Source organism: Microtus pennsylvanicus, chromosome 12 (genome assembly GCF_037038515.1).
Source record: "Microtus pennsylvanicus isolate mMicPen1 chromosome 12, mMicPen1.hap1, whole genome shotgun sequence".
Classification (NCBI taxonomy): Eukaryota; Metazoa; Chordata; class Mammalia; order Rodentia; family Cricetidae; genus Microtus; species Microtus pennsylvanicus.
In genome coordinates, this window is record NC_134590.1 from 30,927,317 (window position 1) to 31,169,873 (window position 242,557).

Here is a 242,557-nt window from a genome sequence, read left to right on the forward strand (position 1 = left end):
ATGGATTCCACTATGGAGGTCTTATAGAAACATCTCCATTTGCTTGTCTTTTTTCTTCTTCTTCCTACTCCATAAAGTTCTTAATAGATTTTACAGATTCCTCATCCTGAATTTCCTCAAAAGTTTTGGCTGAATTGTCTAACTGTTCCTTCACTTTCCTATTGTTGCTGAGAAGAATGTCTTTGACTAAATGGCAAAGCAAAAGTATTTCCATAGGAAATTCTTCTGGCCCTTACTCTTTCAAAGCTTTTTGAAGGTTTAAGCAGCTTATACCTGGCCCCAATCAGAAATATTAAAACCCCCTGCCCATGAAAACAAAAGGAATAAATTCTAAAACTGTCTTAATAAACACTTGTGCTATCTCAGTTTTAATAGGGGTGCTCTGCTTCTCTAAAAAAAAACCCATCAATTGACTGGTCAATACCTGAACAGAATTACTGGCAACCATCTTCAATCCACCCTCACCATCAATATCTTTCTTGCTTGCTGTCCAGCTTTCTGAGGGAAATATCTCAGCATCTCCCCAGTTCCAGATCTCACTGGGGCCTCCACTTGTGGCACCTGCACTATGGGATGATATGCAAGCCAAGAAAAGGTCTGGAGATATAAAAACATACAGACATAGACATGGGGACATGGGCCATCATTGAAACAAGAATGCCAACTTTATTATGGTCCAGGGAGGCTTATGTAGGGATCCTTAACTGATAACCATGCCCCAGCTCTTGAGGTTTCCAGCTGTAAAACCCACCAGAATTCACTCTGCCATCAGGCACTCATGAGGTTCTCATGCTCAGAGCATCTGCAGGCACAGGAAAGCAAGTTGTTTCTCTCCAGAAGGCAAAGGGTGTGAGGCAGGCAAAGAAAGTCAAGGGGCCAGGGGTCTGCTGCCCCCAACAGTCTATGATTTCACTAGCCTTTAGTATTTCATTTGATTTCTAGAATCAGATATGATTTCCTGCATATTGTGTGGGTCTCAATTTTAGTCACACAGCTCTTGGTTACTGTCAAGAGATGAGTGACATTTTTAAAGGATACCTTGCCATTTTTGTCATTGTTAAAGTTCATTGGTATCACAACTGGACAGTTGCTTCTCCCCTTGTCAGTTTACATAGTACTTTCTGATACTTTGAAAGTTAGACTACAGAACAGGCTTTCAGGTTATATCCAGTTCAAAAATTTCCAATCCTGAATGTTAGTGTCTTTAACAATAGGGGATTTTTTTCTATCCATGAGGGGTAACCATGAACATCATAAAAAAAATCTTTATTGCTTTGGTAGTCACTTGAACTATCCTGACTAACCATTCAATGGAGATTTATCATGTCTGGGTACTGGAGTTTTGTTAAATAGCCCATGGTTCTTATCATTGTCACTTCAACTGGCCTAAGTTCACACACGTACATATGCACACAGACACGCACGCACACACACACACACACACACACGCACACGCACACAACACCCACACAGTATAAATTTTCAGGTAAATATAAACTTCTATGATTCCTTGAGTGCTTATCTAGCATCCCTGATATTATTTGTTCCTTTTTCCTCTCTCTCTGATATATTGACTTTTATACTCATTAGAGGCACTTCCCCATTTCTTATTTCACCTCTTTCGATATCCATTCCCTATTTTCTGCTATTCTCTTCTTTTTTCTAGATAGCTTAGGCCATGTCTATTAATTCTACTTTATTTATGCTCTGGATTCCTCCAAATGCCACTGGCTATTCTCTCTCTCTCTCTCTCTCTCTCTCTCTCTCTCTCTCTCTCTCTCCCTCCCCCCTCTCATATCTACAATAAAACATTCCCCTATAAACTTAATAATGCCATTCCCACTTTAGCCCCACTCCCAAGGTCCCTTTTTTTATTTTTATAGTGCCTGCAATTACTCCAATCAAATCAGAAGATGTGAAGTTAGGAACTGGGGATGATAAAAATGTGAGGTTTGTCTTTCTCTACATGGTGGATAAACTGTCAACCTGACTGTGTCATAGTCTGGGAACATTTTATTTTAGATATGAGAGAGAACTTTCAGAGGCATCTTGAGAAATCCAGAGCAGCTAGATAAAGTAGAGTGAATAGGGATGGCCAGTGCTCTCTGTGGGAGAGGAGAACAACAGAGAATAGAGAACAGAGGAAGCATAGTGAGACTAGTGTTAGCCAGAGCCCACTGAGACTAGCTGGGTTATGAGAAAGCTGAACAGATGAGGGGAGGGAAAGGCCAGGAGATTGGCTTTGAAATGTATAAAAAAATGCATGTGAGTAGGGACTGAGGGAGCCAGGAGGCTATCATGGACATTGATTAATGGAGATAAACACAACAGGTATATTTTAATTGGAGAGCGTGTTGCTGGAGGAAAGGGAAATGACTCCTTTTGGTGGGTGGGAAAAAGGGTTCACAAGTCCCTGAGGGATTCTGGCTTTTATCTAACTCTTAGAAATTCTCCTACAGTACAGCTGGAGCACATTTCTGAATATTTGGACTGTATTTTGGTGTTTGGGAAATTGGAATTTCCTTTGGACAGGTTGTCTGGGTTACCTCACTCAGTAAAATCTTTCCTAATTCTATCCATTTACCTACATTTTTTTCTTTTCTTTATAGCTAAATAATATTCTGATACTGAATACCATATTCTGATTAGTCATCTATCCACTGAAGGATAAAAATGCCAGAACATTACTAGTAAGTCACAGCCTCATTGCAATATGTAGATTAATAAAAAATTGGTTAATTTAAGGTGTAAGAATTAGCTAGGAATATGCCTGAGTCATTGGTCAAACAGTGTTGTAATTAATATAATTTCTGTTTCTAGATGACCAGGAAATGAAAGTGAATTCTCCATCTATAATAGGATGTTTAGTCTTTTGAGCATATGACAAAAAGTGATTCAACTGGGTCATATGTTACATTTATTTTTAGCCCTTTGGGGATTCTCCATGCTAATTTTCAGACAGACTACACAAGTTTGCATTCCCATAGTAAGTGATGCTTCCTTCTCCCTCAAATAATTTGTCTTCAGTTTTCTTTAATTTTAGTCATTCTGGCAGGTAGAGATGAAACATCAAAACTTGTTTTAATTTACATTTCCCTACTGGTTAACAACAATGAACTATTTCTGAGGTTTTTTGAAGCCATTTTTATTTCTTCTACTGAGAAGTCTGAGTTCAGATTCATAGCTCATTTTCTAATTATAAATTTGCTTTTTTGACTTCTTTTTTTGAGCTTTTTATATATTCTAGATATTAATTCTCTATCAGATGAATAGATGCCAAAACTCTCTCTTATTCTGTGATTTCTTCTTCATTGGGTTGATTGGATCTACAGTAGAAGGCTTCTTGTTTGTTCCTGGCTGCTCATCCCAAAACAATCGCACAGAAACTCTATTAACTACAACATTTCTTGGCCTATTAGCTATGCACATTTCTACTCACTCTTATCTTAAATTAACCCATCTCCATTAATCTGTGTATTCCTATGAGGCTGTATCTTATGAGGTAAAGTTCTGGTGTCTTTCTCTGGCAGGGCTACATGACTTTGCTTTAACTCCACCGTCTTTCTCCCAGCATTTAGCTTAGTTTTCTCCACCTACCTAAATTCTGCTTTGCACAAGCTTAAGAAAGTTTCTTTGTTAACCAATGGTATTCACAGCATTTAGAGGAGAATCCCACATCACCTCCCCTTTTCTGTAAATAAAAAGGAAGGTTTTAACTTTACCATAGTAAAATTACATAAAACAGTTATTGAGCAAGAATTACACTTACAATATTTATATCTACTCTGTCTTTTATTATAAGTAAGGAAATATATAACTATGTATTCTTCAACTCCATCAAAGACTCGAGAAGGATATAATATTACCTATGTAAACAGGAAGTGAATTGTAAGCAACTTCCATACTCTACAATTGAAAGAGACATCTCATGCAAAGTTCTTCTGTAGTAATAAGGGCGGCGGGGCTGCGTCCCCAGCACCCCGGCTGCCTAGCTAGCTTATGCCCGAAATAACAACACACAAACTGTATTCATTTAATCACTGCTTGGCCCATTTCTATCTAGCCTCCTCTAGGCTAATTCTCACATATTAATTTAGCCCATTTCTAATCATCTGTGTAGCACCCCTAGGTGTGCTTACCGGGAAGATTCTAGCCTATGTCCATCCTGGGTCGGAGCTTCATCGCGTGCGTCTGCCTGGGAACATGGCGTCTCCCTGAGGCGTCTGCTCCGGAGAGGAGAGCTGTGGAGTCTGAGCTCACTTCCTCTTCCTCCCAGCATTCTGTTCTGTTTACTCCTCCCACCTATCTTCTAACCAATGAGGGCCAAGCAGTTTCTTTTAATTTAACCAATGACCTTCCTCCATCATTTCCCCTTTTTTGGTTTAAACAACAACAAAAAAAGGCTTTAACTTTAACATAGCAAAATTACATATAACGAAACAGTTATCAAGTAAAAGTTACAATAATCTTTATCATAACTAAGGAAAACTATAACTATAACTAACTATTCTTAACTCCATCAAAGACTCCAGAAAGATACAATATTACCTAAGCAAACAAGAAAAAAGCAACTTTTAAAACTCTAGAAATGACAGAGACATCTCGCTGCCTGTACAGTCACCCAAAGTTCCTCTGTACCGTTGGGGCATCCATCTTCGGCCTATAGGCCCATAGTTTCCAGCAGACATTTCCACAAAGCAGGAAATTTCAAAGGTAGTCACTATCTGCTTGTCCTGAAGAATGTCTTGCAGACTCTTTCATGAATCAGGAACCCCGAAAGATCATCTCACCTTTAGGCAAGTTCAGTAGTCCTCTCTCTGTGGGTTCTCTGTGTCCAGTTTATGCAAATCTTTAGACCCAAATATTGAAGTCATAGATACCTTTAGACTATATATGCTCATTTAGCTTATTAGTCTGTACAATGAAATACCTCTCTGTACTTAACTTACACAGTCAAAAAATTCAAATAAAAATAATATACATAATCCAGACACTGTGTATTTTCCATCTTTACATGGATTATTTTTCTTATTCTATCACTTTTACTCCTTTAATCTATGACTGTCTGTATTCTTTATATTTCATTTACTGTCTTATCTCTCCAAAGCATTCACTCATTTTTTTAAAATACAGTGCCACTCATTTAGAGTTCTTTGATGTCTGAATTTGTCCTATTGTGTATCTGTAATTCTTTTTTTTTCCAGGAGATTTTTAAAATACTAAGTATTTCTAAGACTGCTTTGCCTTTTGGCTCTGCCCATTCCAACATGACAGAAGTCTGTTCACTGCCTCTGAGACTGCGGGGTAGGAGTTGTCCTCATCACTTCAACTCTGGTAACCAGTTGGCTCATGCTGCCACCAAGTAACTTTCAGATGCTGCCCACAAACCCCATTCAAGTGCTTGGCCCCTGAAAGAGCCAGAGCTTGTGCTAGCAGCAGGGCCCAGAAAGCCTCTGTTTCAAAACTGTGCGGATTTTTTTCTGGTACAGTTGAATCAGGAAAACCTGTCTTAGAGGAGCCATGGTGTTAAGCCATAGTTAACTGTTTTTTTCTCGTTTTTTGTTTTTATTTAATTTTGTTTTATTTTGGTTTTGCCTAGAATTCCTTCCCAAAGTCTCTCAGCTTTTAAGTGGGTTTTAATTGGCCATGTTGGCACCAATTTATAGGAGAAGGCTGCTTTTTTGTTCCAGGCCACTCATCCCCAAAATAATCACACAGAAACTCTATTAATTAAAACATTGCTTGGCCTATTAGCTTATGCATATCTCTAGCTCTCTCTTATCTTAAATTAACCCATCTCCATTAACCTGTGCAAAGCCAGAAGGCTGTGGCTTACCTAATAAAGTTCTAGCATCTGTCTCCAATGTGGTTATATGGCTTCTCTCTGACTCTGCCTTCTTTCTCCCAGAATTCAGTACAGTTTTCCCCACCTACCTAAGTTCTGCTTGCACAGGCTTAAGAAAGTTTCTTTATTAACCAATGGTATTCACAGCATACAGAGTGGAATCCCACATTATATTTCCTTTGCTGTACAGAAGCTTTTTGTTTAGTGAGTTTCCACTTGTCAACCATTGACTTTAATGACAGAAATTATGAGGTCTTATTCTGAAGGTTTCCTACATTAAAAAAAATCAATAAGGTAGTATTTGTGACATAAAGTATAACCTCAGTCAGTGTCTGTACTGAGTTTTGAGTTTATTACATGCTAGTTCTGTGCAACATGCTGTATTTGTTCTTTTTTCTTACCTCCAAAAATATTAATAGTAACATTAATTTTATCATAATGCAGTCACTTAGAGCAGTACCTGCCACTATAAAACCATAAAACTTCTATTACAAATTTATATATGTGGAACTTTGTTCATTTATAACTAATAATTTTGTCATAATTTATACTGCATGCATGAAATGGTATAAAATTATTTGGACAATTCAGACATCACAACTGGGATCTGAGATACAATGAAATAAAACATCAACTGCCCATTTCAATGCACTGGCTGAGAAATGGCCTACTCCTATAATTTGGTCAGATAGGTGGATGTATGTACCTATATAGTAATTTTCACCGAGGTTAAATGTTATTAATTCCCTCATTTATTCCACCAGAATTTGACATACCTTTAAGTCATATTTTATTAATTGAAACTTCAGTTAATCTGAATTCCCAAGATGATTGGAAACTGCCAAATTTGTTTTATTTTCCTTTGAGAACTACATTGTGCAGTAATATTCATAGCTACTCCCACTCTCCAGCAATTTTGAGTTGTGTAGAATGAGTCATACAGACATATGCATGTGTATTTTTATCTGGCTAGAAAATGTCATGCCCGTCGAATTCTCAGCCTTTCAAATACATGCATTTCTGGGCCTTAGTCGTCTTTCTTACATGCATGGAATGCAGGATAAGCAAGGCTGTTCTATAATGTATGTGCATTCGGTTTTAAATCATTTAAGAAAAATGATTTGACACATTAAAGGACATTTTAATGAACTATGCCAATGTGTTTATAATTTGTAAAAACCTAAAATGAATCAAATTGTGGTGTGCTGTTTAAAATACAAAATGTGACTCTGACTCTTAGTTGAGATAGTTTGTTATTTTCATTTGATTTCACAATCTGTATAAATAGAAACATAAATATGTGTGAAAATATATTCATTATATCTGGGATTTTCTAAGAAGGTAAGGTAAAGAAATGATAAACTCAAATAATATTACCTTTGCATAATAAGAAATAATTAAAATAAAATTCCCAGACTTCTTAACAAGATAACCAGTGTTATCATCTGAAATACTCCACTACTGTATTGAGTTGACTACTGCTTTATTTTTTCTTTTTCAATAATTAAATTTGATTATTTATGTGTAATGGTGCATGTGTAAACCATGTCTGAGAACAACTTGTATTCCCTGAGTCCGTTCTCTCAGTCCACCATGTGGCTGTTGAGGATTGGACTTAGGTTATAATGTTTATTGTCAAATGTTTTTGCGTACTTGGTCCTCTCACCAGCCTCTTTGCGGGAAAATTAGTCTTCCCCAGGAATGAACCCCCTAAAATGTTATCCAACACCCAGTGGTACAGCTTAGAATATGTACATGCAAGCAAGACTGGAGGGACCTAGTAGGCTGCATTTATATATTGATTCTTTTATAGGTATATGTAACCACATGATTAAAAAGAGAAGGCAGTGAATTTGGCAGGAGGGGACAATTGGACATGGGAGAGGTGGGAGGAAAGACAGGGAAGGGAGAAATGAGTAATTATATTCTAATTAAGTTTTGAAAAAGATTCTTTTGACATTTTCCTGCAACTTGGTATTCCTTATAATCTTGAGAAATCAAAGGTCTTAATACAAGCTGTCGCAAAATCTATATTAGCCATCTAAATCTTTGAAAGAAAAGGCCTGTTTTTTCTACAAGTTCTAATTTTGTTATTGTGACTGATGTAAAACTCAAAAAAAAACCTATCAAAAATAAAGCCAAAGATAGCTTTTTCTTTTTAGATAATGTCATTCATTAAACATTATCAGCATAAGAATCATTCTCCCACAAGCACACACTTCTCTTGGGAGTTCTTAATGTCTCCTCCAGTTCTCAGATGGAAATAAACCCTTAGTCTGAGACTCTGGCCCCTTTATTGTCCTGCCCCACCCTCTTTCCAGCCTCCCCTCGACTGCCCATTACTGACTCACACTTCTGCAAGCATTTGCCACTTTTCAGCTTTTGCACGTACATTAGGCTCTAAGGAAGAGCAAAATTGTTTCATTGGCTAGAGTATGAGACCCATGACTGGAAAGGGGTGGGGTTCTGCTACCAAGTGTAAAGCCAAACTGGTGGCATAAATCTTTATTTGTAAAATTTGACTTGTGTTCATTAATGAATTTGTTTTGTACCATAGAAATATTATTAAGGAAGGCATTTATGAGAAAGTTTGGAGGGGATAAAATTACCGATCTCTACTCACGAAACCTTTCATCTACAACCTACTGTGCCTGCAAGATGTGCTGGAGCAATGGTGCTTCTGAGATGTTGGGAGTGGCCAAACAATGAACAGTCTAACTTGAGGTCCAATCTACTAGATGGAGCCCATATCTTGGCACGACACTACTTGGATGGACGAGAACCGGAGACTGTGTGGCCCCATGATTCCTAATCATCATCAGACAGTCTTCATCCCAGTAGCTGTGCAGATGCAGAGACCCATGACCAAACATTAGGTGGAGTTCAAAGAACCCGAGGAAAAGAGTTAGAGGGTCAAGGACACCAGGAGAAGATGGTCCACAAAATAACTAAGCAGGGCTAATAAGGGCTCACAGAGACTGAAGTGGCAATCACCGAACATGAATTGGTCTTCGCTAGGTCCTCAGTCTATATGTTGTTATATGTTGTGACTGTTCAACATGCGTTCATGTTCAACGTGCGTGAGTGTATGTGTGTGTGTGTGTGTGTGTGCAACTCCTACCAGCAGAAGTAGGGGTGTATATGATTCTTTTTTTCTGCTTTTGAGACCCTTTCCCTCATACTGAGTTGCCCCATCCAGTCTTGATATGAGGGTTCATGTGCAGTCTTTTGAGTATTTTTATGCCCTGTTTGCATGATATCTCAGGGAGGCCTGATCTTTTCTGAAGGGAAATGGAGAAGCAATGAATCTGCAGGTGGGAGCAGGGGCAAGGGATGACTGGAAGGAGTGTAGGGAGGGGAGGCTGTGGTTGGGTTGTTTTCTGTGAGAGAAGAATAAATTTAAAAGGGGGGAGGGAGGAAAAGTACCAATCACAAACTGAACAATAATAGCTCTGGTGGCCCAAGTCTTTAATCCCAGCACTTGGGAGCAGAATTCAGGTGGAACTGAGTTCCCGGACCTCTGGGATACACAGAGAAACCCTGTCTCAAAAATTCAAAAACCAAACTAACTAACCAAACTGCCGCGCACAGCGCCCCCGTGTCTGCGCTCTGTGCACTGTTACCCAGTTACAGAGCTTCGGGCAAGGGGGCTGGAGGTTAAAATTCACAGACACACAGACAGAGAGACAGCAACACGGGTCATTTTTGAATTCCCAAGAATGCCCCTTTAATGTGTTCAGGGTAAGATTATATAGAGATAGCCACGTCCCAGCCAAACCCACCAGAAACTGCTCTCCCGCCATCAGGAACTCCTGAAGGTCTCCTGCTCAGAGCAGCTGTAGGCACTCAGATCAGGGGATTACAAGAAATTCAGGATCTGGAGTCTCACTGCTCCCAACACCAAACAACAACAAAAACATAATTAATAGAAGTTACTGGCATGCAAAGGAGGTGAGGGGCACAGCCTGGCAATCCCGTCATTAGGTCATACCCAGAACTTCAACGTTTCAGCTGCACAGATTTGGACATATAACTCAGTTCCTCGGAGGACTGTTTTCCTAATTTGGAAACAGAATAATTGGGATATTTATTTATAGATTTATTTAGGTATGAGAATCTTGACTACTTAAATACTTACAGGGCTGAAAAGATAGTTCAGTTTGTAAAAACTACAGATAGTTGCTGTCCAAGGATGCAGACCAGAATCTAATCTGTAGAACCCAGTTAGGAAGCCAAGCTAGGTGGTGTACACTTTAATCTTAGTGTGGATGGAGCCGAATGAGGTGATGTACACTTAGAATCTCAGTGTGGGCGGAGGCAGAGACAGGAGGGTTCTCTCTGTGCTCTCCGGCCAGCCAATCTAGTTTATGTGACAAGCTCCTGGCCAATAAGAATCCTTTTTCCAAACATACAATCAAACAAACAAACAAATCAAGAAAAAAAAATAAAACAACAAAGCAGATGTTGAATGAGGAAAGAAAGACACTGAAGACTCCTGGTAGCTCTATATACATATGTATATGCACACACAGACACAAACACACATACACACACACATGCATACATGCATCTACAACTGGATACTTGTGCTTACCCACACTGACAAGAACACATACACTTACAAGAAATATACAGGTTACTTCACATAAAACCTAGGACATTGTACTTATTCAAAGATTATTACCTTTGTGTGTGTGTGTGTGTGTGTGTGTGTGTGTGTGTATTTAATCCAAATTAGAGTTTTTGCTTGAATGTCTAGGATAAAACTGATATTCACAGAATTCAAGACTGCAGGAAGCCACATAGCTGAATTAGGACAGTAAGGTAGTGTTTGTTGTCTCTTTAATGGTGGGCTGTCTGAGTATGCCTTACTCCACAGTCATTAGAATGAGCCACCACTCTGCTGCTATATAGATAGACTAAGATAAGATTGGATCGTCTAACTGTGTTTATTTTGCTTTGTGTTTCTTTCTAGTTTTTAGCTTCCATTAAAGTGTTCATATGGCCATATGGGGATTTAAATATGCCTTTAACAAAGTCTAGTCAAAGAGAAAACTATTTCAAAACTGAAATTTGTGGCTTAATAAATACAGCTTGTGAATCATTTCCTAGATTTGTATAATCATATTGTATGTTTATTTGGAAGTGTAATGCAAACATAATTTTGTTCGTTTTCATCTACAGAAAATGTTTAATTACCTAGGAACACCAAGGATGACTCAGGGAATCTCCCTGTAATCAGCTTGGAATTTTCCTAATGTTGATGACTCCAGAAATTAACTAGACTGTTTAACTTTGGTCAGATTCACATTGAAAAAGAACATTATTCCCATCTTACGGATGTACCAGCACACTATCTGGAGCTATTATTCCGCAGTGTCTCTGTCTCCTCACTTCCCCTTTTCTCTTCTCTCACCTGTCCCTTTCAAATTATCATGTTTCCTCTTTTCTTATAAAAACTTAGTGGACTATATTAGTCTTGAACAGTTCCTGTATGCTGGCTGATGTGACTTCTGCCATTTCACCTTCTTTAAGATAGCTAACTGTGGGATTTTCTCGTCTACCTGAGTATGAAGCATTTTGCCATATTTAAAATTTTTGTCTTAAAATGGTGTTTCTGTGTAATGTACTAGAGAGAAAAGAAAAACATGTATGTTTTCCTCTTTCACAGTTCATTTCTCACTGAAGATATATTTCCTAACTCTGGAAACACTATGAATTATAAATTAATTCCCAAAATGTTTTATTATAAAAATGGAAATAGTGACTTTTAATAATGGATCATAACCTAATAAAATTCAATACACCAGAAAATACCATAACCTAGAAATATAACGATGTATAAAAAACATATAACTTATTTTAAAATGTGTCATACATTTTTGAATAAGCCAAGGTTATGGTAAACGGGGAACAAGGAATATGATTCATTTTTACAGAAAATTTGAGGGAGCCAGTAAACTTTTGAAAATATGTTTTAAGATACTTTCTATAGTCTTTCTATAGTTCAAAGTAAAGAAAAAAATAAGAGGTTAAAAAGCACTTGGAGAAAAACATCTTTATTTGGAGATCTTCACTGTTTGAGTTGGGAGGAGTCACATCAAAAGTAATGCCCAAAGTAACACTTGCTATTCTTACTTCTACCCAATGAGAGTTTATTTTAACCTCAGCTTCTAACCAGTCTTTTTCTCACCAGGCTGGGACATGATTAAACATGCCTTGTATCGACACTGTGTGATTAGATACAGAGGGTTCCTCCTGGAGAAGAAATACATTATATACAGGCTACATGGAATAGAAAATGGATAAGAGATGAGAAAGTAGTGAACCCTTGAGAGCTGGCAAAATGTGATGCTCAGTAAGACTTGATTTTCCACAGACAACTCTTAGAAGACATTTTCTCCACATAGGACTTTCCCACTCTGCTTATTAATTAGAACTCTTGGTTCATCTGCACAGAGTGATTTTCTACCATATTGCCTTGTTATTTTAGCAACTTTTGCATATTTTCCATGACCCAGAGTAATTATGGCAATGCTGAAGTAAGAATTATAACTGGTGTCATTACGAACAGGCATTGAGTAGTTTGTAGTCGTTTGTTAGACAGCAGTTACCAGATATGCACATTCACTGTTCAAGAAGCCTAAATGGAAGGACCATTATGTACAGTGAGGAAATGATACACATAAGGCTTGGTTAGTCAGCTTAATATCACAGAGGAGTTCAAAGATAGAAATATTATCTTTGCTGAGAATTACAATATAACTCCTCTTGCATGCTTCCAACATACCCTACATTGTTCTTATTTTAAATCTTATCATATAGTGAGATATAGTTGACTACTACATCAAATCAAAGAAAAAAGAGCATCTTCCTTTCTGATAGCTTTAGTTTCTCTACTAATGAATACCTAACACCTAGCATATAAGAAACACTTACTAAATGTGTTTGAATATCAGTATTCATGAGTGAGTGAATGTTTGGATAAATAAACGCACTTAATAACTGAAAATTATAAACAAGTATTGAATGAATGGAAGAAATATCATCTTTCCTTTCCAACTTGGCCAATCAGTAGTAATTCTACCATGTATATGACAACAAGCTTACATTCAGCTTGATTACCTGAGGCAGTGTAAAAAGCAAAAATCAGTCAAGATTTAAATGACTGAAGTATGAGTCATACAAGCAAATCATTTTTAAAAAGGTGAAAATTAATAATAATAATAGTAATAATAATATTGATTTGGCCTACATTTTTAAAATAAAACTATCTTTAGTAGTTTGAATATAATAGATCCCCATAATCTTTAAAGGAGTGGCAGTATTAGGAGGTGTGGCTTTACTGGAGTAGGTATGGCCCTGTTGGAGGAGGTGTGTCACTGTGGGGGTGGACTTTGAGGTGTCTTATGCTCAGAATATCACCCAGTGTTTCACTTGACTTCCTGTTGAATACAAGATGTAGGACTATCAGTTCCCTCTCCAATACCATGTTGGTCTGCATGTGGCCATGCTCCCCACAATGATGATAATGGACTGAGCCTCTGAAATTGTAATCAGTCCACTCCAAATAAATGTTTTCCTTCTAAGAGTTGCCATGGCCATGATGTCTCTTTACAGCAATAGAAATCCTAACTAAGACACTGTCCACTAACTCAGGCTACAGATTAAAAACTATGTGGAGCTACATTAAACTAAGAAAGCTTCTATACAGAATACAAAACAACAAAGTATAAAGGGCAGCTCATTGAATGAGAAAATAAATTTTAAGTCCAAATATTAGATGAACTCACACAACAGAAGAAAATTAAATAACCCAATTAAGAAAAAAAATATAAGCAGATGACTTGCATAAAATTTCTCCAAAGAAAATGTACAAATGGCCAACATTTATGGAATAGGTTCCTTATCCTCACTAATCCTGACATATTGCCTTATGCTCTCTCATGTTGACTACTATTGAAATGAGAAAGAAGCAGCAGTGATCATTTAGAGAACATGGGACTCTTGTACATTGTTGTTAAGAATGTGTATTGGTAAAATCACTATGCAAGCAAGTATAGATGGTCCAATGAAATTAACAATGGAGGTACCATAGAGATTCAGTAATCCCTTTGTATACATGGGGTTATCCCCTAATACAAAATCAAAATCATTGTGGGATTCATTCAGACCCATAACAAAATTTCTGGTTAATAACCCCTGCGTATGGAATATTAAAATGCTGGACACTCACAGAGAACAAGATGTTAGTTGCCAGGGGCAGAGTAAGGAGAAGTGGGAATGTAGAATCCAGGGGTCACCAATCATGGATAAACATAAGGAATAATATTAGAGTTAAAACATTCAAGATGAACTCTATAGTCAATAATACTGCAATGGACTTGGGAGTTTGGCTAAAAAGCAGATTTAGGTGTTCTTGGCATACACATGTAAGACAATGCATATGTAAGTATAATACAATGGAGGACAGGTTATCTTCTTTATAATAACTAGTTGACTATATGTACACGCCTCAAAATCACATGTTGTCTTCCTTGAATATGTACCACAAAATAAAACTTTAGTGAAAGAACTTATAGCTTTTACACACTTTTTTTGTGTTTGTACTAAACCAGAATTTCCTACCTTAAACAAGAAGCTCTATCACAATGATGGTAATTTCCCAAGGCAAAACTGATCAGCATCTTGTTTACAATGTACCAAACACCGAATTTTTTTTAAAAGAAACTTTCTACTCACTTAAGTCAACTTAGTTATACTTAACACAAATGAATATGCTACTTTGCCACCGAATCTTCCCTTATGCTCTTTCCCTATTCCATGCTCTCTGCACAGGACTTTCTCAATGCAACGTGACACCACATAGATTAAGACTTCATAATCAATAAGAAGTCTTTGTTCTTCCTTTCCAGCCCTCCTTACTCCAGTTGTCTCACAGACACGCTGGAAATACCATCATCTAATCTTACTAACTTGCAATGTATCCAACGTTGGGGTTCTTGAATGGAACCTGGCTCCTAAATCAAGTCAGTTTAGTTCTACTCAAAGCCTACCTGATTTAATGATGTTAATTGTGAGTATTTCTTGCTTCCTATGACAATAAATGTTCCTCCTTTAGAAGCTCACAGAGCTCACTTTTGATATTGTTTATAGGCATTCTGAGTTGTACTGTCTTTGACATTCTTTTGTGTCTCTTTTTGTTTTCATTTACTCATGATGCTTTTCTTAGTTTGATGGTCAGCACAGAGAACAGAGACTGGGTCTTAGCTGCCTGTTTTCTTTTATAAGGTCTCTCCTTTTAGCTATGTGGGTCTACTGTCTATAGACGGCACATGCTTCTGCTCCTGGGGTGAGCATTGATGAGAGGTACTCATAGAAACACATAATTCCAGGCAGGAAACTTGCCAGGCTGAGTCACTCAGCAGCTGCAGCCTGTTTGCAACATTTTTTCCCTATCTGGGTGTGAGAATTAGAAATAAAGGAATCTCAGCTTGATATGTAGTGAATAGAATCAGGGTCCCTATCTTTCACAATTTGATAATTCATACTTCTTCCTTTAGAATCTAAAGAAAATAGTAGCATAATGTTTTCTGTGTATAAAAGAAATAGTGTCTGTATTAAAAAAACAATTTTGTTAGGTAAAAGACAAAGGGGAAAGTTAAGAGATTCATAGTGATTTCAGACCTAGACAATTTTGCAAATTAGTGCAATGTTTGGAGCAAGACTTCTTCTATCTTTTTGTAAATCCCTAGGAGAAGTCTTTTATAAAATGTAGCTGATGGCTTCAAATCTAATCATTTGTTGAAGATGTCCATGTCTACTGGGAAAACAGAACACTCTCTTTTTAGATGACTCTTCTTAGTAGGGAAGACGCTGTCTCTAAAAGTCAGCAGGATTCTTATTTATTGTCTGATGAAGTGGGGTTACAGACTTACCCTTGTACAGGTAAGAGAGAGAGAGAGAGAGAGAGAGAGAGAGAGAGAGAGAGAGAGAGAGAGAGAGAAAGTGATGGGAGTTGGCTGAGAAAATACAATGATTTGATTGTGATTAACAATAATTGTGTATCCCCAAAGTTTGCTAATATGTAGATTTCAATTGTTTTATGCTTAGATACTAACCTTCAGAGTAAGAAAAGTGAACTATCTTGATTGTGGTGATTATTTTAAAATATAAGATTATATAACTTAAATATGAACACTCTTGATTATTAAACATACTCATATAAAACTATTAAAAATATAAAGTACTCATTGAGTGCATTTAAATTTGTTGAATTCAGTAAACAAAAGAATAGTGAAGTAAAAAAGAATTTAGAGGGAGGGTTGTATCCAAATACATTATACGCATGTATAATATTAAATAAATTATTCAATTAAATGTACAAGAAAACAATTTTAATAATTCACTCATTTGCTGTAGGAGAATAGTAATCAAAATAAAACAGAAATTTGGTAGGTAAGTAGAGTAGACTGTTGGAGAAGTTACTGTCCAGCAGGTACCATCTATTATTAGTGACCCTACAACTAAAGGTAGGACACACTCTCCTCCATTCTCTGTTTTCAAAGGATAGAAAAGCCCAAATAAGAAAAAAAAAAACCATTAGATTCTTTGATGTGTGGTGGTGTGATGTTCAGTTATCAGTGCTTGAAATCTTCTGCAAAGCATTTTAGTGGGACTGGGGAAATACCTCAATGGGTAAAGTTTTTGCCTTGAAAGAACATGGATATAAGTTGGATCCCCGGAACCCATAAAAAATGCCAGAGTGTGTTTCTGGTCATATGTAAATGTCAGAGTTGGGGAGATAGGAACTAGAAAATCCCTGGAACTCATGCCCAGCCTAGCCTACATAGTGAATTCAGGCCAGTAAGAAATCTTGTGTCAAAAACTTCATCGTGTGTGTGTGTGTGTGTGTGTGTGTGTGTGTGTGCACATGCGTGTGTGTTAAAATCCTGTTTATGACTAAGCATAAATGTTTCTATATGACAGTTTTTTGAAGTAGCATATTTGGATATCTAAATGCTTTCCTACACCAATATATAAAATAAGAGATTAATTTTCCCTCTTTCCTATTATGTTACTTTCCTTTTCCCAGAGACCCAGACCAAAATTGCTTTCAGAAGTCTTTCATTGTCAATCTGAAAGGGAATTTGTCTACATATATTTTAATATGTGTCTTAAAAATTAACTAGAGTGTGAGAGAAGCAGAGACCAGGATACAAGTGCTATGAACATCAAGATGGAAAAATTGAGAAGAATTTTGAATGGTGAGAGGAGAGAGGAGAGTAGCAGAGAGAAAGGAGTGATAAATAACATTAGAATGTTTTTAATGTTATACAGAAACATATTATTCATATGCTTACTTAAAAGTACATATATACATATGTTACATAGTTTACATTGTATACATATGTACACACAGTTTACATTGAGCTATTACACCAAACTGGGTGATATGGTTCCACTCAAGAGCCATAGAGTAAGTTACAAAATTCTCAATGCCTCTCATGGGAGGTTGGTGGAGGCAGTTCCAAAACAGCATAGGTTAAGTTGCTGCCCTTCCTGTCTTCCAGACCTTGAGGTAACACTATATTACTTTAGGTAAACCTTTATCATCACTACTTCAAACACAGGACTTGAGGAATTGAGGAATACTCCCTCCAAAAACACTCTTTCCTGTGACCTGGTATATTCATAGTATCAGAAGGAATATGCAAGATGCCGAGAGAGCAAGAAAAGTAACTAGTAGTCCTACACAGCTGCAAAGCCTACAAGTCACAATGACTGGTCCTGCAATAAAGCTTCATTGGTGTAAGCGTGAAAATTTTATCTGGTGGGTAACCAGCTGCGATCTAACAGGGCCTAAACTGCATCTAGGAAATAAGAATGAATTCATGTCTGGCACTGTAAACCTAGCCAGTTCCCCATGGCTGAAGGTGCTAGAGACTCTAGAGAAGCTATTGTTGCCATTTCCCTAAACCAATATGATCCAAACTGTATTTTAATACTTATCCTTACAGCCACAGATATTTTAGTTAGGATTACTAATACTGCCATGAAACACCATGACCAAAGCAACTTGGGGAAGAAAGGGTTTCTTTCAGCTTTCAATTTCTGATATTCCCTCATTGAGGGAATTCAGGATAGGAACTCAAACAGAGCAGGAACCTGGGGGCAAGAGAGGATATAGAGGCGATAGTGGAGTGCTACTGCTTCCTGAGTTGTTCATCATGGCTAGCTCCACCTGTGTTCTTAGAGAACCCAGGACTAGGAGTTCAGGGGTACCACCTACAGTGAACTCGCCAAGAAAATGCTCTACAGTTTGCCTACAGCCCTATCTAATGGAGTGTTTCCTTCATCGAGGTTCCCTCCTTTCAGATGACGTTTGCTTGTGTCAAGCTGACAAAAAACTACCCAGCAAAACAGATAAGTATAGCTTTCATCCCTCATCTAAGTAGTTTCTTTTCCTTCCTTCCTTTTTTTCTTCCTTCTCCCTTCCTTCTTTCCTTTCTTCTTTCTTTTCTTTCTTCTTCCTCTTTCTCCTCTCCCTCCTTGTTCTCCTCTCCTTTTCTTCTTCTTATCCATCCCCTTCTTCTTTTCTTCTTCTTCAACAGATGAAGACTATTACAGAGATCCAAAACTTGTCAAAATGCAGAGAATAAATGATCATGGGGTGTCCATCCCCAATTGATGCATCTACAATATATACCCTATACTTAAGGTTCAGGAGATGTAGTGAAAAGGGGTAGAAAAAATGTAATATCCAGAGGGACAGGAAATTTGCTGTGAGAAATTGTCTGCAGACATGCCCATGAAATCTCAACAATATTGTTGCCTAAAGAAGGCGTGTATAATGACAACACCCGTTGAAATGCCAGTGTGGACAAGAACTTTCCCAAAGTTTCAACTATAGAGGGAGAGTTTCAGGCTACTGAGAGAGGGAAAATTAATATTCTCAAGAAAGGACATTTCAGATAGTTTGTACAGTCCCACAGAGTCAGTCATGTTTAGGGTTGTTGTACATGTGAACAATGATAAATGAACTCAATAGACTTTGTGTGTGTATATGTACATCAATAATAAAACAAGAATAATAGTAATATGTTATGAATTTGAAAAGGGGTTGGAGAAGGCACTGGGGGAGTTGAAGGTGGAAGAAGGAAATGTTGAACTGATGTAAATGTATTTCTCAAGCATGAAATTCTCAAAAACATATTTAAATAAAAAACAAAATAAAACTAACCATAGAAAGGATACATTTGGTTCATGTTCCCAAATTTTGCATATTAACTATAACAGTCTATGTATTAGTTTGAGAGTCTCTGTTACCAGACTGTCATTCTATCCTCCCCTCTGCATCCTGCACCTGGTAATCTCTGTGGAACAAGTTCAGACAAGATACACAGAGCTGTACTGAATAAGAAAGAATATGTTACAGAGTAAAGTGGATCAATTTCAAGGGGTAAGAGTGGGAAATGACCAAAGGTATCTTTTCTTAATTTACATTTGCCATAAATATTTCATTGTTTCTTTTTTTTTTTTTTGTGGTTTTTCGAGACAGGGTTTCTCTGTGGTTTTTGGAGCCTGTCCTGGAACTAACTCTTGTAGACCAGGCTGGTCTCGAACTCACAGAGATCCGACTGCCTCTGCCTCCCGAGTGCTGGGATTAAAGGCGTGCGCCACCACCGCCCGGCAGATATTTCATTGTTTCTTTACTTTTATTTATTTATTTGATTATTTGAGAAAGGGCTTCTTTCTCAAGAAGTGTGTAGCTGTAGCTCTGGCTATCCTAGAAGTCACTCTGTAGATCAGGCTAGCCTTGAACTCACAGAGATCCATCTGCCTCTGCCTCTGCCTCTCTGAGTGCTAGGATTAAGCATATGTATCACCATCAACTGGCTTGTTTCTTAAGATCCCTAAAATAAACAGTTTTTCACAAGGGTCTTTCCTTGTCCAGATGACTGACAGACCCATATTTGTTGTTAGTAGAGGGGGCAATGGTATTTTGTTGTTCTTTACCAGGAAGTCTTAGAAACTTCCAAGAAATTTGGAAGGCCCCACCTCCCCTCAGAGCTCAAGTCACAGTTGAGTTTGCATATTTTCAAACTAGTAAGCAATCAGAATCTTGTAATTTCAGGTCCTGATTTTACAAGCCGATGATTGTTATGATGGAGACCATTCAAACCCAATGATCTTCAAGTTGATAATGTCTGACCAGTTAACTAACAATCCAAGATTTTTTTGGTATTACAAGATGATAAATGTAAGCGTGAAGCCATTAAAAATATTTCAATTAGGTATGTAGAGTACCACAGCTTCAAGCATGCAGTACTTTTGTTTTAACGTCCCGCACCACTAGAAATACAGGCATGCACCACCACACCTGACAAGGTGAATGTTGAATATTGCTATCTTTGCTACATTATATTTACAATCTAGTAATCAGCTTTTAGAAGTTTTGTATCACATGTATAGAACAAGAGCACATTAACTATTTCCTCCAGGCTTGACATGACCATCAACATCACAAAACACAGTGATTGCTATAACCTACAGGCAACTTTAGCCTGAAGTCATGGCAACAAAATAAGCATAATACAGATGATGGACAGCTCTGTGGTAATATTAACAAGGCTAGAACATCCTTCTTTCAAGGGGGGAGAAGAATCAAGACAGCCTCTTCTGAGATTCCTTCGCTACTTCCTCCTGATCATGCTGTATTTGATCTTGGGGATTCTAGACTATGTAGGAGATAGAGCATGTAGAGATGGAGAATCTTTAGTGGAACATTTGTTTGTGAGTAATTCATTATGATGTCGGGAGTGTCTGATGGTGCAAAAACCTGAGGGGTACCCACATTCCTGTCAACAAGCCTAAGAAGCATACCATCTCACCTATATAGCCTTGCATGGGGTCCTTTCTTTGGTTTGTTAGGGCCTTTCTATCTAGGAGGCAGGGAACCATATAGTGATTTATTTTCAGATCCTAAAGAAAATTCTACTAAGATCAAATCATGAAGGTGAGTACTAAGGGAAATATGCAACGGCCATGTACAGTAGTCACGTTTCTTGCTGCTTTGACCTACTACAAGGCAAGAAGTAACAAAGTATGGCAAATATATTTTGTCTCATGGCTTAGGAATAGATAAAGTGTGTCACTGCACTGCAGCCATCGTGTCTGCAATACGGAAGCAGAGGGGCATATGCGTGTTCTGCTCCCTTGGTTGGAGGGAGGAAAGGAAAGAGGGACATAATGCAATTATATTTTAATTAAGTGAAAAAAAATAAAAATTAATTTATGTGTATGTAAAAGGTAGGGTGTATGCGATGTGTTCGTGTGTATGTGGGTGGTAGTAGAAGCCAAAGAGGATATCGGGTGCCCTAGAGCTGGATAGGCAGGCAATGAAACAGAACTCCTGTTCTCTGGAAGAGCATCAAGTGCTTTTAAGCACTGAGTCACCATTTCCTTTTTTCTATTTAGTCTCTGAATTCCATTTCATGGCTTGGTCCTGCTCACATTCCAGGTCAGTCTTTTCTGTTCAGTAAACCTATCTGGAAACTGCCTAACGGATGCCCAGCCGATGTATCTCCAAAGTGATTGCAAACCCAGTTAAGTTGACAGTGAAGGCAAACCACCACTGTCTTAAGATACTTGGCAATCATTTTTCTCCTGATCAACTCCTTCTAAAATATGTTTTTCAAAGATTTCAGAAAATAGAATGTCATTAAAATATTTCCACTTTTCATTTGTTCTCTTAAAATCATTTTCAATATGAAACATCCACTTAATTGAGTTTTATGCTACAAATGCAACCACCAGTGTTACTGAAGTGTTCAGAATTGCTTAATGAGCTTGGTGTGAACAGTCTTAAAAGGTTAAACTTAGATGATGTCAGGTTTCTGACATGTATTCTATTTGACTAACCATATTATTCCTTCCTCTGTTTCTTTTGAATAGACCGATAAGATTATTTGTCTCTAATCTGTCAGGAAGAATAGCTAATTAGAATAAGACTTTTGAAAGAATAAATTAAGATTTCTATGAATAAATTATGATTTTTCATAACATCAAATTGTAAGAAATTAGAAGACATTTATTGCACACGGGTTTTGGCCCAAGGGCTAATTTGACATAATAATCCTCTGAGAAGCTTTCTACCAGTCTCCTCCTTCTAGCCCAGTGTGATTCCCATCCTAATTCTGGTCTCTGCAAAGTATTTATGAGGCTTACACTCCAATTATTTTACTTACCACAGTGCACCCCAGCTATTTGTGGATTCTCTTAAACTACAATCCTTTAGAACTCAGGGAGCACTTCTGAATAAAGTCTGTGTGTCTAATACTCATGCAAGTGCCAAGCTCACACTGGGTGTTCAATGCCTGTTGGAAATAGCTTGCTCAATTCTGGTGCCTTACTTTGAATTACTCGAGCTACTTCATAAGAATTGGAGCCATGCTGAACTGCCCATGAAAGGGGATAACTATAGGACATCATGACACCTTGTCCTCCTTCATTCCTTTCTCTTGGCTAGAGTATGTACTGACAGAGTGCTTTCACAGTGTGTACTTCCTTTTCTATGGGTTCAGACACTCAAACATATTGAATAGATATGTACTGCATGTTAGTAATACTTTTTCAATGTGAGATCCATTAATGAATAGAACAATAAATAAAAAAGCATCGTGTTCAGGCTGTTTACATTCCATTTGTTTGCAGAGAACACTGGAAATACATAAATAACTGAGTGGATTCATAATATAATGTCAGTTTGTGATGCCATGAAGAACAATAAAGTAAATAGAATTGAAAAATGCCAAATGATATGTTAGCTATTCGAGACAGTGGATATCTGGGATGGAGTTCTCTGAGCAGAAATCAGTAAAGGAAAGGGGCCAAAATGAAACATGTCCCATGTACCTGACACATGGTGAGGGTAAGAGGACTCTTGTTGCTAGAGCTGAGAGGAAACAGGAATTGTGATTTTTTAAAAAAGAGGCAGCTTGGATGCTGGTATTGTGGGCCCTCAGAAGGAGTGGCACTTTTAGTGAGTGAGGACCTGTTGTAGGAAGTATGTCACTATGGGAGCAGGCTTTGACGTCTCTTTTGCTCAACCTTCCCTCAGTCTACTTCCTGTCGTCTGCCTATTAAAATGTAGAAACTCTTACCTACAGCACCATGTCTGCCAGCATGCTGCCATGCTTCCCATTATGATGATACTAGACAGAACCTCTGAAACCATAGTGAGATACCCTAAATGAATATTCTCCTTGTAACAGTTGCCATGGTCATGGTGTCTCTTCATAGCAAACATAAATTAAGACAGGTATCTTGAAGATAATATACATTGTTAAATCATGGATGTTATGGTATATGTACAAACAAACTAATAAATGAATACATTTGGATAATATTTTAATAGAAATGGGGAAACAGTAGTGATTGTTGACAGAGAAGTGACTAGGGGAGAGTAGGCTGATGCCCAGCCATTGTCAACTAGCCAAGAACTCAATGGTAATAGTTTGGACTAGGTTATCAAAAGAAAAATACTTGAGACATGCTTAGTTTCTAGGTTTATTTTTTCATGAGCAGATTGAAAGCTAGATGGATTCTATGGGTATTCCAAAGGTGGATAATGTTCTGTGAGTTTTGTCATAAAATACTCAGAAAGATAGAAATTGTGAGTAAGATAGGAAATACTGAAGGGTGGGACTAAGAGAGCCAATGAAGTGCATCAGGAAATTATTTTGTATAGACTATGTAACTTACAAAGAATGTAACTTGCTTCCTACCACCCTGCTAGCTGCCAAGTACAAGGTCAAGGAACTAATAGCCATGAAGGACTTTCCTGCCCTACCCTCTGATCACAGAGGACTTAACACAGAGTAACACCTCCTTAATCAGGGCTTTGATCTCATTAGCAAGAGACAAGACATCATGGTCTGTTGTCCACCTTTTAAAATCCCCCCTTTTCTCTATCATATAGGCTACACACACATTTTGGAGGGGACATGTTCAGAAACTGGAAGGGCTCTAAGTTTATAATGCATACTAGAGTATAGGCTCAAATTTTGAATTTTATCAGAGACTTCACACAGTGAATGTAGTGAACACATCTAGATATTAACTACAGAAAATGAATGGAGGAAATGTCAGAGATCTGTGATGGGAGGTTCTCTATATGTGTGGCTTGAAACCATAGAGCCTGAGAGGAGGCAGCTACTGCAGTATAGGCAGAGGGAGTTGGTGCTGGGCTCTGTGTTGTGTAAGCCACAGGAAGTGATACTGAAATAGAGGCTGAACTAATATTGAAATTATTTGGCCTGAAATTGCTCCATTCACCCTGCCAAAGTGTAAAGTGCTGAGTCATCCACTGTGGGCCATGCTCTCTGGATCCTATCAGTCTGCCAGCTGTCTGGTCTTGCACTTGTAGGAGTTGTAGGGGGATGGTCCCAATGCTTGTACTGATTCCCTTAGATTCAAGAACAGGCTCAGAAAAGCCATTTATCCTCTAAAGGCCACTTATGTTAAAACTTACAAATGCTTTGTATTATGGTAAAGGTCCTCTATTGACCTATTGCTGAAAATGTGCCTCCCAACATCCCCTTCAGAGCACAGTCACATGACCCAACTTTTTCCCATTAGATCCTAGCTCCTAAAGGTTCCAATAATGCCAGAATTTTGGATAAGGCCTTCAAAAAATGAGATTGAGCTAGAGATGTAGCTCACTCTTAAAGTACCTACTTAGCATTCCTGAATCCTTGAGTTGATTCCCAGGGCTACAGAAGCCAGACATGGTAACATATGCCAATAATTCTAGTACTTTTGATATGGAGGCAGTAGGTTCAGATGTTTGAGGCCAGCCTGAGATACATGAAGCTATGTCTCATAAAAGAAACAGAAAAACAGGAGCTTTTATAGTAACAAGAGATTTAAATATCTTAACCAATGTCTGTTATTGAGCAGTCTAGGCTTTAGGCCAGGTCTTTGCTGCAGGAAGACTAGTCCCCTTTGAATGCTGCACACTGCTTTTTAGCCAGATACTCAGAGGTGAGCAGAGTACGTGGAAATGCTACTCTTTTCTTAAAGCTTGCATGTGAAGCTGGCTGACAATTCAACCCAAGCATTATGATTTGAATAATGATAATAACAGTGTGTTTCTGCCTTTTGATCTATTTTTAGTTGATGAAGTATTCTCTTTTTTTCTCATTCAATCCGTAAGTTTCTAAGCTTGGGATATAAAAATGTCCTATCTCTATGTTACAGGTGGTGAAACTTAATCCTCTTGTCCCAAATCACATTATCCAACTTAGAAGGGGAGAGTGAAGACTCCAGCAGAGGGATCAAAAGCCTAGAAAATGGCAAAAGAGAGACTGTCTCCAGAGAATTATTAACATCACGTTTGTTTGTAAAAAGCATTTGAAAATTAGCAAAAATAAGATAGACAATAATGAAAATTTTGGGGAAAAGGAAATGATTTAAATATTAGGAAACATATAAGGAAAAATGCTATCTGATTTCAAGTACAAAATGTTTAACAGATTATACTCATCTGGGTGCATTTATTTATTCAACACAATTTGAAGTAAAACTCACGACAGAGATAAATTGAGCTGATTTATAAGAGGTCCTCACATGAAATAGCAGGGACTGTGGGTAATATCAGAGTTTATCTAATCAGGTCATTATGTGTAATTTTTATTTTTTATTTTGTATATAGAGGAAATTTCTGAGGAAAACAGTTAGTGGGTTAAAACTATGTCTTTTCTCTAAGGTGGAAAAAATCTAATCTGAGATAGGTATTTTAATATGTTGAGTCACTAATGCTGTAAGGCCCCACCACCATGGAAGGTGCCTTGATATCTGCCATGCTTATGTTTTCCCCACCATGATGTACTACATCCAATTAAGAGTAACTCAAAATAAGCTTTTCCTTCCTTAAGTTGTTTTTGCCTGGTATTTTGTCATAGTGATAATAAAATAATTAATACACAAGTTCTAAAGTGTAGAAATGCAGATTTCTTTCATAGAGTTTTCTGTAGAACAAATCCCTTGATACCCTCTTCACTCAGGACTGTCTGCCTAAAAAATTGCTTTCTGAGATTTGTTCTTCGTTAAGGCATTCAAAGGCCAAATTACCTATGGTTCAAGTAGGTCCTTGTAGACCACTCTGTGAGTAGACTTCGTTGTCATCCACACAGTGATGGTTTTTCAAGCACGCTGTTTAAAAGAGGAACAGTGTCACAGCAACTTCCAGCTTTCTGGAGGATTTTAGATTCTTCCTGTGTCATGGAGGAAGTGTGCTGTGGAGGTGAGGGTCTATGTAAAGAGCCACCGGCAAAATGATGCTTGCAGATATGGAAGGGAATGTTGTATTAGGAGCTCTGGGCTACTTTCCTGGCACCCAGCTGCCCGCACAGCTAGCTTTACCAGAAATAATTACATGGAAACAGTATTCTTTTAAACAATACCTGGCCCATTAGTTCCAGCCTCTTATTGGCTAGCTCTTACCTATCGATCTAACCCATTTCTAATATCCCCGTAACACCATGAGGTGTCTTACCAGGGAAGATCTTAACTGCGTCTGTATCCGGTAGGAGAATCATGGCAACTCCTTGACTCAGCTTCTTTCTCCCAGCATTCTGTTCTGTTTACTCCGCCTACCTAATTTTATGTCCTACTAAAGGGCCAAGACAGTCTCTTTATTTAACCAATGAAATTAACACAGGCCAAAAGATTCTCCCCCATCAAGGGAAGGTGAGATTTTTATTGATTTTTATTGAGCTCTACATTTTTCTCTGTTTCCCTCCCTGCCTCTCCCTTTCAAGCCTCCCCCAAGGTCCCCATGCTCCCAATTTACTCAGGATATCTTGTCTTTTTCTTCTTCCCATGTAGATTAGATCTATGTATGTCTCTCTTAGGGTCCTCATCGTTGTCTAAAGTGAGACTTTAATTCTGTCCCAGAAAGATACAGATGCCAGCAACAAGCAACAGATGCCAAGGAAATGTTAAGGCAGCAAGCAAAAGTAGCATGTGAGAGCCTCCAAGGTCTTAGGATGATCTGCCCCACTGCAATATGTACGATATGATAGGCACAGAGTTTGAGGATTTAATGATTTACTTCCTAGACCGTGGTCTTGTATTTGGCTAATCACTCATTCTAGTCCTCAGTGTCTCTCATTTGGAATAAGGATATTGACACTTTGTCTGTCTTATGATTGTATTTTTGAAGCCTGTAGCTTCATTTAGTGTTTTATAGAGATTGAGAGCTAATATGGCCTTGAATCTTTGAGTCTACTCTGGAGGTAGACTTGGGAGCATTGCCAAAGCATACCTTTCTACTTTTCCTCAGACACTGTATCTTAGTGTTGTAAAGATCCTAAGGAAAGATAAAGTAGAAACAAAGAACAGTCACAGCTTATGTGAACCAGACAACTTAGCCTTCTCCAAAAATGAGCAAGTTCACATTATGATAAAAGAACACAAATGAGTACTAAAATGAAATATAATATACCCTTGAAGACTTCTCACGTAAAATATTATTTTCTACATTGTGTTCTATAAAGGTACCATTATCAGCTATATAATAAAGCTAGAAAATTATATAATTTATAAATATACCGTTATAGCATTTTTACGTATTCATTAACTTCTATTATTTTATAAAGAAGTGTGGAACAACTTGCTGTTTTTGGCTGCTTTTTCTGTAAATTTCTTTTTTTTTTTTAAAGTTAGATCTGATTTTAACTTATTCCTTTTGTAGCTTAAATATTCACCACTCAGCATTATGTAAATTACTTCATAGTATTTGTTCGCAATAACATCCTTGGCTCTTTCGCCAAGTAGCTGATATCCAGATGCTCGTAAGCACAATAATGTGTTGGCATAAACAAATTATCTGCCACGTGCAACTATTTATACGGTCTGACTACATTAGGAAGATATGAAAACGATTTACAATTTCCTTTAAATAGCCACATGCACCTGCAGGCGCTTCTGGCTCAATAACACAGAAATGAATGATAAAGATAGGTTAGGCATCCTTGTCCTTTATGGCTTTAACACTTTCAATGGCTATGAATAAAACACTTTCTCTCCCTTGCAGCACTGTGAATACTGTGGCAATTTCCTCTACATCTTCCCCAACTAGAACTAAAAACTTGGTATTCTGATTTTTATAAGTTTGTAGAATTTAAGTAGATTTGGCAGTTACACTAATATTCTGGTGGTAATTTTTGAGATGAAGAGAATTGTGAGGTTTGTAATCTGGTGGTGATGAAGATAAAGGGAATATATGGAAGGGCAAATATGATCAAGGTCCATTGGTTTGAGTGTGATTGTGTCTCCTCGGGATCAAATTACATTGTAATCACTGCACACACACACAATTGTATGTACAAATTTTTAGGTTCTCACAAAGACACTCATTTCTTTGGAAAGTAAAAGGGAATAAACAAATGTAATATAATGACGTTAATCCCTGTATTATGATTGACTTTCCATTTCTACATTTCTTTCTCATAAGTTAAGGGTTCTTTACAAAGGCAAAAGTTCTCAGACTTCTGAGTTTTCCCAACACCTTGAATGAGTCACTTGGAATAACAACCTGATTAGATCGCATCCTCCTAATCTTCAAAGCAGATGTAATCTAAGGATACTATTATAAGATATTCACAATATGCTGTAAAACCTTATACACAGTGAAACAGCTCAATAAATGAGTTGTTACTAATTTGGATCTATTACCAAAGCCAAAATAGTTCTTAAAACCAAGCACAAAAACTAAGACTCTTTTGTTGTTGTTGTTATATTTCTACCTTAGGAAATTACTCTGAAACTTTGGCAAGTTTATATAGCAATTATTTATTGTGAATATAATTGCTGCCTTTATAAAGTTATAAAGTTAACAGCTCAACCTTAGGCATAAAGCTAAAATGTACCAGTATCCTTGGTAGATGAAGAGCCAAATAGTACACTGATTGTTTTTGTTCCTTTATGTTTATTTGTATTTTGGTGTTTTATAAGTGAGTGGAAATATAACATTGTTTTCTTTTTGAGACTCTTTTATGGAAAAAATAAGTTGCAAATAAAAAAAAACCACACGTCAACATCATCCAGACACAGCTCAATAAACTTCTAACAGTTAATACAGTCATTTGGAATCGAAACTGTACAACTTCTCATTAGCTTTAGTATTTTATTTCACTATTGAATAATTTTTATGTGCTTATCTATCATGATAAATAAAATGCCCATTACATAGTTATAACTAGAAACATGACTGGCTTTATACCCTTTTTCTTAAATTTATTACCTAAAGTCAGGTAAAATTTTTCTTTAAAAATTTATTTATTAGCTGGGTGATGGTGGTGCATGTCTTTAATTCCAGCACTCTGGAGACAGAAGCAGGCAGATCTCTGTGAGTTCGAGGCCAACCTTTTCTACAAGAGCTAGTTCCAGGACAGGCTCCAAAGTTACAGAGAAACTCCGTCTTGAAAGACCAAAAGAAAAATTATTATTTTACATGTACAGGTGTTTTGTCTGTTTGTAGGTAAGGACACTATGTATATACAATGCCTGTGGAGGTCAGAAGAGGGTGTCAGGTCTCCTGGAGATGTAGTTATAGAAGATTGTGAGCTCTCATATGAATGCTAGGAATTGAACCTGGGTCCCCAAGCCGTCTCTCCACCTGAAATAATTTTTGGGAGATCAAAATAAGAAGTGTCTGTAGAAAATTGTTTTAATGTGAAAAGAGAATATAAAGATTTTGCCTCTACTATGAATTATAGAAAAGAAACTAACATCCTTATATATCCTCTTTGTTGTTACCTATTGGTGTAAGGCAAGATTTTAGCAAAAAAATAAATTATTAAGAATTTTAATGTTATCTATTGCTTTTATAAGAAAAGTGTATTTGAAGAAAGAGACAGACCTGAGCATTAATATCTGAAGTGCTTGATATAAAACGTCCATCTGTAATTGGGGCCAATACATATCTTCAAAAGGCTAGATGGTATAATTATTTGGTTCGTTTTCTATTATTAAAATGTGGTAGTGTACTTATTAGTTTATTAACTATGCTACACCATCCTGGTATAAGATGGAGCAGAACCTCATGATTCATTTGCCAACAACTTAGACTTGCTAACAAACCTTTCAGCCTTCAGACTTTATTCTTTCAGTTTCTTTTTCCAGTTCAAGGCTATAAATCTGTATTCTTTGTATTTTCATCTCATTCACGAGGGAGAGGTTACAGAAACATTCCTCAGCTTTGGCTTGGATAATCCAACAAAAATGTTCAACAGTTGCTTTCAAAAAACCTAAATTGTTCTAGAAATAAAGTTCCTTTTCTGGTCTACATTTATCTATTTGTAGTACAAACAGCATTCTTTCCCCAATATATTTGAAATGGGTAGATGTGTGTGAGGTGTGAGGCAGACTTTTGTTTCCATGCCAATTCCAGCCAACATGTACTGCTCACTAAAGGCACTTTCACCCTACAACAACCATGAAACCCTAGTATATGCTCTTAAATGTCAGTTTCTCCTCATTCTATCACTTTCAAATTTTATGGTTACTTCTAATACATTCAGAGCGCCAAGAGATGCTTAAACCAACTTGTTCCTTTACTAAATTCCAGGTAAACATCATTAACATTCCCTGGCTAGAGATGGCCCTTTTCTTCTACATCTCTGCCACATTAAAAGTAGCTGTTGACACAAAAGCAGCAAAGTAGAAGACGCTTAAAAAACATTTAACCATAACATTTTCTGGGCTTCAGAAAATTTCCTTCTTTTCTTGTAGGCCTTTGGACGGACCACCATCTTCCAGAAGGATTCATCCTAAACAGAATCTAAGAAGTTTGAAGGGTAGTATCTCTTGGCCTTGTCAACGAAGCCCGTTGAAAGATGTTTCCAAGCCAAATGCTTTTACTAAGCTCTTTTAGCTTTGTAAAGGATTTGGGCCATCTTAAACTTCTCTTAACATGGCTCAAATCACAATGTCATTGCTAAGGAAGCTACTTCACACATTTTTTTGGTGTTAAGTAGTTAACATAAAGAGTACGATTTATACTGAGCTTTTATTAGGTTAATTAAGATCCTTTAAGTTATTAGCTAAATTTAACTTATTAATTATACTAACACTAAGATTTTAAGGTTAACTATATGTAAAAAACATAAAAAGTATACTATCTTGTCAAGGGTGCAAGAGTTCTTTAGCAAATTCCTAATTTATGTGATAAAAATTATTGGTAGTTTGACACCACTATTCGTCTTCACAGGTCAGACACTAACTTGAGGACAAATGAATACACGGTAGGTTTAAATGGCACTTAAGGACCCTTGTACCATTCTAGTCTATGAAGTGCTAAAGTCAGCCTTTTGTAGACATCATGTGTTGTCAACTTGTTTGTCAGTTTAATGGACTATTCTCTATTATTTGATTGAAGAAATAGAAACATCATGAAAAGACAAAAGATTACAATAAACAAGGATGTGAAAAGAGGGATACAGGGACTCAGAATTCAAGACCATGATTTGCAGTCCCAAGAACGCAAAGAAAGTAGTTCTTAAAGGGAACAGTAAATAAGTAAGTGAACTTCAGCAAGAACTGAGTATGGAAAATAAAGTAGAGGTCCACTCAGCAAAACTCAGTATTGGTGATGAATATCAAGCAATACGTTCTGTTTCTATGTCGAAAAGGTCAGATCTTGGAGAAATGACAGTAAGGCTGACTTGAGGTTTGGCTATTATACTGTTTCCAGGGCACACTGCATTATTCTGCTCTAGTTATTTTAAGAGCCCAGGGTAGGATCCATTCTTGGATGCAAGTAAATGAATGACCTACAAGCGCTGGTTCCTATAATATGTCTAGATTGTTTTGCCACAAAGTCTTGCACTTATTGGCTAATGTTAAGGACAATCATCCCATTACCTATGCTGATACTGACATGCAAAATCTTGTTTCTAGTGTATGCCATGAGAAGATTCTCATTCTCTGCTCAATGACTGCATTTCCATGTCTGTCTCTCGGCTCTGCACAGGCACATTTGTGCTTCACTCAGATATACATTCCTTTCAGCAAAACAGTAGAAAAGTCCAAGACTGAGAACTCACATTCATCGTGGATCTTAGGTTAGACACACCAAAGTTTGTTTTTCTTGACAATTGGTAGGCAATGGTATATGAAACGATTCAATCTGCTCTTGATTAAATTTCACTTCATCTTATGAGTTTTAATGTACTTTTATAAGAATCAACTGATGCAAATTGTTGGTGTTCGGCATATTTTGTGAGGTAAGTGGCAGAACACTTTAGTATAATCCTGGAACAGTAATACAATAGTTGAAAGGACAGGAATGCTCTTCTGCTAATCATGAATGAACCGGGAACAAAAATGTGGTTTTCACATATATCTCTCTAACATAGACACTATTACCCCTAAAGGCCAATTTGTTTCAGGATCTTCTAACCAGGGCTGGATTAATCATGTGCAAGATCAATATTGATTTATCAGAGACAATGCTGCATAAATCTGTTTCCTGAAATATTTCTTGTTAAGAATCCATTACTGTACTACATAAAGGGAGACACAAGAATAAATGAGTAGCCATTCCTTTCTAGGAGTTCACAACCCATTGAGGAGAGGATGTCTATTATTTCAATACAGTGACAGTCCAGACAGAACACAGTACAAGGGAAGCACACCAACACACAGGGATGCACACAAGAGATTTTCCCTTAAATATTTTTGGTCTAGCTTTCATAATCACTCACTGAATAACTTCTTGAGGCGTGCTAACTCTAATTTATTCTATTTACAATCTAAAGTAAAGCCTAGCATATTGCTTGATATTTTACAAAGTGTACATAAAATACTCATTCCTTTTTTTTGAAAAAGATGATTTTTAATTTGCCAAGATATTTTTGATACTAATTGTATAGCAATTTTCTTAGTAGTCTTTTAATTAACTCTTTAAAAGGTATAAAACAACCACTCTTTATAGCATACTTTCCTAACCTATCATTCAGATTTTATGCATAGCTCTTAGTCTAGAGGGCATGGATTTTTCTTTCTTTTTTTTGACTCTGAGGGCAAACATGAAATACACACACACACACACACGACTAACATGGTATACCCTTTCTTATTGTTTACAAATACAGAGAAGCAGTGTTATGCTCTTCATCTCTTTGCAAGAATTCTTTAGCTCTGTGGCAACAATCACAATTTTGGGACTGATGATTTAAATATCAGTATAGGAGAGTGGCCTTGCGAGATTAACAACTGCAGTGGTTCTCATCCATTTTTCTGCTTTTTTCCAGCAATTATTTATTCAGTGGTTACTCTGAATCATTTGATATACACATTTAAGGAGATTCAATGTTATCAAAAATCAGCACAGAACCGGAAATTGTGGAACATACAGCAAAACTGGTGGGTAGATGGTAATCATATCACAAAACATATAGAAAGGAGTTATCAGAAAGAAAGCACACATCACAAAGGAAAACAACAGAGGTTGATCTGGGCTGTTAGGGAAGCGTTTTTGAGAAGTGCTTCCTATTCCCTTTTCAAGGAAGAATGAATGAGTAGATACAAGTGAGATGAGGCGGATGGTAGGAGCCTTCCAACACAGGCAAAGAGGGATACAACATCCTATGACAAGATGAGAAATAGCAGCCAGGAAGCTGGCACATTCTAAGAACCAAAAATAGGTAGGCTGGTATTGATGGAATGAGGGAACTGGTAGCCTAGGACCTTGCAGGAGCTAAATTAGACAAGATTTTGGCTATGATAAAGATTTGGATCTTAACCTGATAAGAAGTGGGAGTATATGAAAGGGTTTGAGGTCTACAGTGACATGACCAGACTGCTGTAGGAAGGTCAGACTGATAAGTGGAGGGTTCTCTAACAGATTGACATTCCTTTATTAATTCATTTATGTGTTTTATTCACTTGAGTATCTTTCATAAATTAACATCTATTGAGTGTCTTCCCCTTGAGGAGCAATGTAAGGCATAGAAAGAGATATAAATCAACATTGGCTCCCCAAAAAACTTATTAAATATAGGTACATTTTTATTTACATATGATATCCAGTGTATGATAGCTAAAAGCTCTGATCTTCATTGTCCACTTTTCGGCATCCACAGGCCAATAATTTAGGCCATCACTCTCCATGGACACCTAACAAGGAAGAAGGCAACTTGTGATATCTGATCCATATCAAGCCATATCCAGCTGTCATCTGGAAATAGTTCTTTTTTGCTTATATTTCTTTGTTAGAACCAGTTCTGTTGGCCTTCTAATTTCAAGGGAAGCAACCAAACTGGAAATTTCTTTGTCTCTCTGTAATGAGTCTTTTTCTGTCCTACCAGTCAGCTCTGAAATAATGACAAGGAGACTTGTTATTAATCACCAAAGTTCAGCCTATATCTTAGGTTTGTTCCAAACTAGCTCTTATAACTTAAATTAACCCATTTCTATTAATCTGTTTTATACCACATGGTGTTACCTTTCCTCCACCTTGCACCTCCTGTTTCCTCTCTCTGCTTTCTGCCATCCTGCGTACCCATATTCTTTTCCTCTCTTACTCTCTTTCAGGAAATCTTGCCTTACCTCCTGCCTCGCTATTGGCCATTCAGCTTATTATTATAACAACCACAGCAACACACCTTCACAGAGTGTGCAAATATCCCACAATATCTCTCTTCTAACTGTATATCAGAAAGTACATTGTTCCAGACATCTCAAGAAAAAAGAAGATGAATTTCTGGTCACATTCATTTGAGGATTTGACAAGGATGGGGTTGTTGGGTGCCCCCATGTTTCCAAGTGAGCTTGGCTCTTTGAATTCTATAGCAATGTGTCTCATTGTTTTTCAAATCCCAATTTCTAGCAATTTTATTATCTTAGGTAAATTAATTACCAATTCAAATGAGAATAATCACCTGAGTTTTCAAAATAAGACAGTATGTCAGTACAATACACTTGAGTGGACTTAATGTAGGGACATACAAAGAGAAATATAGGCAGGAATGCATGTGCACACGTATCAAACACTCCCATTCCTGTTTGCTTAGTCACCGTATCTGTATGCGTCATAAACACATGGTCTTTCCTATGCCAAAGAGAAGTACTTGCACAAGTGCGGGCTTATGCTATATATAAATACTAACGGGGAATGAGGAGGAAAAGGAATCACTACAGAACGAAAAGAGGATGGAAATGTAGGCTGCCTGGAAAAAAAGAGGCCATGATATTCCAAATGAGGACAGGAGCAGGAGAAGATGTAGAAAAAAATGAATGAGGAAAACACTGTACTTACAAGAAAGAAAAAATATGCGTGGATGTGTGTTGGGCTCTGATGGATTATTTTGTGAAAGCTGAAGCTTGACTCTTGGCAGGACAGAAAGGATGTGAACATACTCATGGGAAAAATAAGAATCAAAGGATTTGGTATAGTCAAGGGCTGTGAATAAAACTGAATTCCATCTTCTAATTGTAGAGACAGGGATCTAAATAGTTCTGTAGAAACAACAAGGACTGTGTAGTGTTGCCTCCTAGCCTGTTATTTTCTATGCACATATATTAGCCTACAGGATTCTCATGACAACCAAATGAAGTTGGATCTGTATTTGCTTTTATTCTTTGTGAATGAGAAATAAGACACCGAAACTAAAGAATTTGTCCCAGGCTGCATGGTTAATAAAGAGTGTCAACAAGATGTTCATCTAGGTGTTAGAAGGTTATGAAATCTTGGCACACCTGTTTACCCTCACTGTCCCTGAAAGAGGTTTAATGGCTTACATATATATGGAAGCACCAACATCCTTGTCCTTTCTCACCAATTTAGTAGATATGTTGTTCATTTTTTAATTGATTTATTTCATTTATTCCTCAAGAATTTCTTGGAGGACCACAGAGATATTTGGTTCTATCTGATCACCCGGAAGAAAGAAATGGCTAAGATAAGACTCCTACCATTAAAGATCTCTAATGACATCATCTTTAGTAAAAGATACAAGTAGAATGTTGGAGACACCATCCCATGGCCTGGGTCCTGGACTAAATACAATGGGAAAACAAGAAGACCAGCTCATTGCCACAAAGCACCTTTTAGGTTGTGAAGGTTTTTGTCTTACTCAAATTCACATACAGAATAGCAACCATCCAAAGTACTGCGTGTGAGGTCATTGGGAGTGGTGTTCAGATCATGGGCATGAATCTAGCCCTAATGAAGGAATTTAGGTTCATATAAAGAGGTCCCAGAAATGTATAGCTCATCCTGTTTTATCTTGTGAGGACAGGGTGAGAAATTACCTTTTTGTGAAAGTTACCTTTTGAAAGTAGTCTTTCAAAAGATACTGATTGTATTATTAGTGTTAGACTTGCTGAGCTCTAGAACCATGTGGAAATGATTTATGTAACTAAAAGCTTGCTGGTTTACGGCACTTTTTAAACAACACAAAATGAGATGGAAGAGTTAAGTTCAATTAAATAATTTTGGTCCCATGCTGATTGCCTGGCCTAACTTGTGTGGAATTATAAATACAAGTATAACTACTTTTACCTGGAACTTATAAATAATTTCTAGGGCTGAAACATGAAATGTTCATCAGATAGAGTGTGGAAGTGAGTTTACAATTGGTATAGCAGTGAGAACAAGAGGCATGAGGTTGTGGGGTGAGGAGTGGGAAAAGTGGGAGGTGAGGAGGGAGGTGGATCTGGATTGGTATGTAATAGATAAATAATAGATAAATAAATTAATTGAATTAAAATAAATAAATATAGTTATTAAGGCAAAAAGAAACAACTAGCAATTAAAAGAAGTGAATGAGGTTTGAGGACATCAAGCAGATAGGAAAGACAAGGTGCTTGAAGAAAGAATGATGACTTTGCGCATGTGTGAATCAGATGCAGGCACATGTATTCACATGTGTGACAGGTGATGGCCAATGTGATTGGATTGAATGCAGTCTAGGTTATTAGTGAGGTATTCACCTGGAAATCTCTATGAGGTCATTTATTTGCTTTTCTAGGGAGAATTAAATGAAGGGAAAAAAATACAGCCTTAATGTTGAAGGTCCAAAGGCAGGGTTCTGGGTTGAATAAAATAGGAAAAAGAGAAGAGCAGTTGAGTGGAGCATACTCTCTTTTCAGCTTCTTGGCCCCACCAATTATAAAGAGCTCTGATTACTGTAGCTGCCAAAACACTCCGGTTGCAACGCCTTCGCTGCTGCAATCAACTGGACCTTTCAAATATCTATCCACATACATTTTTCCTTTAAGTTTCTTCTCATGGTTTGAGTCACAATGGCAAAAATGTAAAGAATACATAAGACGAGTATAGAGAGGGCAGAATTGAAGCTAGAGTCAAATGTGATACGCAAAATAAGTTTTCTTGACTTGAACAGTTTCTAAGAAATTACTCTAGATAACTGAATGGCACTCTTATGGCTTTTAGGCCTTATGAAAGGAAATCGGAGAAAGCTGCGACAGAAAGAGAGAAATTAGGTGGTGGGTTACTGATTCTTGGCACTGAATGCTGCAAGACAGGAAACAGTGAAGGATGAGGAATTGATATTGAAGATAAGCTTCAACCGATAAGAAGAATCATCAATTTCTCCACAAGAGTCAATGTGTCTATGTGGTACAAATGCAGTACTGAGAAAGCAAGAGTCTCCTTTTTGTGAGGCAGATCTGGGAAGGTATAAGTTAGCCAACACCGGAAGTGGAACATTTTGAGAAAAGAACTTATGTCTAAGCGTTTGTGTCCAGTGACCTTTTGGAGTGGAATTTTGGGAGTTACTAGCATATATGACAATAGAGACCACCCAAGGTCAAGTCATCTTTATTTCTGCAATCAAGTCTTCCAAAGGATTTAAATCTACAAAGGTCAGCAATTACTTCAGAGCATCTGTGAGCAAACCACTCTGGCCAATACAATGAGACTCCAAGGACAATGGTTTATTAACTGTTATGGCATTATGACTTTTTTCTTAGAAATAATTGGTTTCTACTTTCTGTTTTATGTCTCCAGTTGACTAGGAAATACTTATAATCGGATTGTGTATTTTTTCTTTTTTCTTCTCAATATTTATGCCTGTCCTATAGTAGTTAAGAATGCAACCTCAACAATTTTTCATCAGTGAGATGGAAATGATAATAGCCTAACTCTTACTTTCAAAGGTCACGTATGTTAGTATATACAAGGTATTAATAAAATAAGTTGTTCTTCAAATGGAATTGCCATAAGTTCATTATTTTCGTTTGTATTTACAGGACATTCTCAGGCAAAGGCTGGTGGTGATAGTAGGTGACATAGTAGCATGCCACTGAACAAAATTCATAGTGCAATTTGCTAGGAGTACTTTGAGTTGAATTATTGAAGTTCTATTTATTCTTCAGAAACAGCTGAATAAACTGAAAAAAAATCCATTGATAATTTCACAGAAAGACAGCAATAAATTTCCTACAAACTACTCTGTATATGTGTAATTATATAAATAGTCAGCTTAAGAAATATCAGAAACCACCAGTGTACAGGGAATGCTTGATATATCCAATTTGTAAGCTGAATAAGAATTTCTAAAACTACTTTATAAATATTTACTGGCCCTCTTCGAAGCAAGTAAAATGTGTACTTAATCCAGCTACTATACTATGATACATTTAGCTCTAATGAAATGTGACCCAGTAACATTAGTGTAAGAGAGTAGCTTAAAGTTTATTTCTTTATGAGACCAGTTACTCCCACTTTACAGCTGTTTTTCCTTCTGAATCTGGGAGTCTAACCATCCATCTAAACACAGCTTTCAAGGAAAATAGAGTTTGATCAAGCTACAATTTTGACTTGAGAATTGCCAAATGGGTGTTTGCTCCAGTTTTCTTTTCATTTCTCTGTTTTTGTTTCTCTAACTTGGTGAATTTGAGAAAACAGGCTTACATTCAAAGCACATTTGGGAATTATTAAGGTATTCATGTTTTTAATTTTGTAAACAAGACTGCATGCTTTAGGTCCTGACTTGTATTCTTATTTGGTATTTTGTGGGTATTTATTATTTATTTTAAAGAAATATTTGCTTACTTATTTGAGGGAAAGGGGCATGTCATGATAGGCACATGGAGTCCATTTTCTCTTGTCTGTTCAATCCTGAAGAATCAGACATCAAGTCCTCAGGCTTACCAGCTGACTGCTGCCATTGTTGGATAGGCCATTTCACCAATCCATATATCTTCATTTGAATTAAAATTTATTTTGCACTAATGCACTAAACATTTTACCTACAGTGAGATGCTAGTCTTAATAAAGCAACTCTGGGTTATCATTTTAGAATATAAGAAATCAAATGGAAAACTACAGTCTGTAGAAATGTTATTAAGATGTTCTCATTCATTTATTTAGGAATCTTTTTACCTAAATATTACTTTTTACAAAATATTGTTTTAACATTTGTGTATTTTCTTTTGATAAATTTTGAAAAATTGTTTGAGAGGTTTATACATAGGCTTAAAACATTTTGATCAAATCCACTTCCCTTTCCCTACCCTCCAATTCCTCCACAATCTCTTCCATTAATTTCCCCTCCCAATTTCATATGCACTTTTACTTTTATAACTCACTGAATCCACCTAGTGCTGGTCTCTATGTGCTTGGGTGTAGGACCATCTTTTGGAGTATGGGTAGTCTTTTGGCCTCATTCCTGAAGAAAACTTACCCTCTCTCCCAGACAGCTGTCAATTGCCAGTGGTTTTTCAGCAAGGGCTGGGACTTCATAAACATTTGCTGGCATTTTGTCTGGTTTGCTCTTGTGCAGGTCCTTATACTTGCAGACACAGCTATTTTGAGTTCATGTGTTTAATGGCCTTGTCCTCTCCAGTGAGCTCTGCATTGCTGTAGACTTCCACTACCTCTGGCTCTTACTGTCTTCCCATTCTCTCTTCTGTGATGGTCCCTGAAACTTGAGAGGAGTGGTATGATGTCACTGGCCTATTTAGAGTTGTGCACAGCACAGCATCATGCTCTACAAGGTGTAGAGTTGTCTCTATACCTGATGCCCTATATTGTAAAAAGAAGCTCCTACAATTCATTCTTAATGTGTGTGTGTGTGTGTGTGTGTGTGTGTGTATATATATATATATATATATATATATATATATATATATACTCATAAGCATGTATCCTATTTGCTTTCTGTAAGAAAGTTTCAAGTGTTGTGATGACCTCTAGACATGTGGAGGTCTTGGATTAGCAGTGCCCATTTGGTCTGTAGAAAAGAAAGCAACAGTTTTTATACCAAATTTAAAAATTATACAGTATTGTGAGATATAAGGAAAAATGCAACAGAAATAAAAGGGTTCCAATTTTTTTTTTGCTTTCTTTTATTTTTGGACTTTTTGTGGCTTTGGATGCTGGAGATGTAATGTTCCTCTCTCTCAAATCCAATTTGGATGAGTAAATCAAATGGGTTCAACACAAGAGGTTCTGCACTGGCCAAGCACGGATGGGAATGGATTTACTGGCAACCAATTAGCTATTAGTTTTTCAGGGTCAGATTCTCCAGGACATGTTCTAAGGAAACTAGGTAGGAAAAGCTTAGTCACCAAACCCAGCCCAGGCTCTCCAAGTTCAGGCAGTTAACCCACACTCTACCATAGAGAGCTAAGAGGCAAACCAGACTGCATTCAGACCTTTGAAGAGATTAGGCAATCCCAGTACTGTAGCAAACATCTCTCTGGATGTGACTTTGAGGCAGATGACTGCTCTCAGCTGTCAGCTTTTCTGATTCCTAATTCCTTTAATGTTCTTTGAAGTTTAAATCATAGATATCCAACATCAATAGAAATCATAAAGCACTTTCTGGGGAGGGGTGAATGTAAAAAATCAGAATTTTATGATTTAAAAAAATCTGGCTTTACTCTAGGTTCAGTAAATGTGTATCTAACTCTTTGAACTGTTTCTACACTTTCAAAGAAACTAAGTGGTGAGGGAAAAATCATTCCAGACAGCTTGCTAGAACTTCATGAAGTTTCTCAAACGCAGATCATAAGTCATGTGAGATTACAAGTTTAACACACAAAGCTCATTCTTAAAGAAAAAAATCACTTCAATTCATAAAAGTTTTAAAATGGAAGCAAGCAATTAGAATCTGAATCTATTTTCTTCTGTATCAGAATCAAGAGAAAGAATAGTGATAAGAAAGCATCAGAATAGAATGTGAACATATTCACAGAGATTATGAGGTTCACGAAAGGGGGGTTTTGTAGAAGCAATGGCAAATATGGTTGCATTGGTCAAAATATAGACAGTTTAGTGGTGATTTACATGGCATAGTCAGAGGGTTCCTAACAGAAACCGACACAAGGGAGCAGAACAGGAAGATGCAATGTGAAGTAGAATGTTCTCATCAAGTAGAAGACTCTGGGTTCCCTGCTTGCAAGGTTTTAAATGGCATGCTTTTAATCTTTGTGAATTTCAATTAGGCTCTGCAATGGGCAAGTCAGGAAAGGAATATTAATGACGGAGGAGGAGGAGGCTGATTGGTGCTCCATTCTTCATAGAGCCAGCAAAATGAGAACAGATGTTTGTTTAGGTTATAACCTTAAGTGCTCATTGGCAGAGTGGTGGCTTATACATTAAAATGAACAGCCTGAAATATTTCCATTATAAAGGTTACCCCCTCTCCCCCATAATCTTCAAAGCTAAGCTAATGTTTCCTGTAGATTAGCACTGTCTGTTAAGAAAACTGAACCAACCACCTAGGGAAAAAAATAATCTGAATTTTTGGTGCTCAACTACTAAAAGTGAAGTATTTGGCTCATATTGACTCTGAATATAAAATAACAGACATACTAAATGCTCCCCTTTTTCTTTTCATAGTGTCTCACGTTTATAACAACTTTGAAAAAAAAATACCAGCTCTGATTTGCTTGAGTAGAATGTAGATAACATTCAATCTCGTGTGCGGTACAGAAAGAATAAAAACAAACAAACAAACAAAAAACAACAGCAACAAAAAAAAGCCACAACTAGCTCTCTCTCTCTTCCCGTTGTTTTCCTTTTCTTTTCTTTCTTTCTTTTTCTTTTTTTTTTTTGTTCAAGTTGTTCGGTTGGATTTAATCGCCCCAGATAAAACGGAAGAAAAAGCAGACAGATCAAATACAGAATGCTCAAAGTGTATGATAGGATTGGAATTACAAGTCTCTGCCAAGAAAAAGCCCTAAAGGGGGAAAGCCTCAAACTGCTTCATCTTGCTACCATCTGCAGAAGGCACTGGAAAGGCGGCCGCGGATCCCCTCTGCTCCAGGCTAATGTAAACTTTTTATAGCTTTTAGATTGAGTCTTGATCACCAGGTAAAGAAAATGCCTGGCAAAGAGATTAGGGAAAAGCCATTGCTGAGAGTAGGCAGGAGGTTTCCTGATGTGTAAGGTCGGTCCAGGGCCTTCACTGACCAGCTCCGGGCAAGTCTCCAGCCCTCCTAGCTTGAGGGGAAATTGGTTCTGATTGCCAGAGTGCGGAGGAATGAGAGGTACAACCAGAAAGCTAAGGAAATCAAAGAAACTTCCTGCTGTGTAATTCCACATAACGTGCGTTTAACTTGGTCCTGCGTGGATGCGCTGATGACTAAGTAAAGGCGTGATTAGCCCCTTCGCCCTCCAGTGGGAGCCATACATCGTTACCTCTTCCAGGCAACCACATCTCTCCACCAGAGATGATGTTGGGGGACGACGAGCGGCAGGGAATAGTCCGCGGGACCTAGGGCCTCATCGACACGCACCATTCAGAGTTTCTCACCCACACTCACCAGCAGCGCCCCCCTAACCCACCCACCAGGAAGCTCGCAGCCCCCGGAGAACAGCTCCGGGTGGGGCGTGGGCTGCCGGCAGCAGCGCTCTGGGGCTCACTGGGGTGCCCCACGCCTCCCCGGCTGCGTTGCCCCAGGTGCCCAGAGGGCGGCGGTCGCTTGAACAGAATTGGGGTGGGGGTGGGGGTCCCCTATTCCCAGGAACCTCATTAGCCCTCCTCCTCAGACTGGCTCCTCCTTCTCCTGGCGTGGGGCTCGTGCCCGCCGCTGCCTGCGCGCATCGTGCCTCCGCGCCCCCACCGCCGGCTCCTGCCATCTCTACTCCCTCCTCCTCTTCCTCCTCCTCCGCCCATCACCGCCACTACGGACGCCTTCGCCGCCTACTCCTCGCGCGGCCGCGGCTCCTCTCGCTCTGTTCCAGCTTCCACCAGCCCATCCCTTTGCTGCCTGCTCTTTAGGCTGCTGCAGTCAGTCTCTCTCTCTCTCTCTCTCTCTCTCTCTCTCTCTCTCTCTCTCTCTCTCTCTCTCTCTCTCTCTCTCCTCTCTTTCCTCTCTTCCTCAAGTTTTCTATCTCCTCAGAATCAGAGCCACTGGAGGAAAACATCTACTTCTGCTTGCTGTTCAGGTAGGGTCGCAGACGTTCGTGGCAGCGGGCGACCTTTGCTCATTTTCCTTTGCTTCGCCAGCATGCCTACCCCCCCCCCCCCAACCCACTCCACTCTTCTTGCTCCCTCGGAATAGAGCTCAGGTTCTCCTCTGCCCTCCAGCTTCCAAAATCTAATTCCAACGTCCCTCTCCAGAAGCGTGTTTGCAACTACAATAAAAATTCAAAAGCCAGTCCAGTTCGGTGGCAGCACGCTGGCCCGGCTCTTTTACAGTCTCCAACTTTGCACACAGTGGCTGCGCTGCTTTGCCTGCTTGGTGTTTGATCCTGAAGCTCTTTGGGTAGTCTGGGCTCTAGAGCAGCTGCTGTCAAACACGTAGTTCGCAGCACTTAATTCCCACCCTTCTGCCTCCTGAACGTGGACATGGGCAAATGTGGATGGGCAGGGAGAATGATTTGGTTTTGATTTTCTATTTTTTCTTTTTTTGCGTGGGGTGGTGGTTGTTGTTGGGGAAAGTGAACACGCGAGGACTGCAATTCACTGTAAGGAAAAGTAGGCTGCTTGCTGCTAGCTTTTCCTGCTGTGCTTGCGGAGGTGGTCTTCGCAGAGAGGGCGAGGCATGGAGTATCCAGCTCTCCACCTCGTTTCCACTCACTCCTCCAATCTATTCCTCCGTAAGCGCATGTGTCAGTTTAGAGTCCCGGGGTCTTGTCATTTTATGTGTGAATAGCGAAGTGTTTGCAGAGGACGGGGCTGGGGGAAGTTAAGAGGTGGTGGGGGGATGAACTAGCGTCATCTAGTCATTAAAAAAAAAATTCTCCTTCAGTCATCTAGTTCTACACCTTGTATACCTAGTACATGGGAGTAACAACCCCACTACCACAACTGAAATGGCATTCTTTGGGGATACTTGGTTGGTAGGACTCAGAACAATTTTAATTTTATCTTCTTTTTCTTCCGTAGCTTCAAGGAAGATGAAGACAAAACTGAACACCTGCAATGTACGGTCTCTGCTGCTTGTTTTCCTGGTGTGGGACCCAGCCAGGTGAGAAGCTGTGTTTGGTTTCTGCAGTTCAGGTATAGCGTAATTTTTTTAAATGCCGTTAAGTGTATCTGTGATCTCTTAGAGTCGAGGTGATTTGAAGAACTCCTTTTAATGGAAATGTATTGTATAGAAAATTAACCCGTTAAGTGTCTGAAACTCTAAAAAGTTTGCTGATCTTTTTTTTTTTCTTAAAACAAAAACAAACGAAAGGGAACGGACACATTTTCTATATGTAACACTTAACTGGAGAATACTCTATCAGGAATATATTAGTCCAAAGAATGCCTATTGCTAAGACACATGAAGAATCTGGTGAGGGAGCCAAATTCTCCGCGGGGAAGACAGAGAAGTGTCAGATAAATAATTTAAGTGGAAACTTAGGTTTTTCCTTTTCTTTCTGATTCTTCCTTTGCATTTTTGTTTTCAATCACTGGGGCTTCTAAAAACAACGCAGAGAACGCCAATGATATGAGAGTCTTAAGCCTCTAGGTGGAGGTAGTACACAACTCCACAATCTCAAACAAAAAAACAGAAGATCTATCAACCAACTTTTCATCTTATTAATTTGGAGATATCTTTCTTAGCAGATGGTTACTGATAAAAAGAGTCAGCTTGGATTTGTGATTTTTCTTTTGCCACTTATCAATACGGCAGTTAATTTGATTGTTTTAAGCAATTTCATCTTAATTGTAATCTGTTCTGATTTTTAAAAATTGGGCAGTGGGTATATTTAATTTAATGCATTTAGAAAATATTTTTAGACACTAGAAGAATTAAAACATAAATTCCATAAGAATTTTTTAATAGCCATTAATTTTTAATAAATATCATAGCATTTTATTATCCCCTTTAAGAATTTTGACCAAATAATCTTCAAAGTGTGAAAAAGATATTTTGGAAATGAAAAGAAATCTATTTGGAAATAATTATAATTGGGAAATACCCACTAATGGACTTTAGAAAGAGAAATATGAAATTTATGAAATATGACTGAAAAACACCTCTGAGAGAAAAATCGCAGACTCTTGTGGCTATCCTAGTGAGGGTTTTTTAAATTAGCTTATAGTAGGCAAGCAGAAACTTTTGAGGGTAGTGTAGGAACTGATTTACTTATATAATTTGAGGTTGTTCATCTTCCTGTTCACACTTTAATATTCACTCTGGTTTTCAAAATGTTCCCTTATTGTTCCTTGCCACTTTTGATGTTATTACGAGTATGGTTAGCTACTACTTCACGTTCATTTCAGTGTAAAGGGTCTCCATCAATGATGTTTTATATGATGCACATTGACTAGCATGTAAGTACACCTGAGCATTGACTTTAGAGACATAGGCAATCTATGATCAATTAATGCCCATTGAGAACCACCACCAATTCCTTAACTGAGTATCACTCTATTCATTTTCTGTTCTATATTTAACCAATAATGTTCATGGCAGTATTTTATTCTATTATATAAATGATTCTTTTTTGGGGACAGTAATTTAAATCTATGAATCATTCTGAGAAAAAACGGTAATGGAAAAAGGACACTCTGTTTTATACATCAGTTTCTTTGGTACCAAATTGCTTTTACAAAATCAGGTCTCTGGCTTTATGACGGAAAAATAATGGAGAAAATCACTGCTTCAAAAGCCTGGCTGGGGATATTTTAAGACCATCTCTTCCCACAAATTTTATCACCAAAAAAGGGTAACTGGACACATTTATCTTTATGTAGCCCCTAATATCTCTTCTGAGACTACTCCACAGACCTAGCCTTCCTAAGACTCTGTGAAACTGTGTGTAACTGCTGCCTTTAGAACCCACCTCCAGCTCCCGGCCACATTGAGCCTGGCAGCCTGCCAGTGGAGTTTCCCTGATGTCTATATTACACTTGGCCATTGGGTGGAGGTATACCCCAAGTCAGGAAATTATTTTTGTCTAAAAATGGGAAAGACATAGAAAAACAATGCTATCTATGAGAATGACAGAGAGATTTGTACCATCAAGATGACAGTTTATTTTCCAGTTAGTGTTCACAACACTGAAGAAACACTTTGGAAGTCTCTCTCATTACTACACTCCGTCTAACTACAAAGCAATCTCGCCAATAATGTAGCCACATGAGAATCTACAAAAATGATATGCTTTATGCAATAGGTTTTAAGATAAGCCATACAGAGGGCTAAGTGGCAGAAATCTCAAAAGTATTTTATTTACACTTCTGATATTCTGTTATTTGATGTCCATTTTTAAACATTATATTTGCTGTTCCCGTGAGTTGAGTGCTATTTATAAAATGAAAAAAGGAATGAAGTGTGTGTCACTAATGGCCAAAGAATCCTCAAATTTAGATCAAGTAAGAAGAACATTTTGGCACTTAGCCGAACACTGTGCATACATATATAAAACACATACCAATTTGTAAAATTATCTGTTTAGGTTGGTGCTGGCTAACATCCAAGAAGATGAGGCTAAAAATAACATTACCATCTTTACAAGAATACTAGACAGACTTCTGGACGGTTACGATAATCGGCTTAGACCAGGACTGGGAGGTAAAAATAATTCTCCTTTGTTTCCATAAACCGTCATAAAACAATGACTTTAGAAGTTAAAGGTAAAAGTCTCAACTTCATGCATGAAGACATAGTATCAGGCATTTGATGTCCTGGATAACAGAAAGTAAGATGCACAAAACGAACCTTATTGCTTTCTTTTTCACATGCCTAATATATTTCATTTATCTTGTGTGGAATGCCCACATTTATATGGAGACAAGGTATTTTTGTGTGTGTGTCAAGAATTTTCTAATTAATTTATTGAAAGAGACCTGTTTTTCAATCAGAGAATATGTCTAATTTTGCAATTATTTATCTGTTTTACCTGTGTAGTATCATGGGCTACTTAATTACCACTTCTTACAGATTCTTATTATCAGGTTAGTGTACATCCTCAATAATTTTATACAGAAGTGTCAAATATGGAGTGGCTATAATTCTACTCCAAGAAGTTGTCACACTGTTGAATTTTAAACTCCAACAACAATTTTCAAATGAAACTTTTTTTTTTTAATCCAGGAAAGTAAAGGAAATAAGGTTGGCTAGTGAGCTAGGTTTTAATTACCACTCAGCAATGCTAAGGGATGCTAGAGTTAGATGAAAGGAGCATAGATGCAGGATTGCTAAAACTATCCTTAAGCCAAAATGGCACTAATGAGTTTTAAGATTGCTAAATATTTATCGATTTGTACAGATATTGATATGTGACAAAAAGCTTTAGTTATGAAACCACATGTGATAAATATTTCCATGTACACATGCCTAGTGAAGTGGTTAGCTGATTCAATAAGAAAAATGAGCTGAATATTCTATGTCAGGTAATGATCAGCACAGTTATATGGTTATCCTAGCATTAATAACTTTGCAGTTCTGCTGACTTGGGTGTGTACTAAATTGGGCCTGATGGCATACATCTGTGATCTCTGCATTTGTGAAATTGAGGCAAGCAGATCAAGGGTTCAAGGTTTTGCTTAACTACACAGTGAGTTCCAGTCCAGCCTGAGCTACATGTGACTTTGTGGAAATCTGGTATTGACTTAATGTGTGAATTTTTAATTTAGTTCGTAATTAATTAGCTTGATAAAGATAGACGGTTGAGTGGTAAGAAAGCAGACAAGCAGACCCAACTTGTTGAACAGTATGACATTTAATTATTGGATATTTCTAGCATAAGGGCTTGTTACCAAAGTTAGAAAAACAGCAAGCAACTCTCACGTTGCTCCCACACCAGAGAAGCAAGTCTAGTGCACAGCTACCCAGTTCATAATGGTGGCCCAGGGTGTGCAATTGCACTATGGCAGCTATTTTATCGTAGACACAGCAATTTTTGTTTTTAAATAAATCCCCTGTTGCAAAATACATTGGGAAATATTGTAATTAGACCTTGAACTTCATTTTTTTTAATTTTAAAAAGTTTTGATTTAAGGTTGCATGGTGGGGTACGAAAGACCACCTGTTTTCGGCTTTGAATCTTACCATGGTCTCCAATTCTTTTTTTTTTTATAGTATCTCATATTAAAAATTCCTTTTCCTCACATTCATATATGAATGCCCATTGTCTTGTCATTTGGTTTAATGTAATATATTGTGCCCTTTCTTAGGCTGTTCTTTTTTTCCACAATTCCTCAGTAACGACCATCTACTAGTATCTGGTGATCTGATTACTCTGACATAGCTAATCTATGTGTGCCACCTCTCTTCTCTTGATCATATGCCTTGGATGGTTCCCAATCTGATGGATGGATGGTGTTGAGGGTACTGGAAGAGTATCGGCTAAATGTCAGGCTTTCTAGAGTAGTGCTCTACAGCATCCCTCTCCCACAACGCTGCCAGACAGAGAAGTCTTGTCTTCCTTTGCTTAAAAGTGGATGAACTGTGTCTACCTTTCTACTTTATGAGCTAATTAGAAATGTTGCATAACAACACAGAATACACAAATGTGTGCCCCATGCTAATAATAACTTGACTTCATTGAATCCACTTTCTTTCCTCCTGTCCGAGGATCCATGCTTCTCTGGGTTCATTTTCTATATTAGGTCAATTCCCATCTATCTTGCACTTCAAACTTTACTAGTTTCTTTTGGCAATCCCTTCCATCCGCTCCTTTGGCCTGTGGCTATATTATCTCCTGTTAGTAGAATGACCTCTCTTCCACTTTTCTGCTGATTGAAAACCTCACATTTCTATGGAAACCATCATGATACCAGTGGTCTTCAGTACAGACTTTCTTGACTGAGTTGAAATACCAAGATTTAAATCTCTGCCTGTTGAATTTCTTTAACAGTTGCTATTTTTGTATCTCACATAGAACTTACTGCATATTATCTTGTATTATTTATTTCATTTTAAGCTCCTCTTGTTACCTTAATAGTATTGTAGGGATGTTGCATCATAAATCCTCTGTGATTTCTGCAGCTGGATATTGATTTGCTTATTGTGGCCATAAAATAAATGTTGATTTTTTTTATTAACTTTCTGCCATCTGGAAAATGGGAATGCCTGTACCTGGCTGCCATCTGAGCTATGAATGCTGATGTAAGAAGTGTGACTCAAGGAGAGAGATGAGTCTTTTACTCAGAAGATTTAACACAACAGCTTTGGTCCTCAGCACTTGTTCAAACTTGAAATAGTCTGCCTCTGTAGATGCACACTGATTATTCCTGGAATACAGTTTATATTTCAATTCTTTTGATAAATATTGAATATGACGACATATGCAATGCATGTAGCAAAATTGTGTGCATGTAGACAATTAGAAAAAAATGATTGAAAATAAATGAAAGCTTGTGAAAAATTTCTAAATGAACTCTTAAAAATTTAAATCACTCTCATCATTCCTGCAATACAGCATTTCTTCCTTTTCTTTATGATTATGTCTAAGTCTCTCTGGGTGCATGTGCACATGAATGCAGGTGTCCTTGGAGGTCAAGGATGCCATATTATCCTGAAGTTGACATCACAGGAAGTTTTTGGAGTGCTAGTAAATAAACTCAGGTTTTCTTTGATAGCGGTGTGCACTCTTCACTTCTCTAAGAGTCTTCACCTGAATGCACACATGTCATTTGAAATAGAAAGTTCAGGTGAATACTCTGTCATATTCCAGAGGTTAATAAGGGAAATAATTAATATTCAATTTGATAAGAACATACAGGAATTAGCATCTTCATTGATGGTTAATTAGATAAATAGCCATAAGTGTTGTTTTAATTCATTTATAACTTAAATATACATAAATACTTAGGAAAGAGAAGTCAGACTTTAGACAATAAGTTAGAAAGGTTATTCACCTGACTTTGCTCCTTAGTCTTACCCAGAGAAGTTTTTCAGAGACTTTGAGATCTAATATTTTCTTTGGGAACGTGGGAATAATGAAAATAATGATATTTAATTCTGAGAGAAGGTTGGTGTATTGAGATTAAGGTACATGGCACAGGTTATGCAATATATTGGATTATTCATTTTTCAAAGATTTAATAATTTATGGTAGGACCTTTTTAAAATTTAAGTCAGATCATGCCATTTACCCTCTCCGAGCCCTGAAATCACACCCCGTTCATCCTGCATTGGACGTGTGTGCAGCCCTGAGTGATCTGCCTTCCAGACATTCTTTGACCTCACCTCACATAGCTCTCTGCCTGAACACACCTCTTCACCTGCACTGATCTCCTTCCTGTCCTGTAAACACACTAGGACACTTTGGCTATTCTCCCTTCACGTGGGATATTCGTTGATGTAATCCACCTTACCAACCAACCAAATATAACCTATGGCCTGATTGCTCTGTCAATCTTGATCCATCTTACCTACTTGCATTCTTTCCATAGACAGCTTTCTTTTAACATACAATTTAATTTATTTATTACTGTGTGGTTAATTGTTTATTTTGTCTCTTTAAATGACACTTGTATACTTGTTAAGTCTGTAACTTCTTGCAAATTTTATTTCTTGATATACTGATAGACCTATCCTAACATCCCAGAAAAAATGGCTCAGATAAGCAGTCGTGAATATCTTGAATGAAATATATTTCTACTAAATCAACTTCTGTTTTAGCATACTGCACAAAAATTTACCCATACACTTACTTTTTTCTTAAGACAAATGCAATAATTATGATCAGATTACAATATTGTCATTTTATTATCGACATCAAAATATTTCAAACTGACACTTGGGTGATTCAGAGCAGTTATGCTACCAAATTATTCAAAGTCTACCTTGTATTAGCTACCACTGTGCAGCAAGTTAGGATTTGAAGTGATGCTCTCATTCTATTTCTTGCTTAACTTTCAATCTGTGAAATGGGAGATTGAATTCTATTTATCCACCTTTTCTCTCACAGAGATTTTATGTTGCTCAACTAAACGTAGCTTCTTAAGAAAGCATAATGCGGCATACTGAGGAAAATAAGATAAATATTTGTACAAGTAGCACAGGCTGTCTCTTCATGGAGTCTATCTTTCACTCTGTGGATTCTCTCTCTCAAGAGGTGGTATTCTTTAAAAGCACATCAAGGAAACAATTATTGGTCTTATAAATTTGGCAGTCTTATTTATTCTGAGAGTGGAAAACCAAGGTAGATTGCCTCAAAATCTTGTCAATTAAGAACATATATTAAAATTAGGTAGCATTTACTTAATGGGGTTGCCCCTTTGCCTTTATGTTAGTCACTGCCGCTAGCAACTTAGGGAAACTGAAAGTTTTACTTTGCTGAGACTCTTTCAAATTGTTAACTTGCTGAAAGACCGACACTTGTTTTCAGACCAATTTTATGGGGTCACTGGCAGATTGAGTGTGTAGACAGGCCTCATATATTTATGACAGCTAACATTCACAGAGCTCAGCAGTGATAACTATTAGAAATGACAAGCCTGATATTTAAATTATGGACGCGGTCTGTGAAATCCAGATTGAGTACCATGCCTAACTACAGTTTTGAAAAGTTGTTTTGAAGAGTTCATCTAGAAAATATCTTCCTAGCGTTCTTTTATGATCCAAAATCATAAGAAGTTTAATGCCTACAGTTATAAAAGACATGAGTGAGGCCAGGCCATTGATCTGAGGTCTGCAGGACAGTTTCTAGGTTCTGTCCTATCCATAGATTGCAGAGAGACGCATGATAATAAAACATGGACTATTTACATATATATATTTACATATATATATGTATGTATATATATATGTATATATATATATATATACAGAAAATATATGCAATGCCTGTCTGAATGGTTATAATCATTAATGACTGAGATGGGCAATTTCTTTGGGTCTGGAATTCTGTTGCCATAGAATGCTAATTGAATATTTTTTGCTATGTTACTCAACCTTCCCAAAGACTTTTTTTTCCTATTTTTAAAATGGAGATAAAATAAATGGCATATTTGCCTGTTAGGGGTTTATTCTGTTAAGTACCCCTGAGTCTTTTGTACAGTGTTGAGGAAACAGAGGATGAACTCAATATTTGGAGATATCATAGTTCCTGGTTGGACTTTACATGCAGCATAGACAATATTCAGTATTACACCTGCTTCATAAGACTGTGACTTGTAAAACTTGTTAACTTTTGAGATAAATTTTTTTTTCTAATTTTGGTTTGCTTTGTTCTAGAAAGAGGGTCTTACTGTTCAGCCTTGTCTGTCCTAGAACTTGCTATGTAGGCAATCTGGGCTTGAATGTAGGTATCTAACTGGTTTCGTGTCCTGAGTACTAGTATTTAAGGGATGCACAAAAATGTTTAGACTAAAGATATTAAATAGTGTTAAGGAAAGTAAATAATTGTGCTTTTCTTGCTAATTATGTCTTATTTTGTCCACATTCTTTTGCATATGTAGAATCTCTGGAAAGAGAATCAACACAAATTTCCCTTTGAGTTGTGCTTTGTGATTCTCATGAAATGTAGCAATGTAGAATCATCAATTAATGAAAATAGCTTTGTTTATGAAACAAGGTTTTATTAACACAAAACAGACAATATAATGTTGGTAAAGATTGCCAAAGCCATCCTAAACTGAGTGGCGTCAAAAACTTGGATGAAAAAAAAATGTGTCTTACCACTGTGCTTAGTGGTGAGGATGATTTCAGATCTAACCATACTGAAGGGAAGAGTTAAAAGGAAGACTAGGGAGGGATAGGCTGTAGTGTGTGTTGAAAAGAGGAGACTGAGCTGGTCTGTTAAAAAGTTGTCATCTCAGATGCAAACAGTGTAAACCACAGATGTCAGAGGTCTCTGCTTCCCTTAAAAAGCTGTGAAGTCTGGTGTTAGCCTCCTGACCCATGCAGTTGAGGTTGAATCCTATGCTCGTGCAAAGGACTAGGCAGCTGAAACTCTTGGGGTCTCCTAGAGAACCTGCAATAGGACAGCCTGAAGTGTGATGTCCTTCTGTATGTGTTGCTTTCTTAGCCAATGAATAAAGCTGTTTCAGCCAGTCGTTTAGCAGAATAGAGCCAGGCAGGAAACCCGAACAGAGATATAGTGAGAGAGTAGGTGAAGTCAAGCAAATGTAAGCCAGCTGCCAAGGAAAGGAGACATGTAGAAAATGAAATAATGCCATGGCCACATGGCAATACATAGGCTAATAGAAATGGGGTGATTTAGGATGTAAGAGCAAGTTAAAAATATGATTAAGCCATCAGCCAAACAGTTTTATAATGAATATAGTTTTTGTATGATTATTTGGTTTGGGCAACCGGAAAATGTAAGTATAGTCTCTGCTTACAAATTCAGGAAGAGCCCGAGGAAGAAGGAAATTTCAGAGTCTATTCTGTGTTCAGTACCAAGTCTACCCATTTTAGTTGGCCTATAGGTGACATAAAACTCTGCCTTTGAAATTTCAAGAGTGAGAATAAATTGAGAAATTTCATAAGGTATGTAAGTAGGTTTCTATAAAAGTGTTTATGCTAGATATCAAATCATTTGTCTTTTCTTTTTTATTTAAAATATGTCTGTAGGAGGTGTTGTAAGCCTAAGCCTCCAGGTTTCTGAGATGTAGTACCAGTTATCTTTTTAGTTTTGTCCTGGACCCTCCTAGCCTCTCAGTCTGGCATGGGACTAGTCTATTGATGACTTCATCACAGTATCTGCTAAGTTAAAGGAAACATACGATGATGTTATAGGCATCATTCTATATTCTTTTCAGTAATTGGTTTTGTAACTAGAGAGCATCTTAGCATTTTCGAACATCCTCCCTAACACTGTGCGTTGTTTACTCTGTGCACAGAAGGTGCCAAGACAGGCTTCCTCAGAAATGGGTGGTGTGTGATAGTTCATCATAGTTTTCCATAATTATTTTCTTACAAGAAGTAAGGGCAGCTTGTGATTATTTTATAAGAAAGGCTTATTAAATGCACGATAGCAGGGGTGTGTGTTAGGTTAGATAGTATGGTGTTTTCTGAAGGTGACATCATTGAAATGCTAGACACATAAATACTAAATACTACCAATGCTTTATTTATTATCATTTTGCCCCTTGGAGGCACAAACACTCCTTACTTACTGGGTTTACTTATTTTGAGCACTTGTACTTAGTGCAGTTAAAGCCTGCCCCCACCCCTGCCTAATGGATTTAGTGAACACATGTATGATCCACCCTTTTAGTGTTACTTTTCATTACTCCACCTGAATCATATTATAGAAAACCTGAGTCATTAGTGGAGATAGCCACCTGAATAGTTTTAGCAGTTTGCAATTCATTACTGTTCAGTGGCAAATATCAAATGAAATTATGTTGCTATTTTATTACTTAATATGTGTTGAATATCTGTCACATGGAAGACAGTGCAGGATTCAATGATGGTGTTGGTCTCACAGATGAGCAGTTCTTTTGGCTGAGGGGCAGAATGACATGTGAGTAACCATTCTCCAAATGACGATAAACATCAGCAAGTTTTTCATGGAAAGGACAAGTTTCTGAGGTCCAGAAAAATCAATTACTTTTACTTGTAACATGTAACTGAGAAAACCTATAGTTACACATAAGCTTCCACTGTTCTTATTAATTATTGAGAATTTTCTGATATTAGTTTAAATGTTAGAAGCATCAATTCTTACTGATGCTGTGATGAGTACAATTCCATATGAAACTTCTGCATATGCCTCACTTACTTTAATGTGCCCTCTCTTATGTTAATGTGTTTTGATCTACAGGTACATGAGAAAAGAGCTAAGTATGAAATATAAAATGAAAACGAATACACAAGGAATAATATATTAAGAAATATGTTTATTTCTTTTGAATTTCTAATTTTTGATACAACATAGAACCCTGAAAACTTGTTTTTATACTGAAACACCCTCATTCTTCAAGGCACAGATCTTTTCACTTACAAAATAATCTCTGAGAATGAAGTAAATACTTATAAATATTTTATTCAGATATCATCAAATTTAGGTTACCCAAGACACTGTAAAATGTAGTTCTCAAAATTCTCATTTTATACTTCAATTAACTGTCATTTTATAGTGGCTTTGATATGCTTTTTACATTATTATGCCATTAATAAATTCTAAGCCTATTATAGGAAAACAGGATTTCATCTACGTCTTAATTTGAGTTTATTTTTTTTAAATCACCCATATGGATCTCATTGTTTTTTTAAAATCAGCGTTTAAAGCATTTTAAGAAAAACAAAATGATTTATTTAAAATTTCAAAAGTAGTCCTGTCTTAAGACAACTTTCTTTTTATTAACATGAAGGAGAAATAAATTTAATTAAACTCAGTATGCTATTACCTTTTTAGGGAGTAAGTACAAAGTGTCCCAGCATTACCTGCGGTGACACTGTCTGTAAAAAAAGCATCTCAGTCTTCTTAAGGATCTTGTTTGGTTAGAATATTACTGGATTGATTTGATATGCAGCTCAAGACAATTCTTCATCTTGTGTGGCTTAGAGAAGCAAAATGGGTGATCAGTTCTTATCTCAAACCTGATAAAATGGTAGTCTTCTCTTGCTGACAGTTTGCACGAATATCTATGAAACAGTACGATAACTAAGATAAGGCTGTTTTCAACAGCTTGTGAAGAAGTACAATGTCTAAATGTTCCTGTAAGTGCTTCAAGCATTTAGAATGATGCACAGTGCATGTGTATACTACCTGGATTAGAGGACTCAAGTTATGGTCCAGGTTAGAAGAGATTGAATTAGGGTCATGCTTCTGAGTGTCTCAACAAGAATCAATAATGTATCCTAATAGCATTCCCAAACTTTTGGCTTAGATTTGGTTTTATAGTGATATCTGAGTTTTCCCATACAGATGTGAATAAGCATGTGGGAATAAAAGGAAGCCAGGAGTGATATGGCACAGACCCGCAACTAGGGAGCTCAATTAGGAAGATCATGAGTTCAAGGTTAGTCTGGATAACAGAATGAATTCATGGTTAACCTGTGCAATGTAGCAAGACTATATATTAAAACTGAAAATAAAAACTACAGGACTGGAGATGAAGCTCAGTTATGTACAGGACCCTGAGTACAATCACTGGTAGTGAACAGAAAAAAAAAGTAGAAGGTTCATGTGATTTCAGATTGATGTATGATGTGTATTCAATGCTTTGTGGTACAGAAGAGGACTTCAGATGTGAACTGTTTGAGTGCTTTGGGAGGAAAAGACCTATTTTTTGGGAGACAAAAAGAGATCTGGGGTTTCTGATCTACTCTCAATTACATGTAAGAACACATTAGAAGTCAAATATGATGATAATCAGGTCCTTGGGCTAGATGTTTATACTACGTTTTTATTATATGAATTTCTAAGAAGTTGCTGCACCAGAATTAAGCAGCCCAAGCATAGAAAAATTGTGATGAATGGAGAAAATTCATTTTTGTTACCATAATTACATACAGAAACTCTTCAGACTCTAAAGAAATGAAATAGTGAACTAAAATACCCGACAGGTTTACAAGGAAGATTAAAATTTGCATACCCAGAAAGGAAGTCTTAATTAAAAGAAAATGGAATTTCAAGGCTGGTGTTTCAGTCAAGTCGAAGGGAATATGGGAGTCTAGATTTAATTAGTTATCTAGGGCATGTAAGGGTAACCATTGAAGCAAAACAATGTGAAATGGGGATTTTACTGGGGATAATATAAGAATAATAACGTGAATAAGAAAATGTTTGGAGTATTTGGAAACTACATGGGATGAGCTTAGTGGGGGAACAAGTGACGAGACAATGAGAATGAATGTTTTGTGGCTACTGTCAAGGGAGTAATAATGAAAATATTACTAAGAGAGCAATGTCTCCTGATAATTATACATTAAAATGAGACATTATGGTTACCAATGGCTCTTAACTTAGTAGAACTTACAGGATTATGGGATCAAAGATAATTAGGATAAAATCTACACAAAAGCCACATTATTAATAATGCTTATTGTAAGTGTGTATGTGTGCTCATGAGTGTAGAAGTCAAAGGGTAGCCTTAAGTGTCATTCCTTATTTGTTTTCAATATTTGTGTATGTGTGTATGTATGTATGAGAGAGAGAGAGAGAGAGAGAGAGAGAGAGAGAGAGAGAGAGAGAGAGAGAGAGAGAGAGAGAGAGAGAGAGATCTCATTAGCTTAATGCTCAGCATTTAAGCTAGACTGGTTGGCCAAAGATCCCTTAAAGATTCACTCATCTCTACATTCTCTGCTCTGGGATTTACAAGGTGCATCAACATGCTTGAGTTTTTATGTAGGTATTTAGGTTGAGCATAGATCTTTTTGCTTTCAAGAAAAACACTAACATTGACTGAACTACCTCCCTGGGAGCTAGGGTCTGAGAGCATGAGGCAGATGGATCAGTGAGCAGAATATTGCTCTAACGGAAGGTTCTTTTTAGCTTTCATTCCTTTCAGCATCCCACATCATCTGTAAGGTTGTTGGAGATATTTTGGCTGTCAACAAGCCGAAGGTTTGAGTCATAGCTTTCACTGGGAGGGTCGCTTCAGATTTACATTACTACGTGTGAAACACATGTTTGGTGACGTCTCATGGGACCTCGCTGTTGACTCAGGATAGAGACATTTCCATCTTGGGGCATGTTAAATTATAATATCACTAATCTGTCATGCTCCTGTTACTGCACCCCAATTGGGCTTTTGTCATTTTTGGGAACAGGTTCTAATAGAGGCATCTCTTTCCCAGACAGCCACCAGTTACAGGAGGCAGCTGCGATTTCAGCTTTTGTTGCCATTGTCTTGAAACAGCTGGCATGTTAAACAAAAATCTATCAGCAGATGAGGAAGTGGGCAGGTGTATGTTTAAGCGAGTAGATCTAAAAGTTAGTGGGGCAGAAAACAGATGGCTCTTCATCAAAACTTTTCTCCTCTGGGGAGCTGTTTTGTGGCCTGTCATCTCTATAATTTGCTCACTCACTTAGGGTGGTGTGACAGAAAGATGTGACTGTCTGGAGACATTAGAGGATATGATATTTCCGAGTAGCTTTTTATACTGCATGTTTAAAGCCAATTGCAAAGAGAGAAAAGAGCTCACAAGCACTAGAAATTAATAATCCAATACTGGCGAAAATGTCAGTTTCCTATAAACAAGAAACTTAGTAGTAGACGGTTGGCACCGACCTATCATTAAAAGGGACATAAAGAGCTCAGACTCAGGTAGGAGTGGTTGCACATTCTTATTATCCCAACTCGTAGGCTCTTCAGAGATGATAGCCTAGAATGCATACCAAATTCTAGGCCAGCTAAGACTAAGACTACAAGACATGATCTTATTTCTCAAAAAAAAAATCATCTTCTTTAGTGGTTAATGTTATCTTTATCTGTATTTCTTCTTGTTTTTCTTTACTTGTTCTTTATAAATCTATACATACATATAAATATACAAATGGTAACTCAGTAGGTCCATGAAGTCTTTCTGATATATAGTGTGCATATGTTATTAGGGTTGACCACTGTTATTGGATAACTAATTAGGGAGTTTATTTTTATTGTCTCTCTCTCAGTAATCATTAACTGCCTGGAGCTCTTCATAATAATAATGATAATAACATTATTATTATTACTATTATCATTAGTCCTTTGAGAATCTCATACAGTGAGTTTTGATCATGTTTATCTTCTCTCCTTCATCTCCTTTCAGATTCATTCCTTTTCCCTTCCAAAATAACTATGTGTCTCTTTTCCACCGTTAAGGGAAATCCATGCTGCTCAGCATTTCCAAGTGTATAGCCTTCTACTGGAGTATGGTCAACTTATAGATGTTATATTCTTAAAGAAAGCTGACCCTTTCCCAGTAGCTGTCAATTGCCAATAGCTCCTCTATTACGGGTAGAGCTTACTGTCCAGCACCCTTCTCTTTGCTGATCCCAGGATTTCCATAAAGACTCTAGCTATCCTAACCACCATAGTTGTCTAAACTGCAAAGAAATGGATGACTCAAGAACCCTGTGCCTGTTATCAAGAGAGAGTTCTCCCCTGCATCCAATTTCCACCTTTAAGTCCCAGTTTTATGAAGCAAAGAAGAAAGTGGGTGTCTGCCTTGGGTTTATAAAATCTTTGTTAGTAATTTTCTGCACTGTAAAATGGGAATGATTCACTCAGGTGGTTTGAATTGGAGTATATCTCCTATGTTCATCATCTGATTTTCCATGATTCCTATGCTGTCAGTCTTGGCCCACATTTGAAGAATGGGGAAGTGCCTCAAACTCCCTAGGGATGAAATTATACTTTATTTTACAATACCAGGAGGCATCCAGAAAGACTATGATGCAAATAGAGGTGCCTTAAGCCCTCCTTAAATATTATTATTTTTGCTTTCAATGTCTTTTCCCCTTGGCAGTTAGAAAGTCATAATTTTCGTTCTAAAAGGTGGTGCTATCATTCTTCATCTTCAGAATATAATCATAGATATATTTATTCCTTATGCTAATATTTTGTAATATGTTGGTAGCTCCTATGTTGATTATTAATATGGGTGAGTAATCTATATGATGTAAAATATACTTTGTTCAGGCATTAATACACCTTAGTTATATACTAAAATTGAAAATTGTTGAAAAAGTGAAATGAATATTACTGAGGGTGAAGATATGGCATGTTTGGCAATGTGCTTGCCTAGTGTGCACCAAATCTTGGGTTCATAGCTAGCACCTCATGAATAAGGTCATTTAGCACATGCTGATAGTCCTAGTTTTTGGAAGATAGAAGCAAATAAATCAGAAGCTCAAGGCCATTTTTTTAAAAATTATATAGTTAGTTTGAAACCAGCCTGGGCTACATGAAACCCTGTCTTAAATATAATAGCATGGTGGCAAGTCCTTTGAGAATTATACTCTAAGTATTGTAGTTAACTAGTTGGGGGTTGTCTTAGTTAGGTTTTTTATTGCTGTAAAGAGATACAATGACCATGCAACTCTTATAAAGGAAAACATTTAAATGTGGTGTCTGCCTGTAGTTCAGAGGTTTAGTCTATTATCATCATGGCAGAGAACAAGGCAGCATGCAGGCAGCAATTCTGGTGGAGAAGGAGCTGAGTTCTTACCTTTTGGCTCACAGGCAAGAGGAAGTGGTTACACTGGTATGCTAAGCCAAGTATGAGCAAAAGAGTTCTCAAAGCCCACCCCCACCATCACACATTTCCTCCAGTAATGCTCCACCTACTTCAACAAGGCCACACTTACTATTAGTGCCAATCTTCTTGGGGGTCATTATGTTTTCAAACCACCACAGGGCATATTAATTAAAATAATTAAAATTGTGAACTAAATTCATATAAATAATGAATTACAACTTAAATTCTAAAACATGAAGATACCAGGTAATTAGATAGGATTTGCATATGCTCCTTCCATCTAATATGCTTATCCTATTGTATAGATTGCTTCAGGAAAACAGAGTAGAAAATAAAGTTCTGGGAACAGAAATCTAAAAGCATTTTTTTTTTCTTGCAGAAATCTAAAATTCTAAAAGCATTTCACTGTGGAGAAATGAGACATAGAGTATGTGTCTCAATATTAGTGAGCAGAAAGACTGCTCTGCCTCCGAGTCTTTCCAGGTTGGAAGCACATGGACTGCTTTGGTCATTTGACTCTAAGAAATGAGGAGCTTGTACAAAACTACATAGTCCCACTGCATGATAATGCAGCCAAGAGTTCTTAGAGCTGCTTAAAATTTGAAGCAAAAGTGATTGCTAGAGTTTGTGATAAATGCATCAAATTGTGCTCACCACTGTGTATGTCTACCCCAGAGGAGTGTGATGTGAAGGGCAGCATCTTTCTCAAGCTCACCCTCTTTTACCTCCAGGCTATGTTGTACATCCTCCACATACTCTTCTTAAAATTGATTCTTCTTTCCCAGTTTTAGTCCTCCAGCTCACTCACTATTTTTGTTATTTGAATTTTTTTTCATTCTTTCATCTTAAGTGTGTCCCAAGATTCTGTACTTTCCAGAACAATTACATTGAAGCTCTTTCTCTAAACTATTAACCTATTAGAAGTTATGAATTTAATTTCCAGTTCATATGTCATTTTATAGTATGAATTTGCTCATGATTATATAAGTAAACTCTCATTTCTTACCCTCACTCCTTTAGGATCAAGAATAGAACATTTCAAGTGGACAGATGACTTCTGGCCCTCACTCTTATTTCTTCTATTCACAGCTATTCTGGATGAGTTAGTCTGGATGAGTGAACTCTGGGTGTTTTGTTTCTCTGCTTGTTTATTTTTTTAGTGTATTTTTTCATCAATTGACTTTTTGTAGAAGCTGTTGCTTCCACTTAAAGCATTTTCTGTCTTCATATTCTAGTTTAAATGTCACTGCTTTGGGAATCCTTACTGGATTACCCGCTACCCTCTCCACACAATTCTTTTATGAGTAAATCACGGGGGTTCTGCTCCTGGTAAAGCTTTGGTGTTTTGTATACTGAAAACATGTTTTCTAAATGCAGAGATTTCTGACTTCTCTGTTGTTCTGTCCTTAATATGCATTTTTCTATATAGACATTAATTATATTTGTATACTAGATGGATTCAAAGATGAGTTGCCTAGTTTCTCATGTAATATTTATTTATTTTTAGATAGTTTTCTGCTTACCATTTTGTCCATGGAAATTACTTTGCCTGCTATGGCTCTTCTGTGTTGTTAATGTTAGTATTAGTTGTCAAACTGTGACAATAAAGGAATTCTGACAATATGTTTTTACCAACTTATATTACTTTTATGAATCACTTGACTTGTGTTGCTAGAGTAGAGTTTAAGGCATCAAACAGTTTTATGGGTTTGTTTCACTTAAATAAATAATTAACTTAAATATTTGAAATCAGGATATTTCCAACAAATTGCAGATTTTTGCCTACTCTTTTAAAAATTCTAGTATACGATTAACTCTTTGTATGGCAGTAATTCACTGAAACTGGGCACAGTTTCTGCCATTACAGAAATGAGTATTTTGCTAGAGATTTTATTTAGTCTACATCACTCAGCTAAATGAACTGTTACTCATTGCATAGGATGCTGCCCCTAGAACCACTGAGGTGAAGACATTTACAGCTGTGCTTGCTTTCATGTTGACAGATTGGTTTCTTTTGATTGCATTAAATTAGGAAATGCTCACTTCAGCATTCCTCCTGGATTTGTTTCACCTGGGTATTATCCAGGGTATAATCTCCAGCCTGTGAAATACAGCAGCATTTAATAACAACAGGGAGGCGATGTTCACTTAATTACTATCCATGATCAGGGCAAAAATGGGCTGAGCTAGGAATTCTGGGAGAGGGAAGTAACTACAAAATTTGTTAACCAGTGTTAATGGGCTGAGTCTATCTGATCACAACTATATAATTGTTTAAAATAAGACTTTTCCAGACATTAAATTATTAGTCAAAAGTTGTTGAAAATCTTGAATTTATAGGAAATTTCTTAGTTTTTATGTCTCATTATTATTGTTACCAATATCATCATCGTGTGTGTGTGTGTGTGTGTGTGTGTGTGTGTGTGTGTGTGTGTGCGCGCCTGCCACAGTGGGCATTTGGAGATTAGAGAACAAATTGTAGAACCTGGAGTTCTTCCTCTTTCACAAGTCCTCAGGTTTGGTAGAAAGTGCCTTTATCTGAAGAGCAAGGTCCCTCACCTGAAGACTTAGTTTTCAAAGATCAGCAAATTCCAACTGAAATAAAAACAAATGAAGTCTGGTGTTTCTTTCCAAAATACACACCTGAAAAGCAGTTTGCAACTTTGGCCTGAAAGGAAGTTGTTTTTGTTTTGTTTGTTTGTTTTCCTTATTGTTGGTTTGTTTGCTTTTTATAAAGGATATGAAGCAATCAATTAGATAACTTGTTAAATAAATGTAAGTTTAACAAATACATTGTCATATGCTTTCAGGTCTGTATTTCACAATTTATCAGTGTTCTTGACTTTGATATGTACAGTCTGAATCCTGGATTTTACTATCTTTCCACAATCTTATGTGTTGAAATTAGATTTTCTTTTATCTTTTGCTCAAAGTATTTTAATCATTCTGTTAAGTAAGAAAGAAAAGTAACTGTGGATAGTGATATGATCTGTTATAGATAAAACATCTTTGAAACATGAACACTCCATCGTCAAGCTAGGCTTTAACTTTTAATTTTCTGACTTTGTCTTCAGTTTTGTATGAATCAGGACATAATTCTTTTAACTGGGCAAATGTGTCATAGGAAACTAGTTTTTGATGTAGTAACAACTTTCAGTTTTACTTTTCTCTCATATACCTTGTTTATAAGCTAGACTTGCCCACTGAGATGGGATGGATGATTACCGATGGACACACCCACACAATGTCATCATTGCAGTCTCTGAAAGATGGCGATTTGCAATGCTAAATACTGGTGACTGGAGCTATGGGTATGTAGCTAGGTGCAGCCAGGTGTCAGCTGTGACACAATCTCACTTCTCAAATGGAAGTCAGAAGTTATGCTTGAATTTGACAAAGGAAAGAAGGGAAAACCTGTAACTCAGGTTTTCCTTAGAAGTAGAAATGGGAATCTTTTGCAAGTAGATTCCTGACTGTCACCATTAGCAAGAAGGACCCATCGCTCTGGTAGCAACTAACCATTCACACTGCTTGTGACATAGGAGTGTTTCAACTTAGGATTTGTAATATCACAACCTCTATTGGTATACAAAATGCATAAAGAGTTTCTAGAATTGCATGTTTGAGGCAATCAATTGTTGAATATAACTTCAAAGTCATTTTTTTCTGAGTTCTAAGACTAAAAGATTTGCCACAATTCTAGGCATTTTAAGAGAAATAATCTACTTAAAAATTAGCCAAAATTTTCAAAACTGTGACAATAATTGCCAGGGAGAGTGGAATTAGAGGGGAGAGGAACAGGGACCATGCCTTGCCTATTTTAGTGCTATCCTCTCAGTGTGAAGATAGAGGTATCTAACATTTACTACTTACTTTCATGGCACATTTGCACTTGGAGTTCTTGGGTTACCAATATTTGGATGATTAATATTAATCTTATATCTAAATTTTGGTGGTTTAGATTTTGATGCTTATCACAATTCGTAATCCTCAGAAACAATGTTGCTTGCTAGATGACTTCAATCACTATGCTTATCTAATGTCTAATAGCATATAAGAAGTCATGAGCTAGACCTTGAATTTAATATAATCAGATGAGCTAATTCACTGCCTTCACTCTTACAGAATCTCAAACCACGTGCACAGACCCCATGCCTTTAGATATTTCTAGAACTTAGATATTCAGACTCCCACAGTATCTACATGTATATTTATCTAAAATTAAGCATTAAACATATGAGAACTTGAGAGTAATCAGTAAGTTCTGATCATAACCACATATGGTTTCTTCAAACTTTGGGTAAGCTAAATTTAAAAGTATTTATTAGGTGATTACAAATATTATTAAGGTATTATTCAATGGACAACTATGTTGGTTACTATCATAACTATTAAGATATGATATTATGAAGAATTCTATCCCTTTGGTTCTTGCTACATGTTTCACATGCCCTGTAGAATCTCCGGGACTTTGACTACCATTGCAATCCCATAGTCAGCTTTTACTATGTGATGTGAGATACCCTTCCATATGCTTTGAAAATGGCTTATTACCATTGATTAATATAGAAATGGATTTGACCAATAGCCAAGCAGATAGAGCCAGGTAGGAAATCCAAACAGAGAGACAGGGAGTAAAGAGGCAGAGAGACACAAACCATCTATGGAGAAACAAGATGTGAGGTAAAACCATGGCCAAGTGGCAATACTTAGATTAACAGAAATGGGTTAATTTAAGATGTAAAACCTAGTTAGTAATAAGCCTGAGCCATTGGCTGAATAGTTTGTAATTAATATTAAGCCTCAGAATAGATATTTGAAAACTGGTGAGTGTGAGAGAACCCTCCAGTTACAGCTATGGAACACAGTTCTCTCTAGAAAGGGGAGAATGTCCAATGTGGGTATGACCTCACCACATGAGACTTTTATGTGTTTATGTAGAGCTCAGAAAAAGAAAAGTCAGATATTTGAAACATAAGGGACAGTTTTCGTCCCTAAAGGCGACCATGTGATGATGAGTAATGATGACCTTTAAGAAATGAGGCCTGACATTCACCAAGGAAATGAGGATCCTAGGTCTGAGCCTATTTGCCAACAGCCACATGAGGCTTCAGAAACAGCACAATCAAGACAATATCTTGAGTTCAACCTTTTAAAATCCAGACCAGTATCTCTCCTACCAAACTATGCATGAATACTGATTTTTCCAGTAAGTTTGTACTCACTTTAACAGCTCTCTTTTAAAGTATGTTTTTGATACATTTAAAACATTCAATTTTATTTTTATTGTTTGTCCCTACATTTAATTAATGCTTCTTAAAGCCATTTTAAGATTGTTAATGTTCTTATGCCTTTATTAAATATGTCATTAAATATTCTTAGGATATTAACTTTATAGCTAAAGGGATGAACCACCACGCATTAGAAATTCTATGTAATAAAATCTAGTTTTACTTTAAGCATTTAATTGCAAAAATATTCTTTTAGCTTGTTACAGATCATTCTATATTCTTCAAAAGGCCAATAGCTTATCAAATTTTAGTTAGTATATTTCTGTCTCTGTGCTGTGACGATATTTTCCCCTCTTTCAATTTTGGTGGTCTCTCTTTCTCAAGAATTTAACTGCTTCCTGTACACATGAGTCATGAATCTTTTTCTGGCTCATGAATCTTCCATGAACTCAGTGAGAATAGACATCTCCTAGGTCCACCTGCTTCTGTCAACACAGCTCTCAACCTGCCACAGATCTCCTCTTTCCCCAACTAATCTTTCATTTCTTACGCTCTTTAGTCGCTGCCCACACCATGTGTTGTGTGTATGTGCATGTGAATATGAGTGTGTGTGTATATGTGTGTGCCTGTGCACATGCCTGTGTGTTTAGTGTCTAGTTTTTGTGGCCCTATCTGTCAATATACTCTGCCACTTGTGCTACACACGAAACCCTCATTATCTATGCTATTTGTAACTAATTAGTGATTTTTGTGAAACACAGACCTGGGAAATAATTTGTAAGTAGTAGAAATATAACTTAGTTTACTTAATAAATGAAAAGAGAGGAGCTAAAATAACCCTAAGATCTTGCTGTTTCGCCATGTTTCTTTTGTCTTCTTTTTTGTTCTTTTTAAAAATATATTTTTAATTAAGATAGAAATATATCTCTTTCCCCGTCCTTTTCCTACCTGTAGCCCCTTATAAGTATTCTCTCCAACTACTTTTTTGCCTTCTTTTCTCAAATATTATCAGTGATTATTATTGGCATGTATGTATGCATATGTGTGAATGTATGTATGTGCATATATATGTATGTGTGTATCCTTTCTTTATTGTTAAAAAATAACTGAGATACATACAGAAAAGAAGGCAGAAGGTTTATACTTGTTGCCGTTTTTGTGTGTGTCAGCCTAAGGATGAGGGACTTGGTACTTTGTTGTACTGACATTCTGTTTTGGCATACCATTCACTAAAGGAAGTCCATTCAATTTATGGCTGGGCAATTAATGGGAGGTGAATAAGTAAGTCATTCAACATCCACTCCAAGGACACTTCCCTGGACAGGAAGACCTCCAGGAGGCTCCACCTCTCAAAGGTTCCACCTCTTCTCTACAGTGCCAAGTTGGAGTCTAATGATTTAAGACTTGTGCCTTTGGAGGATATTCAGAATGACCTTCAGATCAAAAAGTGGAGTTTACCAAGGGAGAATACTGAATTTCATGCAAATTGGAAGTATCTATATTATAGTTATGATTTTGTCCATTTTAGCTTCTCTTAAAATATTTTTATTTAGTCTTTGAAAATTTTGTACATGTAAGCAATATAATTAAGATCATATTCACCTTCCACCATCCCCAATTCACCTCAGATCTCTCCAACACATCCTTTTTCTAATTTCACATCCTTAAATTTTTACTTAAAGTTCTACTTCATTCATTTAGTGCTGCCCGTATGTTCCCATACGTTCCTGGGTGTATAGCTGTCTACTGGAGCGTGGGCAACACATTTGTGGCCATGCTCCCAAAGAAAAATTACTCTCCACTCCCAAGCAGACATCAACAGCCAATAATTCTTTTCAACTGGAGTGTGGGACCTCCTGAGTCCCTCTACAATGCTTGCAGGAGGTAGCTTGATTCTGTGCCCGTCTTCTAGAGACAGCCACAACTACTGTGCCACTATGAGGGTAACAGCCACACATTTACTTTTTTAATAAATTGAGCATAAAAAGTTAGTATTCGTGAATATATTATTCCAGTGTCCTAGGGTTTCTATTATTGTGGCAAAACACCATGACCAAAAGCCATATGGAGAACAGGTTTCTTTTTTCTTATGGTTTATAGTCCGTCATCCAAGGAAGTCAAGGCAGTTACCTAAGGAAGGAGCCTAGAAGCAAGAAATGATGCAGAGGCTGTAGAGGAATGCTTTTTACTGGTTTGCCTATTGCTCATGTCTTGCTCAGTCTGCTTTCTTACAAACCCAGAACTACCTGCCCAGGTAGGGAGCCATTCACAATGGGCTAGAGCCAAGAACATCAATCACTGATTTTAAAAATATTACCCTGGAGGCTTGCTTACAGGCCACTCTTATGGATGAAGTTTCTCAGTCGAGGTTCTTCTTCCCAAATATGTTTAGGTTGTGTTAAGATGACAACCAACCAGCACAATTGACCCCTTGTCCATTTGGTAGTACTATTAAATCATAATATTTTCTTGCTTATATATCCATAAGATCTCATATTAATATCAATATCACAATATAAAATATATTTCAACCTTTAAACATTCCATATTCTTTAAAAATTCAAGCGCATTAAATATACTCTTTTTAAAACACCCCAAGTTTTTTTCAACAGTCAGCATCTCAATGACATTTAAAGATTCTATAAAATTCTACAATCTCTTAAATGTGGACTCCTGTTAAATAAAAACAAACAAACAAACAAAAACAAGCTACAAACCATGTTAGTCCAAGAGGGAAAATCAGTCACAATCAAATCAAATCCAAACCAAAGTCCAACAGTGTATAAAGCTAAGTATAGAAATCTGGAAGTCTCTTCTAATTTTTTGGGTTCCAGAGGGCTTGGCAAATCTGCTTCTCTGGCTCTGTCTTCCTTAGCTTGCTTTATAGACTCAGGCTGGCACTACTCCAGAGCCATTGTTATCTTTAGTGTTTGTCCCATGGTACTGGCATCTCCAAAATGCTGGAGTCTCTGCTGCAACTTGGCTGTTCCTTCAGCAATGTCCTCTTTTGTACTATCTTCAGGGACTCTGATTCTGCCAGGTGATGCCAAAGCCCAATTCCTTTCTATGACCCCTTCAGTCTTGCAGCTTCTACTGTACCTAAGCTTGCACGGTCACCAATTGCCTCTTCTGGTCTCTTACATTGCCAAGCTTCATACTCTCCCTAATCCCATCAGGCCTTCAAAATGAACACTACCTGAGAGACTCTAACACATCTTGAAGTTAAACTTCCAGCACTAAGTCTAGCTTTGCCCTTTCCTGGATCACAGCTTCTGTGTGCTGACTCTGAGGGAATACTTCCCAGAATATTTTGTCTCAATGTTGCTAGTCTCCTCTTAATCACTCTTAATTTCTCAGTTCTAGCTAGCAGCATTAACTGTCCCCACAAAACAAAGGTTTCCCTTTAGTGGTTCTGGTCTCCTTGTAATCACAATCTAGTCTTCAGCCCCAGCTTACCAGAACACAGATTCTCCATACAAATGTTGTATAACTGGTCCCCTGAAACTTCACAAGCCAGCTCTATATCATCTGCATTTCTAGCAATGCTCTTAACTTCCAGGCTCCCATAAAATACTTTCCTGAGCACTGAATACTCAGGAACATTTACAACCCAAAGTTCAAATGTTACTACGATCCTTTCAAAAACATATGTTCAGGTCTGTTACAGGAATACCTCATCAACCTGGTATCAGTTTCTGTCTTAGTTAAGATTTTTAATGCTGTCATAGAACATCATGACCAAAAGCAACTTGGAGAGAAAAGAGATTATTTCATCTTGTAGCTTTCAGTCTGCCTCAAGGGAAGTCAGGGTCAGAACTGAAAGCAGTTGTCTGGAGGAAGAAACTGAAACACTAGCCATGGAGAAGTGCTGCTTACTAATTAATCTAATGCCCTATACGCTTGCGTACATACCAATCCTATAGAAACATTATCTCCCATGGGGATTCCTCTTCCCAAACCTGTCTGTTATGTAGCATTGGAAAATTGCCACCAGCCCAGCCTAACCAACGATACTTGGCACACAAGAAACAATAACCTTCAAAAGCTATCACCCACAAAATGTTTAAGAGTTAAGTGGATCAACTTCTGCAGACATTCACTTTGTAAGTCTCCTAACACTTGAGTTTTCTCTTTTTTATGCACATGTGTGTGCGTGTCCGTGAATGGTTGTGTGCAGGATTGTGGAGGAGGATTAATGTATGTGCACATATATGCATGTAACTGTGGAGGTCAGAGGCAACATTGGGTGTCACAATGAGGAACTCTGTTCGTTTACTTTGAGGCAGGATCTCTCTTTGGCCTAGCACTCATGAATTAGGCTGCAACCTCTTATTAGCAAGCACCAGGGTTCCTCCTGTACACAGTGCTGCATGTGTCTTGCATTTTAATTGGGTTCTGGGATTGAACTGTGGCCCTTACGATCATGAAATTAGCATTTTACCTAGCAATTGAGCTTTCTCTCTAGTCGTTCAAAGTTTCCCTCTGTAATTACCAGAAACACACTTGGAAACTGCTGACAGAAAGTCTCAAGATATCATCTCAGATCTCTTACCTAGTGGCAGTTTGCGGGTCTCTTGTCATGTAATTATTTTTAAAGTTATCTCTATTTATAAACTGTTAACAAAATGCCAAGTAACCTCTCTTTTATAAAATAGTGATTTTAGATGTATTTATTCATTGCGTTTCTAGCTTGATTATGGTACAATTGATGTATAAAATGCATATTTTTTGATGAATTTGCTTACACATACCAAAATCACAATAAAGGTGCAAAAGTAAACTTTAGTATCATTGGTGTTTTTTTACATTTCTTTCAAAAATCTATGTTTTTATTAATTACTTGAGAATTTCATAGTTGTATACAATGTATTTTTATAATATCCACACATCCACTCTTTCCCCTACCCCTCACATATACAGTCTCCATTGTTGCACCATCCATAGCTTTATATCTACATAAAAACATAATGTTTTTATAATCTAATATGTCCAGTTCATGCTGGGAATATGCTCATGGCCACCTATTCAAGATTGGTGGTCTTTTCAGAAGTCACACTATTAAAGAAACCAGACTCTTCCTGGCCCAGAAGCCACCAGCTGTAAATATATCTGCTGAGGTACGGGTTACAGTTCTTGTGAGTCCTTCCTCCATTGTGTTGATTAGTTTTTATTAATTTGATGCAGGCTAGAGTAATCTCTGAAGAGACAACTACAACTGAGAACTTGCCTCTGTTGGATTGTCTGTCCTCTATCCATGTTTATAGGACATTTCTGGACTAAATATTGAAGTGGAAGAGCATGGCCAACTGTTTGCAGTGCTATTCATGGGCAAGTGGTCTTTTGTGGTGGAAGACAGCAACCTGACCACAACCCAGTAAGCAGTAGCCCTCTGCTTTACTTTTTGCCTTGAGTTCTTTCTTTGGTTTCCCTCAGTGATGAATTATTACCCTCCAAGCTAAATATACCTTTTTCCTTCAAGTTCTTTTGGCCATCATGTTTTATTTCAGCATCAGAAACCTTGCTAGAATATCCGTCTATGTTGGAATGTTGAACAGGATACTGTTATGCTGACAAACACACCTGCTATGCACATGATTGCAGTGGTCTGTTTGTCTAGTAGGCAATGCTTAGTACCAGTCTTCCTGGAGCTCTGGCTTTAATGATTTTTCTGTGATTTATTCTGAAATAGTCAATAAGCTGTGTTGTGACGAACAATGGTGCAGATGTCCCTTTGTGATTAAGAGGGTTTTATGTTTCTTGAATAAAAGTCATTTCTGAAGAATTAGAAGACACATGTATTTGTGTGTCTCTCTGACAAACAGGACTCCTCTCTTCATTACCCCACTCACTCTTAAGAAAGAAGCATCTACTACACTCAGAATCTTTAGGATTTGGGTTTAGGTAGCATTAAAATGTATAAATAAAGATCACTACTACACCAGGGTGCCTTTCAAGTCGAAGGTAATTAGTTTTGGAGAAAAAGCTAGAAGTTTCAGCAAAGATGTTTCAATATTAGTTGTTCTCTCTCTCTCTCTCTCTCTCTCTCTCTCTCTCTCTCTCTCTCTCTCTCTCTCTCTCTCTCTCTCATAAGAGAGAGACAATACATAAGAGATAATAAAATAACATTGTTAAGTAAAGAAAGCCATACTTACTGATCATCTTAGATTTAATAATTTTGGTGGGGCTGACAGTACATTTTCTTCAATGTAGGCAGAGTTAAGTATCATAACCATGAGTATCTACAGTTGAAGTAAGAGCTAAATTTTCAGTGAATAAACCACTAAAATGATGAGTTCAGTCTCAGTGTTTAGCTAAGCGTCAGGTGATGTGGGATACCCTTCTCTGTGCTGTGAATATGTTTTATTACCATTGGTTTACAAAGAAGCTGATTTGGATATGGAAGGATAGAATATAGATAGGCAGGAAATCCAAACAGAGTTAGAGAGAGAAAAAAAGTGTAATCAAGGGAAATGCAAGCAATTGCTGAAGACACAAGATGTTAGTTAACAGGCCATGAGCCTCATGGTAAAATATAGAATCATAAAAATGGGCTAATTTAAGTTGTAAAAGCTAGTTGATAAAACGTCTGAGCTAATAGGCCAAGTAGTTTGTAATAATATACATACTTTAGCTTTTAATTAATATAACTTTCTGTGTGATTACCTGAGACTGGGCAATCAGGAAACAAAAATGTAGCCTTTGTTTACAATCAGGTAAACAAATAGCATGAATAATGTTCCAATTTTGATCTTCAGAATCACAAACACACAGAGGCACACATACACACATACCAACGTGATACTCACATAAATACATATACACAAACACACAAGTATGCGTACAGACATAAAAACACACAGCACATACATAAATGAACACAAACACACAAGTCTACCAAACACAAGATTTTCTTTATTAATATATCTTCATATTTTGGATTAGTAAACTTTATTAGACTTTTAATGGGTGAATGTTTTTGAGAACTTTAGATCTAGCAAATATTTTGTCTGAGAATATTACCTTAATTTTGGAGCAATACAATTTCCATAGATTTTACAACATAATTGAGTAGATTTTGACAACCTGTTTTTTTTTTAGTCTAATATCTGTAGTTTGAAAAACTTTAAGCTTAGAGCATATATTTTGATTAATTTCTCTGATACTTCTTATGACCCATTTATAGTTAAACTCATATTCTGTTTTTCTGTTACAAAACAAAGATGAATAAAAGACACGTATTTATAGTGGTCAACTAAATAAATAAATGGATGAGTTTGTTGATGGTTACTCATTACTTGTGCAAATAATCCATCACCGATTATCTATATAGAATATTAATGTGTCTGAGATAAACGGCCCAGTACTAATGGATAGATAGATATGTAAATGGACAGACTGTACAAAGTTACTAAGCCAGGGCGTGAGGCCATTATAATTGGCATCGTATGTATGTATGTGAAAGATCTCTTTGATGCAGACAGCAGCTTTGCATGGACCTAAGATCAGTGTTGTAACCATTTCCATTCTACACTGAAAACTAATAAACATGTAAGTTTGGAACTCTTAATTGTTCAGGGCATGCAACTGACATAAAAATTATTACATGTCTAAAGAGATACGACTTCGTAAGTGTAATTATTTAGTGGTAGTCTATTCACACCATGAAATGTACAGTAGCTGCTTTTTGTGAAGTTTCAAATCAAATAAAAGTAAAAATGAAAGCCTAGTACCTTTAAAGACAGAAAATAATTCCCCCATGATGGAACACTCCCTGTTAAATACCAATTTTCTCTTAGGAGCTGGGAGGTTGCAAACTATTTCTCTCTTACATCATAAGTGGTTCTCAATCTCAGAGACAATCACATAAAATAATTCACTAATAGCTATTGTTGTTCAAATATGGTTTGCTTTCCTCAGTGAAGTATATGTCATTATCATCACTGTCATCCTCATAATCACCATTATCATCATCAACACCCTATGAAAGTTTACTCTGCTCCAGGTACCATTATGTGTTTGTATACTAACCCATGTGGTCTTTATGTTTTAATTCTGTAGAACTATTTCAGTGCTACCTAGTAGAAATTCTGTGAAGATAACATTGTCAACAATCCCTTCACTATGTAAATCCAGATTCTAGGACCGTGTAGAATATACTGTATGCACTTGTTAAACATTACCTGAATACTACTTCCTCATGACTGAGGAAATGAAACCTATAAAAGTTTAAGTACATGTTCATGGTTGTAAAGATAATAATGGAAAAAGTTAAGATTTTGGTTGAAGTCCTTTTGCTCTACAAGGTCCTCACAGACTGAAGCATGTAGAATGAAATAGACAAACTTGCCTTTCTCACTGTTTAGAGTCTATGTAGTCTATAACAATATGCCTTAATTTCTTTTCTAAGTCAAAATCCAATGATCAATAATGATATACCAAATGCCAACTAGACATGGAAAAGGGAAGCATAGAGATCTTTCAGTATTTTTATTGATAAGGCTAGATTGGAGAGTGTGGTTACTCAAGTCTTCAAAATTTTGTTCTATGATACCTCACCCCAGGGAGTGTGGTGGTTTGTGGTGGTCTAACTCTGATCACTGATTGATGTGTAGGTTGCTAGCGATGCAGCCAGGAAGATATGTTCTTTCAAACCTTCATCTACATGACAAGTTGATGCAGATCTGTTTCTTGTCACATGAAGCAAATAGAGAAAAATCAAAACTAGGCAGAGATCCTGAGCATGTTGGAGAGGTGGAACTGATCACGTTTCGTTTCTGCTCTCAGTCTTACTTGGCTTATATCACTATTGCTCTCTTGGATGAATACATAGTGAGTGGGTTTGTATATGTTATTTCGGTCACATTCACCCTAGGGAGGAAACTACTCATGAACATATGAAGCATGGAAGTAAGTGATTCGTATGAAGCCTTATCTTTGTTTGGCTGTAGCTGATTCTTGTTGTCTTCCCATGACAAAATTTGGAATATGTAAATCCCGGAGTTGTGAGCTTCCTTCTTGATCATCCTCTGACAATTTTGTAGTAGTAAAATTCTCATGAACCTTGAACATGGCTTTCATGAGTGTACTTTAAGTTCTTCATGAGAGCCTTATTCTGACATATCATCTTCATACATAATAGGGAAGACAATTACTCTGTGTTCAGTGATCTTTTACACACCTGCTGACAGTTACAAGGAAAGTTCCTTACAGCCAGGAGTGTGTTGACAGTTGAGGAGGAAGAAAAAGTAGAACATCATCACCACAATTTACTTTGGCACATCTGGAGAGGGACTGGTTAGGAAGATAAAATTGGAATTCTTCAGGGAAGAGATGCTAATCAGAGCACAAGTAATCTGACTTTCATTTCAGAGAGAACATTGAAACTATGGAAACTTTCTGAGGAAGACAAAAGAGAACAGTGACTCAAGAAATGGATTTTAGGAATGGATTTGAGAGGGAGATGGCATTGTTTCAGGAGAATTAATGTGGTGAAGGCACCAAGTGCCATGATGCAAGGGATGATTTAGTGTGTGGGATCTTTGGCATCTTATTTCAAGTGACATCTAATACAGCTCAGTAACTTCAGTGAAAGTGGAGAGAAGGTCTGCCTCTCTTGGAGTAAGTAATAACTCAGTGTCATGGCAAGAATAATGGGGGAAAATATAAACAAAATTTTAAAATTATATTTGGTTCCAGTCATCCAATAAACTGATAGAGTATGTATTTCTAAAGATTCTTGGAGGTCCTTATTATATAATTGAAAATTTTAACTAGCCCGGTACTATTCCAAGGAAATGTGAACTATTGTAATAAGTACATGAAAAAAAAGATGAAAATCTGCAGCAAATTTGGTCTATATTTTTTCCAGTAAATTCAAGATAGTACTGAGTTGTATAGGTATGGTTATTTGGGGTCCCTGTGCCTAGGAATGTCTTTGGCATTAAAAGAACCAGAAGCATTGCATATGTAAATAATCATTCCTACAGGTGGCATAGTTAGTTTATTCTGTAAATATTTTTGTTTGCTTTGCACACACCAAATCTTCTCTTGTTTAATTTAATAATAACTTTGATTTAAAAATACTTTAGAATTCACTCAAAGAAAAGTTAGTTGCAGTTAAAGAGAACATACTGTAGGGAAAATGGGACATAGCCTGGCCCTACAGTATGTGTTATGTGTTCACTGAACTTGCTCAGGAAGGGACAACTGCTATTTTAACATACCATTGAGAAAGACAATCTATTGGAGTATATTTTTAAGCACGATGAATGTTAAATTCTAAAAGAAAATGTTGTTTTGTGCACTGAAATGCCTGGAGTCTGTTTAGTGTGTATAGATCCCTCTGTGTTTGTTCCCATAGTCTTGCCACTGTGAGGGTTTTTGGGTTACCAAACAACAATAACAACACATAAAGAAAAATCTAAGAAGAAACAGAATAAGAAGCAAAAATTGGGATTGAATCATTTAATATAAATTGCCAGCACTGATATGACTCACCAGCCAAATGAGAAAGAAAGTGAAGTGTTGGCGTGGGTGGCGGGTGCCTCAGCAGGGAGTAGATAGGATATTTTTATCAGAATGCACACATTGAGAGTCTACTCAGTACAAGGCTGCCTGTGAGGTCAGTATTTAGTGAGTTCAGTGCGCAGAATTGTATTCAGCCCCCTCTCCGAGGGAAGTTTGGGATCTAAGACATAAATTGATCCAGGAATGACACATGACACAGATGGATACAAATTACCCTCTAGCTGGATGAGAAAATTTCAATAAGGTTATGTGTATAAAGGGGCAACTGCTTCTTACATCTGCTTTGTTTACTAGAGAGGTTAAGGACTATGTCTTTTGTGCAGTCAGGACTCAGTGTTATTCTTGAGACTGTGGGCCAACTGCACACAAACTAGTGACCCTTGATGACAGTCAACTGATCAGTTGCATTATATGACCATCAACAAATGATTTCAATGAATAAAATCAGTTATCTAATTGATTTCAGTATGTTTAATTTGTTAGTGTTTCAGTGAAGTGTGATTAATAAAAACTCAGAGATGGATTTAGGAATTCAACCTGAAGACCAGAAAAGTAAGGCAGCTAGCCACTGGCTCTTACTTCCTCCTCAGTCTGAAAATGGCGATCCTGCTTCCAGGAATCCTCAGAATGAGACTGAGCCTGAGAGCTGTCTCCGGTTTTATAGTCCTCTCTAGTTCTAGGATTAAAAGCGTGCACCACTGGGATTAAAGGCATGAACCACTCAGTTTCTATGGCAACTAGTGTGGCTGCTGGGATTAAAGATGTGTGTTACCACTGCCTAGTCTGGAAAGCTAACCAGTGGGGCTGTTTCTTTTTCTGATCTTCAGACAAGCTTTATTTATTACAATACAAATGAAATGCCAGTACATTACAGCTTTGTGTTAGAAGTAACGAACAGAAGTCAAGTATTAGAGATACTTTACAATTATTGTTAGGGGAGAACTGAGAACGAGAATAGGATGGGATAAAAAAGAAAAAGAAAAAGAAAAAAAAAGTAGAAAATGATCAACTTCACTTTGTTCCTGGGCTAAAGGGATGGCCCAGCAGTGAAGCGCCTTCTGGCTTTTACAGAGGACTCCAGTTCAGAAACTAGTACCACATCAGGCAACTCACAACTTGCTTGTCATCCCAGATCTAGGGGAGCGAGTGCCCTCTTCTAGTTTCTATGCGTATTTGCACACAAACACAAACCCCACTACCCCGCTCCATACACATACACACACATGCAGAGAAATAAAATTAGTAACAAACATAAAATGTATTCTAAAATGAAATGACACACTTTGTTGTGTTACTTACCTTTCTCAGTGATAATTACAAGCTAGTGTCAAGTGAAGATACTTCTAAATTTAGACTATGCTCTGGAATAACATAAGCCAGGATAACTTCTCTTCCTCATTCCAGAAAACATAAATTATTTCATGCATAAAACTGTCTCTTCCTTACACAGAGCTGTGTGAAATGAGTTGCTACTTTCAGCATGTCAGAGACAGTTAACATCCAAGCTTTAGCTTTAGTGTTGAATGTAAGTTTTAGCCTTGTCTCTGACACTTCCATGCTGTGCAACCTTGAACAAATGAAAAACATTGTGGAATATCACTTTCTATAGCAGCCAAGAAAAGCAATACTTACCTCATACCTTTAAGGAGAGGAGATCAGAGAGTATGAGCAAAATACTTTGCTAAGTACTGGCATCTGATATTTTAAAAGATAGCATTTGTATTCCTTTTTTAATTACATTTGATTATTCGGTACATATTTGTTGAACATTAAGTATATGCCATTGTTCAACCCACTAAACCCGTTAGAGGCCAAAAGAGGTTCCTGGTGCTCTAAGTGTCCATTTTAGTGAATGGGACAAAACAGTCAGCATAGGAAAGAAAGAAAGTACGTGGCAGGTGAGTGATAAATACTTTGAGGAAAATGAAATGTAAATAAAACAGAGAATAAATAATGGGAAAATTGGAAGTAAGATACTTTTCAGTTTACATGGGACTGTTAATATTGATTCATTGAGACACTGACATTTTACCTAGGACTTGAAAGTTAAGGAAATCACTGTAATGGCTGGAAGGTGATTTGCACTCCAGGATAGCAGGCAGCACAGGCAATTTAAAGGGTGTACAGTGTATTTCTAGAGTAAGGAGGCCAAGATGATGGAAGGCAAGATTGACTTGATTTGAGTTCATATGAAGGTGACAAAGATCATTCAAGTCCCTCTTGGTCATTATCAGAACCTTAACATTTACTTCCCAGTGAAATGGTGAGCCATTGTGGTGTTCCAAGCAAAAAGTACGAGCCAATTTGATGACATTTTATGAAGGGCACTCTTGTGGGTGTAATGACACTCTTGGTCCAGAGCAAAGATAGAAGCAGCAGAAGAGTCCGGGAGCTGTCCCAGATCCCCAGATGGGAGAGAGTGGTGGCTGAGTCCTGGAGAGGCAACCGGATTCCTTGTTTATTGTGATGGTTATGTTAACAGAGTTCCTCATGGAATGGATGTGTACCACAGAGGAAGGTCAGTGATAGAAGGTCATAGACTTTTGGCCCAAGCATCTGTAATGATTATAAGACTCATGACTATTGTTATTTTAAACTGTGTGGTTTCTTGATTTGTACAATCAAAAAAATGAAACCAAAAACAAACAGCAACAACAAAACAGTGAGCACATCCATGTATTGTTACATTCCTAATGAACACTGATTTCTTTTTGTATGTATGCAGAACAGGTGCTAGATAAACTCTCATTGTCCACTAAAGGGTACAGGGGTAATTCTGCTCAAAGAAGAGAGTAGACAGAGAGATAATAAGAGTGTTATGGAAACCTTTTTCTCTGTTTCTGGTTCTAAGTTTGGTTCTGCCTCTTCATCCCCATTAAATATCTGGCTCAGGTGCTTTGCCACTCTCCAGAGTCAATGTGGATACCACAGCCTTTGTGATCTCAGACAATGTTCTGCTTTAGGAGTGCCGAGGTTATGCGACTTTATTGTTCACTGACTACACAGACGATAATTGTGGAGCTGATGGAAATGGACAATGGGTGAAATTACCTGACTAAATAAATCCCGGGGCATTTGTCTAAACTTTCTTTTCCCTAGGCAAAAAAACATCTCAAAGTTTCTCTTTATTTGCTGTTATATCCTTAAGAACTAAAGAGAACCACTACCATGCTTCCAAGAAATGATACACTTTATTTCTGTATCAGATTTATATCCCTGTGAACATTTACAGGTGGAATATATAAAATCCCTCCCACTGAGATAAGAAGCAAATATTATTATTTCTGTGAGGTCCAAAGGAAAAATAGATTACATAGTTCACTTTTTCTTTTGTTTTCCCTTCATAATCTGTGAGTCACAAATATAAGCAAAACGTCAAGGTTCAACAGTTGTAAATAGATTTCAGAGCTGTAATGTCAGCTCTAAGCGGGAGTTGTGGGTGAGGAATGCCAGGGAATAAATGGGATGGCCTGAGTTAGCTGTAACTGTCTCTGTGCTGCAGACTCTGTGTTGTTACGGTATGAGTTGCAAAGGTTCATTGACAGGAATTCCCCTCCTTTACAGCAAAGCCTCATAGTTTCAAATTCAACATTCACTGAAGGCAACCATGGGGTGAGAGTCTTTGATGTATGAGCTGGGGTTGTACCACAGCTGCCTTTGAAAATTAGTAGGAGAGCTGAAATAACAGCTTGAAAGACTTTCAGGAAGGGCAGGAACAAGCAGGGCAGGGCTGAGCAGGTGGGAATCATTTTCTACTAAAACCTGAACATGTTAATTTACAACCTTAGATAGCAATAAACATTTTTGTGATAAGTGATGCTAGAACCTCAATTTAATTCTGGGAGATGTCCAATACTTTATAGCAGTTTATCTGAGCACAAAAAAGAAAATGCAATAAAAACTCCAGAGCAAGTGAAACAAGGGCAAAAGCAAGAATAATTATAATTATAATAAAATATTTTATAAGACATAGTTGCAGATGACAAGTTATGTTTTAGAAGAATGGTTAGAAAACACTTTTTAAATTTTCAAGCATGGCTTGCAAACACTTTTTTTTTGTACGAAGATCGGTTTTCCATATACCAGTCTTGAATATTATTCTTCATCTATCTTTTCAAATGTTATGACTTTGAGAATATTGTTTGTAAAACTATATTTCTAGTCTAATTTTTGTTGCATACTGTTTAAAATAAAAGCATATCATTGTTATGAAGAGCAGAGGCAAGATTAAGATTTGAAAATATATTTTTGAAAAAAGCAAAAGTTTAACTCTTACTGCTTAGCTCTGTTTAGGTCATTTTTATCACATCCAAGGCTCAAAAAACTTCACAGAAGACAGTGGGAAACAATATAATATAAACGGGTACTGTAGGTGATGACAACAGCTAGGAAGTTGATACAAATCAACTCATAAATTCTCTGGTGGCTTGCTACAGCTCAAGCCATTCAAAATCTCAGCATGGTTAGGGGAGAGGCCCTGAAACTCCAACCTTATTGGAGGAGCAATTAATAGTTGATGGTTAAATCTTTTCTCTATTATTTTTTATATCCACTTCTAGACATAGGCTTTACACCTAAGGGTTTTTTACTACGTAGAATTTTGAATTTCCTAGAGTTCTCCATATGTGCTTATTATCCTACTCATAAGTAACTGCCCCTCTCCCTCTCTAACTCACCCTACTAGACTCTAGCCCACTCTAACCTAACCTACCCTACATACCTTACCGTACCCTACTAGTCCCTAGTCTACTCCACCCTATGCTACCCTACCTCAGCCTACCCTACTCTCCCTTTTCTTCTTTCTTTTCCTTCTTTCTTCTCTCCCCTTTCTCATCTCTGTTCTTTGTTTTCAAAGTTAATACCATGATTCTCTTTAATAAATGAAAAGAGGTGGTGATTGTTCTTCTTAAAACAGAAGTATACGTCATAAGTAAAGGGGTGTTCTTGAAGTATCCATTGTGGTTTCTCTTTAGCTTGGCTTTGTTTTGTTTTTAGCTCTCAACCTCTGAGTAGTCTTTGGTTCTCTACATCTTCCTTACTTATCACTTCTCTTCTATCTCCCACATCAGCTGTTAGCATTTCTGGTTATTTTTTTCATCTGCACATACTTTATGGGCATTAATGCATTCACTTGGTTCTTCAAGCTCAAAAGACCATGATGAGCACATGCTACCTTCTTTCTCTTTTACCTAAGATAGTAAGAGTATTAGAGGCATCCAGCATTTTTCTTTTTTTTTAATTAAAGAAGAACAGGAATGAAAGAATAAGATAAGAAAATTCACTTATTTGTTTACCTCTGTAGATACTTATCACTTTTGAAAAATTATGAAGGTAAAATAATTTATATTTTAGATCTTATTTAAAATAAAAATTATAATTAATTTGAGGCAATTTGCTACCAAAATTACCATATGAATCATAACCATCTATTTTATATTTTAAGATCAAGATGGTATATTTGTATATGTATATTTCATACTTAAAATATTTTATCCATCTATATCACATATATATTTAGTCATTTCCTCACATAATATATCATGATTATGGTTTCCCCCTCTCTCTACCCTTCCCAGTTCTTCCTCACCTCACTTCTCATCTGGATCTACTTTTTCTGTTGCCCAATAGGAAACAGGCAGGTTTCTAATGGATACTGATAAAGTGAAATAAAATATAAAAGATAAAAAAGTGAACATATCAGAATAGGACAAAACAAACAAACAGAAGATAAAGAGTCCAAAATAAAGCACAACAAATAGGTATACGTGCTGAGATATACTCATTTGTGCAATCAAGAATCCCGTAAAAATACTAAACTGGAAGCCATGGTATATACTCAACGACCTGTAGGGTAAAAAAAAGAAAATACATAAAAGAAGCCCTAGCACACATATGAGACAGGGAGCCCCCAAAGATGTTCTTAAGAACAGATACTGGAAGCAGACCCTATAAATCTCTTACGTTGCATAGAGATGACAAGATGAGAGTTTACTTCACTTTTTTGCACAATGAACGTTAGTTATGTAACTTGCCTATAGGGGTTTCAGGAGTCTTCATTATTCTATAACCTCAATTGTATGTGACTGGCTTATAATTACTACATAGTATACACATAGAGTTTTGTGATGCCACTATTCAAAGAACCAATAATAAAATTAACACAAAGTCTTTGTATTTCTATTTTGGTCTTATTTTATATGATGCTGCAGGTTGAATCTTAGATTTTGTGCATGGTAGGCAAGTGTTTTACTAGTGGGCTATATCCCTACACCTGTAGTCTTTGACTTTTATGACTGTAGTGCTTATGAGAACTCAGTATGAAGCCAGACAAATATGCCTCAGTGTAGCTCTACACCTTTTAAATGTTAACTTTGGATAAGAGATAAAATAAATACAATAACATCCAATTCACAAAGTGGTGATGGAGATAATTTAACCTAGCAAAGAATATTCTAAAAGCTTAATAGGTGGCAAATATTTTTTTTGTTATCTCACATTGGGTATTCAGCAAATATGACGAATGCAAGGAGACGTGACTTACGTTTCTGAAAGTTCCTAATTACATATTAGCTATAGAGTATTCATAATATTTCCCAATATACATAGCTCCAGGAAGCAGCATCCAGGAGTATGTGTTGAAGTTAATTACTTCAGGCCCTATCTGCTTTCCTTTTCCGTTACTTTAAGCTGACGTTATTGTTGAGGAGAAAGTGATACTATCATCAAATGAGAATATCAATAAGCTCCGTGCCACCGTGTTATGAGTACAGTTTCTTCTTGAGGCTGATCCAAGAGATTCAGGGAAAGATAGCAACAGCTTTAATATTGCCAACAAAGCTCTGCACGCATTCCTCTTTGGAGGTCTAGAAATGAAAAAAAAAAAAAACATTGGATTGTTGAATGTGAAATCTCAGCTCTACTTGAAACAAAGTAAATACTCAGAAAATCCATGGTGTTTAGCATTTAAATCTAGGCTCCCATCATTAAAGCATTTTTTACTCCTAAGATGATTAATGCAGCTCAGCATTTTCACCACAATAATTTTCCTACTTTTAATAAATTCCAGCTTATTCTTGATTAGAATATACCTTCCAGAAAGAAGGAAATCCAAATGAATTCTCTACCTCAACATTGGCTTCTGAGAATGATATAAGTAGATGATGAGAGAAAATTAAGAAAGAGAAAGTGAATCTTCTTGCAACATTGCTTTGTGTATGTAATCTATGAAGATTTATTTACTTATTAAGTATTGTTGCATGCCTGCCTGTATGTCCCTACATAAACGTTTGAATGTATATGGAGGGCAAAGACCCAAGAGCAAGCTTTGTGTAACTACTTAGATGTAGTCCACCCCTCCTTTTTTTTTTTTGATAGTGTCTTTTTTTTTTTTGATCTGTAGCTCAGTAAACAATTTAGGTGGCCTAGTCAGCAAGACATATTGAGATTTCCCACTTAACACTAAGTATGTGTGTCTTGTATGCTACCTAGTAGGACATGTAGCAAAAGATGTTTCTTCTCAATTGTTCTCCACCTTTTTAATTGTTTTAAGGACAGGTTAATGAGCCTGGAACCTGCTGATCCAGTTGGACTGACCGTTTACCTAGCCTCAGAGATCCTCCTATTTCTGTTTCCCAAGCACTGAGGTTATGGTTGTATAGCACTACATCTGGTATTTATGTAGGTGCTGGACATGTGAGAACATTGTTGAGTGAGCTATCTCTCCAAACATTCAAAAGCACTTTTCAGAGTAATCAGCAATGTGGTTAAAGGTAGTATTATGTGGGTATAATGAAAAGATTATAAATGTTGGTCAGTATATTTGAACTTAGGTACCGTCATCATTAGTAACACCCAAGAATCTTACAACAAGATATCCAGTGTGTCTTGTTTTGTAACTATTTTATCATCCTATTGGGATAAATTTAATCCTCATTATATGTTGGATATTCAAATTACTTATTATTATGAATATTGAATCCAGGTCAAACTTTGTTTCAACATGGTTTTCACATTTGAATCCTCTTCTATCAGTGGCTCTGGGAACAGCCTAATTGGAACGAATAAACTGTAAACTACTATTAGACCCAGCAGTACTTGTTCTATTGTAGCTGTTTACCTAACTGATCTTTGACCCTTATGTTGTTAACCCAGTGTGTGTGCTTAAGCTTTAACAACTTGCTTGGCAGCAGATTCACCAGAAACTCTTTGCAGAAGGATTAAAATCACTCATAATAAAAGTTGTGTCTCAAAAACAATCCAGCTTCTGTGCTTGTTAAAGGCCTAGGCTGAGCAAGCTACAATTGGATGATAAAAGAAAGCCTTGAGGGTTGTAAATGGCCTCTGTCATCACATGTACCTCGCCTCTGTGGAGGCATTTTCTGCCTCAACTGTCAGCCAGGGGATGCCTCTCTGCTGTGCCTTGTAAGTTCTGGGTAGAGGTTTGCTAATTGAACCAAATGGAACTAAGTGATCTTATTAAACCAATGCAAAGCACTAAGTGCTAGGTCTCCTCTGGATCTCCCCCTGGATTTGCTTCACTGTTGATTTGGGAAGATCTGTGAATTTAGCTTCCTCACCAGAGTAAACTGAGTAAAAGGTGTTAGATAAAGACTTCACAGGGAGGATAAAACAATCCCTCTCCTAGATGGAGGTGACCTTTCTAAGACCTGGAAAAAGTATCCCAAGATTTTTTTTTTTTTGAGACAGGGTTTCTCTTGCATAGAGCCTGCCAGTACTTCTAATGTGATCTATTGAAGAAACAGTTCCTTCTCCATGTGTGTTCTTGGCACTTTTGCTAATCATGTGTTCACTGCACATTCCTGATTTGTTTCTCCTACTAATTTATTTTTTTATTGATTTTTATTGAGCTCTACATTTTTCTCTGCTCCCCCCTGCCTCTTCCCTTCCCCTTCAACCCTCCTTCAAGGTCCCCATGCTCCCTCCCAATTTACTCAGGAGATCTTATCTTTTTCTACTCCCCATGTAGATTAGATCTATGTATGTCTCTCTTAGTGTCCTCATTTCTCCTACTGATTTTTAACATGATCGGGCTGTTTGCGTCTTCCTCTCCCTGTACCTTTTGCCATTACCTTGTATGGATCTTGTGAAGGCTTCCTCAAGACTCTCCTTTGTCATCAATCTCATTTTGTTACTACGTATTTGATTTTACCATCTTCCACAGTTTTCTGCTCTATAGGCTCACTTTAATCAAGACAAGCCAAACATTTCACCCTTGCAGATTCTCTCACTTCTGTTACTCTACTTGGTTTCTACATATAGGACTTGCTCTGGTGATGGTTCCCAGTTCTCTAAATCCAGTTTTCAGATCCTGGGTTATCTGAACTGTCTGTGAGCTTTAGCAGTCTTCCCTTCTTCATAGAAGTAAAAATTCTCTTTGTAACATGTTTTATGTGTTGTCTATACAAAACAGCAGCTCTCATCTTAAAGGAAGATATAAAGGTTTTTTTCTGCAGTAAAATATTAGTGACTATTTAAGCTATCTAAATTTCACAAGTCAATATGGCAACACTTTTATGTAGTTTTTGTTGGAAAAGAGCAAAGAAAGTCAAAAACAGGATACTTTTCAAATATATTTTTGAGTACATCGGGTAGGTAAGTTGTGTCAAAGCAAGGGAATCTATTTTCATAATACTCAAAAATAGCTTCTGTATTTGTCAGATTTGATTTACTAGCCAGTTGTGTGGCTTCAATTAAGAATTCACCAAAGTGGCAGTGCAGTAAAGCTCTAGTCTTGGTCACAATGGGGGACAGGTGGTAGAAAGAATGGAGGGTGAGGCAGGGACTAGATGAGGTCTTCATTGACCAGGTTGTATTGCCCCAGTACAGTTTCATGAGAGATCTAACAGCACTGAACAGGTCTTCTCTCTGATGTGTACTTGGTGTCACAGGAATGGAGGAGGCAGGAGTGTGGCTCATACTCACCGGTGCATTGAGGTCAGGGGGCCTGACTAAAATTATGCCAGAGCTGACTACAGCCCCACTCCTTAGTTCCATCCAGAATGCCTCTCAGACTGGACTCCAGCACAGATCCATTCAGGCTCCATGACTGCTGCTAAAGTCTCTGTGAACCCCTATGAGCCCTGCTTAGTTGATTCTGTGGCCATGTTCTCCTGGTGACCCCTTTAGTTCCTACGATCCTTTTCCCCGTCTTCCACTGGGTTCACCAAGCTCCACCTAAGGAAATCTCTATTACTGACTTCAGATGCTACCTGATGACATCCTTAGCTTCTGGGCTGGTGGAAGCTAGGGGTCTGTTTGTACATCCCAAACTGACTTTACCACAGTCACAAGGATGCTAGGTCAGACACAGTGGTGGACAAGTAATGGCTATTACGGGGGGGGGGGACTAAAAATAGCCTAATATAATTTGGCCCTGAATTTGCAATATTAGAACAATCATTGTTCTAAGCTGTTCATTGCCTTTGTAGAAAATTCAGTGTGAGGTGGTATTTCTTTCCAGGAACTTTGATTCACAGCATTTTGGGGTACAATATTCTCTGCTGTATTCTTTTTTTACTTCACTATACAATGTCTTTGAAGTACAATATTCTCTGCTGCTTTTTATTTCACTATCAACAAGCATTTTCTTTTTTGACGCAAATTTTGGCTCTATTTTTCTGATTTCTTTAAATTGTGGAACTGTTTTCTTTTTCTTTGTTGGTCTGGTCTCTGATTTAACTAATTTACTTCTTAGACTCTACTGTTTAGTATAAAATAACAGTGTCAAAGTGATCCCTAACCTCATTGGACAATGTTTACTGGTCAGAAGTGTTTTTTATCTAACTTGATTAAGTTTCATGAACCCAGTGAAGTACAAGATGGAACTACAATTGCCTTTTAAGTTTTCACCATAAGCAGTGAAGATAATACGTAAAAAAAAACCCTGCAAAATGTTGTAAGATGTTATTTTTAGTAGAGATTTGCAATTTTACAAACATTTTACAAAATTTTGTGGGGCATAATTTTAAAGTAAAGAAGGTAAAGAAGTACTCACGATAAAGGGAGGGGGTACCGTGAATTAGAGAGCTCATGAATTAGAGTGCCATGAATTAGTTACAGCTCATTGAAAAACGTAGCTGATGTCTGAGAAAAGAACTCAAATATTATTTTTCTAAATTGTTAGAAAGTGGCTAGAATGTAGTCTGCCTTATGTAAATATTAGTTGAAATAAATAAGGAACACAAATAGACCTAAGTGAAGTTAGACAGTAAACTGTGAATGTGAAAATAGGATCTCTCAGGTGCCTGCAAAGACCAACAATGTTTGATGACTAGCCAGGATATAAACGAGACAGACCATTGAACAGTAGCAGAAGAAACAGAAAAGGCTACACTGTAGTCATCAAGTATTATATACATTAGCAGTCTTAAGAGCATAGCTTTTGTTTCCAGTAATATAAAGTCATATTCTAGGTTGTTGTGAAGTCAAGTGGTACAATCTCATATATGATTTAAGAAGAGCCAGTGTATAAAATACTTATGGAGCAGCAGAATGAGGTGCTCAAGAAATCTTCCCCTGCAAAAAAAGCAGCAAGAACAGTGACAAAAGTTATGTAATTGACTTCCACAGATCTCTGGAAATTAACCAGAAGCTTGTAACAATCCCAGGACGATTCAGAAGAAAAACCGGATGTAGCACAATAAATCTATTGTTTTCTCTGGCATTTCGCTTTTATTATCCTGTCTACTTTTCTGTGTTCCATGCTCAATTTGAAAACTACCAGTCTTGTAAGTATCCAAGACTTGAAATGCAACCCCCACAAATCACTGGAGAGGGAAGCAGAGCTTCCCTTACAGATTACTATCTCCACAAATCACTGGAGAGGGAAGCAGAGCTTCCCTTACAAATTACCATCTCCAGAAAAATGATTTCTTTCAGACCTCTGTGTTCATTCTCAGGGCTTGTCTTTGTTTAATTTGACACTGTTGACTTGTGCAGGTAACACTATTCTCAAGACATGTACTAGAAAGAAAAATCAGCAGCTTTTGTTTTGGTTCACAGCAATTTTTAACAGAGATACCAGCTGGAGTTAAGAAGAACCCAATGAAAACCCTTAAAATGAAAAAAATTAAGTGAAACTCAGGTGATAATGGGGATGGGGATAAAACTTCACTTATAGTTCTGAAAACCTAAAATGCCATACTACAAGGCAGATTTATTTCATGTACTTTGGGATAAACTGGCAAGGTCCTTATCCTCGATTCAATGTGGCCTTGGTTGTTGTATATGCAGGAAGTGAAGGCCCACACAGAGTAATAAATCTCCTAGGAGTGCTGAAGGCATCACTGTGTCTCCCACGTGACCACACACACACTTCTTTGGACTAAGAGACTTAACATTCCCATGGACAGAATGTGAAGAGAATATATCTTTGCAGAAATAGTCTTATAAAGCCAAAAAAAAAAAAGCCAGTAAAAGTAAGAAATGGTAACACATGTAATGAAAGGTGGGGTGAATTTCTGATTTGCAGTTGCCATATTACAATAGCTAAAATGTCAAGTTTTCAGCTAAAGAATTATGACTCATGCAAGGAAACAGGGAAGCCAGCTTTATATGTAAACTAAAGTGACCTTTACTCCGTTATCATACTACTTTAGACAACAATTCAAGATTCCTTACACTCAAAAGCAAACAGAAAGTCATTATGCAGCAGAGACAACAATTGAGTAAATGATATTTTTGTCTTAAGATCTTCCTATTTCACTTCAAAACAGTTCTCTAAACCGAGAGCTGTACAGTGTTCCTGATCTAAAGATGTTTAACGATGCCCGCTCTTTGACTCAATCCACGTAAGTGACGGCTGTCTAGAGCAAACTGTCAATGGAACAAACATTTTTTAATAACATAATTCTTTACTGATTCTTTGGGAATTTCACTGTATGCAACCCAATCCTACTCACATCCCATTCCCTCCATATCCTGCCCTCACCTCTGCAGCATCCACCCCCAGAAAAAACACCAATCAATTAAAATCAAAACAAGACAAAAAAACCACGAACTTTGCTCTTCCATATTTCCAACACCTCTTCACACAATATATGCTTTTCTCCAATTAACCCTACACTCAAAATGTTCATTGCAATGAGTCCTTGGTGGAAGCAGCATTCCCATAGCATGATAATTGCTCTAGAGTAACAGCAATGGATCATGCGGTAGGTCTTTGTAATATAGATTATTGTGACATATCAGGATACCTGTTGAAAAGATGCATGCCCTGGAGCACATCTTAAACACCTTCACTTCTTTCTACCTGCTCCTTTTGTGTATTTGAATGGCAGTATGTTTGAATTAGAAAATCCTTCCAACCTTCCTCTTTCCCAGTAGATAATTCATGTAGACCCTTAAACCCTTGAAAGTGTAAGACTACAGTGTTTGTCACAGGACAGGGAGAGATTAGGAATAGCCTCATAATTCATGCAACGAAAATTCTGCAGTGACTGAAAATAACACTTTCTACAAAATCTGCATTTACAGACTCTTACAGTAGGACTGTAGAAACTTAGCTTGCATTTCTGAAAGTGTCCATTATGAATGTGTTTCTGTTAACATGAAATTGAAAAATATGCCGAAGATGATTATTCTATGTTCACCACTGTTCAGTATTTATTTTAATTTGGTTAATACCAAATTTGGAAGTGTCAAAGTTGCAATATACACAAGATGGTACTTATAAATAGTTCAGTTGCATATATCCATGGCTATAGCAAGTTCCCTGGATCCCACAACAGGGAACTAAGGGAGTAAGTCTTTACCGTAAATGAGTTATTTGCTTGATTGGGCTTAAAGAGTTGCCTACAATAACTTTATTTGCTGCATGTAAAGCTCTCAGAACTGTTTTACACTATTATACTTTATCCTATTATATATTTTAATCATTTCTAATCTTGAATACTTTATATTTATTTTGAGAAAATAAATTTTAGTATTTATGTGTTTGTACTGGGAGAGGATGGAAAAGAAAACACATTACAAAGAACAACCTCCCAAATTATTAATCTTTTATGGAAAACATGTTTTTGCTCTTGCCAAGTGTTAGTGTTTTTCTTCTTTCCCCTTTTTTTTAAATTGAGTGGTATTGTATACTGCATTACACAATGCCGACTACCAGTGATTTCACTTGAAATCCATTTTGACAAGCTTTTAAAAGGAGAGCTGTCTACTTTCTCTCCCCATGTCTCACCACCCATTTACTTTCCATCCAGCCTTGTTTTATGAGGGGACAGCCCTACAGAAATCATTCATTTTCAGCCTCTAAAGGTTGTTTCTAGTTATCAGACCAAAAAGTCATTTCACTAACATCACTTTAAAAAAAAAAAAGACAAATCTGTGTTCTGCTTGTTTGGGCTTTTCTTGTTCTTGGTCTCATTGTGTGTGTGTGTCTGTGTGTGTGTGTGTGTGTGAACATCATCTACATTGATTAAAATGTATGCACTCTCCCCTGACCCAGCTTAGCCACACTTTTAATGAGAACATAGCATTTCTGATTAGATATTACTATATGATTTCAAGTTCCTTTTGGCAGTTCTGTGCTTCCTTAAATTTAGTGATCTTGTTCTAATTATAGTTGATTGGTTTTATTTTTTGATAGAAACTTCTGCCTTTTATTCCTGTATGATGTTTCAGTTATCTGCTTATGCTGATCATCATGAACCTAGTCTGTTTGCAGGACTTGACATTGGCCTGTGGAATCCTCTACCAGAAATATCTTCCCTGAATTTTGCTGTCTTGAAGAATGGTTATCATCACTGAATACCAAAAAGAATGAAAATGATTTGTATATCTTTTCTCAAGATCCTTCTCTTAGCAGTGACAACTGTCACCTCCTTTAAGTACTTAAAACTTTAAAATTTTCTGATGTACATTCTTCATGGACATTTTGCTTTGTTTACAGTTTACTCTCAGATATTAATCTTTTATGGTTTCCTTTCCCCCACCTCCTCCCATATTTTCTCACCTTCCCATTCACCCAAATACACAACATCTTTGACTCTCTCTCATTAGAAAACAAAGAGGCATCTAAAAATCCCACTTGGGATTGTCTGACCAGATGTGGGACTGGTCCCTGGAGACCACTGACTCAACTATCAGTCAGTAGCTGCTCGTTGCCTGCCTTATATAGACCACATATTGTTGAGTTTTCATGGGTGCAACTTCTTGTCATTTTAGAAGACCAACAAGCACCCTGGTTCTCTGGAACCAATATTGCCAACCCTCTCTATTGTGATCCTACTTACTCTGAGGCTCAGTGGAGTAACCCAGACTCAGAAAAAAAAATGCCACATGTTTCCTCTTTTTAATAGATCATAGCTCAACATCTTCAAATTTAAATATAAAACTTGAAATAACTGTAGGATCGATGAAACAGAAAGGGACCATACTGGGAAGGGAGAAAAAGCTGTATTAAAACACAGGTGCGATGAAAAGGAAATAAAATAATGAGGGTCTTTAACTGGTGGAGGGAAGAGAGGGAGATAATACAAAGGGAGCAGGAGAAAGGACAGATGTTTAACACTTAAGAGTATCTGAAAAAAACAGGAAGTATTTATTTTCTTAAGGTACTGGAAATTGTGGTGCGTGTGTGTGTGTGTGTGTGTGTGTGTGTGTGTGTGTGTGTATGTGTGTGTAACCTGCCTTTGAGTTGTTCATCAGGGAGATCCAAGAGACTCAAATATTAAGAATTGCCATTGCACTTGGTTGTTTCCCTGAAGACTCTGCTTTTAAAGATAGCTTACAGTTTGACTAAGAACTTGGAGGAATCAAGCCAGAACTTAGCTTGAAGCCTCCTCCATGAGGACTATCTCTCATAGTATCCAAAGGTGCTTTGCAAGCTGCCAAGGGAGAAAGGAAATCAAAATTCCTACCAACATGTGGAGTCTTCAAATACATCAGTGAGTTCCTAGAAAGATTCATCCAATACTACCATATTGGTATTCTTACCTTAGCTGTTACCAACATTTATCTAACTGACTTAAGGTCTTCTCAATTGAAGAGATTTCATGACTGAGATGGTAAACCTCACTAGCCACGCATGGCTGGAGAAGAGTAACATTTAGATAGAGACATCAAGGCAGAGAAGCAATTAGTAAAGCTTGGGAGAGGATCACAGCCAGTGTAAAGGCTGACTCAGGAGCTCACTTAGGCTGTTCCCTGAGAACACCCAGGACTCAAGGATGACTCATGGTTCCTAAAATGCAAAGATCAAGGTCTCGCCCAGCTAGCAGGTACCATTGCTTCCTTTGTGATATCCACTAGGCTAATTAATCAAAATGCTGTAACATATATGAATAACACAGTTTTATCCTGTTCTAATCTGTAGATACAAGCATGGAATAACTTACAGATGGCCTTAGACAAATCAGTGTTCGATGATTCATAGATTCATATATAATATCATCATAGTCTCATTTCTCTTTTGCTCTATTCTTTTTCCTACTTGCTAGAAGGTAAAATCACATTGCAATTGGGATGTACAACCTGGGAATGCTGGTAGGTGTTGTCAAATGTCTGTCGTTGTCACTAAAATATGCCATTAGTTTATGTTGCTAGTTTATTCCTCTATACACCCATTCACACTAAAATCCTCAGATCTCTACTCCAAAACCACTTTCCCAGGCTCAGATGTCAGATAGAGAACTGTTTGATACTCAACATCAGAGACTGCCTTACCGACTTTCCCCTTCCCTCTGTGTCTTTAGTTGGATCCCTTCTGGTGCCTGTATTATTCAGCAAGGTCTATGAAGGAATAAACCATACAGCCATGTTCATTGTTTTGGTAACTTTACACAATTATATTCCATCTTCAGGGTTTCTAATATACATTCAGACCTCTGAGGTTCATCTTACACCTTTCTGCTCCTAGTTGGCAGCTCTTGACAGCTACCAGATGCCGGCAGTACCCTTTGCACATTGCTTGTCATCAACATAAGAGAGATCGTTATTCCCATCTTTAGCTTGCACATTTTTTTGTCATCTCTCTCCCCCAACCCATACTAAAAGGAATAATTTTCTCTAGTTAATCCAAAAACTCCTTAATACCATAATTTCTCTTCCCTGGAACATTTTAGTGGATGTTTATAATATCTGATGTTTATATCATTTATGTATTGAATAAATGGTGTAGCATGATTGACATATTATAAGAGGAAAATAAAATCTTGGGTTTTGTTTCATAATTTTTTATATTAACACATGTAGGATAGGACCATGATAGCAACATACTTTGAGTAGTAGTTCAGTTTAAAAAAGGAAATTCATGACCTTTGTTAAAAAATAGTGCCAGGATTTTGTTGAGCAGGAACCAAAATTAAATCAAACAGAGGACTTTGGGATCTTGTAGTTCTGCACAAGGTGCCTTCCCAGGAACTTTACCCTATTGATGTGTTTCAGACACTGTCAGGAGGAAAGTTGTATCAATTTATTTATGTGCTGAGAGAGGTATATAACAGAGAAATAAATATAGTTTACAAAATGGAAGGGCATACATATTAAAGTAGAATAATTATGCTAATCGATTCACTTTCACTGTGCTCTGACATAGAACATACAGTAAGTGGAAATACATAGCTAATAAGAGTCTACATTTAGTCTCAAGTCCATTATCCATTGCAGTACAAAGCATGGGTTTAGTGTGAAGATTCAGAAATAAGAGTACGTGGGGTTATAAAACCACGCTCTGTCTACCATAGAGTCTTTGATAAGACAGTGTTTCCAGCTCACTGTACACCATTGTGTACACCATAGGGATGTAACAAGGAATCTACTAAATAGACTTGAAATGCAAATTATTCTATACTAAGTCCTTTGAAGAACACATAGTGCAGCAAAAGCTTAATTTTTAAAGAGTCTGTGTATTAAAATTCTTTAATTTAAAAGGAATGCTTCTTTCAAAATTATATGTATATACTACTCCTTTATAAATCGATGCTCCTTATTATATAGAAAATGTGGAATTACAAATTTTACTGTGACATTTAGCCAATGATGATGGAAACAAATGATGTCTTTAATTTTTTTAAATCTAAAGTTGAATATCTAAATCTGCTGTTTAATTGATAATTTTTGTGTGTTATGATTCATAGATTTCATAATTTTAGAATCCAATTCATTTATATCTTCGCATTTCAAGCAGGTATAAAGATATTTAATGACCAAGTTTTTTGTAAATAATGAAATATAGAAATTTAAGTTATTCACTTTGCTTTTATTTTTTATGTTATTAAGTATTAGGCTATATATATATATATATGAGTATGAATCATGTTTATTTATAATGTGAACAGTTTGTTTTCTTTATTTTAGGAAAAGATATATTGATTTGTAAATGAAATACTTATTCTTGTGTGCAAACTACGAATTTCAGCAGCCCTGAAATGGCATCGGAAATATTAGTTTAATCATCAAATTTAGAGTATCAAATAGTATGCGTGCTATTGTCAGGATTAAAGATAAATTTGCTCAAATAATTTACTTTAGATGGTTTCTAATAAGTTATTCATAATGAACAATATAACCTTTTAAAAGAAATTCTTAGCAAGCCTGCTTTCTAAGGAGGAACAGGAAAGCTCTTCTGGGTTTACCTTCCGTTAGTTGTGAGCACTGCTTGGAAAGAGTGAGGTGAACCCACTTCCTTATCACACCATGTACTGAGATCCTTTTCTCTCTTGCAGATTTCACTATTTAAATCTATGTCCAATTTCTTTTTCATATTAGATAGTATTACTGAAGTCTTCACTAACATCTACGTGACCAGTTTTGGCCCTGTCTCAGATACAGATATGGTGAGTATTTTTTTAATATCAAATATGTTTCTTAACTGATTGGAAATTGTTGGTAATTTAGAGTAAGTATGTATTATTATTGTCACATAAGTCTTTATATATCTCATATCTGGTCACATGAGAAAAAAGTTAAGGTTGTATTTTTGGGTTTCTGTGGAACACAATGAAAGCTTGAATGTTTTTTCTCCAAAATAACCTACCTAGATGTAATGTTGCATATAATCACAATTAAAGTGAAACAATTGTATTATTGGTGATGATTTTCTGGAGTTAAAGCACTTGCTTGGCTTTCATATAACTGAGTTTCATATGTAACCACTTCTCACCAATGGTGGTGGTACATGAAGATATCCTTATGTATCAGTCATATAGTCTGCACACAAAAGAGCACATGCAAACCAAACCAAAGAAAACTACAAGGTCGAAATTACTGGATTTTGTTGAATTTATGTTCATTTATTTTTCTTTAAATGAGATCTATGTGAGAGGGAAATTGGTGGAGTAAGAGAAACTCTTAATTATATGTAAAAATGTTAGTAGTAATCATTCCTCCCTATAATGGCAAACTATAGTCCTGTGTAATAGAACATTTTCTTGAAATATTATTTTCTCATTATTGCTATGCAAGATTGTGCCATATCTTCCAAATGATACCTGCCCTGATTCCTTTCCTCCCATTTGCTCCTTCCTCTCTTATCCCATGCTGCTTCTCTGCCAACTGGGAGGCTCACGATACGTTTCAGTCCTCAGGCATCCTCTACTTCTGTCCGCAACATCTTAAGTTCCAGAGACTGAGAATCAGGAAAGATGTCTTTGTTGGCTTTGTGTCTGGTCTTCCCCACATTGTCATCTCTTCCCAATTTCTTTTGTCACTCTGAGAATACAGAAGAGAAATGGACAAGTTTGGATATTTTCCACCTGGATAAACAAAGGAAAACCAAACATTCACCCTTATCTGGTTCTCTTAAACATTAATTTCAATGCTATCTCTCTGTCTTCTGGGATTGAGCAGAAATATCACATTCACAATGAAGTGATTTGCTTTTTCTTCCATTAGAATAAGTCTTCTACATTGGTTAATGTCTTCTAGGACCTGTGTGGTGTACAGGGTGACAGGTTGTGAGACCGAGGGGAAAGCTTTACTTTGGGGCGGGGTGTTAACTCAAAAATGGTTAGGTCTTTAAAAATTGATCCTAGAGAAGCTAAATAAGGAGAACCCAAAGAAAAACATATAGACATCCTCCTGAATATTAACCTTCAGCAAGCGATGAAAGGAGACAGAGACCCAAATTGGAGCACAGGACTGAAATCTCAAGGTCCAAATCAGGAGCATAAGGAGAGAGAGCACGAGCAAGGAACTCAGGACCGCGAGGAGTGCACCCACACACTGAGACAATGGGGATGTTCTACTGGGAACTCACCAAGACCAGCTGGCCTGGGTCTGGAAAAGCCTGGGATAAAACCGGACTCTCTGAACATAGCGGACAATGAGGACTACTGAGAACTCAAGAACAATGGCAATAGGTTTCTGATCCTACTGCACGCACTGGCTTTGTGGGAGCCTAAGCAGTTTGGATGCTCAACTTACTAGACCTGGATGGAGGTGGGGGTTCCTTGGACTTCCCATAGGACAGGGAACCCTGATTGCTTTTCGGGCTGGGGGGGGGGACTTAATTGGGAGAGGGGGAGGGAAATGGGAGGCGGTGGCGGGGAAGAGACAGAAATCTTTAATAAATAAATAAATTAAAAAAAAATTCTTCCAAAGTGACAATGTAATGGTTCCTTTCTCTACAGCAGGGGAGAGACACAGGGACAGTTTTGGAACATCAGGAACACATGCCATAGAACCTAAGCTTTAACATCAATGAGCATATTACCATAGAAGGGGCAAATTTACTGAGATCTTACAAGAACTACAGGCAAAGAACTTCAGACTCTTGGGAGAAGAGGAGAATTCATATTTTCCAGTGATTAAGGCCCTCACTGGTTGTCCAGTCCTGAGTGGTCAGCCTTGAAACCATATATACACCACCAACAAAACAGATGTATAGCAGGTTTTGTTTGTTCTCTCTCTCTCTCTCTCTCTCTCTCTCTCTCTCTCTCTCTCTCTCTCTCTCTCACACACACACACACACACACACACACACACACACACGAACATATTTGTGTATGTATATATGTGTATGTAGGTAACAATAATAACCAAAGACAGAAAAAGAGGCTATTGAAAATGTATGTTGAGTGCATGGCAGGTGTTGAAGAGAGAGTACCTGAGAGGGGCTGTGAGAAGGATAGGGAAGGGGAAATTTATGTAATTCCATTTCAATTTTAAACATATTTTTAAATTTATTTTTTATTTCATTTTATATTTCATCTGTAGTTCTCCCTCCAACCCTCCTTCTTGCCCCCTACCTCCCCCAAAGCCAACCCTCTACCTATTCCTCCCAATGGGTAAGGGCACCCAGGAGATGTCAGCTAATTCTGGTACATTAAGCTGGGAAACGACCAAGCTCCTGCATTAAGTGTGAGCATGGCATCCCACCATAGGGAAGTGGCTCCAATAATGGGCTCCAGGATAGATCCTGGTCCTACTGCCAGGAAAACAAAAAGTATCTGTAATAGAAATTTGATCAGGATAATCTAACACAAAGCATTATTAACTATCAAAAGGTTTGTTGGGCATTGAAAGGGCTAAAATAGCACTTAGAGTGAAGAAATGAAGAACAACAGAATGCAGAACAGAAGTAGTTTGAACCAGGGAATGAAGGAGGACACTTAACAATTCACTTCTCCAAGGCAGTGAGCTCATACTTCAGTGAAGAAGGTTCAGAAGCTCCAGGAAGTTCAAGCTTCAGCTCCCGAAGAAAGATGTGAGGAATGTATTTTTCCTAGGGCTACCTTTCCTAGTGACTGGAAACTCCTCGCATGCTTGTCCTGGAAGCTTTGCGAGAGAGCAATCATGAAAGGAGTCTGGGAGAAAATCTCTCTCCTCTTGATATGCATTGGAGTGTTTGTCCAGATACCTCACTTGACTAGACCAGGTATCACATATTGACATACTCCATCTTCTGATCCAATTAAGGAAAAGGGGGTAGGTTTGGAGGTGAGACAAAAAAATATGGAGTTTAGGAACACATAATAAAATATGGCAGGAAGATGATTTAGAGTATGGGCAAAGAGATCACTTAGACACTGAGAAGCTTCTGTGTTATATTTGTCTAGATCAAGGGAACAAGTATGAAATTAAAGGAAATTTATTTCAAAAATATACATATACACATGCATACACATAACCATGACTATATATATCTATAACATACATTCAAATAGTATCACTCACATTAACATACAAACTCACATTCCAATTCTTCAAGAAAAGGTTAATCTGATGTAAAAGAAATTGGAAATATTGTAAATTTAATACTCATGCATGAAATTCTCAAAAAAAATAAAAACAGGAAGCAAGTGAATATTAAAAATTATCAACTTTTTAATGAGAAAGGACTTGGCTTTTATGATTATGAGATGAAATATTTCATTCTTATTTGATACTCCTCTTGCAGATGTTAGAAAAATAATGAGGCAGGCTTAAACTGTGTTTAGTAAAGTCTGAGGTAATCTAAACAGACATGCCCCAAATGGGAAGGAAAGGCAGACACATCTAATAGCCCACACGTAAAAGGACACAGAGGCATATGTCTCATAGAAGCAATTTATTAAGAACAAATAAGGAAGATATTTTACTTCCTTTATAGTAGTTTAACTGCAGTTCTTTCAATGAGCTATATAATCTGTAGCAGAAACTAAAGCCCTAAGTTCTCCTGTTCAGATAAGTGATGTAGATTTGTTCTGACATTAGCTTGAGAGGAAATAGCAGCACAGCGCAAAGAATTAAGAATCAAAGAAAAACACCCATGCAACATACACGTATTTATATGTACATAGTCACACAGACACATGCTAACACTTGGCTATCAAAAAATTCATTAACCAGTGTAATTGTATAAAGAAAGTTGTGCATCTGAATTAATGATTCTAATTGCAGTGTCTGCAGTTAACTTCAACATTAAAAAAATTAATGAGTAAGGAGGTAATTAAGCTTTAGAATGTACTGGTAGCTAATAATGGGCAAAGTTTGCGGTAGGTGTGCACCTGACCCACCCTTATAACTTTCCAAACAAAGGATTATGTACTTTCTATAAAAGACATGCAAATGTCTCCTTCTGTGTCTGTGGACATTTCATGACATGTATGTGTTTTTCTACAGTAGTAGTATAACTACAAAACATTGAGCTCATGCCTGTAAAAGGGTCCATAGCTCAGGCAATTGTTCCATGCTCAGTGTTAGTGCTGTATCTTGGGGAATTGTTTGTTCTCATCCACTGTGTTATCGCCTTCTTGATGTTACTAACAAATTAGGCAGTCAGTTAACTGTGATCTTGATGTATTGATTACATTGATCTGCTTGGGCCATACTGCTTTCCTTCTCTGTAAATGCAAAACATGTTATCTCAAAAATCCTAAGAAGCCAACGGAATGCTTTGTAGTTCAGAAGTACAGAGAGCTGCAATTCTCATTGGATTTCCTTATTATCCTTGCTCACATTGTCATTTGGCTAGGTAGTGGATTTAGGGATCTTGGCTTGTGATATGTATCAGAAGCAAAATGATGATGTTTTCCCATTTTAAAATTCGTATTTAAAAATTAGTTATGGGCTAGTTATTGGTACAGTGGAATGTGAAGATTAGAGTAGAAGAATACTTTCACACATCAGGTGTTTTCCAGCCCGTAGAATAATGTGTAAAAATGCTTCAAAAAGTGATATTGATACATACCTTTTTGGGATTTGATGAAGATTGTAAACTTGTCTTCTGCATTTATCTAAAAAGTGATGTGTATTAGGTAGAAGTATAATTCATCTATAGACAGAGTCTGTGTGGTCCTCAAAATCCAATTGTAGGTATCAGGTGATGGGAGAAGAAAAAATGAGTTACAAACGGACTGTTTCTGGCAAAGGTGCTTCTGTCACCTTTGGGTTGGGACAGTAGTATTAAAAGAGAAACATGCCAATCATTTAGAATGTTTCTATCTATACATTCGATGACTTGTTGATCCTTTGGATTCAGAAAGTTGGAAAAAATAAGAATGAAGGTATTGGGAGTAGTTAACATTTCCAGACAAATGATAAGTGAAGATGGGTCTTAAAAGAGCCCGCACACTATTTATCCTGGGGGCAGGGAGGGCTGTTTAAATTTGGAACATCAGTACTAAATATTCTGGTTTCCTAGGGACAGGGTGACTTTTCTCACCCTCTACATTCTGCTGTAAAATTATAGCTAAACAGTTATGATTTAATAAATAAGAGAAAATTTTAAACTAAAATGTACATGGGCTGGAGACTGCATCATCAGGTAAGAGTGCTTATTGCTCTTCCAGAGGACTCGGGTTTGACCCCAGCACTCATGTTGAGGGGTTTGTAACCGCCAGAAAACTCCAGCTGCAGGGGATCTGACACCCTCTTCTGTCTCTGCAAGAATTCATATACAAGTGGCAGATGCTCACACAAGCACACAAAGACAAAGACACACAAGGCACACATATGCATTTCAATGAAAAATCTACATCTTTATAGCAAAATTGGAATGTAAACTGAGTGAAAAAGAGAAAGGGAGCTTAACCCTAGTCCTAATCTTTCTCCAATTCCTGATTGTGGATACAGTACCACAGCTGCTCCCTGCTTCTTCTGCCGGATTTTTGCATTAGATGGGCTTCACCTTGTAGTTTTGAGTCTAACCCTTTCTTTCTAAACATAAACAAGCGAATAAAAGTTTAGAGAGTCAATGCTTCATTCCTAGACTGTTTCGGTGAGTAATTCAGAACTTGAAAGTATGGATTAAGAAAGATAAATTTTATTCACTGCAGACAGCATACGTTGTCTAGGGTATAGCCTACAGAGAGATGGTCTCAGACTCCATGGTGGGATCCCTACAGTAGCAACAAGGAGAGGGAGATGTGGCTTAAAGTATATCCATAGAGGAATGCATTGCAAAAGCAGTGAGATGAAAACTATCTCCTTTTCTGTGGCAAAGCTGAGAAAAAATTGCTTAAATATGCCATTAGATTAAGAACAAGGAGGTGTCTGCTGATGGTGGTAAAAGCAGCCAGATTGCAGTGGGCGGAAGCATGTGGGAAGTGAGGAAGTGGAGAAAGAGTCGAGGCAACGTTTTTAAGCAGCATGACTGAGAAGGAGGTGCTGCAGAGGGCAGCAGTTATAAGGCATTATAACTCTCAGTGAGGCTTTTATTTTTAAAGATGGCATTGAACTTCTCACTGTTCTGTGAGCATGCCATTATCACTAACAGCTTGCTGCCCTTGTACATATTTCTCCTCATACTTGTTATACTGATCTACGGCTTTGCCAACTGGAATTTTTTTTTTATGTAGTCAAGGCTAAGTTCAAATTTAATTTTCTCTTATGCTTTTTTTTTTTGCTGTCTCTCAAGTAGTAAATCTTTCCTTTTACTTCACTTTGTAGTTTTTACACGTGGTGTGTGTGTGTGTGTGTGTGTGTGTGTGTGTGTGTGTGTGTGTTATGAGTGTGTGTGGTATGGGTGTGTGTGGTTTTCTATCCTAGAATATCGAGATCATTGCCTTGGCATAGTTGTGTCTATATATTTCGATAGATTTAATAAGAAGATACTATGTCCATTATAAAATTGGGACTAGAGGTATGTAAGGATAAAAAGGGTGTGCCCTCAAACTAATCACAGTATAATGAGGGAGGGTTCTAAAACTAAAAAAACTTCAAAACAGCATGATAACGGGTTCATCAAAATATTTATGAATGAACAAGGTAGTAGAGGGAATATGGACAGAGCATTTAGAATTCCCATGGTTTCCTAGGGAAAGAAGTATAGCTGAGGAGCAAATAAGGTCCTCTAGCTAAAGAATGAATATTCTCTTAGCGTAAACTGATAGTGAAATGTAAAGTTCATGACGACTAGAGCTGTAAATATTCAGGGAAATTGGACTGGGCAGTACTCAAAGCCTGGCAAAGAAGGTTGCCATAGTTAAATGAGTGCCAGAATATATGTAAGTATTCCAGATAGAACTTCAAAACAGTAGATTCCACATAGCAGCAAGCATATTTGTCCATGGCCTCTTTGTCATGCATTCACATTCATATGTGTGATCAGATTAATTGGAAATGGTGGCATGGAAACAACATGAAAGCATATATGTGCATACCATATACTGGTTCTTTTTATGTGTTGTTTGTATTGGTTAATGAATAAAGAAACTGACTTGGCCTAATAGGGACAGAAATTAGGTAGACCGAGAAGATGGAACTGAATTTTGGGAGGTAGAAAGCAGAGTCAGAGAGACACCATGGAGCTGCCAGAGACAGACCTTGGGAATTTTATCCAGTAAGCTACTGCCACATGGCAATATACAAATTAATAGAAATGGGTTAAATTAATATAAGAATTAGCCAATAAGAAACTAGAGCTAATGGGCCAAGCAATTTTTCAATTAATATAGTTTCTGTGTGCTTATTTTGGTTCTGGGCAGCGGGGACAAACAAGCGGCCCTCCCTACAACAACATACTTCTCATCTGTGGAATAAAAGATTAGGTCTTCTGTTTATAGGTAAAATGATGCATTATCTTATCTTTTTGCATCTTCTTCTGCTGACGGTATTCTCATATGCTCAGGACCTCATAGCTTAGAATCTTTATAGCACATTTCACTCGCTACAGTTCCCCTCATTCCTTCATTCATTCAACATTCATTCATGGAATATTGTTTGTTTCCAGTGGTCCAGGCAGTTTTTCAGATCTTGTTGACTGAGTCATGAAAAAGGGAGCTGTGAACTGTGCTTTCAGTATGTAGTAGGAGATGTTCAAATGTAGGAAGCCAATAGAGAAGAGTGAAGGTGGCACCTATCAGTGAATCAACATAGGAAGGTTGACTTGACACATTGATGAGAGTGTATGTGTGTGTGTGTGATGAGGAAATTGCAAGAACAAGACTGGAAATGTAGGGGGGAGATCATGCAGAGATCTGGAGGCTGTAGGACTGTATGGACACTATTCTCAGGTTTTAGAAACACAGTGACCAAATCCAACAACGCTATATCCTTCAGTACACTCCCAGGATGCGACAACATCTCACTTTTATCCCACAGTTTAAGGGAGGTCAGACTAGTGCAGTAGATGCATCAGTCACTTGTGCATGCTTTATCTCCTCTCCTTTCCACACATGGGAAATGTACCACTGAGCAACTGGCTGCCACCTTTATTTCTTCTCTTGTTGAATCATACAGAATGGAGGCAAAGAGAAAGAAGACTAGGAAAGGGGAGAATATATTTCTTTTTGAAAAACAATATTTCTTCTTCTTTTATATATTACATCCCAACTAGAATTTTCCATTCCCTCCTCTCCACCTGATTCTTCTCCCTCACCTCCCATCTCCTCCAGCGTCACTCCTCCTCCTTTCCCTTCTGAAAAAAAAGCAGTCCTCCAAGGTATAGCAACCAAACATGGCAAAACATGTTACAATAATAGTGTGTATATGCCCTCATATTAAGGCTGGACAAGGCAACCAAGTAGGAAGAAAAGAGTCCCAGAAGCAGGTAAAAGGGTGAGAGACAGGCTCCACTGCCACCGTTAGGAGTCCCACAAGAACACCAACCTACAAATGATAACTTATGTGCATAGGACCTAGGTCAGATGTATACAGGCCCTGTAATTGTTGCTTCAGTACTGTGAGGCCCAGTTAGCCCTGGGTAGTTCTTGTGGTGTGCTTTTACCTCTGGTTCCTATAATACTCTCTCTCCTTCTTCAGCAGAATTCCCTGAGCTCCTCCTAATGTTTGGCTGTGGGTCTCTGCACCTGCTCTGATCACTTGCTGGATGAAGCCTCTCTGATGACAATTATGCTAGACTCCAGTCTGCAAGTACAGCATAATATCATTAGGAATCGTACCAATGGCTTTTTTTTTTTCAGTTGTGTTTGGTTCTATCTTAGGTTTCTGGGCTATCTAGTCTCTGGTTCTTGGACTTCCATGTAGTGTCAGGTGTGGGTTACCTCTTCTGGCATGAACCTTATGTTGTACCAGTCATTGGTTGGTCACCCCCTCAAATTCTATGTCACTTTTACCCAAACACATGTTACAGGCTTTGTGGCTGTGTTGGTATCCAAGTACCTCAAATGGAAGCCTTGTCTAGTTAGAAAGAATAAGCCGTGCTGGCTCCATTTCTCCTACTATTAGAATCTTTGCTAGGGTTACTCTCGTAAATTCCGTGGAGTTTCCATTAAGACAGGTTTCTACCTCTCTTCTGAAATGTCCCACAATTCCAGTGCTTCTCCCAGGACATTCTCCCTCCATCCCTTCCCAACACCCTATTGTTTTCTTCCCCACATGCACCCCACTCCACCAGCAAAAACTTTTCCAATTCTTATTTACAGGTAGATCCCTGTGTTCATTTACTTAATTTCTCTGGGACTGTGAATTGTAGCATGGTTATCCTTTACTTTCTAGCTAATATCCATTTATGGGTGAGTACATGCCATGATTTTTTTTCCTGGGTCTGCATTACCTCCTTCCGGATCAGTTTTTTTTTTCTCTAGCTCCAATATATATATATATATATATATATATATATATATATATATATATATATATATATATATTTTACCTGCAAATTTTCCAAAGTCATTTTTTCTAACTGCTATGTTATACTCCACTTTGTAAATGTAAATGCATCCACATTTTGTTATCTGTTCTTTGGCTGAGGGACATCTAGGTTGTTTCCAGGTTCTGGCTCTTATGAATAAAACTACTACTAAAATAGTTGAGCTAGTGTCTTTGAGGAAGTAAGGAGCATCCTTACGGTATTTGCCCAGGAGTGAGTCTAGAGGTAGAGTGATTCCCAATTATCTAAAAAACTATTGACTTCCAAAGTGATTGTACCAATTTGCACCTCCACTAGCCGTGGGGGAGTGTCCCCTTTCTCCATATCCTTGCCAGCATGAACTGGCACTTGTGTTTTGATCTTAACCTTTCTGGCAGGTGTAAGCTAAAATCTTAGTGTCCTTTTGGTTTGCATTTCCTTGATGGCTAAGGATGTTGAGCAAAATGTCCTGGTCATTTAAGAGTCCTTTGTTGAAAATTCTCTGTTTAGATTTGTTCCCAATTTTAAACGGATTAGTTGGTTTGTTGTATGTAGTTTCTTGAATTCTTTGTATATTTTGGAGATTAGCTACCTGTTGGTTACGGAGTTACTGAAAATCTTTTCCCATTCTGTGAACTGCCATTTTGCCCTATAGGCTCTGTCCTTTCCTTACAGGAGCCTTTTAGTTTTATGAGGTCTCATTTATTAATTGTTGATCTTCATGCCTGTGTTAATCAGCGTTCTGTTCAAGAAGTTGTATGCAGATGTCTTTGATCCAATTATATTTGAATTTTGTCCATGGTGACAGTTATGGATCTATTTGCATTCTTTTACTTGCTCACGTCTAGTTAGACCAGCACCATTTATTGAAGATGCTTTCTTTTTTCATCATTTATTTCTAGCTTCACTTTCAAAAATTACCTGTCAATGGGTGTGTGACTTTACTTCTGAGTCTTTATTTCATTCATCAGCCCTTGACCATGATAAATGATTTTTTTGAAGTATCTTAGATTTGGTTTATGAGTATTTTATTGAGCACTTTCACACACACACACACACACACACACACACACATATTCAACTAAAATAAAAACAGATTTAAAAATAATCTTTTCACTAACAATTTCCCTTATTTAACTAATTTAAGAGACTGTTCTCAACATACATTTTCTTTTTTTGTTATTATAAATGATTGGCCAATAGCTTAGGCTTATTTTTAAATAGCTCTTATGACTTAAATTAACCCATTTCTATTAATCTCTGTGCTGTCCCAAAACTTGTTTACCTCATCTATGAATGTCCCATGTTGCTTCTTCTCCATCTGGCTGGCAACTTCTCCTGACTCCTTGACTCCACTCTTCTCCTTCCCAGAATTCTCTCCTCCCCGAAATTCTGTACCACTATTTTAACTTTAGATCTTGTAATTGAGTTTGGTTTGGGTGTACAAAGAAGATTTTTTTCTTGATGTATATACTTATAGCTTTTTTGTGGGGGTAATTCTATCCTAATTTCCAAATGACTCTACTAATTTTGTCCCTCACCTTTACTGTGCAAGAAAAGGCTCCTCTTCTTCATACCTACGTCAACATTGACCTGTTATCTGTTTTATAACTTCTCTTCATATATATAAGTAAAACTATGTATCTTTGTGATTTTCATTTTCCTCATGATGAGTGATATCAAACCACTTTTGATGAGTGTAAGCTATTTTTAATGTTTTGTTTAAAAACTCAAGATTTAAAACTTTTAGTCATTTATTTAAATTGTGTCTCCAAACCTACACATCATATTTTTAATGTGGTTTTAGTTCCTTTTGGTTAGTTTTGCCTTGTTACTTAGATATTTGGTACACACATTCTTAAATATTTGATAGTAATGCAAATCCCTGAGAAGACCACTCTCCCACAACTATTTTCTTTTTCTAGGAACTTTGCAGTTTCAGGTTTTCTTTTCAGATAAGTAATCTCTTTTGAGATTATTTGTATGTAGTATGAAAGAGAAGGATCCACTTCATTTTTGTAAACCAGGATTCCTAGTTTCCCCAACACTGAAAAGCAGAATCCATGAAAGATACATTCTACTCAGAGATTATAACACTCAATTTTCAGTAATTATTCCTGTAACTTCCAAAAATCCATTAACTTTCCATAACCTGTGACCATTAGCCCTTTATTGGTCTATTAAAAGGGAGCATTTCACTGTGATATCCTGCCCCAAAGGGTTGTGGGTATATATGTTATATTGAAAACATCATATTTGCAAGCATAGGGTTTGAATTGAAATTTAGAATTTCAGAAATTTGAATTTTGCTGCTGAAACATTTCTCATCAAGTGATAAAGACAATTCATATATTTAAAAAATCATTGCAAATTTTAAGTGACAAATTATTTAAGAATAATTTGCTGTCTCTGCGTTATAATGATGAGTAATTTTGAATACTTTCATTAGGTGTGCTCTACTAATATACTGTAAGAATATAACTCTACTGTGTTGCTCTCCTGTTAATTGTTTAAATTTCCTGATCCCTAGCTGCAAAGGAGGAGCCCGAGTATGTCATCTCTACTCTGTTGGAATAGCTGTGCTGTTTTTGAGATTCTGTTAGATTGGGTGTGTTTGTGTACAATTTGTTTTATTGGCATTCTGTTGATCTTAAATGCACTACCTTTTACCTTTTCTTTTCTTTTTTTTTTTTTTTTTTTTTTTTTTTTGGTTTTTCGAGACAGGGTTTCTCTGTGGCTTTGGAGCCTGTCCTGGAACTAGCTCTGTAGACCAGGCTGGTCTCGAACTCACAGAGATCCACCTGCCTCTGCCTCCTGAGTGCTGGGATTAAAGGCGTGCGCTACCATCGCCCGGCTGCACTACCTTTTGAGATGTTTGTGATATTAATACTTTTTAAGTCTGTTGATTAACTCCCATTAAATACAAACTCATGAGTCTACCCTAATTATTTTTGCATATTCCATTTTTTCAGTTATTATATATCTGCTCTAAAAACCACATTTCCTTCATTGTAGAAAAAATAACAATGATTGAAATTGACTCAGCAGATTCTATACTTTATTATCAAAAATATAATAGTGAAATAAATTTAGTAGTTTTAAATATACATATTAATTTCAAGTAAATGAGAAATCACTCAAGGATCAGTCTTGAAATTTGGTTATGTTTTAGTGAGTAGATATATTTTTTTCAGAAATTGGCAGTGAGCATTGATTTAGATTTAACATTGCTCTGCACTAAAGAATATGCTGTTTTCATTAAGTTAATGTGTCCTTGAAACTGTGTTTATGTAGCAGGCTGTGCATAAGAGAGTGATTTTCTTGTTTCCACACAAATTATGGAAATAACGCTAAAGAAGTTTGCTGTGTAAATGGAGAATTTCAGTGTTTGTGAAAATATCAAATGTAGACAGTGTACTCATTTGGGTTCTACTCATAAAAAGTTTAGAAATGGGATATTTACTTTATCTATTATCACATTTATGATATGATTAAGATTTTTTATAAGAATTTCCTCCATAAACCCTGAACTATATGGACTTTCAGCTCTGCATTATTATTCAACCACTAACAATATTTTTTTTTATTTCAGTTGTAGGTATGCTAAAAATGTGTATGTCCTTTTGATTCTTTCTTCTGAACTGTGCTTTCATTGTGTGTGCTCAGCAGTGCTGCTGGCTGCTGGGAAGTGATGCACATTTGTAACACCTATCCACCAATTTTAGATGTTTTCACATTCCAGATGCTTACATTATAAAATGACTTGCTATTTGCAATGGTTCTGTTTTTTTTTTTTAAAAATTTAAGTAGTAAGTTTGGCACTAAATACAGTGTATGTAGACTTGTTCTAAATACACTGAATGGAGTTACTGACAATTATTATAAACACTTAAAATATAATTTTATACTTAAATACTTTGTTGTTTTAAGTGTCTAATGAAGACACTGAACTTGCATATATTTCTATTTTCTACTTGTTCTATGCAATTTATTAATCTTTTCTTCTATGGTGTCTTCATTTTATTTATTTTACTTTTTTTTTACTTAATTCAAGTTAAATTAATCAAAACGTAGCTAACTTGGCTCTCTCACAGGCCACTGAAGGAAACACATCTCTCAAACATTTTCAGCAATAGTCCCCTATTCTCTACAGGTGATGATAATAGGAAGAGTAAAACTGTCAGTCTTGTCTTACATAAGATACACTATGGTTTACAGTTGGCAAAGATTTATATAAATCCATGTATATATGTACATGTAAATTGATATAAATATTTATATATATACAAAGGAAATATACATACACACATATATGTGTATATTCCCTTTGTATGTAAACACACATGTAGACATTGCTGCTTTAGAAGAAAAAAATTCTAACTTTCAAACAACATTGGCAATAGTTTGAATTGTGTGTGTGTGTGTGTGTGCATGTGTGTGTGTATTCATGTTATTATTCTGAAATAATAAGATTTTCTGATCTATGATTCCTGGAGGAGGCTAAAAAAATGTTGAGATACCAACAAGCTGAGCTGCTCCTGTGTTCCTATGGGATGTCAGTCTTGTGAGTGTTTGTCTCGTCCACTAAGGCAAACTTAGCAAAGATCAACCTGAACCCAGAGGGATATACCACACTGCTTCATGATTAGCACACCAATAGCAATGTTTTTTTCTTTTAAGCTACAGATTATTCTCTACTCTCTAATCCAAAGATTTCCTTATCTCTTCACACTATTTGACATTGTTCATATTTTTGTGCTTTTCAACTTTTCTGGTAGTTTATTATTCTTTCTATACTTTGAATACACACATATGCGTGCACACACACAAATATACATGTATTTTCTTTTATGATTCATTTTCCATAATATTCTTGATATCTCTATTATTTGTTTTCACCACTTACTCATAAAGAATAAATATATTTTCTCTTATAGTCTCATTTTATCATGTCTCCATTAAAATAATATAGCATGGAGACATGTCCAACACTAATGTAACCTAGATGTAAGTGGACGGAATTATCATAAATCCTAAAGATGGCTAAATTCTACAACAAAATCTTTCTCCTAAAATCTTTAGTATGTTCTAAAACCTTGTTAGTCTCATATTTCATTTTTAGTAGGATTAAAAATAAATGTAAAGCATAAATATGGGAAAATGATATATATATGTAAATACAAAAATATAGTCATAATATTTCCAATTTATGGAAATAGAGAAAAGCCAAGATGGAAATTTCCAGATGTCTTCATTTTAACAGTAATAAAACGACCCTTTATCTCATGCACACAGTGATATGGATTGGCAAAAAGCCTAAATGTGAAAAGCAGAGGTAGTTCATTTTTATAGCAGTATCTATACATTGCTATAAGATATATATTGTTATAAATATATATTGCTATATGTATATATGTGAAGTTTTTTACATATTTATGTTATTTATTTTAGAGTTGCATATTCTGTCCTGTCATATAACATAGATACTTCATAACATAGAGTACATGAAGTGCTAAGAAATAATTAACATAAAAGACACTAATTAAATGAAATGAAGGCACAATTAATAGAATACCAAATTATTTTAAAAGATGGTTGGAATTTATTACTTTCAAAATTTACAGACATCTGCCAGATGGTACTTGGAATCATTTACACTAGTCATGTAACTAACTCTCGTCACTTTGTATGGGAGGCTTGAAAAAGAATGTTCCCAGTGAAATCGTGACATTGATCACGTGAAAATGGAGAAAACATTTAAGGGCACGGAAAAATGTCTATGCTATGAAATAATATTCTAATATAGTGATTTATGGCAGCAAAATTAACCCGTTTTATAGATTGCAAATACTTTTTAATGATATAGCTATGAATGCCACTTATATAAATATTTAAATTGTGATAACATGTATCTTACCTTTATAAGCACATGAATGAAACTGTTAAGTGTAAAATTTAAGGAAATGATTCTTCAAGGACTATGAGGATATAACTAAGAACGGGGAAACAAAGAAGGATGCTTGACTATTCTTTTGAATAATGATATTATGTATGTAATGGTATTAGTTAATTTATTTTTTTGTATGCCAGATAGATGAGAAAAGAGAGAATTCATGTGAAAGTCAAAGAAAAATTTGAAGAATGTCTTTGTTATTTTTAACAAGTGGGTTATGGAAACCTAACTTGTTATTATCCTCATTGACAGAAAGTATCCTTATTCACTGAGTCAACTCACCATATTTGCAATATTTTTCAGACATTTTCATGTCTGGAAGCAAAATAATGTAAAGTACATATAAATGCCTCAATCCCATTCTAGAAAACTTGTGAAATCCTTGGAAGCCAAGTTAGTGATTGACGTCATCTTTCAATATTGCAGGGCTTTGGACAGGAGCAAAGGGAGTGGCTTCAGTTCTAGCAGATCAGAGAAAATACAGTGCTCAGCTCAGGCAGAGTTTGCTATGTTGGGGAAATGGCAGGGAATGTGGACCTTTAACACTGGCTAGAATACAAGAACTTTCCCTGGTGGGAGGAGCAGTAGAGTGTGGATATCAATGGCACTTATAAACTGCTCTGTTTGAAAGCTTGGCCAATAGTGAATGGCACTGTTAAGAGGTGGGACCTTGATGGAGGAATTGTGTCACTGTGGAGGAAGGCTTTGAGGTTTTATATGGTTTATATGGCACCGAGTCTCCTGCTACCTGTAGTTCAAGATGCAGAACTCTCAGCTCCTTCTCCAGAGTCATGTCTGCCTGCAAGCTGCCATGCTTCCTGCCATGATGATAATGGACTAAATCTCTAAAACTGTAAGCTAGCTCTAATTAAATGTTTTCCTTTCTAAGAGTTTCAGTGATCATAGTGTCTTTTCACAGCAGTAGAAATACACACTAAGACAGAAGGTTGGTACCAGGGACTGGCTATTGCTGTGATCAGCCTGACTGTGCTTTCCTTCTTGGAGGAATGTGGATTTTGGAACATTGAATAAGAAAAGCAGTAAAATGGTTTAAGTGGGCATAATTGGCCATACTCACAGGATGGATGACTGTGGTACTGAGAGTAATTTGAACTCAAGAGATTTCAGAGAAAAACAATTTAGTATGTGGCCTAGAGACTGTTCTTGTGATATTTTGGCTAAAAAAAGTGCCTGTTTTTTGCGCTTCTTTGAAGTTTATGCCTGAGGCTTAACTAAAACATTTTGAATTAATTTCATTGGCTAATAAAATCTCAAAACAGCCTAGTATGCTTTCACCATGTGACTATGAGTGTTTATTCTAATGAAGATTTACAAAAAGAAGGAGCAAGCCAGACATAAAAATAATAAAATGTACAATTTGAGGAGTTATAGAACACCAGGAAGTGGAATGGAGCTAATTCATGTGTTCAAGAGATAAGCAGATTAAGAAATCAAATAAAGGGTGTGGTGACCTCCTGATAATATCCAACCCAATAAAATTTCCAACTTATGAAAAGGAGTTAAAGAAAAGTTTAGAGCTGGGAGTGGTGTTGCATGCCTTTAATCCTAGTACTCTGAAAGCAGAGGCTGACAGAGATAGAAGTTCAAGTTTGGGTTTCTATTGTGGTAAAGAGACACCATGACCATGATAGCTCATATAAGAAAAAACCATTTAATTGGAGCTGACATATGTTTCACAGGTTTAGTCCATTATTGTAAGATCGAAAAGCCGGCCCTACCGTGACACACTTCCCCCAACAAGGGCACACCTCCTAATAATGACACTTCCTATGGACCAAACACTCAAAAGCATGAACCTATGGGAGCCACCCCTACTTACACCACCACATTCCATTCCCTGGCCCCCAAAGGCATTTAGCCATAACACAATGCAGAAAGGCATTCACCACAGCTTCAAAAGTCTCCATAGTCTATAACAGTCTCAATTCTGTTTAAAAGTTTAAAGCTCAAAATGTCTTATGAAATTCATGCAATGCCTTATGGACTCAAGCTTTGCCTAGTGCGGTACATACTCTATAGCTGCATGAGGATCAAAATGTAGAACTCTGATGCTCCTTCTCCAGTACCATGTCTGCCTGCGTGCTGCCATGCTTCTTTCTAAATGATAATGGACTAAACCTGTGAAACATGCCAGCCCCAATTAAATGTTTTTCTTTACAAGAGTTGTCATGGTCATGAGTCTCTTCAGCACAATAGAAACTCAAATGAAGACAGTAGGAGACAAATCTACTATCCTTGTTGAATAGATTTGATGGGCATCTTAGTGTGCTATGATGTCTTAAGGACAAACAATAGCAGTTCTTTGCTGTTGGTGTGCAGAATATGACCACAACATCAATAAGCATATAAAACCTCAGAAATCTATAAAGCCCACATTAACTTTTTAGAAGTGGAAAACTTAAATTTGACCTTTTATGCAAAAGTTTAAAATGTCTTCAATTTCCCTTCAAAAATGACTGTCACAAGTTTGGGAATTTTAGGTAATACTAATGGGAAGGAATACTTGCATTGATTCTTATTACAAGGAAAACACCTTTTAATGTAGCTTCTCTGTTTCCCTTTAAATGAAATTCCACATTAAAAATCTAGGCCATCAAGAGTGATGGTAAAATCATATTATGGAATCTTCCCCTGATATTAGGAACGTAGCCCAGAGCGACTGTTATCTCCTGTTGCTGTAGTGACCTGTGAGTGATATCCATCTCCTAGACATTTTGATGGATCATTAATCAACTTTGTGTTGATTTATACTTGTTCAAATGTTAAATTTTTGTAACACCAGCCTCTTAATTTGTCTTTTAATGTAACAGAACTTTATTTAAGTCAAGCTGTTACTTTCTATGATGCTTGCTTTAAAAACAATAGATTGTTTCTGAGTTTCCAATTTGAGACATGTAATAGAACATTTTCATTACTTATGCATGATTGCACAAATTCATAGACAGTAGTAAAAACTGGTAACAGATTATTGTTCTAATAATCACCATTGTAAGTGTTTATTTCATCTAAAATATGTATGCGAGGGGGGAGGGAGAGAGAGGTGAAAAAGAGAGAGAGGGGGAGAGAGAGAAAGAAAGAATGAAAATATGGAATAGGGAAAAAGGGAAGTGAGAAGGTGAGAGACAAGCTAAACTAAATTATTAAAAACTGATAATAGGGATGTTCCACTTGTTTATTATTTGAAAAATTCAGATTGTAAATGGTCTAATTTTGTGAAAATTCTTGTACCAGAACTGATTTAACAATTTTTTGAAAGTCATTTCTTACAATGTTTTTGAATTCCTCATTCCATAACACATATGTGGCTAATATTATCATGTATCACCATTTGTTAAGAATTAAAAACAATGATCTTCAACAACTTCACTGTCAGCAGAAAGTGATGGTTCCTGCAGATCTGACAGTACATTTAAAAGCTGTTTCTTTCTTATTTATTTATGCTACTGGAAAGTTACGTGTTCAATTACTCTTGGAATAACATGAAACAGCAAATACAGTCTTGCCCATGCATGCCCCATCAGGAAGCACCTTTAAATGATGCACTTAGCACTGCAGTTCCTTTGAGAGACTGTTCAGCTGACAGGCGAAAGACAAAGTAAATTTGTTCCCTTCTTTTATAAGAATGTGAAGCTAGTTATGCAAATACAAATACTTTATCCCATTGTAATAGGCAACATTTTTCATAACTTAAAAGACTAATCTCCTGATGTTTTTATTTCTCTCAATACAGCTTTCTGTAAACTATTCAGAATATACCCTCTCTTGAATTTAACAGTGTGTTATTATTTCCAAAATGTTTACTGTTTTGAAACGAATTGTCATTTTATGTTTTAGGAATATACAATAGATGTTTTCTTTCGACAAAAATGGAAAGATGAGCGTTTAAAATTTAAAGGTCCTATGAATATCCTTCGACTTAACAATTTAATGGCTAGCAAAATCTGGACCCCAGATACTTTCTTTCACAATGGGAAAAAGTCAGTGGCTCATAACATGACAATGCCAAACAAGCTGCTTCGAATCCAGGATGATGGGACACTGCTCTACACCATGAGGTATGTTGTTGGGACATGCTGCAAAGACTGTGACACTGTACCAGCAGCTGGGCAAGGTACCACTAACCAGGAGCACAAGTGGAACATCTTCCTAAAATTACCCAATAGCTCACATTTGGTTTTATAAAAGTATGGACTTTAAGTAATTATAATGAATTTAATTTTAAGCTTGAAAGTCTCCTGGCTATTAAAAATTGATATTTCTGGTATTCTCTGCATTCTATTTTAATTAAAAACCTTAGTATATGACTAGAAATTTGTTTGCAGACGCATGCAATTTGCCTTTCTGTATCCCATCTTGTAGCATCTGCAATTTTAAATGATTTTTAAGTACGTATTTTAATCTGTATGTAATGTTCCATTATACATAAAAAATTCATCATTTTTATGTATTAACTAAATTGGTTAAATAGAAATCATGTATTAGGCCTAACCATATGATATTAGTATTTTATGATTAGAAATAATGATGTAACATCAATTTCATGCAGTTCATTCTTTCTTGAAAATATAGAAATACATGCAGCTGTTGATCATTACAATTACCTTTTAAGTATTCTGATGAATATTTTAAAATCAATTAACTTAATGACATAGAATTAAAAATTATAAACCTAATAAAATGAGGTTGATTCCAAAATTAATGATTAATGAAGAATTTGAAAAACAAAATGTTATTAGTGTTATATGCACACAGACATCATGCTCCATGCAATTGATGTCTTATAATGTTATATGAAGAGTTAAGTACTACATTTTAGCAATTAAAGCTGTTTTGTATTGTGCCTAGGGGGAAACAGGAGACAGGAATTGAGGACTGATGTCTAGGTGATCATTGCCTACAGTGGAGGCACTGGGTTATTCTTTTCCCTGTTTTTGAAGATTTCATTACTTAGATGTTACAGTCTTAATGACTTTATGTTTCAACCATTTATTTCTAAAGATTAACGTCCAGAGATTATATAATATTAAGAACGGTTACAGAGTGTTCTATTTGTATCCTGTGTGACTTTTATGCCAGGTTGGCTGATGACTGCCTCTTTCTCAGCTCAATTAGAACAGACTTTTCTTTGAGTTCCATTTAGTTCTTGTTTATTCACTTTGCTTTTATGTGAAATGGAAATAATTGGAAATGTTCTTCATAATAGATTTTACCTGGTTATTCTTTTCTATGATCTATATTATGGTCAGATATAGAAATTATATATTTAAAATTACTAGACTTGTACCTCTAATTTAGCCAGGAATTACTGTGAACAATGTAATTTTAGGTGATACAGCTATCTATATCTTATGTATGTCTCAACACATATCTTCCTATTTAGCATAAGATACACATTCAAAAATGGCATGTCTTTAAGGAACCATATACTGAATTAATACATAACCCTTTCTCTATATTTGATGATATAATGAGAAAAAGTCACCATTTACATAACAGAGCTTTCAGAATCTTCAGCTATTAAATATTGATGGTGATGTTAATGGCAAACCTCTTTTCAAATACATATATAATTTATTGTTATTGTGTCTAAACCTCTATAAGCCTAATATAGAGCTCCGATTCTACTAAAACCAGTAACAAGTGATTTATCTTGACTAGCAAATCTACTTAAACCAAGAGTGGAATTTTGACTTCTAGGCTTACAGTTCAAGCTGAATGCCCAATGCACTTGGAGGATTTTCCAATGGACGCTCACTCGTGCCCACTGAAATTTGGAAGCTGTAAGTATAAGGATAAAAGTATGTCTTAAATCAATAATGCCACCAGTAGTCAACATCTCTGCTGGATCATGCAGTTTCTTCTCTTCTTATGGAATGCATAATAAGTGACCTATGGAATACAGAAGTGAAAGCCATGGTGGTTGCCCTCAAAGAACCAGCTGGAGTATCCCATGGCTCCCTCAAGCATTTTCATCCATGTTTTTCAGTTTAAAACATCATTTCTTTTGCTACAATAAAAAAAACTATGTGTTATAGTTTGTGTATAAAACTAAATCAGAGACTATTGTAGAGCCAGTCCTATACTTTATTCATATTTTCTCCTAAGACTATCATTTTTTAAAATGTAAAGTTATTTTTTTTCAGTTTAGAATGAATTATATATGACAAATTTTACCATTTGCCTGCTATTTGACTGTTATTTGGGCCAGAAAAAGAGATAAAGCCCGTTCAGTTGTCTGTCTACCGTTTACCTGATGGGAGAAGCTCTTTTTCTTTTTAAAATACATTTAATGAAGATGAAAAAATTGGAAGGTTACACATCAGTATCTTCTGTGAAGATAGAACATTTCTAAAAGTTTCTGTGCCTCTGGCCATTCTCTGGGTCACTGGGTTGTATCTTATATGTCAAGCAGAAGCATTCACACTATGGAATAATGGAAAGCGCGAAGTCAGGTCATCTTTCTGGGCCCACAGGACAATCCAGGAAGTTTCGGAATTAATTCATCAATGTAGCTTAGCAGCTGCCTTCTTTCTGAAGAATCCTTCTTCCCTGACCTCCTTAGAAACTGTGCTTTTTCTGATATCCCATTTTTGTGCATTCTGAGCAGCTTTAGGCTTTTCTTCTACTTCTGTGAAATAGAAGTTTACACTTCTAACCTGATTAACTGTACTGACAGACTGAGTAAGGAAGCAAGTATCTTCTCTGCGACTACCAACTCGGTGAAAATAGAATGGTCAATAGAGAATGTAGATTCCTCTATTGATTTGAGGATGCCAGTTTTGTGGAGAGGTTCAAGCTTATTTGCTTTGTATATCCTTGTAGCAGCTGTCAGTCCTTAATTTTCTCTGAGAGCATCCTCTGGGCTTAACCACAAGCCTTTCTTTATTGCCATGGGAACCATCACTTCAAAACTGGCATTTCTTCCAATATTATTTAAGATAGTCAGTCATGTTATACAACGTAAACACAGTGTTGAGAAAACCAGAACAGATGCAGCAGAGAGGCTCATTTGCATTGCATAAGTGACATTAAAGGCAAACTTGAAAAGCTTTGGCACCCAAAAGAATTTCTGCAAGATGCAGTAATGATGTGGGAAGGACAAATGTTTTCAGTAGATGAGGTATTGTTACTATGACATCAGATGTCAATGACAAGATGCCGCAACACTGAAAATAAGAGAAATTTGCTTGGAAGGGTTTGATTTCCAATTGAAAGCTTTACAGAGTGTAGCTACAAAGTCAAAGGGTATGAGTGCCTGAAAATATTATAGTTTGCCCCATCCAGAATGCATATGGCCAACACACAAAGTTTCTGGCCTTATTCTTCTTCTATGTAATTATTGCTTATTTTTTATTTTGCTTTCTTTACATTCATGTTCTGACACATAGCACAAGCCGTTTCTTTATCTCTTCCTTTTCCTTGTGTATCGCAAGTGCTTGAGGCGTCTGTGTTAGCAGTATGGACAGCAGTGTGGAGGGGGAGAACAGCGCCGGCACAAAATAAGTTTGGCAGAAGCAACCGTGACATTATCTGGCAGCTATTTCTTGCTCTGTTTCAGAAGGAGCACTATTCTAAAATAATTGAATTTCTGGATCTTTGTCATTCTCCTCAAATAAAAGAAGCCTCTTTTCTGTATTCATGCAATTTAAAGTTCCTTATTGTTTTACTGTTATCACTATATCGCCTTAGATCTTTATATATTTATTGTTTCATTTGACTTGAAACTTTCTGAGTGTGAGTATTACAGTACTCTCTGGGGGAGCCCTCCCCCCCCCAAAAAAAACGGAAAACTTACATTTTTTGGATAAAAGTTAATAGTTCAAAATTATTTAAGAATATACTCATTGATTACTGGGTTTAAGCCAGTGAAAATGCATATGTATAATGTAGACTAACATTCAAACATATATTGCTTAAATAAGTTAAATATATTCACTCAACGAAATCCTCATTTCAAAGTGGGATTTAAAAGGAAGTTGTAAAACAAACTGCCTTCTTCTTTTCAAAATGTGTTTTGTTTTGTGTTCAATTTTGTGTATGTGTGTCTGTGTGTCTGTGTCTATGTGTGTGTTTGTGCATTTCTGTGGGGTAAGTACACATGACTGCAGACACTTACAGAAGCCAGAAGAGGGCAGCAGATCACCGGGAGATGGAGTTTCAGGAAATTGTGAGCCCAGCTAGTGTTGGTGCTGAGAACCAAACTCTGGTTTTCTGCAGGACTATTACCTGCTTTCAACTGCTGAGCCGTTTCTCCAGCCTGTCCTTTGCACTTATACTTTATTAATAAACATAGCGATGGCCTCTTGACTTACCTATTGGTTTGAGCACAAGGGGGTGCATCTGAGCTGCATTGAATTATATTCTGTTTCTTCTCCTATCACAACTGTAAAAAATATACAAAAGACATTTAGACTAGTTAATGAAATGCAGCAAATTATTTTAATAGACATATAAAAGATAGATCTTTTTTGCAATGTGTTCATGAACTATTATCAGATATGGAGATTTCATGTTATTTACACAGCTTAATCATAATCTAACAGGAACAAATTGAGAACGTCAATAGGATAGCTTTTGCCCATCTGTATCTCATTATTTCTTACAAGAATATCATCACTTTTATGGACTTTCATTTCTGTTAGTTATTTCTAACGATGAGATGAAAATTCAAGCAATGTTTGTTTGATATTTTAAATTGTGCAGCACTGGAAATGCTCTTGTAGAAGGGACCATCATGGGAACCAAAACAAGCCACTTGATGAACTATAAATGAATGCTTAGTTAACTACATTGCTAACTTATTGCTTAATGTTTTCAGTGGCATCACAAGTGATTATTTCATTGAAATTAGCTAATTGGTAATTTAGACTCTAGAAAAACTCCATTTAACATGAATATTTTTCTATGAAAGTATGTATGTACAAACACACCTATAAATATGTATATATATACCTATTTTTAGAATCCTATTTCAAAAATTGTTTAACATAATTTATTTGAGGATGTATAAATCCACGGATAAATATAAGGAGTATTTCATTGATATTAGTATTAGTAGCAACATTCAAAAAGCCGTATATTATTGAATATCATTAAAAGACCATACAGCTAATGACAAGCATACATATTAATATCCATTGTGTTGCACCTGATACTTGAATGGAAATCAAATTAGGTCACAGACACTAGCTCAAGTTCACTAATAGAAACACCTCAGTACCATGAAACTATGTGCAAAAACTTTTACAGAATAAATAAATAAATAAATAAATAAATAAATAAATAAATAAATAAATAAATAAATAAATATGATTTCAAGTTTCATGGAAACCTGACTAGTCCTGTTTCCTCCCTGGTTGTGAATATCAGTATCATGCCATGTTTTGTTTCCCATACTGCCACATAGAAAACAGGACAAAGAAGTTCTCTAAAGGTTGACAGTAGAGCAGGAATTATCCCTGTCATATTTACAATTGTAAAGAGACTCGCTGCATAGAGATAGGAGCTCTCAGATGTTATAAAGTAGTACGCTTACAAGGACATAGAAAATTGATAATGCCAGATGTATGACCTCTGCTCAACTCCAAAGGAAGCTCATTTCTGATAAGGTCTTCATTTTGGTCAAATACATTTTCTCTTTCAATTAATTCTCAACTTAACTGGAATACTATATAATTGTAGTCTCTGATGCTGGTATTCATTAATTAACTTATAAATGAATATGTTTGAAAATGCATCTATAATGAGATGGAGGTATATAATCTTCTGCTTTATTTTTTATGCCAACAATTAGTTCTCATTGTTTTAGTTAAATGCCTTCATTCGTGATAACTAAATTCATTATCTCTTAACTAAATAATTTGAATTTACAGAAAACAAAGCACTTTGGATTATAATTTTTATCTTATGGGTGATCACCGTTTTAAAATAAACTATATAATACCTTCATTGCTTATTTTCACAATGCCTTCCTCAGCTACTTCAGCACTGAGGAAATGTTATGATCATCTTGAAAGTCAATGATTTTGTTTCTGCCTCTAAAGAGAAATTTACTCACCACCTCTCAAAGTGGTACCAATGAAAACGGGTCTTTGTTCATTACTGTTTTTTCTGACCCTCTTTATCCCTATAATTTTAACCTTATAAATTCAAAGTACACATTTTCCTCTAAATCTGTGATCTCTAAATGTTTATTTTTGGATAAATATTGATTCTATTAAGTCTGCAACGGTAGACCAATCATTCTGTTAGTGTTTCTTATTCAAATGTCTATAACATTTGTTTTTCGTTTCTGACAGATGCATACACCACCTCAGAAGTCACTTATATTTGGACTTATAATGCTTCTGACTCCGTTCAGGTTGCTCCTGATGGGTCTAGGTTAAATCAGTATGATTTGCTGGGTCAGTCAATCGGGAAGGAGACAATTAAATCCAGCACAGGTTAGTAACATTTTCTAATAAAATCTAATGTTCCACCCCCCCAAGATTAGTAGGTTAAAACGATATAAAAAAATGTCAGAAAATTGAAAACATTTTACCTTTGAGCTCTGTGGACTAACTGCACAAATTATTTGGAAGCTTTTTGAGACATTCGTAATCAAAGACAATTCTTTTTTTAAAGCAGGTACTGCGACGAGATTCAGAAACCATGTTTTAAAACAAACTTAACTACTGGACACTTAAAAATATCATCTTCTCAGACCAGACAACTTTATCATTTTCCTTCAAAGTAGTGATACCTATTTCCCTAGTTTTCTTATTCTTTTTCTCCTATTGTGGATAATTTATGATTGTTCAACCCTTGATTTCTGGGTAATTGCCCCTGGTCTGCAGGGAAAGCGCCTCTTTTAGGCCACCCTCAGTAAAGAAAAAGGCAGCTGTGTAGAATAATTATCTTCCATCTGGAAATAATTAAGACTGTAGGAGAAAAAAAAAAGAAGGTAAGTATGAGAATTAGATAAAAACTGACGGGAGCAAATGACAGCAGGTATATGGCGAGAGAAAGTCAGAATTGGTGATGGAGTTAAAGAGAAAAATCTGGTCCAAAAGAGCAGTGGCAGTGGTAACACCAGTTACTAGTGTTATTAAGGTCCTGGAGGGATGGGCAATCAATTCCTGCAGCCAGCACATAGGTTGTACCAATGGACAGGTGGGACACAAGGCAATAAGATAAACTACTGGCAGAGTTTTTAGAATCTTGCTGGGGAGTGGGCATGATCCAAAGAGAACAATGAACACCATGTCATGGAGCATAGCACTGCAAGGTGGTTGATACTGTGTCATTCTTTCTAAAATACTCTTTTTCTTCTAATGAGACATTTCTATTTTTTTATAGTTTTCATGAAACCAATGTGACCATTTCTTCCTTTTTTATCAGGAACTGTTATTCTTCTAATCCCTTCCATTTCCAAATTGTTCTGACTATTGACAATTACAGTTCCTTAAGCTTCTTAAATTCTCCTTCCAGGTGAATATACTGTAATGACAGCTCATTTCCACTTGAAAAGAAAAATTGGGTATTTTGTGATTCAGACCTATCTGCCTTGCATCATGACTGTCATTCTCTCCCAAGTGTCATTCTGGCTTAACAGAGAATCTGTGCCTGCAAGAACTGTGTTTGGTGAGTGAATGCCTGCAGTACAGCACATTTTGTTTCCAAGTGTACTTCTCAAAGTTTCTCTCTTTTGATGCTTGCCACATCAATGCCTTGTGATATGCAGTTCAGGAGATGTTGATTCTACTTTATAGATGAGAAAGCAGAGGTTCTGAACTATAAACTGTAATCAGTACCATACTGTTATCAAAGACTTAAATTACCCAAATAACTTGGAGACACATTTAGTTTTTTATTTTATTTTTCTGTTTAATCACACTGCTTTTTAATGTTCTTCTCTATCCTGCCAGATGAAAGTGTTTTTGAGATCTTAATTCAGGGTTGAGGAATATTATCTCTAAAGCTTTTCCTTGTTAACATTTTTCTTTCTTTCTTTCTTTTTAAATGAAAAAGAGTGATGTTAATTCTTCCAGTTAGAGAACATGGAAAACATTGATTTGGACTTTGTTTACTTCCACAGGGACATTTGATTTTCTTAATTAAAAATGGGGAAGTTTTCAGATGTAAGAGGGGAATATCATGATCTTAGACTTTGTGTATTTACTTTCGCGTTGTTTCGAAACGAAGAAATGTAACCTATGCATTTCAGATGAGAGGAAAAGTCATTCATTTAAGTATATTTGATACCACCACTTCTGATCTTTTGTGACATGTCTGAGACTGCCTCTAGTCTCTTTATGGCTGAGATTTACGACTCACATAACCAGGCCCACTCAAAATTCAAGTTCTTAAAACAATGAAGGAGATTTTGGCAATATAGTCTCTTACATAGTAAAGATTGAACACATTCTATAAAAATATATTATCTTTGTTTCTTTGTGTTTGTGGTACTCTCCTTCAGTTATGAAAGTGTTGTTGAGAACTTATGTTAAGTACTGTAACCAGAAACTGGGAATGCAAAACACGCAATATATAGTTCCGGCATGCAGGTGGTTTGGTTAGTGAACGAAAACAGAATAACTAGAGAATAATGGCAGTGTGGGATGACCGCTTTATCGCAGAGGCACATTCACCCTGCTATAGAAACCAAAAGTCAAAATTAATGACTAAAATGGTGACTTAATACTTGAGACATGGCTTAACAATATTGTGAGCAGAAAGAATGGGCAAAATCATAGCCGAGGAGAAGGAAATGTTCAGTAATGTTGAGGGCATGGTATGTTTGTGACAATTATTTTGGTGATGGACTATGAAGTTACAGATAAAGATCTAGTGTAAGGCCAAAATGAGAAAGCGCTTCAGTTCATCTTAATAGAATGAACTTTCAGCTGCATAATAGGCAATCCTGTTCAGTATTCTGATGCCATGGCGTTGTTAAAGGTCTAAGAAAAAGGCTGGCTATTTAATATATCCTATATGTTTTGTTTTGATAAATACTTTGTTGGGTATTATTGACACATATAATGTTATGCATATTTAAAATATATAATCCAACGAGTATATACATGAAACTGTCACGGTCATTACTTTCCAACTTTCTCTTATTCCTTTCCATTATTAGTTTGTTGGGGGAACTTATTTTTTTGGGGGGAACTTATATATTAAGTTCCATTCTTTTGACATAATTTGTTCGCATCACACAGCATTGTTAGTTACAGACATTAGGCTGTGTGGCAGGTTTACTAAAATGTATAATTTTGAAAGTTATTCTTTTTATGATTAATATGATCCTATTTATATTTTAGAAAAATTTGGCACCTTTGTAGAAGCTGAAATATAAGAAAAAGCCAGAGGCATTGAATAAGGTTAGAGAGACACTTAAGTAGTCCAGTGGAATTAAATAAAGAATTAATAAAGAAGATGTAGGCAATAAAGAAGAAAAGGAAAGGTAGGGAAAAGATCCAGGAGTTTGGGTATACATTTATCAAAACTATATAAAAATTTAAAAATAATATTTAAAGCAACTTTATTTATATATGTGAATAATATCATCATTTTTTGAACTACAAAAGCAAAATGAACAGAGTAGAAAAGTTAGAAAAATTAGTATACTTTAGGAAATGCAGATTTAGATTTTGAAGTTACATTTAATACCACGTTTCAGTACAGTGAGTGAACAGGAGTAGTTCATAGAACATAAAAGAGTAACAGAGCATAATATTAAACATGGAAATTATTGGTTGACTGGTAATAAAATTTATGAATTTAGAACTTACATACCAGATAAATTAGTTAGGTGAATGTGGAACCAGAGGACAGAAGTCTTATGAATTTCAAAGGGTAAGATATTGAGACTTAAAATCTGAAAAGAATGATCAGAAAATTAGAAAGAAAAATACAAGTTCAAAATTACATAAACAGGTTTACAGAGAGAGCTAAACACATGATCTTCCACTGAAATCAAGTCTTAGCCATTATAGATTTTATATATAAACACACACACGTAATAACAATAATATATATTAGCCTCTTATACATTTTTATGGGCCAGTTCTAGAAAGAGCTAAACAGACACAATATGCCCTAAGAAAAGGATGGAAGACCATTTTGTGTTAGGCAACTTCTGCATGGACCATTCCTTGAAATGTGGTTGGTCGATAAGTTGTCTTCTGTCTTTCATCTTCTTTCCATCTTTCTTCCTTTTGTTCTTTCTTCCTTCCTTTCTTTCTTTCTTCCTTTCCTCCTCCTTCCTCCCACCTCTTTTCCTTTCTTTCTTTCCTTTTTGTAAAAATCAATTTAAATTTTTGTTTTTTATTTTCCTCTTTTAGCATAGAAATGGAGTTGAGAGAAAGGGTGGAAGGGAACATGAAGTTGAGTGGCTAATGAGGTGAGGAATATCTAAGAAGTTTTGGGATAGAGGAAAGAATATAATCAATGTAGATTGTATGAAAATAGCCAATAAACTTCTAAACAAAGAAAAGGGAAAATGAAAGAAAATGGAGAAAAGAGATAGCTGAACAATTTTAAAATGTATACGTATCTGTATAAAATTTCTTGAAGATGATATTTAGAAAAAGATTTATCTACAAAATAAACTGTGGCCTAAAATTGTCAGCACATGATTATATATTTAATGTCAATGTTTTCTTTGTAGTAACATTACATAATGTTATTAATTCTCTTTTTTTATTATTTATTTATTTATTAAAGATTTCTGCCTCCTCCCCGCCACCGCCTCCCATTTCCCCCCCTCCCCCAATCAACTCCCCCTCCCTCATCAGCCCAAAGAGCAGTCAGGGTTCCCTGCCCTGTGGAAAGTCCAAGGACCACCCACCTCCTTCCAGGTCTAGTAAGGTGAGCATCCAAACTGCCTAGGCTCCCACAAAGCCAGTACCTGCAGTAGGATCAAAACCCAGTGCCATTGTTCTTGAGTTCTCAGTAGTCCTCATTGTCCGCTATGTTCAGCGAATCCGGTTTTATCCCATGCTTTTTCAGACCCAGGCCAGCTGACTAAAAAGCATTGACATGGTTTTCATGAAGTGGTTTATTAGTTAGCTATTTTCCAAACACATACTTTGTTCAATGCCTTTGTGCATAGTGTGTGAGAAAGTAAATTAGGTATAGTACAGTAATGTCCTGACTGTACTGTTATGTCACTCCATAGGGCACTACTACCAGACTACTCCCAGCTTCCTCTTCTGCTGCTTTGTTAATGGATATATATATATATATATATATATATATATATATATATATATATATATATTGACACCGATCAAATTTCATTGCACTTACACTTACTTGGTTTCGGGCATGTCTCACTCATAATCTGGAAAGTAGGTGCACATTGTTAGATAGTTAAGAGAACATTTCAGAAATGAAACAACATCAGCAAAGAAATGGGCAAAGACACAGAAAATGCTATGCCTTGTAGATGGTTATCTATAATGGCACCAATCAGATTTCATTGCACTTGTACTTATTTGGTTTTTGGCATGTCTCACTCATCATCTGGAAAGTAAGTGCACATTGTGACTGCTATATGACTTGAAACATATGTTCTACATGATAATGATAAACATGTACCAAATAAATGGATGTAATCATATGATTCACAATAATGGACAATTTCTCAGTATTAAACTCACTACTCCTTTAAACACAATTAGAGCAATGGTATATGCTATCTAAGCATCAGGAGTATTGTAAATACCAACAAGGGAAGGAAAGCCACACAAGATAATCCTGTACAAAACTATAAAGTGGGAATTTAAAAAGTGAAGGTATGTTAAAAATAGTTAAGAGAAAATTTCAGAAATAGAATCAACATGAGCAAAGAAATGGGCAGAGATACAGAAAATTATATACAATAGTGAAAAATGCAAATTAGTAAAATGCACACTGGAAAGAGAGAAAAATCAAAGAAATCTCTACCCGACAGAAACAGTTATGAGTTTTTCTCATGTGCACATGGAATATTACCCAGGATAGATGATGTTTGGGGCTACAAAAACCACTTCTCATCCTAATTAAAGTAATTAAAATGATTCCCAGGTCCTTCTTCAAATATAGCAATGACATCAATAATTAGAAACAATAAAACTGGAAATATGTGGTAATGAAATAAACACATAAAGAACCAGCTATCCAAACAGTAAGTCACTTAGGAAATCAGATTATGCATGGAGGAAAGAGCATGCAAGCATAGTGTGGTTAGGTTTAATCATAATTATAGAATTCATTAGAAGCAATGCTCAGATGAGAATTCACAGTAATTGGCATCTATTTTAACAAAGAAAAAGACTCAAATAAATAATCTAAATTATTGTTTTAGATCAGAAAACAGATAAATCAAATGAGTATAGAGTCAAAAAATAAGAATTAAAAAGAAATAAAATTAGAAAATATGAAAGCAATAGCTTAAGTAATCAGAACCAAAAGCTCATTTCTTCTAAATATCAGCACAATTAGCAAACCACCAGACAAAAGGGAAAAAAAATCAGAAACCTAAAATTGGTGTAGACTTTGCCATCAACTTTATGGAATGTTAGCAGACCACAATAAAATTATATGACAAGTCTACATCAACAACTTAAGTCCTCTTTATGGGATAGATTTCTAGAAAAATACAAATTAACTTATGAAATCTCAAAAGATTTAAAGAAGTTCAGTGAGTAGCCACTTTGAACAGAAAAGCATCAGGTACCAAGTGGATCCAATGATGAACTTGATCAAGCTCTCAAAGCTTTAGCACCAATCATCTTCAAGACCAGACAAAGCAACACTGAATTTGGGTATCAGTCATTTCTTAGAATTGAGATGCAGATATTTTCTCAGATACATCTTTACAGCATTGAAAAATTACTGATGAAAATCAAAACATAACGTTGACAGAAATATCAGAAATATTCATGATAATGACTTCTAAAGCAAAGCTGAATGACTTCCAAAGAACAGATAATAGAGATTTTATGGAAAATAGTACTATAGTAATGAAAAAGAGAACTTGAAGAATAGAAGAGACACACAATAGGGGTTATGTAAATATATAAGTTGTATAAAATAAATAATACTATTTGTTCAATAGAGAATATAAAGAAAAGAACTTTACTAAGGTCTACAAGGTTTTCAGGGCATAAAACATAGACATGCAGATTTCAAAAGAAACCAGTACAAAATACCCAATTATTAAGAGTTGTGATAAAAACATCAATATATACTTTACTCCAAATCAGCAAAACGTGTGAGAGTTAAGACTGCCAAATTTGACTCTAAAACACATACAAATGTTTTAAATGATTTGTGATGAATGTGAATATAAAATTGAAATGTAACACTTAGGAGCTGGCGACCACCAAAGTGGTTGCTACATAAACATAAGGACCTGTGGGGGGAAGCAAAATAATAGAAAAAAGGAAAATGGCATGCTTGTTAATCCTTGCTCTGGAGTAGTGGAAACAGCAGAATTCACTGGTGCTTGCTCATAGCCAGAAAACCTTAATTAGCCATCACTCGGCTAATGAGAGATCCTGTCTCAAAACACAAGAAGGCCAGGTTGATAACTAGACTCTTTCCAGGCTTTCCCACCTAACTTCACCTAAACACATGGTAGGAGAAGAGGACCATCTCCTGCAAGCTGTCCTCTGACCCATAAATGCCCACCATGATGTGTGCACACACACATTCATACTAAATAAATATTAGAAAAATTAAATGAAATGAAAACAGTCTTTATGGAATGTTTTCTAATGTTGCATTCTGGCCTCCACACATATGTACATATCTCTATGCACACCTACATAAACATATGTACCAGCACACACACATGAGAAAGAAAGAGAGAGGAGAGAGAGAGAGAGAGAGAGAGAGAGAGAGAGAGAGAGAGAGAGAGCGCAATAATATATGATTTAAAATGTAGACTTAAGGACTAAGAGCAATTTTTTTTCAAATGGATGCTGTTAAATGGTGAAAACATTCTTGTCAAAAATTCTAAAAGATATTCATTATAGTTAGTATAACTCCACATGGTGTATGTATTGTTTAGGGGCAGGTGAAGGACAGAAAATGTTGCACTGAATTTTAACACATTTTACTCCGTACTCCATCCTCTCTTTACTGCTGCTGATTTGTATGAGTGTAACTTATCTAAGTGATACACAGCAGTTAATGTAAAACCTGGATTTCTAGAGTTTCTGCCCTCTCTAAATATTCTACTTTAAATTCAAGAAGGCTTACAGAATTTCTTTTTCTTCTTTTTTAGTTTTCTTTTAACAAAATAAAATATGACACTATAAAACAAAAACTATCACATCAAGGTTGAACAAGGCAAACCAGTAGAAGGAAAAGAGACCCAAGAAACGGCACTAAATGAGAGACCCACTTGATCCCACACTCCTGTGAGATTACTGAACTGAAAGCTGTACTGTATATGCAGAGGACCTGATGGCAGACCTGTGTAGGTCCTGAGCTTGCTGCTCCCATCTCTGAGTTCATGTGACCTTTTCTCAGTTAATTTAGAGGGCCTTGTTCTCTTGGTGTCCGCCACCCCTCTAATTCTTACACTCTTCCTGCCTGCTCTTCCATGCTGTTACCTTAGCTCTGAGGGGAGGGATTTGGTGAGGGGCATATCATTTAGATCTGTGATTTCCAAGATTTCTTTGTGTGTGTGTGTGTGTGTGTGTGTGTGTGTGTGTGTGTGTGTGTGTAATGTCTGACTGTGGTTCTCTGTGTTTGTTCCCATTTGCTACATGAGGAAACATTTATGATGGTGACTGAATCAAACACTGAGTTATTAATGTCGTAAGACATCATTTGGAGTCACTTTTATTGCTACTTGAAAAATCAGTAAATTTGGTTTTACCCTGGACCTCTAGGTCATCTGGTCTCTGATTCTTGCTTATCCAAGCAGTTCCATCTCTTGGAGTGAACCTTATGTAAAATCAAACATTGGTTGATTACTTCCAAAAGTTTTGTGCCACTGTAGTATATTTTGCACATAAAATAGATTGTAGATCAAAGGTATTGTGACTTAGTTGTTGTTTAGGTTAGAATTTATTTCCATAGATCATTAAATCATAGACCTTTCCTCTGATACAAAGCTTTGAATAATTTACCTTCTTAAAGAAACAAAGCAAAACCCAACGGTGGTGACATGTGCTTTTAATCCCAGCACTCAGGAGTTGGGAGGCAGATACAGGTGGATCTCTATGAGTTAGAGGCCAGCCTGGTCTACAAAAATGAGTTCCAGGACATGGTCCAAAGTTACAGAAAAAATCTGTCTCAAGAAAACAAAATAAAAACAAACAAACAAACAAACAAACAAAAATCCCTCAAAAAAAAAAGAAAGAAAAGAGCAAAACAGAAACTGTGAAAATTAAGTTTATATGCCCTGAGGGGGAGATACCAACTTCTAAGATCATTATTTCCGTTAATAAGAATGCAAAGCCAGTAAGATGTAGACAGAGAATTGATATTAGAATGTACATTTGTGATAATACCAATTTTCCTTTTTGATATCTTGTCTATTCATTTTGCATTTATATTGGCAAATGTGTAGTGATCCTGATGTCTTGCATAGATAGCATTCAAAGTGACTGTCCTTGGAATCTTCCAACGATAACACCATTGAATTCCTCTCAGGGTTTATGCCCAATTCATTTAACACCAACAAATACTTACTGAGTAGCTATTTGTCAGCACGGACTGTTCCAAAACCCTGGACAAAATCAAATAAGTAGTTGCCTTCATAACGAGGCACTTAAGAAAACTTTTTTTATTACTGATTTTTATTGAGCTCTACATTTTTTTTTCTGCTCTCCTCCCTGCCTCCGCACTCCCCTTAAACCCTCCCCCAAAGTCCCCATGTCCCCAATTTACTCAGGATATCTTGTCTTTTTCGACTTCCCATGTATATTACATCTATGTATGTCTTTCTTAGGTCCTCATTTTTGTCCAAGTTCTTTAGGGAACACTTCTGCATTGCTGGTGGGAATGCAAGCTGGTACAGCCATTTGGATGTCAGTGTGGCGATTTCTCAGAAAATTAGGAAACAACCTACCTTAAGTGCCAGTAACACCATGCTACAAGGACATGTGCTCAACTATGTTCATAGCAGCATTGTTTGTCATAGCCAGAACCTAGAAACAACCCAAATGCCCCTCGAATAAAGAATGAATAAGAAAAATGTGGTACATTTACAAAATGGAGAAAACTTTTAACCACTTCCTTTAGATGCTATGCTTTCAAGGTCCTCAAAAGTAAACTTTGCTTTGTGGTACAGCATTTGAGTGGTGTGTGTGTGTGTGTGTGTGTGTATGTGTGTGTATGTGTGTGTATGTGTGTGTGTGTGTATGATAAATATGAGTCTATGTGCATGTATACTTATTTGTATGTGTATGTATTTTGTTACTGTTGTGGGATTTGTACTTATATATGTGAATATATGTTAGGGTGTGCTTTGTATTATGTGTGTGTATGTGTCTGATAAATGTGAGTCTGGATGTATGCTTATTTGTGTTTGTATACTTAGTCCATGTGTAGGCAGAGTTTTCCTGTCCTGGGAGCAGCTTCCAAATTACCCAACAGAGACTTATATTAATTGTAAATGCTCAGCTAATAGCTCAGGCTCTTACTAACTAGCTCTTACATAAGTTAAGCTATAGTTCTTATTTACCCTCTGCTATGTGGTGGTACCTTTATTAGTATGGTATGCTCATGTTCTACTCTCTCTGCATCTGCTGGCAGCTCTCCAGGCTCTGCCTTTCCTCATTCTATCATTCTCAGTTTATCTTTCCCACCTAACATAATCCTCTTCAGCTATTGGTTAGTCAGAATATTATTAACCAATAAGAGTAATGCATATTCATAGTGTAGGAAAGGATTGTTACACAGCATGTATGTGTGTATAAAAAGATCAACAAGACTATCCTTATCTGCACATCTTGACTGAGACAGGTCTCTTGGCCTTACCCAAGAAATGCTGGATTAAGATGCTGTGCCATTGTCTCTGGCCCATGCATGTATTTGGGGGATCCCAATTCAGATAATGAGGCTTTGCTTTTACTCACTGAGCCATTTCACAACACTAGCTTCAAAGAATTTTCAGGGTGTTATAAATTTTGAGAAATTATGAAACCAAATTCCAAAAGGCACGTAGAGAGATTATGTTTCTTTTTAATCCTATAGATTTGGTTGATTGAAATGACTTTTATTTTTTAAAAAGAAAACTATCTTTTTTCATTATACACATCAATCCATGTTCCCACTCCCTCCCCGCTCCCATTCCCTTCATTTAACCCACCTACCCCACCCCTTCCATCCACTCCTCAGAGAGGTTAAGACACATTGCTAAATTTAGGGAAGGTCCAAGGCCCTCCTTACTATATCTAGGCTGAGCAAGTTATATATCCAAAGAGAATATGTTCTTAAAATGCCAGTGCAAGCAATATGGATGAATCCTGGTGCTACTGCCAGTGGCACCTCAGTCTGCCCCAGCCATACAACTGTCAACCACATTCAGAGGGATTATTTTCTTTTTTGTCTGGCTGTAGTTGGTGAGCTCCCATTAGCTCAAGTAGACTATTTTAGTGGGTGTATCCATCATGGTCTTGACCTCTTTGCTCATATTCTCACTCCTTCCACTCTTCAACTGTACTTTGGGAGCTCAGCTCAGTGCTCCGATGTGGGTCTCTCCCTCTATTTCCATGAGTTTCTGGATGAAAATTCTATGGTGATATTTAAGATGTTCATCAGTCTAACTACAGGGTAAGTCCAGTTCAGGCACCCTCTCCTCTATTGCTTAGGGTCTTAGGTGGAGTCATCCTTGTGGATTCCTGGGAATTTCTCTAGTACCAGATTTCTAGCTAGCCCCATAATGGATTGAAATGACTCTTATGGCACAGAATCCACAGAGAGTACCTCAAGTGAACAGTGCTGCTTTTTTGTGTAAATGAAGTTCAATGACAGGTTGTTCAAGGCCTTTGGCCAATAAATGAGCTTCTTGAAAAGCCCTCTCCAATAAACCACCTAACCCAAATTTACAACCAGAAGGTCTTAGAACTTGCCTCACTGAGTATATGGGTCATATTATTTTGGGGTTATTACATATTATGTTGTATTCAGTAGGTTCTACGAAAGCCAGAATTCACAGTTGTTATGAAGGCAACAAAGCCATGAGGAATACTTACACTTGAGATACAGTATATCTTGCTTAGGTCTGGCTCTGTAGTTACCGCTGAATGACTTCTTCCAGGTTTCTTAACTCGTCTGTGCCTTAGTTTAATCTCATCATAAAAGTGGTCCAGTAATAATCTCACTCTTATAGATGAGTTTAGTGGAACTGTAATATACACTCTCATATACATGCCTTTCTGGAACAGTCATCATGATTCTGGCATACAATAATCTGCAGTGATTATTATCTGGTTTCTTTTTTTCCTCTGATAATTTTTTTATTACTTTATAAATAATAGGCATCAAAATTTCTACTTCCTTCCCTCCTCCCACTTCTGTTCCCCTCCCTCCCTCCCCCTCTCCCATCCCCCTCCAGTCCTAAGAGAGGGCAGGGTACCCTGCCATGTGGGAAGTCCAAGGCCCTCCCCCCTCCATCCAGGCTTAGGAAGGTGTGTGCATTCAAATAGAATAGGATCCCAAAAAGCTAGTCAAGACAAATTCCAGTGCCATTATCATTGGCTTCTCAGTCTGCCTCAATTGTGAGCCACATTCAGAGGGTCCAGTTTTATCCCACGCTCGTTCAGTCTCAGTCCAGCTAGGTTTGGTGAACTCCCATTAGTTCAGGCACACTGTCTCAGTGGATGGACCAACCCCTGGTGGTCCTGACCTCCTTGGTCATATTCTTTCTCCTTCTGCTCTACAACTGGACCTTGGGATCTCAGTCCAGTGCTCCCATGTGGGTCTCTTTCTCTATCTCCATCTGTCACTGGATGAAGGTTCTATGGTGATATTCAAGGTAGTCATCAGTCTGACTCCTGGACAAGGCCAGTTCAGGCACCCTCTCCTCCACTGCCCAGGGTCCTGACCTTAAGGAAATTCAGAGGATCATTAGGTCTTAGTACAAAAGCTTGTACTCCACAAAATTGGAAAATTAAATAAATGGACATTTTTTATAAATACCATATACCAAAATTAAATCAAGACCAGGTGAACAATTTAAATAAACCTGTAAGTCGCGAGGAAATAGAAGCTGTTGTCAAAAACCTTCCAACCAAAAAAAAGCCCAGGACCAGATGGTTTTAGTACAGAATTCTACCAGACCTTCAAAGAAGAGCTAATACCTATACTCCTTACTGTATTACACATAAGAGATACAGAAGAATCATTGTCAAACTCTTTTTATGAAGCGACAGTTACCCTGATATCAAAACCACACAAAGACTCAACCAAGAAAGAGAATTCCAGACCAATCTCACTCATGAACATCGATGCAAAAATTCTCAATAAAATACTGGCAAACCAAATCCAAGAACACATCAAAAAAATCATCCATTATGATCAAGTAGGTTTCATCCCAGAGATGCAGGGCTGGTTCAACATACAAAATCTTTCAATGTAATCCATCATATAAATAAACTGAAAGAAAAAAAAACATATGCTCATTTCATTAGATGCTGAAAAAGCATTTAAAAAATTCAACACTCCTTTAAGATAAAGGTTTTAGAGGTATTATCTAGTTTCTAATGTATCTTTCTTCTTCATATTAAGACACATGTAAAGGGAAACAAGTCCATTTTAGATAGAGCAACTGTGGTCTCTGTGGGACACAAACTTTGAGGAGTAGGAAATCTTGAAGGTGTGGTGACAATAGTTTTGGGCTGGAATTCAACTTCTTGGCATCTGATCATTAGGGTGTGGCTCTCTTTCTTGTTTGTTTTGAAGAGAATGTCCAAATCCTTGGCAGTCTTTATTTGGGTGCAAAATAGAAGTTGTGAGTTCAGTTTTCGTTAGGCAGTGTGTTTCAAGTCAATTCAAGTAAAAAAATCCAGTTCGATGCAAGTAGTGAAATTCAATTCAAGATTGGGGGGATTTAATTCCACTCAAGTTACTGTCAGCCTCTGTTTTCTTCATTCTTACTATCTGGGGCCTGTTTAACATCCGTAAGAAGTAGCATTTTAGAAATACAGGCCATCAACTAATGCCGTCATTGAATCTCCTTTGTTAGATATGACTCCCATGCTCCGAACTCATACAGTTCTCCTAAGTGAAGGCTGAGTCACAATCAAATCATGAGTCAGTGTGTATTTTTCATCACCTTGATTGTGGAAGAAGAGGGTTCCTCCAAAGGAAGGAAAATTGGAGCCTGTTTTAGAGGAAGTGCCTATCACGCATCCTTATGTTCTAGTCTTACATCTCCTACGTATCACTGAGCTTGGGCATGTCCTGGCTTTCAGCTTGAATGGGAACATTGAAATAGCTAAATGATGACCTCCCTTGGATCTCATAGCCTCATCTCTCTGAGTTAGTAGGCAAAAAGTGTCTGCTATCCAATGTTTCTGTGTGGCCAACCCTCCATTCTGAGCACTAGAATTCATCCCTTCTCACCTGCTTAAGAATATCATTGCACTAATCCTTCATCGTCTCTGATATCATCAGTGCATTCCACATTTAGTATAACTAATAGAAAAAAAAGCAGCATTAATCATCTTATCTTCAAACCAAATACCCTAACTATAACTAACATATTCCACTATTAAGCAGATGTATTTGAAGACTATTTCTCATTTTCCCCAGATTTTGTTTCTCCATGTTCTGTTAAGCCCATCGAATCAGCATTGTGTCTTTCTTATTCTACCATAGTACTCTTGCCCAAATATTAGATATGGTTAAATCTAGTAATCGATTCAGAAATCAACTATCAGTGCTCTTTGAAAGAGTATATTCCTCTTCTTAAATGTCAAGACATTGTCCAAGGTTAACTTCTCTATTTGGTTTTCAGAATAATATTTCATTGAATTACACTTCATCTTTAATGCTTTTAATTCCTTTGTCAGTCTCTACTTCCCTGACCACTGCAACATCAGAATGTTTCATTGTTCCATATTTAATCAACTTTTGTATTGATACTCTTCTACCATGGCAGACTCAGTTTTAATCATGAGCTATATTTGCATATGACAATGTATGCCTAGGTTTGATCTTAAGTTCAGACACATATATCTAATTATTTTCCTTATATCCTATTTGAATATCCAAAGACAAACAATATATGCACAGAATCAATCTTTCAATTTTGCTTCCTAAAACTCTATCACATTGTGTCTTAAGTGAAGCATTATCAAGTCATTTACATAACTGCATTCCTTAGTCTATTTGGACTATTTTTGCAAAGTACCACAGAATGTATGTTGTTACCACAGACATTTTCTTGTAGCTTGGTGCATTTCTCAGGAGGGTTCTTTCTGGTATGCACATTGCCATTTTCTTGCTGTTTCTCAACAAAGTTTCTCCTGATGTGTATGTGGCGGGTATACAGGAAAAGTATAAACACTCTGACACCTGTCATTGTAAAGTCAGAAGTTTTGTTTAAACAGAACCTTCATGACTATCTTATGACTAAAGGCTTCATCTCCAAATAAAGCCACAAATAAAGCAGTTAGCACTTCAGTGGGTAAATTTTTGAGGAAACATAAACATCTGACCAGGACCTTTTGTTATCTTGTGTTGATTTTGGTTCAAGTCTGTTGTCAGTATAGCATTCAGGGTTATCATTTCAACATATAAATCAAATACAATACTCGTTACCCACAAGATGAACCTCCTTTTACCATGACTTCATTCTTTATTCTTCCTGTCCTTTATCATTCTCCTCACATCCATAGCATGCTAAGCATGAAGCAACCTGATTTGTCTGTTTCTTCTCCCAGAATTTCTCTTGTAATATCTATAGAGCTGACACCTTCTCATCCTGAGAGTGTTTCTCAGTTATTCTATTCTCAAGAAGATGAAGCTAATGGCCCAGTTGAATTTTAAACTCTTCTTTCTATCCTGAAATTTGCTTACTCAGTCCTGCTCTATTCATTTTTTAATACATGTATCATTTTTGATATTCTAAAGAAGAAATGCTTTCTTTAATTTCTGACTTTCCAACTAGAATGTCAGTTCTCTTCCTTTTTTGTAATCCTAAGAATGTCTGGTCCATAATAGATTTCCACAAATAATTGTTAAAACAATAAATTTATTTGTTCTCAGTTAGAGAAAAATATGTCCTTCACTTTTATAAGAAATATAAGAAAATGATCATTGACAGAAGACAGTATACTATGAAGTAGAATAATATAATTATAAATTCTTAAAATTGGTAAGTGGTATAATCGTAATGTCTGGAATCATTTAATACACCTGGTCTATTTGTTTTCTGAGTACTAACAACAAAGACCTAGGTTATTTAAAGTACAGTGGAGACCATACCATATTTCAAAACACTAAAGAAAATAAAATACCAGAAAATTATTGAAAGGATGAGTATTTAAAATGCTACTGTGCAGCCCATGTTTAAATGTATGAAGATTTGAATATACATATAAAAAGGCATCTTAGGTGATAATTTTATCACATAAGATAATATATCCAATATGACTTTTATAGAAGAACAGAAATCGGTGATGCAGTAAGTTGAAAGGAAATGAAATGAAAGGGAACTTTACGTTACCAGTTCTGTAGTATGAAGTGACTAACACAAATATGATAATAAAGAAGCAAATGGAAAAGGACTGTGCAGAGTTAAGTGGCCTGTATACACCACTAGTGTAGAGAGACGGTGTCTGTTTGGCTCTATTGCTAGCAAGAAAAATTCATTTAATTTCTCTATTCTCTTGACTTGTTCCACTGTAAATGATACAAACCCATGCTATCTCCAGTAGGGGAATATTAAGAGAATACATGAAGTAACGAATGCAAGACAAAGTTCTATTTCCTGTATCTGAATACCTACAAATTCTATAAAGGAATATACGTTTTGGAGGGTGCTGATTGTTAGTAACTAATGCACTGATAGATACAGATACATATGTGTTCATTTATATGCTTACATATGCTAATTTTTTATTAGAGGGAAAATAAGATTTGTTAAAATGTAGAGGGACTCATATTCATACATAAACAACCCTTGATTAAAGCTTAAAGTCCCCTGTAGACGTAGAGGTTGTTTACCACAGTCTCAAAACTGTGTTGCTCACTCTACCCAGCTTATTTCCCGGGCTAGTACCCATGGACATATTAATTTGAAGACTGTGGATGAGGGCAGGCAATGAGGGAGAAAAGAGCACTGTAGAATCCCAAGGCAAAGCAAACAACACCAAAAACAGTAGCTGGGATGAAAGAGTTAGATGAGTAACGACTTCAGTCTGGGCAGCAGAAGAGGTGGGGAAGTCTTAGTAGGAAAACAATAATTTTCACTAAAATGCACGAGAAGGTGTTAGAGGGAGTATGATGTGTGGACGGTTGCAGGGTATGCACATAATGAGCAGGAAGACTGTACAAGGCAGAGTTTATTTCCCATCTCTCTTTTCCAAGAGGCACAGGCTGCGCAGTGCTAACAGGAGGCATACCTGGTATCTCAGAATTGACTTTGGCACAAGGCAGCATATGCTAATCAGAAGCAAGCTGCCAGCCCACCAGCCGCCTCCCTCCCTGCTGCTGCCACAGTCTCCTCCCAGCCATCCCACTGCCAATTAGGCGAGCAACTGAAGCAAAATGCAGTAATAAGCTATGGCAAGGAAAATTAGAGAGCCTTGCAAGTTCTCGTTCAGGCTGAGATGATTTGTCAGGACTAAAGGTAGCCTACCCAAGCTTTATCAACATAAATGAAATATTATCACTTTTCCGTAACAACATAAGAAGGTGGTTAAAAGTATATGCTATGGTTTAGTTGGCCAACTTTTTATTAATTTTGGGATTTTGACAAGCGCTTGTAAATATTAACTTAATATAGTCATAATTTCATAAGACATTTAAATCACTCCCATTTGTAGCTCAAAAATATTAAAAACAGCACTATATGAATACTGAATTGATACCATATGCTGAGTGAGGTATGTCAAATTTATTTGTTGTTTAATTCTGAAAACAATTTTCTAGTTAGGACAACATCACAGCCTTCCTATTGGCAGGCAAGGAAACTGATTCACCAAGCTATACAGAGGGCCTGTAACTTGTATAATCTCTCCATAACCCCTTTTATCAAACACCTGGCCAACATTAAGGCAATAATTCATATACGTATTTGAGAACTGTGTTTACTAAAATCATGTCACAACTTAAGGTGAACACTAAGATCTAAATTCTCCACATCACTGTTTGGTGACAGCAGATGAATTTTGAGGAGTTTTGTGTGTCTTGCACTATAGCTAAAATTTTCGTATTACTGGACTAAGACTGATATAATAAAATCAGTTTTAACATTATCATCTCTCGTGTCCAAATACTATAATTTGAATTTCTAAGCAAAATTTCTTCGGTAAGCCATCTCCATCTCTAAGCATGTAGCTACTCACAGTTGCATGGCTATAATCCCTAGAAATCAGTATAATCTGACATGATTTGACAATTTTCTTAACCACCTTCTAAAATTGTTTGCCCAATACATTTTGTCTTGGAAACCATCTATGAAATCTTTACAGTGTTATAGAGTACATGAAGAAGAGTGCAGACACTGAAGAATTTTTATTTCTATAATTTTGTTGGTTTTGTTGATTCAGGCTTTGTTGTGGAGGGCAGGCAAGCCATGAAGAATACCTTCTCCTGTTACAGCCTCCCAAATGCTACTGTCATGCCGATTCCTTCTTTGTCTTTAATTTGACTCAGGGTTTGAACTGTAGCTTTTGATTTCAGCACTTCTACTTTTAATTGATAATGTAGAGAACAATCGTTCCTCTGCGCTGATTCTTCCACTGCTTCATAGGTGCATCCCATTATTATACTGTGATACATTTGCTTTTACTACAACAAACTTTTAAATGTGCATCTTTAGGTTTTAATTTTTAAAATTATAAAAAGCTACTAGTGATATTCAAATGTGTTTCTATCATTTTGAGGAAATAGTTTCTAATTGGATGATTTTTGTGATAAAAGTTTTTCTAATGCATTATTCATCGCAAATAATATAACATTTCCCCAGCCAAATCACCTTAGGGAGTTATAAGAATTCTCCCAAATGATTAACATTTCCACATTCACCCAGCATTTATGGCAATGCAATTTACAAGAACGAAATAGAAAATGGATTTGATAACAGTGGGGAGTTTGTACAGAAAAGGGCTTTCTTTGTTGGTCTGCTGTTATTTTATTGTCTTATTATCATAGTGCCAAATGTATTATTTTATCTTAAACTCAAATAAATTACAATATTACTGTAAAACTTAACAGTAGTCACATCCTGTTTCAGTATTTTAGATAAAGGACAACAGGTGTCTCAGGCATCTGCATTTGACTACTCCTACATCCAGTCTAACTTTAATGTCCTGAACAATTCTGATGTCAGAAACCACGAGATTAGATATGAGCCATTCTAAATTTTTGGAAATTACCTTTTAATAATGTACTCTAGGAGTTGACAGGTTATGTTCCCAAGTGTTTGGTTATAAGTGATAATGACAATGGAGGATCCATTTGATAGCAACTGATTATCAAATTATGCCTAATTAATGAGTTGCATCATGTCCTTTGAGACATGTAAGGACAGAATAGTTCAGTACTGAATATCAAGGGTTTAATTAACCCAGAATTACAGATCTATTTTTAAAAGAGTCTCAGGTTTGTAGACACAGTAGAAGAATAGAGAAGAAACCAATACAAGGTTTGTGTTCTTCTTTCTGGTGATCCAATAATAAATTCTTTTACCAATTAGGAAATGAATAACTAAAAAAATAAAATGTCTGGGTCTTCATTTATATAGTTCAGTGTTCTTTGGCTTTTCTCAGTCTACCACTAGATGGGACTCTTACATCCTTCCTTTGCATTCTCAGCATCTTTATCCACCACATTCCTAGGGGGGCTAAGGAGCATAATAAACAAACAAACAGAAGCCACAGAAATCTGAGTTGGACAGATTCTACACAAGTTTATTTGCATTTGTCAGTGAAAGTCTGGAAAATGCATATTCTAATGCGCATTGTGGAGGCAGAGTCAGCCAGGTAGAGCACGAAAGGGGAAAGAGAGAAGGAGAATTTTATAATTGTTGGGGAAGTGCAAATACTACTTACCCACAATCCATGAAAGCATCATTTCCATTTCTCATGTGAAAAGGGTTACTGTGGAGTAGCTGCAGGTGCTGTGCCAGTGCCATCATCTTATGTAACTTAAAATGATGTTTATATTAATGTAGTTAAGTTATGTCACTCTACAGAAGCAGGCAGAAAGCGCAAAACCCCATTTCAGCTTCATACCCATTTCTGTCTCTAGGAAAAGCCATATCCCAAGCAATTAAAACTATTCTATGAATTATATGTCTTTATCATAATAGAGACCTTAGAGGCCTCACCAATAAAATGCAAGGTTAGACAAATGTTGCTAATGTATGCTATGAGCCCATGATTTTCAAGGACCATGTCTCTTTCAATTCTTGGCAAAGAGTGTGGGATTTCAAGTCAGGCTGTCTGAATTTGTGTCTTACGTTTACTGTTTGAGAGTAATTGTGATTTTCAGTAGGATTCTTAACTCCAATTTGCTTCAGTTTCCTTGTCTATACATTTTATTAACTGCATTAGTTAATGCATTTTGAAGATAGCCTCAGAGGATGTATCAATATTGCATTAAGAAATAAAAGCAAGCAAGCAAACAAACAAACAGATACTTCCTTTTGGATTAATTGACGAGGAATTTTGAATTTCCCCGTGTGCCTTTCCCTTCTTTCTGTTGTTACTGAACTATCTATAGACTCATCTCTCTCTCTCTCTCTCTCTCTCTCTCTCTCTCTCTCTCTCTCTCTCTCTCCGTCTGTTTGTGCTCATGTGAATGTGCGTGTGCATATGTGTGTATGTGTGTGTGCGTGTGTGTTTGAAATACACAATGATTTCTGGGAAAAGGAAGTCTTCAGATTTTAATTCCAAATGTATACACCACATTTACAGATTTCTACATTTCTATGCATAAAAGTAGGTGCTTCTGTTTTATGTATTATATTTATTCATTTTTTCATTCTAAAGAAGTTAATGCTTGCCAGGTACTGTGATAGTCTATTCGGGCACAATGTTAAGCAAAACTGAGATACCTGTCCTCAGAGACTTAGTGGTCTGAGGTTAAGGACAGATAAAAAAAACTCAGCAAAAAAAGAAAAAAGAAAAAAAGAAAAAAGCAAAAAAAGAAACTCAGCAAATTGGGTTAATTATGCTATGATGAAATGGAAATTACTTTCTGGACACAGAAAAATCCCTCCAAGCAGAACTGGAGCCCCACCCCTATGCATGCTAATATCTGAATCCCAAAATCATCCCAAAGCTTTATGTCTATGAATGTGCCTTCAGGTTCAAATTCACTGTGAACAAATTTCATTCCGGTTTTGATTTTTTTATTTATAGTTTTTATTTTATTTTTCTTTATTAAAAATAAAACAAACTATCTTTTTCTCATTTTACATACCAATTCCAGCTCCACTCCCTCCCCTCCTCTCATTCCCTCTACCTTTCCTCAGAGTGGGTAAGGTACATTGCTTTGGGGAAGGTCCAAGGCCCTCACTAATATATCTAGGCTTAGCAAGGTATCCATCTAAAAAGAATAGGTTCTCTCTAAGATAGTACACACAATAGGGATAAGTCTTGGTTCCACTACCAGTGGTCCTTCAGTCTGCCCTAGCCATACAACTATTACCCACATTCAGTGGGACTAGTTTGGACATATGCTTGCTCCTTCTTTGTCTGGCTGGAGTTGGTGAGCTCCAATTAGCTCAAGTAAACTGTTTCAGTGGGTGAACCCATCATGGTCTTGACCTCTTTGCTCATATTCTCACTCCTCACTCTCTTCAACTGAACGTTGGGAGCTCAGCTCAGTGTTCTCCTGTGGGTCTCTGCCTCTGTTCATCAGTTGCTGGATGAAGGTTCTATGGTGACCTTTAAGATAGTCATCTGACTACAGGACCAGGCCAGTTCAGGCACCCTCTCCTCTACTGCTTAGGGTCTTAGCTGGAGTCATCCTTTGGATTCCTGGGAATTTCTCTAGTGCCAGATCTCTTGCTAGTCACATAATGTCTCCCTCAATCAAAATATCTGTTTCCTTGTTCTCATCTCTGTCCTTCCTTCATCTCAACTATCCCAGTCCATCAAGTTCTTCCCCCTCTCCTTCTCCTCTCTTCTTCCACTTCTACCTTTCCTTCACCCCCCCCCCCATGCTCTCAATTTTGTCAGGCAATCTTGTTTGTTTGCCTTTTCCAGGTATATCTATGTATGTGTTTCTTAGGGTTTGCCTTGTTACTTAGCTTCTAGGATTATGAACTATAGGCTTGTTATCCTTTGCTTTACATCTAGTATCCACTTGTGAGTGAGTACATACTATGTTCATCTTTCTGGGTCTGAAAGGATATTTTTTCTAGTCCCATCCATTTGCATGCAAATTTTAAGATGTCATTTTTATTGTTGAGTGATTTTGAAAATCTTTTAATGTCTTACAAATTCAAGAGTTGCTATCAGCATAAATGCTAAATTGACTTTAGTTATATATATCTTTGTGGTCTTATTAGTGCTAGTAAAATTTTGTTATAAGTTGTGATAAAGCATTAAAATAATTTTATGGTTTATGTTTTCTCACAAAGTGTATTCAAGGTTTTTGTGGATTGGAGGTGGGGATGGGAAAAGTTTACTGATTAAATGAGAATTATACTAATTAAATACTTTGACTTCTTGAATTTTCCTTTTTTGGCTAATTATTTGAAAACAGCACAGGAAAAGCGATGATATACCAACCTTTTAACATATTGTAATTCGTTGTAGTTCAGTTTTACATGCTTTCACAGAGTGCCTCTTAAGATTAAGATGTAAAAAAAGATTAAGATATCAGTACACAATGGCCTACTAGAATATCTGAGGTTCCTAGTTAAAAATTCTGTCCACAGTCATGTATTTGTGAATTTTTCTTATTGTTAGAACTTATATTAACATATTAATTCTCAAAGGTTGCCTTTATTTTATTAGTATATTACTTTAGTAAGTTTTATGCAGCTTTTGGGGTTACAAATAATTTTTCGAATCCTGTATTAATGTTATGAGGTCAAACTTCAGATTTCAGTGCTGACATCTGCAGAGTTTGCAATCTGTCTTTCCTATTCTTACAGCAAACTAAAGCTAAAGCAAATGAAAACAAATGTGTTTCATTGGATTCACAATGAACCACGATTACAGGCAAAGTGTCATCCTAAATTGCAAGGAGACAGGCAAAATCAGAGTGACACAGCCAAGATCTCTTACCTGAAAGAGAAGCTGTGGGAGCCATATGCTGGTTGGAACATTTTCATAGTAATTTTGATGAATTGCCTGGCACTAAATCTATGTGAGTGTGAGAAGGAGACATCTATCAAGCTGTAGTCTTATTGCACATCACATGTGCAAGGACTGTAACTCAGAACCTTTACTAGATACTCAAGAAAGATCTGAGAAATATGGCCACGGTCAGTGCAGCAGCAAATCATTCTGAGCTTTGCTCAGACCCTCATTCAGAGCAAATATTTCAGAAGAAGACACTTGGCTAAAAATTCTTCTGGTGACAGAAATTGAATTTTCTGTATCTAGCTCATATAGCTTTGCTTACTTAACCCAAAAAGGGGGATAACTCACAGCTGTGGTCATAATGGATTCATGGAAACATATTAGGAATCATGTAGTCAGTTCAACAGCTGGAAAAATGGAACAGCATTTGAGACGGTTGTAACCTGGAACCTAAGTCCACTGGAAGTGAGCTGTAGTCAGAAGCTCACAAACTGGAGCTCTGCCTTTACCTTCCCACTGCACCCTCACTAGACTCCAGCAATGTATCTGTGGCTTACACATCAGCGAACTGAAAGATACAGATGCTCTCTGAGAAGGAAAACTGGAGGAATTGGAAGTCTTTAAGATAGATAGCTAGAATGCTCAGGAATTTCTCTCAGGTGCTTCATATAATTATAGCAGGCATTATTAGCACAACACAATAAACATTAAAGTAAACTAGAAAAATTAATAAAATTCTACACTACAAGTCTATCTCAGTTCCCATTCCTCAATACATTTACAGTTTACTATAACAAGAAAATTACATGTTATGAATGAAGGTAAGATAAAAGCAGAAACAAAAGAGACCAAGCCAATACGAAAACCATTGATGTAGTTGTTGAAATTGCTGGATGGGAAGTGTAAACTATGTTTGATACAGTCATACGTATTTAGTGGATTTGCTGGTCAACATAATGGACAAGGAAGAGTCAAGTAATGCAGGCAGAGGGATATAACTAAGTATTAATCAAAGGGAAACATAGATTTCATTGTGTCCATGCATGGATTACCAAGGACAAAGAGAAAATTAAGCACTGGAATTAAAATACACTATGGAAACAGAATTCAAGGAAGGAGTTCAGCATGAAGCTGTCTGGTATGGGAAGTCCTTCCATATATGTGTTGCTTTTGACCAATGGCTTAACAGAAAAAAGCCATGTGCAAAATGCACACAGAGATGGAGATAGAGATAGATGGATAGATAGATAGATAGATAGATAGATAGATAGATAGATAGATAGGTGATAGATAGATAGATAGATAGATAGATAGATAGATAGATAGATAGATAGTAGGTAGAGTCAGTGAGAAGCCATGTAGCAGCCTCAGGAGACAGATGCTTCCACTGGTGCCCACCAAAATTTTGCCAGTAGGCCACAACCTTGTGGAGATGCACAGATTAATGGAGATGGGTTAGTTTAGGATGTAAGAGCTGGCTAGAAATACACTTAAGCTATTGGTCAAAAAGTATTGCAAATAATAGTTTCTGTGTGAGTATTTGTTCTTATTGGCCAGGAATGAACGAACAGCCTCAGCAAACAGCTGCTGAAAAAAAAAAAAAAGGCAGCTTAGTTTCCATGTATAGATCATTGTAAATTTACCAGAAATATAAAACTAAACATTACTTAGAGAATCAGAGAATTGCTACAACTGTATTTTGGAGAAATCATTCAAATAGTAATTTATCTATGTATCTATTTATTTGTTTATTTAAAACAATCTTTTTATTTTGCATACCAATCCCAGTTTCCCCTCCCTCCCCTTCTGCTCTAATCACCTTCCCTCCACCTGGCTCCCTGGCTCCCGGCTCCCTGTCCATTGCTCAGTGTGAGGCCTCACATGGGGCCTCTTTGACTTTTGAAATACCATTTTACTCCCTACCACACCTTTCTTTACAGTAGCTTTGCTGGTCCACACAAACTGCCCTATTATTGGTTATCAAGCAGTTTGTCCTACTGTGGTGTAGGGGATATTTCTGTTCTTAACTTTTTAATGTCTCTAGGAGAACCTATCTGACTTTTCTGCACAATGTCCAGAAAGGGGGGGATTCATTCATGAAAGAAAAGATGGATTTTTGATACTGATTAATTAATATGTGATTTTTTTCCATTATAGATAACTAGGGAATTAGTTTAAATAAATATTTATTTATTCAATAATGGTGTAACAGGTTTTTACATTCCCCTAGGCCCCTCTTTGTATTTTGGAGAGAAAACAGAAAGGCTGTAATTTATACAGTTGACTAGGGTATAGGCTTATGGAAATGCGTAGGCAAACTGAGCAGGAGAGGAAATGACGGAAAGATGTACAGGACAGGTCAAAATAATCCCAGGGACAGAGTTTCAGGGCTCTAAACCCTGACCTAAGCATACTGAAGTGTTTATAGCGTGGCTGCTGTAGAGAGCAAGGAGACTTTTGCTCTTTGTCAGTGTGCGTGCTCACATGTGACTACAGAAGCAGACTTCAGTTATTATGAAATAGTAATTCAGTGCTCGAAGGAATATGAGTTATCAGAATACAAAAGCCGGTATGTGTGCCAGAGGAACGAGTGCAGTTCAAGTAATAACATGTACATTTACCCAAACTGACAAAATATTTATGCTTCTGCACTTGAATCTAACATCTGAAATTGGTGTCATTTAGATTGTGGACACTTTCACTGAAAAGAGAACTTTAATAAGCAAAATAATTGAGTCTGGAAATGAGCTTTGGATATAGTAAATCTGTGAACTGCGTATATTAACCAGAAGAATAACTTGTCATCCCTGCAACCGTGTGGGTGCACAAGCTGTAAATAGCACCTTCTAGCTCACAATTGTTTCTCTGTTCTCAGAAAGTTTGAATTAGGAGAATATGAAATAATTTGGTTTTACAACGTTGATATATGTCTAAATTATACCTAACATACAGAAGCCTGAAAGCTTTATTGGACAGGTGTAGAGGAGTTGTAAGTCACAACTGTAACCTTTCTCGATGTGGTAATAATGTATTCTAAACATTATTATGTTTGAGAATGAGTTGAGTATTGTTTTGTCCAATGTGATGAAAAAAGACAGAAACAAACATTTTTTTAAAAAAAATCAGACTTTTGTTTCTGCCATTTCTAGCTGTAACCAGCAGGTGGTATCAAACAATATTACATTTCTACTATTTACTTCTGCTTTCTTTTTCTTAGCTTCTACTACACACATTAAACCTCCTTTCTCTCCTCCCACCCTGTCTCACTTTCTATTCATTTCTTTTTCTTCTTCCTCTCTGTCTCTGACTTTATGTCTCTATTTCTCTCTTTCTGTTTCTCTTTCACCCCCACATACACACAGACAATCTCTTAGAGGTCATTTTGCATTATATTTTTTAATTTCTTGATTTAACTTATAGGCTGTTATTCTTTCTTCACAAGCACTGTGTATCTTTTGAAAACAGAAGGGCCAGCTTCACACTGTTCACTGGGTCTCAACTGTAACAGCATTTGAAAGCACAATTTTAAATTCTTACTTTAAAAGAGAGAAAAGATTAAAACAAAAGAAGAAGCAGTGAAGAAAATTCCCTAAAGTTACAGGTTGCAAATCAGACATCTGGCAGTGGTAGCGTGTCCTTGTGTTGTGTTGAAAACATTCTCGCTGATTCAATCTTCTTCATGCAACAAATATTTCATCCCTAGTACTTCTGGTTGCCTTGCTTAGAGACCATTTGCACAAATGCCAGGAGTAAAATACCAATTAAAGATAGCAAGTTTTTGTTCCTATTAACACTGTTACATAAATTGAAAGCAGGATATGCAAAAAAGAGGGGTGAGATGTGACCTTGGTCATCAGATTTAACCACACATTTCACACACGTGCCTGAACTGTCAATGATGAATCACTTTAGGGGGCTTGTCTTTATGGCTTGCTGAGAAATATGAGTTCTCCTAGAGACGATGTGCACTGCACAGGTCACAGCAAGGTGAGAAGGAGGAACACTGAAGCACTGTTTGGGAGGAGGCATTTACACCGCGCATGATGAGCTAGCAAGATGCCAGTGTTGGAAGACACTGCAAAGTGTGTGAGCTTTCCAGATAAGTGCATCACTTCTTCATGTCCAGCTCTTTCTGTGGATGTTGTCATGAGATCCATCTGGGCCGAACCGTTAGTCAGAAAAGCTGGCATCTGAAAATCTTATCCTCCTAATGAAAGGAGAAAAGGGAGGAATGGAGGGAGGGCAGCAAAAAGGCTCTTGGCAGATGAAGTTAGCAAATTCAAAACCCCTTTGAAAGCAAATAGGTGCACAGGGGAAAGATTTGAATATGGTAAAAAGCTAATGGCTGCACACAAGGCTCACATTGAATCTGCTGTCAGTGTGTATTCAGTTCAGTGAATGGATCTGACACTAGTTTTAAGCTGTGAGTACAAGCTTTGAAAGAAAGCCGAGCTTATGATCCTTGATCATTTGAACTTGAAAGATACTTTACAAAAATAAATGGAAATAAAATTACATCAATTTTCCCTTTGCTTCCCTCTCTGACCAACCCCTCAAAATTCCCTTCCTCCAAGCCACCCAGACACACCCTCAACTCACTCACAATTTGATATCCTTGTACGGTGTGACTTTTGTGTATATGATTTCAGGGTTAGCCATTCCTCACTACATAACCAACTAGGACTCATCCTTGGTGAAGTCCAATTTTCTCTTTCTCAGCCTTCTTTATTTGTCTATAGTTCTTTCACCTTATAATGTCAAAACAAGGTCATTGTCATTGCCTAGGTCTTGTTTAGGTGGCTGTACGATTGAGGCATTATAGGAACAGCTTCCTTGTCATTTCTAGGAGGAAGCATTCTCACTACAGAGTTTCTGTTTCTCTGGCTATACCCTCTTCCTGTCTCGTCTTTCGTGATATCACCTAAGCATTAGGTGGGAGTTTTCTTGCAGATGTATCCACTAAGCCTGGGCTTCCCTTGATTAATTGATCTCTGTGGTATGATCTGCTGTAATTTTCTGTAAAAGTCTCTATTTGTTCCCAAGAGAAACTTCTTTTGTGGGATGAAAGATATGCTTACCTACGGGTATAAGCAGAAGTCCTAGATTTCAGTTATGAATTGTACTAGTCTAGTAAAGCAGGGTAGAGTATTTTCCTCTGAAACCCATTACTGTCCTGTCTCCTGGTAGTTGGTTAAACTTTTAGGAATAGTCACACCATTCCTCCTGTTGAGTAGGCCTTCCCATGTGAATGATACCAGTCAGTTACCATAAAGTTATGATTGCCACTGTTGCACCCTTAAAAATAGCTTACCATGCTCGTCATTGTTGCACTTCCTTGTTGTCTTAGCAAGATAAGACAATGGATGGCTTCTCTCCCTGGCAGCTCACATACTACTTTCTGGTGCTTTGGAAGCTAAACTGCTGGAAAGAGGTTCTCAGATCAGATCTGGTCAAATCTTAAGAGTGCTATGGTATATATAGTATATGACTTCAGAAGTATATGGTATCGCCCACCTTCCAACGATGACAGGCAACCCAAGGAAGCAGCTGTAGTGCCTTGTGAGTTAATTGGACTACTCTGTCCTACAGTTTGAAGAAAGATGTCTAATGCTTGGTAGTAGGAATTTTGTTAAGCTAAAGCTTTTCTGTGGAGCATTGGTAGCCCACATGGATATATACATGTATAAATGTATGTATGTATACATACACAAATATAACATGTGTACATATACATGTACATGTCTGTATATGTAAACACCTAAGTATTGATATATATATTTAGATAAATATAAAAAAAGATTTCTTGAGACTTATCTAACATCTGTAGAATTATTATTCCTCCTTTCTCTTCTGTTTTGACGTTGACTTTCTTCCCTACTCTCCTCCAGTTTTTCCTGTTTCCCACTTCATATCACCTGTGCCCTATTTCCCTCTCAAGCCCTCTTCCTGAACCTCTTTTTACTTAACTGATTTTTGCACTTAGTACTTTGTTTATGTCAGTGAATATTAACACATTCATTAATTGTAAGAAGTCAAACTTAATGACTTCTTAAGATGAAAGATGCTATCAAATGACCCTTTTGAAATTAATTCACTTAATCTAAGCAAAAAAAAATCTCAAAGGGAACAAACAAAATGTAAAGTAGATTTACTACAAAAATTATAAATATTAATAAATTTCTTTGTGCAGCAGTTACCACAGATAAAAATGTTATCCTCTCAGAATCTATGCTTTCAGAGATTTGTATTTAATTCACCCCATCTTATTTATTCATTTTAATTATTTATGTATTAATGTTTGAGTGTTTTACCTACTGTATGGATGTCCACCACATGAATATCTCGTGCCTGTAAAGACCACAATAGGGTGACGTAAACTTTGAAATCTTTGGAACTGGAGTTACAGACAGTTGTGACCTGTTTGTGCTGAGAACTGAACCAATGTCCTCTGTAGAAGAAACATGTCTTCTTAACCCCTGAACCATCTCTCTGCTTCCTTCCTATTTTATAGAAGCATAAAGGAAGTGAGAAATGGAGCTATGTGATATACTTGGGAGATATACATCTAAATCCATAGATCATCTTTGTATGTGTTTTAATACATTTAATTTAATAACTAAAATTAATTAGTTTCTTAAATGAAGATAAGACACATGGGCTGCTAGAAGAGCCATAGACTAATTACCCCATATTTCTTCCAGTGCAATGTACACTGCTAAAGCTTCCCTTAGCTCCCTATCATAGTTAAAAGTAAGCTCCCATTGCTGAGGAAACTTCAAACTTCACAGAACTCAGAAGATTTGAACAGTATCTAACCTGAGAGCCTACTTCGTGAAGTCTAGCTTTCCTAATACCAGAATACTACCGAAGATGCCAGGCTGGGGAGGGAGGACATCAACAGTCTCTTCTTAATTATGGAAAAATCCATTTCCCACTCCCTTCTCCCTGCTCCCTTCACCTTCCCTGCCCCCTCTCCACCCTACCTCTCAATGTGCTCCTCTGAGAGTATAAGGCTTTTCATGGGGAATCAGCAAAGTCTAGCACATTGTTTTGAAGCACTACCAAGGCCCTCTCACCTATATCTAGGCTGAGCAAAGTGTCCCTCCAGAGAGAATAGGTTCCAAAAAGCCAGAACAAGCAGTAGGGATAAATCGTGGTCTCACTGCCAGTGGCCTCACAGTCTGCCCCAGACTTATAACTGTCCCAGGGCCTACTTGGGTCCCATGCTGGTTCCTTCGATGTCAGGCTGGAGTTGGAAATTGAGTTTTATTCTTTCAAAGTCTGTGAAGAGTTATGTTGGGATTTTGATGGTGATTGCATTGAATCTTTAGATTGCTTTTGGTAAGATTGCCTTTTTTATTATGTTGATCCTACCCAAGAGCATGGGATATTTTTCCATTTTCTGACATCTTCAATTTCTTTCATCAAAGACTTAAAGTTCTTGTCAAACAGATGTTTCACTGTTTGATTGTTACCCCAAGATATTTTTTGTTATTAGTGGCTATTGTGAATGGTGATATTTGTCTGATTTCTTTCTCAGCTTCTTGATCATTTGTATATAGGAAGGCTACTGATTTTTATACATTGATTTTATGTCCTTCCACATTACCGAAGGTGTTTATCAACTGTAGGAGTTTCTATTTCATAGTTGAGTCTTTGTGTGGTTTTGGTTTCAGGGTAACTGTAGCCTCATAAAAAAGTTTAGCAATGTTTCTTATATTTCTATTATGTGAAACCATTAGAGGAGTAGAATTCTACATTGGTAGAATTCTACACTAAAACTATCAGGTCCTGGGCTTTTTTTGGGAAAGGAGGCTTTTGATAACAGCTTCTATTTCTTTGTAGGTTATATTTTGTAGGTTCTATTTGCTTACCTGGTCTTGATTTAATTTTGGTATGTGGTACCTATCTAGAAAATTGTTAAGTTCTTTTACATGTTTCAATTTTGTGGAATACAGGTTTTCAAAGTATGACCTAATGATTCTTTGGATTTCCTCAGTGTCTGTTGTTATGTCCCCCTTTTCATTTCTGATTTTTGTTAATTTGGATGTTCTCTCTCTGCCTCTTGATTAGTTTGAATAAGGGTTTGTCTATCTTGTAGATTTTCTGGGAAAAAAAAACCCAGCTCTTTGTATCATTGATTCCTTGTATTGCTCTTTGTTTTTATTTCATTGATTTTGGCCCTCAATTTGATTATATCCTGTCAGCTATTCCTTTTGGCTGAGTGGGTTTTTTTTTGTTCTAGAGCTTTCAACTGTGCTGTTAAGTCCCTACTGTGAGATTTCTCCACCTTTTTTAATGTAGGCACTTAATTATATGAACTTTCTTTTTAGCACTGCTCTCACAGTGTCACATAGGTTTGGGTACATTGTACCTTCATTTTTGTTGAATTCTAGGAAGTCTTAAATTACTTTTTTTTTCTTCCTTGACCCAGGGATGATTTAATTGATCACTGTTCCATATCCATTAGTTTGTAGGTTTTCTGCAATTAATTAGTTTTGTTGTTGAATTCTAACTTTAAATCATGGTGATCCCATAAGATACAGGAGGTTCCAAATCTTTTGCATCTGTTCAGGTTTGCTTTGTTACTGAGAATGTGGTCAGTTTTAGAGAAGGTTCTATGCGATGCTCAGAAGAAGATATATTTTTTGTGTTTGGGTGAAATGTTCTGTAGATGTCTGTGAAGTACATTTGAGTCATGACATCTGTTAGTTTTCTTATTTCTCTGGTAAGTTTCTGTTTGGTTGACCTGTCTATCTGGAGTATGGAGCATTATGTCTCCTACTATTAGTGTGTGGAGTCTGATGTGCAATTTAAGCTTTAGTAACGTTTCTTTTACATATGTGGGTGCTTTTGTATTTGGGTCATAGATGTTCAGGATTGAGACTTATCTTGATGGATTTTTCCTGTGATTAATATGAAGTGTCTTTCTCCATCTCTTCTGATTGATTTTAGTTTGAAGTCTATTTTGTAGAACAGCTACAGCCACTTGTCTCTTGGGTTCATTTTATTGGAAAATATTTTCCCATCGCTTTACTCTGAGGTAATGTGTATCTTTGTGGTTGAGGTGCGTTTCTTGTATGCAGCAGAAGGATGGATCTTGCTTCCATACCCATTCTGTTAATCTGAGTCATTTTACAGGTGAATTGAGTCCATTGAGATTAAGAGATATTAATTACCAGTGATTGTTAATACCTGTTAATTTTTGGTGGTAGTGTTTGTGTGTTTCCCTTCTTTGGGAATTACTAGTGTGAGGTTATCTGTTGCCTGTGATTTTTGGGTGCAATTAGCCTCATTGGGTTGGAGATTTTCTTCTAGTACTTTCTGTGAGACTGGGTTTATGAATAGGTGCTGTTTAAATTTATTTTTGTCATGGGATATCTTTTTCATCAATGGTGATTAAAAGCTTTGCTACGTATAGTTGTCTAGGCTGGACAATGTATGCCAGCGTAGATCCACAAGTTCCTCTTTGAATGTTGACAAAAGAGTGTTTATGTGTAGTAAACTCTACATAGAGATGTTTGGGAAGGATTAGATTGTTTCTGTTTTTAGGCATTTAAGGAAAGCTTTGTGCACTCATAATATTGATGTCTACCAAGCTAACTAACAGACTTCAGTGGTCCCAAACTAAGATGAGAATGCAAATGCACACATGATATCAAGACAATACATAAAACAAAAAGAAGGAAAACCAATGTTTCACGTGAGAGAGGCACCCAATATAAATATTATTTCACAATTGTGTATATCTGTGGAGATCAGAAGATTCTGGGATCTATTCAGTGTGCTGGATAGCTGCCACTCTATAATCCTAACCAATCCAAACTAAATTTACAAAGCTAAGCAAAAATCAAATATTCTAATCAGAGTAATTAAAAAATAAAGTTATGGAAATTAATATGTGCCAGATTTTATTCTCGGCATCCACGTAATGTCAGACAAAAGCAGAGTAAATATTGTCATTAGCAGAATTTTAAAAGAGTATCATACACATGAATGAAAAGATGCTGGATTACAGCACAAATCCACAGAAGAAATAAGGATCAATAGTCAAGATTATTCTATGAGCAAATGTAGCAGATAGTTAAATTTATTTCTTCTTTGGCATGTTGTTTTACTCAGATTTTCAAGTTAAATACAAAGTGTGAGAGTTAAATATCCATATGAAATAAGCATAAAGGTATAATGAAAAAATTTGTGATGGAGTTATAGTAAGGTAAAATGTGTATACAGTTGATAATAAGTTAGCATTATCTAGATTATACTATTATAAACTTTAGTGCCCAAGAAAATCACTAAGAAAATAGCTCAAAATGCAATGCCTAAGTTTAATTTTTTTTCTGTTTCTTTTAACAATATAGATGTCCATAAACTCTAACATTCATTTTTTTTTCAGGCTGAATGTCTAAGAAGAGGTGGATCGATTTGCTTAGCTTCTAATGAGAGCCTAATAGCTGATGACATCAGAATGGTTAGGAGTGCTTCCTGAAAATAATCGATAGTGAGATAGAATCCCAGGGCTATTCAAGGACAAGCCTTGAACATTCTCTCTCTCTCTCTTCCGCTCTCTCTTTGCCTGGTTCTTGTTCTCCCTCTCTTCCCTCCTCCTTCTCTTACTTTCTACTTTTGTTTTCTCACTCTCTTTTTCCTTGTTCGTGGTCTCAATTAGAATCTCACCTTAATATACATTACCTTAATATATTTTGTGAATGAAACACTAGAGTGTATAAAGCTAAAACTATTGAAAAGTATAAAAAAATCAGCTGCTTTTTAAAAAGATACGAAGTTCATTAAGTTTTAGGTAGACTGATAACAACTAAAAGGGAAATGTCTCAGATTTAAAAGAGGTGTGTCTGGAAATGTTCCTTCTGTTTCTGGTGCGTGGAACAATTTGAGGAGTACTGGTATTAGTTCTCCTTTGAAAATCTTGTACCATCTGTTTCTGGGCTTTTTGTTGTTTGGGAGACTTTTTCTTTTTTTTTTTCTTTTTCTTCTTTTTTTTTTTTTTTTTTAGTTTAGTTTTTCGATACAGGGTTTCTCTGTAGCGTTGGAGTGTGTCCTGGCACTAGCTCTTGTAGACCAGGCTGGCCTAGAACTCACAGAGATCTGCCTTCCTCTGCCTTCCGAGTACTGGGATTAAAGGCGTGTGCCACCACTGCCCGGCCTGTTTGGGAGACTTTTGATGACTGTTTTTATTTCTTCAGCTGTTATAGGTCTGTTTAATTTGCTTATCTGGTTTTGATTTAATTTTGGTAAGTGATATTCATCCAGAAAGTTGTCCTGTACACAAATGATAAAAGAGCTGGGAAAGAAATCAGAGAAAAAACACCCTTCATAATAGCCACAAATAGCATAAAATATCTTGGAGTAACTCTAACCAAACAAGTGGAAGGCTTCTATGACAAGAACTTTAAATTGTTGAAGAAAGAAATTGAACAAGGCACCAGAAAGTGAAAAGATCTCCCATACTCTTGGGTAAGCAGAATTAACATAGTAAAAATAGCAATCTTACCAAAAGCATTCTACAGATTCAAAGCAATACCTATCAAGGTCCCAGCAAAATTCTTCACAGACCTCCAAAGAACGATGCTCAACTTTATATGGAAAAGCGAAAAACCCAGGATAGCCAAAACAGTCCTGTACATTAAAAGAACTGGAGGCATCACAATCCCTGACTTCAAACTCTACTACAGAGCTACAGTCCTTCTTTCAAATGACTTTAAGTTGTATCAAATTGATATAAACCCATCTAGCGTAGCTTTTTACTTCCCTTTTTGGTGCTGTTAATGAGAATGATGGCCTCACCCAAACTGTGTGACCTCAGTATTCCTTAACAACATCCTCACGCCATTTGTTTTCCTTTTCTTTTGAGTATCCCCCTGTTTGCAATTCAGCTTTTGATGGACCTTAATTTGATTGTAGTCTATTGATTGCTGGTGCTGCAACTTCCTTCCCTACACCACCTTTTATTTCTCATAAATGTAAGTTGTTTGCCCTCTGTGAAAAGCTATAGCAGAAATTATTTATTTTTGGTGGGGGGAGCCAAAATGTATGAAATATCCATTCATTTAAAAGTTTAAAACATCTCACTTATGGATATGGTATTTACATCATTTATCTTTCCTTTTTACCTTTTACAACCCTCCTGTGTCCTCCATTTGCTCTGAAATTTGTGGATTCTTATTTAAACGTTGTTACATACATAGAGAGAAAGACAGACAGACAGCTAAGAAAGAGAGCTTATTGAGTCCATTTAGTGCTGTTTATATGTGTATGTGATTAGAACTCACCATTTCCTTTGGGTTGGCTCTCAGATTTTCCCTGGAGAAGAATGATTTTCCCTCTTTCTGCAGCAATCAATTTTGTGTAGTTTTTTTTTTTTTTTTTTGCATCTTGGAATAGGGATTTGTGGTTCTTTTCAAATGGAGACTTCTATTTTACAAGGTCTGCTCTTAGCAGTTTGTTTTATTTCTGACATAATTCAAGTGATGTTACAAAAGAGCTCATACCTCTCCCAAATCAGAGATAATTCCATACATGCACAGCAATACTTACATTGAAAAAAAGTGTTATAATCATAATCCCTCTGTAATTAGTGTACAGCTTTGCCCAAGTGCTTTTGCATGATTCATCTAAATTACACAAATCAATATCATTATGTGGCATTGTCGATGAGTTTTTAAGTCAATGCTGATGAGTAACAGGTCTCTCTAAAGGGCTTGTGCTTTGTCGTAATTCACAGTGCCACGCTACCGTCGGTATCGTTTTTTAAATACCAACTGTACTGAGAGAAAAATGGAATCAGTATAGAAGAAAGTGAAAAATGAAGGATCTGTTTGGTGTCTCTACTTCCAGAAGTATTCTAATGCTATCATGCTAAATACAGCCATATCGCACTGTTCTCTAACACTTTGTAGTGGATACAAACGACAATGAAAGTAGCTCCCAGGGAGAGAAAAGAATGACTTAGGGATACTTTCTCTTTCCACCACTGATTGTGCCTCTGGTTCCTTTCTTCTTTTCCAGGAGTGACAACTGTTCTAACAATGACAACACTGAGCATCAGCGCTCGAAATTCTCTCCCCAAAGTGGCTTATGCTACTGCCATGGACTGGTTTATCGCTGTTTGCTACGCTTTTGTGTTTTCTGCCCTAATTGAATTTGCAACTGTCAATTACTTCACCAAAAGAGGATGGGCTTGGGATGGGAAGAGTGTAGTAAATGACAAGGTAAGTGTCCGCTTGCTGCCCATTCAAGCTTGTTGCAGAATTCGTTTTCAAATTTGATATTAAGAAATTCAGTATTAGCTTTCAAAAGTTTGTTCTTCCTTGAATTCCTTTAAGGGTGCTTTTGGTGACACTTCTTCAAGGCACTCCTCAGTGTCTGTGGAGCTGTTGCATGTTCACATGTGCTCTCTCTCTCGGCACTAAAATTCTAATTTTTCATAGTGAAATTTATAGCTGTGTATTCACTCTAGCTCGTACAACTGACCAGTCAGTGTACTGGAACTCAGGTCTGTCTGTCCATAAAGTTCATGCCTTTATCCACCACAATACATTAGGATAGAACTTGGAAAGGAAAAGTAGCGCTTGTTTCACCTATTGAAGAATTTGATTCTGACAATGGGTCAATGATTCTTTATGCATCCATGCTTTTATTATTCCTTTGTAGTAGTGAAGGTAACACTTTATTTTTATCATATCATATGTAGTAAATATGTGGATATAGAAATACCCCAGCATTGTCAAATTTCTCATGGGATCTAATTATGTACACTTACTATTAACTTTTAAGGTTATCGATACATAAATTTTCATGTTTCAAGTATTGAGGCTAATGGGATATTTGTGTACAGATGTATCAGTGATTTCCTTTCTAATTGCCTAAGTTGGTTTCTGCTTTAGGATAAGACTTTGTATGTATTCTAATGTGCTATTAATATTTTTATTAGTGGTAGAAATTTGGACAGTTTCTTTGAACACTAGGTTATATATTTTTTATAAAATTTGAGAACGTTTGTTGTGATTTGATTAATGGTTTAGTTATTTGAATATATATACATATTTGCATATTTAATTTCTATACCATGTTACAGTTTATTGAAACAAATTTTGAATGTTACACTTTTTACATTTGTTCTTTGTTCTCATGTATAAGCTATAGAAATTCTAATTACAGTTGCTAGTTTATTTGTTAGTTGTATTTGTGCACTAGCAGAAGTAGTGATTTTTATTGAAAAGGACTTAATCAATTTTCTATGCTTAACTTCTGGTTGATTCTAGCGTTTCCATTACATTTTATTGTTGATTTGTGTTGTTTTTACTTCTCAGTGAATTGCTTTTCATTTTTATCTGTGTGATTATTTCTCTTTAACTATATTGGTTATACATACACTTTCTCCATAGATGCTGAAGTAGGATGGTGCACCACAAGCTCTTTAAAAGATGTTGTTGAGTAATTTTTATTATAAATATGGTAATACACCAATAAGAGAACCTATTGATCTTAACTGAAAGGTATTACAAACTTTATGGTGGAGGCTTCCATCTGTACTCTATTCAGCTATATTATTAAAATGAAATTGGAGCTGTAGTCCCTTAAGTTACTTTGAAAATAAGTAGGTGTTTAGAGTGGAAAGAAAACCAAGTAAAGTGCCAAGAGGTGACGTGACTAGCTGCCCAAATTTTAGGTGGAAAATAACAGTTTTCTTGATACACAGAATTTTTTGTTCTTTTACAGTCAGTTGTCTACAGGTTGTCCTTTGCTTTGGTCCTGTATAAATATAAGTAAATATGGTCATATTGTCAGTCAATAAAAGGAACATCTGGATCCCATTCATTGTTTTATCAAAAGCAGAGTATTCACTTGATACATAAAAAATACTTAGAGACATATATCCATTATGTGTGTTGTAAAACAAAAAATATGTACTTTTATCTGCCTAGAGTCTAGATTTTACATAAAATATTGTGAACAAATGATATTTAAGATTTCTTTTAAAAAACCATTTAAAAAGTCATACATTTATGCATCAGCTTCTTTTGAGTCCTAGGAAGCTGATGGACCTTTATACCGTGTTAGCCTCAGTTATGACATAAGTGAAGATAATCTCACTGTAAAAGTGTATAAATTCTGTACAAACTCTGGATCAAAGAGCCAAATTCTAAAAGGACACACCAGTGTCTGTTTATAGAGCCCCCAAGTACTTAAAAAATACCTTTGCCAGTTTGTTGCTTCATTCCTATTTTCCTGTGAGGAGGTTTTGTTAACTTGCCATAAAAGCAAATGGGTACGTCCCCCACCTTACATCATCACTCTCCCCACCTCTCTCCCCAGATTCAGCTGTCCATTCACCACGCAGGCTCTGTGAAATGAGTTCTCCCTTGTCGCTTCTTTTCCATCAGATTTTAGTCCTCTGTACCCTGGAACTCTTTCCTTCACTGTCCCATAATTGTCTCTCCCTAATCTAATAACATGTGAGGTTTTCCACCTCCCCTTGGGATCATCACTGAGCCTTCTGCTTCTATGCTGAGGACACTGTCTTGGGTCCAACTCGGTAACATTTTCTCTTTTCATTAAGAAACGCTTCAGTAATGTCAGCATCCTTTGCGCACACCCTGGCAGCTGCCACAATTTATTCCACACTGTGAAGTCCTTTGCCACAGTAAATATATTGAGCTTCTCTTGAATGCTCATGATCCCCAGAGAAAGCCAAGTCAGCCTTCTTTGATGCGTTTTTTGTGTGTCTTATTATTTACAATGTGGTTCTCAAATTCAAGGTTGTATTGGTAATTCTATACTAAATGCATTATCAGTCCATTTGCTGTCATAAATCATATAATCTTTGCTTAATATTAATGTAAATTTCAGTTTTTGATGTTATTTCTGAGTACTTCTTTCCAACATTTTTGGGTCCCATGAAAAGTTTAAGTATATGTGCTTTCTTGTTTTTTTTTTTTTGGAAAAACTTTATCAATTTCTGTTAATGAATATTTGGACATTAAGTCACTAATCATCATAATGCTGGAATAGCTATTTTAATAAATCCTTTATCTATAGTCAGTTGCCTAGTATCTTACATATTGTACATATTCTGTAAATATGGGATGAATTATTGAAGTATTATCAATTCAGAGATCTATAACCAATACTCTTGTTTACAGTTTAACATCTCATCTGGATTATAAACTGCATCTTTCATCTCCCAGCATATATGTACATATATATATATACTATATATGTAAGTCCATAAAATATATATGTCCATCATATTCATATATCCTCTATATATGTGTGTGTGTGTGTGTGTGTGTGTGTGTGAGTGATTCTATTGCCTAATTGTTTTCCCCTGACTCTAATATTGCAAACTTTGAGAACTGCCTATGCATAAATTTTTCCAGTCATTTACAAAATTTGTGATAAAATATCAAGCACTAAGACTGGAGAGAGGGCTCAGCAGTTAAGAACATTGACTGCTCTTCCAGAGATGTGGATTCCCAACACCCAAAGGTTGGCTCACAACAATCAATACCTGTCTATAAAATTGTTATGACGAGGCAATAATGTAATCATTAATAAGCATGGATATTGGCAGTCTCTGCCCCTGCCCACACACCACAGGGGGGAAAAGCAAAGCCAAAAAAGAGAACATCCAAGCCAAACAAAACAAAACAAAAACAAAAAATTAAACAAAAAACAAACATAATTTACTTCTTCATCTTTTCAATGTTTATGTCTAGGTACTTATCAGGAATTGATACCCCAGTCAGGGGCATGGCGTAATGTCACATTACAACAAATGAGACTTTTTCAGTACCTGCACTAATTCATGCTCATTATCCTTCCTACAAACTTCATAATGTATCTCACTATTATTTTAAAGATTATTTGCCGTTTCCTACCTTTAATAAAGATTTTTCTCTAATGTACATTGTTATCTTAAAGTTATCTGAAACATAATACATATCATTTAACTTGTCAGCTCTATAATGAATTCCCTAGGATAGTGATTCGGGGTTAAGATGGTGCAAATATGTGGTTTTTTGTGGGTTTACTTATATGATGAATGACAGATAGAATTTTCTAGGAGTGCTATGCATTTATTTATACAAGCCTGTAAATGTTTTTAGTTTAAGGCTGAAAATTATTTTAGTAAAATTACTTGGTTAGCGACACACATTTCACAAATGTTGACTCTGAAATACAAACTATCTAAGCTTAGTGCTCATATTCCAACTTAACCTATTACCAATGACAATCATTTCCCCTCAAATCTCATTTGTCTTCATGTCTTTACTATTTAACTTGCTGGATCTTCTTCATGTCATATCCTCTTTCCTTCGCTGACTTAACCTCAAATTTTGCAAACTTACATAAATAAATTGACTCCCTCTGTTTTCCCAGAGCACGAGGCACTAATTTCTTCTTATCGCTAGATTAGAAAACTTGAGAGAATTAAGTTTTGTCTTATTAGCTATTGTATCTTTTGTCACCTAGCATGCTGTCAAGCATTACCTGACCTTAGCTCTCATTTTAAGCATTGTTAGCTTTAATTCAATTCCCTGACATTTTCACTTATAAATCTGAGACAGTAAACTCAAATTGGACAACACAAGATAATAAATCACATAAAATATAGATATAACAATGTAGTACCCAAACTTATGGAATGGTCCATTGTCCTGTGATTCACTCTATTAATTTGTAGATAACACCACATTTTAAAGTGTACTTAATCATTTATTTTCATTTATAAATTTAAATTTGTATCTTATTTTGTGTATGGGTGTTTTGACTACATTTATGTCTATGTGCCAGCAGTGCCTTGTGCCCATGGAGGCCAGAAGACGGCATGAAATCTCCAAGAATTGGAGTTACAGATGGTTGTGAGCTGCAACGTGGGTGCTGGGAATCGAACCCACATTTTCTGAAAGAGTAGCCAGTGCTCTTAATCGCTGAGTCATCTCTCCAGCCCCTTCTTTGTATTTTTTTGACATTTTTTTATTCCAAAATAATTTTAGGTAATTTGATAAAGATCTATGTAATCAAATTATAACTATAATAAAGATATAAAGTAAAAGTAGGAAATGAGAATAGAAGAAAATTAGATTCAAGTATCCTCTTTTAGCCGGCTCACTGACAGTTCACAGTTGTAGTAATTATATTTCACATTCTAAGGTTTTTACTCAGAAACTTTGTGGAGATGTTTGGGGAATTATGCTTTTAATCAAAAAAGACGAAAAATAATTTTTCATAAAGAAAAGAATTTTTTTCCTGTATTAGAATCGCTGTTATATTAGGGTGAGCTGGGTGCTGTATCAAATGATGTCCAATTTTTGACAACAAATGCTGTAATGAATTTTATATTAATGTCTCTTGTAGTCCCCTTCAATAAAATCTGAAGTCATTACATTAACACACAACTCAGTGAAGGCAATTCTTCAAGGAGCTAAACTAATATGGTCCAAGTATCTAGCTTTCCCCTGGTCCAGTTTAAGCCAAGCAAAGTCTTTAGAGTACTTAGAGAAGCGGATGGACTGTTTAACCTTCACACACTTTTCTGTAAGTATAATTTTTCTCAGTCAGGATGGTTAGTCAGCTAATGGTAGTATTATCTGGCAAGGGAGCATGTTGCCATTCTACAAGTACTGGATGTTCCAGTGACCATAAAAAAACTGTAAGATGACAACGTGGCATGGTAGAAAAAGCATACATTTACCTTTGGAAATCTAGGTTTTTCCTCCATGGCCTGTTATATTGACTACTTGATAGGAGTTTTTATATGCTTACTCTAAGGACCAATATCTGAAAGCACATGACAGTTATTTTCATTCAGAGGATATGTCTTCTGATTGGTACCCATATTTTAGCTACATAATTAGTTCAATTTGCTAGCATGTCATTTCTCTACCATGTAAAGGATCCCAACTGTGAAAAACAATTATGTAAAAACTTTTGTATTCAGCAATAAAGATTCCTCTAAATTTGACATTTTAAATATGTATCAACAGTCCCCAATAATATATTAAACACAAAAAATTTTGAATCTTATAAAAATAATTTTGTCTTCTTAATTTTAATAATATTTTTATTATTTGAAAGCACCATGCATGTAAATTGATCTTATCCATTGATCATTCTTCCACATCCCCTAAGCGTCCCTACCCTGTCTTTTTCATAGATTTATTTTCTCTTTTTTCTTAATGTCGTTATTAATAACCCCTTGCATCTAATTAGCGCTGCCTATATGCACATGTGTGTGTGAGACTATCCATTGAGGAAAGAGCAAGCCAGCAACAGGTACATAGGAAAGTGTCTGTCCATCCCTCACAGTGATGAGGTTTGCAATATTTCTCTTTAATTTCATTTTACTTCCCAACGTACTGTATGACTGTGTGATAGTTTATTGTTTTACCAAGAGCTTTATGAAAATGTACCATTTGTTGATTGATCACAAATCCCACCCTGATCCATTGTTATTTGTACACAGCCCAAACACATCTTGCCCAGCACCAAATATGATTCGAGGTTACTTGTTCTGTGCCCAGTCTTCCACACCTCCACATAGTGAAACTGTGTGCTTTGAGATAATAATGTAGAATTGTCAATATGCTGCTGATTTTATTCCTATCTATCAAAGTATTTATTATGTCTTATAAATCAGATTCCCTTACCTTGCATTTAAAATTTTTTACTTAACTTTTTTTTAAAAAAAAAAATAGAACCCTACCATTTTTGAGACTGCTTTGGGCCAATAACTATGCCAGAATCTCTGCAAGACATTTTGTGCTTCCAATCTGCTTATAATTAAATTTTTTAAAAGGAGGAAAAACATGTATTTGCTATTTTAGAAACTCATGCCATAGTGCTATGGGAAGATTTGGAAATGCAGCTTAAGACAAGCAGTTAGAAGGGATGCCTCACTGAGGATGACACAAAGCTTTGTCATTGCTAATATGGTACGAATTCCAGTTATCTGACTTGAGGATCAAGGCCGTTTAATTATGAGATCCTGGCTGAATTGTGGCACCATTCACAGGCTGAGGAATGTGCAGAGGTGGGTGCATTGGTCAACAAGTGGAGACTTAAGCTGAGCTGGCTTTATTACACCCAAACAAAGAGAAAGTGAAGTAGGGTGGTTGAGATTGCTAGAGATGATTTATTTTTATTGGTCCTCTATGTATAGGTCCTCGCAATTTCCTAAATTTGTAAAATTTAACACTGTTTAGTTGCCTTTATTTTCACAATGCTTTTTCTAGTTTAATACATTCTTAATTTTAATATTACTTTATTTAAAAATTTGCTTCTGACATCTAGCCTGGATTTGTATCATTCTGTTTTCTGCTATATTTCTCCAAGTGACAGACAATGACTTACTCAGTGTCTGGATATTGAAAAAATCATATTAAGTTAGAGTATAAGGAATTAAGTAGTAGGAAGAATGAGAATTTTTCTATTTTTCTGAAGAATCAAAACAATATAGAAATATCACAGAATGCCTTCCTGAAGTGAATTCTGTATAGTACAGTTAGCACAATAGGTTTTATTTAATAATTTCTCTTCAAGTGTGTAGGTATAAACCAAGAATTAAATACTAAAGTAAGCACAGTTGAGAGAGATCAGTGTCTTCTGAAATATTCCACTAGGATCTGTCTTAATTCACAGCCTGAATAATATTCAAATATCTCCTTATAATGACCTTGTTGACAGCAGTCAATATTGTGCCAAATGAGGTACAAGCTTCTGGTAATCCTTTATGTGTGAATGTTCTTTGATAATATAGCTAACAAATTTATTTCTTAAAAACTATGAACAAAAGAATGGCAAATATAATGTATACATTATATATTGATAGTACTTCCAAAATAATTTTATACTATTTTTTATTAATTCTTTGAGAAAGTCACACAGTATAACATGCATTTGATCATACCCATTCCATATCTCCCTCCAATTTCCACTAGACATGCCCCCATATTTCCTCTGAAAGTGATGTCACACTAATTTTTTATTGTTTATATCCCATCATGTCCAATGATTGCTACCCTATGTGTATTTGTATGAGATTACATACTACAGGATGGTCAACCAACCAGCGGCCACATTCCCAATAGTGCAGGACCATTGCATCTTTTAAAATCAGCATTTTACGGGATTTCTCTTCATTTCAATAGCTCTAACATTCTTCCTCATCCCTCCTTGGGAATATTCTCTGAGCCTTGGAATGTCCCAATGTCCAGCACTCATGTTCATTTCTTCTCAGCATTTTGATCGATTATGAGTCTCTGGATTAATCACTGCCCGTTGCCCAAAGGAATAACTCTAATGTTGAAAACAGTATATAATTATGGGCATCAATATATACAGTTAGAAGTCAGTTTGACAGTGTAATTGTTGATCTAAGTAACAGTAACTCCCTAGGGCTATGAGTTCTTCACCTGCTGACCCCAATTTAAACACCAAGCCTGAATTCCCTCTTGTGGTGCGTGTTTCAGATCCTATCAGAAAGTGTTTGGTTACCCTTATACCATCAGTCTGTTAAGTCAGTAGTGTAGTATATAGGGGCCAAGCTCTGTGAGAGCCGCTTTTCAACTGCACTGGACTGCATTGCTGCTTCCTTCACTATGAAAGCTAGCTGTCAGGGAGGAGTTCTCCTGGTCAGTGAGAATCTAATTTCATTAAAATGTCTGTGTGCTGTAAGTCTATCAACTCAACAGTATATTCCTCTATGCATATTTACTTTTAAACAAAGAACCATTTGAATTATTTATAAGCATACTTAATTTCAATGGAACTGAGAAGAACGAGATTCCCTTTAAACAAGATATCAGGAATGCTGTATACGCTGTGTCTAGGAGAAGAGGAGACAGGGCAGACACCACATGGATGGTCTACATATCATTCAGTGAACTGGTTAAAGTTCACCTGCCAAGAGATAGGATGTGCGACTGCCAGACTTTCGTCTGCTGACATGAAAATGACTAAGTGTTTTGAAGGAAAATCGGCCAATTGTTTCATGCTTAGCCCTTCTCTGATTGGTGTGCTTTAGATATTAAAGGTTTACTTTCTATAATGAATAAATAAGATTCATTTTTTATTTTATAGTTAGGACAATAAAAATTCCAAATACACACTAGAAATGCAGTTCTTTCTCTCTTTTTTTTTAAGAGTCTGCACTATTATGACAAAACAGACAAAAGAGCCAAAAACATAGCCAGGCTGATATTTGCTTAGTAACTACTGCTGGAGGCCTTTTATTCACCATTGATGTACATTTTGTACCTGTTTCTTATTTATTAACAATTTTACTATTAACTTTATATATTTTCAATTGGAAAAAGAACCTTTGGTAAAAATTAAAATATCCTTTCTATCTGTAAATGTAGGCAGAGGCTGCTTTTCGTTCCCAGCTGCCCAGAACTGAATAATCACAGAGGAACTATACTAATTGCAACTCTAATGTGTTCTTAACAAGCTCTTAAATCTTGAATTAACCCACTTTTATGAATCTATGTATTGCCACTAGCCTTGTGGTTTATCAGTAAGGTTCTCTGGTGTCAATCTCCTTCAGCAACTACATGGTATCTCTCTGATTCTGCCTACTTTCTCCCTGCTCTACTGGAGATTGATTATTCATTTCCTGGCAGCAAAAAAATGCAAAATAATTACACATAAACTATATTAATTACAAGACTGCTTGGCTAATAGCTTAGGCTTCTTATTAAGTAACTTTTACATCTTAAATTAACCAATTTCTATTAATCTATGTGTCATCACAAGACTTGTAGTTTCCTGATAAGGTTCTCTGTTGTCTTTCTCATCTCTCTGACACTGCCTACTTTTTCTCAGCATTCAGTTTAGTTTACTGGCCTAGCTTTATTCTGTCCTTCCATAGGCCAAAGTAGCTGTATTCATTAACCAATAAAATCAACACATATACAGAAGGACTTTCCACACCATGTAAAACTTTTCGGCAACAAAATATATCTTTACCTAACTGTCTTAAATATTATACTGTAATTTCTAGTCTGATTTCAATGACCCATTTCTATGATACTCTATCTGAGTCTTTCCATTTGGTGTTTTTGTAGACTTCCCTAAATACATAATAAATTATATAATAATAAAGCCTATGTATCCTTTTATAAGTGATCATTGTCTAGATTATTATAGGTAACAATTACCACTCTACATCTCTTAGAGAAAATGATTTATAATGTGAGTATGGCATGTGTTATTTCAATTATATATTACAGAGAGCCCGTGTGGTGTTCTTATCCCTCTCTCTTACTTTTATCAAACAGGAAGCTTGCGCGGAGAATGGCCAAACTCATTCTCTTTACATTCAAACAGATTATTTTTTAATGGGGTTTAGACATATTTTACATAATAGCAGAACCAGTATGTTTTATGCATTTCCTGTATTTTTGAAAACTTTTTTGAAGATGGGCATAGTGATATAATCCTCAGCAGGGATATTTTAGGGAGAAATATTCCAATCCAAAAATGTAAACAAAATTTTCAAACAGAGAGTTGTTGCAAAGCTGATACCGCTAACTGCTGTGACTCTTTCCCCAACCATTTCACAGATGGTTGTCTTTGTCATACTTTATGTAGGTCTATAGTCTTCATTCCTAAACCAGTAACATGGCACTAATGCGGAACTTGCTTCCTGCAATTTAGGTAACTCATTGCTGGTTCAATTTTTTTAGCATGTAGATAAATCACACTGTACTAATACTATATAGTAACAGATAAATAGTATTTTATTTTCAGTGTCTATTTACCATATATACGCTAAGCCTACCCCCATGAAAGCTATTAATGTAAAGATTCATGTCATGTATTCTTATGCTGAAGTTACAAAACTCAACAAGACAGAGATACCATCAATCCTCACTGAATTTAGATTTTAATGAGAACAAAAAATGTCAATTAAATAATCACATGGTAAAGGAAGTGCTTATATACTTTAATAAGTGTTATGATAGACCCAAATTTAAGTATCCTGAGACTGAATATGTGAGGGACAAAGATTGTTTTAGGCTTAGTGTAAAGGCAAGGCATTCCATGGAAATTACATTCAAATTCAGGGTAAAATACAAAAGCAAATTAGTCATGTGAAAAATTTGGTGAATAGAAAGAAATCTAAGATGAGATACCCCAAGATATCCTAACAAGAAACTGTGCAACACCAAAGTTATTCCACAGGGGTTTGTATGTAGTGAAAATAAGAAGGACTGGTTTTAAAAGTGCTGTTTGTATTCTTTGCTCCCTGAACTTCGGTTGGAGAGATTTAAGAATAGGAATATTGTGATGTAATTTGTTTCCAATGGTTCTCCTATATCTATAGTGGCTAAAGACTTAGCAGGGTTTGGCCAATACAGAAGAACACAAAGAGAGATTGTTTGAAGCAAGTGATAGCAGCTGAGACAAGAGCTACTGATACCCACACTGGAGATCCTTCAATGATAAAACAGAAAGGGAAGAGGAGCTGAAGAGATAGAATTGATATCTTCTTATTAAAGTAGTGTTTTGTAGATTTCTATCTGCAGAGAGTCACAGTTTTTTGCAATCTTAAAGCATTGCCTTACAAGTTTGCCATAATGTGGGTGGGAGTTCTGCTACCTGGAAAAATTTGAGATCATTCATTCATTGTTGATGATTATCGCTCTTCTTTAAAATCAGTACGTATTATGTAATTCATTTAATAATTTAAAACATATATGTGAGTGACTTTTAAGAGTAAAAATATTAAAATTTTATAATTTTTTAATAAAAATTGCATTTTCTATTATTCATTTTCCATGTAAACATCAAAAATTTGTCTCTGGGAAAATGGTGTCTGTATTATACTCTGAGATTTCTCACTCAATATTTTTTAGGACTTTGTTTTACTTACTTTCCCTAACTTCTTTTATCTGAAAATAAAGATGTGTATTTGAGTAACTTTTCTTTTTTTCTAGAATTTAAACTGCAGTTGGGAAATTATTAAGAATCATATTAAACCCACACTTTATTACTTTTTGTATTTCCCAATAGAAAAAAGAGAAAGGTTCCGTCATGATACAGAACAATGCCTATGCGGTGGCTGTTGCCAACTACGCCCCAAATCTTTCCAAAGATCCTGTTCTCTCCACCATCTCTAAAAGTGCAACGACACCAGAACCCAACAAGAAGCCAGAAAACAAGCCGGCTGAAGCCAAGAAAACCTTCAATAGTGTCAGCAAAATTGACAGAATGTCTAGAATAGTTTTCCCAGTTCTGTTTGGTACATTTAACTTAGTTTATTGGGCTACCTACTTAAACAGGGAGCCTGTATTAGGGGTCAGTCCATGAGTCTAGACATTGGTTACTTTTGGGCTATAGCAACATTACACACGATTTATTTTGCTATGTACAGTCTGACTAATAACTGCTAATTTATGTCCCAATATGTACAGTATGTATATAGTGGTAGAGCTTATCAGTAGACCTCCTAAGGGGACCTGCATTTGCTAACTCATGGAAATACAGGAAGAAAACATCCCTTGCCAAAAGAACTGTTGCCTTTTTAAAGCAATTTACCTTGGGATCTAGTTTAAAGGGGATTTCAGGTTATGCAATTTATTTTCTAATGTTCTAATTATGATAAAAGTTGAGATCCAGTGTCACCCTTTGTGAAACCTTTGAAATAGATATTACATAGGAAAAATATACTGTTACCTATTGATGATCAGAGATTAACATTGTCACCACATATGAGTTCTTCTGACTATCTGAACATCTGCACCTCTGATCTGTTCCCTTCAGGAGTATTCAGAACCCCAGCTAGTGTAATGGAATCTTGACACACATAAGGAGAAAGCTAGAGATGCGAAAGCAGCTTTTCATTACTATGTAGAATATCTATAGCCATGTGCATATTACAAGCATGACAAACTCACGTAACTATGAATCACAATGACAGGATGTTGATTTTGCTGAAATTTAATAATTAATGGAATGTCACGGCCGTTACATTTTTATCTTCAGAGTTTATTTGAACATAGTAACTGAAACCTAAAGCGCACTACAATCGTAGATAACTACCTAACATGATAAAAAAGAAGATATGTGGACTTAGTCTTTTCAGGTATGTGTTGTCAGCTGATTTTTTCTGGTGCTGGAGAGTGGGAGAAAGCAGCCATGTTGGCTGCAATGGAGCAAAGTTCCTTCATCTCAGATTAGAAAGTTGTGCCAAAAACTCCAAGCGATGAGAATTCATAGGTGTCCCAGGTCCAGATGCGCACTTATATGATTCTCTGCTTTCCTGTTTACTGCAAATTCTGCCTTAAGGCTTCTTCTCACTGGGACTCAGAAGCCACTAATCATAAAGGAAAGGGCAGTTCGTTGGCACATTTTTCTGTCTGGAAAGCAGCTCTTTCGGATAAGAATTAATATAAATCTGCTTTTGTAAATTGCAACTTTAAATTTCATTGACTCGAATTTACAGCAGCTTTGTATACCAGAAGAGGTTTTGGTAAGAGTTGAACATTTTTAAATCACAACTTTAAAACATCATCAACAGATTACGGATTATGTCACATTATACACACACACACACACACACACTCACACACACTCACACACACACTCACTCACACACACACCACGTAGCTAAATTAGAAAATAAAAACATTATTTTCAATTTTATATAACTACTGATTGTTAATGGGTAAAATTTATTTCTTCTTTTAGTATTTAAAGATATTATTTATGCCCCTGAAATATGCTAAAGTTAAATGTGTTTCTGTCAAAACCAAATTACCTTTGACTGATATGTACATTAGCAGTTATTAGTTGACTTTGAAAATTAAGCGCAACTTCATGATGATGTTTTTGTAGAAACCTAAATAGTCAAATAGTGGCATTTCTTGCAATTTTGTACAGTATTTGAGTATAGTGCAAAACAGGTCTGTTCACAAATCAATAAAAGGGGCATCTTCTGGAAATAAGCAAACTCAAAAAAATCTGCTGTTTTTTTGCTTCTTTCAAATTTTCGATTTTCTTTTCGAGTGCAGTTCTGTTACATGGTTTGCATGATTGTATTAATACTAGGGCCACAGCTGCATCTTCGTAACGAAACTCGCTACAAAGACGGCCTTGACGATAAAAACTTCCTCAAGCAAAGTAATTCATTAACCTTAATAAAATTATTACATGAGCCAATAAATGTATTTTGTTAATTCCCTTCCAGTTACATCTTCTCTACCATCTAAATAATTTTAAAATGTGACTATCATCCATCCAATGAAATAAAAGAAAGATACCCTCTTTTCTTAAATACCTATATGCTGAAACATCTCTTGTGGAAAACATAGGGATGGTTGTAGCTGTGTGTGACAGAATGTGTTATTTGAAGAAAAGTTGCAAGATTCTTTTTTTAGTGTGTGTTACCAGTACTTTAAGAACAATTTCAGGTGGCTGTGGAGAGCTTGCAGGTTAAGAGTAAAGACTTCCCTTGCAGAAACTTGACTTCAGTTCCCAGCACCCACACAGTGGCTCACAAGTGCCTGTGACTCTAGCTCCAGGAGGTCTGATACTCTATGCAAGAAGCCATGGGGACACTTAGATATATGTACACATACCCCACCCCACATAATTAAAAAATGAAAATGAAGAGTTGAAATTCCTGCCATGCCCCTTTACTCTCTGATTATAAGTTCTATATTATTATAAATATGTACATATGTAAAACTAGATCTAAATAATTTTCCGCAGATAATCAGAAAAGATCCTTCTGCTGTGATTATGTTGGTGGCAGAACATTGCTAGTTTTTTTTTTATTGCGGATGGAATAGAAAACATCATTATTGACATCCTTTGAAATAGCAGAATGAGATTTTTTTCATTTTAGTCATGAAAATCATATTTGAGTCTAATCAGAAGATATCTAACATATATTAATATTCGTTCATTTGACTCAACAAATGGAAGTATAATTATGCTGTAATGTTTATAAAGACATAGACAGTTGTGGTGTGTGCAGAATGTACTTTTAAAGAGAGCCATAAGCACATTATACAACAGTTTCTCCAGATGTCTCTTCTTTTTACTTTACCATTGTAATACTCCCTAAGTCTAGTATAAACATCACTTATATTTCTCCACAGACTCCAGTGATGATTGGATTCTTTTCCTTATAAATAGCTAAAGGCTTCTATGAACCTATAAATTAAATTATAGATAAATTACTGAGAATTTATCAACTATATACCTACTATGCTAAAATGTGGACTGCTTTTCTTTTTTCTCCTACTTTCTTTAACAAAAAATATGGAAATAAGGTAAACATACAACACCCATTGATTTTTAGATGGCAATCTGAATATTTCAAGATATTTTCAGGGATGTATTGCAAATTCTCACAAGTTTTGATGCATGAACTTTTGGACAATATTTCTAAAACATTCCCTTAAATAGTTCACATTTTGTTAAAATTAACCAAAAGTAAACATTTTCTTTGACTAATAAGTTTCATTTAGATAGAGATATATTATAATATTTATATGAAAAGAGGTTTTTTTCTCCTTATTTCACAACTACTTATGTGACTTTGCATTTTTGAATTCGAATGAATTCTAATACTATAGACTATATGGAATCTCTATAGTATAGAGATTATGGGAAAACACCAAATCTGTGTGGATTATTTCCACTGTACTTTGATGGCCTGTCATCATTACTTGAGAGAATGAGGAAGCACCTTGTCCTGCTCTGCCCAGCCATGAAGCCCCAGCAGTTACAAAGGACTTGCCCTGTGTGCTTGTGTAAATTTCAGACCCCCCTGTCACAAATCTTTGAAACAGCATCATCTGAGATGTAACTGATACTAAATGTGTGATATGTGTGATTACATTTTCAACATCCCCATGCAGTTATATAGTCTTGAAACCATTATTAGATTTACTTTCATTTGAAATGATTCAAAATTTCAGGTGAATCTTGAGAGAAACGGTTGCTTACCCAACATACTATTTATTTTCATTTATCTTAAGTCTCATTAATTCTTTTTCCATTTCCTTTTAATGCCCTATAGATTTCACTTGTTTAAAGTCAGTAAACTGTATTTTATTGAAACAGTTCATAACACGATCTGGTGTAATGCTGGTGTCTCAAACAAGCAGAATAGATCTAATTGCAATAGCTAAGAACAATACGATAGGTACAGAGTTTGGATACTAATTTATACATAGAAACTACCCCTCCTGAAATTTAAAAATGTAAAGACTATAATAGAGTATTAGAAGGGGCAAAGTCACTTTTAGCATATGTATGTTTAGAGCCACGAATACTGTACAAAAGCCACTTACAATCATGTGGACCAGACAAATTACTAAATATTTCTCTGATGAGATATTTCTCTATTGAATTTATGCTTTAAAATGAAAGTAAGTACTAATTAAAATTACTATTAGCATTTATATTGAGTTTATTAATTTTTTTTCAGGTTTCAACAGCTCATATTTTTAGCAAATCTAAAAAGCAAAGTGAGAAATACATATCACAGGGAAAACTGAGGATGTTACTAAAGGACATAAGTGAAATATTTCTCCAGTTTAACTCTTAAGAAAGTGAACAATTTATACACATACACAGGAAGAGACAAAGAAAGAGAAAGAGAAAAGTATATGTACTTATGTATACAGAAAAATATTTAAATGTTATGAATCTATCATTATATGTATGATGACTAAATATTAAAATTTATAAAGTTCCAATAAGAGGTCTTTGGGCAGAAAAAATAGAATGGTAATAGTGTATCTTTACAATCTGAAAACTCTTAAATCTCAGCACATAATTAGACACTACATAATACATCGTCATTAATTGAAATATTCTATTTACTCAGTTATGCAGAGAACATTTTATATAGGTCATTTTTGCTCAATTTCAAAGAAAAATATTTTAAATTTTATTTATAATATCATTAAATGTTATCAGAAAGTAATACTTAGCAAGGTTACATTGTGTTTAGCTCTCTGAGTCTGTGGCATGGTATAAGTATTGCCGGTGGGGCTGTGTTGTGTTCTGGATATATATGAGCGCATATTTGGAAAAATGCCAATGAATTTATAAAATCTGAAACATTTATTTTTTTATATATGTAGCACCACATTTAGCTCCTAACAAATTAGCATTTAATTTAGCAGAATAACTTTTCCCATAGAGGCAGCAAAATGTAAAAGTTTGAATTGAGCTTGATTTATAGACTACAACACCCTTTCTTTGTAAGTATAAATATGTTCCCACAGCACTTCTATTTGGTTCCTTTGATTCTTTTTTTTTAACTTTTTAAAAAAAATTATTTGTTTTACATCCCAACCTCAGTTTTCGCTCTTTCCTGTCCTTTGATGTCCTCCTCCCCCTTAATCCACTCCTCTTCTGTTTTTATTCAGAATGCGGTAGGCCTCCCACGAGTATCAGCAAAATATGACATATTAAGTCGCAGTAAGACAATTCACGTAACCCCTTATTAAGGCTGGACAAGCAATCCATATGAGGAATAATTTACCCAAGAGTCAGCCAAAGCATTCGGGACAGCCTCTACTGCCATCGTTAGGAGTCCCACAAGGAGACCAAGCTACACAACTTCCACATATATGTATACGGCCTAGGTTGGCCCCATGCAGACTCCCTAGGTGTTGGTTCGGATTCTGTGAGTTCCCATGAGCCAAGTTAGTTTTTTTTTCTGTGACTTTCATGTAATGTCCTTGACCGCTCTGTCTCTTACAATGCTTCCTACCTTCAGTGGGATTCCCTGAGCTTTGCCAATTGTTTTACTGTGGGTCTCTGTTTCCATCAGCTACTGAATGAAGGCTCTCTGATTACTATGTGATAGTCATCAATTTGATTGCATGATTTACAGGAAGTGGTCAGTTCAGGGTACTTATCCACTACAGCTAGGAGTCTTAGCTGACGTCATTCTTCTAGATTCCAGGGTGTTTCCCTTGCACCAGGTTTCCACCTGATTCCAAAATGTCCCCCTTGCCACTCATCTCTTTTACTACTCTCCCTCTCCATCTACCAAGAACTTGATCTCTCAAGTTCCCATGCTCACCCTTCCCAAATCCAGGCAAGAGATGCCTGGTATCCCTTTCTCAGGAGATTTGTGCATCCTGTCCTCTACTCCCAGGCCCTCCTTGTTACCTATCCCCTCTGGGTCATTGAATTTTAGTATGGTTGTCCTTTATATTACATCTAATATCCATTTATGAATGAGTATACATCATGCTTGTCTTTCTGGGTCTGGGTTATCTTACATGGGATGATTTTTTTTTCTAGTTCTATCTGATTTTGTAAGATGGAAAAATATCTGAATTCCAAGATTCCCAGTGGAAATTTCTAAAATATCTATTAAAAATAAAATTTTCTAGAAATATTCCATAAATCTTAGAATGTTATAAATAATATGTTCTCCTTCATATTAAAAGTCAAATATCTGAAGGATCACAAATAACAAATGATTTTTAGTGATTGATTAATTTCATAGCTTTTTAAGATAAATTATTTTTAAAGCATTCTAATAGAAAGTTAGATAAATGCTAGGCATGTTCTAAATTGACACACACAATCACATACACTCTCACATACTCACACACAAACTCTCACACACACTCCCATAAAGTATTATCCCATTAAATAATTACAAAACCTGCAATAACTATGTCATGAGGAGCTCCGCAATGTTTTAATTTTATACAACAAAACATCAATCTAACATATATTGTTAGAGAAACCTAACAAAGAATATATTTTTTTCTTGGTTTGCATCTATGCTCCTAACTTTTTTGAGATTATTCATCCCATTAGAAAGCTTCTACCTATGTTTCAACATGACAAAATCAAGGGAAATATATTGCACATCAACTCAGTATCCACGTTTGTGATGTTGCTCATTCACTAACATTGTTTACAAACTCATTCTTTAGAATTTCTTAAATTTTCCATACTTACTCAACAGATATTTTAAAAAATTCTAGTAAGAAAGCCCTACTCTGTTTATTTCTTTGGGTTTTTTTTTTATTTTAGCAGTATTTTTTTCTTATTTTCTATATTGTTAGTTTGTGCAACCCAAATGCATATGACTTAAAGGATTTTGTATCGATTTATCAAAACTTTTGGGGTAATTTATTATGTGTAGAGAAAAAGTCTAGATACCAAGTGAATGTTGTTGCTATGACTGGAGTAGGAACTACTTCACTTAGCATTTTATATTCAGCTTTCATGCCTGTGTGGATTTCCTTTTTCACAACAGGCTGCAGAATGTGAGCTGGCATTATTAGATGGCTATGAAGGCGTCACTGTGGAAGCAGTCTTACATGCCTGTTTCCAGATTCTCTTCTCACGGTCAACAAGGCAGAACTTGTGCTCTCAGTGCAGCGTTTCTGTGTATAAAGAGGTAGTGGCTCTCAGCTACTCAGCCACCATGACCACAGATTAAACTTGTCTCTGTTGGATTCTTATTGGTATCTAGTTCCTGTGCCTTTATGGGGTTGACTTTAGATGATACTCTTTTGGTTGGTAGTTTTTCCTGAGTAAACACAAATTCAAGCTACAGTGAGGAGTAGGAACTTTATGCCTTCATCCTCAAAGAGAACTCTTACATGGGAACTTTATTCGTTTTGTCGCAGTTGTCCCTGAGATTCATTTTGGTTTTATTAAATGTTTATCAAGATATATTTAAAATTCTACCATGTATTCCTTTTGGCCAGAAGAAAAAAAATATTTATAAGTAATGTTATTCCTCCTTTTGAAAAAATGAATAACCACCAAAAATGATCTCTATCATTCATGATATCATCCTAAATTGAAGTCAAAGATAAAATCATATATACACACAGAGAGAAAAAAATAATGAAACTCCAACAATAAGCATGTGTAGTCATTGCATGTACTTTAAAAAAATTTCTGGGTGATATACTTCAATAGTAGATTTCCTACTTCAAGAAAATATTCAATACTAATCAATATTTGTGATTTGCTCCCTAGTTGTTATTGGAAAAGGCCACTGCTTTTTACACATATTATAAAACATTTGATCATTATTGAATGTGTCATTATGTTAATTAAACTAAAAACTCATAATCAATTATACACAAATCAAGCTAAATTTTAATTTTGTATCCATTAAACTTGGTTTAAATATATTCATCTGAAACTTGTATTTTGTATAATTTAGTTAGTATATGACTAAACAAAATAAAATTTATTATAAATGTTTTTTTATATTGAGATATAAAATTTTATAATGATTTTTAAATGTCTTTTGTTTTTTAATCATTTTAAATAAAAATTTATATAGTGAAAAAAAGGTATAAATCTATCCTTACCATTGAGGGAAAATCATAAATTGCTAATTTAGATATCTTTAAATTGTCAAAAAAATTGATACTATGAATAGTTTAAGTTCACCCAGAAAATTGGTTATTTTCTATAATTAACTATCATGTTTACATATAATTATAAAAATAAAATATATATTACTTTTATTTCTTTAGAAAGACTCAAGTTCATCATTCTATATGTAAACCCATAAAGCTGTCAGCTTCTTTTTGGATCTCATTTAAAATTTTAGTCTTACTTAAACCATTTACTGTCTCGATTAATGTATTATTGCTGAAAACATTGAAATAAGATGATCATAAATATAAAAATGGTACACAGAGGAAACAATCATTATTAACATAATAAGTTCCCCTAGGGAATTTTTAACACTAGTTGTCAAAACCACCAGAGTTTTAAAGAAACACCAAGTACCCTAGATTTAAAAAAAAAAAACAAAATATGCAGGAATTTTTTTTTTATAAAAAGCAAAGCAAAAAAAGAGTCCTGAGTAATTCCACTTTACATGTTGTATTATGTGCCTTCTCTTAATGATACATAGCTAATCACTGTTTCTAATATTACTCTATTTTGAAGATCTTGCCTTGTTAAGTTTAGATTTTTACATTAGTCAGTAGTTTGTACGACAAGGGGACTCACATAATTAAATGAGTGGTTTAAGTTTTAACAAAATGCAGTTGTTCAGCTGCACTATCAAACCATAATCACAAATTCATTTTTTAGTAATTCCATTATTTTAATAAAGGCATTGAAACTTCTCTCTCACTCTTTGTGTTTAATAAAGTCATAATCAATATGAAGAAGTTGAAGTGGTAATTGTCATCCTCACCTTCTTTATTCAAATATTTTTAAAATAATCGCATTGACATATTTTTGCTGATGTTTCCTACAATGAATATAATCAATGTAAATAATGAAATGTGAAATGACTATATCAAATTCACATTTTGTAAAATTACAGCCATCAGAAAATGAAAGATTTGACTGACATTAACTCATTTCTGTTACATCAATTGCCATCCAGATTTTACTTAAATCATTTAACTATTAGTATTCTATAAATAGAAGCGCTCATGTCACCTTTGTTCTGAAAGACTCAAAGAGGAAAAGCCAAGGCTTCAAGGGCTTCAAAGGGGTTAGAAGGTTGATAACAGCTTTCCGCTGAAGCAAAGAAAATCCGGATATAAAGAATAAGACTTTCATAATAATAATCACACCATCAAGAAGGTGCCATGCTGATTTGAAAAGAATTTGTGTCAGCAAACCCTTCTCCTTTAGGATATTTTCAGAGTCACAGAGAAATCTAGACAAACCAGTAACCAGATGCTATGTCTATTGAGAACATAAGAAGTTCCATGAAACACTATTAGTATAAGAAAGGAGCTGCTATTTTTTTAATTTTCTTGTATCCATCAATAATTGACCATGTTTTGAATATTAACTGAGCATGTTGCCTGTGGAGCACCACATTCATTAATAGCTTTAAATATATATTTATTTTATGAATAAATTTCTTTTAATATATCTTTTAGATAAGTAATAATAAAATATGCACATTAGTTATCAATGTTTATTAGCTTTTTGTTTATTTAGGGAGAAAGATTGTTTTATTAGTTTTTTTTTTTTTGTTGTTGTTGTTGGATTGTTAAGACAAAGTCTCAAAATGCAGTAAAGATACTTTTACCTCCTTACATAGCTAAGACAGGACACGAACGAGAGGTGGTTTTCCTGCTTTGGCCCCTATAACACTTGAATTGCAAGCGATGAAAACTAAGATTGAACTGCCTTCCTATTTACCTTTCTTGATAGCTATGTGGCACTATAAAAAAAAAATGGGAACTAGGGTTTAAAGAGGAAAGCTTATTTTCACTTAAGGTGCTGAATCTTTAATCTGTGAGCCAACTGGTTCTCTTGCTTTGAGGCCTTTGGTAAAGCAGAAGCTTGGCAGAGGTTGTGACAGAAGAAGGTTGCTTGCTTCAGGAACTGTCCAGAAGCAAGACATCAGAAAAGCAGAAACTGGAGATAAGATGGACCTTTCAGGTTGTATGACCTGTTCCCTCTCCCTAAGCCCTGTGTTCTTAGACCCTATTCAGAGCTCACTAGCAGATTAACCCTTTGATGAGCTAAGTGCCCTCCAAATAAACCAGCTTCTCATTTGCACCACAATGTGAGGTCAAACCTTAAATGTTGGAGCCCTTTGGAAAACTCAACACCCAGATCATAGCACTACATTTACTTACATATCTAAAATGCCACATAAATAGAGAAATAAAGCAAATTATCAAAACTCAAAATTCATTATTCTTCCTACTTAAACCAGTCTATCTGCAACCAAAGCCTCAGATGGCTATTTTTTTTGTTTGTTTTGTTTTGTTTTTGTGAGTGTGGATAAACGTCACTAAGTGAAACTAGCAAAAAATTCTAAATTTTAAACTTTCATTTGTAGAATGTGCTTCATACCAAGCACTGTACTCCTGTTATGACGCCCTATTATTCTGTCCAGTAACTTGAACAGATACTGCAGCTTCACTTTAAATCCTGTGTTGTTTACTGATTTTCACTGTTCTACCCAGGACATCTTGAATGAAAGAAAGAGTAAGCTCAAACAAATTGAAATGCATAAAAGTTCAGAGAAAAAAAATATGTCATGGATTTAATGGAAATTCTTAAACTCAAGATAGATTTAAGTTAAACCGCAGTCTTTACTTTGAAATCAAATAACAAGATCGCTGCTTAAGTACCTCAGTTCAAAAATTTGAGCAAACTGACATAATACAAGCAGTTTCTACCAATGTATCGAATTGTCTCAAGTAAATGGACGCATGTGGGCTCTGGGTCACCCCTTTACATTCAGAGACAATGTCCACTGAGGAGGCTTAAAAAATCCACATACTTAGAAATATTGAGTAGAATACTAAAAACAAATTTTTTATTTTGTAAAATTCCGAAAGTGAACGTTGAAATGATTAAGAAGAAAATAAGAACTATGACATCAACACTCACATAAATATATATTCTAATTGACACAAATCAATTTCGTAAGGATGACATAAATTAATTGTTCATGTATTTTGCACATACAATGGAAACATAAAGTACAAATTATATGTATATGACAATAAGACAGCCTGTATTTAATATATTTCCTTGTATGGTGCTTGAGTATGCACGCATTTGTGCACTTGAATTTTCAAAGGTGTTGTTTACAAACAGTACAAAGAATGTACTTTCCACAGTGACTCATGTCAATATAAACCCTCCAGGAATATGCGGCGTCCTTGGTTCTCAGACAAGCGGGTCACAGGTAATAGGTGAGGCTCTATGGAATCTAGGGCTAGAAATCTATAGAAGTTTAAGGTCAAACAAGTTATTTGGCAAGAAATGTTGCACATAAATTGCAATCAACAGGTAGCAATGGCAGGAACCTGGCAAAAAACTGAAACAGAACTGCACTAGAATTAGAATACAAGGTATAAGGGAGTGGAATGTTCTGTTGTGGAACAAAGTGGAAGAAGAATGCTCATTGTGTCTGCATTGTTTATCTTCATGACTTCTATTAAGTCATACCGGTGCCAGGCAAAATCAGAAGTAAAGACTGTGAGAAGTCAATACAACATTGCTTTAGTTTGGTATAGATCTTAGAGGAGAACCTACTGAAGCCAGTTTTTTTTTTCTAAGAGTATGCTTTCTAAGTTTATTCTAAATATGATCCTTATATCCATAGGTAAGTGTAACTCACAGTCTCGCCAAAAGAAACTTTTTTTCACAGATGGAGACTATTACAGAAAGCCACAACTAGTGAAAATAAAAGACTAATTATGATGTGTCCAGCTTCAAGTGATATATCTATGTAATACTTCTATACCAGGAGCTCAGGGAACATGGTGAAAGATGGGGAGGAAAGACTGGAAGGACCGTATGCCTGGGAAGACTGCTGCAAAGTTTTTTCTCTTTGATAAGGCAGTATAACTGCATCCAGGAAATCTCAACAATATGACTGCTTAAACAAAATGTGACAATGGCAAAACCACTTGACATACCAACATGTATGGAGGAAGTCTTTTGGGGCTCCATATATATAATAATCAAAGAAAATGAGGACATGTATTTGAGATGGAATTCAAGTGCATTAGAGGGACTGGAATGAGAAGGAGAAAGAAAATGATGCGATTATGTATATTTAAATATTAAAAAACATTTTAAAATTATAAAGAAAAAATAAAGACACTAAGAGAAAACAATGATTAAATACATATCTGCCAGGTTGTAGTGGTGCACATATTTAAACCCAGAACTTGGGAGGCAGAGGCATGCTATCTCTGAGAGTCTGAGGCCAGCTTTGTCTATGGAGCTAGTTCTAGGACAACCAAGACTGTAACACAGTGAAACCCTGTCTTGCAAAAACAAAAAGCTATCAGGGATCCCTGCCCTGTGGGCAGTCCAAGGACCACCCACCTCCATCCAGGTCTAGTAAGGTGAGCATCCAAACTGCCTAGGCTCCCACAAAGTCAGTAAGTGCAGTAGGATCAAAAACCCATTGGGAGGGGGACTTGATTGGAGGAAGGGGAGGGAAATGGGAGGCGATGGTGGGAGGAGGCAGAAATCTTTAATAAATAAATAAATAAAAAGCTAGTGCATGTAGTAGAGACAATCCAAGTGACATTGTCATTGGCCCCTCAGTCCATCCCAACTGTCAACACATTCAGAGGGACTACTTTGATACATGCTCATTTATTCCCCATCTAGTTGGAGTTTGTGAGCTCCCATTAGTTTAGGTACATTGTCTCAGTGGGTGAATCGCTCATGGTCTTGACTTCCTTGCTCATATTCTCCCTCCTTCTGCTCTTCAACTGGAACTTGGGAACTCGGTCCAGTGCTCCAATGTGGGTTTCTGTCTCTATTTCCATCTGTTGTTATATGAAGGTTCGATGGTGATATTTAAGATAATCATCAGTCTGACCACAGGGCAAGGCCAGTTCAGGTACCCTCTCCTCTATTGCTTAGGGTCTTAGCTATGGTCATCCTTATGAATTCCTAGGAATTTTTCTAGAGCCAGGTTTTTTGCTAACCCCAAAATGGCTCCCTCAATCAAGATATCTCTTTCCTTGCTCTCATATCTGTTCTTCCTTCATCTCGACTATCCCATTCCCTCAAGCTCTCCCCAACTTCCCCTTCTTCCCTCCTCTTCCTTTTGTCCCCTTTCTTCTACCTCCCATCCTCATGCTCCCAATTTTTTTTCAGGCAATCTTGTCTTTTTCCAATCTCCAGGTGAATCTATATATATTTTTCTTTGGGTTCACCTTATTACTTGGCTTCTCTAGGGTCATGAATTATAGGCTCATGTTCTTTGTTTATGGCTAGTATCCACTAATGAGTGAGTACATATCATATTCATATTTTTGGATCTGAGTTATCTCACTCAGGATAGTGTTTTCTAATTCCATCGATTTGCATGCAAAATTCATGATGTCATTTCTTTTTTTTTTTGTTTACTGTTGAGTAGTACTCTTATGTGTAGATGTGTCACACGTTCTTTATCCATTCTTCAGTTGAGAGACTTCTAAATTGTTTCCAGGTTGTTGCTATTACAAATAATGCTGCTATGAACACAGTTGAACAAATGCTTTTACAGTATGAAGGAGCATCTTTTGGGTATATTCCCAAGAGTGGCATTGCTGGATCCTGAGGTAGGTTGACTCGCAATTTTCTGAGAAACCGCCATATTGATTTCCAAAGTGGTTGAACAAGTTTGCATTTCCACCAACAATGGATGAGTGTTCCCCTTACTCCACATCCTCTTCAGCATAAACTATCATCGATATAAATCCGACCACACTGAATCTGATAGAGGAGAAAGTGGGAAGTATACTTCAATGCATGGGCACAGGAGACTGCTTCCTACATATAACCCCTGTAGCACAGACAATAAGAGCAACAATGAATAAATGGGACCCCCTGAAACTTAGACTCTTCTGTAAAGCAAAGGACACAGTCAATAAGACAAATAGGCAACCTACTGAATGGGAGAAGATCTTCACCAACCCCACATCAGACAAAGGACTGACCTCCAAAATATATAAAGAACTCAAGAAATTAGACATTAAAATTCTAAATAACCCAATTAAAAGAATGGGTTACTGAACTAAACAGAGAATTCTCAATAGAAGAATTTCAAATGTTCAAAATATTCTTAAGGACATGTTCAACTTCCTTAGCTATGAGGAAAATGCAAATCAAAACAACGTTGAGATACCATCTTACACCTGTCAGAATGGCTAAAATCAAAATTCTTACATCTTAAATTAATCCATTTCTATTCATCTGTGTGTCACCACAAGGCTGTGGACTACTGCTAAGCTTCTGGCATTATTCTCCTTTGGCAGCTACATGGTATCTCTCTGTCAAATCTTTATATATTTCTTCCAGACCGGCTATCTTCTGCCCTGTTATAGGTCAAAGCAGTTTCTTTATTAACCATTGGTAATAAAACATATTCATAGCATACAGAGGGAAATCCCACATCATTCTATGATAGCAGAATCTTTAACTGATGAGCCATCATTTCAGCCTATAACTCTTAAAATAGATCAATCCATTTAATTTTTATAGCAAAAATCTAAATAGACAATATAATAAAATTTAGGAAATTAAAGCAGGTTAGTGTGATAATTGTTTAAAGATCACACAGCTAGTATGTGGCTGACCCTGGATTAAACTATAGAATATGCATTGTTAGCCTGTGAATTAAACCAATTCTATGTAATTGGTATTTTAAGGAACCAATTATATAATTGCCTTTCAGTGTCATAGGCTATCCATAGTTCAGTCTTCTAACACTGCATTAATATTTGTGACTTAAAATTGATTTAAGTACTTAACTACTAATTATCTTTTCCATGAGAAACTATAATTTAAAAAAAAACATTTAAGAATTATTTTTTTAAAAAAATGTTCAAAGGTGAAGACAAAATATCCATTCAATTTTAAGCAGGAGAAGCTACCTTTGCAGGATAGGAATTACATGTAATCATTGACATTCTATGGAAAGATTAAGCTAGAAGCATTTCAAAGAAGTTCAGGTACATGATCCCACAGATAGTGTCCTTTTATAATTGGTTAGCAACTAATACCCCTGTTACAACTGAATATTATTACTAGGAGACCCTCATATGTCTATATGTAAAAGAAAGCTTTATATTTTAGTCAAAATCAAAATGAGCAAAATATATGTCATTTTATTTTCTTTCAAGTTTTTTTGGAGCTAGCATCATAGAACCTCTGTTCTTATTATGACAGATAACAAGCAATTTTACCCAGCATGCTTTGCAAGAATGAACAAAAGAATGAACAAGAAAAGCAGAACAAACCTTCCTTCTCTTGGTTTTCAATTTTCAAGTCTTTTATAATTTTCACTATTTGGCTGAGTCTAAACAAAATCCAGAAGTACAGGTCTCTGGGAGTTTGGAAAAAAATATATTGAAAATACAGTGGGGTATAGGTAGAGAACGGTGTAACAGATCTTTTTTATGCCTTAAATTTCAGTACAACAGGTAGGAAATCTGTTCCAAATAAGATGCAACACTTAAAATAATCAAAATCATGTCTTAATCCTCCTTTAGAAAATAAAGGAGCTACAGTAGGTAGCAGAGAAGTGTTTTGTTACATGTCTACTTATGTCATTATGTCATTCTCAGATAATAAGACAGTTAGGCGTGTTTCGTGCTACTGTTTAAGGCAAGGACTATACATTGCTATAAAGAAAAAATGATCAAAACTATATATATCAACTATTTAAGGGTGAGGCATGAATTTTTATCTGTCATATTGCCGAAGAATGGGAAAAGAAAGCATGATTATGGGGATTGCAATTCTATTAATAAGAAAGTACAGCGTTTTTTTTTTTTTTTTTGTTGTTGTTGTTGTTTTTTGTTTTGTTTTGTTTTGTTTTTCTTTCGAGACAGGGTTTCTCTGTGGTTTTGGAGCCTGTCCTGGAACTAGCTCTTGTAGACCAGGCTGGTCTTGAACTCACAGAGATCTGCCTGCCTCTGCCTCCCGAGTGCTGGAATTAAAGGCGTGCGCCACCGCCGCCCGGCGAAAGTACAGCGTTTGATAATATCATTGCTATTAGTCAGTTTTGTGATGCTGTTACAAAGTACCTGAGATGAGTAATAAAGAAAAAACAGCTCATTTTAGGTCACAATTTTCAGGATTAAATCTAAGATTGTTGAAGTGATGTGTTTGAGTTTCTTAGCATGATAATGGGACCAGCCACTGATTACTCCAGTGGTTTCAATCTTCCTTCCTAAAGCTGCAACCCTTTATTACAATTCCTCATGTTGGTGACCCCCACCCATCTAATTATTTTCATTGCTATTTCATAAGTGTAATTTTGCTACTGATATAAATTATAATGTAAATCTTTGGTACACAGGCTATCTGATATGGACCTCTGGGAAAGAGTCCTTTTCCCACCAAAGGAGTCATGACTGACAAGTTGAGAACCACTGGCTTCAATCATGAGGCAGAGAAAAACAAAAGGGACCAAGGATAGGCTCTCATAACACCATTTTGGAGCATGTTTTCAATGATTAAAGAACCTCAATATTGCCCTAACGTAAACATATTAAACATCTTTGGTTCTTCCTCCACAGAGATCTGCTTTTACCCTTGCAACACTAGAGATTATTTAACATCCAAACTATTGAAGGCAAGAGTGAAGATTGCTTCAAACTGGCTTTGTCCATTTATCCTTAAACAGACTCATTGAAAACATAGATTGAGATGTCTCATGTGCTTTTTTAAAACTAGATTGTCTCTACACTGACAACAGTTGCACCTCTAAAAGTCTCTTATGGAATATACAATTGCTTATTGAATTGAATAATGAAATGTTTCAGGAGCCAAAGAATCATTACCAAAATTCCTTAGAGTTATAACTTTCCTAAAACTTAAGGCATCAGGAACAAAATCAAGAACTCCATATGTTTCCCTAGGAGGGACAGCTATGTCATGTTTTTGTACGAAGACTGTATTTAAGGACTTGGTACAATCTGTCCCTCAGAAGATAAAGGGTGAAAATCTCTCAAGAGAACCACAAGGGAGAAATTGAATGAATGGAAGAAAGAACAGTTAGGCATCAAAATATTGATACCTAGACAAAGAGAAAGTAGCAGGTGACTTTTGAAGTTCAAATTGAGTTTCTTATTGAAATAAAAGAAAAACTAGATGTGACTCAACTCTGAAGTCATAATTAGAAAGGGAAATATATAACAATCATTTTTGCAAACACTTCTAAAAGTGACAGTTGAAAAGATTTTTAAGCAAATAATTTTTTCAGGCCCATTTAAAAGATAATGGAGTGTAGTTCTCTTTTGGCATAGGCAATAGCTTCCTTGATCCAGAAAATTATAGGGCAGCAAGCAAAACACTTGGACTTCATCAAGAAAAACACAGCATTCTGTGGACTGGGAAGCAAGTCACTCCTAGAAACAGAAAGGCCTGTGAATGCACCCACCCCCTATTTGCCCTTTCATTCAAATATGATTGTAGATGTTTTAAATTATTTTCTAATCTCTGTTTCTACAGAAAAAGTAAGTTCTGGTTTTGAAATGAATCCAGTCCTTTATATAGGTTAAGGATAATGGGATGAGTGGATATGCCTATTTAAACCTAGTACGTAAAGAAAAGGTTATTTGCAACACAATAATCCAGCATGTAAATTAGGCAAAACAGGATTCATCTTGCTGAGCTTCTAAGTATGCTGATCACAGCTACATGTGTGTCCACTCTTGATGTGAGCCCAATTATACTACTAACTTCTAAGAACTGCAGAGTAAACTCACACATGGAACACTAGGCACCTTAGTTGAAAAGCCGCTTATAACAATACACCACCTTAATAACACGTTTTGTTGGGACCAATTGAGTCCTGGCCTTCAGCTGCTCTTCCCTGTCTAGAGCCTTATAATTGAAGTTACTAGAAGCTGTGCTTTGCCTAGAGGATCAGAGGATGGGATTTTTCACCTGTTGGCCATTGACGGCAGGGTATTTAAGCCTCCATGGTGCTATTAAAGAAGAGCTTTTGTACCAGTGATTGAAGGTCCCTGTGTTGGTCTGTCTATGCCTGTGTTTCCTCAACATCCAGCCCCTTGCCTGAAGCTTGAGACCTGGGTTCTAGGGCATAGACCACAGACAGGGGGGTGAGGGGGGTGGGGCGTTTTACTTTAAGGATTTTTTTTAATCTCCTGAAACATTTAGAGACTAAGTGAGGCATGATTTCCAATCACTCAAATGAAAAGAAATCAAAGGAATAGATTTGTACATTTAATAAATTAATTTAATTAAACCTGTTCATCCATGGAATTCAACCCTAAAGTAAAAATAACTTTCAAAATTATATTTAAAGCTTTATTTGTGTTCCACGTTTTATGAACCAAATTTGACGCTACAAATTTTAACATTTCCAAACAGAACTTTAAGCCAGAACAAAGGAGAGACAGCTACCGAAGACACAAAGGAGGAGCTTAGAAACAGATATCTTCAGTGCCCTTCCAAGCTTTATTCATAAAGTGACCTAATAAATATTTTACAAAACCCTCCCCTAGGTGTTGGCTATATTCTCTCTACTCTTGGATAGTTGCATTGACACTGTGAATCTGTTTCACTGCTTAGTTATTCACATGTGTTTGCTCTGGTTATTACACCGCGGAATCCTGTTCATACTTTTTGCCCCAACTGGGACTCCCTACCATAAAAAAATGAACAAGAAATATAGACTACAAGTGTTCTTTATGAAATCACTCTCTGTGCACATAGATTAGCATTTTTATTCAGCTGATTTTTATACATCACTTTCATGCTTAAATTAATAGAAGGATTTCACACTGATGACGGAAAATTTTGATTCTGAATCACGAATTGTAATTAGGTAAATTATCAAAGTCAGAAGTAAAAATCTCAAGAGCCCTTTTAAATAGAACCTGCTGGACGTTTTCTTACTGCATTAGAAATATAAAAATCATAATAATTCTTAACCCAGGTCATAAATAGTTGCTCAGATTAACCTCATTATATTCATTTCTTCCTTAAATATCCTCAGTGTATTTAAGACAGGCTATATACATTATAGAAGAAAAGTCTATGAATTCAAACTTTCTAAACAAGTAAGCTATAACTTCTTTGTGATAAAATTCTACTGTTTCTGTGAATCTTCTTATATCTCATAATAAAAATGGAATTTCTTCAAAAAATCCAAAAAAAATGGAATTTCTAAGAAAATTCTTTCAATAATCCTTAGCTGGTTAGTGTTATTATGGTCACCCTTCAGGATGAAAACTTTGAAAGTGGAAAAATGAGAGATATTTACTGGTTATGCTTCTCTGGAGGACAGTAAATAATACAGATGAGAAGCTTTGACATTTAAGCCACCTTAAAATGCAGTCATACACAAATATTTTCCACATAATTAGGGGTTTTATACAAAGGAAAAGCCAGCCATAGGTTACTTACTTTTTTGTCTTGAAATTAGGTTGTATGAAGTTCTGTATATATTTTGGATATTAACAGATTCATGTTTTCTTCTGTTCCTAAGATTCTCTGGTCATTTTATTTTTTCTTTCATTAGTAGAAGGATTGTTAATTGGATATAGTCCCATTTATCTATTTATATTATGGTTTCATGCCCATGGCCATTTCAGAAGAGCAGCAGGTGGCAATTGTGTCCATGGGATCGCCCGACAGGAAGCAAAGCCCTGATGGATGAATCTTCAATAGACAAAGCCCATAGGGCCTGGGACTCAGAATGTTTCTTACTACTGCTGTGTCTCTGTATTGTCTGCCACTGCCATTTTTCTCTGGTATTGGCACAGTCTGAATGGGCATGGGGAGATTCACATTGCCTTTAATACAGCATGATTATCTCTTGGAAATAACCTATTCTACTGGGCATTTTTACCTGTGGATTATTATGAGGATAATTTCCTCCTAACCTGTATTATTTAACTGTAGCAATGATTTTATGCAATAATAGTGTCAGTTTTGGTAGAATTTTGATAATTGAGGGTTTTTAATAAGTGTAGTAAGGATTATGAGGGAGGTTAATTTAGTGGAAAAATTAACATAGGTAAAGAAAGGTAGGATAAAATGTTACCCCTGCCTCTGATAAAGCAGAGGCGGCAGAGGGTAAAAAGTAAGACCAGGAAGAGTATTATGAACTAGAACACATGAGTTTCTATTAAAGAACCATATAGATGGTGACTTAGCTTAATGATTAAGTAAAAACAATTGAGTTCCAGTATCACAGTTAGCTTAAATTCTATTAATTTAATAGATGTATTACATTGGGAGATGTATTCACAGGTTTTGGAGTGCATCATTGCTGAAACAAAGCTTTGAAAGTAGCTTAAGTTAATACTAGGATGTTTTTTTTTTTTTTTTTGTGAATAACTGTGAGGTGGAAAACTCAAGGAAGGAATCTCAAGTTTTAGAAAGGTACATCGTTGAGTGAGGGACTCATTAAGGTCAGGGAACAGAAACAAAACAGGCCAATTTGTTCTAGCTGATTTGTCTTTCTTGCTAGGACTGGTTGATTTCCAAAGGTTATGATTAATTCCTTACATTCATTTCTTCCCTCAGGTTCCTGCTATAAAACTCAATTACACTAAACTAAACTAAACTAAACAACAACAAAACTGTTGATTAGTAGGTATGCACCCTAAGGATTTCCTAAAGATTTAAAGAGTACTAATTATTTTCATATATAAAAGTTTAGGTTTGTGATTCTTTTAATATTTTATATAAGATTACTTTTTTTGAGATAAATAATAAAATGGTCCTTTGATTGTAACCACAAAAGGCATCCTGGCAGCAAAAGAACTGGTTGAGAAAAATACATTGCTAACTCACACTCTGATAATCAATAACAAGTTACATAGATGTGGACCTATGTGAGTTCTTAGGATGACTTTGTTTAATCATTAAAGGAAATAGGAAACATTTTTTTTTTCTATTTGTCTTCATTATAATCATTTCACTTGAAAAATAGAATGGGATTTTTATGTTGTTTGAGAGATTTTGCTGAGGGTGATAAACTCTAAGGAAAAAATAAAGTTTGAAGGAAAGCATCAAGAGAGACGGAAGGTAAACATGTCGTGGAGGTGAGAAAAGAAATAATGAACTTCGACAGGAGATGATGTGTATGTGTTTCCCTTGCCAGACTCACAGAAGTGAGATTTAAAAGGTCCAGTTAGTCCTGATGGTGGTGGTGCATGCCTTTAATCTTAGCACTCAGGAGGCAGAGAAAGGTGGATTTTGTGAGTTCCAAGCCAGTCTGATCTTCAAGAGCTAGTTCTGGGACAGGCTTCAAAGCTACAGAGAAATCCTGTCTTGAAAAACCAACCAAACAAACAAACAAACAAAAAATAAAACCCCAAACAAACAAAAAGAGAAAGAAAGAAAAAACAAAGAAAGAAAAGGAAAAAAGAAAAAAAATCCAGTTCTGCTGACTCGGGTTGCTTCTCATCAGTCCTCAAGCAAGCAGAGTGCTGTTGGAGATTGGTCATCATTGCAGACTGGTCGTCATGGCAGCAGAAGTTTTGGTGCTATCGGTCAATCATTTCCAAGAAGTTATTGCTGAGGCTACTGAAACAAACATTTTCCTTTGTTTTATCCTATATGATTGTCTTAGTTTCAGATTTTATATATAAGTCTTTCATCCACTTTGACTTGATTTTTGTATACATTTAAACTCCCTGTCCTTCTATCTTTCGTCCTTCCATTTATATGGATAGATTCGAGGGTTTCAGAGCTATTAGAAAAGCACTCTACCATGAGTATCACATCCGGCTTCATCTATTGGTTAGGGTCTTAGCTGTGGTGTTCCTTGTGGATCCATGGGAATTTTTCTAGAGCTAGGTTTCTTGCTAACCCCCAAATGGCTCCCTCAATCAAGGTATCTCTTTTTTTGCTTTCATATCTGTCCTTCCACCATCTCAACCATCCCATTCCCTCAAGCTCTCCTCAACCTTCCCCTTCTCCCTTCTTTTTCCCCTTCTCCCTTTCCTTCTATCCCACCCCCATGCTCCCAAATTTTGTCAGGCGATCTTGTCTGCTTCTAGTTTCTAGGTGGATCTATACATGTTTTTCCTTGGGCTCACTTTATTTCTTAGCTTCTCTAGGATTATGAAGTATAGGCTCAATGTCCTTTGTTTATGGCTAGTAACCACTAATGAGTGAATACATACCAAATTGATCATAGGTGTCTCTGATCCAGTATGCTATGATGCTGTAACAGGTACATGCTGTAACCATACATACATAGTCATAGATGTTCAAAATGACTTTGGGCACCAGGAGTGTGAGTGTCTACAGTCTGTTTATATCTCAGGATTTAATGCTTAACATACTTGACTCAGATACAGCTTTCCATTTCCTTTGACCCTTGAGGTAAAAAAAAAATACTTCCCCCCCAAAAAAAATAATACTTCCCCATCATCAGTATTTTCTGCTAACATACAAAATTGTCTATTTATTTTCAAGATGGTCACTATTTATTCAGAATCCTCTAAAGGAACAGATCTGAGAGACTATAAGAAAATTTCTCACTGACATGTCCAGCTGTTTGGGTTTAATTTGATTCCAAATGTAGTCAAGTTTTGACAAGCAAGATTAGCCATCACATCCACCTGTCTCTTTCTTGCTCTCTATTTCCATAGTTCAGTCCTTACAAAAAATGACTAACATTTATTACACTATATTTAATTCGACTACTACTTTAGAAATAATTCTATAAATAATTATGTGTCTCCAATGTTCAAAATATGAAAGAGGAGGTGCTACACTCACACAGACTTATTAGTGTGAAGACTATACTACAGTACTCTTAGCTTGCACAGATAGAGCATCAAACAAGAAGAGAGTAAAGCATCAGCCATCAGGTTTCCCACAATATGCTTACCTTCTGGGTGCATGGAACCGTGCCTCCACATAGATACAATAATATTTCTTCTCCTTGTTGCCTTTGTAACTTCTCAAACAGACACATAAGGACTGGTAAGGCATAAGTAAGGAAAAAAAACAGCTGGACAATAAAGAAATGGATAATATAAATGAAATTTTTAATAAAGACTCAAACATTGCATTTTATAATTCTTATAACTGGTATTAAATTTCTAAAAGAGTTTGCTAAGTGAACTATTTTAAATTTCCCTTATTAGTCCAAGCCCTGGGTAATATGTAATCTTTGGTGTTTTTTACTCTTTAATAAAAGTTTGAAAAATTGCTCTTCTTCAATTGTAAAGACTCATTTAACTATGTTGTTGGAAGCTATTTGGAATGCAGTGACACATTAAAATGTTTTCTCTTTCAGACATAGCACCTTACAAGACCTTCTCATTTAACTGCATAGCTATATGAATGCCAAGGGAACCTGAGGGGAAGAACACAAATTTGATGATCTAATGTTCTGTTTTATAACCATTAATATCATCTTACAGCATAATAAGAGAAAAGTCTAATAACATAGTAAGAGTGGTTTTGAATGTTGCTTATACAGATGGGACTAATAAGATAAGAGCTTCTCTGGTTCTCTGGAGGTATATGAATCACACTTTAAATATATTGTTATTCTTAGAGAAGATTTGTGTAGCTGTGGAAACCTATTTTCCATATTTTCATAATCTGAGCAATGCCTTAAATCCTGAAACAAATGAAGCTATGAATTGTGAAGATTGTGCTAATGATTAACTCCCACATTTATTTCAGAACAGTCAATCATCTTTGGCTTGAATCCAAATTTACAGACCAACTTCAATTGCCTATCTCCAAAGGAACCAATCATAATTAAAGATGATAATGCTTGACTCAAAAAGAGAATCATATTAAAAGTGTTTTTTATTGTTGCTGTTTACTTTTTGTTTTGTTTTTACAGTTTCTTTTCAATCTCTGCTTTATGTATATTGCATAAGGTATATGACAAGTGCCCAACAATTAAAATAGAGGTGAATATTTAAAGAGCCACTCCAATCTGAATCCTTAGACTCTCTAGGACTTTTATCATGAAGGGAATTTTGGATTTTGTCACATAATTTTTCTGCATCTAACATGATGTTTATGTAGTGAATTGGATTTACTGGTTTACACATGTTGACCCATTTTGCATCTTTGGGGTAAGGATCATAATGGATAACCTTTTTGATATGTTCTTGGATTCAGTTTGCAAGTACATTGTTGAGAATTTTGACATGTTTATTCATTATTGAAATCAGTTGATTTTTTTTAAAAAATTTATTTTGGATCTCATGTCACATTCCCATTGTGAAGGTTCAGAAATCTTGGAAGAAAGGTGGTGAAGAAAGATTATAGGAGCCTGAGGTAGTGGAGGACATAAAAGAGACTGCTTCCTAGATGCATCAAGGAAATTACACATATAAACTCACAGCATTTTCAACAGCATATAAAGATCTGTGCCAGCTCCAACCAAACAAAATCCTACTAAAGTGCGGGACACAAAAATCGCAGCACTGGCTAAAGATCTATAGGTGTTTGACAGATTCTGGGAGAAGGGGAATTCAAATTATTTAAATTACGTGACCTTTTATAGGTTGACCATAACCCAGGGCTCAAAGTTGAGTAGTAAGGGATGTAAGGCTGGAGAAGGCATTTATGGGAAGAGTTGGATGAAGTGAATATATTTAAAATGTATTGAATGCAATTCTCAGGGTATTATTAAAAATAATGTTTAGAAAGCAAAGGCTTCATTGTTGATGTTTGCTTTTAGTAATATAACAAAAAGGTCATGTTTAAATAGGTATCATCGTTTAATAAAATTAATTCTCTTAGACAGCATAAGATTAACTACAAGGACACCCTCATCAACCTAATCTGCCCAGTTTTTCTATTGTTTGTGTTCACTTCATGTTGGCAAGTGTTCAGATGTCTTTTCAGAAGTTACACTACTTGAAAAATCTTTGTGGATGCATAGACAGTTTTCCCCAAATGAAAATTCTCAGTCTCACTACCATAAAAGTACAGATTTGGCAGAATTACCTATGAGGCATGGTATATTAAGAACTGAGCCATCGTCTACACTGCCAGTTTAAGGAATCTTTCATTCAGGAGATCTTGTCTTTCTCCTGAGTAAATTGGGAGCATGGGGACCTTGGGGGAGGGTTGAAGGAGGAAGGGAAGAGGCAGGGAGGAGAGCAGAGAAAAACATAGATCTCAAAAATCAATAAAAATTAATGAAAAAAAGGAAAATAGAAATCCTCCATTCATGTATAGTCTACTTCTTTTCTGCTTTCACGTCCAATCTTTCATTAATTACTGTCACCATGAAAAACTCTGTGCATAGATAAACCTGTTAGTATTTTATTTTGTAGTGAAACACACTGACCAAAAAGCAACTCAAGAAATAAAGTTTCTTTTGGCTATAGATCAGAGAGTGCTAGAGTCTGTAAAGGTGAGAAAGGCCTGATAGCAAGTGGCTAGAGAAGGAAGCTGCCTGAGCATATTTCCTCTGTCCAAGGATACAAAGACCTGGAAGTGGGGCAAGGCTCTACATCCTCACAGTCTTACCCTAGTGTCTTACTTTCTTCTGTATCTCTTTTATTCCTAAATGTATAAATCTCCCCAAACATCACCGGGGATCAAGTGTTCAAATACAAGATCATATGGGTTTTATCTCCATACAAACAACTGTATTAGGTAAAGACTAGAACTACTTTTTCTATCCACTTTTATTTTCCCCTGATGATATTGCTCCTTGAATCCCCCTTCTCCACCTGCTTCACAAGTTGCTTTCTCCAGGTCTCTCCATTCCAGCTAACTATCCATGTCTTAACACAGCTCCCTAATCCTTAAATCTATTTATGTCACAGTATTAGTTAATGAATAATCCCAGAAAAAAACAAACTTCAAATTAAATGTGACGTGGTCTTTATATATATCCTAAATTAAGTTACATTTTATTGACTGTTTACTTTGAGCTTCAAGCACGTTATCTTCCATTCCCCAAAGCTGTTGTCTGACCTTCAGAGGGGCTGTATTTTATCCTTACCTGAAACACCATGCTCCATTTTCCCACTCTGCATATTGTAGACCCTTCCAGATATTTCTTCCTTTTTACTTATTCTTTGTATCTTCATCATATCATGTATCTTTATCCCATTAATTTCCCCATTCTGTTGTATCCTCCCTCTGTCCTTGCAATCTCCCCACATCCAAAATAAAACTGTAAGAGAAAAAAAGAAGGAAACCAATCCATCTCTTTATGGAAGCTGTAGTGTGACACAGAGATTCACGTAGTAAGCCCTTTCAGCCACATATCTTTACTTGCAACTCTTCATTGCATAGTCATTGGTCTGGTTTGAAGCCTCTGGTTTCTGCTACACTATTTAATAATGCTGGTCCCTCACTGGGACTCCTCTTGGTCATCTTGCTGTTGCTCTGAGTTGTGAAAATTCTACAGCTTTGGGTCTGCAGAACTGATCCCTTCACGTATTCCAGCATATCACAGATGGGGTGGATGCTGGGGTGGGTCAACTCATAACCCTGGTTCTGGGCCTGGGTAGTTGCAGGGTTAGTCAGCCCACCAGCTCTCCTTTGTCCTCACCACCATAGTGAGCTCTCCTGCATAGCTCTGGTGAGTTCACCTCTTGAAGCTATGAACAAGGGGCTGGACCAGTTTTGCTTTCATTGGCTCAGGGTCAGTTCTCCTACACCTACACCTTCAGGGTCAGTTTTACTGTGTTGCCCAGGCCTGCCATAGGGGACACTCTCTGGAGCGCTGCAGCTGATGAAGGGCAGGACCAGTTTTCCAACTCATCCGACCTCAGACCTCATGGCCAGCCTTCCTATCTGTCTTAAGTATTAGGAGGTTTATCTCTCCCATGCCGATGCTATTACATGGCAGGTGAGTAAAGGGGACAGCTCTTCTATGCTCACAATTAAGGGGCTAATCTTACCCACACCTCTGCCAATGGATTGGCTCTATTGTGCTGCCCAGGTGAGATGCATGGCCTGCTCTCCTGAATGTTGCATGTAGCTGGTGGGGGCAGGAGCAGATGTCCCACACTTGTGACCTCAGGGACAGCTCTCCCCTACCCATGCCTTCAAATGACAGAGGAGTCATATGGACAATTCCCTAATGCTAAAAACTTTGGGGCTGGCTCACCCACACCTCCTCCAAGGAGTTTGACTCTATTATTGTGCTGCCCACATGAGGGGAGACCCTTCCAGAAATAGCTTTTATACCTGTGACCTATATGTAAATTATTATATATATTTCCAGTTCTACTTCAAGACTCCTTATAACTGAATTAATGTTACTGTATTTAAGATGTGTAGAGAAGTACTTGTTAAAGAACTGTACGTTTATTTTCTGCCCTCTATAATGTGTCTTTTAGTCCAGTGTTGCTAAGACTAATGATCTATGCGTTCTGTGCTTTCTGTAGCTCATTTTAAGCTGCCATTTTAATGACTCTCAAAACTCATAGTTCTTCATACATTATATATTTTAACTGATGTGAATATTTTCTCCTTATATCTGTAATGAAAATAACAAGTGGTTAAATTTATGTATCTTTCTTACATCTTAAAATATTCCATTTTGAATATTTTAAGTGCTACAGTCATAGAGTATAATTTATGAACTCCTTTTAAAGAGTTTTGTCAATCTGAAATTAGGGCCTTAACCTATCAAGCTAAGACCACTTGACGTACTAGAAATAACAGAAGACATATAGATTCCCATTTATAGCAACAATCTTATTCGGCCTTGACTATTTCTGAACATCAGCAGCACACTTTGAAAATGACTTCTGACATATGCTATGGTTTGGTTTTGCTTGACATTGAAAAAATACTTCAGAAACAAATATTTTCAATGTGATTCAATGATTTTATAATGCTTTTTTAAAAGTAGGCAAATGAAAGAGGAAAGTGCAGTGACTTAAAAATGTCTGCAAGGTAGAAAAGCAATTGAGAGGTAACATTGAAACCAGGACACAAAAATTTTTAAGTATCCTAAATCATGACCACTGAATCTGTGAGTTAAAATCTGCATTGAATAGCATAACTGGATGTAGGTTTCATGAAAATTTAGCAACTGTAAAATGTTTCTGGATGTGACCAAACATTAACTATCTAAAACATAATATACCTGATTTTTTTTTCTGGCAGCCTTTGCCCAGGTTGTCTCATGCAACTTCACTGGAGTCTCAGTTCTGAACACTGACCTGCACTTTGCACCTCACCTGCTTTCATGCCACATGCTACCAATGAGTGCTTATGATCAGGTCAGAACATAAACAATTAAATAAATTATACAAGCAATAAGGGGTCTCATTCTTAGTAATGGCTAACCTTTCTTTTCACAAATAATCAAGAAAATTACAACACTAAGCATATATGCATCAAGATCTTGTGCACACAGTTTCATAAACAGCAGACTAATAGAATTAAAAACATGCAATAATACAATTCCAAAGATAGTATAGGATTTCAGTACCCGGCTTTTTCCAGTAGATAGGTCATCTGGCACAAAAATGAAGGGACACGCAAGAACTAAATGGCATCTTCCATCAAATAGACCTAACAGAGTCCAAAGAATACTTCACACACAAAGAATATCATACATCCACCCAGCACCAACTGGAAGCTTCTGTAAACTTCTCAGCTTATTAACTAAAATAATTTTAAATTTACTTTTCTCAACTTGAGTTTTCATGTAACTGTTGAATTAAGTTGTACTTTGATGTACTTTGTTGGCTATAATTTTTTTCAAGTTTGTGTGTGTGTGTCTGTGTTTGTGTCTGTGTGTGTGTTTGTGTCTGTGTGTGTGTGTAAGTGATAATGCCAGAACTAAAAATGGTAGTCCTAGACTTCAAAGTCCATTCAAACATGTGAGTCTCTAAAACAGTGTGCTGTTACCTTGAAAAAATATTGTCTAATAATGCTACAGGAAATGAGAATGTATATTATTTCTGGTCATCCATAATAGGGGGTAACCCAAAGGTTAATTGTCACACTACAAGCACTGAAGTGCTTAGATTTTCAAGCAGGAAGCATCAGGTAATGTGCTTCACTTGAAAGTTTCTAATAGAGTCTCTTGTGAAGGTTGTGTTTGCCCAATCTGTAGATTAGGTAAATATATGATTAAATTTAAAATTATCACTTGAAGAGACCTGAACCCAAGGAATATATTAAATTATATGAAAAAATATAATTTGTAAACTGTAGAAGATTTTACTTTGTTATTTATCCAAACTGTTCAGCCTGGATTTTAGAAATAAGTGTAGCAAAAATTAAATATATTCATGTTTGATGTTTTGTTAATATCAAAAAACAAGGCTGTAGTTATTTCAAAACATATTTCATGTTTACAAAATATAATTTTTCAAGGTTGACCGCATTGAGCTTTGAAAGATTGATTAAACTTAAACAGGCTAAGTACACCGTAGAGTAACTGGTTAACTCTTAAATCAAGTCACAACTTGTTATTAACTTTTCTGTGAGTTCTGCCAAAGGTTCAGTGTCATTGGAATCAAAAGATATTCTCATAAAGATGTAGCACGACATACAGGACATAGAGTGTAGATATGGAGACTGTTTCTAAAATTTGGTTTAAAATGTTAAAAAACAAAGTTGTGTTTAAGAAAAGATAAAAGTGGTGTAACTTTATAGGAAGTACAAAATTTATCAGCATGTAGGTAGCAGCTAAAAGACAAGAAGAATATTAAGCTGGTTGAGCAAAGTCAACTAAGACTAAAGAGTCTGAGACACAAGAGATGAAATTAGAGTTATGGCCACAGATCCTGCATAGCTCATTAAGAAGCGAGAACAAACAGTTCCTAAAAAATAAAAAATAAACAGTGAATGATCATCTAGAACATACTACTGATCTTTTAGGATTCATCTCACCTAGCTGAAATTTATGAATGACTGTTCATCTTGGATGACTTGTTAGAATAGCTGAGGTAAAGCAAGGATGGCCTTTTGATTTTATATTCATTCTGTTTTAAGTTAATGTTTCCCAAAAGTACGACAATTATTGTTATGGTGGTAGGAAACATCTTTTGAATCTAATAAACTCTGCATAAAAGCATAGAATTGGGATGTTGTGAGTGATTCTATTCAGGATGAAAGATAGATGAGAAAGTTATTAGTTGCTTAACAAATGAAAGCAACTGATGAGGGAAGTTTTTCTGTATATGTGCTGATTTTATTGGTTAAGGAATAAAGAAGATGCTTGGGCCTAAGATGGTGCACAATAGAGCTAGGTGGGAAAAGTAAACTGAATTCTGGAAGAAAGTAGACAGAATCAAGGAGATGCTATGTAGCTGTCGAAGGAGAGAGACACCAGAGAACCTGACCAGAGAAGCCATAGAATTGATGCAGAGTGGGGGAAAGTGGGGAAGACTGCATGGGAGAGTTTGGAGGGAGGAAAAGAAAGCAAGAAATATAAAATTATACTATTATTTCAAAAGTAAAATAAAAAAATTTCTATTAAAAAATTAAAACATTTCAGATAAAGTAAATAAATTTCTCATATTCATACATCTAATATTAGGTTGGAGTCCAAGCACAGATTACCTCATGACAACAGCTCAAATTGACATTTTTATGCTGCAATACATTCAAATATAATCTTCACACTAAAATATCATAAATTTCACTTAGTTTTTATAGGGATGCATGCAAGTGTACGTGTGCATGTGTGTTTAATTCAGAAGACATTTTATGGGAGTCAGTTCTCTCCTTTTTTTTACAACGCAGTCCTCAGGGATCTAATGTAGGTCATCAAGTAGGGCACCAAGCACCTTCACCCACTCAGTCATCTTGTCAACCCAACTTTCCACTTTTGTTCCTTAGTCTAGGCTTCCTGAGTATGGATTAGGATTTGATAAGTATATGAAAGCATTATAATTTGTGTTCTAGAAAAATGATTAACTGTGATTTACTAAAATCCCATGTATAAAATACAATTTAAATTATTAAAAAGCTTTTAACTCCATTCTCTTATGTCAAATTAACAGTAAGTTTGGGCAGGCATTTTGTCACTTGTGATTCATCATAGAAGTTCAGGGTAAATCTTGACAGGGGTGGGAGTGAGGTTGGGGGAAAGGGGAGAAGGGAAGAGGGAAGGGAGAAGGGGAGGACTGGCAACAGCTTGGAGGAGTAGGAGGGTGGAGATGGAGGAAGGGCACATATAGGAGCAGGGAAGAAGATACCATTAAATATCCATTTTAGGGTTGGCAAGAGCCTTGGCTCTAGAGGGGATCCCAGGTGTCCACGGGGATGTCCCCAGCTAGGTCCTTGGATAGCAAAGGAGAGGGTACCTGAACTGTCCTTGCCCCGCTATCATGCTGATGATTATCACGAATATCAACACAGAATCTTCATCCGGGGACGGATGGAGATAGAGATAGAGACCCTCATCAGAGCAACGGACTGAGCTCCCAAGGTCTAGTTGAAAGGCAGAAGGAGGGAGAAGACTAGCAAAGAAGTCAGGACCGCGAGGGGTTGGTCCACCAACTGAGGCAGTGTGCTTTTACTAATGGGAGCTCACCAAATCCAGATGGACCGGGTCTGGATGAGCATGGGATCAAATCGGACTCTCTAATTGTGGCTGACAATGGGGGCTGACTGAGAAGCCATTGATAAAGGCACTAGGACTTATTTTTACCGCATGTTCTGGCTTTTTGGGACCCTAGTCTATATGGATGCACAGCTCCCTAGGCCTGGATGTAGCGGGGAGGACCTTGGACTTTCCACAGGGCAGGGTTCTTTGCCCTCTCTCAAGCAGGGTGAGAGAGGAAGGAGGGGATGTGGGGGAGCGGGAGGGGATTGGGAGGAGGAAAGGAAGTGTAAATAATTAAATGGAAAAATTAAAACAAAAGAATGTGTCTTGAATGTCTATATGTTTCTTTCATCACAGTGATTTGGGTGGGTAGTACAGTTCAATATCCATGAGAAGATTCCTTGAGATAATAATGTCTAAGCTAAGAATTGTAAAATAATAAGAAATCAGGGCAAGAAAAAGCTTCCTTGAAATATTTCTGTATAAAACACATAAGTTGAAAGAACTCACAAATGACATTGTCTCACTTATATGCAGGAAATATAGGCACAAACATATTTGAAAGGTTTAAAGACAAAAGTCAATGACCACTTAAATTATGACATAAGTGGAAAGGGAAAATTTTGTTCCTGTGGTTCTAACTTTGGAAGCTTGGGGAATCTGACACTGGTAGCTGAAGGGTAAAGGAGACTTTGTGTGTCCTTGGCAAGAACATAGAGGAATGTAAAGGGCACTCTTTATGCTTTTGATAAGGTCCTTGGGGATATGAAAGTCTTCATAGTGATCTGGGCTGCTCTTAAGGATTTGTAAAGTCGGTTTTTCAGTAAGAAAGTAAGGAGAGGAAAAGAAAATACCAGTGCCCTAACATGGAGGAACACTGCCTTTGTAAGTAGGGCACACTACATGTGCCTCGGTGCACTACCATATGAAGACTGGATGGATCACCACTTGTCAAAGATTCACAGTCAATCTAAGTTTCATTCCCCATGATTTCTGAATTACGCTTTCCGGTTGACCTGTTTCTAGTATGTGGTCATTCTGATATTTTTATTTTGCTGGGTTCATGTTGGCAAACGTGTTGCTCAACTGAAAGGGATATAGATCCAAAATGTGTGTTTATTTTAAATTGCAGGACTATTTTAGTTTGGTGCAATGACAACAAAAAGAAAGAAACTTAAATTCCTACAGTTGATCTGAATCTTATTCAATCTTAAAACATTCATATAGCAATTTCACTTGGGAATAGAACCTCTAGAGGTTAGATAGGCAGAGAGATTTCTTATTATGAAGAAATGATTCTTCAAAAGCTTCCTCTAACCATCCCTGCTATTTCATTTGTTCTTCAAGGTGATACTCTCAATAATTTGAGAATAAAGGGGAAAATAATGTTCGCATACTTAATTAAATGTTATATGACTTGTATTTTATTACATCGTGTGTGTGTGTGTGTGTGTGTACATGTGCCCACAGGTGAAGATCAGAGCACAATTTGCAGATGTTGTCCTTCTCCTCACCCCCTTTAAAATCCAGGGATCAAATTCAGGCATTAGTTTTGGCTATAGCATCTTTACTTATTTATACTCATATATTTCTATAAAACTAATGAAATTATTTAAGTGACGAAGGTGCATATTATTTCCTATTGTCATTCATTTCCCTCTATTCCATTACTATAAGAAATACACATACGGTTATGCGATTGAAATATCTAGTGCTATATTTTTTAAAGTTAGCAGTAATATTATTTAGGAACTAAATACCATCCTTTTTGGAAATAAATCTTCTGCTTCTCTTTAATATATTCAATTTTACAATTAAGTACCAATCAAAGGAAATATTATTTTGACAAATTTTCTTTTAAAAAACACATCAGGGGCTGTTATTACCAACCTTTGTTTGAATTCCATTTGGTTCTGACTCATGATTGTGAATCTGAAGGCTGGGGTACATCACTCTTTTTGACTGTATACAAAGATAAATCTTGAAAGGTTGAAAAATATCACGAATAAAAAGTGTCATGTTTTATTTGTGTACTAGTTCCCATTCTTCTCAAGGTCTCAAGTTACATCCTTTTCAATTGGTTTCCTGAGAAGGAATGAAAGATACAATCTGACATGCTCAGGTGTGATGATTCATTTGCCCTCTGGCTCTAATCTACTAACCCTGCATCAATTTTTCCAATTCCTGCGGAGTCTTTTATATTATTTTTTTTTAAAGAAAACAAACTGTCTGTTTTCATTTTATATACCAATCCCAGTGTCCACTCCCTCTCCTCCTCCCATTCCATCCACTCCTCCCAGAGTGTAAGGCACATTGTTTTGTGGGGAAGGCCCAAGGCCCTCCCTACTATATCTAGTCTGAACAAGGTGTCTATCCAAAGAGAATGGGCTCCCAAAAAGCCAGTAAAAGCATTAGGGATATATCCTGATGCCATTCAGTGGCCCCATAGTGTGCCCCAGCCATATAAATGTCACCCACATTCAGAGTGTCCGGTATCATCCTATGCTGGTTCCTTCTCTGGATGAAGTTGACAAGCTCCCATTAGCTCAGGTCAACTATTTCAGTGGTTGTCCCCATCATGGTTTTGACCTCTTTATTCATATTCTCACTCCCCCCACTCTTCAACTCGAGTTTGGGAGCTCAGCCCAGTGCTCAGCTGTGGGTCTCTGCCTCTTCGTCAGTTGTTGGATGAAGGTTCTATGGTGACATTTAAGATTTTCATCAGTCTGACTACAGGGCAAGGTAGCTTAGGCACCCTATCCAGTGTTGCCTAGGGTCTTAGCTGGGCTCATCCTTGTGGATTCCTGGGAATTTCTTTAGTGCCAGGTTTCTTGCTAGCCCCATAAAGGCTCCCTCAATCAAAATATCTTGTTTCTTGCTCTCCACATCTCTGTCCTTCCTCCATCTTGACTATTCTGTTCCCTCAAGTTTTCCCCCACACACTTTTTCTCCTGACTTCCCTCCTCTAGCATCCCCATGCTCCCAATTTTGTCAGGGGATCTTGTCTATTTCCCCTTCCCAGGGTTCACCTTGTTTCTTAGTTTCTCTATGGTTGTGGACTATAGACTCATTATTCTTTACTTTACAGCTAGTATTCACTTATTAATGATAACATACCATATTCATCTTCCTGGGTCTGGGTTATCGGGATGTTTTTTCTACTTCCATCCATTTGCACCCTGCATCATGTTTTATATAAATATTTTCAAATGTCAATAAGTTATTTTTAATACCTCATCAGATATATGTGTATATATATATATATATATATATATATATATATATATATATTTCACCTCCACCCTCTCTTTCCATCCCAAATCTGCCTCCCATCTCTCCTCTCCCCTCCACTTCTCTTCTGTCTCCATTCCTCCCATGGAATCAACAAATCATGACACATCAATTTAAGGCAGTATTTTTTTGCTGTAGAAAAAAAGTCATTACAAAATTAGCAAGCAAATGGATGAAACTAGAAAAAATTCATTCTGAGTGAGAAAACTCAGACTCAAAAGGACAAAAGAATGTACATATATTTTTTTATTTCTTATTTACTGGAGAGTTGATGTATTTGCTAGAGCATGGCTCTGATTATTTCATTAAATCTCCAACTGTGAACATTTTCTAGATTAGAAAATACAAGACTAAGGTGATTACATAATGAAAAATTTCTGAAAACAAAGTTATTGAAAATGGGAATGCAAAGTTTTTGGGGTTTTTCTTAGTTACTTTTGACATTGTTGCAACAAAATACTTGACTAGAAGAAATTTTGTAAGCAGGAATTTATTTTGGCTCATAGTTTGATGAGCTTCATGGTGGTAGCAGAAACATCCATCTGAATTTAAGTCAGAACCACATTTTACTAGTATGTGACTTTATGCAGTTTATGCAAAATATACTTTTTTTTTACCTAGTTTTCTTTTTTTTCCTTTAAAAATCTTCTGTATGATCTTTTTTTTTATTCAAAAAACACTGTTTTGTCCACATTGCCTTAAAAATAGCTACAAGGGCAACACTACAATTCTAGGAAGAATGTCAATTAGAAAGCAAGTATTCCATAATTTGTATGATCTCTCTTCCCTAGGAGGGCATTATGAAATCTTAGAACACTTTCTTCCATGGAAAAGATATGCCAATAAAACATATATTTAAGAAAACTGAGGATGTCAGGTGGTGGTGGCGCACACCTTTAATTATAGCACTTAGGAGGCAGAGGCAGGTGGATCTTTGTGAGTTCAAAGCCAGCCTGGTCTAAGCAACAGAGAAACCCTTTCTCAAAAAAAAAAATAACCAAAACAAACGCAAAAACAAACAAAAAAGAAAAGAAAGCTGAAGATATTATTTTATTTGTGAATTGTTTACATATAAAATGATTGAGATTACCTCGTTTTCCAAATTCTGATGTAAGAGGCAATGCCTATTTTTGTCTTAAATTATATGTATTAACCAGTTATTTTGATCATATTCACTCTCAACTTGTCCCTTTAATTTCTCTTAAATCTACCCTCACCTCTACCTCCTGTCCTTCCCAACTTTAAGTCTCTTTCTTTATTAAATTCAATAACTCAGCAAAAAAAAAAAAAGAAACATCCATCTGAGACCCCTCCCTTCATTACTTATCCATGGAACACATAGCAGAACAGATTGCAGGGTATAGTAGGAGGAGCAGCGGGGTGTGTTCGGCCACCTGGCTAGCTTAACCCCGAAATAACTACACAGAAACTATATTAATTAAATTACTGCCTGGCCCATTATCTCCAGGTTCTTATTTGCTAACTCTCCCATCCCGACTCAACCCATTTCTACCAATCTGTGTAACATCACGAGGTTGTGGCTTACCGGGAAAGATTCAGCATGTCTGATATGGAGGCTTCATGGCAGCTATCTGTCTGCTACTTTCTTCCTCCCAGAATACAGTTCTGTCTTCTCCACTTATCTAAGTTCTGCTCTATCAGCCCAAGCAGTTTCTTTATTGATTAACCAATGAAAGCAACACAAATCCAGAAGGACCTCCTACACCAGCTGGGTTGTTTTTATTTTCCTTTTTATTCAGTCCAGAATCCTACCCCATAATAAGGTTATGCCCATATTAGAAGTACATCTTTCTTGGTCAATATAACAGCTAAAAACACCTTACACATCTGACAAAAGGAGATCTGTTTACTTTGTTATCAGTCTACAGAAGTTGGCAATAAATGTTGTCATCAAGATTCCATATTACTCCTATTTCCTTCCTTTCCAATTGGGGTTTCACAGGTAACTGTTATGTATAATATTTTTGGAAGCATTTTACAGGCATGAAACTGATATATTCATTGTAATGAAAGTGCTGATCATATCAAGCATGGATTATGTTCTTTACACATGTTAACTAAACACTGTATATGGAATTGGTCTTTCCATCTGCTTTTTAGTTTGCCCAGTATCATCCAACTTATAAATGATAAAACTGATATTCAACCCATGCAATGATTACACCTATGGATTCCTTTAAGAATTCATCTGACGGGGGCTAGAGAGATGTCTCAGAGGTTAAGAGCACTTGGCTGCTCTTCCAGAGGTCCTGAGTTCAATTTTCAGCAACCACATGGTGGTGCATAACCCACTATAATGAGATCTGGTCCCCTGAGTTCAATTTTCAGCAACCACATGGTGGTGCATAACCCACTATAATGAGATCTGGTCCCCTCTTCTGGCCTGCAGGCATACATGCAGGCAGAACACTGTATATACAATAAATAAATAAATAAATATTTTAAAAAAGAATTCATCTGACCAAAGTATTTTGCAACAATTCGAAGAATTACTCAGACCAATGCCTCTCAATAATAAATTATTCATCGAGTTGAAGGATAAGCCTTATACCAAATATAAGTAGTTTACCTATTTACCTATGTTATAATTGCAGATTTTCTAATGTTATAGCTTTTCTAAAATGAGCACCATGGAGTGAATAAGCTAAAAGTATCTGAAAATTAGAATTAGACTTGGCATACTATCTCTGAAACAATAATGGTAATATCTCTGTTTTATATACTTCTATTTAGTCAAGTGTGCTGACAGTCACAGAATTGCCTAAAAGCAAATAAGAAATCAGAGGGGTGAGGTCAGAGGTGAAATTAAGGAAAACATTTTTTTTTCTGTTCTGTGTACCAGATAGCATATGAAGACAAAAGGAAGTGTCTTGGTAGTCCAACTGAATGGATAGATATCAATTTTATCTGTATTACAAAGAAGGAAGGAATCTCAGCAGACTGCAAGACTTGAAGCATCACAGCTGACATCTGTGTTCCTGTCAGGAGTGTTGATAAGGACCTCCTTATTCAGCAGCATCATTTCTCATCTGAAGCCTCCATCTTATTGACTGTGATTGCCAGTCAGCCATGTAATAGCCTGGGTTATGCTCAAGAAAGGCTGAATTCCTTTTCTCATGTACTTAACCATTCGTTTTTGTCTTTAATCATAATACATGATTTTGTACTCTTTATAGTTCCTCAATGCAAAGAAAATCAATTTTGCTATGCACACTGTGTGTAATATAACTTTTTAAAGAGGATGGCAGAATTTTTCCTTTAAGAGTCAAATCATTTCTACTTTGGACACTTTGGAAAAGTTTTGTAATTTTTTATTAGTACTTTAAAATAACACAGCAGACTTCTGATTTTCCAAGATAGAATGTGGATTTGTCAAGAGTCATTTTGCTTGAAATAAATTTATACAGCATATATTTAAAGTCTTACACAGGGATTTTCAAGTCCAAAAATATTTATTAAGAAAGCATGATTTAAATTTGAACTTATTTTTTAAAAAGTCATATACATTTTGGCTAGTTAGTGGGTTGGTATGCTTGCTCAATATTCATATCTATTAATTATACATGATTAATTTTGGTATGATCATTCAAAGAAATGACATGTAGCATGAAGAATGTTTAGAATAAATGATATTACATCTGTACTTATGGATGAAGATAGGTGATTTTATTATAAAATGAGGGGAAACTAATGCATATGTGTTGGAAGGTTATTAAATAGTGAGGAAATATGTATAGAAGTAATATTATGTTTCTCTCTTATATATATATGTATATTTATACGTGTTAATACATTAATAAATTCATTATTTGATACAAATGAGAGAAGAAACAAATTTATTCATTTTTAAAATTATATGTCTCTAAGTGACAGCTTCCTGTCTATGATGTTGAGGACTTAAGTTATGTGATGTAGATATGTCTTATATGTGAATATGAGAATCAGTTCCTTCACCTGATGTAATTACTATATGCTTCATGGATTTCCTGAATAATGGGCATGGCGGATGAATGCCTTTGAACTCTTCTTGTCTGTATGTATAGATCTTGATAGAAATCAATTTCCCATGCTTATAATAAGGCTGATATCCAACAGCAGTTAGGTGAGGAGGGGATTGAGTGGAATTACAAGGCAATGCAAGCAAAAGTTTTCCTGACGGGGATTCTGACTCAGCAGATGGAGCAGATGTAACTCTGTCATCCTCAATTTACCACTGTCTGTCTTCCAAAGGTACAAAAACAGAATGTCACACTGTTTTCACTTTGGGCTTTACCCTTGAGTTCGGCTGTATGCCAGCACCCTGAGCTGTAATTTTCTAATCTTAGTAGTACTTCATTTTATACTGTTGAATAGTAGAAATTAATCAAGTTGGGATTGGCTTCAATCCACTGATTCCATTAATAAAATCCATGGGTTACAGAAGTCAAGAATGAAAGCTGAAACTATATTTCTGGATAATCTAAAATAAAAAAAAAGCATATTAAGTATCGCACCACTATACTTAGTAGTGTAAAGGTTCATGGTCCTTTACCATACTAAACAGCACTTGATTTAAATTATTCAAGTGTGAAATCTGATAAACTGTTTTTTTTTCTTACACTATGAGATTCTGAGTTCTACTGTCCCTTAGAAAAATATAGAGTAACTGCCATTGGGATATATCTGTATCCTCTTTTCCTTTTGAGATATCAAAACATGTTAGGATACAACAACTTATCCACACATGTCCACCTTAAGCTCCAGGATGCAATTCAAAACACAACACTGAATAATGTCTATTTATTGTTTTACATTTACTTTGATCCTTAATATAAATGTCTCTTTTTAGAACAAATATTTTTGCTTGTGTTGCAGAGTAGCTTTTCTGATGATAATGTTCATTTCTGTACTAAAGCAGTATTTGAAATTTATAACAATTATAGAATGGGATCACAAATTTAAGAGATTTTTGTTGCCAAAATTGAAAAAAGAATGAATAAAAGTAAATGTCACCTATGATAAGTTCCTTCCAGTTATACCTATTGTCAAGAGATCTTTGGGATTATTAACCTTCATCAGGCGATGAAAGGAGACAGAGACAGAGACCCACATTGGAGCACCGGACAGAAATCTCAAGGTCCAAATCAGGAGCAGAAGGAGACGAAGCACGAGCAAGGAACTCAGGACCGCGAGGGGTGCACCCACACACTGAGACAATGGGGATGTTCTATCGGGAACTCACCAAGGCCAGCTGGCCTGGGTCTGAAAAAGCATGGGATAAATTTAGACTAGCTGAACATAGCGGACAATGAGGAAGAATGGGAACTCAAGAACAATCGCAGTGGGTTTTTGATCCTACTGCACGTACTGGCTTTGTGGGAGCCTAGGCAGTTTGGATGCTCACCTTACTAAACCTGGATGGAGGTGGGCGGTCCTTGGGCTTCCCACAGGTCAGGGAACCCTGATTGCTCTTTGAGCAGGTGAGGGAGGGGGACTTGATCGGGGGAGGGGCAGGGAAATGGGAGTCGGTGGCGGGGAGGAGGCAGAAATCCTTAATAAACAAATAAATTAAAAAAATAAAAAAAAAGATCTTTGGGTAAAAAACTTACAAAACTAAAAATTGCAATGGAAAGCAGGGAGGTGAATGTTCAGAGAGTTAAGAACACTTCAAACTCGCAAAAACAATCAAAAGGAGTTCTAGCATTTGAAAAACCATCTAAGTGCCTTAGTTTTCACGCGGTGTTAGACATAGAAGTCCCCAAAATATGTCCCCAAAATGTGCACAGACTTGCCACATAGCCAGATCGCTTGACCTTTGGTACCTTGGGTGCACCTTTCAAATACAAGAATAATAAACCCAGGCTTAAGTGCCTCAGGGAAGCTTAAAGATAAAATTAGATTAGGGATGTGACAGCTCTTTGAATTCTCTTTTCTCTTGCTGGGTACTTCCTGACAAGTATATTCTCCTACTCTGCTCTCTGACCTGTCTTCACTCATGGGAATCATTGTGTCTAAGTTAGGACTCTTTGTGCTTTTGTTAACTCAGTCTGGACCATTGCCGCACTTCACACTCTGGAGGCTTCTCCCTGATTCACTGCTACAATTTCCGGAAGGAAGGAAAAGACAAGTTTACTGGAGGAACAGACATTCAGAAGAGTGATGAAAAATGTTAAGGTATTTCCTTCTGAACTCCCCTATCAAGACCTTGATTGCTGAATGTTGAAGCAGCGGATTTTTTTCATATATACTGCCTGCTTCAATCTTGCTTTTCTCCTGGTATTTTCCATTACTATTTTTTAAGCAGTTTTCATTTTGGTATGTTAGAAATGAATTAAGAAATTCTGCATGCTCAAAGAAAGTTATTTTACAAACATGCAGTCATCATGTGATTGTGATCGTGGAGACAGTCCTACAATTCTGTCTAGCACACATTTAGGGTGATTTTTCCAGTTAAGTCTGCTAATAACTAGATTTTTTTATGGATCTTTTAGATCTTTTTTAAAAATATTTATTTATTTATTATGTATACAATATTCTGTCTTTATGTCTGCAGGCCAGAAGAGGGCACCAAACCCCATTACAGATGGTTGTGAGCCACCATGTGGTTGCTGGGAATTGGAGTCAGGACCTTTGGAAGAGCAGGCAATACTCTTAACCTCTGAGCCATCTCTCCAGCCCTGATCTATTAGATCTTTAGAGAATCCCAATTTAATCAACTTTTTGTATCTTTTCAGCCAATGTTTCATTAGTAATTAAGCTTAATTCCTTTCTTATATATTTTTTTCCTTTTTCTTTTCATTTTACTGTTTTTACTTTGATTTTCCTGTTTGGTTAGAGTAGTCTTTAATATTCCTGTTTTAAAAAATCTTACAGTTGTCTCAGGCTTATTCATTCAATAATACTGTTTTCATTGTTTGTTTTAAAATGCCAAATTTTGTATATAAGAAGTTTTGTTCACAATGTATCCCCTTGCTAAAGTCTAATACCACATAATGAAGCTGATATTTTCTTTTTTTTTTAATTTATTTATTTATTAAGGATTTCTGCCTCCTCCCCGCAACCGCCTCCCATTTCCCTCCCCCTCCCCTGATCAAGTCACCCTCCCTCATCTGCTCGAAGAGCAATCAGGGTTCCCTGACCTGTGGGAAGCCCAAGGACCGCCCACCTCTATCCAGGTCTGGTAAGGTGAGCATCCAAACTGCCTAGGCTCCCACAAAGCCAGTACGTGCAGTAGGATCAAAAACCCACTGGGATTGTTCTTGAGTTCTCAGTATTCCTCATTGTCCTCTATGTTCAGCTAGTCTGGATTTATCCCCTGCTTTTTCAGACCCAGGCCAGCTGGCCTTGGTGAGTTCCCGATAGAACATCCCCATATTTTCTACAGCATTAAATTTTTAGAAAAACTCTATTTTCTTATAGATGCATCTAATTTCTTAGATGAATTGTTTCTCTTCATTCTTATATTACTCAGGTTTTTCTCGTGTGTTTTTATTTTATACATATGTTAAGAAAATTTAGGAACCAAAAATATTAGTTTCATACATGAAAGATGATAGATAACTTTAAAAGAATCAACACCATTGGATATTAACTGAAGAGAGACCCAATCTGTAACAGTATTATGAAATTCATAGAATAAGTTTTATTCTAGTCAAATTTTATTTATATACCTTAGTCAAATTAGTTTTTCTTCCCCATTGTCTCATTTTACTTATTAATGGCATGGTCTTCCATACCAGACTGTCTTATTGAAATATGATTAAACTAATCCACTGTGTGGCACTGAGTTTATGAACTCAACCTCTCTTTGCCTCTTAAATGACTACAACCCATTACAGAGCTATAATAATGATTTAATCATAAGTACATGAAGTCATAGTGCTTGTAAATAACAAGAACCCAGTAAATATTTGCTCCCTTAATATAATCCCAGAAACTCTGTAAAAGAATTATTTCTTGGAATGAGTATAGCAAAAATAAAAAGTAGACCTATCATGATATGTACTCACTGGGAGGCAAGATTTAGCCTGAAGTGGAACAACTTATTGTCTTACAATTAGAATGACTTGTCCTTTGCTGAAATAGAATCTTCTTTTATATATAGACTGTGGAACTAATTCCCATTAGTATTATCATTAAGTTTACTAAGTGTGTACTTTACTACCATTTTGAAAACTATAAGAATTTCTGAGATTTGAATGAACACTTGTGAACCCACGGTTTCAGATAAAGTGTCAATATCTCTGTTTACAATAGGCATTAGTTTGAATAATACATATTTTACTCATGTCATCTTTGATTCACCAACCCACATTAGAAAACTTATTACATATTGCAGCTCTCTCCCACATAATTTTGTCCTAGAATTTTCACAATACATCTGCCCATGAAATATATACTCTAGTACCCAATACATTAACTATAACATTGAAGCAGTTCAGAAAGTACCTATACATATGTTATCTAGAACATTCCTGCACCAAACAAGTCACAATAACATTTAGTGCTTGCTCTGGAGATTTTCTTTTCTGTCTGGAATACAATAAAGAAAGAAGCACAATTTGTAATACATGCAGAAATATGACATTAGAATCAATTTAATAATGTTTATAAAGAATTGAGGATATCCATCAAATTGTACAAGGCATTTTGGAGTCATCTTTTGGGTTCTGATAGTTGATAGTGCCCATGTCAGAGAAGCAGCGGGTGACAATTGAAGTTCAGGTGTCAGCCCACCAGGAGGAAAATTCCTGATGGGTAAATCTCAGCTAGTCAAGGTCCACAGACTCCAGAATGTCTGTTTCTGCTGTGCCTTAGCATGTTTGCCACTGCCATCTTTCTCTGGTATTCTGTGAATGGATGTGGGAAGATCCTGACTGTCTGTAATGTAGTATGCTGATCTCATGGAAACACTCCATTCCATGGGAAACTTTTACCTGTGGATTATTATGAAGATGATTTCTTCCTAAGATGTGTTGTCTAATTGGTAATAATAATAATGTAGCTTAGAGTCTTGTTGATAAAAAATAAAACACAGAAGTGTCACACAGAAAGAACTCATAAGTTTCTATTGAGAATCTATATAGACTGTGGTTTAAGTTAACGATTAAGATTCAAGATTCACTTGATAGTATTTAGATCAAGAGCCAGAGCAATAGCATTTACTGCAGTAAAAAGACATTGTTGATTGGAATTTCTAAAGAAATGTTTGAGCTCTCTTATTGTATAGTTCCAGTGTATAGTTCCAAATTTATTTTATTCAAAATATAAACATATATGTATCAAAATATCAATAACCCTGTCCACTTGAGTTAAAATAGAGGCCATGAGCAAGCAGTACAAGGCTAAACATTACCCCCCTCATACCTTCAGACCTCAGACTGCTATTCTGAAACCATAGGCTTTTGGTTCAATACTTTGATATCTTGAATTGAAATGCTTATTTTTTTGTGGAGTTGTTTGGAAGCTTACTTTCATTTTTTTTTTTAAAAAAAATCAACAATAAATTGTGTTTTGTTGTTTGACAAAGAAATAGCATTGACTTTTATGATTTAATAGCTACAGTATGGTCATTTCTTTGTCCACAATATGTCATTAATAACCCACTGAATTTTTTGAGTGAAAAAAGAAACTGTAGATGAATATAGAATTTTTATTTATTATATACTTAAATGAAAATAGGTTTTGTTCATACAATATATTCTGATTATGGTTGCCTCTCCTTAACCCCTAGATCCTACCCAACTCCCCACCCACCCAAATTCATACTCTTTCTGGATCTCCCTCATGAGAAAGCAAACACACCTCTATAAAAATATAAAAATAAAAATAAACAAAAGGAAACAAACTTGAATAGGACAAACAGAATTAACAAACAGAATAGCAAAGGGCCAAGGGAAAAATACAAGAAACAAATATAGATACAGAGCTATCGTCATTACAAATACAGAAATGATATTAAACGCCATTATCAGAAACTATTATATATATTTAAAAAGACCCATAGGATTACAAAACAAAAAAAAATGCCCAGTTAGTGCATTTGAGACACAGAACTTCAAAAACATCATTTAGTTCATTTTGTTTGGCCATGTACTGCTGAGCCTGGCCTTAAGAACAGTTGTTTCTCTAGTGATACTCTTGGAAAAACCCAGATTTTTTTTTTTCATTTCTTAGTGGTTATTGATAGGATATAACTTCTAGATTAGCGATGTGGCTTATATTCATTTTTAATTGCAGAAATGGATCAAATCCTGTCTAGAACTGTGCAAGCCCTATGCATGCTGCCGCAGTCTCTCTGAATTCATATTTGCAAAGGTCTTGCTATTTAGAGGGCCTTGTTTTATTGGTTCTCCACCACCTCTGCCTCTTAAAATCATTGTGTCTCCACTTCCTCAGCGTTCCATAAACCAAAGGAAGGGGGAATTGACAAAAAAAAAAAAACCCATATCATTTGAGACAACATTCCAAGGTCTCTCACTCCCCGCATCTTGTGCAGGTATAGGGCTTTGTATTTAATTATATTGATAGTATGAGAAAGCTTCTCTGATGATTTCTGAACAAGACACTAATCTATGAACATAGTGAACGTCACTAGGAATCATTCATTTTGTGGCTGCACTATTTTAGCATAATAGTATTATTTGGTTTGCCCCTAGGTCCATAGCCTATTTAGTCTGAGGTTTTAGGCACATGAGGAATTTCAGAGATGGGTTATATCTTATGGAATGGGTCTTAAATCCAATCAGATATATGTTGAAGGAGCTGTGGGCTGCATTCCTGCTGCCCAGCTTGGCCGCCTGGCTAGCTTATGCCCCGAAATAATAACACACAAACTATATTCTTTTAAACACTGCTTGGCCCATTTCTATTAATGTGTACAGCACCAAGGTGCGCTTACCGGGAAAATTCTAGCCTGCATCCATCCTGGGTCAGAGCTTCATAGCGTCTGCCCCAGAGAGCAGAGCTAAGGCATATGAGCTCACTTCCTCTTCCTCCCAGCATTCTGTTCTGTTTTTTCCACCCACCTAAAGGCTGGGCCTATTTAATGGGCCAAGGCAGTTTCTTTATTAGCCAATGACCTTCCTCCATCAGATATAGGTTGCTTGGTCCCGTGAGTTTTGCACCACTGTTGTACCAGAATACCTTGCAGACAGGTCACCATTGTAGATCAAAAGATTTATAGCTGAGTTGATATTACATTTTTCTTATGGTAGCCTTCAGAGTACCTTCCAGTGCTAAGAGCTTCAGTCTACATGAGTGAAGGCTCTAGGTAGCATCAACTCACCTCTTCATTTTTAGAGAGCTTTGTAGATATTGTCTTAAGAAAAAGGGCCTTGTGATCTGTTTATAGAAAACAACAAATAGAGTTGAAAATAGCCTGGGTTGTTTGTGCTTTACTATGAAGTTCCTTTGGCCAACAACTAAATTAGATGTAATCCATTCTTAGAGCTGGAGTCTTCATTTGGAGATGAGAGATGTCAGCTGGGGCACTGTCTCCCTCATTTGGAGATTACACTGATTCACTTTCATATATGTATGCTTTAGGAAGCTTCTATGCTATCTAGTTTCCAAATGGCCCTCAGATGGCTCTTAGTGTTAGTTTTCTCTCCTCTTATTCCCTTGTTCATCCTCCATTTCTTTCACATGCCCAGTTTGATCCTCCCTTTCAGTGCTCCAGCTTCACACCCAATCCATCGATTACTGTCTATTGTATTTGCCCTTTATAGGCTGATATAACTCTTCTGCAATCCCTTCCTCTGTTCCCAGTCTTTGATGTTATATGGATTGTAGGCTGCTTATTGAAGACTTAACAGCTGGCATCTGTGGTATCTCAGAGTTTGTAGAACATCTTTCCAGGCCCTTCTGACTTTTAGAGTTTCTTTTAGAAATTCAGGTGTAATTATATAGCATTGGTAACTGAGACAGAGTGATGGATTAAGGAAGGAGTTCTGTTGGAGAGAAGCTACTCAGTTCCATGGGAGTGGGGCAGAGAAGAAAGAGAAGGTACAGCAGGTGGTCTGTTCCAAAGATGAAGTTAAGACTGGAAAATTGGGATAGAATGTCAAGAAAGTGATTATGTGATTGCCTGTCTAGGGTAACCAATGGGTTTCTAGGGAGACTCAGTCTTGGGTGTTGGAGGGCAAGACTTTTTATATTTTTATAATTTCTTCATTGGATTCTTAGGCATTATTTAATATTCTGTCAAGTTGTGGCTATAAATTTCTGAATAAAAAAAGAGAAACATGCTACAGATTTCAAGGAACAGATAGAGGCAATTATTTTCACATAGCCTTTAACATCCATGCCACACAACTGCAGGGAGAAGTTTAAGGTCAATCTCACTTTTATTTTCATAGTAAGTGTCTTTGATTCATATGAATATGTGTTTTGCATGCACAGTTATGTTACATTTGTTTGATTACCTAAGGAATTTCAGGCTTTCATTAACTGTTATGTGCTGAACATAAAGACTACGTGATGTTTTAGGTATTAACTAGGTAGTAACCCAGCGCCTCTGATGTAGAAGAGATAGCATGCTTTTAATGTTTTTAATCTTATACTGACAATGAAGCTGGAGTTCTCATCATTTTATAAATAAGAATATTTAAATAAGGCTATTGAAAAAAGAGTATTAAAAACTATAAAATTCCAGCAATAATTCGTATTTGGGAAGTCATCCAAAGGCCCAGGTTGCAACAGCTTAAATTAATGAAAGGTCTATTGTGACGTTTTCAGTTCATTAGGTTCATGCCCTTTAGGAAATCAGTCCTGAACCCCTAATTCTTTCTTTCTTATCTCACTTCCTGGCCATGAAATGAACAGTTTTTTTCTTTTCTTTTCTTTTTTAGTTATGTGGCTCCTCATATAACTAAAACTTCAGGGTCAAAGAACATAGACAAAAATTCTTCAAACATTTAGTAAAAAATGTGCATTTGGACTTTATAATTTAATTACCTCTGATAGTTTTATGTCTGAGAGTTAGCAGTAAAGCTCACCAAATTTACAAGCACTTATTTGTGTGTTTAAGTAATTACACATCAACATATGGGTCATCTATCTGTCTGTCTGTCTATCTATCTGTCTGTCTATAATCTATCTCTCTATCTATGATCATTTATCATATGTCTATTTATGAGCACCCTCTTCTACTTATTGAATGTTTAACTATTTACCTACCTGACCATCTTTCCCGAACAAATTCATGAACAATAAGTGCAAGTTTCCTTTTCTCTTCTTCTTTAGCTGTTTTCTATTTACCCTTCAGACCTTAGGGCGAGTTCTCATTTATTAGGGTTGGCAAGAGACTTGACTCTAGAGGGGTTCCCAGCTGTCCAAGGAAATGTCCCCAGCTTGTTCCTTGGGCAGCTGAGGAGAGGGCGCCTGAACTGGCCTTATCCTATAGCCACACTGATGAGTATCTTGCATATCACCATAGAACCTTCATCTGGAGATGGATGGAGAGAGAGACAGAGACCCACATTCGAGCACTGGACTGAGCTCCCAAGGTTTAAATGAGGAGCAGAAAAAGGGAGAACATGAGCAAGGAAGTCAGGACCTCGAGGGGTGCGCCCACCCACTGAGACAGTGGGGCTGATCTAATGGGAGCTCACCAAGGACAGCTGGACTGGGACTGATGGGGCATGTGATCAAACCGGACTCTCTGAATGTGGCTGACAATGAGGGCTGACTGAGAAACCAAGGACAATGGCTCTGGGTTTTGATTCTACTGCATGGACCGGCTTTGTGGGAGCCTAGTCTATTTGGATGCTCACCTTCCTAGATCTGGATGGAGGGGGGAAGGACCTTGGACTTCCCACAGGGCAGGGAACCCTGACTGCTCTTTGGGATGGAGAGAGAGGGGGAGAGAGAGGGGGGAGGGGAGGGAAATGAGAGGAGGGGAGGAAGTGGAAATTTTTAATTAAAAAAAAGAATTCTACAAAATCAAAAGATGATCCATTTGTTTGAAACTCATACTATGAACACATTGGCTTGAATAAGGAGTATCTCCTGGAAATTTGGTGTAAATATGAATTAACTTCTGTATTCTTGGTGGGAAAGTTTTTCTTCAGTCACAGTGCTATTTGAGAGGCTTTTGGACATATAGGAGGTGAGCATTACTTGGCAAAAGTCCTTCACTGAGAACGGGGCTTTGAAGACTATAATGAGCCTCTGACTCTTGGCTTCTTGGAGGTGTTCTAAATGCTTTTTTGCTCAGAGTGAAGAAAAGAGTGCTTAAAACATTCCTGCAGACATGAGCTGCTCTGCTCTGTCATGCCTTCTCTGCTTAATAGACTAAAACTCCCCAAGCAAACAGTCAAAATAATGCTCTCTCCTCTTTTAAGTTGCTACTGTTGTGCATAGAAACCTTAGAACAGCTAACAACACGATTTAAAATACTATTTTCTTTTTCATATATCCATAGTTTAGTGGCATTTCTTTCCTGATGAAGTGATGTGTGTATGAATGTTTATGTGTGCAAACTTTTATAATCATCTTATTCTTCACTGATTTCTACAAAAATCATTGTAATTTTTCTGTATATCTCACAAATTGTAGTATAATAAGTGTTCACATTATTTGATTTTGTACCTGGGGACACCAAAAAATCAAAGAGGTTAAAAGGTACATATCCCAGAGCTTCCTTGCCAAAGCTTGGGAAATAAAACTTCAACTTATGTATTCACTGTGCTTGTGCTAAGCTTTCCCCACAGACTCTGAACACAATTATTGTAAGAACGAAGTGACTGCTGAGAGGCTTCTGGGGGTGGAGAAAATGAGGTTAGAACATAAACTGTGGTTAAGAGATGCGTAAAATGATTGACTTAAAATTCATGCTTGCCTGGATACAGCATTTATCAAATCAAGCAGATTTCCTGTTACCATGCATCTATGTTCTTATTGTCCATTTGGGGGCAATTTATGCAGTCTCTCGTATTGACATACCCCATCAAATTTCTCAGACATTATTGCTAGTAAGTAATCTTTCTTTATTGTAATATGTGCTCATCTTGAACAAATTCTCATCCCATACTTGTGAATACTGGAAGGTTATTCATCTGAATTCTTTTTAAGAGGGAAAAATTGATTCTTTTCAGAGGCACCTTCTTTAGGTCGTATGCTACTCACACAGATTGCAAACTGCATATATCATATACATTGGCAGAAATATAGAAAGTAAAGGAAGTTTTGGTAGAATACAATACTCTGAAGAGTGTTTAAAATTTTAGGCTGCAATAAATTAATTTTAAGACTCTTCGGTGGCAAACTTTTTATGTTAAATTGAGATGTTATCTGCATGTCATTGTGATGTTCAAAAGTGGCATTGACATATATTCTGCTTTACCATGGCTCTGTGACTTGCTTTGGCTAATGGGATTTGCATATTTTTTCTTCATGGAAATTAAATTAAATTAAAATTCAGCATATTGTTAATCATTGTTTATTTCCCTTGCCATGATAAATATAAAAGAAATTTGAGACAGCATTTTTGTATGCACAGGTCTCTGAGAGCCTACAATGAACAGAGCTATTCTGCTGATAAGTGTTTTACCTGGGGTGTAAATGAGAAATATGGTGGTTGTCCAATTCTAGTGTCTATTGTGTCTGTAGTATCACAGATCCTTTAATGCCAGTTACACAGTACTTGCAAATTGTTTATTTACATATGATACTTAGTATTTCAAGGTACACAGAACATGCTACATTATAATAAATGTTGGTTTTACTTTAAAAACAGGTTTACTTCCTAGATCCATGATTTTGCTATTCCTGAAGTATATATACATGTATGTGCAGTTATATTCTTAAATACATAAAAGCAACATGCTGAGTCTTTATAATGCTCCTTATAGTATTTTTTCAGAGCTGATCATTTTGTATTGAATAACCAACTGATATACTTGTCTTTTGGGGAAATTATTTCCCCTGTTCTCAACATTTCTTAGTTGTCTTTAGCTTTTTGTATAAGCTTCTCCTCTCTATATCAGCCAGTCTGTTACTCTTGTTCAGTTTATGTTTATGAAGCCATATTGGCGAGATTATATGTTGTCCGATGAGAACAAACAGAAGTGGGAAGGTAAATAGCAGGGTTTGGAGAGAGGAAAAGAAGGGGGGGGTGATGTGATTATAGTATAATCTCAAAAATAAAGGAAATATTTTTTAAAGCTACCTCTTGGTATTGTGTGTATGTTTGTACATTTGTAAGTGTTTGTCAGTGTGTTTGCTTGGGGGTAGTTATATGGGTGTGTTTATGTATCAGTGTTTTTTTCTGTGTGTGGTCATTTGGTAAGTAATTTGCTTCTGTGTATTTGTATATATGTGTCTCTGTGGGGGATATTTTGTGTGTATGATACATTTACAAATACATGGATTTATGTGGCATGACATATTTTTGGAAGTCAGAATAAAACCCTGTACATGTTGCTTTTCTTCCTTCCATTTTCCATGAACTCTGTGGATGTAACTCAGCTTGTCAGACAAATGCTTTTTGCCCTGGAGCCAAAACATTAGCCCATGGCTTTTAGTTTTCTCTTAGAATAAGAACAAGCAAATGGTTTATTCTTTTAAAAGAATTAAGGATTGTGAATCATGACTAAGTTATTTTATACGTGACTTTTAGAATTGTTGGAAAATAGTGTTTTTAATCAAAGCATGCAACTCTAACATTAATCTACTTCATTAAGTATAAGGTATTCATTTATGGTGCGTTGATGTGTTTACATGATTTGATATTATACAGAATTTAATGCTAATAGTAAATTGTATGTTTACTAATGCTCTAAAGTACATCTCCATTATGGTTAATAGATGTTCAGCATGTCCTCTCATACAAAGGATACTCAACATATGTTCATTAGCCTACCAGGTATTAAGCATGCCCCAGTGTTACTGTTCTAGAAATGACCATCTTACCTGCTATATCCCCACTTTCTATAACAACATAGTTAGTTTCATTTTTCTAAATAACGTATAAATATGGAAGAAAAGGACAACAGCAATAACAATGATGATGTTTTATTGAAAATTGTACCATATTGTAAAATCTTTGAACTTTGGCATTTCTGTCCAGAAACCATTCACATTATAATAAATGTCGACTATATTTTCTTCTACTACCATTTTATTTGTGACCTTCAACATTTCACACAGAACTGACCAAAGTTTCTTAGAGCAGAATTACTGTTGATAGTTCCTCATCCTCTGATGTACTTCACATTGAATTACTAAAGTAAGCTAGCTCCCAGATCCTATACAGATAAGATAAAAGAGGAGTAAAGCAATCATTGGGGCCAACACAATGGTAAACACCAAAACTCTTATGAAAAATTTAAAGCAAAATACTTACAAAGTAGAATACATCCAGTTGGTCAACAATGGGCAAGTAGATAACAAAAGTATGGTGCATATACATAGCAAAATATTATTTCTCTATAAATGAATGGTATGGTGTAATTTTCAGGAAAATAAAGGGTATCATATTAAGTGAAATAATTCAGACATTCAAAGAAAAATACTCTATCTAACACAGAAATATGAAAAAAAGTTATATAAATTTAAGCATCATTACAAATAGGGAAGTGAGTTACAGGGAGACTAGAAAATAGCCTTGAAAACAGAGACAGAGAGAGGTAAGGAGTCCTCATGTTCTACATAACAGTAGAAGGATGATAGATTGCAATTATCCAGAGTATATTGAATGTTTAACTAGGAGATAGAAAGTCAATGATGCTGAACACAAAACTCTCTATTATAGAGAAGCAAAATCATCAATTATGCTGATTTTATCTGTGAACAAAATTAATCACAGATATCCCTATATGAGTACAATTACTATATATTAAGCAAAATGTAAAAATATATATAATTTCTAATAAAACAAAATGATAATTACTCTGATTTAAACATTTAAAAATATTCATTCCTATAGATTTATCACAGTTTATACCATAATATATACAAGTAAACTGATGATTAATACAAATAACAGCCACTTTTGAATTCACCATTGCTATTTCAACAAATAATCAGTTTATGATGTGAACCTTAGGGGTGTTTACATTTTTATATGCTCACTATCTTCTGTAATATAGGGATTCATGTAGAGAACAATATCCAACCACAAAGATCATTTGCTAGCTGCTTTCTGTGGTGGAGTATTATGAACACATTAGCACTGTGTCCACATGCTGTTTCTCTGCAGTCTGGAAAGTCAGTGAAGGCATATGTTATGTGCCCTGTCAGAATACTATGCACTTAATAGATTCTTTTATTTTTGATTCTAATTGTTTATATACTTACTCTGTTTAGAACACAAGGAAAGGGATTGCAATAGAAAAATTTATAACATTTACCCTCACAAATGATGAACAATATTCCTGTAGTTTAACTATTAAAACTACACAAATATTTCATGTTCTCAAGTCTGCAGATTGTTGGTAGCCTTGAAGTTACATTTTTGGCATAAGCAGTTGATAAGAGAAGTGCTGTCTCTTCTCATGTCTAACCTTCAGTTTGACCTTTATAAATCATCCCACAACCAGGTGACTTTCACTTCAGTGTAATAATATTATTTGGGGGAGCATAATCCATGTATCAAAATATTTTGAAGAAGAGAAAAATGCTTTTTAAAAGATGAGGAATATTTGCTTTTCTCAAACAAGCAGCAAAGGTAGTGAGAGGCTTCCATTTTATCACAGAGCAGATCTCTGCCACAATGAGAAAATAAGAATGGTACCTGAATACCTAGACCTCCAAATAAATAGCCAATGAAAATGCGGAGAGATCACAGCATCCAAGAAATATGAACACTTGCCTGCAGGTGAGGTGAAATCAAACGTGTGGAAGGATATTGCTGTTCTATTATTTTGAACAAATCTATCAAGTAGAAAATTGAATAATTAGGAAATAAAAACTTATGAATTCAGCATTTCTTTAGCTTTTTGAGACTATAATAAATTACATATTTCCCTTCCTCTTTTCTCCCTTCAAAATCTTCCATACACAGAGATCTATGCTCTCTTTCAAACACATGTTCTATTTTTCATTATTAGTAGGTACACACACAAACACACATGAACACACAAGTAACAACTATATATGTATATGCCCACAGACATATATAGACAAATAAAATAAGTTTTCAATTGAAACAGAATTATGCAACTTCAACTTTCCCCTTTCACTTTTTCCCTTTATCCCCTTTTAGGAATCTTATCTCCAGCATCTTTCATGCCCCTCTCTCAAGTACAGTCTCCTTTTTCTTTTGATTATTGCACACATATATAATTACAACCTGCTTAACTTATTTATGAGAGTGAAGTCGGTGCTTTTACTTCTCTGTGACACCACAGGCCTCGACGAAGAAAGGAAAGCATTTTGTTGTTCAAAGACAAACTATCCAGTAATTAAGTAGAGAAGAAAATTAAAATTTGTATTTTAGAAGTTGTCTAGTAAGTCATTTATTACTAAAGGGTCACATTATAAGATTAACCATTGTAAATTAATCTTTGTATAATGTTTGATTCCATATGGATAAAAATAATTTTGAGATATTTTTGTGAGTTGAGAAAACAAATTTCATTATTTAAATGCAAAAACAAAAGAAACAAAAAAATTTAAGGTACAACTCTACTGAATTAAAGTCATAATCTGTTCACAGGTTAGATTTTCTGAAGCCCAGCATTAAGAGGGAAGTTTTATCTCCCCTTACAGACTGCTCAGTTGTTTGGTGTCATGTGTATAAAGTTTACCAGTTTAGACCTCTGGTCTTTTTTGTAGATTGATCCCTAACAATTAACCTTGACTTAATTCAACTGCTTAACAAAAAAAATTCCAGACTGCATTTAAAGTACTAAAGATTTATTTTTTAGCAGCAATAATTATTCTACTAAGAGAGTCAAGAATAAATTAAGTTAACCTTCAGTTTATACATGGGTTACTGGATATTGTCAGGGAGAAAGAATAGGAACAACATTGAGTTTTCTCAAGCACTTTATGGGAAGATTGAAAGATAATACCTTCCACTACGGGAATTTTTATTAGGGTGTATTATCTTCATTCCACAAAGTCATAACTGTAGCCAAATAGGATAGGGATTAGGTCTCTGGAAGTCTGGTCTGGATATGAATTTGTGAAATCACACGAGGCCAAGCCATGGCACAGGGCAGGTTTCCTATTCTGCTCACCTTCTCTCCTTTTCTAACTGACCCAAGGCAAATCCTTCAATGAGAGTGCCTTGTTTTATTGCTTATTGTCTTATTTCTCGACTACAAATACCCTTGGCTATGCCCCCAGTCAGTTCTCTAGTGAAGTATCCAGTCTTGTCATAATGACTAATGAAACACTCTACAACTTTCGTATGTTATCAGCACTATCTTTTGCTTCCTTTTAAAACAGTAAAGAAGAATGTTTGTTGTACAATCTCCACATTTCCCATAGCCATAATTCATCTTTGAATTAAACTTTGATAAAAAAAACTACTGAAATACAATGGTGGTAGTAAGATAAATAACATTTATGTGGCTACTATGCAAAAGGTTTAAAATAAAATATGACTTTAAATACTTTTCATTTGCCGTTGAAACATGAACAAAAATAACCCATAGAGAACCCTTGTCACTGTAGCTGCAAGATTCATCGCTAGAGACACCTACTGGAATGCCTAAGCTGATGAATACAGATCTTCCATCCCCTTGATTCATATTTGCTTTGTTTTCCATCCTTTCTTTTTGCTTGACTGATATCACATCACCACGTGTTTCATCTTATGATGATATACTTGGAGGGATGGAAATGTTTTCCCATCTCCTTGTTGTGGTCAAGATGTTGAGATATTTACAGTGTATAATAACCATCTATATCTTAGCACACAAAACAATCATTATCAAATTGATTGACATAGAGGATTGTCTCTCTTAATATTTATGGAACTCTTTTCTAGAAATATGATAAAAATATATTTTCCCACATTTTTTGTAACTGTGTCCTTTTCCCCTTAGCAAACCAGATGAATTTCTATGAAATTTGAATTTAGAAATAACATAAAAAGGAAGTGTACAAACTTCTTTCCACCCTCTCTTACTTTATCTTTTGCTCCTGAAAAATTAGGTATATAGTTTTGAGCTCATAATGCTGGAGGATTCTCAGTGCATGGTTGTTACCGGTAATTGCTCTTAAAGTCAATGATTGTATTGGTGCCTGTTTCATTCTTCAGCTTCTTACTAAGAGAAGTTTAGGCAGTGATTCCTAAAGGTTTACCACTGTTTCGATAGTTCTTCTTGTTTGCCATCCTAAAGAAATATCCAAACATCCAATAGCACAACATCACTGAACAATAAAAGATATTTTCATTCACTGATTTTTTTTGTATCTTGCTTGTTATATGCAAAGTTTCTATGAGAACAAGAACTCTATCTAGTTCATTATTTTGTACAAACATCATGATAGGTGTATCAAAACATAGCAACATATAAAACACTCTAAAATTGTTTCATTCATAAATACATACTGTGAAAAATATGTTATGTTTGAGTTGTAGTTTTGAAAATACAGATGAGCCTTCATTGAATTTCTTTAGCAGTAAATAATTTTAAAATAATGCTTAGCTTAAATTTCCATAAAACGTGGACAGTACATTGAAACAGGCCCATTAAGACAAATTAAGAATATTAATTATATCAATAGAATGGAAGGTAACATGCACGTCAATACTCAATGCGCATACCTGGGTGACAAACTAAATCCAATTTATATCACATTTAGAAACAAAACCATGTCATACAAATTAAATCTATTTAAATGAATATTTTGAGCATTTTAATAGAAAAGATTTACTCTGCAATTTCTCTGTGCATTCATCACTGGCAGCACTACTTAAGTGATAGTTTAATTAGATTAAGAAATCTTTCAAATTAACTGAAGAGGAAAATACGGAATTCAGAAAGAACCATACTTGTGACAGAATCCTTAATCTTTAATTATCTTCTAAAATATTATATATTTCAGTAATTATAACTACATTAATCATTAAATTTAAGCTGTTTTTACAAAGCCATGCAGAATTGTAAGTATGATTTCAAAATTGTTTTTAAAAGAGTCAAGAAAAGTTTCCATATTTATTACGTCACTAATTGATTGTACTTGTTTAACTATACATACATCATTTGAGATCTCACATGCCAGCACCATGTTCCAACCCTCCTCCTGGATATTAACCTTCATCAGGCGATGAAAGGAGACACAGACAGAGACCCACATTGGAGCACCGGACTGAAATCCCAAGGTCCAAATCAGGAGCAGAAGGAGAGAGAGCACGAGCAAGGATCTCAGGACCGCGAGGGTTGCACCCACACACTGAGACAATGGGGATGTTCTATCGGGAACTCACCAACGCCAGCTGGCCTGGGTCTGAAAAAGCCTGGGATAAAACCGGACTCGCTGAACATAGCGGACAATGAGGACTACTGAGAACTCAAGAACAATGGCAATGGGTTTTTGATCCTACTGCACGTACTGGCTTAGTGGGAGCCTAGGCAATTTGGATGCTCACCTTACTAGACCTGGATGGAGGTGGGTGGTCCTTGGACTTCCCACGGGGCAGGGAACCCTGATTGCTCTTTGGCTGATGAGGGAGGGAGACTTGAATGGGAGAGGGGGAGGGAAATGGGAGGCGATGGCAGGGAGGAGGCAGAAATCTTTAATAAATAAATAAATTAATTAATTAAAAAAAGAGTTTGACTTGGAGTGTAAAGTTACATAGCAAATTGAGAACAATTAATTGTTTTAACATTTTTTAATGGCTGGTATAGTTCAAGGTTTACATTTTCAGGGAGGTAAACCAAATCTATAATAGTCCTTTGATTAATGTTAAAAACATCACGTAAGACCATGCCTTCCTTTATTACCTGTTCCTCTTTATGAAGCACCTCATTGCATTTATTTGTGGGGTCTTTATTCATTCATATTATATTCAATTTATTTTTAAAAGCTGTGGGCCCCAGCTGTATTCTATCCCATGCACAATGCTAAGCACTAGAGACATGAAGATGAATAATGCTCGATTCTCTCCTCAAATTCTCAGTTTACTGAGAAGGCAGGAGCTAAATATAAATTTTCAAATACAGTGGCAAATGCTCCTGTGATGTTCAGCATACTTAAACAGATCAAGGCTTTTAAAAACAGAAATACTTCAGTGTACTCAAAAAGAATTAAAGCCTTTGAAGGCAAAATTATTCTTGGGTTTTTACACTCTGCATAGCAGATCTTGATTCTAGCATCCACAAAAGGCCTTTGTGGTTCATACATCAATATGCAACAGTATCTAAATATACTCATTTTCTTCCTAACTCAAAACTTTTGGAAGCTGATAATATTTTTTGTTCATTTATGAAAAATACATGAAATATATCACACCATTATGTATAGTTAACTCTGAGAAAGAATATTTGTTGTTATCAATATCTAGTTCTTCATATGTACCAATTAATAACATTTATATTTTTATTTAAAAAACAACAGAAATAAAACATCTGGTACAGTTTTTACTGCCTTTCCTTTTTCCCTGATTAGAGCATGGCATTCTTTGTTCATCTTTTGGTTTATGCTGAAATTTAGGTATCTTTCTCCTAAATGCACAGAAATGATTGATTTAAATCTGGATAATTGTGCTTCTGGAATCTCCACCAGACCTGTATACTCTCTCGGGCATCGCTTTCTGTCTGCTAGCTAAAGATGGATATCTTAGGATTTCTATTGCAGTGATAAAACACCATGTCCAAAAGCAAACTGGGGAAGAAAGTGTTAATTTTGCTTTTACTTTAGGAAACAGTCTATCACTGAGGAAGTCAGCACAGGAGCTTGAGGCAGTAAGATGGAGGCAGGAACTCTTGGAGGACACAAGGACAAGAGTTGCTCACAGAGTTGATCCCCATTACTTACTAAGTCTGTTTTCTTGTAACACAGAGAAACACGAACTCAGGGGTAGCCCTGCCCACATGGCTTTCTTAATTATTTATTATTTATTTTCCATCCTTTCTGTAGTTTTCACTCCTTCCTCTCCTCCAAGCCCCCACCCAACTCCTTCCCTCTGCCTCCCTACCACTGTCCACTCCTCCTCCATTTCTTTTCAGAAAAGAGATGGCCTCCCATGGATATCAACAAAATATGTTGATATCAAGTTGCAGTAATACAAGCACCTCATCTTGTGTTAAGATTTGGACAAGGCAATATGATATGAAAAACAGGATCCCAAAAGCCAGCAAGAGAGTCAGAGATAGCCCCTACTCCCACTTTTAGGAGCTCCATAAAGGGACCAAGCTATACAACTGTAACAAATATGCCTAGTGCCTAGGTTAGTCTCATTCAGGGTCCCTGGTTGTAGGTACAGGCTCCATGATCCCCTAAGAGCCCAGGTTAGTTGGCTCTGTGTGCATCTTGTGCTGTCCTTGACCGTTTTGTCTCCTACAGTGAATCCCTTTTCCTCCTCTACTGCAGAATCTGTGAGCCCTGCCTAATGTGTGACTGGATCTCTGCACCTGTTTCTGATCACAATTGTGCTAGGCAGCAATCTATGAATACAACAGATTATCTTTAAGGCACCATTACATTGACTCCCCCCACCCCGGACCCCACAGTTGTGTTTGGTTCTATCCTATGTCTTCAGGCCATGCAGCCTGTGATTCCTGGTGTTCCACATAGTGTGTGTGTCTCTGGGGGGCTCACTCTTATGCCATATCTCAGGATGGACAATTTCTTTGTTGGCCATTTCTACAATCTCTGTGCCAGACTTACATAGGCAGGACACACTGTCAAAGATCATGTGGTGTCTTAGTCTCTCCCATTGCAGTCTTGCCTGGACACAGGAGATGGACAGTTCTGGCTACTTATCTGCAATTGCTAGGAGTCTTAGCTGTGGTCATCCTTGCAGATTCCTTGGAGTTTCTTTTGGACCATTTCTACCTGACCCCCAAATCCCCCTCCTTTTCAGTCAGCTCTTTCAGTGCTCTCCCCTACTCCATTCCCACCTGATCCTTCATGTTTCCATCCCTACCTGCCTCCAGTGCACCCACGAAATCTCTTCTATTTGTCCTTCTCAGGCTTATCTGAGTGTCTCCCTTGGGCCCTCCTTGATATCTAGTTTATCTAAGTCTGTGGATTTTTAACACAGTTATCCTTTACTTTGCAGTTAATACCCACTTAAAAGTGAGCTAGGTTTTTTTGTTTGTTTGTTTTGTTTTGTTTTGCAAGAGAGGGTTTCTCTGTAGGTAGTTTTGGAGTCTGTCCTGGAACTAGCTCTTGGAGACCAGGCCAGACTCGAACTCCCAGCGATCTACCAGCCTCGACCTCTTGAATGCTGGGATTAAAGGCGTGCATCACCACCTCCCGGCTAAGTGAGGGTTTTCTTACACCAATCATGCATCAAGAAAATGAACCACAGGTCAATCTGATGGGACATTTTATCAATTGATATTTCTTCTTCCCAAATGACTCCAACTTGTGTAAAGTTGACATAAAAAAAATGTGAGGATGATGGGCTTAATTCAAGTCTCATTTCCTGTAAGATTCTGCTCCATATAAAATGGAATCCATATTGTGCACAGGATAATACCATGGTTACTGTCAATAATGTTTCAGAATTGACCCTTTAATCATGTTTTAGTCAATAACGCATGGACCACATGCAAGGGCAAATTCAATGTAAATGTAAATTACCAGAATATACAGCAGATTTTACTGGGAACCTTGTCCTGCTGGGAAATCTTACAACCTGACAGTCTTCACTGTTTTGTATTATACATAGCACTAGCTTCAAATATCTTTGAGATATTACCAGGCATGCATTTTACTACCACAGAATGTTTTAAGGCTTCAGAGACCATAGCTTATTTGCTTATATGATTGATTTTTTCTTTGTACTATTCCCTGTAGTCATCGTTACTGCTTGTATTTCTATGCATGATAAATTATGTTCATCACTATAACACAGTGGCCATTTAATCTTGTCTCTGAGTAAGCCTGTGATGTCTCTGATGAGAGAATCTAATAAAGACACTTGAACTGATGTGTGTGAGACCGATTGCTTAATTAATAAATACTGATGCCCTGAATTTAATCTGCAATCATAAAGTCCTGTTAACGAACCCATGCATGTAATAAGCAAATTAGAAAGAACAAAGGGACTCGTGGAGGGGCTACCCTTAAAATTTAGATGGCAAAGGTAGTTTTAGTTACTTAAGTATTCAAGTCCCACATTCCTTCATGATTACAAAAATCGATGCTTCCTGTACCATTAATATCCAATTTGCAATTTTCTTCTTTGATGTTTTTCTAGCATCATGTTACTTAAATAAAGCAAATGTGCTCTTAGCTTAAAGCAGCCTCTTAAATTCTTTGAAGTGTGGTGGAAATCAGTAGGGTGTTGTAGCTGGAAAGCCAGATATTCAAATATCAGTTTCACTATTAGACGCTGTGGAACCTTAGGCAACAAATTCAACTTCTCTAGGTTTCTGTGACTCTATCAAAAAAATTATTGTAATAATGTCACAATATCTTTCTAGTGACTGATGAAAGTAATAAACCTATGAGAGAAAACAACACAGATCCCATCAAGAACAATTATCACTTCAATAACATCTATTATTATTTTTATCTACTGGCATATTAAATCTTTATTTGTTTTGGATGTGAATATTTTAGAATAATGTATTGACTATCTGTGATGTTTATTTAGAATATTCTAGAATATTTCAATTAGTATTATGGAGTTGGTTTTCTTCTTGCTTCTCAAACTTGTCTTTCAATTTTGGAGATTACTTTTTTCTTACATAAAAAGATATGAAACTATAAAGGCAAAAAATAAGTACTAGACCAGTACTGTTTGGATACCCTAGGTTGTGAGGACATGGAAAGAAGATTCCATTATAAATGCACTTTTAATATAACAAAAGAATTTTATATATTATAATAAAGTACCTTATATTATAATAATTTCATAGTAAAAGGAGACAAATATATTAAGAAAAAAGTAGATATGAGGAGATGACTAGAGAAAGCAAAATTTAATAAATACCTCTAAATTAGAAAGCAATCTATCATTAGTGCTAAATATTAACTATATCTCATAGATATTCATAGGCCATATGTAACTTTTATTATTTCTATAGAAAAGATACTTAAGACACCTTTGTAACTTTCTTAATTATTTTTTCAAATATTCTCTTGATATAATTTTTATAACCATGAGAGTTTTAGGGAATTTCTTTTAAGACTCGTTGGAAAATCTTTCTGTAAGTTTTTGACCTTAGACCTTTTTGGAGATGGAGCTGGGTTGTTTAATGATCAGTGTGGATTGCATCTACGCATATCACCATCACTCTATGTATTCAATCCTATTATCTTGATTATAGACAGAATCTTTCCTAATAGAACCACAAATTTCAGCTTAACTTTTAAGATATTGGTGGCAAAAAGAAATGCTAGTTATTCAACCAAGTGAAATTAAATTGTTGAACAAACATTCTAATTAGAGGATTAATCACAGGACTCATGTTTGTGGAGATAAGGCAATTGAGTAAGAAAGAGTTATGGGTCTTTGAATTGATTTTACAGCAGTGCTATCAACATTATGATGTCATAACAACCACAATTATTGTTGGGGGTCCCATCTTCTTCCTGGAAACTTCAAAGATTACCGCAGAAAAATTCATTGTTTACTGTGGAAAACTTAAACATCATTCATATAGACATAATGGAAGGTATGATAGAGACAAAAATAGGTATGGATAGAAGTAATATTTTTTTCTAAATTCTTTATTCTTTATGTCCCAAACCAGATGGCTCCTGACATGAGACAGAACTCTGGTGTAGGAGATCCCTCTGTTTAGGTATTGCTTTCATTGGTTGAATAAAGAAACTGCCTTGGCCTTCTGACAGGGCAAAACTTAAGTAGGTGGAGTAGACAGAATTGAATGCTGGGAAGAAGAGCAGAATCAGAGAGAGCTGCCATGGAGACACCAGGTCAGACATGCTGAATTTTTTAATTTTTCCTGGTAAGTCACGACCTCATGGTGACTTACAGATTATTAGAAATGGTTTAAATCAAGATATGAGAGTAAGCTAATAGGAGGCTAGAGCTAATGGCCAAGCCATATTTTAATTAATACAGTTTCTGTGAGAATATTTCAGGTGTAATTTAGCTGGGTGGCCAGGACAAAAAAGCAGGCCCACTCCCTACATCAACAGAACTCTGAATTTTTCTTGGATTTGAGAAGGATAGACATTGTCCAACTCCAAAACCAGCTTTAATTTTTAAGTAGAGATATATATCACCTATCCTAATAGGTCAGATTTCTCTAGATTGGTGATCCATTCTGGGAAGTTTTATTTTCTCCTTTAAGCATCTGGATATCCAAGGTCTCTGGATGTTTCGTTGATGTGCATTTTTCTGTAAAGAAAAGAACAGAAGAACTCTGTCCCAAGTCTTATGAGGTTTCCATATCACCTGCATGATTGTCACCTCAGTGAATGAACTCTCATATCTCTATCAAGAGGTTTCTCTTTCTCAAACAGAATCTTTATTAATTTTGATGGTATCCATAGTTTTTCTTCTCCTATGTAAAAAAAAAAAAAGCAAAACCCCTTCCCCAATGTAACATGTCTCCTGGTTTCCATTGTAAGGACAACACATCCTCAAAATACATCAGCTGATTTAATTCCGTTATTTTTTTCTATTATCCAGTGTCTCTCTGCTGTCATTGTTTCTTTCTCATTAGTATTGAGAAAATTCAAGGTCAAAAAGCATTATGCAATCTTTCTAAGAAGGTATTTTCTATCTCTTTATGTTTGATTATCATATCATTTATAGTTAAATTTGACCTTCCTATAACTGCTTGACCTACAGGATTGTTTGGTATACCTATAATATGTTTTATATTATACTAAGCAGGAAACGGTTTCATTTTCTTAGAGACATATGCTGAACCATTATTTGTCTTTTTTTGTGCAGGTATACCCAAGATGACCATTATTAATAATGTAATAAATCTGAGCTCAAAGCAGTTGTCCAGCTGGACGGTGGTGGCGCACGCCTTTAATCCAAGCACTTGGGAGGCAGAGGCAGGCGGATCTCTGTGAGTTCGAGAACAGCCTGGTCTACAAGAGCTAGTTCCAGGACAGGCTCCAAAGCCACAGAGAAACCCTGTCTCGAAAAACCAAAAAAAAAAAAAAAAAAGTAGTTGTCCATTGAAAACCGGAATAAGTGTCAATGATATGGTGCACATATCTTAATTTTCCAAAACACATCTATTTGCCAGATTTCATTCCTTTGAGTACCATTTAGATTATTCCCTGCAAGGGTCTGTGTTTTGCTATAGAAAGAGCAAGAAGGATATCTCTTTATAATCCCCTTAGCTTGTTACCATGTAATAGAAAACTATTTCTTTAAACATTTGCTATTGACATGATGTTCCTTATGAAATTTTGAGGCCTTTAGCAGACTTCCAATCAATAATCAATCAATTTCTGCATTACCATTTGATAGAGGACCTGGCAAACCCATATGAGATCGGATGTTTGTTATGTATATGGGACAAAGCCTATTCCTAATTATATCTTGAACCAGAATGAATAATGAAGTCAATTCTGTATCATCTTGTATAAAATCAATGGTTTCAATATGCAAAACAACTCTTTCTGCATATTGCAAATGAGTAACTATATTGAGAGGTTCTTTAAAATCCCTTAGTATCATGAGAATAGCATATAATTCTGCCTTTTAGGCAGAATTAAAAGGGCTTTGTTCTGCCCTTTTTGTTCTGATTTGGAACCTACCTTTCCTTATTTGCTTCAGTATAGAACGTGTGGTCTCCAGTTATTAGTATGTCATATACAATGTGGGGAAAGATCCAAGTAGTTCTCTTATAAGGTTAATTCTATCACTTTCGGGATAATTGCTATTAATATCTCCTAAAAAGTTAAAACAAGTTCTTTGCCAAGGTTAATTGTTTTCCCATATTTTTTTAATTTCTTCAGAATTAAAAGGTACTATAATCTTAGTTGGGTCTATTCTTGCTAGTTGACAAAGTCTCAATTTCTTTTTATAATTAATTTGAAGACATTTTCACATAAGATTTTAATTTTTCACTTGTCTTATGTCCTAAAAATATCCATTATAAAAAATAATCTTTCTTCTACATCAAAATTCCTATAGAATAAATTCTGGAGGGCAATGTGACTAAATGTAATTAAGATTTAGATACACCAGATCCACATGTGCCTTCTGTAATTTCTCTTCAACCAAAGTTTATTGATTCTCAGCTTTAACTGTTAATTCTCTGAGATTATTTAAGTCTTTGTCACCATTTAAGGTTTTGTTTAAATGAATTATTAGATCAGGTGTTATTCCAACAGTGGGCGATAGATTGGAAATTTCTCCTAACAGTCTTTGAAAGTCATTAAGGTTTGCAATCAGTCTCTCCTACTTTGAGCGTTTTGCGTTCTAATTTTCTGTAAACCTATTTTATATCCTAAATAATTGATAGAATCTCCTCTTTATATTTTTTCAGGAGCAATTTGTAATCCCCATTTTGGAAAAAGCTTTATTTACTTCTTCAAACATTCTTTATAATGTTTCTATATTGGAATCAGATAGCAAAATGTCATCCATGTAATAGTAAATTATAGATGTAGAAAATTGTTCACAAATTATTTCCAATGGCTGATTTACAAAATGTTGGCACAGGGTGGGGTTATTGACCTTTCCCTGTGGGAAGATGGTCCATTTATATATCCTACTAGGCTGAGAATTCTTATAAGTAGCACCACAAAGGCAAATTTTCCTCTATCCTTTTATTGTAAAGGTACAGTGAAGAAAGAATCTTTTAAATCAATAACTATAAGAGGTCATCTTTTAGGCAATAGGGAAGGCAAAGGAATTTGAGATTGTAGAGGGCCCATAGACTGAATTACCTTTTTAACAGCTCTTAGATCTGCCACCATTCTCCATTTACCAGATTTTTTTAAATAGCAAATACAGGAGAATTCTAAGGGCTGGTTGATTCTTCAATATGGTGAGCATCTAATTGCTTTTGTGCCAGTTGTTATAAAGCCTACAGTTTCTCTTCTGCTAAAGGCCATTGTTTAACCCATATTAATTTCTCAGTTAATCATTTTAAAGGTAGAGCCATTGGTATTTTTGAAGGTTTGCTCATTGTTTTGTGTTCTTATACAGCCTGAATGGCTGGTGACCACTTTTTATAATGTCTTATAATATCCTTCCCAGAAACATGAGTTTCTGGGACAGCAGGAATGTTAATCTGGGTATTCCATTGCTGCAACAGTTCATTATCCCATAAATTCACTGTGATAGTGGCTACATAAGGCCTTAGCCTTCCTCTCTGTCCTTCTATCCCTATGAATTCAACCCATAATGTGTTTTGTTTCACTGAGATAGGGTTTTAATTCCTAGTAATTTAACATCTGCCTCTTCAAGAGGCCAATTCAAATGTCAAGATTCTGGAATAATGATAGTCACATCTGTACCTGTGTCCAGTAATCCTTTAATTAGAATGTTATTTATTCACAGTCTTAGCTTTGGTCTTTGATCATTTATAGAAGTCTTCCGAAATACACTTCTCATGTCCATTGGAAGTTTTGATTTGTCCTCCATGTTTATTCCATTACCCATAACAGTATGGTTTTTTACAGCAGGTGCTGGATTTTTTAATTTTCTCGATTGAGACATGTCCTCCACGGTGACTGAAAATGACTAGGCCACATTTGACCTGGGAGCCTGCAAGAGGGACACCACAGATTTCCCCAGTGATATCAGGTTGCCTTGTTTTTCTTTTGTTGATCTACATTAATTGGACCAATTTGGACTTTGCCACATCTACATAATTCAGAAGATTGAGATCTATTTTGTCCTTTCCAAAGCAGACAATATTAGAAATGCCTTGTCTATAACCCCTTCTCAGATATCCTATTCTACCACACTTAAAACATTTGTCGTTTTGATGTATCCTCATACCTTTGGAAATTGCTTCTCTTACCCAACCCTCAGTGTTATAGTCAAAGGTCTCAGTATTCATTGTATGCAGGATCCATTCATCATTTGGTGCTTGTCTAACCTTTAAAGACCCAAGTATTTTAATTTTTTTGCATTCTAAGTTGGCATTTTCAAAAAACAGAGATTCAATAAGTATTCATCTAGCTTCTGGATCTGTAACTCCTATTTGTACAGCCTTAGTTAATCTTTGTAAAAGTCACTAAAAGGTTCTCTTTTACTTTGTTTAATCCCAGTATCTGATTCATTTTTCCTAGTTCTTGAAATCTGTTCCAAGCGAATAATACTGATGTGTGGTATAGAGACAAGATGTGTTCATCTTAAAGAGTTTGAACTTATGGCTCAGCATATGGGCCCTTGCAAATAATTTCATCTTGACAAGCCTCAAATCCCTTTGCTTTTCCCTGTTGTTCTAGAATGCTTGCCTCTTCTTGCTAGTAGTATTTTCACCGTAGTTGTGGAATATCTTTTTGGACTGCTGAAACTAATTGAAGCAAATTATCTTATTGCTAGAAGCCAATGTCTTTCCAACTCCCTAACAAATGATGAATGCACCATAAGATACTACTGCTTTGTTAATCATTTTTAGATTATTCAGACCTATAAGTTTCCATCTACATTCTTTGGATCCTTTTAGGCATGTAGTACTTGATGATTTGTCAGAGGTGATTATGGGGTAAATAGTTAAAACCCTTGGTAAGTCATCTCTGACTCTGACATGTACTGGTAATATTAAATCCTGTCCTTGTACCTTCTCTCCATGATTATCAGTTCTGATAGTATTCTTAATTGTTTCAAATATTTCTAACATTATCATTTTTAAAGCCTAAATATCTTGACCTGTAAATATTTTTAATTATTTCATTGATGCACATAACCTCTGGTTTTCATTCTGCAATATGATTCCAAGGTATGAAAAAGTTTCTATTTTGGTAACTTCTCATTTTTGGATATTATTTGGATGGCATGAAGATTACTTTCCTGGAGAGATACTCTATCTGCTAACTTATCATAACTTTTAAACAGATTTTGTTTGTCAAATCCAACAGTGTGAGTTCATTTGGATAATTTTCAGCACCTTTTACATGGATTGAATTCCATCTGTCAAATTAATGTTATCATTTTCAATGCCATTAATTTTTCAGCTAACTTTTGTTTTTCAGTAGTATTAATCCTGTCAGCTAGCTGTTCATATTTAGTTTGTAAAGACTGTATCATTTCTAAAAGTACATCATTCTTGGTTCTGTGGTTTGGGAAAATTGTCTGTATTCTGTCAATCATGTTTTAAATAAATGCTGATTGGTCAGGCAGGAAGTATAGTCAGGTCAGCCAGAAAGGAAGTAGAAGTGGGGCAATGAGAAGAGAAGAATGCTAGAAAGGAGGAAGCCCATTCCCATCAGTCTAGCCCAGACCACCGAAGAAGCAAGATGTGACCTACCCTGCTGAGAAAGTTACCTAGCCATGTGGCTAACATAGATAAGAAAAATGGGTTAATATAAGCTACAAGAGCTAATAAGTACCGTGAGCTAATAGGCCAATCAGTCAATAATCTTATGGAGACCTCTGTATGATTTTCTTTGGGGATAAATAGCTTCATCCAGGCCACCAAGAACCAAATAATCACACAGAAACTGTATTAACTAAATCACCGATTGGCCCATTATCTCTAGCTTCATAATGCTAACAAGGAGGTTCACATAGAGGGATGCATGGATTTCCCTGGGCAGGACAGAAACCCCAACAAGCAGGCCCATATGCTACAGTTCTGTTATCAAACCATTTTTCTAAGGATGTAGTATGAAAAACAAAGCTGCATCCTAGTATCCAATAAATGGATGTATCAGGAAAGCCATATAAGCCTTGCAGAATATCATCCATAGTATAATCAAAAAGGTAATTAAATTAAAAATGGTGATATGGTTTGCCATTATATAACTTTTAAATTTATTTATTTATTAATCAAAAATAACCTCCATTATGAGATTTCAGTAAATTGTTGTAGGTGTAATAATCTTTACTGGTCTGCAGGTGTTGCAGTTGTAATCACATGGCAGAAAGATGTGACTGGTGGTGGGGTATATAGTCCCTTTAAGTTCCACATTGGTGCCTGCTTAAATACTGACAAATACGCTTTGGTTGAAAAATTAAGAGCAATTAAATCAATTCCATACACAGAGAGTTTTATGGTGACCGGAATATTAAGGAACCCCGAGTTTGAGTAATGGGAACACAAACTGGAAGCTCTGCAAGTCATCATGTGACAGGGAAGGGGATGTTGGAGGGAAGCTGCTTGTTGGTGCCTGGCTACTATCTGCTTGGTCATCCAGGCCACCAAGAACCAAATAATCACACAGAAACTGTATTAACTAAATCACCGATTGGCCCATTATCTCTAGCTTCATAATGCTAACAAGGAGGTTCACATAGAGGGATGCATGGATTTCCCTGGGAAGAGGAAATAAATGACATATCCCAGGTAGCCTAGGAGTGTGTGGGATGGGAACATTAGGGATCGGATTGGGGCTTGGGAAGAGGGGAGAGTAATGAAAAAGTTTGTCTTGACAGAAGCAGCATTTTGGGATCAGATAGAACCCTGGTACAAGGAAAACTCCCATGATTCTACCAAAGTTATCTTTCTGCTATCATATGACTTTTTCCAAGGAATTATAAAGTTAGAATCAATGTGTCCTAATTCCAGAGTATGGTTTAACTCCATCTACACATCTAATAACTGGTAGCTTTTTTCTTTGGACAACAAAGACTAGGGAGTAAATATACAGGATAACATTATTGTTTGTGTAACTGCATTGTCCCTCCTTTTATTAGAATACCCTGTAGACTGATGAGGGGTAACAGAAATAGGTAAAATGTCCAAGACTTTATTATAGTAATTCAGATGATACATTTCATTATCATACTGTGATAATGCTTTTCCTCCTGTATTCATCAAATAGAATGATCTTTTACTTATAAAAACACATGAACAATAAAAAAATCTATCATAGTTTCACAGTTTCAGCTGTATCACAGAAGATCAAAGAATGAGTAAGTAACTTAAACATAAAACACGTGTTTTTTAAATTTCTGTGGGTTAGAAAATACAGACTCATAAAGACTTTAGATCTGTTGTCTGGTAAAAACCTATCTTCTAGTTGTTTCTTCAGATACCAAGGTAAATTTTCTCTGCCATGTTTCTCCTTGTAAGGGTAGAAATCTCATTTGCAATGACTCCACCATCAAACTAGTTACATCACAATTATTCCTCTTTTTTATATTATCAAATTGGTCAGATTTTCAAACTTAATGTATTTTAGAGAGAAAAACAAACACTATGGTATTGCATCACTCTTTGTGTGTCTAGATATCAAATCCACAGCCTCACCATGAAACACCAACATTCTATGCACTGAGTTATATCCACAGTCCCTATATGAAACACTTTTTTTTCTTCAAATTATGATGACTACTTTGTTTGCTCTGCTGTGCATTGCTGCAACCAAACATACATTGGCTCCAGTAGTTTCTACTCCTGCAGTTCTCTAAGATCGTCATCCCAATGAATGTGGGAAACTTCATTATCTTGAGTCAGAAGTATTTCCCAGTGGCAATCTTGATATATGGGCAATAACTGTTACAGAGTTTTTATAATCTGGTGGGACTTGTTTCATAGCACATTTAGGCTAACAAAGTATGTTTAGAAAACACAAGAGTGGGTACATGGGGGTTGCCTAGCAAGTCTTACAAAACTTGAAAATCTAATCATCTCCCTAGAACTTTAGGAAGGGACTTTTTGTCCAATGGCATTTCAATTTAATTAGTATAGGTTTCCATGAAACTATTAGGAAAACAGAAAAGCAAACAGTTAAGAAACACTCTTACTCCCTGTTGTAACAGGTTTTTTTTTTTTTTTTTTATGATTTCAGGACTAATGTTCCCCCAAAGACTCATGTGTTAAAACATATTCCTTAACTTGTGCTGGATTTTGAGATGCTCTGGAAACTTTAGGCAAGTTTTTCTAGGTGGAAGAAATGGGTAATTTGAGGCATGCTCATGAGGGAAGGTTCAAAATGTTTTAGTCATTTCACCACAAGGTGAAAAGTCAGGTCATCCAAATACATTTGCCACAGTGATACACATTCTGCCTCTATAGCAGAAGCTTCCATGGAGCAAAGGGATAAACATTAAACTTGTTGACATCATGAGCAAAAATAAATATCCCTGCAGTTCTTTAACCTGAGTGTTTTATCCCAGTAATGCGATACTAATATAATATCAAATTCACATCTCTCCTTCATGTATTCACTCTTCAATACATTTTGTCAACTGAGTATTGCAATCCTTCCATGTTGACCTAATACTTTTAGAAGGAATTCTCACAGGACCTTCCCAGATTTCTCTGTGTAAGGTCTGTCAACTCTTTTTTTGTGTTTATGGCATCTCCCTAATGGACTAAAGAGACTTGATAATAATAATTATTTCATTACATTTAGTGCAATATTTATGCTTCTTGGTGAACCAATGACAGAATAAATGAGAGGAAAATACTAAGTGGAATCTCTCTTCTCCTCTCAGTTGCTCAGTATTCTCTCTGTCGTAATGGTCATGAGAAATTGTTATTCTTCAGCTGCTAGTCAAAGTCACATAGATAGGCATATTATGGGCTATAAACCTGATGAGTAGGGAGTTAGGTACTGGCTAGGAACCATCAGAGGTGCCCTGGAGGCTACTATTTCAACGTAGATCTACTAGTAAGACATTTTAAAAATAAAATATATTAGCCTCTATACGAGGTGAGTTGAGTAATTATATAATAAAGTTCCATCAAAACCCTGAGGGTTTTCATTAAATGTCAGGCTACAATAAATCTTCCAGTAGTGGACCTCTTTCCTGTTAGTGTCCTGTATCTTAAACAGTACTGTATACCTTTGAAAAATAGCTGATTGAAGGTCATTCTTCCAAAATCCTTTCTCACTTTTGACATTTTTAGGCAATGACCCTTTAAAGTTGAAATATGAGGGGTTTTCATGTCAAATATCGTCTAAAATGTAGTCACTGTAGTAACAGTACTGGTTAACCAGAGGAGGAAAGATAGAATTGGAAGAACTGTGAAACATTTTTTAAGAAGCATGTGCCATAATTCTTTTCTTGAGGGTACTATGTAGCAATTCCAGACATGAATTCAGAAACATTACTCTCTAGGTTCAAATTCTGTTTCTGTCTGTCACTTAATAACCCAGGAAAATTAGCTCTCCCTTCTCATATTTCTCATATGAAACATAAAGAAAAATAATAATAGACAACCAACAGAAATTTGAAAATATTTCAATATGCAAAGCTATCCCAATCAAATAGAAGAACTAGTCCTTAGTAATAAATCACACATATTTACCAACTGTCAGCTCTTGCAAGTTAGCTATCAGACAAAGAAAAGTAGTACAAAATCCTGATACTCAAACTGGAACAATCTAGATCAACCCATCAAATTAATGATTGTGAGCAAATTTAAAAGAAAGCTACATCACAATTTAAGGGATACTGTGGAATGTGATAGAATGATTATTTTGTTTCTATTAGAATCTTTAGCATATTAAAGAGTTCTTGATTCCCAGGTGTTCTGTGGCCTTCTTGATTTAACTGAATTAATAAACTATTATAAGACAGTAGGGTCAGGAAGGAAACGTGCTGAGTGCCATTAGATGTTGTAATTGGAGGATTAATTTACTTTGAGGTGCCAGAATTTCTTGGAGGACAAGTTCTAAGAATTTAGGAAATGACTGAATAGTTTAAGCAAAATAAAAATTTCATATTTTTACTTTTAAAATAAATATTCTTGCCAACATATTCTAATAAATATAGACAAAACAGGAAATAAACAGTGTTTTAAATGATTCAGTAGGAGCTGAAGCTACTTCAAGTAATTGTCAATAGAAGTCTAAAAATTTGGTGATAAAATTCATAATTAGTATTAGTATATGCAGATATTGATGTGGGTGATATTGGAAAAGGTGAGATGTTGGCATAATAAGAAAATAAGCTGAACTGATATTTCACAAAAAACAAAAATATTAATATTAAGAAGATGGAAGTGTATTTCATGAAGACTGAAACATAGACAATCACATGTAGAGATGGGAGAACAAGATATTATAAATATTGGATTTTGAAAAGGAGATTGTCAGCTGGTTCCAGTGCAGGTGAGAGACCATTCCAGAATTTTCCACTGGTTTTATCAGCAGTTAAACGTTAGTGTCACAGAAACCAAAACCAAAAGAGAGTGTTT

General features: G+C 36.2%; 1 protein-coding gene across 3 annotated transcripts; it reads left to right on the forward strand.

The window, feature by feature from the left end:
* The first annotated feature begins 42,893 nt into the window (after nucleotides 1-42,893).
* Nucleotides 42,894-171,179, forward strand: Gabra2 (gamma-aminobutyric acid type A receptor subunit alpha2). 3 transcript variants are annotated; one of them, XM_075943148.1, is made up of 11 exons: nucleotides 43,776-43,934; nucleotides 44,224-44,305; nucleotides 46,731-46,846; nucleotides 94,849-94,916; nucleotides 114,402-114,622; nucleotides 116,265-116,347; nucleotides 120,866-121,009; nucleotides 122,037-122,189; nucleotides 157,013-157,215; nucleotides 162,368-162,547; nucleotides 169,028-171,167. In XM_075943148.1, the coding sequence occupies exons 1-11, from the start codon at nucleotides 43,880-43,882 to the stop codon at nucleotides 169,322-169,324; spliced, it is 1,602 nt and encodes a 533-aa protein (XP_075799263.1). In that variant the 5' UTR covers nucleotides 43,776-43,879; the 3' UTR covers nucleotides 169,325-171,167. The 3 variants fall into 3 exon arrangements, with proteins under 3 accessions (XP_075799262.1, XP_075799261.1, XP_075799263.1); XM_075943147.1 differs by lacking the exons at nucleotides 43,776-43,934; nucleotides 162,368-162,547 and adding an exon at nucleotides 42,894-43,280 and having other exon boundaries at nucleotides 169,028-171,179; XM_075943146.1 differs by lacking the exon at nucleotides 162,368-162,547 and having other exon boundaries at nucleotides 43,373-43,934; nucleotides 169,028-171,179.
* The last annotated feature ends 71,378 nt before the right edge of the window (nucleotides 171,180-242,557 follow it).

Bases quoted from the DNA above. Each gene is read 5' to 3' on its own strand.
- Gabra2 (XM_075943148.1), top strand. From the start codon at position 43,880: ATGGAGTATCCAGCTCTCCACCTCGTTTCCACTCACTCCTCCAATCTA. The intron at 94,917-114,401 runs GTGAGTATTTTT...TTTATGTTTTAG, and splicing joins CTGTCTCAGATACAGATATG to GAATATACAATAGATGTTTT. The intron at 157,216-162,367 runs GTAAGTGTCCGC...TGTCTCTTGTAG, and splicing joins AGAGTGTAGTAAATGACAAG to TCCCCTTCAATAAAATCTGA.